This window comes from Lepisosteus platostomus, chromosome 13 (genome assembly GCF_059453375.1).
Source record: "Lepisosteus platostomus isolate fLepPlt1 chromosome 13, fLepPlt1.hap1, whole genome shotgun sequence".
Lineage (NCBI taxonomy): Eukaryota > Metazoa > Chordata > Actinopteri > Semionotiformes > Lepisosteidae > Lepisosteus > Lepisosteus platostomus.
In genome coordinates this window covers 42,194,739-42,456,957 of record NC_142623.1, presented here as the reverse complement: position 1 = coordinate 42,456,957, position 262,219 = coordinate 42,194,739, and the positions used below count along the sequence as shown (strand labels likewise).

At 43.9% G+C, this 262,219-nt stretch overlaps 5 protein-coding genes and 3 long non-coding RNA genes across 28 annotated transcripts; 5 read left to right on the top strand and 3 right to left on the bottom strand.

The window, feature by feature from the left end:
* Positions 1–467: 467 nt before the first annotated feature.
* On the bottom strand, positions 468–54,176 carry tlr22 (toll-like receptor 22). Of its 11 annotated transcripts, XM_088604738.1 has the most exons (4): positions 53,492–53,629; positions 51,611–51,665; positions 12,701–12,725; positions 468–2,774 (listed from the first exon to the last, which is right to left on the bottom strand). In XM_088604738.1, the coding sequence occupies exons 1-4, from the start codon at positions 53,529–53,531 to the stop codon at positions 2,586–2,588; spliced, it is 309 nt and encodes a 102-aa protein (XP_088460864.1). In that variant the 5' UTR covers positions 53,532–53,629; the 3' UTR covers positions 468–2,585. The 11 variants fall into 11 exon arrangements, 9 of the variants coding, with proteins under 9 accessions (XP_088460864.1, XP_088460859.1, XP_088460860.1 ...); XR_015926197.1 differs by lacking the exons at positions 468–2,774; positions 53,492–53,629 and adding an exon at positions 2,781–7,719 and having other exon boundaries at positions 51,611–52,182; XR_015926196.1 differs by lacking the exons at positions 468–2,774; positions 53,492–53,629 and adding an exon at positions 11,748–12,235 and having other exon boundaries at positions 51,611–52,182.
* LOC148650692 (uncharacterized) lies at positions 13,697–18,759 on the top strand. The gene is made up of 2 exons (XR_015925850.1): positions 13,697–14,105; positions 16,111–18,759. It is a non-coding gene; the product is annotated as an uncharacterized LOC148650692 (long non-coding RNA).
* arhgef37 (Rho guanine nucleotide exchange factor 37) lies at positions 53,040–80,279 on the top strand. Of its 6 annotated transcripts, none has more exons than XM_088604741.1 (14): positions 53,473–53,610; positions 59,218–59,411; positions 60,204–60,418; positions 60,841–60,964; positions 61,502–61,649; positions 63,194–63,393; positions 64,113–64,243; positions 64,940–65,044; positions 65,824–65,937; positions 66,725–67,042; positions 68,159–68,287; positions 70,135–70,330; positions 71,011–71,201; positions 72,532–76,341. In XM_088604741.1, exons 3-14 carry the CDS (start codon positions 60,215–60,217, stop codon positions 72,742–72,744), a joined length of 2,073 nt encoding a protein of 690 aa, XP_088460867.1. In that variant the 5' UTR covers positions 53,473–53,610; positions 59,218–59,411; positions 60,204–60,214; the 3' UTR covers positions 72,745–76,341. The 6 variants fall into 6 exon arrangements, 5 of the variants coding, with proteins under 5 accessions (XP_088460868.1, XP_088460867.1, XP_088460865.1 ...); XR_015926198.1 differs by lacking the exon at positions 59,218–59,411 and adding an exon at positions 76,783–80,279 and having other exon boundaries at positions 53,517–53,610; positions 72,532–73,086; XM_088604742.1 differs by lacking the exons at positions 59,218–59,411; positions 71,011–71,201; positions 72,532–76,341 and adding exons at positions 53,040–53,358; positions 68,758–68,854 and having other exon boundaries at positions 53,509–53,610; positions 70,135–70,262.
* Positions 80,280–95,901: 15,622 nt separating this feature from the next.
* On the bottom strand, positions 95,902–98,074 carry LOC148650689 (uncharacterized). The gene is made up of 2 exons (XR_015926195.1): positions 97,812–98,074; positions 95,902–97,039 (listed from the first exon to the last, which is right to left on the bottom strand). It is a non-coding gene; the product is annotated as an uncharacterized LOC148650689 (long non-coding RNA).
* Positions 98,075–103,703: 5,629 nt separating this feature from the next.
* On the top strand, positions 103,704–171,455 carry ppargc1b (peroxisome proliferator-activated receptor gamma, coactivator 1 beta). Its single transcript, XM_088604728.1, has 12 exons — positions 103,704–104,635; positions 148,460–148,645; positions 150,532–150,717; positions 157,570–157,692; positions 157,914–158,781; positions 159,657–159,702; positions 160,392–160,456; positions 163,786–164,290; positions 164,952–165,003; positions 165,389–165,507; positions 166,185–166,306; positions 167,151–171,455. Exons 1-12 carry the CDS (start codon positions 104,555–104,557, stop codon positions 167,240–167,242), a joined length of 2,445 nt encoding a protein of 814 aa, XP_088460854.1. The 5' UTR covers positions 103,704–104,554; the 3' UTR covers positions 167,243–171,455.
* Positions 171,456–171,889: 434 nt separating this feature from the next.
* On the bottom strand, positions 171,890–198,536 carry pde6a (phosphodiesterase 6A, cGMP-specific, rod, alpha). 2 transcript variants are annotated; one of them, XR_015926194.1, is made up of 23 exons: positions 197,729–198,536; positions 192,034–192,186; positions 190,900–190,989; positions 190,418–190,558; positions 189,275–189,349; positions 188,628–188,692; positions 188,333–188,399; positions 187,992–188,039; positions 187,335–187,484; positions 186,399–186,542; positions 184,949–185,014; positions 184,033–184,179; positions 182,891–182,998; positions 181,814–181,923; positions 181,155–181,242; positions 180,716–180,816; positions 180,513–180,620; positions 179,831–179,894; positions 178,938–179,012; positions 178,366–178,449; positions 177,207–177,375; positions 175,253–175,380; positions 171,890–174,510 (listed from the first exon to the last, which is right to left on the bottom strand). XR_015926194.1 is itself a non-coding variant. In XM_088604727.1 (22 exons), exons 1-22 carry the CDS (start codon positions 198,200–198,202, stop codon positions 175,337–175,339), a joined length of 2,571 nt encoding a protein of 856 aa, XP_088460853.1. In that variant the 5' UTR covers positions 198,203–198,536; the 3' UTR covers positions 171,890–175,336. The 2 variants fall into 2 exon arrangements, 1 of the variants encoding a protein (XP_088460853.1); XM_088604727.1 differs by having other exon boundaries at positions 171,890–175,380.
* A 5,872-nt stretch (positions 198,537–204,408) lies between these two features.
* slc26a2 (solute carrier family 26 member 2) lies at positions 204,409–215,599 on the top strand. Of its 4 annotated transcripts, XM_088604726.1 has the most exons (5): positions 204,409–204,599; positions 206,236–206,502; positions 209,634–210,233; positions 210,544–211,283; positions 212,011–215,599. In XM_088604726.1, exons 3-5 carry the CDS (start codon positions 209,649–209,651, stop codon positions 212,807–212,809), a joined length of 2,124 nt encoding a protein of 707 aa, XP_088460852.1. In that variant the 5' UTR covers positions 204,409–204,599; positions 206,236–206,502; positions 209,634–209,648; the 3' UTR covers positions 212,810–215,599. The 4 variants fall into 4 exon arrangements, 3 of the variants coding, with proteins under 3 accessions (XP_088460852.1, XP_088460851.1, XP_088460850.1); XM_088604725.1 differs by lacking the exon at positions 206,236–206,502 and having other exon boundaries at positions 204,412–204,599; XR_015926192.1 differs by lacking the exons at positions 204,409–204,599; positions 206,236–206,502 and having other exon boundaries at positions 209,625–210,233; positions 212,011–213,049; positions 214,307–215,599.
* Positions 215,600–227,986: 12,387 nt separating this feature from the next.
* On the top strand, positions 227,987–248,547 carry LOC148650685 (uncharacterized). 2 transcript variants are annotated; one of them, XR_015925848.1, is made up of 3 exons: positions 227,987–228,529; positions 245,501–245,678; positions 248,224–248,547. It is a non-coding gene; the product is annotated as an uncharacterized LOC148650685 (long non-coding RNA). The 2 variants fall into 2 exon arrangements; XR_015925849.1 differs by lacking the exon at positions 248,224–248,547 and adding an exon at positions 247,263–248,203.
* The last annotated feature ends 13,672 nt before the right edge of the window (positions 248,548–262,219 follow it).

The following is a 262,219-nucleotide window of genomic DNA, read 5'->3' as shown; positions in this document are numbered from 1 at the left end:
GAGGCATCATTTCAGCAAAAGCTCAGAGCCAAGAGGCTGTCAAGCAGAGGAATTTTCAAAGAAATGTACGAGCTGCTAGCAAACCCCATCTCGGGTGTCGGGTTTCTGGTGCAGCAGATTTGATATGGCTCCCTACGTGCTCCCGTTTTACTTTCCTAATTCGTGATAGCAAATAATTCCCAACTCATGCATCCATGTCTTCACACGCAGACCTCCAGCCCTGCCTGGGGATGACACTCAAGCCTCCCCTGTTTTCACAGGCTTCACCGGAGAGTCCTGCAGTCTATTACTTTCACATGGTAACCATATTCAGTCATCACTTTCCTGATTTATTGACGATGTGGCGTTCAGAACCTATGCTGAGGTCACAGGCAAGATGGATTTTTAAGGAGGACGATAGCAAGGCTGTTCACATTCCCACAATGGCTTCAGGTAAAAAAATCTCAAATCAGGCAGCAAGAATCAGCTTCAACATTGTCTGTGCTTTTTATTATTTTAATTAATCTAATGTTCTAAACCCAATTTAGAGAAGAGTTACCCAAAGGACATCTAGTCCCAAAACCCTAACACAGACTAAGAGACTAAAAGGCTACTCCCTCCAACAAGCATTTACAAAACACATGAAAATAACATAATGTTAGGAGTACATTACAGACCAACAAATTCAGTGCAGTCTAATAAGTCAGAGCTGAATGTATGAAGGAAGAAGTGGTTGTAATGGGTGATTTTAACTTTCCACACACAGACTGGGACTATCGGGGTGTTCAGCAGATGGAATGCCTGCACTGACCAAAACAATCAAGACATAGTAGAGAACACAGAAATACAAGAACCACTGGCAAACTGTGAAAATAATATGGCACAGGTTTACAATTTCAGGATATCCATTTAGAAAACAGTGCATAATACAGACATAGGGAGATAGAAAGCAGTATTTAAATATTGGAGGCTAACTACAGAATACAATTTATTGTTTTATACTACAATAGAAATAGAACAGAAGAGTGTAAAGTGACTAACCAGGTAACAAAGTGAATTTCTTTCAGATGGTGAAATAGAAATGATTGATGTATTAAATGAATGTTCCACTCAGGTGTTCACCAAGCAGGAAATAAGCAGCTCTCCCTGGGCTGAGGAATGGCAAAGGTCTGTATTGAGTAATGGCACCACAGAAGAGGCAGACATGTTAAAGGTACTAGATGCATGTAAGACGGACAAACAGTGTTTTGTGCCAAGTTGTTGAAGCTCATACCCTGGCTTCTTTCAAGGAACAATTGGATGAGATCCTCAGATCTATAAGCTACTAAATAATAAAGATTTGGATGAGCTGAATGGCCTTCTCCCATTTGTAACCTCTGTTATGTTCTTAAACTCCCAACTTTTGGACTTTTGGCGGTCCTGTTGACCAACATTCACACAACTGAACGGATATTTCTTGCTCAAAAGGGCAGGCAATGGTGGTACTGTATCCAGTACGTGACACTTGTGGCAAGGGGCCTGGCTCGTGGCTCAACAGCTCACACTCCAGCACTGCAGCGGAGCGCCTCCCCTCCCCTGAAGAACCAGCCAGCTCAGCAGTGAGCTGTGAAGGCTGCTCTGTGTGTGAGTGTGTCAAATAGCTATCGCCACCCCCCACCCCCTTTACCTCAATATCCTTTCTCACTAAATACTTCCCACCTTATCTGAGGCAGGTGCTTTGCATTACCATGGTTTTCTGGGGCTTTGAAGTGTGAGATCTCAGGAACAGAGATGGCAGATCAGCGATAAGCCCCACGTCCTGAGACTGGGTACCTTCCGAAATGCAGACAGAGCGTTCCTTCTCGGCAAGACTTCCCAGTGATCCAAAACAACCATGACCGCTGTGTCAGAGGGTGGAAATTAGCCTGATACCCACGGCGCAGCATAAGCCCGTCAGGGGGAAGGATAAGTCATCAAGGCTAATAAATGTCTCAGCTGTCGGAAATCTGCTCAGTGTGTCCAGGAGAAAACAGCCCTGACAAGCACGGCAATAAAGAAGCACATTAAGCTGGGATCTTGTTAAGACTTCTCAGTGTTTTAGTTGGCGATTTTTATCCTTTCCAACAGTGCTGTATTGAAACGAGCAGCCGTGACAGGGAGTTATTATATACGCCACAACATCAGGCCTAATACGAAGCAGTCGCTATCACAGTGCTGCATGTGGGAGATCACACTTACATAGAGCACCATGAAGACGGCTGAGGCTTGTTCTGTGGGGACTGGGAGTGAATTGAAAAATCCTGGACAATTCCAGCATCTAGAGGGATGTGTGTGTGTCTGTGTGTGTGTGTGGGGGGGGTGCTCATTTTAATATGGCTGGGCTCTGTGGAATGTTTCCTCGCCCAAGACTTACTTCAGTGTAAAACCCTTCATGAGTGACATCGGCCCCGGACCCCAGACCTCTCCTAGAAATATATAAGATTCCATTTTGCAATCACTCAGAAATGAAGAAATAAAGGCCGTTGCCACGCTGGAAACATTTCTAACTCCCCGCCATCCCAAGATGACCATTTTTTACACATCTATCATGTTCAATGCGCCGGACATATTTTTGACATTGAATAGATTTAAAACTTAAGTATAAGCAGATGTGGGCTCACGCTGCACACAGGCTTTTCAAATGGCAGGAGTTTCAGCTGCCGCCCCGGAGCAGCAGGGCGCTTAGCTGCCGCCCTGCTGCTGGGTACGCTGTGCGCTTCTGTCACCGGGCTGCGCAGTTCCAGCCTCCGAGCTGTGGACAGGGCCGGTGAGCTGGACTGACATAATGGAGAGACAAAGAGCAGTGTCAATACATGCAGCGGACCTTGAACAGCCACAGCGCGGGTATTACAGTCATTCAGAGGCAGTGAGGGAAAGTATTTGTTTGAACCCCGTGCAGTTTGGTTAACCGTGTTTCATATCCGGCACGATTTATCGCTGTTTTGATTGCCCTTTCTCTTATCAGGACGGCTGTGTTTTCACTGGCCTGGAGGAATGTGCGCTGGAATGTGTTGATGTTACTGTAAGGCCCAGCAAGCATCTCCCAGTCAGCACCTCCATCTCGCCCAGATAAGAGCCCCCCTATCAGATGGGAAAGAATTCACCCGTGGAGGGGGTCTGCCAGACGTCTTCCACCGGGCCCAGCGCCCAGTCCGCTCCCGTCTACTGCGCCGGGCTGGCCGTACGCAGAGGAGCGAGACAGGCTAATGCACCTTCATCACTCTGCTGCTGCTGAGGAAGATAATGGTTTTTAATCCCGCCTTAAAATGACCCGTTTTCGATGGACTTTGATTGTTACTCTTTTGCTTTCTTTAAATGTTCTCAGTTTTATTTGGTTAATTTTATTATCTGTATACTGTGCTGTTTTTAATGCCCAATTTATGGTGGGTGTCTTGTGAATGCTCCATAATGAAAGGCACTATATAAGAATACATTTGATTGATGGATCTTTCTCCTTTCTGGAAACATACCGAGCTGTAGTTCAGGTTTGTTTCATGCAGATTGATATGATTGTCAGACAAACAGCATGAATAAGCAACACTGAAACACTGAAGAAGTTGAACCTAAATGATTTCTGTGGTTGTGGTGTTAACTTAGCCTAATTAGATCCTGGGCTGCCCTGTGGTTAAAGGTAAAGGGTTTTATTATGAGGTTCCTGGTTGAGCCACTGACTCACAATGTTACTGAAGCTCCTATTACCCTGTCCTTCGAGCAGGATGTGAAATCAAGTCCTCCTGAAACCCGTCTTCCTGTAGAGGAAGTTTCTCTACAGCAAGAGTTGTCAAAAGCATAACTGATGGTGTAATGCAAGGGTCCCCATCCCGTTCCAAACTGGATTGATTAGAAAATAATTGTTGATTCAACTTTCAATTATAAAGCTGATTTATCTTTTGGCACAGAACAAAGGTACTGGGAGTAGGGAGGCCATTATTCCTCTTTCTATGCTATTTTTGGTATTTTTGTCCAGAAGATTTCTAACTGGTTTCTTATTGATGGAGCACATGAAGACAAAGTTTTGTTTCCCAGTGTTATCTTTCCTGCAGAACCTGGGGAATCCAACACTTGCCAGAATGCTGTAAACCGAACATTGGTGTCTTTCCATTTGATAAGATATCTATTCCAAACTGTGCCCAAGATCCCAAAGGATATTCATCTTAATTGACAGCTTGTCTTTCTGCCACCTTCAGTTCTCCACGTTAACACTAGAGGCTGAGCTGGGATCAGGTTTCTGATGTATTTCCCCTTTATCCAATTAAACTATCTCAGGCCATGACAGCGAAGACTTTGACCGTTCAGATACTGCTTGGTGACACCTGCTTTACATTAAGAGGAACTGGGATTCTCTGGTTTCTCCCTAGATGTTCTGAATAAGGATCTGACACCAGAGAAATCAATCAATCTGTCTTAAGAGTTCTTATGGTATGTGGGACACATGGTTTAATGCGCAAAGATTTCCATCGGCCATACGTCTGTAGGAGAGGATCTTCAATAGCATGATAGTTTTGTTTTAACTTGGATTTTGTTCATTTTCAATCAACCTTGCCTTACTGCTCCAAGTGTCAGAGGGATATACCTTCCTCTGCAGCTTGTACCATATGCCATATGTAACCAGGGCCTACAGCAGAGTAAGCACCAATTGGAGGGCAGCTGCACCTGTTGCTTATAGTAATGGATATTGCTGGATGGCAAACTGAGTCCATTCCAACCTCAACCCTAACCGTATCCCTATCCCTCACCCTAACCTTATAAGAGCCACCACTAGAGGAATCCTGGCTCTAGACCGTGTAGTCCAGGCTGAAACTAGTTCATGAAAAATAGATGATTCTATCAAGTTAACAGGAAGGTGCATTGTGATGTGAGTACATGCACACTCGTGTCTCTGGTTTAAACTGTGACTGAGTCTGTGAAAAGGTGCCAATTAATAGTTAAAAGAGCAAGGCTGTTACATCATATTCTTTGAAGTGTTTGGACGACTATGCCTGGAACAAGCTCCTGCCTAGCTAGTGTGCTGTCGAGCCTTTTGATGAGACAGAAGGTTCTCAGATTTGCCACTGCATTATGTTCTTGCTAGCAGCAAGCTCAGATTGCATTATCATGCAAGACAGAATGCATGCTGGTATTCCCTTTTTATACTGTGCAGAATAGTGCAAAGCATGAAACTACTGAAGAGGCTACACTTCAATATCAGCTGAAGGATTAGGCATTCAGCTATGCATCTCATGCTTCTCATCAAGAAATCCACAAGCAGTGCTATATTTTATTTTGACCTCTTTGTGCCATAACTAAAATGCTATAAATGAGGCTGGATTATTAATTTCTGCAGAAGTGCAGAGACCAGCGGCAGTGCTCAGTGGTTGTGAGCTCATGAGAGACAGAACTGTGTAGCATTCCCACAGGTGTGTAACCAGGAGGAGAGGAACTGATGTCTTTGAAGCCTTTCCTTCTTAGACCTATGAAAAACATCAACAAGTAAGAACTCAGAATTTGAAGCCAATGTCTGAACCATCCCTTACTTGAAGGCCACACAAAACATGTTTACTCAATTTCAGTTCATAGTTGATTTAAATAGTTAATAACAGTTTATTTAAAGGGGCATTTGTATAAGGGTGTATATTTTCAAAAACATGGAAAAAGCAGGCATTACTGCTGACTCTGTATGCAGATACTAAGTCTAGAATGAACCATATGAGTGCACAAATCTAGCTCCAACCATCATCGCGATGTGCTGGTTGATCTACTGTAGGAATGTCATGCCGTAAATATTTGAATGCATATAATGGTATTTGAGGATGTGAAATTTAAACAATAAATATATACTGTTTATATTGGCCTGGTGACACCAAGCACATTCAATCTATATCTGTGGCTGAAGAAAAGGTGGAATAGACCCACCCCATGCCTTTAAACTCAGGCAGACATTTACAACCAGCCCTGCTCAAAGCATTTCAGGCTTGCCATGCATTTCCTTTCTCAGGATATTTAATGAGGAAATGACACACACTAGTAAAAGAAAAAAGCCGAAAGATGCTGGATCACCGGGATAAGTCCCGCGATTAATCCTCCCGTTTGGGCTAACTCCGTCGGGGATTCCATCAAAAGGCAACAATTTTTTAATTGCCCTTCCCCACTTTTTTCCCAGAACGCACCTCCCTCCACTTCCCCAGTGTGGGGGCAGTGCTGGAATCCGGCGGCCCCCCCACACACGCACAGCCCGGCACAATTGCTTTCAGATGTGCGGTGGGGGGGCTCGTGCCAGCTCACCTACCGGGGGCCCGCGCAGATCCCCGATCCCGGACTGCAGGGCGGCTCGGAGGGCGACCCCAGGGGAGCACTTCTTCACTCCGAAGGAGCCGCCTGGAAATCCTTTCTGCCACCTTGGCCCAAGACGTCGATGGTTACGGTTCCTGACTGGGTGTTTTTTATATTAATGCCGTGAGACGTGATGTGAGCTTTTTACAGACAAATGACTCCCCAATACAGCACGTTTTACCCCCCTGCTCAGCCCTGCTTCATCTGGAGCTTGTTAGCGATAAGGATATTTTTAGGGCCACTTCTGAAGACAGAATTATTGGGGAAATACATCAAAATGCTGGTTAGAAATCCCAGACAGGAGTTACGATAATATCTTGTCTTTTGATATTTGTTGTTAAAGTTTCACATGCAGCAAGTCTGCTGGGAGGTCATATCTTAGAAGGCAGTAGTGTTAACCTTACAGTGGTCTGATTACTTCAGCATGTTCAGCCCTTACCTTGTTAATACAGTTAGTAAATAGAGCATGCTTCAGACTCTCTCTTCTTGTGCCATGACGGAGACTGGAATACTGCAGGAGAAATTAGTTTTCCTGAATCCTGGCAAAGAAGCTGTTTGGAGGCATGATATTTCTGTTTTTTTTTTATAAATAGCACAGGGCACATACTTCTTTTTCGTGAGAAAGAGTTAGCACTCTAGTTTTGTGAAAAAAACAACAAGATAGTTTCATCAAAAACATCAAAATGCCTCCAGGTCTTCAAGGTGCAGATTGCTCTTTCATATATGCTCTTTTTTAGCCTACCTAATTTAGCACCTTATTTCTACCTCAATAAAAACCTGCAAAGCAAGCACCATGCTTTGCATATTTTATAAAGGTTTTATGCACCCAGACTGTCCTGCCCAAGTGCATAAAAAAGGGGCAGCAGGAAAATAGGCACAATATTTATTTTTTTTCCAGAAAGACTGTGGGCAAACTGCACACTCCATACTAAATGTTTTAGAGGTGCGGTTTGTACAGTTGCTACCCACAGGAAATATCAGACCCAAAGTGTATTCCAGTCAACTGCTGCAAGACACCCAGCTGAAAAGACAGTGAACACCAAGAGTATTCCCTTCTGGTAACATCACACAGTGACAGACACAGCTGATAGCACATAAGTCAATGTAATGCAATAGACAGGCACAGTACAGGGGGAAACTGTAAGATTTCACACTTCGCCATAATGTGATGGAAACCTCAAGTGCTGCAGAATGAGAAGATTATGAAAGCAAAAAAAAGCACATGGGATCATGGCTAACACCCCAGGGCTGTTGAACTTAGAGGCTGGCCTGGTAATGAAAACTGTTGACATAAAAAAAGTTGTTTTGTTTTTTTTTCATCGCCTTTTTGGAAAATAAAAAGATCCCAGTAGGCGCTTGGATTAGGATACCCCGAGGCATCTACAACTGAACCTTCTGAACCAACGTGATAAACTGCAGCAGGGAAAACAGGAACAAGATGAAAATGACATTCTAAGAAACGATGTAAGGCAGATGTGGTAGGTGGAAAGTGAGCAGAAAACTTTTTTCCTCATAATTTATTGTTTGGAATGGAACAAAGGAAATTTAAATGTGCTTCTCGCATTCATCCCGTCCTTGGTCAGGGACAGGTATGGGTCTCATTAAAATGTTTGGGGTCGGCTAATTAAGATTCAGACACCTACTGAGTCTTCCCAGAACACTTTCCACATGTGCGCACCATTAAAAACCTCTAATTGTCGGCTCCTATGTGAAGCACAATGCAGATCTATTTGATGACAGATGTATTCCTGCCTTTTGGACATTTGGGTTTCCAGCCAACCTGGCAAAAAGACTTGTTGTAAAACATTTTTTAATATGCCTCTTTCTGTGCAAAGTTATTTTAGGCTGAAGGCTGTTTGTTTGCTGTTTAGATTAACATTCTAAAATATGTTGCTTTTTTCTATTTTCCTTCTTTGTTTCAATGAAAATGAACACCCTTCACAAAGAGATAAGTCATACGTGACACAATGCCAGGCACAACATAGAGCAGTTCAGGTGGGTAGCTGCATCAGCATGCATAGTCTGCAAAGGAACGAGTAACAGGTTTATTCCATGCTGAAAAGAGAAGAGAGAAAACAGTATGTTTCGGCTGTGAAGCCTTCTTCAGGTGTGAGAAAGACAGGGCAGACAGCAAAGATTAAATAGCACAGGAGAACAAAAGCTGGGAGAGGGGAGGAGGCAGGAGGGGCAGAGAGGGCAGAGAGGCCACTCAGGAAGTGCAGAGTGGAGAGAGGTGAAGAAAGGTGTGAAGTGAGAATAGAGAAGATGACACGAAAAGAAGTCAGTCAGTCAGACCTATTTCCTTCTTCTCTATTCTCATGCAGGTGTTGACTTTGATGCAAACACTACACTGTCTGCCAACTTGATCTTCTGAGTCAGTCAGGGTCCGCTGTGAACTTTCAAGAAGAGTATTAATATTAACACTGTGGAAGGGAAGTTATAGGGAAACCTCAGATATTCTCATTCGATTGTTCTGCGATTGTTCTTTCTAAGAAAACATCTCTCTTTTAAATATGTGTACAACAATTACTTTATTCTATGGAGCTTTCTACAGAATAAAGAAATTCTATAGAACTTCAAATCTGTCCTAACATTCACTGCAGCAGCCTGGTTTGGTGAGCCTAATGCACACAATGAAAACAGTCTGAACAGAATTGTGAAGGTAGCCAGCAAAATTATTGGTGCACAACAGCTGTCAGACATCAATGTGAAACAAATAGTGGGGAAGGCCACATGATCATTGACTGTCATGACCAACCCTAGAACAGTGAATGTGAGATTATTTCTTCATCTGGGTGTAAAATTTAGACTTCCTAGATTCAAATACAGTAGAACTGAGTTATCCTTTATTCCCATGGCTATTAACTTGCTCAGTTTGGAAAATTGATTGTATATTTCACATTATTTGTATGTATTTTTTTTCTTTCTCATCAGAAAAGTATATGTCTCTTATTTGAGACTGGGTTCATGTTGTGTTAGATGTATTGTGTATTCTATTATTTATTTTATCTACCTTCAAAGTAAATTGCTCTTCTAGAACAATAAAGGTGGTAGTTCCACAGTGTTTGGGGAAGTTCTCCAGTTAATTTGTCAGGGATCTGGAATAACTCATATCTTCATTGAAGAAATCCATGTTTAAAAATCCACACAGGTGCTCTGTCATCCTCTCTTTCCCACTACCTTCCCAGCAATATAGAACTGTTCCTAACAGTTTGAACAGCCCGGCAGCATTATGGGCATGTAACATGACAAAACACACTAGACAGTAAAAAAGCCCTTAGAGATCATCATAAAAATGGGTTTAAAACACTCAGGAGAGTTGTTTTAGGACTCAGTTCCTGTACCCTTTCACTGCTACACTGCCTTCAAATTCCATTTCCTGATACGCTCCGTAATTCCTTTGGCTGTGCATGTCAAAATGGAAGAAGTAGTTTTAGCTAGAGCATGAGCACCATGTAAGAAAATACTATTTTCTTTTGTTTTTAACAATAGGCATTGCAATTACACATTCCAGGAGACCATTTCCTAATCACAGGAAACAGGCACCATCTTAGTCAAGATGTACTAATTGATTTGGCTTATTGCTATTTAAAGCAGCTTACATTTGGCCCCATGAACACAACTGGGCATTTTACTGGGGCAACCTGGCTGAGTACTGTCCTCAAGGGTGCATCACCTTGGATTTGAACCCACAACTTTCCAGTTACCACCTACAGATAAACCAGAAACCTCAACTAGTCAGCCTACTAAATACTTGTTCAACAGCTCCTAAGGTACTAGACTTTCTAGCAACGCAAAACCAAGGTCACAGCTCATTAAAATTGGTCCACAAAATTCTTTATTTCAACCAAATCTCTTCAATCAGGAAAAATCTTCAGCAGGACTGTTCACAATTGTATAATGATAGGCTATTTGAGAATGTTGACCAAAATAGCTCACAGGGCTCATTTCTCAGTTGGACATAGATTTCTGTGTCTGTTTAGTTTCTTTTGGTATTGGATTGAATGCTGACTGCTTTACTTGTCCTTCTGGTGTGTCTTTGTGTGGGGCTATATATTTCCGGGTCACCCTTTCCTCCTCGCTTAGCATTCAGGGTTCAGACGTCTTGAGACCCACCTAGCACCAGGTGTCTCCTCCGCCGTCTGAGGGCACAGGTTTCTTCCCGACATTGACTGACCTCCTGAGCCCGGGTTTACCCCCGTTTTGCCGCTACGCATAGGGTCTTTAATGGTCTCCTGGCCATTCCACGGCTTGCCTTTCCGACATCCGAGACAGAATGCTGAGCCATACTTTGACCCCGCCAGCGTTTTTTGTTTTTCCGCATCGCTTTGGGCCTTTTTTTTCAGTTTTCCTATTCTAGTCACGGGATGCCACTCCCAGCATCCGTGCCTGTGAGCGGGTCATTCAGCGGTATGCCTTCCCGACATCCGCGTACGAATACCTGGCTTTCCTCGGGTTGTCACTCCCGGCATCCCTGACAGAATGTTGAGCTGGCTCTTCTATTCTTGTTGCGAGATGCTACTTCCGACTTCTGTGCCTGTCAGCAGGTCATTCAGCGGTATGCCTTCCGACACCTGCTTTTGAATACCTGCCTTTCCACGGGAAGTTGAACAGAATGTTGAACTTATTTTTTTGCCCTGTGTGTGGTGTTTTTCTATTTTTTTTATCCCGGGTTTTTTTGTTGTTTCTTTTTTTTAGTCTTGGTGTTGGGTTTTCTCACTTCCTGGTTTCTGTGTTCCCTGGTCTACCTGACCCCTGTTTCCCTGGACCCTTGGATCCTATCTGTTGTGAATCTTTCTCATGTGGTTTGTTGCCCTGGTCTCCCAGGTTTATTTATGTTGTGCGTGCTTTTTACATGTTTTGTCTGTTTTTTTGTCTCCCTCCCCTGGAGCCCTGCCTGACCCTCCCTTCCTCTACTCTATAAAAGTTTTAACCCTGGAGGAAGGGGTAGCTCTCAGCCGTGGACTCCCAGAGGTTTCCTTTCAGTTAAATGAGGTTTTTCCTCCCCCCAGTGCTGTGCAGCTCATTTGTTTTTTGGGCGTCAGGAGCCGCCCATGAAGGGGGAGGTACTGTCATGCCTTCTACAGCTAGAGGGCCCTCCTACTCTGTCCTGTTTCTAGTTTCCCTGTGCTTTGCTTGTCCTTCCAGTGTGTCTTTGTGTGGGGCTATATGTTTTTGGGTCACCCTTTCCTCTTCGCTCATTATTGAGGGTTCAGATGTCTCAAGATCCACCTATCACCAGATCATCTCCTTCCTGACATCCAGAGCCCGGGTTTTCCCCTGTTTTGCCACTATGCATAGGGTCTTTATTGCTCTCCTGGCCATTCCACGGCATGCCTCCTGACACATGTACCACACCTGAAGAAGGCTCCATGGCTGAAACGTTGTGTTCTCTTTCTTTTTTTTTTTCAGCATGGAATAAACCTATTACTAGTATCTAGTAGTGTCCACACAACCTAGCCTGAGACAACAGACTTCTGTTGATGACACCTGACAATCAGCATAATGAGTTAAATGTCATGCCAGTTCAAAAACTGTAGGTACACCTGCTCAAAAAAAACTTTCCTCAAAACTTTATGAATCTGTTGCAATTCTAAGTGATAGGTTTCTACTGATGTGCAATATATATTTCATATATATCAACAGTTGTAGATCTCTAGCCAAATCAAGCTTTGCGGTTTTCAAAAATTACATTTTATTTCTGTCTTCCATTTATTACATATTAGAAACACATTTTTCAGTTTGGCTAATATGCACATAATTACTTTTCCAAATATAAAGTTTAGCGGGTCAGACAGCAATGATGTGCACTCACGCAGTAATACAAATAAAAGTTAATGGCTCAATAAACAGGCATCAACATAAATAATCATTGCCTTTCTGCAGCCCAGCTTGAAGTTGGTTGTGAGAAGAAGAAATAATCTGACAGCTGCATATTAAAAGAAAGAAAAATACAGTCATTGGGCAGCAGTAATTTACAGGTTTTGGTACTTCAATTAATTCCATTCAAAACCAGCATTTCCTGGATTTGTGCATTGGACTTTGTGCATTAATGATACATCCTATAAATCTTTTTCTGTGTCTCACACTTCTTTTTCTTCTTTTAGGAAAATAAGGATTTATCCTTTTTTTCCAGAATGTCCCAAGTGGATTAACTACCAATGCCCTGAAGTCAAACATTATTCTTCAGGACTCTGCGGGCTTCATCTAAACTTTTACATCTCAGCATGCTTCTTACAACAGCACTGAGCCAGCAGCAGCTCTGTGTGTGAAGCCATTGCTCTGGGCTACTGCAGTGGCTGGAGAAGTGCTAGAGATTCACCTCTACCTTCACCGCTGCAGACAACATCTGGAGTGTGTCAGTGATGGAGAGTTCACACTATGAGATACTTACGACCTCTTGAAGCCTCTTCAAGTCCCTAGGAAAAAGAAAGAGAGACTCATCAGGACTGAGGAGGCATTTGTGACCCAGACATGAGGCTGAAATTTATCTCAGTCTTAAACTTTTTTCCCTTTAATGTTAGGCTAGAAGACATCTTTTTTAGGAAAATGTGATATTTCACACATTCAGATCAGTAAGATGAATACCTTCTGTTCCTTAGTAAAAGCCATGATGGGGCAGGTTCTGAAGCATAGTATAGCTTAAGCAAGTTCTCTCACTTCCTTACAGCTCCCACTTAGTTTTGAGAGGAGATAAACATCTGCAGATGTTACTATAACAACAACAAGGTGCATCCTAAAATATACCACCCACTTATCTGTAGCTTGGGAAAACAGCTCTTTCTTTCATTACTTACTTCCAAGCGAAATGCTTTACTCTACGGGGAACGTTAGAGTTCTGCTCTCAGCAAAATGTTGCCTCTTTGTATTTGTCCAAGAGGCTCAATGGAAATGTCCCAACCTGACTTTAATTGACAGGGAACTAAAGAAAACACATCTTACAATGTCTGATTATCCGACCAAACCTTGTTGTAAAGTGTTTTGTGAGGTATAAATCTCTTTTTATGGAAAATGTTCATGCCAGAGCAGGTCTACTATTGATGTCTGTTAAAAGTTTCTGAGAAAATCAAGCTTTGTTTAAACAGAATGAAACTACTGCAACAACCAGAGGGGATAAACGCAACCACTAACCACATAATGACACAGAGTGATTCTCAGTGAAAGCCAGAGCTATAAATTCGCTTAGAGGGTAGCTGACCTGATTTTGTCATTTTTGGATCTGAACTCTTTGCGGAAAGCAGTTCTTTTCTCCTCTCCCATGAACTGAGACGGTTTATTTGATCTTATCGCTTTTTCTCAATTTTGATTTCCACGCTGGTCTCCAGCATGAACTTCGCCGTGTTTTCTGTCGTTATCATGCAGTCTCCGGTCACGCAGCAACGCCCGGTTGGATCAAGTCTAAATAAACACGTGCAGATAAGTCCAGATATAGCCCTGATGTGGGGATGTAAACAGCACCCGACACAAAGTGAGCCTGAATAAACAGTGCCGTTTCCCCTTCTCTCCATCTTGGAAAAATGACGCTCTGCAGCTCACATCTGAGGCCAAAAACAGAATTCAGCCGTTCGGTTAGATTCTAATATCAATGTGAGAGTGAGATGGAATAAGCAGAGTGTATTTGGCGCAGGGTGCCTGGCAGAGAGGGAGCTGGCAGTCGTACCGCAAGGACAAGGCTGCCCAGATCCCCCCAGCATTGCCAGGGTTGAGCCAGGGTGCTGCCGCAGAGCTGTAGATGGGCAGGCAGGAGGAGTGTGACTACAGCAAGTCCCCAATGTGAGGACTTACACTCGCAGGCGAGGGTAAGTGTGCGCGGTTAGGATCTACCCTTCCTCCCACATTTCTATGAGCAATTTCTTTTCCACTAGGAAACTCCACTAGGGGAAAAAAAAAATCTCTTCGCCTCCCAACATGGCCAATGAATTCAAACCAAGACAGCAGCTGTTGATTTTAACCGGGGAAGGTCCAGACAATTTTGGACGAAACAGTTCCCAAGACAAAGCTCGGGTACAGTGTCAAAACTGTGACAGCCCAGAGTCTTCATTTTGGGACTATTGTATGAGATGGGAAGCATTTCCTGCTGATCAGCTGGTTTGATCATGATATTTTGCTGCTGCTATCAAATCAAATCAAATCAAAGTTTATTTATCAAATTCACAACAATACGGCGTGCAGCAGTAGTTGCTGGCACTGAAATGTCTTTATTATGTCTTTGCTAGGGTCCAAGGTGCCATCCCCAAGCTCTGCAAGTATCAACAGCTACTGTGTATCCATTTTGTGCATAGGTGGTGGTTGTATAAATAATATAAATATTTGTGTGGGTGTGGATCGTCAGCCCTGGTCCTGCACAGCCCCATGTCCAGCAGGCCATTAGGGCACTGAAATCATCCTTTTCTTAAGGCTTGAAACAATTGCACTAAACTGCACCAAAGCAGATCATTTGTTAAATAATTCATTGATCATTTGGAAAGAAAATCTGAATACCATTTTGCTCTCAAGGACCAGCATATCCATAGGTGAGCAAATTACTCGCTTAGTTGATCAATACAAATGTTACAAATCTTTTGAAACAGGAAATTTAGTGTGATCTTGAAAATGAAACAGGACACGGGTTCCCCTGGTGTAGTGTGGGAGATTCCTGGCATATTGTATATCTGATCTGCTTTATTCTGTAACAAATGTTCAGTCTTAATTTTTCATTAATGTTGTTGTTTCAACTAACTGCATTTTAAGCTGCAAACTTTTATTAAGTGTAAGCATGAAGCAGATAATATTTGTTAGAGCATCATGCTTCATTTGGACAAAATCAATCAATGTTCAAATCAATAATTAGGTTAGAAAAATCAATGATAAAGTTCATGTGCCTGCTGTTGCTCCAGTTGATGTTAGCCAGTGGAGTAAATATATTTATTCAGTCAATACCCTCATGTACTGCACTGCCACCTTCTGGGGGAAAGACAACACTCTCACTGAAGGTGCTACGTGCAGTGACATCTTTCTAGTCTCAAACAGTAAGTATGTAAAACTACCATTTGGACCTAAATCAAGCAGCCATCAGAACAGAGAGTCATTCCTTCCCTTTTACTGGAAATCACAACTAGCACTTGTGCCAGAAAGATCGCCCATCTCCCAGCAGGAGGTAGTCAGGCGGATTTGCCTAGCTGCGCAAGATGAATCCCCTTCTTTTGGTGGTTAATGTTTAGGTCAGAATTTACACGCCGATTCCCCTGTTATCTCGCTTGCTGTCTTTTTGTCTAGACAGCAGAGCTTTGCAGGAAATCTGTCCTATAAATCGTTCGGGACAGGACAGAGATAAACTGTTAAAAACAGAGCTCCATAAAATTCCCCTTAGAAACCGACACAGGAAGCTCTGTGGCTCAGGGTGTCATTTCCACCTATAACATCTCGGGGAGATTAATCACTCAGGGGCTGAGTTGCTCTTCAGGCTTTATGGCAAAATGTCTGGGTGACAATTCTGGATCCATTTTGCCCAGAAAAATAGGAGGAGCAGTATTGTTTGCTAATTTAAAACCAGGAGACCTGCAGAAAGCTGAAACACACAGAACTCATTAAAGGAGCATCGAGAGCTGTGTCCTTTGGTGTTTCTGAATTGACTCCAGCTGGCATGACTGTAAGGTATAAGCCTGCATGTTTATAACTGCAAAATAGAAAGGCAAATTTAAAGAGCAAGAAGTTAAAACAAAAATGACATTGTCCACCACAACATACAGCAAGTTGTTAGAGCTCATTATATAACGTGATGGGCATGGTTCTTTGCAGTGTTTGTATCCTTTGTTTTACTTTCAGAGCACTGGCTCTTGTGCTGCTTGTGGTGCTCGGGTGTGAGACATGTATGCCAACACCAAACAATCCCAGACCAACAGGAGAACACAGGGCCCTTCTAGCGCATGTCGTTCCTTGGACGGTAGCTTATCAATCAGTGGATCTTGCCCAGCTTCGCCTTGAAGGATCCCTAAGGTATCAGCAGCATGGCTTCCAGATTCCAACAGCGTTTTGTGTATGGAAATGTTCAAATGTTGTGTAAAGAAATGTTCTTCGCTCTTCCAATGACAACACGCATACAGCACGCACTAAAGTTGAGAAGAAACGGTGCTTTGCCAAGAGATGTGACAGATATCCGACAGACTGCTGCCTTTAGAATGCATCTTCACTAAATGTGAGTTCAGGCGTTTGGTCAGAGCCTGGAAAATGAGATATATAACGTATGAAAGAGTGCTTGGCGTAACTCCCCTAGCTAATGGGCTGGCGGTCTGGCTGTGATGATAAGGCTGACTGAACCCCCACTCACTTTCTGGAGGAATGAGCCAGGGAGCTGCAGCAGGGGTGCAGATGGCGTGACAGGAGGGGTGTGAGAGAAGTGCACAAAGGGAGGTTAAGGAGACAGGATAGACATAAGTAGGAGAGCAGAGGTGGGAGAGATTACAATCTGACCTTCCTTGCCATTAGTAACACCATTAGTGGGTATTATGAATGTATGAATGAGATGAAAAAAAATTCACAGAAGCAACAGCAAAAAAAAAGACGTTTCTAGATACATTTTTTAAGCAGTAGTAGAAACACAGGGGTAAATCACTATTCCACCACTGATACTTGCCCTGTGGACCAGATGGAAAAGTGCCAGGTTTGTGTGGTAATCTCACAAAATGTTTATTTTCTGTTGCTACATGAATCCAACCACCTGTTAATAAGTCAGTCGAACAGCTTAAAGATTGTTTTGAATAAACTGTGCTGTGGTAAGTGAACAGGGTACAAAAATAATATTAAAGCTAATCAATTCTTTAAACATTTTTGACATTACTGAAGAGCAGAGTTTATCTAAAAACTTTACTCTTAAGTAGGAGTCTACAGAATAAAAATGACAGCAATGAAATTATGGCATTTTGCTTGACAAATTGCCAAAATGAGAAGTAGTGTAAACTGGCAGAAATTCAAAAACGGATTTTGAACAAACAACTGTATTTCTGAGACGAAAAGCCCTTGGACACCTCTGACACACTGAAATGTGAAAAATGAGACACTTGTCATAATATTTGCTGAAAGTTTTTAAATATATTGCACCCATGCTGTTCCTTTTCAATTAAGGATGCTGAAAAGCACATGACAAATTACACTTAGGCCGAGTATTGATTAAAATACAGACCTTTGGCTGCTCCTTAAATGAACATCATCCAACTCGTTGTCCAAATCATCCAGATCTAATCTTTACCAGGATTTTGAAGTGGTTTTAAATGATCGCCAAGCCAACATTATTGATTTGATGACAGCTGACAGGTTTTTAATGAATGAAACCATAAAATCCTTACAAAAACATATTTTAGTAAGGCCCTGTGATGAGTGTTTGTAGATGGATAAATAAATAAAACAAAAAGTTCTAAAAACTGTGGCAAGTAATATGTGTATCAAATAAAGTACAGTCGCTGAAATTTTAGCCAACCACAGCAAGGTTAATGTTAGCCAACCACAACAGTAATTCATTAGAAAATACTGTTTTCGTTTTTTGTGTTGAAGAAAAAGCGAAGTTTTTGCAACCCTATAATCTATACCACTGTAGCTGATTTCATGAAACCCCAGTGAAAGCTCAACGGTGTTAAACTAATAGCAAATAACTGATGTCTGCAGCCAAGGGCAAAAGATTGACATGAGCTGCACTCTGCAGGAAGCTGTGACCACCTCTAATTTACCGTAGTAAACTGCATTTAAAACACAGTAAAGTGTAAACCCGCAACACGGAGATTAGCCCAGGCTCAGGCGCTCGGACGATGTCGGTATAGAAAGCTATGCCCTCAGGCCACAGACGTGGGGCGACCTGGTGCTAGGCTGGTCTCAGGACATCCCTACCCTTCCCTAGCCAGGAGCAGAGCAGTCACAGGAAGTAAATAGGCTACACAACAAGACACACCAGAAAGACACGAATAATCACAGGGAACTAGGAACAGGACAGAGGTAGAGAAAGAATATATTTTTTTTCAAAATGACAGCAAAAACTGACATTTTGGATGACACAAGGCCTGGATTTCTACAGCCCTGAAGACAGCATATCTGAGCAAATCAATGAGTGAGACCGAACCTTCTTCTCTCACTCCGGAGAATGGCCTACACCATGTTGTGACCAGAGTGTGGATCTCTTTCTCTGATGGCGACAAGCTCCATTAATCCGTACATCTTTTCCGTACATTTCCAGATACAGAAAGTTCTCTTCCCACAAGCTGACAGGTTACTGAACTCTACGCCTACAATGACTCATACTGATGTTTTACGTTTTTCTTTCTTCGCACACTGTTTGTCTGACTTGTTTTTTTAAGCAGTGTGTTATTTGACTTGTTGTTGCTGCTGTTCTGTGCTTGTGTTTTGGTGAGTGCTTTATGTCTTTGTATCAGAGCACACCTGCAAATAAGCATTTCATTGGCAAATACAGTGAACTGAAATGACCGTGTACATCAAGCTTGCTGTGTGCTTCTTTTGCAACATGAACTATGAATGAATCTTTATCATGGAGGGAAGGCCTCACAGAATCATGAACCAGTCTCACTGCAAAACAAATCAACTGCTGCTTGCCGACACTGTTGTGAACTGAAAGAAATTATAGTACAGTGTGTACTTTATACTGTTCATACTTAATGTAACTCTGACAGAGTTTTCACCTTTTCTTACAAGGGGAAAGCTTTTCAAGACACCCCTCTTAATAAAGACCCCCATTCAGACATCACAGTATAAAAGCAATGATAAATAACACTGCCATTGTGCAATATTGAAAGCAGATCTGCAATTCAACCACTGTACTGTAAGTGCTGTCAGAACACATTCGTAGTGTGAGAGTTGCACATTTATCGGCTGTTGCACATTAACAGGCTTGTGGTGAAAGGCTTCATCCTTCCTGGGGTCACTGGGAGATCTGTTTGAAAAGTCCTTAAGTAAAGCAACTGCTTTAAATATGGCCAGATACCCGTAGAGCTGCTTTCATGAAGTTATTCTATCACGAAATTCTTTAAATCATGTCAGAGATTTTTGAGCAATAAAGGGGGGAAACTGCAAGACCTGGTATTCTCTTTTGTGAATTCATTTTAAAAAAGCAATGGTTAAAGAAGAGGTTTTGTTAGAAAAAGGAAGAAGCATTCTTATGCCTTTTTGTCTGAGCAGACTGCAGTCCTTAGAAGGCTTAACGGGTGAAGTAGAGGACACTCCAAAATATGGGTGCTGAAGATTTGGAAGGAAGCTCTCACCATCTTCCAGAGTTTGTCACCTCTTCATGTGCAGTGAACTAACAGAAAAAGGGCAGTGTCCTTTTCATGCTCCTGCCTCTCCCCACAGTTTCCCTTCTATTCCATTAGATGAATCAGTGATGCCACAACATGCTGAAACAGAGCTGTTATATTTGTTTCTTAAATGTGGGTTACCAGAGCGTTTGTTATTCTGAACAGCTCAGAACAACCCTGCCTGACCTTACTTGGGGTCACAGGCTTTGAACAAACCAAAATTCCCCATCGACTTACAGTATGTAGCACACTTATCTTCATCAGGCCCTGGTAAAGTACACTGGCTGAGCAAATAAATAAAAAGATTAAAATCATAATCGTCTCTCCACAAATCATCGTGAAAGGTTCTGTTTGTACTAGACAGCCATCCCCCTTTTCAACAATTTCAGTACCCTCAATGCTGAGCCAGGAGCTTTAAATTTTAAAGAAAAGAATAAAAATGTTCTAGAGCTTACACGTCCTTTACCACGATGTGTACTGCTTCTTTTGCAACTGTCTTTAGTGTGCACGAAACGTACAGGCATCAGATGAGTACATAAAAGCAGTTTCTCTAAGTCTTCACCAGTGCAAGAGAACTAAAATTGTCTAGAGATAGAGTGTAATTACAAACTTATATTATTGCTTATGCCTTGCAGTCTAATGCAAACTGTTGACTCACCGAGAGCAGTAAATGCTAGATACCAGTCCAATAATTTTGCTGTATTCAAACTTTTTTTAAATACTTTAAATGCGTTTTTTTAAACTCTTTTATGTCCCCTGCCATTAAATGGTAATTCACAGTGCGGTTAAAAGAGCCTTAGATAATAAAACACCAAAATGTGTAAGACTTAAATAGTCTTGGATAATTTGCAGTTTTTTTTCTTTGTATACTCAATAGTGCTAGGCGGGTCTTAGGTCATCCGTACCCTCAATGCTGAGCCAGGAACAGAGCAGACACAGGAAGTAAATAGGCTACACAACAGGACACACCGGAAAGACATGAATAATCAGAGGGAACTAGGAACAAGACAGAAGTAGAGAGCCCTCTAGGTGTACAGACAGTGACAGTAACCTCCCCCCTTTCAAGGGTGGCTCCTGACACCCAAAAAAGAGCTGCACAGCACTGGGGGGAGGAAAAACCTCATTTAACTGAAAGGAAACCTCTGGGAGTCCACGGCTGAGAGCTACCCCCTCCTCCGGGATAAAAAACCTTTATTAAATAGAGGAAGGGGGGACCGGACTGGGCTCCGGAGGAGCGAGACAAAAAACCAGACCGAACACGTAAAAAATCACACACAACAAAAAATAAACCCTGATGGAACAGGGGAACACATAAAAAATGACTGACAACAGATAGAGAGACCAGGGGGCGTGGGAGCCCGGGACAGAGGCGGAACACGCAACAAATATAAACCCTGATGGAACATGTAAAAAAAATATCTCACAACAGACAGTGAGAGCAGGGGGCATGGAAGCCCAGAACCAGGAGTAAAAACAAATTCCAAAAACCAGGAAACAATTTTTTTTAAAAAAAAGTCTAGTGTAGGCTCCACATTCTGTCACGGATGAGGGAAGGGCAAGCCGTGGAATGACCAGGGGAGCAGTAGAGACCCTATGTGTAGCAGTAAAAGGGGAACACGGAGGCTAGCCCAGGCTCAGGGGGTCAGACGATGTCCGTATAGAAAGCTATGCCCTCAGGCCACAGACGTGGGGCGACCTGGTGCTAGGCTGGTCTCACGACATCCGTACCCTCAATGCAGAGCCAGGAGCAGAAGTAAATAGGCTCCACAACAAGACACACCAGAAAGATATGAATAATCACAGGGAACTAGGAACAGGACAGAAGTAGACATTTTCATTCTTTGTGTAGCAGCATGGATCTACAGCAATTTTAAAGTGATGTATCAGCAATTTTTTGGCTTATCAAATGTGTTAAACAGATCTGTTTCATAAGCAGCCCTTTAAATTCGTGGATGTCATTCATGGGAACAAATTATAGTAATAGCAAGAACAACTGACAGTGAGTCAGTGGAATCATTCATATTGTCTGTTCATGTCCAGTTGACCTTGAGTTGTTGCAATCGGGTTTTTGAGGATTCTGACTAGTGTGTTAGTGTGAAATGATGAGCTTAATTTCTTCACCCCCAAACTAAGATGTATTAATGACAGCCACAGCCTCCACTAAACTGTTGATGCTCATAAAATACATATATTATCAATCCTGATTGTGTTTATGAATTATGAAGTGATAGCTGGGATGAAAGGGATCTGTGATCGTTCATTGCAAAGTACTGCAAAACTAACAGGATCTTCAGTAAAAATGCTGCTGGTATTTAAATCTTTTTTTTTAGTTTTTAGTAGGGCGGGGAGAGAAGAAAGGAGGTGCTCTGTGTGTGTCTGGAAAATGTTAACATGATCCGTCAGCAGAATGAATTCCCGTGTTTTAGAGAAAGAGGGATGTGCTGATTGATGTGTGTGTGTGAGGGGGGTTTAAGGAACTGTAGACCAGCCAATTCTGCAGCTACAATGTGCAGATGTTTTAACCTAAATTCCACACCAAAGTGTGAAGTTAATGCGCATTATCCAAGACATTCGGAAACTGCCGAACGAGAAACACTAGCACAATCCAACCGCAGGATTAGCCCATCAAAATGTAGCTCTCTACTTTCTATAACTGGTAACGCAGTTACGCAGGACAGATATGAGAGTTGCTGGAGCACTCCTGAAAAGACACTCCTCTTTTGTGAGCTGGGGTTCCACATTGGCTGTCCTCTTGCCAAAAGGTAGGTTTGTTCTTTCTTACAGCAGATTGTTCTAGGAAAGGCAATTGAAGGCTCAGATCTTCTCTCTTGTACAGTAAGAAAATAAAACACGAACTATAGCACTGAGGTTAGAAAGAGAACGTAGGATTTTTTAAATGTGGTGCCGCAGAAGTATTCTCAAGATCAGCTCGGAGGGCCTGATACCCAGAGAAAGGGTGCAGGGGATTATGGGAAGTGAAATAACCCTGACCGAAGATCTGGTGAAAGGGAGACGTGCTGGCCATGTGTCCAGAGGCCTCAGTGATAAACAGGCTAATACACTGCAGGAGTGGATGACCGAGGGCTGAAGAGACAGAGCATTGGGCAGTAACTGGGAACATAGCAGAGGTGCAGAGGTCGGCAGAGGAGAGACAGAGCCAGATGCTACAATGTACAGCCTTTGTATCAAACACAACGCCGCTGGAGAGAAATTGTGGAATTTGTTGAAATCTGTGAATCAAAATCACGTCAAGCACATATAAGGAAGAAGCAAGGCACAGAGTGCCTTAGCCCTCTACTCTGCAGGAAGTCTGGCATGCACTGGGCAACAACATCAGACAGCAACTAGTTCCTGTCAAGCTCCTTCTAAATAAGCACTGCTACTTAGTCGGTTTCCAGCCCTTCAATATTGGTTTCAGTTACTAGCTATATCTTAGATATACATAAGCCACAATAATAAAATAATCACAACAAAAACTTAAATTGACCACTGGTATATGTGTGTTCTCCTGTAAAGTGTTCAAATCATTTTCAAGGAAGGAATTAAAAAATATAGCCAAATGTTTGGCTAATTAGCAATAATTTAATAAATAATGGATAGGTCGTATCTTGACTACAGCAGGCCATGGGGAGTGGCCTCTTTAAAAAATAAAACTAAATTAAGAAATTGGAAATAGAAACCTTAGAATAATAATATGTCTGCCGGTCGGGTGAATAATCAGTCTGCTTCGGCGCAGGTTGCAGGGTAAAAAGGCTGATTAGCTCTGAATAAAAGGAGGGGCAGCAGACACTTTCAAGTTTTACAAGCCGATAAGAAAACACCTAATCAAAAAGCTCTCGCTTGAAAGGCACCTCCCCAGAAAGAACATTCAAAAAGGAGGACCAGCTTGGCGACACTACTGATGAGCAGGAAATAAATCACGTTTATTGACTTTATTCTGGTGATCAAAGAGTCCACAAGGGGCTGTTGCCCATGACAACAACAACAAAGATTGAACACAATTTATCCATGTTGAAAGAATCCCCATCTGATCAGCCCTCAGCTGTAAATAACCAACATCAACAGGTGGAGACACTTTCTCAGATAATTGTTTCACACCATTGCAGGGGGAGGATGTTTTCCCAGCCTGTCACTTAGCAACAATCATCCAACAATCAGGAAAAGACTTTTGTTGGAGGTGTTGTGTTAAAAAGCTGCGCTCTAGAAAGCTCAATGCTATCAGCCTCCGCGATCTGCACACCCTCCCCCCTGCGGGCCTGACCAGTATGTTATCAAGCGCCGGGATCAGTTTCGGTCTTCTGTGCCTTAATGGGCCTGCATCGCTCATTTCGAGAGCGTTTTCATCACCTTGAGAGGGAAAGCCTGGGCTGCAGAAATAGCAGATAGTATCTGCTTGCTGATTAGCAGGCTCGGAGCGGACAGACAGGAAGCACGGGGCCAGCTCAAGAGCGCCCCTAGTGGCAGGAGTGAGAGGATCCCATTGTAGAAAGACATTTTAAGCTTCTGCAGCTAAACATATTACAGAAAATAACGGGAACGTGCTCCCCTAGCCACTCAGCATTTTCATGGAATACTTCTATCCTCTCTTCGTTCCTAAGGAGGGAACGTTGATGAGCATGGATTTTAGATTAGATTTATTTGACGTATAACTCATGTTTTGGAAAAGTGTGCCCCCAGCATATTTTTTCTTCAAGAGTAACGGGGGTGGGGGGACAAGAAAGAGATTTTCCAGAAAATATCTCGCAACCGCCAAAGAATTTTAATATTTTCATGCCCTCAAATGGGCAGGATGTCCGCAGGAGGAGGAAAAAAAAATAAAAAGAAAGATGGGGGTTTGAGGACATTTTGTTTCATTTAATTACATTAACTTCCATCAGACGGAAGGGTTTGTGAAGTTACTGTCAGATCTGTCTCCTCCATATGTAAACTTTGTGCTCCATGATGACAGTTCAAAAGCCACAATCTATATTCGCTAAATCACAGAGACTAAAAATGAGCAAGGCCATAAAACAGCACAGCAATAAATATCTTCAATGCTGCATCACAATCGACCAGCCCTGCCTTTCTTGTGGGGGGACCACCACACACAAAACATAAGCATAACGACTCGGTTTGGCTCTCTATACCTCTGAATTTACTTTTCATATTCCGCTGACAGAGATCGATTTCTATGTACAGTATATGACAGCTATTTATAAACAGGCGTAGAGGCACTAGTCTGGATTTGCTTTCAGAGACTCAGTGTGCTCTCCAGAGTCGAGTGTGTTTTTGGGCATTCTTTATGACCATAGGAAAAGTGGAATTTTCTTTTCCTTCTTTTTCCTTTAAGGCGAACAGCTTCATCTATTTTTTAGGGGCAGGAAGTGTGTAGAACTAGCAAACAAACCACTCCATCCCACTTCTGCTTCATCCCCCACACACGTTCGGCCTCACCTGGGAGATACACAGCAGCCATTCTGCACCAGTTGCCCCCCCAGGAGACACACATCAGCCATTCTGCAGCAGCAGCCCCACCTGGGAGACACACAAGGGCCATTCTGCACCAGTGGCCCCCCCAGGAGACACACAGCGGCCATTCTGCACCAGCAGCCCCACCTGGGAGACACACAGTGGCCATTCTGCACCAGTGGCCCCACCTGGGAGACACACAGAGGCCATTCTGCACCAGCAGCCCCACCTGGGAGGCACACAGAGGCCATTCTGCACCAGCAGCCCCACCTGGGAGACACACAAGGGCCATTCTGCACCAGTGGCCCCACCTGGGAGACACACAGCGGCCATTCTGCACCAGCAGCCCCACCTGGGAGACACACAGTGGCCATTCTGCACCTGTGGCCTCACTGGGCACAGCAGATCAGATGGAGGTCAGGGGTAAGAGGTCGGGGGTTTAACTGGACTCTCTGCCTTTTACCTTTCAATCCATTTTCCCCCTCTTTCCTGTTTGCGTGTTTTACATGCTATTCGATTGTATATACAGTAGGTGAAGTTCTTGAAAAGTGCTCAGAAATATAATCGCATTGTTGTAAAAATTAGTATTGCTTTTGTCAATGTGTTCTGAAGCCAGCTCCTGTGTTCTCCAAGAAGGACGATTAAAATGGAGCTTCATTTTCTGAACTAATAATTCTGAAAAACTATATGAGTTCTAGACTGGGAAAAAAATCACACCTTTCAGATTCATTCAAAACAGGAATGAATGAGCAAGCTCTGTTTTTTAGCAGTATGGAGAAGCAGTCATGATTCTGGACCTGTTACTGGAAGACTGTGGATTCATATCCCAGCAAAAACACTGCTGTTTTCCCCCTGAGCACTTTATTTCACCCAGATGGCTTCAGTAAAATACTGTGCTGTATTTGTGTATCTGTATAGTGTATCAAAGTAAAAAGGGACATAAAAGTCGCTTTGGATAAAAAAGGCAGCCAAAATAATGAGTCATCAATCGTAGCCTAGGATAGCTTTCAAGGCGAAGAAGAAAAGAATGAAGCTGTTTTTTAAAAACTATTAAAGGCAGCGAACTGAGCACAATCCTGATCTGATCATTTTCAGCAAGAGGAACACAAGGGCACAAATGGGAATTAGTTACAGTGTAATCATCATTTGCGCTGATGCTAGGAAACACGTGTTCCTACAGCACAGAGCACATGGCGAGAACTAATGTCCCAGGCATGCTGCGGAGGATCCTTCAGATGTCAGCGAGACTCTGTTAGAGTCATTGAGTGCCGGGTGGCCAGCACTGGTCTGTCAGAGCTCTGCCCAGCACATTTTATAGGTCACCATTAAATCAGCAAATTGTGGGGACTCAGAACACATAGAGGTTTTAGAAATCAATTCACCAAGTTAATTGGATTGATGTTGTCAGGGTTGGTCAGTTCTGGTTAAAAAAAAAAAAGGATCTGGCAATTTTGTATCCAACATTTTCCAACGCAACAAATCTGTCTGCTTAACTGGACAGAATGGAATTGTTTCAGGTTTTTACAAATCACTGGGTTGCGAGTTACATGTACAGCCAGATGGATTGGGCTCTCAGGAAAGCTCCCCCTGATTCAGTTTACAGGAGAAACACTGCCCTGAAAAAATGCATCATTTTCAAATTGAATTCAGTAGAGTCCCATTATCTGTACCACAGGACTGGGCTCTCCATGGTTTAGTGTCACACATTGAAATTGCTTAACGTGGAGGGTTAAAAAATATTGAGATATGTGCTGGCTTAGCGCTCGGGTACCGAGTCAGAAACTCACACTGCTTTAATTAAGGTATGCATGACTTTTCATTCGATTACAAACTCTGCGTGTCTACATTTAGCAAGCAAGGGTCAGCCAAGGTCCCCCAAGCTATGCTGTGTACAATTTAATACATTTATGGGTCTATTAGATCTCTATATTGTTTCATTTCCCCCGATCTGTGTTAAAGCTCTCCCATTACATTAATGAGTCCCTAGGTCTAGCAGTGCCTCTGAGGGATACCTCTTTCTGAATTGAGAAATCCAGGTGCTTAATACAGACTGCTGGAACACATGACCCATCTGGTGACAAACTGGCACAAACCCCACTTTCATGTCGGCTGCTCACCAGTAATGTTCCTTTTTTTTTGCCTGGACCATCCAGAGTCAAGTCCTTAGCTGCATAATTTCTTAACCATTCAACTTCTCGGTCCAACAAAACCTGAACGTTTCTGCAGCCGGTTTTGATTAGCCACGCTATTTAATCCAGTACAAAATGAATAAAACACAAACCGCAGTCGGAATTACCGAATTCCTCTACGAGTGCCTCCACAGCCCCTTGGCTCCAGCACACTGGTCTGTTTCAGGCTCGGCCTTTCTTTCTGAGATACTGCTACTACTTGGCTGCACCTTGACAATTACCCTCCTAATCTGTATTTGCAACTAAAACATATTGCATATCAACCCTGACCCAAGCATTATTATTAAGATGATGAGAATGAACAGCCTCTGCAATACAAGCACTTTCCAGTTGTTTGTGCCACATGGAGTCGTTCAATAATTTTGAAATAAACCTTCAAATCCCCTCGTTAGAGACTGAAGCAAGGGAATCAAAATCCTGAAGGAGCTGCAGACTCTGAACCCCAGTTTATTAATTGGTCTAATTACTCGATTAAGAAAAAAAAATGTAACTTTTCCACCCATGCCAGGACATTGCTTAAACAGCAGATTTGGAAAGACTTTGAAAAGCCATTATTAAATGCGTCCAGCTAAGGCACCAGTTAAATTACCTGAAAGCTTAAGTACGAACAGAAAACAAGCAAATGTGCTGCAGGAACGTTTCCTTATCCCCTGCTCTCTAGACACTTGCTGTTTATTTGATCTTTGTAGCATTGGCGTGGGAATGGGAGATGTTTGGATTTATGGAAACAGCCCCGTCTGTGGTTTGTGAAAGGCTAATAAATGCATATTAAATTAATGCCAAATTAAAGACAAACTTTACAGCGGTGATTAATAAAGTATTAATTCTTTATTCTAAGCAACCACAGCAAGTAGCCTAAAATCCGTCTGGTTTCACACACTTGGGTAAAAATACACCGTTGTGTTATGCAGTAACAAACCATAACAGACCTCTCCATGTCAAATTGATTTGCCTTTGCTGACATCGAACTGTCGTCTTTTTTTTTCATGAGGCAGATGCCACGTTTCTGCCATGATCATTTTCAGAACTACTAATTAGCTGGTTTTCAAAACAGCTATGCAAATAGGAGCAGACATTTCCTGGGCTGGCTAGTTATAACCAAGGCAGAATAAACCCAGGGAAATTCTGTGACAAAAGGAGAATGGACTGTTGCCAGTCTGTTTCTTCAAAAGAAAAAAACTCAGAGTTTTAGCCTCCTTGTGCTGACACTGTTGTGAAAGAACAACCACTTGGGTTTGCCTCTGCTGTATCTGAATCGCTGTTTCTACTCTTGGAGTGTAAAATACAGGGTAATTGGCTTTAGTGAGATTTCACAATGCCTGATGGAGTGTGAATGCAAGTACCAGCCTGCTCTTCTTTGACATTTCCATGCATGAATTACAGGAGATTGATGAAATAACAGAGAAATTCATTGAAGAAAAAATCCATTTCTAACGTAATTGTTCCTCTTACGTGCATTCGAAACATATAATCAATGACGTCCTCAGATGTGGTCATTATTACAAAAATAGCATATAAGTGGAACATATTCAGACTACTGCTCTCAAAACCAGAATGTTCAATATTAATTCACAAGATCCGGCTGTTTGAATAGCTGAAGAACAGCCCAAACCAGCATGATTATTTGAAGTTGCTTTTCAGATATGGCCATTTCTAAAAACAGCAGCACCACCTGGTAGCTTGAGGTCCGTGAGGTCTTGTCAGAACTCAGCAGCTAAATACTGTTGGTCCTCGTCAGTTCTGGGAAGGGAGGTTTGAAGCAAACCAGGCAGCTGGGGTCCCAGTAGGTGGCGCTCTTCATTCTAAAAGCAGCCAATATAACGACAGGTAACAGAGGGCTTTAGCCGATGTTGAATTAAGGGTCTGATGGTCATTAAATCATCATTGTTCATGAGGGCTGGACTGTTATCCCTGATATTGTCACGGGCGTCCAAAGGGACTAACCGTGGGGAGCAGGAGAGCGGAAAAAGACCCATATGCGTAGCGGCGAGACGGGAAAAAGGCCTGGGCTCATTAGTGCAAAGAGTTCAGGAATGCCGTATAGAAACCTATGCCCTCAGGGAGCGGATGTGGGGCGCCCTGGTGCTAGGCGGGTCTCAGGACATCCGAACGTCAATGCTGAGCGAGGACAGAGTGCTAAGACCCGGAAATATATAGCCCAAGGGAAAGAGAGGGACCGGAAGGACAGCAGACCGGAAACTAGGGACAGGACAGAGAAGGAGCGCCCTCTGGCTGCAGAGGGCGTGACAGATATACTGACTAAATTCCACTCTGGGCTTGAAAACTCCGTGCTCCTTACAGGATTCTATCTTAATCCAGCTGCACAGGTCTCCACCTGATCTGCTGTATCATACTGGTACTGGTGCAGAATGACCGCTGTGAGTCTCCCAGTGGGGCTGGTGGTGCAGAATGATCATTGTGTGTCTCCCAGGTGGGGCTGCTGGTGCAGAATGATCACTGTGTGTCTCCCAGGTGGGGCTGCTGGTGCAGAATGATCACTGTGTGTCTCCCAGGTGGGGCTGCTGGTGCAGAATGACCGCTGTGTGTCTCCCATGTGAGGCTGCTGGTGCAGAATCGCCGCTGTGTGTCTCCCAGGTGGGGCTGCACTTCAGTGCTGTATAAAGTGGGGATCCTCCTATATAAAGAGTTTTAAGATCTTTTTGGATGAAATACAGAAAACAACTATTTGTTATTAAAAACAAATCCTTCAGACTCAAACACACAATCATGAAAATTAACCTTAGAGAGACAGGACTGATCCTGAATGTAGCAGATTGTATTTCACTCCAGTAATACCAGATGCTGCCAAAACACAAGGTAAACAGGACGTTTCTGAGAAATTTGGGTTTTGCTGAACACCTTTCACAGTGCAACTGCAAATGAGTGCAGGACCTGAAGTAACAAATCTATATAATAGTATAATACAATAGATATATATAATAAAACTTCTATATACTGTAGAATGGGACTCAGTAGGTATAGCCTAGCACAGGGGAAAAGCAAAAACCTGTTTCTGCAGGTGAGTCTTTTTATTTAATTAAAAAAAAACTGGTCCATGTGAAAAAACAGTAATCAGAACATTTCTTTCCTCCACTTAGTGCTGTATAGTCCTTCAGTTTTAAATTTCCGTTACAGACCGCATTTTCCCATGTATATTTAAATAACAGAGCGTTATATTTGATTAATTTTTATTCCCCCCAAATAAGGCAGACTCCCTTATTTTTATGCCTGTATCAAAATCATGGAGGCCTCCCAGTCAGACAAATACAGACTATTAACTTCAGCTCCCTGCCAATTGTTGGGTTTGAAGGAGTAGTTTTTTTTCTTTTCTTTCACAGTGTGTGCGTGAGAGAGGAACAAAATATGTACAGTAAATGTCTGGCTTCCCTTACCAATATTGTAATTCACCCATCGTGCCAATAAAGCTCTTTGAATTTGACTTTGAGAGTGTCGAGGTCTGGGGATCAGGAGTACAGAGGAGGAACTCTCCTCCTATTCCCTTTATCTCTCCGATAGCCCATACTGTACGTCACAGGTTTCTGCTCGCTCCCGAAGACAAAAGTCCATTGCCCACCACGCACCGGGGTATTTGGGAAAACAAATTAAACATTCTCATCCATTCTGCCTCACAATTCGTCACGAACAGCCACTAGGTCAGGAAATTAACAGCAGTAAAGTTTTAATGCAGTCACGAAACACTCGGCGGGCTTTTTGACGAACTGCAGAACCGCGACAGGTTGCCTGCAGCCTCCGGAGCTGCCTGCTTCCTGTGCTGCCCTCTAGTGGAAACTTGTAGAACCGAGCGAAAGAAACACGCAGGCTGCGGGGTAACCTTGAGGAATTAACACGAGATAATACAATCGATTTATCGCCTCTCTTGCACCTGAAAGGACTTGTGTACTTATATCGAAGAGCCAACTATCGCATTCGAACATACTTGAAACAAGTCTTACATTTTATGTAAAAAATGCAGTTTTGACCTTTTCTAATGATAAGAAGAAAATCGCTCCCTGCGCACAGAAATCAGCACGTTCAATATGTAGATACCCTATGCGAGGACACAGACATACTACCCAATTTCACCAATGTGTGAAGGACATGTCAACAGAAGGTATATTTCTTCTGTGGTGCAAAGGTATTAGTTATTATTAATCCAGGGAATAAAGTTAACAACAAAAGAAATTCTTGTTCTTTTCTCTAGCAGGTCAGCTGTAGAATGGACACTAATGCCACTCTTAATTTCGAGCGCAGGGGGATGACACTGAACAGAAATAACATCCACCCCAAAACACCCATGACATCAGCCGAAGACATACCTAAACACAGAAGTGGGTGTCTGGGAGAGGAATCTCTACACAAACTACATATACAGAAATACATTGGCTGGAGAACCAACACGAGAGAGTGTGACGTTATAACACGAGTGAGAGGAGTGAAATCGCAGAGGGCTGCACTCATAACAAGAAGACCAGATCATCCATCACTGGAGCAAGGAAACACTGACTAGGGGATGCCAAACCCAGAGAAGAAGAAGATGGCAAGAATACCTCTGCAGGAGCAAGATTCTGGATCAACGAAGGCTGAAGATATTAATGGTGATGGTGATAGGTGATCACTTTCCTGGAGTTGCACAACCACAACCAAAACCTTACGGACAGAGCCAGCTCCGGAGAGCACAGAGAGATCAGAGATTAAGCCCCCGTGATGCTCTTTGCCTTCATCTAGCCCTTCAGAAACCTGTGCACTGCTCTGATACGAGCTGTGGGTGCAGATCTGACCAAGACTAAAGAACGTGGCGAGGCAGAATTTCTACAAGCAGACGTGCAGTGACAATAATAATCTATATTTTATACTGCACCTTTAATAGTAGTCACAAAGTAAGAAAAGAAAATACACTTTATTCGATACTACTCCTTTAAAAGTAGTAAGAACGTAAGAAAAAAAGTAAAAGTAAGCAAAGACAGAAGATAGCATTAGCACAATTAAAAACAAGGGTTTAGAATGCAATAGATTGTGTATACACAGACACAAATTAAATAAAAGCCTTTCTGAAAAAGAAGGATTTGAGTCTGGATTCGACAGTTCTCAGGAAAGGTGACTCTTCATTATCCTTGTGGATAGAATTCCAGAGCTTAGGGGAATGTCTTAGGCCCTGTTACCCAGAGAGTGTAAACGAGCTCGGGGGATAGGCAGGAGACCAGAGTCAGAGGAACATAGGTTGCAAGACAGGGATTAGGAATATAATAACTCAGATGGGAATTTACAGAGGTGCCAAGCCTTGAGAGACTTCTAGTGTAAGAGATAGATATTTTCTATCTATCTACTAATGTGGAATACAGTTTGGAAATGTCTGCGTGTGTAAGACAAAAGAAGGACAGACAAAGCGTGGGGGTTGACGTTTTTGTCTTGAATTGAAAATTTCCTGAAATTTTAGTTATTTTCTTGACATCTTGTTGCAGTTCTAAACCCTTTATTTAGTGATTGGCATTTACGGAACCAATATTCGTAATCTGTCACTTCAATGATTTGTGGGGTGTTTTTGTGTGCGTTTGGACTGTGCATATGAAGTTCAAGAGAAAACATGTGTTAGTGGAATACCTGCTGTGTAAGTCAATGCATAACTGTCCCTTGTCAACAAATGAAGAGTAATTGCTGTGGAACTGTGAAACAAAACAGAATTTCTAAGGCAAGGATAAATGAGAAAATTCCTTGAAGCTGCACGGCATTGATATTATTCAGTACGCCTTTTTCCTGTCATGGTCTCAAAGAATGAAAATAAAGTTGTGCAACAAGAAGATACTACACTATGAAATAATGCATTCAATAGTTGTTTTAGTTGGGAGGTTTTTTTTTCTCATGCCCGTTTCTCATTTCGGAACTAGTGAGGCACCAATGTTATATATGAGGTTTCTTAAGGAGAAACATGTGCTCAAGGCTAAAAACATAATACTGAACTACTTTGCACATCAAGAGCTTAGGCTGCCTGTGACAAAGTCAGAGAGTTGACTGTCAAAGCTCTGTGCTTGGGAGAAAAATGTGCTCAACTATTCTCTGAAAGCGCCAGCAATTACAAATATTTCAAAAATGTCTTTTGCATTTCCTACCCCTTTTGCTCTGTCACACTCCTTTGCAATTAAAAAAAAAACAGCCATCTAATGTTACAGGAGACGCCAGTAAAAAGCCTACAGTAAATTACCCAAGGTAGCCTCTTGTAAGGTGTCAGGGCATTTATATCAGAAGTGCCTTGGCGTGCAACAGACTAAACAACTTTGTCGAAGCTTCTTCTACTCTGGGATGGGAATTTCTTCAGAGAAGGAAAATAGTCGGAATGTAATGGCGGCAAATGTCTCCCAGCCAGAATATTAACTCAATCCCTCAATCTCCTACCAAAGCCATCTTTTGTTAACTTCTGAACTAGTATGGTGGAGCTGAGAACAAAAATATGCTGGCAATCAAGGGGAAATAATCATGGTTTCGAGGTACAGTTACCTCTTGAGGGAATTCAATTTTCGAACAAAATTGTATTCATTTGTGCTGAGGAAGCAGAAGTGACCCCAGCTTTAGTTGAAATAATGGATGTGGTTTTTGGCTCCTGTGAGCACTCTGGGATGAAGGGTAGTGAGAGAGAACGAGGCAGAGTAGGATCCCGTCGTTCCTGTTATCTGTCCTCATGATCTCGATGTTTAAACGTGTTTGAAAAACGTACCGTAGCTGAACCATGGCAGTGACAGGCGAGGGCTATGTCTTGGCTTTCTCGCTGCAAGATGATGTGCTTGTGGACACAGCTGCTGCGTGTAGCCCAGACCAAACTGACAGGGCGCGTCCTAGCGAGGTGCGTGGGGGCCTGAGCATCCCGACCGCATTTTGCATTGCAAACACTCTCATCCAGAGGGCGGGTGGTTAGCGATCCTCAGCTTGTGTCTTTATGATTCCCTTCGGCAAAGCAAGGTCTGGTGTGGGAACTGAAGAACAAGACATCAGCAAATGAAAAAGCTCCGCTTGAATGTTTTCCATGCAATGGCACATTAAATCTAATCTGTAATAACAAGGCTGGCCTGTTACTCCGGCTGTAGAAGATCTCAGGCTCAATGACATGCTTCTAAAAGACACGGAGAATTCCTTCAAGCAAATCTGCTTTTTACTACGGAGGATTCAGACCCTCAGCCTAGCAAATAACTCCCCTGTAACGCTAAATTTAAATCAGCTGTCTCTGTGCTTGGAGGTGCTTCATTTGGATTTGTCATGGAGATCTCTGAAAAGCCTGTCAGGACATCCCTTTTAAGATGTGCCCCGCTTGCATGTGTTGCTCTTGTCTCACAGCTACAGTATCTCACATACCTTCCCATTCACATTCTCCCCACTCTCCAGACACTGAATCTCAGCAGCAATTATATAGATTGCCTAAAACCCTCTGATTTCAATACCTAGTGCGTATGTGTAAGCATGTTATGACATGTAAAGCATGTTAGATTTTCTTTCTTGGTTGCATCAAAGCTTGAGTCTCACAGGGTTAAATATAGAATATGGAGAGCACAGAGTTGCTTCTATTGGGAAAAGTCTACATGTTATACACACTTACTGTCACAGATGCCGGGGACTAGCTGTGGAGAGAAACCAGCGAGACGGGAGGACCCTATGCATAGCGGCAGGGACGGAGCAAATAAGGGGGTTCGGTCCTGGCTCAAGGTATCGGGCGGAGTAGGGGTGAGACATAAGCCCTCAGGTAGCAGACGTGGGGCGACCTCATGAGGCGAGCCTCTCGACAACCGATCCCAATGCCGAGCGAGGAGGACAGGGAGACCCGGAAATGTAAGGCCCCAGACAACAAGGCACACCGGAAGAACAAGAAAAGCACAGGGAAACTAGGAACAGGACCGAGCAGGAGCGCCCTCTAGATGTGTGGAAGCAGAGGTTCACATTATGTGAAACTAATCTCTGCTACAGGAGTATAGCTAAGCTTGAGCACTGTGCTTGTGTCTCAGGTGCTTAATTAATCTGTCTCCAATTAACGGCCTTCTAAGTGTTTCAGGGAATTTTCAATAGAAACACATTTGAAAAGCAGAATCCTGCTCCTTAAACCTTGATTTTACTGTATGTGTGTCATCATTTTACTCTGGTTATTCTGAGCTCTGGGTCCTGAGGGAGCTGCTGCCCAACCTGGAGCAGGTCCAGGGATGGAGGCTGTGTCTGCATCACCGAGACTTCGAGGCTGGCAAGCCCATCATGCAAGTGGGAAAGGCGTGAATTATGCCATGTGTTCAGCGTTCTCCCTTGAGACGAAGGATAAAGCAGTGCTTCTGTGGTGTACAGTACATGCTCCTGATCAGACAGGACATCCTGCTGGGATGCCCGGGGAAGTGATGTCACTGTAACAATCTTACCATCGTTTTCCGCCAGGTGAACCGTTAAACTACAGAACATCACACGCCAGGAGTCACCAGCTGGCCAAGCGCCAGCTCTGGAATGTTGGGCTTTTTCACACACGGGGATCATTTGCTACAAACTAGGACTTTAAATTACAGCAGGTTAGCTCCCTAAAATAGCTCAGGGAACCCTAATCTTTTTCATAGCGCATGCACATGTATATTTAAGCCTGTTTGTTTCAAAGGTAAAAACTGCTTTGAAATATCAAAAAAGGAATCTCTTTAATGCACAGCATCTGAGATTAATTGAAGGCATTAAATTGTCAGACTGTACACTGAATAAGACTAAACTGTACACTAAATTCCACAAATCTAATGAGACATTAACTTCTAATCAGTTGGGTCTGCTGCCTGCACATTGGCTTTGCATGTAAATCAACTAATTAACTAAGTTATTCTTTGGTTTATCAAATTGAAAAAAAAGTCTGGATTCATATTTACAAAAACAACTTGCTGCCTGTGCAGGTCCAAACATGTGGGTGCAAGATCTCAGCAAGTCCAAAAAATTGTTTGAAATGTTTAAACAGATATAACACATTTTTTACAGTTTATACAGACACTACATTGGAGACCAACTTTCAAACACTTTTGTGCCAGAGAAAATTGCACTCTGTGATCCAGAATTATTTTAAGTGAATTAAGTATTTTTTCTTTCCTACACTGCATACTCACCCTTTCTCAGCCAAATGGTGCACTTTTTAACATTTTAACTTATCTTCTGAAAATGAGAGAGCGAATTTTGTAACAAAAACTGACAACTATCCCACCACTAATGCAAATGTAACGCATTGTTAAAGGGGAACTGCAACATTATTTTTATATTTCGGGGTCAGAAAGAATCAGCGTCGATGAGTGCATTTCAGACCACAATAAAAGTAAAATGTACAGGAACTAGTAAAACCTCCAATTTACATCACAAAATAGATTCGATTCCCAGGTATGCGCAGCACCACGTGTTTCAATTCAGAACGAGGCCACAAAACTTCCGGTGAGGTGAAGCGGCCCTCTTACAATGTAAACAAGCAGGCTAGTGAGTACATCTCTTTAATCGAATAGAAATATTGCTTTTGCTTTCAAGACGGTTTTGCCAACAAATACTACTTACATGTTAACTCTGCCTGCAGGTCATGTTGAAATGTTTCTGTGGTGGAACGTCTGCTGCAAAACCTGTACTTATTCGCTCGTACATCGCATTGCGTTAGTCAGGACAGTGATTAGCGAGCAGGAAGGGCCGCTTCACGTCACAGTTCGTGGGAACCAGGGGCTTGCGACAACACGGAGACTATACAGTACTTTCCCAAAGTTCACGATTTTGTGTTTCATTTGAAATCTGTAACATTTATCTACACTGTCCATGAATTTATCTTCTTTGCCAATATTTAATGACCGGTCTGAGACTGCAGTTCTTCTTTAGTAAGTATTGTTACAAGTACCCAAGTAATTAACCACAAGACAGCATGAACGGAGCGTTGTTTCCGCCATCTTCATTCATCGTTGCAGTGGAATTGAAACTGCCAATACCTACGCAGAATTAGAAGAGGTGAAATACAGAACTCTTCCCCCCTCCGCTCTGACCTTGTCCAGGCCTAGACAGAGAGCAGCCCAGGCTCTGAGGCTGAGCAAGTCCACTTGCCTTGTCAGTCTCCATTTGTCCCAATAGAAAGACACTCAATGTGAAACAGTTTAAAATAGAAGACTGATTTGTCAGCAGGAGAGCCTGGAGTTTGAATTGTGATTTAGAATTCAAAAGACAGCTGGTTTCACTCCAGCAAACATTAAAGAAATGATTAGGCGGAGATATTGTTGTTGAAGAGAAAAAAAAAATTATGATAGGGAGAAAAAATTATAACCATCTGTTGTTTGAAAAACGTCTACCAGGCATAATTCCTGATCTGGAACATATTAGTATGATTATAGACCATTTTCTTTTTCGATCCATTTAAAAAAATAAAAAAAACACAAAAGGTTTTGTAAATTTAGGAAAAAAATAATAAATGTTTCTTTGAATAGTTGGTTGATATATCCAAAACTATTTAAAAATGACTAACAGAGACAAATGACATCATAATATTTCACCACATTTCTCATTCTCATTGCAGACAGGTTATCTTCTAACAAATACTTCCCCAGAGCAGTATAATTGTGTCCGCATGTAGAGAACACTGCATTCACTCACTAAAACGTAGGTGTCAGAGCACACGCACAAAAAGTGCTTTATAGTAAAGCATCAATGTAACACTTTGTTTGAGAATCGAAAGCTGTAAAAAAGCCACTGGGCATATTTTTTTTAGAAAGGCTTTATTTTCTGTATCCGATTTGGTTTGGACTTAGTCATTTTTCATTTTTATTTTAAAGTGCTCTGAGACAGATGTTTCAAAAGATGCTATATCAAATAAAGTTGATTAAAATATATAAAAGAATCAAGGTCTGGCATCTGAAAGATACTTATTATGGAAAAAAAAGATCAAGTCTTCAAAATAAGGGAGGCTCTGAAAGTGCTGCTCAGAACAGGTATCAGAAAGTAGAATTGATTGTCATGATTCAGTTTGTATTTATTGAAAGGAGAAAGGGGTGATGTAGAGAGCATTGAGTACACTTGAGGATCCCAAATGCCCTAATTCCCAAATGGGAAATATGCAGCTGGAGAAGAGCACAGTTAAAAGGGCTCCCACAAGAGGAGAGGGGAAGAGCGTTTTGGCTGAGTTAGAGGGATGTGTTACTGGTCCATTGAAATTAGAATGATTTGCAGGGGTCCAGACTAAAGACAACAGAAGAGAAATTTAGTGGGCCACCCAAGTTGTTAAAAAATGATGGAACCTGTTGACATATGACAGCCTTTATAAATGCATATGTTTATGGTGTTTGTGGTTATAATAACACACATGTTGAAAATACAATTGCAAAAATAATAGACTTTTTAAGACATTGCAAAGACAAGCTTTGAGGAAGAACTCTTATTATAGAAGCAGGTCCATTATTAACATTCTGTCAGCATGCTGCTGGTCATTGGTATTGCAATTGAAACGATTGCAGTCCTTTTCAACAATTTTGTATTGTGAGCTCATGTGGACTTAAATAGAATTTAAATGATAAAATTGATCAATATCCATTGTGCAATTAAAGCACACATTTTTTAATGATCACGGTTAAAACATTTCTTTTCACTGTGATGAAAAAGTGTTCAAGCGTCACTTGCAAGGGGTTCATCGTACGCTGCTGGTTTTTATATTCTCAGCTGGGTTGAGTACATGTCACGATCGTAATCCCTCCACTTAGGGGTGCTCCAGCTCTTTCTTATTTTGCTGATTACGTGCACCTGCCCACAATCCTGACCCTCCTTATTTCAGCCTGGCGATCCTGCTATTCCTGGCTCAGCATTCGGAGATGGACGCCCGGAAGCCCGCCTACCAGTGGCATAGGCTTCATCACAGCGTCCTGACCATCTGAGTCCGGGCTCAGAGCGCCTGGCCTCGTCTTCCTGTTTTTATTCCCAGTCCCTGTACTGGATCCAGTTCCTGTTTTTAACCTTGTCTTGTCTTCGTCTCGGATGGATCACCCGGTTTTGGACCTTGGACTTCGCCCCGGATTTCCCCCCTGGACTCCTTGGACTAGTTCGCCCCCCGAGCACCAGTTCACCATCGTCACGCCCCCCTGTTTGTCAACCTGCCCTGATCCTCATCATCTCCTCCCCGTTGTCCTACTCCACTCACTTCCGGATTATACCGTCTGCACAGGGTCCAGAACCACGCTTCACGGGTTCCTGCTACAGTACACAGATTTGGGAAATGCTGCTCTGCAAACAATTTTGAAAAAGACAGGGGTGTCTAAGGGAAGAAATATGGTGTAGCTAGGATGGAGTGGAAACGGTGGTAGATTTCTAAACCAAAGTTTCAGATATAATACTGTATTTTAGAATATCATATAATTTACAACGGAACAGAATCAAACATGGCAACAGTAGGCTTCACAACAGAATGTGACCTTTGCAACAGCAGAATAAACGGGACAGTCTGCCCTGGGAAATGCTCAAGATAAGGGAGACTCCTAGGAAACAAGGGGTGCAAAAAGCAACACACCAGTGGGACCATGTGCCTGTGGCCATGGCTTTGCAGTGAAACCTGGTTTCACACATAATCCTCTTGGCTAAACTGGAAACTGAATCCGCGTTGTCAGGCTTGATCACCTTCCCCCCAGCTTCAGCAGGGAATTGAGGATGACAGAGGAAGGCTCTCCCATTACCGTGGCTCACAGGGTGAAGTCATTCTGCGTGGGGCAACGCAGCAGTAATCACACATGCAATGTTGTCATGCCATTTAAATTTAAACCACTTAATCACTTTCACTCAGACAGTTAGAGGCTCCTCAAAACATGTTGGAGAGTTGAAAGGAATCCTCACGCAGGACCAGAATGGAATTTGAACGAGTGCAATGGGCTGTCACCGACTTTTGTGAGCTGTTTCATCCTGTTTCTTCTCCTCTTACCTACACACAGGAGCGAGCCAAAACTGAATACAGCACGTGAGCCGACAGCTGTTTTCAAGAAAAATGCCATGATGGCAGTGGTTTTGGTTTGTGCCTTGCTGAACCAGAGAAAAAATCTGGAATGTTTCAGAGTCCCCTGCAACAAGAACCACAGCTTGATTATTAACTTGTAAACAATCCCACCCTCTCCCGCCAGAGGGAAAAAAAATGGTATTAACTTTTTTTTGTGAAAATTATTTTTCAATTTCATCTTGCCTCAATGTAACATTAAGGCAAAGACACACACACACAAAATAAAAAACACAAATTGAAAATGGACATTACATTTTCCAGCCACAATGTAAAAGCTATGGCAAATATGGCTTATTGATCTCTTGAAAATCAGATTTTTGGTTTCTGTTCTGTTAAAGTGCTGTATTATAGTTAGTGTTCCGCTGTGTCATGTTCGGTTTATACACAACTATGATAAATTACTTTATGAATTACTTTATGATTTTTATGTTTATTTTTTCAGTTTCTACTGATTTACACCCCTTCCTCAGTTCGCTCAAAACTATTTTACTGGGTATTTAGTATTACGAAACCACAGGCGGTTTCATCTTGCTGTCCTGATGCTGAACAATGACATTTATGACTTACTCTTACAGACTCAGTGCAACCTTCTGGTGAGAAGCTGTAAGCAGAAGAAGAAACTAATCATAGATGAGCATGAATTGTCAAAAGGATAAGCATTTATTTACTCCGCTTTGTGTTTTGGACAAAAGCCCTCTGTTTTCTGGCATTTGTTCAGAAATTATCTCCTTAGTAACCGACCCAACAATCAGTGCAAATTAGATCACATAGTGGAAGTCAGTACCCAGTCCTAGTGCTGAGAGATCCCAGTGTTAGCTAGTTTTCATTCCTGCAATGCTGCTCATCACTGCTGGTAACCCATTCCTTGTTTAAACGTTTGTCCACCTGCTTCTGCCCTAACTTGTCCTTGGCTTCACAGCTAACAGACAACTGTTCTGACAACTCAGTATACAGAACAGATTTTATGTAATCTCTTCTCGACTTGTTTATTTAGAGCATGCTACCTTATTTCTGTCTAAATAGCTTGGAATAGGTGATAGATTCATCGTGAACACACACAGTTGGGGATGAAAATCACTCCCATAATGAGAGATTTCATTGCTGAAGTTCATCTAGTTACATTTCAGTAAACACACCAGTACAAGGGCACTCAGAAACTCAGAAACTGGTCAAGGGTAGATACCACTTACAAATTCCATTAGACCTTTTAAGAGCGAAAAGCATGTTTAAAAATTATGGCTCAAATAGAAATAAAAATGAAATTGTTAACAATTTGGCAGGAACATACCCCAGAAGACAAGGTGTTCCCCTAGGGACAGGGCTGGGAACACTAGCTGAAAGTAATTGAGAGCTCAAGTGAAAGAAACACCATGCTCTGTGTCCTGGAAGGTGGATATTGGAAGCAATGAACATAATTCGGTACAGGTTTTATGCTATTTCTTTATTTTGAGAAATTGTGTGTCATTAAAATTTGCCTCTTGGCAGAGGCATTGTCACCATAACACTCTGTGAGTCTTGTTACATTTTTACAGTAGTCTCAAGCCCTGATCCTGGAGAGCCCCAATCCAGACAGTGCTGCAGCGCATGTTAAATCACCTGTGTTGCAATATTATGAACACTTGGAAGTAATTTGTTAAGGTAGCTCTGTTTCTTGAAGGCCAGAGGGTATTCTGTTTTCTGTCCCAAGTGACCACTAAATTACTTATTCTAGTTGTTCCATCACTCCCGGTAAAATTGTTCCATGTCTTTAGAAAGTGATGATTTACCTGTTAAGTATAATATCTTCAGGACTGGTGTTCTCCGGGTTAGATTAGAGACCCTGTGCCCTCACGAATGAGACCAGAAGAAAGGTTGCAAATGAGAGGAGACCATTTGGCCTGTCTTGCTTATTTGCTTTCTGGTAGCATATTGATCAGAGTACTGTATACTGTCCAGCCAGAAAATGTGCTGCAGCATGGGTGGGCAGGTTGTTCAAGACCCCACGATCACTTCAGGGATTTCAGGTACGGATGGGAGCTATAAACAATATAAGGAGAAGGCTTCCATACATTTAGCTGTGCACAAAACACCTTTAGGACTTTTGTGCCAGAGCTGACTGAGACACTTGGTAACTGTTTTCATGGTCTGTACTGAGGCTAAAGAGTGAACTTCATTATTTTTCTGCACTAATCCCCAAATCAAGACTGCCTCAGATTTAAAGAAGCCACGTGTCTTGCCATTTCTGAAATTTATTTAATTTCCATCTGCTATTTGTTTGAAAGGATAAAGAACACTTTAAATCATTAAGCACTCAGGCTCAGTTAAACAGCTCACAACAAGCAAGAAAAGAGCAGTGTTTCCTGGCGATATTTTGTGTGCAGTAGAAATGTCACTAAATTTGCTCCCTTAAGATGTTTAAAACAGAAACAGAATGCTTGACTTGTTGGTTTAGTTCAGGGTTTTCTAATCCTCTTCCTGGGGACTCAATCGCCTGCTGGTTTTAATTGCAGTTGGGCTCTTGAATTTTTAATCGAACCAACAAGTTACTTGGTTGGAACAATTGCAAGTTTTTTTTTTTATTCAATTGTTGAAAACTTTAGCTTTCTTATGTTGAAAATGTCGTGAAAAATAAAACTATGCAAGAGTTAAAAGGCGACCTCCAGCATGCTCTGGAACTGAAATCAATTAAAGGGTTTTAGTTGATTAATTCAACTTATTAAACTATGAAGGTTCAGTGATTTTACTGAGCGCTCAGGTGGTTCAAAATCCAGCAGACATGGTGTCTCCAGGTCCAGGCCTGGGAATCTTGCTGTCCTTAAACTTTTAGATTTCATAAAACCAGAAAAAAACGTCTAAAGATCTCTTAGTAAATCCACAAACTGCAGGAGCTGATCACTCTGTTGGGTTTTCATACAGCCACTGAAACTACATTTCTACAGAAATGTCATTCAGAAGGAGACCAACTCAGGAATCCTCCCTTCCAACCCCAACACCACCAACCTCCACCGAGCAAGAGAACTGAACGTTTCATTTCAGCTTCGAAATACTTTAAAGCTTTCTTTGCTGTCAAATAAGGACAGTCTTCTATTACTGCTCGGATGAAGTAACAGAAACAGGAAAAGGAACTTGCAAATTCATGGTTACCCAATGAGAACAAAAAAAGATCTGACCTTCAGACAATATTCTTTTCCCAGAAATGTATTTTACATGGAGTAAGTGTCCATTGATGATGTTTCCAAAAAGTGGTTTCCAAAAACTGCAATACGTACGTCAAACGTCCCACCCCCAGCACTTCACAAAAATGTTTTTTTACAACAAAATATCCTACTGCACATTTTTCTGAATGTGGTCTTTTTTCCAAACAGATATTCAGCCATTTAGATGTGTGTATAATACAGCAAGCATTGTGTAGCTGTGTTGTCAAGCTTTAACTTAAAAGGTCTAAACATATTGTAACTGTAAATATAAATTTATTAAAAGTAAAGCACGACATTATGATGCATTAAAAACAGAACATTCCTTAACACTTCTTATTTCAACTTCATGGTTGACTAAATTGAGAAAGCAAGCTAAAATTGCTCTCACATGGCTGAATGATCCTTACCATGTAAACTGCCATATGATCTGTGTTACTGATACAATAAAAAGTGAATGAGAAAATAAAACATTGACTTTACTCCAAAAACAAAAAAGGACAACCTCAGGCGAGGTTTATGACATTAATTTTTACTGACTGAGGTACTACACAGAACAGAATTCAGGAAATAAAAATCTGAAATGCAGTTAATGTCTCCATGTGGTAGCACCAGCAAGAACTGCATTTATTGCTTCCATTACACACATGTATGTACAATACCCACACTGGCCACAATATCAGAAAACTCCACTGAACAGCATGTTGGGTCTCTATGAGCAGAAATAACAGCCTGGGTAGTCTGGGCCTTTCATACCGAGCAAGGTTTCAAAATATCTTCATTCCAGACTTGTTCCTTTTTTATCTGGCAGGATCTCCTGCAGCTGAGGTCACAAGCTTGTGAGACTGAACTGCCCGTTCCAGTTTTAAACAGGGTCACGCACAGCCTGCCACTGGGACTCTGTTCTTTAGATCTCATACCATTTCGTCTAGCATATAAAAAAGATTATTCTAATACGACATCCCCATGTCTGTATGTTGAACACATGTATGAGAGGGGAGAACCAACTCTGTCCAATAAAGCTAATTAAGTTAATGAAGGGCCGAAGAGGAAGGAAGACCAGAGAGGTTCTGGCCCTCCGTGATGTCCCCTTAATGTACGAACACTACATTGCATAAAGTTGTAGACAATGAAATAATGCAGAATGATGGACTCAAGCAAAACCCCTTCTGTATGATGGCAAAACTAAAGCACTGCTTTGGGTTCTTTTGCGGGAAGCAGCAGGACAGGGGAAGATCCACCAGGAGCAGGATGGAGAATCCCTCATACCGAGCAAGGCTTCACAATCCTGTTCTCAGACCATGCCCCTGACTTCTAGTTTTTATTTCAGCTGAGCTCTCGATGAGTTGGAATTACTGAAACCTTAGTTTATTCAAATGCTTAATTTTAAGCCCTGGCTGTACCCAGGTCTGAGTTTCAGAAACGACCTCTTTTACAAGCATTATACTGTATACACTCAATAAAACAAACAGATCTGTAATTCAACTTGGTTTACATTTTTATATAAAAATTAGCTATAAAAATGTATCAGGAAGTTCTCAATTAATGGGCAGAGTAACAGGTAGGAATCACATTATCAAACACTACACTGCCAAACATTCTCATTAGTAAAATTCACATGGTACCTACATTTTAAGAGCTGAAATTATTTATAAAAATTTTTTGACAATCAAATAATTGATTGTCTAATTAGCTTAATAAAGAAAGAGCTCCATTGAAGATCTGAACACGTATACCTCAGAGGTGTACCTCAGGACTAATAATGAGAAGCACTAAGTAAGATCTCCATCTCGAGTTCCGGAGAGTACCAGCCCAGCAAATTGGATAGATAATCATTAAAACCTCAGCTTTTAAAGTTTTTGCTAAGGTATTTTGTGATAATTTAATGGTCAAAATTCATGATACCAGACAGGCTTTAACTACCAGAGTTCCCATTAATGTAACAAACTACTGTACTACTTAGTTGTCTATAAATTTACATTTGTCCCTGCCCTAACCTTTATAACACAGGACTCGGGCTCTTGTGATTTGCAGTAGTTGGAGACTCCTGAATTGGAGAGCTCTGGCTCCTCCTTGTGGCTCCTCCAAAAGTTAATGTAACATGGGTGTGTTTCAGTATTGATCCAGTTTATCCTTGTCCGGTTCTCTGTTAGCTTGACACCTTCATTCAATCACTAATTAAAACAATCAAAATATCCACCTTCAATCTGTTTGAAGCTTTAAGGTCACTTGAACCAGGAACGGCTGTGAACACTGGGTTACAGTCCTTTACTGTCTGCATTAATCACAGAGATGTATGATAACCTTAGAAAAACATTCCTGCTCATCAAAGGTTGGGCAACCAATTGTGAATTGTTTAGAATAATATTCTAACACGCTCCCATAACAAAATAGGAAAATAACACCCATCCATATGTAGGGCTTATCCTAAAAGTTCTAAGCTAAAACTTCTTTGTTGACCAGCATCCATATCACCCTGCAACTCACAACTGGCATCCCACTGAAGCTGAGCAGGTATGAGCCTGGTCAGTCCCTGGAAAGGAGACCTCCTTGGAAAAACTAAGGTTGCTGCTGGAAGAAGTGTTAGTGGGGTTATAGTAGGGGGAGCTCACCCCACGATCTTTGTGGGTCCTAATGCCCCAGTATAGTGACGGGGACACTACATTGTGAAATGGCCCCATCTTTCGGATGAGACATAAAGCCGAGGTCCTGACTCTCTGTGGTCATTAAAAATGACTGGCCCTTACCAATCATGCCCGTCTAATAATCCCCATCTCCGAACTGGCTTCATCACTTTTTTCTCCTCCCTATTGATAGCTGGTGTATGGTGACTGGCACACTATGGCTGCCGTTGTATCATCCAGCTGGGAGCTGCACACTGGTGGTGGCGGGTAGCCCCTTAACTGTACAGCATTTTGAGTGGACTGTCCAAAAAAGCGCTATGTAAGTGTTAGGAATTATTATTTTCAAGAGCTCCTCTGATTACATACAGTAGAAAACTTATGGCCATTTTTGCACATGTTCAATCCTTTTGTCTTCTTTAGAGAGCTGAGAATTGAATAGAAAAGCATCCTTGGAGAAAGGACTCCATGTTTAAAAGGGTTCTTTAATTGATGTTGTGTGCCGGCATACTGTTTTAGACAGCTTAGCTATAATCAGGTATTCCTAAGTAAGACGCAAAGTAAATCCCTGTTTCAGTCCTGGGTATCTAAACCAGACAGGAGCGGGTTTTCTTCATCAGCTTCTCCCCTAGTTTGGAGAGCAATGTTAAGTTTGTGCCAGAACATCCTGGTCTCTTCTCTGTGTCCGGGCCACTTCAGGTAGGTCCTCTTCTTGACCAGCTTCCTCATCCTGTGGTATGGGGACAGCTGGCAGGCAGGAATGTCCTCCAGGAAGACCAGGATCAGCACGTCCTTCTGCTCATCGAAAAGACGGAAACTGGCCACCTGGATCTCCCTGGAGCACCACTCGCTCTCCAGGTAGTGCCGGCTGATCAGGCAGATGGTCTTGCGGCTGTTGTAGATGCTGTCCACGATGTTGTCGATGATGGGCTTGCCGGCCTCGAAGTCTCGGTGATGCAGACACAGCCTCCATCCCTGGACCTGCTCCAGGTTGGGCAGCAGCTCCCTCAGGACCCAGAGCTCATCATGCGTGTTGTACGAGACGAAAGCATCATACTGGTATTGCAGGACAGGCCTTCTCCTTTTTTTCCTGTTGTCATAGAGGAAGGCCAGGAAGAGGTAGTAGGCATAGACCACCTGCCAGCGCAGGAATCTGTAGAAGAAAGAGGCCAGTAAGGTCAGGGCGACCAGTGTGGTGCTGGAAATGAAGCAGATGAACTCCAAGTCCACGCTGCAGGAATCCATTTTGAGGTCAATCAGTTTCATTCCCCTCAGGTTCGGCGGATATTTGCAGAAATACGTGTTCATGTAGATGACTTGAGCATACGTGTCATGCAGAGCCCATTTCAGGAACCAAGAATTGTCACAGTCGCAGGAAAAGCTGTTCTCCCGCAGGTCCACGTATTTCACCGATGGCAATGAGCGGATGAGGGATTCGGTGATGACGGTCAACTCGTTGCCTTTGGCTCGCAGGATCTTCACTTGGGTGAGATTGGCGTGGATCAGGAAGTCCAAGGTTTGCAAACGCCCTTGAGTCAGAATGAATTCGGTTAGGTTTGGGATTGGTTGAAACAGCTGTGGAGTAAGATTGCCAATCGCATTTCTGCTAATATCAAGGAAGGATAATTTAGGAGTGTAGCTGAAAGTCTGGGGGTGGAGGAAGTTTATGTTCAGACGTCCAGCGTGAAGTTCTATTAGAGAGTCTAGACCCTCTAAAAAGTTTGAAGGCAGATTGAGAAGGCCTTCGTGACCCTGGCTGTTGAGTGACAATGTTTTCAAGGACTTCAGTAAAGAGAAAGGTGGGCTTTTGAGCTTTGCTGTGCTCTCATACGATATAAAATTATCAAAAAGCTGAAGCTCTCTCAAGGCAGGCATTCCTGAAAAGACAGTACCTGTTCTTAGGATGTCTCCTGTAATCTTATTTGAGCCCAGTAGCAGTGTAGTTAGGTTAAGCAGCCCCTGAAAAGCACCTTCTTCTATTTCACTAATCTGATTATCCACCAGGTTCAGTGATTTAAGGGAGTTCAAATTCTGGAAGGTACCATTCTTGAGAGAACTAAGTTGGTTTGACTTGAGGTCCAAAACCACTAGCTTGCGCAGGCTTAAAAACATTGGATATGTAATCATCCAAATGTGGTTCTTTCCCAATCTAAGGCTTCGAAGATTTATCAGGTCCTGAAAGGCAGAACCATTAATATCTCTAATAAGATTGTTAACTAGGTAGAGCTCTTTAAGCATGGTCATCTTGGCAAAATCTGAGCTCTTCAGCTCGCTAATGCTATTGTAACTGAGATCCAAAGTTTCCAGGCTGGTGATGATTCGTACTGCAACCGGGACTGCATTCAGCTGGTTGTAAGAAAGGTTCAGAGCATGCAGCTGGGACATGTTTTTGAATACAAAATCTGCAACCTGAACAAGTTTGTTCCTCGATAAATCCAAATCACGTAAGAGGGAGCAAGGCTTAAGCCCATCTCCGAGAGAGCCCAGACTATTCCCTTGAAGGTTAAAGACCCGCAGTAAAGGAAGCATCTGACAGGTTACATTCAAAAAAGCTTTGACTTTTAGATGTTTCAAGTTGCTCATTGTCAGGACTTCCAAAGAGCTGTTCAGGCTCTGCAACACAGAAAATAGTACTTCTTCCGAAATGTTGGTACCATTTAATGACAGTTTCTTCACATCTCTCAGAAGAAAACCATCTCGGATGTACCATTCTTCACTACCATTTGTACCTGAATATGACAGGTCTAAACTCTCAAGTTTAGGAAGGATGTCGGTTGTAACGTTAAGTTTTGTTAACGGATTCCAGGATAAATCAAGCACTTTCAGGGCTAAAGGAAAATCTGACAAGTCTTCAGTTTGGAAAGTGAAAAGGCTGTTGTTTCCAACATGTAGCTGCTGCAGGTGAGGAAATTTCAGAATGGGTCTGACCTTGTTGAGATGCTGGAGCTCATTCGTGGTCAAGTTCACAAACCTGATGCTCCGAAGAAAGCGAAAGGCCGTGGATTCAACGCTCTTAATGTTGTTGTCACCCAGCTGTAGGACTGTCAGATTGCCCAGCCCCTCAAAAATGTTTTCTGAAAGTACGGACAGCTTGTTGCGGGCCATGTTCAACTCCTGCAGGTTGACCAGGTGCTTGAAGGCCCCTTCAGCCACCCGCGAGATGAGATTACGGGAGATGTTCAAAACTCTCAGATTGCTGAGGTTTCTGAAATTCTCGAGCTGGATCCGTGAGATGAGATTATCTGAAATATCTAAAACTGTGACATTGGGGGGTATGTTAGACGGCACAAGGCCTAACTGCTCCGAATAGCAGAGCACCTTCAGTCTGTTGGTATAATTGAGAGAGCCATGAGCCACGCAGCTCCCCAGGGAGTACCCAGCTGTCGGTGCAAAACGAACCCAGGTAGGCAGCAGGCAACATGAGAATAGATAAATAAAATGCATGCTCTTCCCCAAAGGTATTAATATTTTTTATTTTGTAGAAAGTCCAGCAGTCTCTGCAGCTGACGATGACTGGAGAATTTCCGGTAGCGACAGTCTCCGTGACTCAGATGGGAATATTGCTCCGTTTTGAACTGTTGCGGAACAAGTATCGCTTTTTAGGGGTAAACTGCGTTAAGCACTTTCATCTTCATCCTATTATGAAAACTTCCTGTGAAGAAAAAGTGGAAGTGTATGAATGCATCCTATAGAATATCTGTTTACAGCCCGTTGCAAATAGATGGGGAACCAAACATCAGACCACACCTCTGGTTCTTCACGTGTAGAATTACATACAACTTATTTTTAATGGAGCAGATTTGTTCTTACTGTGGGCTAGCTCAGCACTCCAATCTTATATTCAGTAAATCCTAAAAATATCCTAGAGTGTGTTTCAGCTGAAACATTTAACTAAATGGTTGAGCCTGTTTTTTCATCTGCAAAGTATGCACTTCTTAGTGCAATGATAATTGCTAACACTTATATAGCACTTTTCTGGACACTCCACTCAAAGCGCTTTACAGGTAATGGGGATCCCCTCCACCACCACCAGTGTGCAGCCCCACCTGGATGATGTGACGGCAGCCATAGTGCGCCAGAACACTCACCACACATCAGCTATCAGTGGGCAGGAGAGCAGAGTAATGAAGCCAATTCATAGATGTGGAGGCCATGATTGGTAAGGGCCAATGGGAAATTTGGGCAGGACGCCGGGGTTATACCCCTACACTTTTCGAGAAACGCCCACAGTCAGGACCTCGGTTTTACGTCTCATCCGAAGGATGGCGCCTGTTTACAGTATAGTGTCCCCGTCACTATACTGGGGCATTAGGACCCACATGGACCGCAGGGTGAGCACCCCCTGCTGGCCCCACTAACACCTCTTCCAGCAGCTACCTTAGTTTTTCCCAGGAGGTCTCCCATCCAGGTACTGACCAGGCTCACACCTGCTGAGCTCCAGTAGGTTGCCAGTTGTGAGTTGCAGAATGATATGGCTGCTGGCTACACTGGCTAGTTTAGACAAATACCCTTTGTTTGTACATGTGTACAGTCGAGTGTACCTTTAATTATTTTCTCTTAAATTATGATTATTGGGCAATGTGTTTATAGCAGCCTTCTCGGGTGAAGTATTTGCGTTTTAGTTTCTTGTTTCCTTTTTTACCATATGTGGGACCTGTTAGAAATTCACTAGTTCATCGCCTTGTCCGTGTAAATGTAACCTCCCTGCTGACGTTTACTTGCATGATCCTGTCCACACATGGAAGTGTTCATAATAATCAGTATCCATTCCAACATGTCACCATTTAACCTGCGTTTTTTAAACAGGTTGAATATTTTTTAAAAAGGGGCAGAGTGGTGGCACTGTGGCTGGGAGGTTGCCGGTTCGTATCCCGTGGCCAGCAGAGGAATCCTACTCCCCTGGACCCCTGAGCAAGGCCCTTAACCCCAACTGCTCCAGGGGCGCCGTACACTATAACCGGCTGACCCTGCGCTCTGACCCCCAGCTTCTCTCCCTGTCTGTGTGTCTCATGGAGAGCAGGTTGGGGTCTGCGAAAAGACAAATTCCTAATGCAAGAAGCTGTATATGGCCAATAAAGTGATCTGATCTTATATTCTTTGTGAAGGCTAATCGAAACCATGTAGGTGCTTAATGTGTGCGATCAACCACTAGATGTCGTCATGATGCTTTTACACACAATATAATACAGTACTTGTATTTATGTCTACATACTATACTAAACAGTTTGGGGAACAAACTGAAAACTGTTCTGTTTCCCATCTTCATTGCTAGGAGTTTCAGAAGGCGGAAAGCCTCCTCTTGTGTAACCAATCTTATTCTTATGCAGTTCCTACATACTTATTCAACATTAACTACCTTCATGGAATTGCATGATTTTCCCACAGCACATCTGTGCCCCTAAAAAATAAATCTAATTCTCGCATCTCTGCCATTGAAGAACACCAACCCTGAGTCTAGTTCAATAAAAACTCATTTACACATTTCTTGAAAAACAACTAAAAACCCAGATAAGATACGGCTACAAAGAAGTAAGTAAAAGTGTAAGTTCTCCTTCTCTGCAAAGTTTAGGCTGGTTCTGAGATTTATACATATTTTAAGTAAATAGTCAAATGCAATAATACTCACCATCGCACTTCTGAGCACGGCTGAGGCTGGGATTTACTGCTGTCTTCACCCGTCTCTGCACTGACAGAACAAGCACAATTACCTTACAGATAATATCTTTGATACCTCACAAGTACCAAAATAACAAAGTGAAAACTGGACCGAAACTTTGAAACTTGAAACACCGGACCGGAACTTGAACGTCCATCCAGCCACCGCTCCTCGCAGAAGATCCCGGCAGTCCGGGTCCTCCCCAGCTCCACCGCGTCTCCGCGCCGCCAGGGCGGGCGGCGGTGAGGAAGTGCGCTTTAAGGAAGCCCTCCCACGGCAACAACACAGCGACGGCCCGCAGCGGCTGCCGGGATCTTCCCTTTGTGTTACTTACTCATCACGCTGCCCCAGCTAGGGGCATTAAAGTGATGCAGAACTGCTCTGGAACAAAACACAGTGCCTTTCCACAGACCGGTTTAATAAAATAACTTGCTTGTTTGTCCAGAACATTCCACTATTTTCTGTCTAAATCTCTCTTTTCCTTTGTTTAATAGCCACATGGCAGTTCCTTTTTTTCTTTCCTTTTAAATTGAGAGAGGGGAAGTGCAGTAGATAATTACCTTCTTTATCTGACCATTGTATCTGTTTTCTTGTGTTTGTTTTGTAATGTTTTTCTTCTCTTTCATGACGGCTTCATAAATGGTGTTAAGTAATACATGATGCAACACAAAAGCATAAAGTCATTCAGCTAGGACATGTAACTTCATTAAATAGTCTAGAAAAAGTGCTTGTGCAGCTTTTCACACACAGCGAGGGCCACTCAAGAACCTCTGAATCAGTTTGAAATCGATCCCACCCACCACACCAAACCAAGACACGGCCCACATCACCGACCACCCTGTTAAACCGATGTACCCTAGCCTCCTTGTGCAAGGTTACTGGGGCTCTGTAACCTTGATCCGTACTTACTGTGGATGTACCTACTGTACCTGTGCATAACCTAGACACCTTTTACTCCAGTCATATATTGGTATTACCCCACTACTATTGAAGTGCCCACAGAGCACTGGTAATAGCCTTCCACTCCCACCCCGGAGTTAGGGACACTTGCCCCATGATCTTGAGGGTAGTAGCATCTACCCCCCCCACTTCTCCACCAACGCTCACCTTCTTTGCACTGTCTGGCAAACTGGGAGAACTTGTTCCTGCCCTTTCTCTTTCTTTCTCCTGAAGTCTGGCCTGCAGCCTCTCTCTCCCCTTATCTCTGCCCGGTGAGCAGCACACCTGTGTAACCAGGAAGGGCCAGGAGCCCTCTGCCTGCGTGAAGCTGCAAGCCTGCCTATTCTCTGAGGCCGTCCTCTCCGCCGAACCGCCGCAATCCCCTCACCACGTTACAGCACAGTACAGTACTGCATTCCTCTCTACTGCCGCCCCCCACCACCACCAACGAGCTTTTATAATGTCAAGAGTCGAATTTTCTGTTTGCAGAAACGAACTGGTGACCTGCAGGAGAAAAAAAAACCCCAAACAAACATCCGAATTGAAAGCGAAAGGGGGAAAAAAATTAAAGAGACCCGTATCTCTTATCTTAAAACAAATTCAACTTCAAGGAAATTTGTGGTATGTGCGGAATGTGCAGCGACGTGCACAACCTGTTTCGCGTCAGCAGAGAGCAGGTGAATTCCGGTTTGCGTTAAGGAGCGGCGACAGCTCTTGGTATGTGCGCTCTGGCCGGCCTGATCATCCCCGAGACAGCGACACACCTGTAGCCAGGCAACGTGAGGACATGCGAATTACCGGGACGCGGAAAAACACACACACACAGCCCGCAGTTTGTGATAACGTGCTGGTCTAATCGGTGCGCACACTATCCTAAAGGTGTCCTTTAAAACGTCTGACGGCTCAAATTACCGCATTTTCCCCCGCAGAAGCGCAAGTGAGGAAGACCCATGTCGGCTGGCTGGTAGCTGGGTTATCCATCTCTGACAGCTCCAGCCTACCAACCGGAGCGGCCGGCGAGCTCTCTACAGGTAGGGCTTGCTTGCCGATTGACTGCCTGTGTGCTGCTTCTAGCCCGCTGTTTTCATCATTGTTCATTGCATTTGCAATCGAGGAGCCCACATTCTTCCATCAGCCGTGCCAGGCCATTGTTTTGTCGAGCATGAAAATGCGAGAGATCTTAAAACATTTCGGTGATTGGTTTGGTTTGGTTGTTTTTTTTTTTGTAAAATGCGATTACGATGTTCGTTTTTCTCCAAATACCTTCAGTGCGAGGTGCGCCTTACGTTCCTGCCTGCTGAAACATTCTTGATTTGAAAGATGTTCTTGGCATTTAGTGAGAAAACTGTAAATACCTGTATATAATGTAGTTCAGTTCCATGATGCTGTGCAGGATTCAGCCTGACACGTATCCCTGTCTTTTCCATGCAAAATATCACGATTTATATAAACTGCAGATAGGAAAATTCTCCGCGTACGCAGTTTCCTATGGCAATAAGAAGTACTGTGTACAATGTCTTTATTTAAATAAAATTCATGAGAAATACTATTCTAGGCTTCCATTGCAGTTTTGGATTCCAATGGTATCAAAAAAAAAAAAAACCAGTGATCACAGAAAACGGATTCTAAAATGTGTTTTTTTAGTGCTGACACCTTGACTACATTAAATAATTTAATTTGATCAATTTGAATTAGTTTAAAATTTCCTTACTGATTGAATTCCTTAGATTGATTGGTCTATGGTTTGAAAATTCATTAGCCCCGAAGGAGAATAGTAAAAATATATTATTCAAATAGTTTAACAGCTCATACTGTATATTATATTTAAAATTAAAATTGAAATATATTGTATATGTTTTGAGCTTTGAAAATTATTTAACTCTAGGAGAGGTGAATAATTAGGCTATAAACTACCACCCACTGGGATGTATTTATGCAAGCCAGTATGATATAGGGAAATGTTTTTTAATATCAGACAATTATAATGAAAAAAATATATATAGTTAAAGTGAATTTAATTATTCATACTACTACAGAAAGGTTGTGCTATTTATATAGAATACTGATGCTGTAATAGTCATATGGATAATGTTTCCATGTTCAAAGAATAGGACCATATCTGCACCATGAAGTATAAATCATAAAGATTTTACTATGCATTATCTTACAACAATCTTACTACTGCCAGTTCATTATAACAATTTACAGTATGTGCAAGCTAAGAAATAACTATTACTATTAACCTATTATTGTACTATTAATTAAAGTTATCTGAGTTAATTTGTCGTGGATAGCCACTGATCAGAAGATATTGTATTATGGGCTACCAAATAATTGATACCCAAAATCTTGAAACAAGCTTAATTTGTTCACCTAGCTCAAGCTGGTAACTGTGCATCTGGAAAGCAGACATGAACACAGCTGGGTAAATTGTTTGAAGACATACTGTACCTGTGTGTTCCAGGACATTAGTAGTTGATTATAAATTTGATTCTAAAGGGTGACTTCTCATGGTTTCTGGGCAGTGTGGCTGTACAGTAAGAGTTTTGGCCGCCCCTAATTGAACAATTTTAAAAGGCTCTTGATTGCTGAGGGGGTTACATTTCAGCATGTTCAAGGATGCATCTGCTGTCCTGCAGCTTCATTGCTATGGTTTATGACAGCAGAAGACAATCACCCCTCATTCAGACAGACTGAAGATCTCTGAAGTTGAAACCATGTTTTTGTAGTTACTGGTACATATGATTGTGATATACCTTAGTGCTGAGTATTGTCTAAAACAGTATAGTTATTTAATTTTTCAGATACATAGTTCTATAGTTGGTACAGATTTGGCACACATTTAAAATAAAATTACAAAAATGTATTCCACTTTTTGTCCCAATAAGGTAATAAAAAGTAAACCTTCAATACTGGTGCAATAGGGCAATTTATCCAGAGAAATAGCAATAATCCAATAGGCTGTCATTTGATTTTGATTAACATTGTACATCATCGGTCTGGTTTGGAGTCATAAGATTTCATACGGAAATCATGAACATAAGGATGGTTACAAACATGATGGGGACATCTGGTACAACTAATTAGAAAATGGTTCTTTGAGCTTAAAGAAAAAAGTTTCCTAGTTTTACAAAACACGCTAACAGTGTCATCTTTAGTACCAGAGATAGGTTTCGTATTTTATTCAGTTTATCATCCAAAGGCTGTCTTCTACCTCCTGTGAACTCTGTAAGATTTAGAATGGAATGGAATATGACTCTTTTATTAACCAATGTTGCAGGACCTGATCAGCAGGGTTAGGATGAAAGCGATCCACATTCCTAGTGCTTGGGCAATCCATCATGACCAAAAAAAAGTTAGTAAGAGCCCCACGCTTGAGTCATTCGCAGCAGGACTATGTCCTTTATTGGGATGAGTACCCAGCCATGCTCTTGAAGCTGACACCCAGGCTTCTTTCAAGAAACAGCTGGATGAGTTCCTTAGATCAATCAGCCGGGTATAGATCCGTACCGAATGTCCTCCTCTCGTTTGTAACTGTTCTTGTGTTCCTGTCTGAATCAGTCCTATTTCCTGTGTGTTGATTAGCTGGTAACCATAGCATCATGACCATCAGGCTCCAGGACAATGACATTAACACTGGCTCACCACTTCCTTGGGATCTTCTGGCCTTTTTAGAAACCAAGGCTCTGTAAGAGGGAAATACAAAATGAGAGTTATTTTTACCTAAAATGAAAATTAACTGTTTTCTCTCAATGTTGTGAAATGTAATTCATTTTTGCCATCTTCTGTCACCAGGTCTTTATCGGATTACATAAACGATTAGCTAAATACACAGATAAATAACACACAATGAGGAAAAAAGAAAAACTATCACCCATTGGAAAATGGGAGGATCATAGTGTTATGGTAGAAGAAATGGTTATGTAACTGTAGATCTTTAATATACGGATTTCAGCAGCTTGATCAAAATCTAATAACAATAAAATGATCTAACAAATAAAGGAATAGCTTAATACTTTGAATTTAAGTATTAAATGTTTAAGTATTCCTGGCTGAGGAAATGAGAGTCCTGGGTGAAGGTCAGTGTTGTTACAAACCCCCTCCCTCACTGATGAGGAATGACCCAGGGAGGCAGCTGCAAGGGTGCAGTTTGAATGGAGGGAGGGGTGTATAAAAAATCTGTGTGCAGAGTTGTGGGCAGCCAGTGAGTATGTATGAGAGAGGAAGCACGAGATCAGAATTTGACCTCCTCCGTAGCTTCTATTAAAGAACGCCGTATGAAGCTGAAATGAAAAAGCTCATAGTTGGATGGGAGTTTAAAATAAAATCGTGAGCTTTAAATATTTGGCAGCAATGCTATCACCCCTGTTGCCTGGTTTCTTCAGGTCTCAGAAACCGAGCAGGACTGGGCCTGGTCAGTACTGGGAGTCCTCTGTGGACAACCATGGTTAGGCTGTAAGGAGTGAAAGGTGGACCAGTAGGTGGCACTCTTTCCTCTGAAGCAGTGCTCCCTGTGGCGATAGAGAGCACTGCTGTAGGAGGTGCCATCCTTGTCCTTTTTTTAGATGAGACATTAAACTGAGGTCCTAGCTACTTGCTCATTAAAGATCACACAACAGGATTGAACAGGGATGTCAATATTTCTGCTTAATTAAAAAAAAACAGATCCGTTTGCTTTTCATAGTCACCCATTTTTTAATTTGCCAACATTTTATATGTTTTTACTGTATGTGCACCAGGTGGTTTCTGAGATGGCATCATGTATCCAGTAATTCTATTTTGACTGTAAAAGCAGGAAGACTGAAGCAACAAGCTTCTGCATATTTTAGTCACAAATTGTGAATTGCATAGCATTATGCTTGAGATACAGTGATGATGAAATAAATCCCTTACAGTTAGTGCCAATGATTTCAGCAATAAATAGAAAAGTGTTGAAATGGCATTGTGCATCTGCTGTATTAAAATAACTTTTGCCCATGAATCATTGTTGCCATTTAGCTACTTGTAGGCCTTTCTGAGGGATGAACTTGCTCATAGGGTCCGGGCTCTGTGTGAGTCTTGAGACCTACTCAGTGTAAGTGTTCGTTCAAGCACAGGCTTCTGTCTTCATCTGTAATTATATGCATCTTTAAGCGCAGCACTGTAAGGAAAAATCCCAAATAGGTACCTCAGCACATAGGTCATGTCCACAAGCTAGGGGTGGAGGAGAGTGTGATGGTGTTAAACAGTATTCCTCCAGACATGGGGATAACGCTTCAACACCTGAGGTTAACAGATGTCATATTACATCATTTGCTGTGATCCAGTAATGTTGTTATCTGACTTGAAAACAACGGGTGCGTGAGATAATGGAGATAAATATAATAATTTAATCTAATTTAGGATATCATCTCACTCAAGTAGCTGTTAAAAGAGAGCACCGTTCTTGTCTATCTATCACATTTACAGTATGTATTTAAATTATTTATCTGATTTCTTTCCCTTGTGTTTTCAAGTGGCTCCTTGTATAATTCATATTTAGCTCAAACTCATGCAAACACATGATGTAGCGGTCATGGCTGTGCTGCTCCTTCACAGCTCAGTGTGGTGATGGTGTACTGTGTGATTTGTGTTGTGGACAGTAAATAGTATGGCTGTGTTGTACATAAACACGTCTTGTGTACTTCCACATGGAACAATAACATTTTCCTGGCCAGGCAATGGTGAAGACTTGACTCATGCTATGACATAAAAAAAACATGTCATAATTACCCGTTGCCTTGCTAGATTTATTAACCTGAGAAAGATATAAGAACCTAACGGTTCCTAATATAAGAATGATCTTGTTCATCTCCTGCGTTTGGTATTAAGTAGCTTATTTGCCCAAGGATCTCTTCCAGTCATGTCTGCCTCAACAACATTTTGGGTGAAGAAGTGCCTCCTGTTCTCAGTTTTAAATGCACTTCCACATGCTGTAGTTCCTTGGTACTGTTGGTAACCTTAGTAAAGCTGGCACTGTTAAAAAAAACGCCTGGGACACTCCTGTTTCTGTGCACTGTTGCACGAGATTTATTTCTGGAAAAGCTGACCAAGCCAGTCCTGCTTTCCAGTGAAAGGTCAGTGTTAACATCAGGGTGGCACGGAGTTGGATAACTAGCCAGAGTAATGTTTACAGCCCCTCTCTTCAATTTATCTACCTTATTAAAAACAACCAGATGAGGCTTCTAATCACATCTGATCACCCAGGGTCTTGACATTGCTAATGATTGCTGGCTTGATGTGGCGATTTTTATCTAATACAAATAACACGGATGAAAAATATTTGTTACGGCTTCTTTAAAGATTTTTTGGGAACAGAACTAGTAGCTAGACAGGTGAATTATTTTATTACTTTACTCAACTCAAAGAGGCCATTGTCGTTCTGTAGTATGTCACATGAGTCTTAGCACACATGCGTAGCCTGAAGTACTGTGGTATTTGGACTTGAACAGTTAAGGCACTGTGGTGCGGGAGATCATGGCTGCAGTATTGAAACTGGCCTAATACTTTTCCTTGTGTGTGTGTGTGTGGTGCCACGCTGCAGACAGCAAGTGCAGTCCTTGGTCAGAGGCCAGCGAGTTGCATGTCGCCACAGTGGGCGTTATTTTTATTTCCCACAGCTCCCTGCTGCCATCAATCAGCCCATTCATCAGCGGGGCCGAGCTGTCCTGTCCCAAACAACAGCCCAGAGTACACACCCCCCCCCCCCGTGCTGCAGCAGGCTCAGCAGACAGTGCGTGTCACGGGCCTGCTTGTTTGCCAGGGCTCCTGGCCTTCCTGCAACTGCTGGAGCGGCTTTCTCGGAGAGCGCAAGGTAATAATGATCTCTCCTTGCAGCTGTGTGTGTTTACAGGCTTGCCTCTCTCCTCCAGCGCCGCGCTCGCAGTGCTCGATTGCGAGCTGTGGGAACCTTGTGATCGGTTTCACAGCAGTCCTGAGGCAGCTCTGTGCTCCCTTTCCCTGGGGAGAGGTGTTTCTGAGTGTGGAGACGGTGCGGGTTGTGACGTTCACTGCAGTAGCTGCCGGTGCGGATATGAGCGGTTCGGCGTTTGATTGCTTTCAGTGATTTGAGATTGTCAGAAATTGCTGCTGATCTTCTGTTTCCTACCGGGTAGGGCTAGATAAATACGAACATGGCTCATCTTCGGGGTAATGTAAGATGTGGGGTGTTTGTTAAAATGAACTGAAAACAAAAGCTCCACAAAACAAACAAATTAACAGCCCAGTCCTCCACTTCCCCTTTCATTCACTTTATTCAGCTGTTCTTTCTCTTGTTAAGGCTTCAGATAATATTCTGCTCAATTCTGATCTGCCTCTGACTTTTTGTCTTCTTCGGAAATTTATGCTCACTATTTTATGTATCACATTGATTCTTAATTTACCTTAATTTAATCCAAAATTCACCATCAAAGCAGGATGTCAATAAATGGTCAGGTGCTGTGATTTTATTTTATTCTTCCTTGTCTTCACTGCACGCCAGCGGTTTCATATAGACAGAGGCCCCTCAGTTGTACCTCTCACCAGTACAATGGAGCAGCGCTGTTGAGCTGTCTTCAGGTCCTCTGCCAGTTTCTGAGAAAACAAACTTCCTCTCTCTTTGCTGCAGACCTGTGCACCATGGACAGTACCCCTGGGGCTCTTACTCCCCCGCCGAAGAGCGGCGAAGAAGAGGAGGAGCCGGCAGAGCCAGAGTCCATCGTTGACACGATGAAGCAGAAGCAGCTCCTGGCTGTTGAAGAGCTCCTTTCCACTGAAAGAAGCTACCTGAGATTGCTGCAGCTGTGTGCTGTGGTCATCAGAGGACATCTGAAGCAGCTCCAGGTACAGGACTCGTCTGCAACTGCAAAGCCAGAGAGAGACCCTCTCAATAGACTCTTGAGGTAGTGATAAAATCCTCGGTGTCCAAAATAAAAGATTGTTTTCTCTTTGGCTCTCCAGTCTGTGCTGTTTCAGCCAAGCTTTGTCTGGCCAAGCAAAAAAAATCTTTTCAAATTATTTTTCCATTGACCATTTGAGCAAACTATTGTTCCATGTCTCTAGATTTACTCAACCGAGATGAAAGCAAATTGACTATATAAATACATTTGTATTTAGATTATGAACAAAGATGAAACCAAATTGTATAAATGTAATACAATGGGGTTTAGATAGTCAGCACACAAAGTCTGCTGTGTTATTTAACAACATCAAGAAACACCTTTTCGCTTCTCTAAACGAATGAATTGGTTGGTGTTTCCTCACAGCCACCCCTGGGGAACGTGGAAGGGGTATTCTCGAATGTGGACGATGTTATCGAGGTGTCCAGCTGCCTGCTGAGCCTCCTGGAGCAGAAGGAGCCCACTGACCCAGAATTCCTCAGTGCTCTCTGTAAATACCTCAGGCCTGGGAGGGAGGGGAGCTTTACTGACGTCAAGTCTACTGCACCTCACCACTCCTCACTTCCGTTCTTACGTTGCAGAATCTCTCAAAGCCACATTATCTGGGTAAGGGTGTTCACAAGTCCTTGCACAGAGTGTCTTGGGACGCCTCATTGTTTCAGAGTTTCAACATGAGGTGTAGAAACTGGAAACAAAAAAGGAAACACAACACAACACAACAGAACAGGATCCAAAACTAGGACACCTCATAGGAAGTGGGACCAGTGTTTTCGTCATCTTCAAATGATTCGGTTTTTCACATGGTGGGAAGGATGACGACACTGTTCCCCCTTTGTAGCATCTTGAGTCCCGTAGTCGGCAGCACAGCTTGAACTTGCACAAATGCACATTGTGAAGTTCTTACTTTTCTACACCCTTGCTTCCTGCTCTTGGAGAGGTGCAGTGGACACGCCTTCTGGTGAGATCTGCCCTCAGTTAGGGGCACAGATGTGGTCCACAGACTTTAATGCCTCTGTTTGTTTCGTAGGCAGTGCGTTTCTCAGTCTGAGAGAGGACATGGAGATGGTGTACAGGGAGTACTGTGCCAGCTACAACACCATAGTGGCCATGGAGACCAGCTTCAGGCAGAGAGAAGGCCTGTGGCAGGCGGTTGTGAACACAATAAAGACGTCAGCGTAGGTTCACCTCTTTACCCATCTCTTGTTCCATTAAGACTGTGTATATTGTTCTTGTGAATTTTGTGTTTTAAAAGATAAGATATTTTTCCTTTTTTTTATCACTCCTGGTTCAGCTGCTATCCTTCTGAGTCATCTAGAGACTCCCCATAAGGAAATGCATGAGTGTCACGTCCTGGAACAGGGTGTCATTAAATGGGAATGTTCATAGGCAGGTCAAAATAAAACAAACACAGATAGCAGCCATCAGGAAGTGAAAGTGCTCTTATTTGGCCAGCAGCCATATCACCCTGCAACTCACAACTGGCAACCCACTGAAGCTAAGCAGGTGTGAGCCTGGTCAGTACCTGGATGGGAGACCTCCTGGGAAAAACTAAGGTTGCTGCTGGAAGAGGTGTTAGTGGGGCCAGCAGGGGGCGCTCACCCTGTGGTCCACGTGGGTCCTAATGCCCCAGTATAGTGATGGGGACACTATACTGTAAACAGGTGCCGTCCTTCGGATGAGACGTAAAACCGAGGTCCTGACTCACTGTGGTCATTAAAAATCCCAGGGCATTTCTCGAAAAGAGTAGGGGTGTAACCCCGGCGTCCTGGCCAAATTTCCCATTGGCCTTAACCAATCATGGCCTCCTAATAATCCCCATCTATGAATTGGCTTCATTACTCTCTGCTCTCCTCCCCACTAATAGCTGATGTGTGGTGAGCGTTCTGGCGCACTATGGCTGCCGTCGCATCATCCAGGTGGATGCTGCACATTGGTGGTGGTGGAGGGGAGACCCCATTACCTGTAAAGCGCTTTGAGTGGAGTGTCCAGAAAAGCGCTATATAAGTGTAAGCAATTATTATTAAATTATTATTATTTACAGCGTAAAGCCAAATCTATTCCAGAACAGAAACAAGCAAAAAAGCTAAAATTAAAAAAGCCTGAACTTCTTTGAGCTTTTAACCACACTTCTTCACAGCCCTCTCACACACAGCTAATCTACCTCCTGAGTCTAAAACAAAGTCTTTGACACTTCCAAAATCTACAAAATATAACTGTTGCTCATTTGTTCAGTCCAGTGACTGGCGGCAGAACTTGAATAATGAAGGATCTGCCTTCTGTGTTCAAGTGGCAGACAGAGACTGACTCTGCTTCCTGGTTTCACCCAACCAATTGTCTTCTGGCAACCAGTCAGGTGACTGAGGATGGCAGGTCCTTCCTCACAGCCTTCTGGGGAATGTAGAGACAAGAGTCTCCACCACAGTGCGTCTCTATGGGAGTGCTACAAAAATCGGCTTGCCGCATGCAGCTGGAGACTTTTGTCAAAAGATGCACACGTGCAGTACATCTGTAAATCAGGCAAAACTGGAACTGGATACATAACTGATATTTGGACAGGAAGTGGGAGGGAGAAAAATATGGACTGTAAATATGTTCCGGGTGAGCGGTGGCGGGGGAGGTGCATGCATGACTTTTCGGGACTTGTCCCGAAGTTGAAGTTCTAAGCCGATTGCACGCCACGAGTGTCCGAACTGAAGTCCTGCTCTTTGTTCTCTCCCAGCCCGGACGTCAATGCCACCTCCCTGACGTTCTTCCTGGTGATGCCGGTCCAGCGGATCGCCCGCTACCCTCTCCTCCTGCAGACCATGCTGAAGCACACGGACGCCCAGCACCCGGCCGCCCCCGCCCTGCGGCAGGCAGCGGAGGCCGCCGTCGCGCTCAACTGCAGGATAAACGAGTACAAGCGCGTCCGAGAAGTGGGTGAGGGTCCCTCGGTCCCGCGCGGCCTTCTCCGCCTTTCTTTCTGCGCACCTGGTACAGACGCGCCCCCTCGGCGCCGCTTCGCATTTCATCACCGCCAGCTGTGAGCTGGCACTGAGATTAGATAGGATAAAACTGAGGACAGGAGGCACCTTCTTTACATGAAGGGCTGTGGGAGTGTGGAACAAGCTGAAGCCGTTACCCTGGATTCCTTCAAGAAACAGCTGGATGGATGGATGAGAGCATCCTTTTATTGGGAGCTGTTGTATTCTTATGTTTTATAAATCCAGCAAGGTGTAGTCTTTAACAAACAATTATGGTATGATTTTTTTAATATCACAGCGTGAGGCAAGATTTTAGAGTTTTCTGGCATTGTGGAGCTACAGTGCAACAAACTTTCATAGCCTTACGCTTGTTTCACGTGTAAGTACACGAAGCTTGTTAATGTGTAACACGGTACCATTTACTGTCCACAACCACAGATCATGTACTGTGCATAATCACCATGCTGAGCTAGACGGGCCAGATGAACTGCTCTTGTTTGTAACAGTTCTTCATTTGTTAGAATTCACTTGAAACCTTTCTGGGCATTTCATCTCGAAGCAAAGCTGTCCAGAAATCCAAAAGGGAAGAATTCAAATTTTATTATTTCAAAGCATGTACTGTACCAGCGTACACCTGTCTCATTAATGTAACATTTTCTTTTTTGTTGCTCTCAGCTGACAAATACAAAAGAACAGAGAACCTGACAATAAGAGACAAAATTTCCAGACTCAGCGGACACAGTATCGCCAAAAAGACAGCCCGAATGAGCCAGATGATCAAACACGAAACTGGCATTAAACCCAAAGTAAGTATCAGCCTACAAGCCCTTCCTGTCCATAAAGGAATACTTTCTTTCCTGTAGCATCACTGGCCACTGAAGGGAAGCTAGTTTCTGTGTAGTTCATTACGTATGACCTCAGAGAAAGATGCAGCTGTATCACCCTGGTGCTGGTTACACAAACCCTCCTGTATTAATGAGCATACCTGCCCCAAAATGAACACAAGACGCATAGATTGGATCAGTAGCTTACACTGGGGACCCTTCACAGTTGGGTTCAAGTCCCTAGCCCTATCCATTAGGTAAGACTTTGTAACACCCAATTGCTCCAATCGTGACGTGTTTGTGCAGGCCACCTGCTTTATCACCAAATGATCAAGTGTTACCCTCTTTTCTCACAACACTTTAGTGTAGTCTATCAAAACCCTGTGTGAATCAGAATTCATTCTGATTTTTTTTTCTACAAGGTGTATTTTCATGTTAATATTATTTTTTACCACAATAAAACAGCTGGAAAAGAGCTTTTATAAAATTCTGCATAATTTCCATGCAGAAAACCAGGCTATTAGATAATATTGTATTTGTGCTTTTACATCTGCTCTGTGTTATGATTCATTTGTGTTATTTCTGAGTCAGTAGTGTTCATTTGTACTTGTAAGGGCTCTGCATACTAATATCTATCTAGTTTTTTCAGGGTTTCCTGTTGTTTCTTTGTGATTCCAGATTAGAGACGAGGAATTTGATATCTTGGAAGGATATTTCTGCGTCCTTGAAAAAGGGATTATAGAACTGCATGAAAATGTGGGAGCTTACCTCAGACACCTCCAGGTAACCACACTTCTAAGATTATGAACATCCCCTTGAGCAAATTAATACAAATTATGCATGAAGAGCTCAAGCAACTAAAACTGTAAATATTTTATTCTTATTGTCATTGGTGCTATAGTTTGTATCTAATTCTTGTTCTATAGTTACCTTTTTTTAATGTGTTCGACTAATGCAGACACATGTTTTCCTATTCAATTTAAGATAGAAGATACAAGTATAGCCAGCTGCAACAAATGTACTTATCATGGAGGTGGGTTGCAGAAACATTTCTTTGCAGGATTTTTGTCCTCAGTCCTTTTTATTGAGGTCGGAGTTAAGTTTCACATAATGTTTGATTTTGTTTTAGGACTTCAGCATATGTCACGGAATATTGATTATTAGCAGAACAGCCTGTAAGCAGTTCCTCTTTCCAAAGGAATCATGCAGTTTAGAAGTAATGACCAGCTTTTATGAACATGATGCAAACAAGCACAAGGTGCTTCCCACCACAGTTCTGTATGGTACACAATGCTTTCTGGCTAAAAACATGTTCTTTGGACAACACCTCTATCATTTTACCAGTATTTTAAATTCAGGCTCAAAATGGACAGTCTATTCCAAATGGCAAAATCGGTCCTTATAATCCTGCAGGATTTTTTTCATTTTAGGATCACCAGCTTTTTTTTTTTCCCCTGCTCACACTTGTGCTTTTCCGACTTGGCTGGTTCTCGGTCAGCCCAGCCCAGCCCGGGTCAGGGCCCCTGGGTGGTGAATGGTGTGTCTCGTCTCGCTCTCCGCAGAATTACCTGAGCTTTCGCCCGGAGGAGCGGGAGCTGGAGCTCGACCACGTGCGGGCCGCGCGCTGCTACAAAGAGGTCGCGGCACCCCTGCGGCAGTGGATGTACCCCGCCTTCGTGAGTCCCACACTCTTGCCTTGACACTTTCGCTTCTCCTGCAGTTTCGACATCTCTCGGGAGCTTGCCAGTATCGGTTCCCTGTCGGGCGTTAGGCTGCTCATAAAATCAAAGGAAAATGGTGTCATATTTCAGCAGCAGCATTTCTCTGCTAGAAATCGGGGGTAAAAAGGCGTGACTGCAGAACGCTGGAGTGTGACTGTGGTGTGAGCAGGCTGCCGGTGTCACGTCCTTGGCCCTTTTCCATTGGCTTCTGTTTTTGCATCTAGAGTTTTTCATTCATTTTCAGTTGCTCTCATGGTTTCTTGTACTTGTTTTCCACCCTAGCTATGCTTAATAATAATAATAATAGCTCTTCAGCCAGTGCCCTTTTCCAAGAGCTTGAGTTTGTAAAGTTTAACGGTAATAAAAACAACACATTGTGGAAAATACCACCAGTGAGTAAACGAGTAATGCAAAAGGCAGACGTTTTCTGGTATGGGGTATCTGGTTTTCTGGAGAGATGTGGAGGGAGCTGCCTGGCCGTGTTATTAAGGCTGATTCCCTTGGATGATTGAAGAAATAGCTAGAAGATATCCTCGGCGCTGTCCAGTTGTGTTGCATGTCCTCCTGCCCTTTCGAGAACCGCTGATGAACTTTGAAGAAAAGGCTGGAGCGGGTGAATAGCCTCTCCCCCCCCCCCCGCCCCCTCACTGAAAGAGGGGAACTCCCTGCAGAGGGGTGCTGGCAGGTTGAGTGCCGCCCCTCGTTGGCTGAGCTCTGTCTCTTTGCCCCCCCGCCTCTCCAGGAGGGCCGGCTGCAGGCCCTGGTCTACCGGCCCCTCTGCGCGCTCAGGGAGCTGCTGGCCGGGCCCCGCAACCTCATCCGCAAGCGGCTGCACAAGCTGCTGGACTACGAGCTGCTGGAGGAGAAGCAGAGCCTCAGCTACGAGGACGAGGCCGTGGCCAACACCTACAGGACCCTCAACGCCCTGCTGCTGGCCGAGCTGCCCAAGTTCACCGCCACCACGCTGCAGCTCCTGTGGGGAGTGCTGGGGGCCTTCAGCTGCATTCACAGAGACCTGGCCGAAGACGTAGCGCAGCTGGCCGGCGGCTACCTGCCACAGGTACGGAGTGTGCCCTGAAGCTTCTTCCCACCTCTCTCAGAAGAGCTTGCAATAGGTGAAAAACGGAGAAAACCAGCACAACGTTAAGGAGATATATCACCGCTTCAGGGTCCAACATGTCCCTGAATTGGATGAAGCAGTTAGAAAATGGTTGGCAGAGGGCTGTGGACTGTGCAGTGACCTATATATCAGAATGTGAGGAAAAAAGTTTTTTCTGACAGAGCATGGCATCAGATTCTCTTTAAAACAGGGAGATTATAGTAACTTGAACCACGTGCAGCATGGCTTTTGTTGGCAAGGGTACGTAGTGCAATACAAGTCATGGTTAAGACCACTGTTCTCCCTCGGCTTCTTCAAGCCAACAAGCAAAAGTAACAGATGTAGAATAAGGATAAGAGAACTGTAGGAATTTTAATATCCAAAGCCCCTGCACACACAAGCACCAAAACAAAGTATCCATTCCATTAATTTGAGGCTGTTTGCTTCAAAATGCAAGTTGTCTGATTTCCCAGTTCTGGGTATGTTGCCATGTTTTATTCCTTTGAGGCCATACCAGACATTGTGTTAGAAATGAGTGATTAAAGGGAGTTTCTTTCTGAATATACAGTGAGCTATGAACCAGAGGGCACAAATGAAACTACACAAGTGAAGTGCCTTTAAAACTGAAAGCAGGAACCCCTTTTTTTCCATCTTTAAATCATTGAGTCCTGAATAGAAGTTTTAATTTGAACTCTTTAATTGTATTCGTTTCCTAAACATGGAAGAGGTTTCCCTTTTAACTACTGTTTCCCCTGTAACTACTGTAACTTAAAATCTCCCAACCTCTGTGTAGGACAAAAACATGCAGAGGTTCTTACCAAGAGACTAGTGGGTTCAGTTAAGGACTCATTGAAGTAAAGAGCTCAGCTGCAGTGAAAACCAGTAGGTGCGTGATTCCCCTGACCAGGACTGGGGAGCCCTGATATGACCTACCTTCGTCGTACTTCGCTGTAGTCTGTCGTCTTCCCACAGGGGTGAAAGTGTGGAAGGGTCCTTGAGCTCCCGTGAGATCGGCGCGCACGCTGAAGCAGTGAGGCCCGGCCAGTCTGCTGGTAGTGCTGTCTTGTGTTTCCCCAGCTTCCCCACAGCCAGCTGGAGCCCAGTGCCTTCTGGCAATGGGCAGAGGAGTCCGTGCTGCAGGGGGCCGAGAGTATGGAGCGGCTGTGCCGCAGTGTGGCCGAGGAGCTGAACGACCCTGTTGTGCAGGTGGGACAGCCGCTGCGAAGGGCCCGTTCGAACCTTTCGCCTCTGCTCTGGGGGATTCTGGGTAAAAAATCCGCCGGCGTTTTTCCACCTCGAGCGGGACCTGGTCAGATTTCAGAAGCAGCGCCGGAACAGGTCACAACAAAGATACGTGCCTGAGGAAATGATTTATGAAACAACACAGAAGGAGTTAAAACACGGGAGTGCGTTTCCTTCAGTTCCCTCTTCATTCCGCTGCTGAAGGAGTTCCCCTCTAGCCGATGTGTGGTGTGTGGTGGGGCTGCAGACGCAGGATGACTGCACATGTAGTCCAGAGTTTGCAGCAGTGGTTTCAGCTGACTAATATCTGTCAATTCCTAATTAGAAAGTTGGAGAAATGACAACGTGTCAATGAGGATTTTTTTTAACCTGGTATCTACAGTATAGAGAGAGAACTACCCTGTCATCCCCGAAGTGACTTTGTCTTCCTCTAGGGGTCCTCAGTCCTGGTCCTGGAGGATTTCCAGATCTTTCCCAAGCAGGAGCACCTGAAGAGCTGGGAGAAGCTGTTAAACTGGTTCAGTTAAGCCAGTAAGGAGCTGATCCAGGTGTTTCAATCCTAGATGACCTAAACACAGTAGATGGATTGAATCCGGGACCAGGACTGGGGACTCCTGCATTGAGCCTCTGGTTGTATATCCAGACAGCATCCAGGACAGGAATAGAGTTCAGGAGCAGAGAGGGTTTGTGATGAGTCTCTGAGAATTTGAAGACCAATGTTCACAGATTGCTGTTATTTCATAAGTTCTTCAGTTCAGGACCACTGGTGTCAACAGTGAAAATTGACCTTTGTAACAATGCAACATTAGAATGGGGGTCCAAGCCTGTCAAGGGAGATGTGTCCAGTGATAAAGAGAGAGCAGAGATGTGTGTGATAAACTCTCAGAGCTATTGCAGTACTTCTGCATTCACAGGCTTCGCATACACAGTAATGCCTTCTGACATTTCCTTTGGCAGATCTGACCATGACCTACTAAATCAAATTTAGAACAGTGCAGGTTAGACAAGTTTTTTTGTTTTTTTTTAATCCAGCAGTCATACAGACGAAACAATAATCCACAGCCAGTATCAACAAGCAGTTTTCCCTCTTTAGACGTCGAAGCAAAGGTGAAACACATTATTTGAATTCCTGGCAACTTGCTCATGACAGAAAAAATGTCAACTGTTATCCTCGTGTTTTTTCTTTTAGCTTAAGATTGGTGTTTTTAAAGTAGTTTTTGCAATTCTGAATTTTTCTGAAACTTTCTGAACTTGTACCAGTTCAGTTGCACCCATTTTATTTTTCTCTTGTGTTGTGCTGCTGAGACATTTGCACACAGAACACTTGAGACGCAGGCAAACTCAAACATTCCAGGGTGTTCACAGGACCAAAATGAGCAAATAAAACCAGACTTTTAGAGTTGAAAACTCTTAAAAAGATTGGAAGTCTCAGGCACCCAGCAGCCTCAATCATACTGATCTGCTGACATTACTCTATCAAACATTACTAACTATTGAACTGTGGGGGGAGTGAACACAGTATTTCTGCATTCCAAGTCAATTGTCATAATACCATTAGCAAGCAGGATGCAGCAGGTGAGCCACTTTCCACTGCTGCAGTAGCTCCCTCTAGTGGTGCACCCTCTGTCATTACATCCCCTGATCCGCAGGGGAATCCATCATACTGTATATGGCCACAGAATTTTAGCTGGTTTTTATTTGGTGACATGGCACGTTAACTGGTTAGTGAAAGTGCCTGAGCTTTGTCTTGTTGGTGTTGTGTTCGTGAGTCACTAATGGGTATGGGTCGGTATTGTGTTCTCCGGTTGCAGCCCCTGAGCCCGTCCTTTCAGAAGCGACTCAAGGTTCTGACCGACAAGCATGGCGTGGGGCGCATCTACCAGCTGACGGGCAATGTGGGGGGCACCCGTGAGCTGGACCTGACCCTCCAGCGGGGGGACCTGGTGGCGGTGCTGGGTGAAATGGACACCAGGGGAGATCGCCGGCGCTGGCTCGTGGACGCCGCAGGTACTCTTGACGCGGGGGTGTGCAGTCTTGGGCCAGGAAGAGGAGCAGTCGCAAAACGCAGCTGTGGCTGTTGGGCTGGCCGTCGGTGTGCTGCAGGGACAGACACGAGTGCTCTTCTTCAGGAGGCCGACCCCTGCAGTCTGTCGGGCGGATGGAAAGACTCCACGTTTCCTCTGTGTTTTTGGAGCAGCTCTCGTTTCTGTTAAAGTTCAGTTCCTCCCCTTTTCATGGAAGCGGACTTGTGCTTTAAGTTGGAAGTTCAACCAAACCGCAGGGTCCCGGGACCCTTCCTGATCATTGCTCCTCAGCTAAGCCTGTGTTTGTGCACTGACGAACAGCCAGATCCCTCCTGGAACACACGGTATCACAACTGAACAACTTCTTTGAGCTTTTTTTGTGTGGATCAGCAATTCACACTTCTGTATCCCTTCCTAGCCTGTTAGCAGGGTCCCTGTAGGGTTTTTAAAGATTTATTAAAACAAAACAGTCACGCTGAAGGAACTGAACCTTTTGGCTATTGAATAGACGAGGCTATGAGCAGGCCTGATATTATTATTATTATTATTATTATTAAAGAGATAATAAAGAGTTCAGAATCTTCCACCAACTGATGATCTCCACTGGGTTGATTCTCTTCTGTATGCAAAGAAAGTAGAGTCCTTGTCTTTTATTTCTTCCAGGTCGCAGGGGGTATGTCCCAGCCTCAAAGCTCACACCCTATCACCAGGTGACACAGGCCTCATCCTCCTCTCCATCCCCAGCATCACTGCCGCAACATCTAGCTCCCGCCATGGGCGGAGCCGAGTTCAGAAGACACTCCTTCTCCCCAGCCACCCAGCCAATCGTCATCAGGACTCCGCCCTGCCTGCAGGTGAGTGACAGGAGGGGGGTGGAGTAATGAATCAAGAGGGTTATTGGTTGGAATTGAAAGTCTTGCTGCTTTTTTCAATTTGTTTTGCTTAATAAAAATGCACAGTTTGGTAAAAATAGAGAGAACATTCTTAATGCGAGACGGTAGTAATTAATATGTGGGTCATGCAGTAACTGACCAGCTGGGTGGTGTCGGTGATAAATGCCCATCAAGTTTTGCATACTCCAAAACATGATCTCAAAATGCCTGATCATCAGATTAGAAGCAGGAAAGGGCCTCCTAACTCTTTTACAGATGGAGCTAACACTGGACTGCTTTGCATTCAGCTCGTATACTCTTAAACCTATCTAGTATTTTCTAACATGCTGTTAACATTGCAAAGCACACTTTTAATAAATTACATTATATCACTGTTGATATGCAATGTTTGTGAAATAAGTACATCTCACATTTTCGTCACAGTTTTTGGACAGCTTTATAAATGGTACGTCTGTCTAAATTGTCTTAATCTCCCCATGAACTGCTGAAATCATTATTATGGAGACAAATTAAATCAGCCACAAATGGGCTCAATATACAAGAAAGTCTGGTTTATGGACCAATTATATTTTTGGGAAAATCCTCAAGAATTAACAATCTACATATTTCTGAGGCAGACAATTTGATGTTAAGGGATTCCCACTATCAACCAGCAGGTGGAGCAGGTGAGCTGTTTACACATTGGCTTCAAAAGTCTCCTGTTCATAAAGGAATTAATCTAATGAAGTTAACGAAGATTGGCTAGGGAGCATTTAATCATTGATTTTCCCTTATATTAGTTGACATTTTATTGCACATTTCACCCATTTATTTACTACTTTAATTAAAAATGTCCTTGCATTGTATTGACAGTGTGTGTGTAGAGAGCTTTTTCCTCCTGACTGGGTGAATTAGCACCTCTTGTTTGTCGCACAAAAAGTGCAAAACAAGCAGCACAAAGTCCTGCTCCCAGTTTTACAAGCTAATCGCCTCGGTCAGTCTTTGGGAGCCTTCGTGGATAATGCAGTCCCAATGACATCGTCTAGTTTATGCGGCTTTGTTTAAAATCTTCCTGAATCTTTGTTTAAAGTCGTTCTTAATATAATGTCACAGGTGCAGGCTAATTCCTTGCTGTCACGTAGAAAGAAGAGACACAACGTTTCGGACTCCGGGCCTTCTTCAGAGGAGGAAGATGAAGCCACTCCTGAAGAAGGCCCTAAAGCCGAGGCATTGTGTCTCTTCAAGTTTTGAGCGCGGACTTCCCCTGCACCCGGTCCCCCTCGGCGACTCACGCGCCCTCCTCTCGCCGCAGGTGTGCGCGGGCTACGACTTCGCGGCCCGCGGCCGTCACGAGGTGAGCCTGCAGGCCGGGGAGCCCGTGAGGGTCCTGGAGCCCCACGACAAGCGGGGGAACCCCGAGTGGAGCCTGGTGGAGGTGCGCGGCCAGCGGGGGTACGTGCCCTCCAACTACCTCACCGTGCAGCTGCCCGGCCCCGCCGTCCAGCCGGCGTCGCCCGCCACCTAGAGCCGCCCGCCGCCCCGAGCACATCATTCCGCCTCCCGCCCCCTGCAGGCCCTTGGCTCGGCTCCGGACTCCCCGCTGCCCATCGCAACGGCCTGGGTTTGGGGGAGCCCTCCCCTGTAAGAACATCTGCGCCCACACAACTGCACTCCTCTACCAAACATGGCCGGATCTTCACGCGCCTCGGGCCTTTAGCATCTGGAGCACGAGTCCTCTCTGGCGGAATGGATGATCCCCAACTGTGAAGCGAAGAGGAATAAAGGAAGGGATCGTATTTGGTTTGGAGGAATGTTTAAAACCCCGAAAGCTAACATGGGAATCACCGCTTCCCAGGAAGATACGCAGGTAGCTACCCGATTTGACACTTAGGGACTTTTGTTCTCATTGGAAGTTGAGATCGAAGCTGGTTTCGCCCAGGTGAGGTCAGGCACGTGTGGCTCAGCTGGAGAAGTTCTGTGTGGACCCCAGCACCTGACTGTTTTTATTGCTGTTCTACTCTGCTGTGTGTTGCACACAAGATTTGCACATCTCATGTTTTAAAATGAAAGAGAAGATGTTTGTGCTTTATATGCAGTGTAAAGTGTTGTAGAATTTTTAACTGGATGATCACATGGTGATTCAACCCTGCAGAAGAAGACTGACAAATACTGAGTTGCATAATTAGACTAATTTGAACTGCATGAAAATGAAGACTTTCATTGCCTAAAAAGCTGCTTCTGTTGCTTACTCACAGTGTAAAGAAATAGTTGGTAGCAAGCTTTCAAACATTTTGGAATGTATGTGGGAAGGATTTTAACAACTCTGTTGCGAGAACAATGCAGTTTGTTAATTATGCAAACTAATTTGCATATTTTTCATACATTGTTCTTCAGTTTCAGTTGCCTTTACTAACCCTAAACAGCAGGGCTGAAATCACTGATAAACCGCTGGTAATTCATGCCAAACTAATTAGTAAACTGATATGTAGTTTTTGCAACAAATAGAGATGGAGGAGTGCCTTTTTCAGTATGGTTGGCATTTCATTGTTGGAATCATGTATTTTAACTGCACAATTGAATGTATTTATTTGTGTACTTATTTATTTTAAAATAAGGATTTAAGTAAACATGACTGATCTCAATTCCTTGCCAGCAGTTTCAATTGTCATCACTTATAGTGAGGCCCAAGCTTAAACCCCTGTTGTCAATTGCAAATTGGAGACCTGATACTGGACAGCAGCTTTATTTGGGAGGTACAGTGGGTAAATGCAGAAATTCAAGCAAAGCCAGAATCCTAGCCAGCTTTTTGTTAGAAGCTTTTAAGGAAAGGTTTCTTGTTACTGCTCAATGGAGTTCTGTCGATCTTGGGGGTTGGGTGGACTGAAGACATTGAAAACTGCTTTCATGACCAAAGGTGCTGGAATTGAATTTTAGTTTCATGTTGCAGCTATGTGAAAAGATCATTATTGTGCACAAGACCATGCTATACCACTTTCTGTGGTGTTGCACTTGCTCCTTTGTGTGCTTGGTCTTCTGTCTCGCTTATGTTTTACTTATCTCAGGGTGGCTAGCTTTATGAAACTGAGGATTGGCACACTCATCCAGGGGTTTTGTTTTTTTACAGAAAAGGAAGTGAACCGGTGAATCTAGAAATAAATTCTAGAACAATATAGAACCAAGTCCAAAAAGAATCCGGAAACTCCTGAATGGGAAAAATTGTAAATATAAATGCCAGGTGGAATACTGCTGTTGTGCTCCTGACTCAATATTCCCCGCTCAAATTTTTCCAGAAAAAGTCACTAGACAGACCACACTGCCTGCCAAGGAGGTTATTCACAGACAGGCATCCTACTTTTTTGTGAACATAGCTGTACAGTGTATGAGTGGGGGTGTATTTATAAGAGTTGGGGATGATCTGTTCAGTTCTGAGTTGTATAAATAGCTTCGACAGTATTCAATGTAGTGTCTGCCAGGGATGGAATTGATAATGGTCAGTCCCAACCTGTTTATTGCCGGTCCTTCAGCCGATCTTACACAACCTCTTCAGATTTAACAATGTGTATCCCCTGTGAGACTGGGAACATCTCTGGTTACTAATTACTTTGCTGACTATGGCAGACATCAGGCTCACTCTGTGTCATGGGCAGTGTGCTGTTCATGCTGTGGTCTGCAGCGTCTGGAGGGTCTTTTAATCACAATTGAACACGGAGGCTCAGGAGAGACACCAGCCGGGGAAAGAGTACTTACTGCTCCAGGCCAGTAGTTCTCTCCTGTTCCCTGCAGTTTGTTCCCTTCGTGTTCTTGATGGGGAGCTGATTGATTTCAGTTTTCCATCTCTTCAAAAAAAAAAAGTCAAATGGGATCAAAAATGTAATCCATTTCTGAGTTTCAGATTACCCTTTATTCATGGGTGTTAGCTGACATACTGTATAACCACGTGGTCTTCTGCTGGCTCATTGTGGGAGAGTTAGATGTACAGTGTCGTCACTCCCACCTGTGTTAGTCCACCACATTCTGATCCCCTGCTGGCCGCTGTTGAGGAGAGGCCGCAGAGCGCTCTGCATGCTGACGTTGTCAGAATCACAAAGTGCTGAAGTCCAGACATGCAAGCCAATCAATGAAAGGCTTCAATTAGCACTGGCGATTAAGAGCTCCACTGGAAATGGCAGATCTTGGGTATTCAAGGGGCAGTGTGTAAGCATCTTAAAAAAAAAAAAACAACAACAGAGGTTCAAAGCCAGCACAGGAGAGTTTTAACTTCAGATTTTCAGTGCTGCTGCCCTTTGGCCTTCTGCCGTCCCATTAGAACGGTGGTCTTGAGTAAGAGTCTGCTTTTCTCTGGAAGGGAGATGGAGGCTGAACAAACCTGATGGTGTTTATCCATGTTTCCCGATGACCCGGGCTTCCCTTACTCCTCCGACCACCAGACACAGTACTGGACTGGGGCTCTGGGCTCCCCAGCAAGGCGGTGCACCTGTCCTGCTTTATATACTGTAACTGCGTTGCCATGGCAAGTGAGAGCTTTTGTTCTCTGAAACAAAGAAGTTCTTTTTATTTCTGAAAGTGTTACAGATCTGAGTTACAAGCACATGATAGCAGTTACACCCTTTATTCAGTGCTTAGGAAAGCACAGACTGTCTTTGTCGCTTAACATTACTAACAGTGTTATCTTATAATAATCCATTATCTTGTAATAATGACCGATGATAGATTTTAGATTTAAATTAGTTTTGTGCTAATCGTAGATTTGCCTTCATTTCTAGGAAATTGATAGTGTGACAGATCCTAAGGCTGCTTTAAGAACCCTCTGTTTTCTTAACACATTGTGTGATGCTTTGTCTTATGACAAACAAGTTAATGTAGCAAAAACATTGTTAAACCTACACACAGTACTGTAAGTGTCCTATTCAAGTGACTAAAGCCACAAATGGCACCCTTAAAGGAGTCATTGCTCGCTCTGCTTATTTATGATTCAGTTTGCAAAAATATTTCTGTAAAATCTCTTAGTGTAGGGTATACTTAAATTTTAAAGAAATTTATGTATTCAGATAACCCATGCTGCCTGTCCAACATCGGGTGTTTTTGTGCCAATGAAAGGTGTTCAATAAAAGTTACAAACGCACATGCATCTCCTTGGACTTTTGTGAGAGTTCTGTGAGAAAAAGCATGACTGTTTTTTTTTTTCCTCAGTTAAGAAAATTCTACCTTCTCTATGAAGTAAGCTCCTCGAAGTTAACTTTTCATTCAAAAAAAAGTAACATTACAAAATAGTTTGTCAAGGATGACCTTGTTATGGAAACGGCGGACCTCAATTCTTTTGTATGTGTGTGACCAGCTAGCGTGATGAACAGACGTTTGTGTCCTGTGTTTTGTGAGATCCGAAAATGAACAGCTGGAGTGCCTATAAACTAGAAAAACATCAACTGACAGTATTGGACATAAACAACATAACGTCCACCTGTCTTCTAAGATGAGCGACCTCCCTTGACCTTTTCTCCTGCTGAGCTCCATGAGCCAGTGTTTCATTACACTTCTTGTTTAACAGGCCATCCTTCTTTTCCAGCTGACTGTGAAAAGGAGCCAGTTCTTCGTCTGCCTGCCCTTTGAAACCGTGGCGAAACGGCAGTCTAATGAAGATCTCATCCAAGGCACTGACAGGCAGTGTGCCATTCACATCCCGTCTCCATCCCATCATTTTCCTTTCCATCCACGATGATGGGACTGCGACGTTCCTAATCACACTGCTGCTGTACTTCACCGATTCCCGGATCCCCATGGTGGAGTGTCTGTATTCCATGCTAACGGCAGCTGTGCAGCTCTGCAGCTGTCTGTCTTCCTGAGTGCGGAGTTGGTTGCAGCACTCTGAGTGACATTTGTCCTCACAGAAAGTCTCTCTGCATGTGTGCTGTGAAACAGTCAGTATATTAATATCCCAGATGCAACTGTCTGCAGACTACAAGGAGCTGTGGTCGCTGTTCCACAGGAAGTGGACGCGTGAGTTTTCTGTTGTTCTCTCATGTATGGCATTAATAAATAGTATTGGAAGGCATTTTCCTCACACACAAAGGTCTGATTGGCAGCAGGCTGCCATCTTACTTCACCATATGCCTGGACAGTAACAGGTACTACATGTGACTGCTAATCTTTATGCAAAGTACAGCTGAGTTTGTACTGAGTGCTGAAGAGGATGGCATGAGTGTGACTGAACCACCCAGTCTGCCTGTTCAGGAGCTCATGCCCCGAGTCACTCCTGCTCTGTGCTGTAACTGTGCCTGTAAGTGTCCTCAGTGGGAGTCCAGGAAGAGAGGTGACTTTTGCACAGAAAAGACTTTTCATGAGGACTAACTACACCCAAGAATCCAAGGTATTGAAAAGTGCTGGGGACCCCTGGAAAGAGGAGGCCATGGGGCAGCTGCTCAGGTGATGGGGAGGAATTCTCTGGAAGAGCGCGAAGGAGAAAAGGCTTGTGAATGGTATTTGTATTTTTTTTTTGATTTAGGAACTGATTTGGGTGGTGTCATCCCTCTATGCATCAGGCCCATTATGAGAAGTAAAACCCAATGACTCTTTGGTTGTAAGTGGAGTTGTTTTCTTATCCTTTGCGTCTCGAGGTAACATCCATCCATTTTCAAATCCATCCATTATCCAACACAGGTCGAGGGGAAGCTGGAGCCTGTCTCAGCCATCAGCGGGTGCGAGGCTGGGTTCACCTTGGATAAGGCGCCAGTCCCTCGCTGGGCAGACACTTACACTCACACCAGGGACAGTTCTTCCACGAGCTGATTGATCTACCAGGGAGTCTTTAAACTGTGGGAGGAAACCCAAACAACTTTCAAACTCCATGCAGATACTGTAGCTTCTCAGGAACTGAACCCAGGGCCCCAGCACAGCTAAGCTGCAATGCTAGCCACTGCTCTGCCATGCCGCCTGTGATATACAGTACTGTAGTTCACTATCAGACAGAGCCGCTCATGAGTACCGATTTGTTAAATGTGATACACAAGAGATTGTGTTGAATACATTTAAAAGCGTATCAGATAATGTCACCCTTAAGTCCCTAATCTTGCATAGTGATCTGCCTTTTTGACAAAATTGATAGAAATGGAAACTCTTTTGATTTGTTATTATTTATTTTTGCCTTTGGCCCCTCTCTCAACCGATAATGTAAACAGTCTTTTGATCAGGCCTATTTCTGATAGCCCCATTAATCCCAGATCCTGGCACGTGTCTCCATGTGCTTTGACCACTATCTCTTACTAGCAGCGCTCTGACTTAGCAGCGCAATCCATCTCGAGGCAGACACGAGTCCAGCTTTTCATCTTTTGACGCTGAATGCCAAACAACCGGTAACTAAAACACTGGCTCAGAGAAACTCAGACTTAGGCTGGCCAGGTTGCCAAAATAAAAATTAATTTCTAGCGTCCAGCCAAATATTTCCAAAGCTGGGTTCGCTACGAACGCCTTCAGTGAAGGAGGGATGGGGAATGCTGAGAAGGGAAGGTAGGGCGTGATTCTGGAGTAGAAGAGAAAACACAAAACAAAACCATAGAAACAAGATTCGTCACAGCTAGCCATGGAGACAGAGCTAAACAGCTATGGAGAGACAGGCAGGCAGGCGAGGACTGAAAAGATCAGAGGGCAGAGAGAATATGTGCAGGGGTATAACAAGCAGAAGGTGGCAGCTACCCTTTGTCAATGATATAGAGGGTTTTGTAGCCATCAGAGTGACTCTTCCACCCTGCCCAAAGCTTAAATGCAGATCTGAGATTAAACACAGATGTTAATGATGTTGAATGTAAGTATGAGAAGTGTGTGTTTTACTCGGAAACCTCAAGGGGTGCATACAGAGCCTCAAAAGACAAACTGCTCTGTTCTCGTTTCCAAAACCAGGTTTATGGAGGATAATTCTCAGGTTTATGACTCCAGCAAATTTCTTTCTCCTTGGAAAATTATCTGACAGGCTATATCTGAAAAACTTTGCCTAAAAAAATCAGAATATTAGCGAGTTAAATGTGAGCTCACTATTAGAGAATGAGTGGGGTTTCTAACCTTGTTTCATCACCCTGCAGACCTGCACAAGGGTCAGTCAGAAGACATGAGCTAAGGCCCTAGAACACCCTGTCTCTCGGCAGCAGGTCCTGGTCTCTGGCATTCAGACCTTGGCTCTCAAAACAAAATGCTCAAAGCACCTGTCTTGCTCTTGGTGTACCCTGGGTGAAGGGGAGGATTTGACCTTGCAATGCTGCTATTTAGGTTGGATGTTTTGAGGCAGGGTGTCTGCAGTCAGCACTACGTGGTGCCGAATTCAGAAGATTGCACTATGAATTTGGAATTCAGAACTGGCCTTCCAACCAGTAATGTCCACACTTGCACAGCACTCTTATCACTCAAAAACAATCTGGATAGATGCTCATGACATTGATGTCTGCTTTGAGACATATGAAGTGCCTTTCTCCCTTTGAGTAATTACTCAGGATCATTTCAGATTTGTATGTAAGTTGCTTGTGAGCTCTTACTCCTTATGCACGGTAGCAAGCATGTGCTGTCTCTATCTTATCAACTTAAATGATTTCTTGGGGAGGAAACTGCTACTTTAGTGGAACTCAGATATTTGCTGTTATTGACTGAAATGTGCATGGTGATATGTCTCTTAATGAAGACTAAGAGATGTCAAGCGTTAATTTCTAAGAAAAAGCTGACTGGTTGCCGCGGCTGTCATTATAAATGTGGGTTTAATGTTCCAATTAAAAGGCTCCTTCTGCCAAGAGTGTGTTGCAGTACTTAATCTACACCGCTAGAGGGAGACCCATAGTTTGCTAAGAGTAGAGGCCACGTTTAATCTGTCATATTATACTGTATTACTATTTGTATTGTTCTAAATATGAGAAGAATTATTTCACAGACTCACATTAAGCACCATCTGACGTATTTGGGTGAAGAGTTGAACATTCAGCTGCTGGAGGATTAATCTGCTGCAATTTAAACCATGGTATCCGGCGCAGAAGCTGATCTCTTTCTTTGCATTTTGCAATTTTGTTAAGAAAATACTTTTTAGACTCTTTGTGAGTACTGTATCTCATATCTGTGATATCTGTGTGATCTCACTTCCAGAAGAAATGAGAAATAAACTTGAATGCGCATTGAAAAATAGTTTTAAATGCATTTTGATCCCAAAATGGATTCAAGTTAATGTTCTTATCTACGCAGAAATACGATGTGCTCACTATTCTTACCGTCTTTGGGTGTTTTACTACACCTGACTCACTTGATGTACGTACAGGGTAAAGCTGAATGCTGTGTGTGAGGAGAGAGGCTGCACACATCAGCCAGCTCTGCGAACCCGGCCCAGACACTCTTACACTCTGCCCCTCAGCCTGGAACGCTTTGTTACTCTGTTCCCCTATTTAAGCGGGACATGGGGACAAGCGTCCCGGGGCACTGGGCTTTGCCTCAGAGGAGGTGTTGGTTATATGAGCGTTATTTTAACACTTCACCCAGGCAGCTCTCCTTCGGGCAGGAAGAATTTGGCCGTTCAGGTTACACCCAGCCAGGCAGAGGCAAAGGGGGGCAGCTCTAGTGCTCAGCCTTGCGAGGTGCTTAATCCTTGTTTTATTACACCCTGATTCACGCAGTCCTGGCCTTGGCACACAGGTCTAAAGGCTCTGGTGAGTGTGTGCGTATGTGTCTTTGTGTGTCCTGAGTGTGTGTGCGTATGTGTCTTTGTGTGTCATTGTGTGTTCTGAGTGTGTGTGTGCTTGTGTTTCTGTGTGTCTTTGTGTGTCCTGAGTGTGTGTGCGCATGTGCCTCTGTGTGTCCTGAGTGTGTGCGTATGTGTCTTTGTGTGTCCTGAGTGTGTGTGCGCATGTGTCTTTGTGTGTCCTGAGTGTGTGTGCGCATGTGTCTTTGAGTGTCCTGAGTGTGTGTGCATGTGTCTTTGTGTGTCCTGAGTGTGTGTGCGCATGTGTCTTTGTGTGTCCTGAGTGTGTGTGCACATGTCCTTGAGTGTCCTGAGTGTGTGTGCATGTGTCCTTGAGTGTCCTGAGTGTGTGTGTCTTTGTGTGTCCTGAGTGTGTTTGTGTCTTTGTGTGTCCTGAGTGTGTGTATGTGTCTTTGTGTGTCCTAAATGTGTGTGTGTGTCTTTGTGTGTCCTGAGTGTGTGTATGTGTCTCTGTGTGTCCTGATTGTGTGTATGTGTCTTTGTGTGTCCTGAGTGTGTGCTCTTTCTCTTTCTCTTATACCCACCTGTTATAACCCAATCGCATTTCCGGCCCAGGGCTCGGAGGTTGTCTTTGAACCCCGTCCTACAGGCGAAAGGGCCGGCGTTTGAACTGCTCCAGTAAATAAAGGACTTCTGTTCAAGGCCCACAGATGAATTCATGACACCACTTCAATCAGATGATTTTGACAAACAAGATGCAGGACTACACACAGGGAAAAAACGCTATGGTAATTGAAAGGCTCTGCTCTGTTCAAAGGGGAACAAAATGCATTTTTGTTGCTAAATTTAGGCTTTACTCTCCTTTATTAAACATGAGGCTGTACCTTTGCTCTTAATGCCCAGCACCAGTCAAGCCCATCATGCTACTGAAAGCAGTACTGACAAGCTTGTCTTGTCAGCAGTTAAAAGTCCTAAGAGACTTGTTTTTTTTTTATTTGGTACAGTATGTTATTGGCTACAGTGAAAGACCCTCCTTCCTGAAGTAGTGGCACTCTTGCATACGGACTAGAGCAGTGGGTTCTCCTGTCTTCCCTTGAAATAGCCTTCATGTCTTCAAGTTTTCATTTTAGGTTTGTTATATCCTTCACAATTGAACTACCCTCTGTGATTCGATCTTTCTGAACTGTTTTCTTAGCACTTTAAAAGTGGGACTGGTTTTGTAAATAGCTCTGCATTTTTGGTGTGCCTGTTCTGTTTGATCTTAGGACACTGAGGAGTAGCTAAACCTGCAACTACTGTATATAGATGAGGAGCATTTACTACAGTGCTGTTGGTTCACTACAGTAAAGAGCAGTGAAGGGCCCTAGAGGTATAATAATACATTCCAGCTGGGTTTTCTTCAGACGCAAACTAGCTCCAGAACTTCTGTGAGATACAGTGCATTGTTTCAATGATGAGCAGTATAAAAATGAAACACCTGTGTCCGAGCAGCCTGATACAGTGTAATCCACATTAGCGACAGAACATCACTAATGCTTATACAGCTGTAAGATAGTAGTGAGCAGCCTAGGTCTACTTGTTCAATATCCTGGCTACTATTCCCCTAAACCAAGGACTTCAGAAGAAGGAAACAGCAGAGTAAAAGAAAAGATTTAATTCAGAAGAGAGTTCAGTTAAGGACTCGGAAGGCCTGAGGGTTCAGCTGGAATGAAAATCACGAGACACAGAGGGGTATTCCAGAACAATGGTGAAAGACCTCTCAAGAGCAGGAAGGAAATGTTTCCTATTGGACAAGAGAGACAACGCAAAATGCATGTGAGGAGAGATAGAAAGGAACGGCGTCTGCTCCATTCACAAGCAAACACTGTCGTAGCCCGGACTGCCAGCGACACACCACTGAAGACACCACTGTCTTAGTTTCACTTTTGAAAAACTGTGGTGCACACAGACCTGCTAAAAGCTACAGTACTCGCTGGCAATTAAGCTGACAGCAGCTCCTATTTCTGGGTTTGCTCTAGTTTCTTTGATGCAGACAAGAACAAATATCACCCTTGTTTATATTTAAAAAATATTAGGTTTGTTTATTGCAGTAGTCACAGGTTGCTTTCTAAGCTAACCACAATTGATATTACAGGGCTAAAAATCAAAAAGGGTCTATCAACCAGATTTGTTTTGGGTCTGTGGTTTTGCTGGAACTCTAGTTTTGATCTAGTGTTGTACAGTATGTGCTGACGGCGGCTTGCCTCAGTCACACGTGTGTAATCCTGGGAGACGCAGCCCTGAGGATGTGAATAATGGATGTGGGCCTCTGCAGTCCCACAGCCTGCTAGTCACAGGCCTGGCTCAGCTCACGTCTGGCCTGCTGCAGCGAGACCCAATCACCATTATAAACCACTCTCCTCAGGTGAAATGAGATCCTGCCTGAAAATCATATTGTTTGGAGAGATTTATACTGAGAAAAGAACATCCCTGGATAATTTTTGTTTAAATACCAGTAATTGGATAAGGGTGTGGGTTTTAGTATCCTGTCACATTCGAATGAACAGTCCCGACAACAGTGGCACAAGACCCAGCAGAAATACAAGCTCAAACTCAAAACTCAGCGGTCTTGTGCAGCGCTTGTATTGCAGGCTCAATGGACACAATTTCTTGTGAGCACACCGCAGCCCAGCTCTCTGACGCACCAGGCTCTGAACACGGTCCTAACCTGATCTCAAACATATTATTTTTACTGCCAGATTTTGCTCTAACGACATGCCCTACATCAAGGTCAGAAAACTTTTAAGCAGGTTCAGTTACCATAGGAAGCACACCCTTTCATGTTTGTTTCACTCTCCAGTAACAAACTGTGTATTTATTTTCACAGCACACTGCGTTACTATAAATCATTACTGAGGAATGAGCTTTGTTTTGACTGTCAATAACGGCCCCTGATCTATACAGTACTGTACATCAAAATATGCCAAACCTTTAGAGAGAAGAAAACTCTTTAACAAAGTGATCTGCAAGGTAATATTACAATTAGAGCTGCTACTACTAACATTTTTACTTTAGAGTCTTGGACTGAAGTTTAAATACTTCAGCAGATTGTATTCAGAAGCTCATTGTTAGATTGCTGGGCAACAGAGTTTTAAGTAGCTCAGCGTTAAAGTAAATTAGACTCCAGGACAGGAGCATATTGTTTCCATATAAACATGTTTCGTATAAAATATGTCCTCTCACGTTCATTACAAACAAACTATGTATTTACTTTATACGGCACTTTGTGTTACTACAAAACATGAACTAGGAATGTTTAATAGCTCAGTGTCAGAGTGCTGTGCTACAGTGTGTTCAGTAGCTCAGTGTCTGAGTGCAGGGCTGCAGTGTGTTCAGTGTCAGAGTGCTGGGCAGCAGTGTGTTCAGTAGCTCAGTGTCAGAGTGCTGTGCTACAGTGTGTTCAGTAGCTCAGTGTCAGAGTGCTGGGCTGCAGGGTGTTCAGAAGCTCAGTGTTTGAGTGTATGGCTACAGTGTGTTTAGCAGTTTGGCATAACAATAGCTCTGTGTTCATATGTTTTAAAAGTGAATTGAGAACAAATTTTCATTTAGAGTCATTTATATGGAAGGGTCTTTACTGGAGCAGTTTGACTGAAGTACAGCAGCAGTGTCCCAGCTAGGGAACTGAAACCATGATGTTACCTTACAATGTCAGTCCAGAGCCTTAACCACTTCCCCAGTGTCTGAGCAGCACGAAGGTTCGAGTGGGCAGTTTTGAAGAAGAATTAATTATGCTGCACTTTGCAGACAAAACATGTAAAACTTTTAATATCACCGTATGGAGAAACTGCCGATTCACGCTGATGAAGAGTAACTGTATGAGTGAAGCCTGACAGCAGACATTTAATGTAGACAAACACATTACAGTGTTACAGGCGGGAATCAAAAAACGGAAACTATAAATTTAAGATGGGACACTTTGCTTGAACATGCAAACTAAGAAAATGATGTACTGTAGGTGTATGCACTTATGTAAACTCATCCCTTTCATCTTCTAAAAAAACAGAGTGTGATAAATAAGTGTATTGTTAAAAAAATTATACAGTCCACTAGTAAGACTATTAATACGAATAATATTAATTTTACAATATTATGCATGATTTTGTTCACCATGTTACTAAAAAGAGGTTGTCGCTCTGGTATCAGAGCAGAGAATTCCAACTGGATACTTTCCTGGGTCAAAGAGAGCGTCCTACACTGACAGGCTAAAAGAGATTAATTTTATTAACACAGAAGTCCCTAGACAGTAGTTTAGATAAAGTGATACATAAGGAGCACAGAGAAGCAATTGGACATAAGACTCCAATTGCATAGCAGTTTGATCAGGTTTAGAAACTGCAAGGTCGAACACAAGTCAACATCATGCTCTAAATAGTACACATCTGCTATTGTGTTTTGAGTACATTTGCACAGATGCTTAACACAATATTTTTCATACTGCTTCTTGGCTTTTTCACTATAGTTTGTACAACAACCTGCATCCCAAAAATCGGAAGTGGATCTGCCATAGAGGCTCGCTGGCTTTCCAGTGGTGCAGGGGCGGAGATGTTGAGAACGGAATTGAATTTTAATCTGCATCGTTACCGTATTTACGTATTGAGTCAGAGTCACCCAGCAGCCGCCCACCTGCTGTACTGTATCAGCTCCGAGGGCATGTGAGTGGAGTGGGCTGGTGGGTGGGAATGAGTGAATCACTTGTTTCGCCGCAGAGCTAGAAACCACAGAGCGCTTCGGCAGTCCGTCTTGTCTGGGAGAGTTTCTTTTATTAAAAAAAAGAAATGAACCAGAAAAAAAAAACCTTTCCTTTTTTTTTTCTTCTTTTTTTCCACTCATGCGGTCGTTACCAGTTAATCGAAAAAGAAGAAACCCGCCGTCGGCCTGCAGATAATGACGGCGGGCCTTGCGTGCCGTTCGCCAGGGGCCGAGTGACCGTTAAGACACCGAAGTTCCGGCTCTGTGGAATTTCAAGCTTGTTCTGGAACACAGGCACTGGCTGTTCCAACTCAACGAGCAGGGCCACAGCAGGCGCCGGGAGGCTTAGGATATCGCCACACTTTCAGAAAGCAAGCACAGCTCCACGCGGGGCTCTGGCGAAATTCGTTTTCCGGCTCGGCCCCTCAAGGAGGGTGATGGAAACCACAAGAGCTGCCGCAACTGCCTTCAAGATCGTTTCCCCCCCCCCCATCTTACGAGCTGCACGCTTGTGGCCCCCCCTCACACGGAGCCCACTGACAAAAAGAGCACGGTGACACACCTGACAGAGGGCTGACAACAGGGCCGTCCCAGAGGTCCCCGACACACCACCGTGAGCCCTGGTGGAAGCTTTTAGGGACTGAGCTCCTAAGTCATTCACAGCCTCCCGCGGACTGTAAAATAAGTTCGAATGAAAATTATATTTTTAATTTTTGATGTCTTTTTTTTTGTATTTCTGATTTGAGTGAATTTGTGGCTTTTTCTTTCCCTGCTGCCTCAGGCCCCAGTCCCATGCGTAACTTGTGAGGCAGACCTGAAAACGTTGTTGTTTCCCAGTTGTTGCCCCTGGGTGCGAGTTATCCACCCAAACCACTTCCCTGACTCCACAGACTTTCTTACAGCCTCTTCCTGGCAGGCAGGCCAAGCGCCCTACTAACCTTCAGCTCCTCGGTGATACACACCACACTCAAGACTGGGGCTTTGAGGTTCAATATCTTAAATGTTTCGCCAATTAACCTCACGATGGGTTGATGCAAATGTTTTGCCTCTGTGCCCAATTTCCTTTAACTTCCAGTAGCAAACAAGGCGCCTTCCAGTAGCTTCCAAAATCTTCCTTTGCTGTTTCCCAGCTGTTTCCTAACTGAGGCTTTGGGAAATGCCAGATGGCCAAAATCTGTCGGAGGGTTAAAATGACAGTGTTTGTTTCCAATATATTTGATGTTGTGGCAATAGCCACACAACTGACAGCACCTGTATTGTGCTGTAAACAGGCAGCCGTCACCAGATTTGGTCATTAATCATCCCTCCACCCCTTTTCTAACCTCTTTATCCATTCAGGGACAGGTGTGGGCGAGTTACAGCCCACACAGTCACAGGGCACATGCTGACACAGATACAGACAAGCACACACTCACACTGGGCCAGTTCACCTACCTGCATGCCCTTGGGCTGTGGGAGGAAAGCAGGACACCTGGAGGAAACCCACATGAACACGGAGGGACCATGCAAACTCCACACACACAGCACCCCAAGAACTGAACCCAGAGCCCCAGCACTGCAAGGCAGAGATTCTTACCTCTGCCCAACCATGCCACCTGGTCATTAAACTATACGTGAATAAATTGGAAAACTGCAATTTGAGATATATGGGATTATTTTTACAGCTGTGTTATTCACACATTGTGTTTTCCTTTTCACTTGTTTCTGGTGCATTTTAATTCGTAAACATTAAAAACTGTTGTCGTCCTCCTGCAATTCTTTTCAGTAAGTTGAGAGTACAAGCAGCATGTGAGGCAGAAGTGAGTGGAGCCTTCTTTGGACAAGGTTAAGTTGTGTCAGAGCATAGCTGTGCACCTCAGGGCCACAGTGACAATGCACAGCATGAACTTCCAACATTCCAGCATGCATGTTGTATGGAAAAGAAGGAAGCTTGCTTCCCCCTGAAAGGGCATGAGAATGTGTTTAATGCTGATAATTATAATTTTATTATTTCGGTAACGGTCCTTTTTATCATCTCCCTCCCTTCTCCTGCTTTCGGCGGCGGATTCGGAAAGGTGACACAAATTAATTGCTTTTTTCCGTGCAGCTGCCGTCAGCGTGTGAGCGCGGAGCACATGTGGAAAAACCGGTGTGCTGTACAGGCCTGACAGGAGCGTGTGTGAAGGGCTAATAAATCATTCTGAGTCAAGATCTATTCTTATTCCATCGTTCGCCTTCTATCCAGCGGCAGGCTGCTTCACTGGCCTTCCTTTACTAGCTGCAGAGAGGAGATATATGCCACCAGATATTTATAGGGCCCCAGAGTGGTGCAAATCTCAACACAAGGCTGCCCTTCAAACCCTGTGCTACTGCTGGCATCGCACCTACATTCAGTACCGGAGCAGCTTCTAACTTACTGCATCAAGGCTGCTCTCCGACAGATTGCCATTCCAAGCATAGGTCAGACGATGGATGGGTACTGTGTGCCCGTCTGTCTGTTCACCAGCAGTCAGAATGGAGCCAAGTTGCACACATAGGCCTCAGTGTGTTTTTCACTGATAACACGGCAGATTCTGAGCAATGTCATTGCCGGCTCCACCTGCCTGGTACAGATCTTCAGTCTGAGAGCAAACCACAAGGCTGCACAACCTTCAGCATCACACATCCCCATGTGCTGGTACACCTGTTTAAGTAACATACTGTGCCAGAATTCTCCTCGATATCGAAATGTCTCTAGGACTTAAGATTAAACAAAGCAGACACAAAGACTGCAGTATCCAGCAGCTCAACCATGTGCATCCCGAAGGATATGACTGAGATTTTCTTCCAGGGCTTCCAATATGTATACCGCTCGTATGAAGAAGTGGTTTGATGATTGTGGGCAATTCTGTGGTGTTCAGGCGGTTGCTCAATTTAATGTGCCAGGCACTTGTAGTGTCGCAGTGATAACCAGACTCAGAGCTGGCCATTGGTGGCGGTCAGGAGGAGATAACGTCAGTTTTCCGGGAGTTAGACTTCCCCAGCCTAGGAACTAATATATCACTCCCAGAGTATCTACAGCCAAAATCACTTTCCCTCTACACACCACACTGGGCTCCAGGGCTCAGACAGGCACGACTCTCCAATTACAAAGGATCATTCAAGAAAAACTTTATATATCAGGCAAATAATAGCACAAACGTACATTTTATTGCTGCATTAGAGAGTGGCAGAAAAATATATCGTAATACATTTGAAAGTGCAGCAGTGCTCTCTTAACCATTCAACAATATTGCAGTAACAATCTAAAATATTATTCCACAAGATGTTGGTTCAGACGTCTTTTTCAGGGGCACTTTACTGACAGCAGCATCGGGGCACCATGAGGACGGTCAGCAGAATCAGTTTCAACCTAAGCAAATCCATTCACCTTTATGTAATTTTCAGCATGGCCCAATATCAAACTGTACAGCTGTGTCTTGCCTTTATAATTTGCTATTTTATCTAATACAATTGACTGCTACAACAACAATAATAATATTAATAATTCTTCGGACTCATACCCGAAGAAGGCTCCACAGCTGAAACGTTCTGTTTCCTTTCTTCTCTTTCCAGCAGGGAATAAACCTTTACTTGTTCCTTTGCAGCCTACGCATGCTGACACAGCTCCCTACTGGAACTATTTCATAATAATATTGCCACTCTGGTGCAATAAACAGTTCAATTCATTTTTAGAGAAAATACACAGGTGGGTCTTTTGGGATTGTTTTTTATGCCCTAAATACAGAGGTCTCTTCATTCCTCTCTACTTTGTAATGGCCTTACTACAGTTCTGGATGGGATTCCTCCAGCCTACAGAAGAGAGACCTCACACTGACTCGGAGTGTTTCTGTGGTCTGTAAGAGATTTAGGAGAGCTGCAGTGTGTTGAAATGTAAATGGTGTTTCAAGGTCAGCTTCTCCTCAGCCACAAACACCTGGCTTACTTGTCTTTGAGGAGAGAGACCTACAGAGTGTTGGGCCTTAGGGGAAGAAATGGGGCTTCATGGGCAGAAATTTCTCTCTAGTCAAATGAGGACATGCACAGGGTGCCACAGCTCTGTGATCCATAAGAACCTGCAGTTGAACGTTTACACTGGCAAAGCTTTGTGGGATTACAGAGTAGAAGTGGGCTATGAGGCAAGCCCTGTCTGCTGTTGGGTGGCTGGACAAAGCCGTCACGTGCTGAAGACCACAGCAGGGAAATAGTCAATAGCCAAGAGCAGTACTGTTAATGGGACAGGTTACAGTAGTAGGTCAGGTTAGGGGACTACAAATGCTGAAAATGGTCAGTTCTGGAGGGCCCAGTGTTCTGTGGACATGTATGTACTGTTGTCCAATGGTTATAAATGTATTAGAGAATTAAATCATTAAAAATCTTGTCACCTTTCATCACTTTCTTAGTCTTCTTAAGGCCAAGATTTCAGTCCTCCGTATTCTACAACTGGGTTTATTTAGAGCAATAGTAAGTGTCTCTGTTTCTGATGCCCTTAGCTTCCATAGTAACTAGTCAATAAATAACGCAGCCTTGGAGAGGTAAGGGTTCATAGGGCCTTAATAATTAATTTCCTTTTGAAGGAAAAAAAGAATTCACAGTCACATCTGATCGGCCTTCTATTTCAGCCTTTTCTCGGAGGCGCTGTTTTTTGCAACTCTTTCTTGTGTGTTTGTATAGCATGTACACCACTGGGGAACAGGTAAAGGTTAATTCCAATGAAAAGTAGAAGGAAAGAACAGGCACAACATTTTGTTTCTTCAGGTGTGAGCGTCTTTACACCTCGTTTGCTTGTTCCTTTGCTGCCCACACGCTGGCACAGCTTGTATACACTGCTGTTACTGCCACTGACTGAGGATATACACCAGCCACCCTAACTGGTACTGCTAATGCTTCAGGGAAACTGGTGGAACTAAACTTGTTTTTCGGCTTGTTAAGAAAAGGACAAGGAAGAAGATGTATTTTTCAAAATGCTGGACGGAATTCCTAAACTGTAAAACAATCCCAGGATGTAAGACACATTTGTGCAATCCTGCGAGTTTTTATTCAAGACACACCTGGCACCTTTCCACCACAAAGAACGCGGTGTACTGCACGCTGTTAAACTTTCCTTATCACTGTGACTGTGCAGTTTTTAAACAGCGCCTGTGAGAACACACTCTCCTGTGTATGTGCACTCCATTGAGCAGTAATGTGAAAGTAATGGTATTACTGCTGCTACAGACAACTATAGCTTATTACTAATCCTGTTACTACTAATATACTCATTGTAATACAGTCACTACCTTAGTTGCTCTTACTACTCCTGCTGCTAATGTGACTGCAACTACAGCTGCTACTAATCCTGCTGCTGCTATTTTCCAATGCTACTACTAATATACTACTTCTAATACTGATTCTGATGCCACTACTAACGCTGCCATCACAACTAGTGCCACTTCTTCTATTCCTACTCTGTTAATACAGTTCTTTCGGTGCCCCAGAGACTCCTTGTCCTACTACTGCTCCCTTTACTGTTTATGTGGACACAGCTACTACTATTGCTTATATTCATATTGCTGCAGCTACTAGCGCAGACAGCATTACAACTAGAAGTAGTCTTACCATTCACATGATTAAATCTTCCCACATCTGCTGCTAATTTGACTATCGCAACTGCCACGAGCACTGTCAGTGATAATATTTGAAGTTCTCATTAATGGGGTTTGGAGGACTCTAGAAGTATATCCCCTGCTCAGCACAAGACAAAAGAGCAGGAAAGGAACCTGAGCCTAGAGCCGAGGTTCAAAGTCACTTATATTCATGCCGTATGAAGGGCTGAGCCGGTTTGAGTGTTTCTCAGTGACCAGACCACCTCGCCTCTGCACCCTGCAGCGCATCCTGATGCCTTCAGTGAGACACCAGCCCTGGCTGGAGTCTGTCCCATTCTCTTCACCTTTGCAAAAATATTGATCAAATGCTATACAAGACCTTAGCTGTGAGGCTCTACATTCCCTGCATGCCTAACCCAATATTAGTGTCGCCTATGGGGGTACAAATCTGTGCATTGTGGTAGACTGAAGACATAAAAGTGGGCTTGTCTTAAACACCTCGAACTCAGGACGTGTGTTTTTGAAAGGGAAGCACGCAGGCCGTGTTTAGGACCAGAACCGTCACTTTTGAAGACTTCATGTCAGCATTTGTGTGCTTTTCGCAAAGCAGGGGCGAGGAGAGGGGCAGAATTCCCACATGACCATGCTAGCCCAGCCTTGCTTGCAAAAACTCTCCTGCTGCACGCAAGAGGGCCTACGTGTGTTCCCAAAGGGAGCAGAGCAGCAAAACCAATTTTGCAAACCTGCAGAAATTAACAAAAAGATGACCTGCTCTGTCACTGCCTCGCTATGAACATGCACATTTGTACCGCTTTGGGAAACCAAACTGAGCTGTTCTATGGATCAAAGCACTTTGAAAATGCTGCTCCACGAGCAGATGTCCCTTAAGTTGGCTTGCTGGTGTTTATACTGTCCTGCTGCTGCAGCCCTGTCTCTTACTCTTTAACAGGCAGGAGCTGAGGTCAATAGCTTGACCTTGGGAGATTACCACATGCATATTAATTCTATCAGGGGGAGCCGACATGTGCAGTGGGGGGTGAACAGGCTGCACTGCCCTCTGCTTTCTTGTCGTTTTCAAGTCAGGTTTGTTCAGCACAAGCCCTGTTAGCTGACATGGTTGATGTCACTCCAATAACAGATGCTATGAGGGTAGCACAGGGGGTGGAAAACAGTGACTCTTGATTGGAGACCATTGTACACCTTGAGGTTAACGGCCAGTATGAACTCTCACTCTCACCAATCTCACCTGCAGTCAGGTGTCTTTCATACACACTGCTAGGGCAGGATTGGAATTAGTCCAGTAAGCTCGTTGACTCCTGCATCTTGCCGACCTCCTGCACGCTTACAGTGAAGTCACTGATAAGACACCCCTCCATTCGGTCCGATCTCTCCTGTTAGGCACTATGGAACACAGCACACGAGCTCAAGTGACCAGGCGGAGGAGCAGGTCAATGAATCTCATCCTCTCCTGAATGGGAACAGGTGTCATTGCTAGAGAGCTGAATCTTAAAAAATATTTTTTCATTGATTTGTGAAACAGAACAAAAATAAAGCAGCTGTTTTTTTAAGTAATGTGTAACTGTAACGTGTTGCAGTTTTCAAACCGAGTTCCTCAACACTGTCCATAATAACGTACTGGAGCATTTGTATGTTATTGATAAATGTATTGAAAGGAAATGAGAGGGCATCTGCTCATCATTTTACAGACCCCTCCATGGCTGTCCAAGACTTTTCTAATGAGGTTCAAATGACACAGTGGCCATTATGAAGAAACAAATCTGTTTTATTATTGAACATACACTAATGTATACTGAGTGGTAAATATACTGTAATAGATCAGTGATCAGTGTGTACTATATATACTGTACATACAGCAAACATAAATCAAAATTACATTACATATACTGTATGCATATATGAATGAGATAAGATGATTCAGATGTTTCTTTTTTCTGTGCAAGAAACAGGAACCTTCCTGAACTCCTGCAGAGCAAGAGTTATGATCTTAGTGTGTCCTTTCCCAGGGCCACTATGAAACTCTCACGGTACATGGACATTTACTTACCTTTTATAAGCCCCTTTCTATGTGTTGATACCCAGTAATATGAACTGGTGTTTAATTCTGAAAAGATAACAACTGCAGTGTAGCACAGACAATGTCACAGGAAGAGGTGAGGCCAGAAATCTTTATGACTGTTCTTCTCCTTCTGTTCTACTATAGTGAGCGTGATGTTCTACACAGTTCAATTAGCGAGCAGATAGTGAAAGGGCAAAGCAATACCGATAAGAACCTGTTTATTGTGTCATTGCTGGGGTTTGTGCTGTTGAGGGCAGGCAGGGTGTTGTTATAGCGTCGCTTTGTCCGCTTGGCTGGGTTCCTCAGCATGAGTTGATGTGGATTTTTACTTTTACTGGGGAGTATTGTTTTAAAATGTGTATATTCACCCATTACTTGAGTAGAGCAGTTTAAGACAGAGTCCCAACAGAGAGTAGGCTTAAAAGAAACAACAACAGTTCATGCATAGTTTAATTTGGCAAGACAGTTATGTCTGAGTAAATTAGAGCCTGATCATTTTCAACAAGACAGCTTTTGTTCATGTTTTATCATACTTGCCATTAAAGGTGCCAAAAAATAAAACTTATTCTATAATTATTACTGTGTCCTTAAAATATTAGCATTTCTGATCTGTTACCTTAAATCATCAATTGTTTCCGATTAGTTAACACCCTGCTTAAGAAAGCTTCTTGTTATTTAGCCACGTGTACTGAGGCAGGATCACCAAATGCAGATGTGTTCACATGCGACCCTGAAGAAAAGCTGTTCAGCTTTAATACTGGCTGGATGAGAGCCTACTTATATAGGGCATAGGCAGCCATCGCCATCTGTGCTGAGTATGAAACTGGGGTCAAATCAGGGTCACAGAGGGGTCAGTCCCACATGTGAGTGCGCCACCATATTCTCTTCAGCAGAGGGCACTCTAAACACATTTCCTTCTTGTCAAGGTCAAGCTTGCACAGATGCTGGGTTGGGACATAAAACGTAATATTATAATAATAATTCCTTACACTTATATATATGTAGCACTTTTCGGGACACTCCACTCAAAGTGCTTTACAGGTAATGGGAATCCTCTCCACTCCACTCCCCTCCAGGAGTGTGCAGCCCCACCTGAATGATGCCACGGCAGCCATAGTGCACCAGTATGCTCCCCACACACCAGCTCTCAGTGGGGGGGGGGAGACTAAAGTGATGAAGTCAGTTCATAGATGGGGATTATTAGGAGGTCATGATAGGTAAAGGGAAATTTGGCCAGGACACCGGGGTAACACCCCTCTACTCTTTTTGAGAAATATCCCCTGGGATTTTTAATGACCACAGAGAGTCTGCACCTTGGTTTTATATCTCATTCGAAGGACGGCGCCTGTTTACAGTCTAGTGTCCCCGTCACTATACTGGGGCATTACGACCCACACAGACCGCAGGGTGAGCGCCCCCTGCTGGCTCCACTAACACCTCTTCCAGCAACAACCTTAACTTTTCCCCAGTGGTCTTCCATCCAGGTACTGGCCAGGTCCACACCTGCTGAGCTTCAGTGGGCTGTCAGTGGTGAGTTACAGGGTGATATGGCTACTGATGATATCTTACACTCCTGTTGGAGCCCAAACCCTCACCCTCCAAATAGACTATCTGTTGAGTTCTAGACACGTAGATCCCTCCATGAAGACTTGATGGCAAAAACACAGTGTTCCCTAATCCTGGTCTTGCAGACTGCATGGGTTTTAATTCAAACGGAGATTGATAACACTTAGCCTGATTGAACCCATTGACTGAGCTATTTCCATGGTTACAAATTAACCCTACACTGATTAATACAGAACTAGCAATGAATAATAACAGGGTTTTATGCATTTTAACTCCCTCCAGTATCTGTGCATTATTAATTGGTGATCTATTATGAACGGCCAACAATATCTTAAGGGAAGCAATTATTTATTGATCACGTTGAAGCTAAACCAGTGCAGAATTCTCTCGTTTGCAAAAATGTCTGGGCAATTACTCACCCCACTTCCTTCAGTAATTAAACCAAAAAATGACTTTCACTGGGCCATACTGAGGCACCTAAGCCTAGCTGCCTTCTCACCCAATAAACGGACTGTCTAGCATGCCCCAGCACGTCACTGCAAATCAAAGAGAAATGCTGGGAAACACAGGATTCTGCAAATGCAGTATGACTTTGCAAGTTGTTTTTGACAAAGACGTGCAGCTTGCAGATAATTGGGCTCGTTCTGATCCGCAAGAGGGTGATTTGTCGGGTGAGGCAGTTTTCAGCTATCACACATCCAGCTGGGGACATCTCACCACCCACACCAGTCCACACCAGCGGACCCCTCCGATGCCTTTACCACGCTGACTGGAGCGCTGCTCAACAGCCCCTCTGAAGAGGAAGCCATGTGGCTTTCTGTTATGTTTCACAACTGATCTGGCACTTTTGACAGAAAATGACATGCCAGAAGTGTGAAACGCTGAATACAAGTAGCTAAGCCCTGCACAATCCGTGAAGCTGGTCCGGTTTGGTTCTGGTATTTCTCCTTATCAGCAGTTGGAGAAGAAGGGAGATTTCCATACACCCACTTCCCAGCTGTTCTTCTTCCCAGTTCTGGGAAGCACAGTCCAGATGCCATTAGGCTTCATTCAGAGAAAGATAATACTGACTCCTGTTCGCAAACTTTATTCATAATTTAATAGTCTGTTTTATTTTTCAACCCCAACCTTCTTAATCAGAATGTATTTTATGGGCTAGTCTAAAGCAAAGCACTTAAAAGGGTAAAATGCCGTACTAAGCAATTTGTTAATTAACCGGCATCAGATAAACGAAAAACTATGTACTCCCCAAGATTTAAGTTTCTTGAGTCAAACCCGAGGCACAGTGTATACACAGAGTTTCAGGTAACATGTAAGTGGCATACTAACATGCATTTGCAGTCTCAACTCAGCAACAGATTCTGTTCCTTGTTTTGCACGGCAGTTGAAACATTTCTGCTTCTTATTCCCTTTAATTCTAGATGGAATATTTTTCCAAGAGTTACTGACAGACAGTTCAAAGGGTTCTCTTACAGACCAGATCAGAAAGCATTCGCTTCCTAAAGCGCAGATTCCAGGAGGATTGGGAATGCAAGTCTATGGGCAGGGCACTGGCCCCCTGGAAGAAGGGGAGAAGTCCACTGGCATGTTGTGGTACTGAATGAGAGATAGCAGGACGTTCTGGGATTGCTGCCAGACAGCCTTACTATAAAACAAGAGAAAAAGCTTCATAAGTTCAGCACATGATGAATATTTACATTCACGCCTTTTGAGATTCTGTAGGTGAAGATGGCCATCGCTGTCCTGTGTGGTCAAAGTGTGTACTTTCTCCGGTACACATAAAGCCACAGACTGATCTATATGAACACAGCGCAGTGACACATTGATAGTGAAGAGAAACACATCCAAAACCTCCACAGGGATGTCGAAAGCCTCATTCTGCAATCACGTGGTGCCCCCTCTCCTGGCCCAACGAGCAGAGGTCAGTGTCTCCAGTAATCACTCGAAGGACTTGCGTCACACAGACGTTTGATCCACTCCAGTCTTTACAAGACCCTGGCTCTGGTGCAAAACACCCTGATGAAACAGAGCAGTGAATGGTTTCACCCGCTGTTAACCCTGTGAGCCTATCCACTGTATGCACATTTCTTCAAAGGGAGGGAGGTACAGTAGGTGCAGCTTTGCAAAGGACCTCTGACCTGTTTCCTTGTCATCGGGGTCCTTCGGCACACTGCACCTCATCAGGCATTTCAGATGTCTGCAATGTCCACTTCCGGAAAAAAAAAGTAGAAAAACAGATTCGACCAGGTTTTTACTACAGTAAATCGTATTCATCTCCTAGGGTTCTGCAATATGCCACGTGACTGATGACAAACACATGGCAGAGAGCTCCTAGGTTGCTGAAAGAGGGAGTTCAGTGATCACGAGTCCGGGGGGTGCAGTGTTTTTTTAGTAGAGGGCGGTCTGTCTAAAAGCACCCATGTACCATAAAGGTGCCGTGGCCTGATCAAGCATCCGACAGAAACCGTGACCTCCACTGGGCAAGCGCTGGCTGTTTCTGACAGATTTCTTTTGAAACCTTAAACCTTCTTCCAGGAATTTCACAGATTCAGTGCCAGGATTAGGCTGCAGCCCCACTGGCCATGACTGGTGATCTCGACCACACTATCTGTAATCATATTATTGCTTTCAGCAATACAGAGGGCAGCAACATAAAGTATCAATTCATATTTTACTACAAAATATGTATTTATCTATAATCTACACTTGCTTTTTTCCCAAACCAACAGCATATGACTTTAGAGGCCTCTTTGAATTCTTAGCACTTTAGAAGCAGGAAGGAAAGTTTCATTTAATGTCTAATTAGGACGTACTGTCTTCTCTAGGTCTTGAGGTGATTCGATGTGAACTATAGAACCTGTTGGATTCCAGTGCTCAATGAACGTTAGGGAATCCAGCCATAAGTTTTTATAACGCTTTTTTAACTGACTATAGAGATTTGCATAAGAGAAAGTCTAGTGAAAGTGAAATCTATTACCTACCTTGGCTGATAACAAACCACGTGGAGAGGGGACTGCGATTTTTAACGACTGTGCAAGGACAGTAGTAAATAGGAAACCACTGGGAGACACGGAGCCGCTCTCAGGGTTTGTGTTAACAATGTATGGCACGCAGCAAGAGTACACTTCGCTCAGTGCCCAGGGTGTTTGTGTAAGATCCGATGACTTTAAACCCCTTTATCACCTGAACGATTCAGTGCGCTCGTTTGTTTAGCTTGCACGACAATGAAATTAGTTCCACATAATTGAGCAGCACATACACAGACTGCGGGTCACGTGGCACAGAGGCACGTGTTGACGCAGACTACGCGTGCCTCTTTTGTAACATCAGCGGGGGGAAAAATGTTTTTCACAGTTTTGACCAAAACTAACTCTCATGGTTTCTCCTGAAATCATATTCGTCAGGTCTGTGCGCGATATTGGGCTGTGTGGTGTAGAAGCATCAACAATCTGTAGGTGAAAGGTAGGTTTTATCATGTGTACCTGGGCGCTTTGTTTCAGATTAATACATCTAGAGCTCAAAGCTCAGAGCTTCACTGCTGTGAGTATTCGTGCAATGATTAATATTTAACATCTTTGAATTCAAAACATTACAAAAGTACTACAGATATTGCAAGAATCACAGCCTGACAGATTCCAGTGCGTATCTTGCAAGATCCCATAGGCACATGTATTACATCAGAACAATCCTCCATTCGACAGGAAAAGAAAGTAATTTATTGAGGAGCTCAACTCTGTGGTTTCTTTAAAGATTTTATTTGCTGATGAGTCTTGCTAGGCATCTGCATGTAAATGGTTTCTAAAATTTGGCTGAATTATTATATTCGTATAGAATGTTCAACATATACAGTATCTTGTATAAATTAACTCATCAAAATCCTTGGTTTGCTACCTATTGTAATAAAGAGTGGATCATCAATAAATTGTTACATACACTACTGGTAAAGTTCAGATGGTTGAAAAAAGCTGTTTAGTTTATAATCCTCATTTCACTGTTTTGTTAAGTATCAGATTTTTAATAACTACAGTTTTGACGAACAGCACACTCCCCTTAGTAATTATTATTCAGCCCTGTGTCACTTACTCCCACAGCCAAATTGCTCTGTATGCTATTAGATCATTTCACAAGGATGTCTTCTTATTGCAAAAGCAATGGTAATTTGAAAACTCTATTGACAGTTTCAAAATCTCCTTCACATAAGTGAATAAGTAAGACAAAGGTTCTCTGGGATTTTATGTTAGTGTAAATTTGTATAGCTGTGATACAATTTGTTTTACTTTTCTTTTCACCTATGTAACATAAATGTGCATGCTGGTCAAATCTGTAGAACTGTATTTTACATACTCGACTCCAATTCAGAGCCAATGTGAATATTCACACTCAGGGTTACACTGATGTCATCTAAAGCAGTCCTAATCTGCAGTGATCAGAACTTTAGCAAGACCGCAATATGTTCTATCGTGCTTCTGACCCAATTTCTGTCATCAGGTGACAAGCAAAAAAAATTCGCCTTTGTTAACACCCCAAGTAAGAAGTCAGATTTACTGGAAGCTTAAATGCTCCTGCGTGTGCCCTGTGATAGCACAATAAGAAAATCTTGACAAGCGATCCTCAGAGGAGACTGCGTAGATTAAGTCTGAGTGTGAACTGGGATGATTAGAAAGGCTCACATTTAGCACCTAGATTCCAGTGTTTTATAAGAGGCTGTTAAATATTCACAGCAAAATTGAAAACATTAATTTTTAATATGTATTGTTGGCATTTTAAAAATGCATGTTTGACTTTTGCATTTTATGTAATAGCACAGGAGTGAAGTCATCATAACAGAGCACTTGGGCATTTTGCAGGAAAGGAGTCTGATGCAGTATCATTACCATTGTGACTTAATGTCTTTCTTAAATATATTCCATAGTGTTTCAAGAGGTAAAAAAAAACAGTTTGCATTTGCTTAGCACTTGTAATGACACATCACTTTATAGCCTTAGTAGGAATTTTAATACATTTACATAGAACGATACTACAGAAGGTAGATTGATTGAGAAAAATGCAGCATTAAACTACTGTGATAAAAATGAAATGTAGAAATGAAGAAAAAATATAGTGCCTGTCCAGCACCTACAGCAAATGAGGTGAAGGACGAAAGTAAAATACACTTGAATAGTGAGTGAACAGTCTGCCCAAAAGTTCAGCACAGGAGCTCATGGTCTGGACTTGTGTGGCTGGCTGTCCTCCTGCTTTGCAACATATGAATTCAAATGATCATCCAAATAAGAGCTCTTTGGATGCTGTGACAATCCAGTTGTTTCACTTTGCCTTCACTAGCAAATCTTTGTCCTCATAGACCATCCCTCAGGTGAAAAATGTGCTGATGATCACATCCGCCTTGTGGATGATGCAATTGTATTGCACAACAATCAAAACGTTTCAAGCATTCTGATACAGTACAGGGAAACTGGTCGATCACTGATATGCTTAGTTTTAAGAAAACAGGGATACTTTGTAGAGACGACACTGTTGAATAAATTATATTTCAGTAGTTTGGTTAGATCCTAGGTAATATGAGATAGAGACAAGATATGTTGTGAGTATTTGGCGTGACTCGCCAGGCTGAGGGAATGGCTGTCTAGCAGTGTGTGATAAGGCTGCATAAATCCCCCTCACTATTGTGAGGAATGAGCTGCAGGGGTGTAGATAATAATAATACCTGGTTACGCTTTTATTGCGCTTTTCTGAACACTCCACTCAACGCGCTTTACAGGTAGATGGGGAGGCGGGGGTGGGGGGGTGCATGTGAGAGGGAAATATGTGAAAGGAAGTCCTGGGTGCAAAACTAATCACTAATATACACAGGTGAATGGAAGTGTGTGAGAATAGGATCTAGCTCTCCTCTTCTGTTATTAACTCCAGCTGATCACTTCTTGGATGCATTAATTGCCTTTATTTTTTAAATGCCCTCAGCACCCACCATCATTGTTCCAGATTCTTAATTTGATTTGCTTTCTGTTCTATTTGTTATTCATATCCTAAACATGAATTCTTAAAAATTATATTGATAGATTGATAAATGATGTTATCACTTCATCACATAAACTGATATAAAGAGAAGTGGGGCCATTTTCTCTCGAGAAATACATTGCCCTCATTTTAACAACATTGATCTGTCCAGGGAAGATGGCTCTGTGTCCCCTAAGAAAAAAAAATGTATGATCCTTCCCAAACTGTAAATATGATTGATTGCTGTCTTATAATGACCGGAGCTGTGTGTGCCTGCATTACGAACCCACCTCAGATCAATGTGATGACATGATGTCCACAATATTCTATACAGTTGATGGCCAAAACAAAGCACATTGGATGAACTAGCTTCACGACTGCAGCATGTGGCTAATGAAACCCCTCTCTCAACAAAATTAAGCATTTCAGAACTTCTAGCAAGTGACAGTCTGGGTTATGGATGGGGAGCAAAACCCCCAGAATGCACTGCTGTCCTCTGGAGAGTTTACCCCGGAAAATGTGCTATTTTGGAATTCTTTTTTTTTGCATGTTTGGAAATTAGATTCGCTTTGTTACAATCTTCCGTGTTTTGCTTTTCCACACTGGTTTTGTCATGATGTTGTAGTGTATTATCTTGTTTTCACTGTGCCATACCACCGTAATAGATAGGGCCATATTATAATCCAGCTAGTTCTGGGGCTTCATCCCGTCTGTTCAGGTTTTTCCTAGTAGAATATGCAGCTTAACCGACTGCTTTTGTAATCAACCTGAATTAATCCATCAGAGGAAAACTTTGGATGTTTTGTCCCAAAGCCTCATCCTCCTCAGACGTTGGCAATCTTAAATGATCGAGTCTCATTCAGATTATTTACTGTTGTAACCCACAGCAGGGAGCTCACTTGGATTGGAGTGAATTCAACCGGGAAGTACCGTTCCTACTTCATTTCAGATTGGCCCACACTGAAACTTGAATGGACTTTCGGAATGCTGAAACGGATATACATTGAGCATCTACACACTTTGACTTTCCATTTAAAGATGGGAGTTCTTTTTAAAGATGAAAAAAGGATGCACGTGCACATGCTTTGGTTATACTAGAGTTTACATTTTCCATTTTCTTAACTGTTTCATTCTGTCTCCAGGAAGCAGACTAAATAGTTGCAAAGTGAGGGACAGTATCCCAGCATACATAAGTGAGGCCTGTGGTTTTCATTGCCTCTGTACCACAGAAGGGTTTGTAATGAGATCATCCTTATGAAACAATAATCCATTGTCATCACCACCACCTCCTCTTGCCTTGCTGGTTATGTATCCTAATTTGGAAGCTGTGAACTAACATAATACACATCTCCACATACACACAGAGAACCAAGGATGAGAATAAGAGTCCCATGACAGAAGCATTTGGGGTTTTATGAGCTGCAGGTCAATACTGGTTTTCTCTCACACTTGGCGTAATTTGTGTTAGCTTAGTACATGCATATAAAATGTATTTCCCTGCTACATATCCATCTTTGTTTCAATATATGTAGTGAGCATTGCTTGGATTTGTGCAGTGCCTTTCATTGCACAGTCCCCCAAAAATGCTTCATACAAAGGAGAAGATCCAGCTCATCCACCAGTGAAGAGCAGATCCCCAGCTAGGCCGGCACTCTGCTGATTCTCCTCATGGTGCAGGAAAACTGGAGAAGAGGTGAGAAATTGCTTCACCAACTGAGTTATGGGGGAGCTTTAGGGAGTGCAGATTGCGAAGACCTAGAGTGGAAATCAGCTTGGACACAAGGGTCAGCATCGGGTCTTTAACGCCCAGGTAGTCAGGACCTTGATTTAATACCCCATCCCGGAGGCTGGTGGTTTCTACAGCACAGTGTCCTCTACCATCACACTGCTTGGGAAATCCTAGTTTAAAGATGGAAGAGTGCCTCCTACTGCAGTTTCTGGGCTTCTTAAAGATCGGCTTTTCCATGCTCAAAGAGAAATTAAGGGTCTTTGAAATGTTTTTATACCCTTCTCCTGATCTGTGCCTTTATACAGCTTTTATGGAGTTGGAGTTGTTACAAAAGGTTCCTGGTGTTCATAGTTGAATCTTTCCTTGAAATTCACTACCTGACTGAAGGACCTTACAGACACAGGCACAGCACGTTTATTCTGAAGCAACGTGAACTACTTTTATTGCACTCAACTAATTGTGCGGCTCGTTAAGATAATTATTGTGTACCTAGGTTTTCCACGGCAAAAGTCTGGAAATTTATGCAATCACGGCTTATATTTTTTTCACATCCTCTATTTACTTGCTTTATTTGTTTGTTTGTTTTTTTTTTTGCTTTGAATGTGTGGAGTGGTTTGTGTGTATATCAAACGAATTGCTACTACAAAGGAACCTGACCGCTTTAAAACCACAACCTTGAGACCTGTGAGAGAGCCTGGAGACTTCTGCCAGGCTTGTCTTTGGGATTATCAAGGACTGAAGGAAAACCGCCTTCAAAGCAGCATGCATACGTTACTACCCAAGCCTGCTCATTGTTGTGGTAGAACTTCAAGGCGGCGTTCACATTGTCCCATTGTTGCCGAGCTGTCTAATTACATGGTACACGCGGTCACCGTTTTCTTCTAGATTGACAAGGAACCGTCATCTCCTCCGAGGAATGCGGTGAAGGTCGGTAGCGGTTGGTGACAGTTACAATGCAGGCTGTGCCGATCCTCACACGGACCCGCGGTGTCTGCTCCTGGCGGGACTGCAGTTTTCCAACTGGCATTGAAGAGCGCGGTGGCGATCTCCTCTCGGAGGCGCCGGGTAAGCCCGTGTGCGCTGCTCTGCAAGCACGCATCGGGTGCGACACTGCGCCCGCCTGTCCCGGGGTTCAGCGACCCCGCCCCCCCCCAGGTGTCTGTGTCGGAAGCTGCACGCGGTGCTGACGTCCAGCCCGTTAAAAAAAAACGACTTTATTTGAGTTGTTTACTCGGCCCAGTTCGTCCACGTCACCGGCCCAGGAGATACCAGCTAATCTGTCAATCACACTGGCCCGTGCACCTGCAGCAGCAGGCGAATATCGAGGATTTAATAGCAAAACCCCTCGGTACGCTAGGAGACCAGACAGAGCGCAGCCAGCATCATTTAACAATCGACGTGAGCACTTGATCTTTGAAATACAGCAATATTCGTGAGCAATCATCATATTTCATTAAAATACATCCTAATTACATACTTGGAAGACCTGTCGTTCATCTCTCTAAAACATCAACATAAAAGGGGGTGTATAGTCCAAAAGAAGCCGAGGAAGTAAAACTTTTATCTGTCCCACTTGTTGAAATAGCCCCGTTATTTAGGGTGTTGCGCCCACTCGGTCGACTTGGGATGGTGGATCTATATGACAAGCAGCGGTGCTGTGTGCATTGCTTGCCGTATGAATGAGTCATCGCCGGTCGGTAACATGCGTCCGTCGTGTTGGTGCAGACACGGCCGCGTTGACGCTGTGGTTTCTGTGGCGGGTAAGCAGCACAGGAGGATACACGTCCGTCGGGCTGATCCACACAGAAGGCGAGACCGCCTGCGCCAGGTAGCATCAGTGAAGGACAGGGGGAGCGATAACTCGTCTGCGAGCCGTGAGCTCACCAAGCCTTGACCAAGTTCAGAGTCGCAATCGCCCTCTGCCGGAGGAGAGGCGCCAGTGACACTACCCGACTGCAGTATACTCCTGCTCTCCGGCTCAGGGCTCTCATTCGCTAGAAGATGGCGGACTGCACTTCACTGTTGGATGAGGAGCTCTCTTCTTTCGTCTTCAATTACCTGACAGAAAACACCGGGAGCCAGGTAGGAGCAGCCCGGGTTTCATACCGGCAGGATCGCGCGTCCGGGGCATAGTCGGTGGTCCTGTGCTTTATTCTCGGAAACGCCAACGTTGCAAGCCGGCAAGCCTGTGACAGCCGGTATTGCATATGAAACTGCAGCCGGCGTCTTGTGCGCCTCTTGACTGTAGTGTGGGCTTCACGTGGAGACTGGGGAACTGCAGCCTGGCAGTTTTAGCACGGTCGCAGGGCGTGCTTTTCGAAAATGGTTTTAAGAATACAAATCGGAGATAACAGGTGTGTGCGTGCGTGTGACACATTACCTGTGCAGTGCTTGAATGCTGCGTTTTCTGGAAACAACACAAGAACACTTCGCAGCATATGCAGTGTGTAGAATACGCAGCTACTATAGTTTCAACCCGTTCAGTTTTTTTTTCCATTGACTGTATAGACACGTGGGTGTCCTCTTTTTATCAGAACTTGCCGTAACGTTTTCCTTATCACAATTTATTTATTTTTAGGAAAAAAAACTACATTTATATCTACGGCAGTGTGTAATGATTGAAGAATATAGAGAGAGAGATTTTGAAACTGAAAATGCATTTAAACTGATTCCGGTACGTCTCGGTCTGCAAAAAAAAATAAAAGAAACCACAAGGAAGTTGTTTTAAATTCACCCTTTACATACACTTCTAGCGCTGTTTGTGCCTTCGCCTTGCCGACTGGAGCTCGTATGCGCGTAAATGAGGGATTTTGCGGCTGGACTTGAGCTCCAGGCAGGCTGGATCGCGGCACGCCAGCGGGATGTTTCTTTAAGACGAAGTTGTAACAGCGGAGTTGCGCTCTCAGATCGCAGGCGACACGCTTACTGGGTCACCGAGATCCAAAGGTCTTAGACGGATGACGAAATGTTTCATTGTAACGTGAGGTGGTTTGATTTTTAATCTCCTCACCCCCCCCCGCTCAAAAATAACAAGTTGATTTTTTCTGTCCCTTTTGTAATAGCGTTTGCGTAACCATACCTGCGACCAGTGTTACAAAACCGGGGGTAGACGGAGGGGGGGGGACTTATATGTAACACTTTTTGTTTGCATACATAATCTGGCGAGAGGGCATGTGTCAGACTTTTGTCATCACTGATCAGGCAGTAGACTTTGTCGCGCAGGTATTCCAATAGTTTACCTGTTTGCGCATAATTTATTTGCATTTCGAAGCATCGACGTTTACCATGCTGAAATACTACATTTTAACTTAAAATCCGCGTTATCGTCGCAAAATCTCACTTTGTTGTAAACTAGAAATGAGCAGCGCTATCTCCAAGATACGGATGTAACTGTGGAACAGGAACAAAATACGTCTTAATGAGTCCTTTAGGAGTACCGGTAGCACGTGTGCTCTTTAGTAAATGAATGACCCGGTTTTTTTTTTCCCCCGAAACGATTTCACCTTTGAAGAGTGAAGAATTTTTGCATTTGCTTTGCGTTTATTTGGCGTAGTTCGGGCTCGGGTGGACCGAGGGAGCTCGGGCTGTGTTGGAGCTATTCCGGATTCAAGTCACATGCTTTGATGAATGAAGTCTGCGTGGCGAGGTGTCGGCCGGCATTTATCAACCGTGTGAACCGTGTGACCCTTACCCACACTACAAACCCCAGTAAATGGGGGGTAATTCATGCATCGGTATTCTTCCCCTGTTATTATGATCTTAATGAGTGTTGTGTTGTTGCAGATCCATGTGTGACGAGTACTCGTGTTAAACCTGAACGTCTCCCCCCTCCTCCTCCTCCCGATTTTAGAGCGCAGTGCTTGAGTGGTCCTACTGCTTCACTGCGGTCCAGATTTACAAGTCCCAAACATGTGGAAAACTGCGCCCAGTCGAGCGTGTGAGCTCTGGGCAGGTGAACCGCACAGCGGCAGGGAAGAAAGCTGCAGCGCTTTCGCCGTGGTCAAGTTCAGCGGCGGACAACGTCTCGCCAAGCTGCGCTCCACACTCGTGACCGGGCTAACAGACAGGCGCTGCTGCAGTCATGTGCTCTGCTGTAGTAAAGGAAGGAGGCGGCTCCGGTGACGCGCTCTGACGACATCCCCGGGCACACTCCCGGGTCTGGGAGAAGCGCGCTCCCGCGGGCCTGGCTGCTCTCATTGCTGCGCACCGAAGAAGCTCCCTCCCCCAGTCTGGTCCGGCCCGGGGAGGGTTCAAGGCATCAGTCTTGTCAGAGGAGATGTGCTGATCTCGAAAGCTCAGCCCCTGAGGCACTCGCTTACATAAGGCACTACACATCCCCACCGCTGAAATGTTAGCGGAGATATTTTTATTTAAAGGGCTTCATGTTTATGCGAATGGATGACATTTTTATGAGGCGTTCCGGGGCAGATGAGTGGTCCTCACCAGTTGTAGTGGTAACCGGCAGTTGCCTTACCTGCGCAAAATATGAGGACAGGGTGAGACACAGCCTGCAACTTAGCTGCAGTCCCTACAGCTCAGTTCGGGTTGTCTTTGTCCTCAGTCCTGGAGGAACAGACGCTTTCTGGAGTGTGCTTTTTTTTTTATGGGCTGCACAGTGACCGAGGGGAAGTGGATAGAAGACAGAAGAGCGCCAGTTTTCCAGACGCACCGGCCGAAATCCTATCGGTTTCAAGAGGGGAAGTCTAAGGTTTCCATGTTTAGCAACGGCCTTTGGAAACAATGTAGTAGATTTAAAATAGCCTCCCAAGGCCGTGCGCGTCGGTGGAAGGCGAGTCGCTCTTGGCGCTGCGGTGCCGCGGGTCCGGTTTCTGTGATGTGCTCCGAGCCTGCTTATGTATTATTCAGTCTGCTCCCAACACTGGCTCCAGTGACACAGCAGCGTGGGCACAGTCTGCTATGATGTCTTCTTTCAGCATTGATCCAGATAAGTGTTGTTAATAAATCAGACTCTCACACACACACACAAGCTCTCCCCGGGTTTGCTGCCTATCCGTATAATGTTCAGTCCAGCTATGTGTGACATACCTTTTCAGTTCACTGGAGGCACATCGGAGGATTACAGATTCACCTCCCCCCCCCCCCCCCCCGTCAGTGGGATGGCCAGGATAGAGAGTGGTGGCTGGTGGGATTTTTGGACCGATCAGTGAAAAATACAAATAAAACTTGTAATTATCCCATCAGTGCCCTGGTAACTTAATCATGTTACAATAACACGCAGTAGTAGCAGTCATTTATTTAAGAAGTATTCTTTGGGAGACGTTTGTGACTCAGGGCTCATAGTGTCAAGAGTCTGGAGCTGCAACGCCTACCCACACAGATACCTGCGATGAAGGTTTCAGTTGGAATAACACAGACTGCCTCCTTTTTTTCCGAGTAGCATTCAATCATAGGCGAGCGCTGTAAAATGAAGTTTTATTCTGTCAGTGAGCCTGGAACCAGGGCCAGTGCAGATGATGTTTAAGTTGAATTAGAGGTTGGAAACCCAATGTGTAAACTCACTGATAACTGATACTGCATGTCGGGTGAGGAAGAGAGCCCTGTGTTTTTTGTGTTTTTGACATTGAATTTGTTGGGAGTAAGAAGAAATCATAGCCATTCTATAAAAGTATATTTGTGAATTCAAGCTGGCTTTATTTCTTCTTTGTTGTGTCTCTCTTGCGTTAGCACGATGTGTCAACTTGAAAGGAATCTTAATTCGACCAGAATGCGATAAATTCAGATTTACATAAATCATGTCGTGTCTAACATCAAAAACAATGCACGTCTAAGCTGTCGGACACACAAGTAGACAAAGAACAAAAAAGTTATTTTTAACATGAATAGTTGGAATATTTTGCTTCTAGTTTTGAGAAGTCATTCCCACCTGACACCTGTGACCAGATGTCTGGCTGTTTGTTTCTTAGGCAGAATGAAATGAGATGGATGATTAAAGAGATCTGTGGTTAATTAATTAGGGAGAAGTTATGATGATTAAACCATAAACTGGTCGTCCGCTCCTTTGCACAATCTTCAGTAGGGCTGTCATCTCACTCACAGGCTGGTCTCGAGGGAAAGCCGTGCATGTGGATGAGCTGTCAGGATTCTCCATTTTGATTGCCCCCTGAACATTAAGTCACGTATAGTACAAGAAACTAGGCATCAATAAATAATCACGTGCAATCCGTCATGTGTGGGGAGGCAAATAATAGAAAATGTATTTAAGGTCAGCCCACATCTGGGATTTTTGAGCTACGGCGCGTTAAATGAAGAATGGTTCATCTTAAAGCAGTTGAGCGCTGAAATGTGATTTATTGGTGTCTCTCCAGTGTTCAAGACAGCAGCGGTCACCTTCCAGAGCATGTGTGCGCTGTGCATGGCCACGCTGACCGTGGCCGGCCCCACCCCCTCTCTGAGGGGGCGATGATGTTAAGGTGTCAGTGAACCCGAGCACGTCAGCGAGAGAGAGCCGTGTGCGTCAGAAAGACAGACGGCGCGCTACGTACGGTACCAGTCACGCTGCAGTGCTGTGGAGCTCAGTGGCATGAAAGGAGTGCTGCAGCCTTTCGGAAGTGAAGGAGTGACGTGTGACTCAGTGACAGCGCCAATCAGTTAACTCCTGGCAAAACCTTTTACCATAATCCGTGCCCCACCTAGCCTCCGGTTTCCGCGGAATGCTAAAAGGTGGTGACAGAGGGTGGGCTTTAGTCCGGGGGGGGGGTCATTTTCTCAAGCTTCCTCGAGCCTGAGCACCGCCTGTCCTCTGTCAGCTAGCAGCTCCCAGAGTGCACGAGGCGTCGGCACAGCACGTGCTGTCCAGGCGTGCTCCCGAGCTGCTCTAAGTCCTTGCCGCTCTCCGGGCGGCTGGGGTGCTGCCGCTCAGCACCTTGCTGGAAATAGCTTTGTCAGCTGCCTGAACGGAGCTAAACGCACCAGCCTGTGCAGGGAGACGCTCGGCTTCCTCCCGCCGGACCAGCCCTCCCCCAAGGTGACTCTTGAAATAGCACCGTCGTGCTCTAGATTCCCAGCGAGGGCGCTGAGTAGGGATGAATTAACATACACAGACTTTGCTCTTCCCCGTAGGCAGCGTGGAGGAGGAGGTGGCGGCGGCGGCTAAGTCGCAGATAGCTGGGCCCTGATTTTTTTCCGCATTAGGCCTTTTCCAGTCCTGTTGTGGTGGTGCAAGAAACACGAGCGGGCATCTCGTGATTTACAAAGCCAGACAGCGCGGTGACACTCGATATGCAAAATGAATTAGGCTGCAGGTGCGCAGTCGGTTCGGTTGATTGTTTTCTCCGCCACCTGCTTTGGTATTAATTGCCCCAGCAGAAACATTTTGATGTCAGCTGTCCTTAGTATCCACCAGCTTCCTGCTGTAACTGCATCCGGCAGCAAGAAAGCCCTTGAACTTGCACTCCAGTCCTTTTAAAGGCAGGTATCCTGCTAACGCTGTGCTCGAGTCTTTAGCAGTGGGTGGAATTTAGCCCTGGTGCAGGTGTGGTGTTCATTCATTGGCCTGCAGGTTGTGAATGCAAAAGACTACAAACAGCCTGCCTTAAACTCCCATGGCCAGGGCATGTTCCACTACCGCTGAGGTGTAGCTCAGGCCTCTTTGGATAAAAAAGACTGCGGCTGCAGGTTCCACAGGTTAGAGGCAGGATCAAAACCTGGCATGGGTGGTTCTGCCTCTATGTGGTAGTCTTGTTTTTTATCCTTGACTGAGATCCATGTATCATTATCATTCCAAAATAAAAACCCTGCACTTCCCGTAGCTCTTAAGCTCTTAGCAGTCAAGAGTACCTTTAAAACAGGTGAGACACAAGTGGAGTAAGAGAGATATAATCTCAGCTAGTATTTTGTTTACAATCTAAGTAAATGGCCAGTATCATTATTGTTTAGATTTGATTCGATTTCTGGGTAGCACTATTTGTTGTGACAATAGCTTAGGTAGATGTGAGCTCATCTAGGTTTATGAGCTGCAGGCTGCTGTGGACAAGACAATGAGCACATGTTGAGTGGCAGCTGATGCTAGCTGCCTTGTTTTGAGCAACCTTGCGCAGACCGACGTGCAGTTTGAAAAAAAGCTTTTCTGCACCGTTCAGTGCCGGCAGTTAATAAAACATGAAATGTACCTGGCTGCTGCACAGGGGGAGTCTTATGTCCTGCCCTGCAAGGGGGCCCTCACATGGTGAATAGTCTGCTTTACCTTGAACATCAGCAGGGTGGAGAGAAGTGACTGGTGCCCACGTGCTGGACATATCAGAGCAGCTTTGGTGAGCATGTCATCTTGCAAGAGGAAAATTCCAGTGCCAGGCGGAGCGTCTCGCCTTGTGCCCTGCTGACGAAACACCCAGGAACTGCAGGTCGAGACAGGATGGTTGGAATCGGCCATTAAAATCACTCAATCGGTAGGGAGGATGTGCCATCCTCTAATTTTCACTCAGTGAGTCCTACAGCTCTCACAGGCGAGTGGGCATCAGCTGGAGGTCGAGTGTGGCTTTCGCTGACGGTGTTGTGAGCTCACAGGAGCATGCCTCACTGCAGCCTTCAACGACCCTGGCTGATCATTGGTCCCAGTGGCTAACCGTGTGCACAATTGACCTGATGACCTCGGACAAGCTTCAGCTGGCTCTATCTGGGCTGTCTGTTTCCACCTGTTCCCCAGATCAAGGCCCTCACTGGTTGAGCAGCATTGGAGCCCTAATGTGTACAGGTGTGTTTGTTTTTGACAGCAGAAATTTGCCTGTTGAAAAATTTGTTTGGACCTTATGTGGAATTAGAACGGTAGCAGAATAAAACTTCCTGTGCAAAAGTAAACTGAGTGCTGGGAAAAAAAAGCCGTAATGATGATGTTCTTAACGCCGGAAGGCCGTGTGATTCCTGAAGTGGAAAACGTATTGTTGTGGGGAGAAGGGAATTCAGAAACAGGGCTTGAGAGGCTTATGAAAGCTGTCTATGAAGTGACTCATGCTGGCAAGCCAGTGCCTGTGTTTCTGTGTGAAACTTTCCGCGCTCTCACAAGACAGGGGCAGAGTGTAGGCTGGTTACATGAGAGAGGCTTTTTAGGGTATTTAGAGAAGAACATAGCCCCTAGGAAACAGGAATGCAGCCTGTTCCGTCTTCTCAGGAGCTTTGTGTTGCATTGGGTTGGAGAAGTGAAGAGATCCCCAGTTGCTGTTGAAGGCATTCAAGCCAGTTCTTTGTCTTCTGGGCTGGATGCCAGGACAGTCCGTACCTGTAAATTTCCATTGTTGTTGTCCAGGCTAATCAGCAGGGAAATGAGATGCTGTTAGGAGTAGGCAGTAAACGAGCACTGCAGGTAAGTGGGTGTGTGCTTCCTGGCTCTGAAACTCTCCTGCAGGCCTCGTCAGGGCCCACTTGAGACATTCTTTAAAACCACAAGTCACCAAGCAGTCAGGTCCCTGAATGACTAAGTGAGACACCCTAAAACACCACCCAAAACCTATTATCTTTAAATTTAAGCATCTTCCTCACATGGTTAGTATCATCGATGCTTGTACCGTGTTATAAGATGCTTATACATTTTTTTTTGTCCTTTGGTACCGAGATGGATGTAAGTGCTTTTTTAGTTTTATACTCACTAGTATTAATTTAAATTTCAATCAAACTCATATTTGATTTCCTAGCAGTGTCACTGTACAGTCCAATAAATGACCCTGGACTCCAAAGTCACAGAGCCTGCATCTGAATATTAAGATAATATTGATTTTTGTGATTATGTGAAATTGTGTAGAAACTCATTCAAGTACAAAGAAACTGGCCCAACTTAATGGCTGTACATATAGCAGAATTGATTAACGAGAAAAAAGCAATCTACTGTACATTTCAGAATCTAGGCAATTGCTTTAGGTACTGCTTGGATCTGAAACAGCAGGACTGGGCCATCAGAACTAGAGTGAAGAACTCCTGTGCAGCAGCTGGTGACCCACAGGAGCACGAAACATGTATTTTTACAGACTAGGTCAGTTCCAGTACTGCTGCTAGAATTTTGATACAGTCCTGCCCAGAAGTGACTGGCACTGTTTGCAATTCACTGCCTGCAGAATCACCCTTTGTAGAGCACAGTGTGCAAATCACTATAGGGTGAAATTGGAAATTATTCTGTTAAAAAAGCATCCTTCTTTTTATGTGCAGTTCCCTGGGACAACACTGACAGCACAAATTTAGTATAAGGACTGTAGGGAATTCTAGTGTTTCGTGCAGCAGTAACTTTATAATTGTGAGTTACTTTCTAAGGGGGTGGTGTCAGGTCTTGGATGACAGTGCAGCTTAATGCAGATAATTATTGGCTGTATTTTGTAGGGTGGTAAACTTCATTTGCATCTTATTCAGTCCTATTTGAAAATTAGGAGAGTTACAGCCCATCGATAAAGGCTGATTTTAGCCTGACCGTGGAGTTTTTTGCAGTGGCACTCAGTCTGGGCTGTGAGCACTGTAAAGAAAATCCACTTTTTTGTCCTGTGTTCAGTTAATCGTTTTCCATAGTTGGAAGCACCCCTGTGAGACTGGGTTTAAATTGTTATACTCAAAAAAGCAGTTCAAAGATTCTGAAAAGCGAGTGTGTACCAGCTGTTAAGATACTGCCCTTATAAAGACAGGCTGTTTTTCACCCTGAAGGGACTTGAAGGACTTGCCATAAATAGGATTTTTCAGTGTTTTTTACCCCTCAGTAGGTTAATAGCTACACTTCCCAGTGTGGATAAAAGGTCTCAAGGTCTTATTTTTTGCCTTATGGATGCTGTTGTAGATCTCTATTGGAGCCCTTCCAAACTGAGGCAAAGTGCATTGAACTTTAGTGAGGAAGCCTATCACTAAAATATGCATACTACTAATGGCAACTCAGAGAAACGAGAAAAACAGAAGTCTATTTTATTTTTTCAAATACTGACTCCCTGCAGTGTAAAATGAAATTGTGATGTGTGTATTTTTAGCCCTAGTACTATGGTAGTTCTGTATGTTCATGTCTTATTCAGTTGCGCTCACTATAATGCAGGTGAAAACTACTGTACAGTATGTTGTTCTTTTCAGATTGTTTACTGCGTTGTGCCTGCTTTGAACACATGGCGTGGATAGTTTAGATTTCATCCTTAAAAAGACCGGGGCTTTATCAAGCCTCTTGTTGTTATTTCCGGGAAGCAGAGTTCATACGTTTTAGCAAACAAACAGGGATACATTCCAAAGGTTGCAGTTGACTAGAGCAAAAAAGAAAAAAAGATCCAGATTAGTGCCTGACAGATTATCGCAGTTCATCGTCTCTGATATCTGATGCAGAGGTGTCACTGTGGTACAGTCTCTTCAGGTGAGCTCAGCTGAATGGGACGATCAAACGGGAAGGTTCTCAGGAGGCTCTCAGCTCTGCTCCTGATTACTTATTGATTTCTTTGAAGATGTTTGTCCAGAGAGGAAGAAAAATGTTTTGCTCTGAGTAATGATGTCCTTAAGGCAGTTTTTCACAAGCGCAGTCCTTGGACACAGGTGGTGCTTCAAACTGAACACTATAAAGTAAATACATTTTTACCTTTTTTTTTTAACCTGAAGCTCTCACTGGCACCAACTTTTCAGGAGATTTCTTTTTTTACAAGAGGGCCTATTTCTTTACTGCTATAAAGAGTTCAGTAGGTTGGTGTTTTCCACTTCTGAGCCACAGTGACTTGTGAGGCCAGAGCTCATCCTGGTTTCTGGAATATTCAGTGGACTAGACTAGAGATCATGGGACAGCGGTCCATCACCGTTGTCTCCTCCCAGTAACGCTGGTCCCACTTATCCAGTTTGGTGGACTGGAGTGACTGGGGCACAGTTTCACTCATGGTACCACAGCAGTGTCTGCAGCAGGGACTCGAACCCCCAGCCTGCCAGTTATGAGCCCAGAAAGGAACCCACTCCACCAACCCAAAGACTTGGGTAGGAAGGGGAGGAGGAAGAGTGCGCAAGCTGGCCTTGTGAAGCTCGGCTCCCTGCTCCCACTGAAGGAGAACCTCCGCAGTGGCCTGCTTCTTTTGCGGACGGGCGCTTGTTTTCCTGGCGCGGAGCGGGACGTGTAAACAGGCTCGCGGTGGGTTCACTCAAATAAAGCTCGAATACTCGCCCCCCCCCCCCCACACCCCCGTCCTGCGTCAGTCTTGACTTTCCTTTTGGTTTCTTTCAGAAAGGCTGTTCCCGTTGCTGTGCAGAGATTAAAGTTCCGCGTCCGTGTGTCACTCCACAAGGGACTGCCAGTACCCTTGCTTCCTCCGATTTTTATTTTCCTGTGGGAAAAAACAGAAGCGGATCCAGCCTTTTTTTTTTTCCCTCGAATAGCTTAACGTGCCACTAGACAGCCCGGAGGAGGGGGCTGGCTTCCACTGCCGGAGCGCAGAGAGGGAGCCGGCACTCTTGAGCCACTGAATGTTATCGGAGTGGCCGAAGCGCGAGTCTATTCCCTGATGGCAGCTGCTCAGGTGTGCTGTTTTACCACAGTGTGTGTTTTCATTCTTTAATCCGGAGACTGTCACTCCGTCGCGGTGTGTGCTGACTGCTGTGGGGTGTGGGGGGTGTCTTTCTGGGGGGGGCACTCTGATGAAGGATTCCCCTGCTGAACTGAGCTGCAAAACTCCAGTTGCCTTTAGAAATGGCTACCATAGACCCTAGGGAATACTTAATATTAAGACTGGTTTTGATTGTAGAAGGCTAGCGTGGCGAAACAGTGAAATGTCCATGTTTATTTTGGGGGGTCACAAACCTTTTGATTGCACTGTATGTGTAGTATTGATCGCTCGTAAATCTAAAGGGAGGGTCTCTAACCCTGGTCCTGGAGAGTCCCAGTCCACTCGTTCTTATTGTTTTCACCCTTGATCACTTGCGTTTTAATGATGAGGAACTCTTGTTTAAGCCATTGATCAGTCAGGCTCGTAACGATTCATTGAAGGTGCTGTAACTCTGGTTCTGGTTCATGTTCCGAATGCTCTCTAAATTAATGAATTGATTGATCATACCACCTGTTTAATTGAAACAATATTTTAATTATTCCAGGCCTTTAGAAACGGATGATTTAAAAGCTGCTGTACCAATAACACCTGCTGAACAGAGGCTCTCCAGGGTTGGAGACCCCTACTTTAGAATTAAGAGCTTTCATAACTGTCTGTAAGCCACTGTGCTTTGCTGGCAGCCAGCCCTCTCCAGTTACATAAGTGCCTCGCACACCCCCAGACAGACTTCACTAAAGCACAGTGACATAAACCCTGGCACACATTTCAGCAGACTCCCACTCTTACCTGAGAATAGGCTGAAATAGCTTTGCCTTCCTGGGCCTACTTCGAAATGGAACCTATATCTTTACGCACATAAATCCATACCTAGATTGCGAACTTGTGTTTTCTAGTCACAATATTTAATTTGCAGCCAGGATGCCGTGCAGAAGCTAAGAGGGAGTTTCAAGCCTCCCTGATCTCTGAATGTGTTGTGTGGAGAAGCCGATAAGGCTCCCAATGTACTGAAATTTGTTCCAGTTCTGCAGATCCTCGCTTTTAAATTTCCAGGATATAGAATGGAAATTTGGATCAAGCTGCAGGACAGCCGAATTCCGATGAGTTCCCCTGTTGGACACACCAAAACTATTAAAATTATATGTATATAAAATTATATGTTTTAGGCAGTAGCGTAAAACATACAAGGCAATGAGGCAATGCTATTGTACTCTTGGGTAAGGTTGTCGCTCAGTGTGCTGTCAGTAAATATGTCATACTGTATATAGTATGTTGCAGCTGTATAATAGGGTACAAATGTGAGAATAAAATGCTAAATTTAATATTAGAATAAGTTACCCATATAATTAGGTTACCAATAGGGGTCTGAGCTGCAGTAACGCTTAGTAGGTCTTGGTTTAAATTCTGCACTGAGTAGAACGGTCCCCACGTCTACCCACGTCTGCTCTGGAAGTGATCTCTTCTTCACCTTTGTTGCACATGAAGAGGACTTCTGGCCCCCGGGAATTTCAGGAACCTTGCAGAGTTTTCTGGGAATGTCCGGAATCGGCCTTGAAACAAAGGAAGGAGGTAGATCGGCCAGGCGATTGGCTGCAGTCTGAGCTCCACTATTTGAAAGTCTGGCACAAAGTCCTGTGGGTGTTTCCCAACAGTCTGAGCTCGTCCCTTCTCTATTGATCTTTACTGGGGAAAAAATACACCACAGGTTGAAGCGCTACTCTCTGTAAGGAACATCCTTGTAAAGCAAAGTGTACAGGCTGAATCAGTGCTTGTGTGTAGCTGCTAATTCAGTACATATTGATATTGGTGTAACCAGAATCAATAGGTTTTCACTGAAAAAAAACTTTCCTTACCCTTTCTATAGCCTGCTTTTCAAAAAAGGCTTATAGTTCTTGTGTGTCAATGCAAGGAAAGATTCAGCTTTCATAAGTAGGCCTGGTTCTTTCTGAAGTTTGGTGTTTGTTTCTTAAAGAGTCCATTAGGAAAATCTTTAAAGTTTTTTTTGTGTTAATCCTACCCTCCAGAGCCATGTGTCATTGTGCTGTGTGTTGTGAAATAGGGAGAAAGGAAAGTTTGGACACCCGCTGCTAATTCTTTTACAGAAGTGCAAAAGTGGAGTTGGTTATTGAGCCAGTTTCTGAATAAATACTGGATTTCATTCGCAAGAGTTGATGCTAATCCACTGCTTCTGTGTCCTTAGCTTTCTCCAGGCTGAACCCAAATAGGAACGTAAGTGCTCAGACGTGTTGAGCAGTTAAATGGATTAAACGACTAATTTGAGAGGAATATTTCAGATTACAAGGTGTTGTATTCCAGTAATTCCCGTGTAGCTACGGTCTAACTGTCAGAAAGAAGCGTGACCAGTCGTATGTTTGTTTATACGTGTCTCTGTTCTCTGTTGCATGTGTTCTGGCTGTGTTTGGAGTGTTTTCAATCCTTTTTGCACTCTCCATGAGGCGACTGTTTCCCAGTTCTAAACACCAAGACTGTCCACTGAGCGGTTCCCTCAAGCAGAGTTTGGTGGTGACGCCAATCACTAACCCCAGAGCCACCTTATCTCCCTTTCTAGTCCAGCCATTGCACAGCTTAGCCCAGAGTCGAATAACTGCTGGTGGTGGGTTTAGTTATGCTAGCGCTTCAGTGAAACGTGCAGACAAACAAACTTTTCAACAGAAAGGAGAAGCACGTCCTGTACAGTCGTCACAGGCTGATTTTATTATCAAGCATGAAGAACGTTGAGCTCAGAGGGCAATGAAAACTTTCCTCTAAACTGGGATGTAGTGAAGACTTGGTGACTCCTAATTAATGTTTAAAGGGAGTTAGACAGTAGGAAAATAAACACTGAAAACAAAGAGCCCTACATGTAATGTACTGCTGGCCAAATGCCTGGTTAAAAAAGCATCTTTGGTGTCTTATTGTGTTCCTCTAAACTCCATTTTAGGTCAGTGCTCTCTTTCCTTGGAGAGATGCTGTATTTGGGATTAGTTTAAATTTCAGCTAATTCCCGAGCTTGGCTGCTGTGCAGTATGGGTGTGTTTGTGTGGGGTGGGGGGTTAAAGGTTTTTTTCAGTCATTTTTTAGTCCAGTTTTCCTTTATACATCTTTGTGTTTCTTTTATATGTCAAAATTAGTACAATTATAAAAAATAGTTTCTATCGCAACCTTGTTATATTAAAACAAAAGGGCTAAATTTCTTACTGGCTGCTGATTTTATCTGTTGTGTTTTATGTTTGTGCTCAAGTGCACATGTGGGGACCGTGCTGGAGCAATGTGAGACCAGCATCAAGCAGACAACTTTCTAAATCCCTCTGCAAATGTAGGAGACTTTGACCTGAGATTCATACATCTTATCAAAAGACCAGGCTACGAAACTGAAGAAAAAATTGTTTGGGGTCATCCTATACCCCAAACACACAGTACGAGTCGAAAAACATCTTTTGTCAATAACACTTGTATAAATAAGTCCCTTTTCCTGTCTTGGGTTTTGTTGTGCAATGTTATTGATATATCAGGTGTCCAGCTTTCCTTTGAAATGTTAATAATTAAGAGTTACGGAGTTTGTTTCGTGGGTTTCTGACATCCTCCTAAGATGTCTGGATATTCTGAGTATGCAGTCATGCACTTTACTTTTGTTTGGTGTGTTTTCATTATGACCTGCAAACAGATCCTGAAGACATGGGGTATTTGAAGAATTCCCCTTTTCACCTGATGCTGCAGTTCTGAGTACTTTCAGTCACCTCTAGGTCCTGTAGCTGCTCTTTAAGTTTTCTCTTTAATAATAGCTTAATAGCTTTAATAGCTGCGGTGTGGGCATCCTAGAGACAGCCATCCTAAGAATCAAAACAACTAAGCAGAGAAACCGAAAATAAAAACCGAGGACAGGAGGTGCTTCCTTGCCCAGAGGGATGTGGGACTACAAAACAAGCTACTCAGGCATGTCGCTTCTTTCAAGAAACAGTTGGATGGGATCCTTGGATGGGTTGTTTGCTACCTACCGATCAGGCTGGATGGCACAAATGGCCTCCTCTCATTTGAAAGCATTTTTACTGAGCTGTTTCTACTGCCTGTAAATGCAAGGCCATGAGCTTGCAAGACAGCTCTACCAGCTAGCGTGTTTCTCTGCGGTGTTTTATTGTCTGCAGCTCGATCAACAGGCTCTTAGAGCGTAGTGCCTGGTTTGAGATCCCATTGGAGAGATTCACTTTAGAGCTGCTGTAGAAAAAGAAACTGGGCACCGTTTAAACTTTCCGACAGGGTTTTGTGAGAGTCGTTGATGATACACAGAACCTGAGCTGTCTGGTTCTGCAGCACTGATCTCTTTTTCTCCTCTCAGACCTTTATTCTTGTACCGTTTCTTTGCGTCACGGTTCAGTTCATTCGAAGCACTCGATAATTGCTATCTGTCTGGTGCCACTTTAATATTGAGCACATGTGGCACTGAGGAGCATGCTTTTCATTTAACACCCTAATTAATGAGTGCCATAAGGAGAGCATGAGATTGGGCAGCCTTTCTCCAAGTCTTTTTTTAAAATAGATTGTTTTTTTGTTGAAGCCAAATATTTACTGCGAGATGGATTTTTGAAATCTTTTTTTAAAAAAGATGGACATGGTGTTGTTTTAGAGCACAGTGGCAGTGTGAATGAGAGGGGTGGTTCACTGACTTGTCGTAAGCTTGAGATTGCTTGTGCCTCTATGGTTTGCACAGCGTGGTGATTTCTCCTCAGAGTAAGATAGCGATCGAAAAAAGCACAGCAGTTGCACTTTTTGTATTGCCTTGGTTTGCTTTAATTAGTATAATTAAACATCGTATTCATGTGATCCTCAACTCTGTTATCCTCTCAGAACATTTTCCCTACACAGTTTGACTTTTCTTGGAAAGCACCGCTGTATTTTTCTTCAAATATAATCGCAGGGTAACTGTCACCTTCAAGGGTATATTTTGTTATGCTTAAAATCCCTCCTGGAATACACAGATGTTAATGTTTTCTTAAACACTGCTCTGTAGTACATCTCCAGAGCGTACAGTACATGGTAGAAAATTGAAGAAATATTGAGGTTTAGAACTTCCTTGATGTACTGATGGCAGCAAAAAGGGTGTACAAACCATGCGTAAAAGTTACCCTTTTATTCTACTGAACTTTACACGATACCTGTTGATCTAGATTTATATGGAAAACTATAAATATAGAATGAGTGGTGCCAAAAACAGAATAAAACCTCAAAGGAAATGTGGGATGCTTTGAAACACACCCAAAAGAAATACACTGCTTGGAAATAGACCAAGCATGTTTTATAAATACCTATATGTTCAAGATAATTTAGCTTTACCATTTTCTTATATCTCCTGTTCTCCTGCACCAATCTGGGTGCTGGTGTTTTTAAGGAGCTTTCCCTTAGCATGTCAGAAAACACTTGAGATGCAAAACCTCATTTAAAATGTTTAGGTCTCACCTCATGCTTTGCTTTAGAAGTGGATTGCAAGGTGTGAGCTGTGCTAAGACAACGGTTTCAGAACTCATCCAAAGCACAGGAGCGACTTGCCCAGGGGCCAGCCTGCTGCTGGTAAGGAACTGCAAGTCGGTGGCACAGCCCAGGTGTGAACTGGGAAGCTCCTTGCAGAGAGACCCTTTAGTCCAGCACCTGTCCCACCTGCTGTAGCTGCACAGAGACAGTCCCTGCGTTTTGAACTTTATAGTGAAATTGAAAGGACACTTGAAAGCCTTCGTCATTTCAGCCCACTTTTGGGTAACCTACCTAGCAGCATGTTCAAGATGAACATTGCCTATATATTTTATATCTATTGTAGCTTACAAGCTTTCCAGAGTTTGACAGGGTTTTATGCTGTAAATCGCTGCCCATTCTTCTTCTTTGTCTGGGCGGCTTGTTCTGACTCCCCTATCTCTTTGTGTAGAAAAAGGTGCCTCTGTTGCTCTGTTTCTCGAAGGCCCTCCACTCTGCCATGCACGTTTGCTGCTTCGTGGACGCATGTTTGCTGCGGTGGTGCTTCTCCTGTTTGCGAGCCCCGCCGGCCGTAGATGCTCTTACGCGGCACTCATCTCTCTCGCACCGATTCCGTGTCGACGATCTCCCCTTGCCCTTCAGCCCAGGCCCCATAGGAATCTGAAGTGGTGGAGGTGGACGCTGGCGCGGTGGCTGGGACTGTGGGTGTCGTGAAGGTTGTCGGTGGAATCTGGCCATAATGAGACAAGCCGGGAGCTGGGGACAGCTGTCTCTGGAATCCAAACTGCCCGACAGGTGTCGGGCCACATGCCGGCCCCAGGCACGGAGGGTTACCGGGGGTGGCCTGGCTGTCGGTCGGCCTTTTGTTCTGGCTGCAGCTGATGGTGATACCCGCTCCCCCCAGCTGAGAAAGGCAGCGTGTTTTTACGAGGGCACTTGTATGTGTGATGCCAGCTGCTGGCTTTTTCATGCTTGGTAATTTACCTCAACTTAAAGCATGTGGACAGGTGTGCGAGGAAAAACCTTGATGTGGGTTTATTTACCTACACTACGTGCTCGTTTTTCTACTTTTGGCACGCGAGTCTATGGCTCGTATACTATAGCATATAGCATCTGCTTCAACTGTGTCAAGCTGTATTGTTTTGTATCGCATGTTAACAAGATAAATCTGGTACATTTTTAATCTCTCTGCACATACCTTGGAAGATACAAACCTCTGTAATAATTTCTACACTGGTTTGATTCAGCTGTGTGATAGTGTCTTAGGAATTTTATTTTATTGCACACTATGCTACATGTTTTCCTGCACTTCCTCCTTCTGGTGTGTTTAGTGGCCCACTGATACTTTTGGGGGAAAAAAAAAAACTTCTCCTGTCAGGATTCACCCTCCTTTCCCTGGGGACTTTGTGCACCAGGATTTGCTTTGTGCTCTGTTTGCATAAGCTCAGTAGGACACTGGGTCCTTTGAAACACAATGGTAAGACAGAACACAGAGAAAAGAACAAAGATAAAAAAAAACAGGTTTTGGGTTCAATATCTACTCCCTTCAGTGCACAGAAGGACAGGTGATTCTTAAAGCGTTCCCCTGCTTGGCAGAGACAACTGGAGGGGACTGAGGAATTATAACAACCATGTGCAGGATTTTTCTTCTATAATCTATGAGCTGGCCTTATAAATGTGTTGTTATTTCTTGGAATTGCTGGATATATTGGATATATTCATTGGAAGCGTCAGAAGCAGTACGGGGTAGGGGGCGATAGTGACTGTGATGCCTGCTGTTTGATTACACATGGGAGTGGAGAAGAGCAGCCTGCCGCGCTGTGATTTAGCAGAGAGATTCATGGTTTACAGAAGCAGAGGCAGGAGAGGTGAGTGATGGAAGACCAGTGTTGCTGGGATGTGTCAGGGAGGCATCCCTCACTCTGAGCTCCTGTCTCAAGGACAGGGCTGCTGATTTGATCGGTAAAGGCCCAGCTGCGTTAGGTGGGGGGAGGCTGGTGAAATGGCTACCTGTTTACCCAGACCTGGGCACTACAGGTCTACAGTACGACAGCTATGCATGACCAGGAGGGCAATAACAGAGTGCGTTTTCAGATCTTTCTTCTAGACCACAGCCGCCCTTCCACAGGTACCGCCCACTCTCTGAGTGATTCATGTTGGGCATAAATGTGTACGCAGCACACAGATCTGAAAAAAATCTCATTTGGGAAATTGATGCAGGAATCTCTCAGTATTCAAAGTGTGTCAGATTAAAAATGGACCAAACATACGGTAGTAAAGTATGTATCTGTGACAGCCTGTGGTTCATGACACCCTTGCTGCATCCCCGCTGGGATCTATATACTGTAGCCAGGTCAACATGTCGATTATAATGGTGGGCTCCATGCAAACACTTTTATTTATAACACACTTTCATTAGGCCCGCTGCTAAATAGGGTATGGAAAAGTATGAGGCACTGGGTCAGAGGTTTTTATTTTAGGAAAAAAAGATTTTAAAATAAAGATCAGAGTCTGACTCCCATTTCAGATAAAAAAAAGTGCATTTTGGCAGGCATTAGCTGCATGGACCCAGATTCTCTTTTCATTATTACGTGTTAGGGGGGAAAAAAGAACTACTGCTACTCTTGTCACGGCTCCTATTTTTAAGTCTTTTGCTCATCAGAAGCGAATCTTTCTGCTTCTCGGTGATGTCATCTGCACACTGCGCTTGCTGTCTCATTCGCAGCTGAATGACGTCCCAGTGGACCTGTATTGTGATTGATGGGTTCTGCGACCACAGCTAGACGCGTCTTAAGACACCTCTTTTAATACATGGACAAAACCAGGTTTGCTTTCCCTCTCCTGTCCCCTCCGACCGTGGCTCAGGAACAGAAGTCCTGGAGTGCAGAACGGGCTTTAGCTGGCCTGGGAACTGTACAGTAAATGAAGGATCTGTAGCACCCCTTTTCTGTTTGCTTTGTTTTCATAATTTCTTTTCTTTACAGAAGTATAATTATAAGTACGGAACAGAATTTGAAAATAAGCCCGGGATCAAAACAACAGTCAAATGACACTCACGATGATGGGAATAACAGATATAATTACAACACAGTGATAACATAATTAGACAGCACCATGGAAAGTAAAAATAAACTTACAGTAGGTAGACCTTCCTCCCCCCACCCATCCACCGTCTTTCCCCACGGGAAAGTTGCGATTAAAACCTTAATGCTCCTAATTGCACAGTTCATCTTCCGTAATGTTGGGTGTCGGAGGAGAGGAGGTGACCGTCAGTCTGTGTGCCTCCAGCCAGACAGCTGTCTGATGGGGGTACCAGTTGGGGAGTTCGGCCTTGACTGTAATAGATGCCCTCATGACTGGAGTCGTGAAACGCACTCGCTGAACCCAGATTCGTATTGCCGTAGTTTTCCTGCTCCCTCAGAGGAAGTGTGTGTCATGCCATTGCAGCCTAGTTCACGGTCTCCTACAGGAGCCATCACAGACTTACAGACTGGCGCCTTTCTCTTTATGGAATGATGTTTGCCCCCTCTGTGGTTTATTATTATTATTTTGATCTGGCTTTTGAGATTAGACCCCTCGATTAAATAACTACTAACCACTGAACACTACTCCTAACTGCTGAATGGCCTCCTGTGGTTTATTCATATTCCTAAGTTCTTGTTTTTATCAAGTTAAACCTGATAGCAGGTTTCCTTATTGCAGACGTTTATAACAGCAGTCTCCTTGTTGGAGACTTCGGGGCAAAGTCTGCCTGAGATAGCGTGGGCAAACAGGCGAAAAGTGAAAGTCACCCTTGATGGTTTGAAAAGCTTGTGGACTGGGTCGGTGCAGCAAAACGGGGACCGTGCATGTGTGCCATAGGCCAGTATTTAAAATGTGTAGCATGGGTGTGCTCTGCATTGTTACTGCAAGAAAAGGGGAGGTACAACTGACAAGCACCTCCAGTCATTATAAAACTGCTCAGGTATCCTACACATATGAAGTGTTCAATATAGAGAATATCAGTCTTCTGCATGACTCTCTTCTTCAGACCCACTCTCACGCACTTCAGACTGTGCACTGTTACCTGCTCCCTTTTGTGCTTGGAGTTATGCTGAACTACTATTACACCTTTGTCAACGCATCTCTTTTTTTAATGTGGTCAGTGAAAGACTGTGGATATTAAAGTGGAAATTCATTTTTTTTAAATAATAAAAATGCTGTTTAGCCATTATGGTGATGATGAGTCTGCCTTTGGAAATGTTTTTTTGTGTTTGTCTAAAGTGCAGCAATTGCATAATATATAGTTTGCTATAAATGAATGCAAGTGAAATATAGCTCTGAGGCTTGTGAAGGAAGCGAGCGAACTGCAGACCTCTTGAAAACCGGGCATCTTTATGGACAGTGAGCTATCAAACAGAGGCCAATGGTGAAAGGCAGCTCGGTGGGCTGCAGGCCCTTGCTCAGCCCTTAATTAAAGTAATTGAATCAATATCTGAATGATAACTTCTCTAGACGGGGAGCAGGAGCGAGCCTGCAGACAGCCCAGACTGGTATGCAGAACGAGAACGATCGACGTGGGAGCTGGGCGCAATTTGGTTCAATTATATCTTCCTTTGTGTGAGTTCATTACACTTGGAGTTTTCCCACTGTGCACACAAAGACCCAAAGAGCCGCAAGCTGGTTGCGCTGCAGAACAATGGAATATAACCCCTGTCACATGCTCGGCACTGTTCAGGGCTTTCTGGAACAGTTCTACATTCTGATTAGACTTGATGTGACGAGAGCACATGAATGGGTTGCACTTCCTTTGAAATTTTCTTTCCGATGGAAGGTCGGGATGGCTTCGTTTTCCTGAAGGGGCATTGCATCATTATGGAGTGGGCTTAAAAAAAATGAACTGCTTCCTGCTCACAAAGATCTTGAGCGTGTGTGTCATCGAGACAGCGCTTGCTGTGCCTTCAATTCACTTCTCTGTCACTACAGTTAAGTATTTTCTTGCAGTTTCCCCTTGAACAGATGTGTGTTAGTGCTGCAATGCCAGAATCCAAAGGTGACTGTTTTTTTTTTTAAAACTCGGTAGCATTTCTTTTTTACAGTTTTTTTTCTTTTTTCTTTTTTAAAAGCAAGATGGCCTGTAGGTTTCCGTGCTGGATTTCAAGCACTGCAGAAAGCAGGGCTTGTGCCTTCCAGAGCTGGGCGGCCCCACGTCCTGTAAGATAGAGCCGCGCTCTTCCCGAGTGAAGCTGGGAGCGAGGTGCACTGGAAGAGCGCCGAATCTGGGCCATGCAAGTGTACTAGGTCTTGGGGGAGGAGGACCACTTTCAGAGCAGTTCAATTACTTCCCCGAGAGAGGGCCTGCTGCCGCTGGCATCACTGAGCTGCAGAATTCCCAGGCAGCCCAGTCTGTCCTTGTGCTGCGAGTGGCCTTGATCAGAATTGTGCGTCAGCACTTTTTGTAAACCAGCGCGGGGCGGCGTCTAGGCATGCGCGGGTCTGCGTCCGCGTGGGCGCGCGACCGTGTGCTGTGATTGCCCCCCGCGTGGCTTTCCAAACCTGTCAGCCTTCTGCTCACTGTAGCCTGAGATGGAAACACCAGGGCAGCGCTTGGGAAATGAAAACAATAACCTCTGGCCGGCCTGGCCCGGCGTGGCCCGGCCGACCACAAGCCCGACAGCCGAGCCCTCAGCCACAGAAAAGAACGAAAAAAAAAAACGCTGCCAGGCCGCAGAGAGAGAAGAGAAGCGGCAGATGTGCATATCGAGCACCGGAGACGACAAGAGCCCTGGCTCATGGGCTGATGCTCTGTGGGGCCATTTCACCACATTCCTGTTCAACCAGTAGAGCAAGCGGTGCTTTAAATTGTGACTAATTACTTGGGCCTTGCACTCTGAAACTGTGGTGACAAAACTGAAACTGCGCGTTGGAGAAGAGAGGAGACGGGTTTCGAGATACAGCCAAGCGCCATTTTCCCCCTGTCCATCTCCCTTCCCAACATGCCCCACTGCCTGTCCGAAGACGGGTCAATCGCACTGTTTATTTAAAGAATGAATGAGTGGGTGTTTTGGTGGGTTCCTGGCATGTGAAAGACTCTTCCTATGATACCTGTGCTCCGGGTGTATCCTCATTTCTGGAATAGCAAGAGTGTGAAGTTAATACTAGAATAGCAAGTTCCTCTTCTCTCCACTTTCAGTTTTTATCTTCTCAGCACTTGCGAAATCTTACGACTGGAGGAACAGACTGGAGCCCTCTGGAGCCACAATGGGTAATGGCTCCGAAATCAAGGCTGCCCCTAATTCAGTTTCCTAATAAATAAAGCAAGCTGCGTCGGCTGTCTTTCCAAGCAGCCTGCAGTCTTAAATCGATGAGTCCCAGTCTCACACACGTCGGATTGTGAAGACAAAGGAAATTTCGCAAGGCTCTGTAAAATACAAAATCAGTATTTTACAGAGGCTGCGGCTCCTGGTGGCTGGCTGTCGCTACACCAGCTGCCTGCCTCACCTGGAAAAGCGCAGACGAAGGAAGGAAAGCAAGGGAATGTGCGCAGCTCAGGGAACGTCCGGATGGATCCGTGTCTGCTAGCGTCTGGGCGGTAATGGAGCATGGGTTAGCAAGGGGCGACAGAGAGAGGGGACCAAACCTTTAGTGACATTCAGATGTATTTCCGGATCGGGCTCTTTTTCCAATCTCCGGTACGGATCACACTGTACTGGTTCAACCATGTCTTTTTCGGTGCATTGGCTATACTGGTATCACCCAGCAGTATAAATGTTCTCTGTCTGACACGGCTATCTGACCTTCTTGAACACAAAATGGGTTTAGTACTACACCTACATAACATCCTCTGGATTCAGGAAAGCATAATCCAGTCTTTCCCAAAGCAAGCAGGTGCTCTGGTGTCTGCACCTGCTCACTTTTGGGCTCAGTATGGGGGTTTTGCGTTGCTTTGATAATAAAGCTGGGTTTTAATGGGACAGATGTGCATAAATGTTTGATGGATCACCTGGAAGAGGTGATTACACTAAGTCGATGTTTGACAGACATTGGATTTTGTGTGCAAGGTGTTGGTTAAGGTGTGGCTGCTGGTACTGTATGTGACAGCTTAGCTCCATTTCCAGAGTTGTCCTCTTTAGCATGCTAGCTGTGTCGCAGGATCCTGATATTTGCACTTTATTTGAAAAAAAAAAACCCTGACCTTTAGGAAAGACAGGAAGCTGGGAGGTAGAACCACAGGGCCTCCTTGGAGAAATGCACAACCTTTCCTGCACAGAGAGATGCCGCACTGGAGCCCCACTCTCTCTTCAGTGCGCCAGGATAAGGCAAGCGCCTGTGGCGAACTGGCAGAGTCTCTTCACATGAGGGGAAATTGACAGGTTTGGGAACCTGCAGGAGATGGCTTTAGCAAAGGTGCAGCGGAGTAGCAGAGCTTTCTAGAGCTGCAAGACCAATATTGGTTAAGTTCGAGTTAAAATAGAACAGACTGCTGCGTGTCGTCGTCCCGTTTTGCTGCGTAGGCGAAAATGCAGCGTTGACCTCATTCAGGTTATCAAAAGAATGCATAATGTCTTATGCGATATGAAGACTTCTCCTCTTCCATTTTCTATGTGACCTTGTGCTCATTGTTTACATCAACTGAACAGAAGAATAAAAAATCGAATCAGTCAAGAAGTCCAATCAAGCACAGTGCTGCGGAGGGGCACCAGTAGAGCACCTCCTGTCAGTTCAGCTGTGACCCGCGCTGTCTCAGTTTTGGCCATTCTGGATGTCATTATACTCCCTCAAGTTGATGCTGATGCTGAGGAGTGCAGATGTCTCTCATGATTTCTTCAGAGCTCTCAGAACGGACGTGTGTATTTCATGTTTACAAAAAATGTGACACGGTACCTGTCTTGAATTCAAATTCTTTTTGAATCTCATTTGCAGCTCTTACAGTATTTGCAGCTTATCCCCATCTGCTTACCTGATTTAATAAGTATACCAGAATCTAGATCATAAATTAAAAATAGCAGTGATCCTAATACAGATCCCTGATGTACACCCTTGGGTACATCACCCCAGCTGCTGCATTCACCTGTACCCGTGGTTTCCTATACATTAACCAGCTCTGAAACCAAAGACATGCATTACCTTGAATGCCTGCCACCTACAATTTGAGCATTCATGTTGATGAAGAATTCTAACAAAAGGCAAATGCTCTGTTTGTATCGATTGTTGCTGTTCGCTTGTTTAAAGAACACTTAATGAGTTGGTTAAGCAAGACTTGCCATTGCTGAATCTAGACAGACTATCCCCTAGACTCTACCATACTGATGATCCACTGTGTATTGAACCTGTTGTAGATACCAGCTGCAACTCCAGCATGGTAAAGAGTTGAATGTATTTAAACTTGAGTTTACAAATACTTTAAAAATTACTGCTGATAGAACTGCCTGTGGTGTAAGAGGGGACCATATGTTTTAAAAACCTATAATTAAAGCTAAATAAAGCTAAAACAGTTGTAAAAACTAAATTTATGAAATAATTAAAATATATAAGGGATACAGTTTAATTGCTTGGTTCTTGCTGTCATTCAGAGGTAATGGCACTTACTGCAGACTCCGGTCTATTGCTTGTAATACTGAGGAGCAACTTCTCTTACAGTTATTGAACTTAATGATGGACTTGAGTACTGCCCAGTTTTCTGACTGGTCGGAAATTGAGTTTCAATCTCAAACTCTCAATCTTTCAAACTCAAATTGATTGAGTTTCAATCAAAACGGTACAACGTTCGTGTGAGGAAGGGGGACGAAAAGCCTTTTTCATCCAGAGTACCTGGTGGAGGGTGTTTTGCATGTCCTGGTGCTGTCAGCACCTTGAAATGGAATATGTAATTGGATTTCCGGTGGCTTGACGAGCTGACTTCACCTTCCTTCCCTGGAGGAATCCGGGAAGCCTCGCTTGGAGGGTGATAATGGCTGACAAGGACCCCCCTTGCCCGTCACCTTAAGATGAGCCCCAAGGGTTTCAGACCGGTCTTCTTCCTGCACCTACAGTATCACACGTGTTACATAGCTGGGTTTGTCCTTGAAGATACAGTAGCTGCCTTTCAAAGACAAAGAGAAGTATAAAAAAAAGAAGCAGCACACCCTGGTTTAATTACCCTTAATGACCCTAACCGATCGCTTATCCTGGCAGATTCATTAGGGGCCTGGAGCAGGAACGGACCAGTAACCCTTTCCTAGCGTCACTCCGTGTCGTCTCTGTGTTGGCGTGGCTTCTGCTTGTGTGCCACTTTCTATCCCAGAAGCCACAGTCCTCCACCAGCCAGGGTGAGCCCCACGCAGCTTCCAGACGCTCCTCACTCTGAATCCTTTTAGCAAACCAAACACCTTGCTAACAGGAAAAAAAAGCCTGATGTTGCTTTTTAGTGCAGCTGGAGTCTTGCTCCTGTCCTTAAGAGGAAGATGCAGGAGTTAGGCCTGAATGTCAGATGACTAAGTTCCCGAAAAATAAAAACCCATTACTTATATTTAATTTTCCAGTTGTATTTGCTGAATCTGATTCTTGAGCTTCACTGCGAAGTTCTTGTTTTTTCTGAACACGAGACTCCTAGTTGTTTTGGTGATGTTTCATGTCTTCAGGAGCAGACTGATGGCACACGCATCCTGCCATAGAGATCCATTCAGTGGCTTCCAAGCAAAGAATCACGTTTTTCTCTTGAACATCAGAAAGGTTTGGATTGAGAGGAGACTGATATGTTGATAGTAGTTTAGAACTGAATTTAGAAGGATGCATAGTGAAAGTAGTAGCAGCTGTGGCTAGTGCGGTTAGTGTTAAGTCTGACGTTAGCTGAATAACAGTGCTGAGAGAAATGGGTAGTTAGTGTGTCCGATAAAGTAGCAATAAAAATACTATACTATCCTTGAGAACTGTGAAATCTGAATTAATATTTCACCTGTCAAGTCACAATCTGTTGGCAGTCGCCAGCCTATAACTTGTATGTCTGATCAGGGTGGGGTTGGTTATAATTCTAAATATTTAAAGTGAAGTTAAAGAACTGTAATGATTAATTCATGTTAGGCTTGATCACTTAGAGGAATGTTGTTGTGCCTGCTGGTTCCTCTTTGTCTGCTGGTGAGATTGGGTTCCTGCTAATCTCATTAAAACCTCTAAGTGAATTCTGCGGGAAAACGCCAGGGCTACCTTTGAAGTCGCTGGGTTTTCCGGGGATCCCAGGAAACTGGCAGAGAGCCCGCAACTGGAATAGGTCACTTTCCAGGTTTCCAGCCTTTATTAAGACTTCAGAAGATCCAGGCCCATGCACACAAATTGGAAACATTTACTCACTGCAGTTAAACTGCAAGTAATGAGCGCAACACTGTTCTCTGTTAACGCTGGGTATTTGAAGTGCACTTACATGAACTGGAATATAATACTAGAGCATTTGGGTCACATGGTACTGTGGGTTTAAGGTCATTCATTGTAATTTAGACCATGCAGTGTCTTGATGATGACCTTATTAGTATTAGTTTCAAATAGTAGATATTCAAATAGTTGGTTCTAGCAAAGAGAATCCTGGGGACAGACCTAGGAGGGCAGGACATCAGCCCTGGACTTTGTACTGACTCCTAATAACACATGTACCTCAAACCCAATGCTTTGGGGATCCTGGGACCCCCAGAGGTTTCTTCTCCCACTGTTTTTTGTTTTTGTTTTCCTGTCCTCTGTGGCTCCGTGGTCTGATCTTGTTAACTGTGCAGATTAAAATTGACGTTTTAACAAGAAGGCTGTGGGTTGCAGTCCTGGACAGAGCACTGCTTGAGCAAAGCATCTCCCTCAGACTGCTTCAGTAAAATGTCCAGCTGTATAAACTTAAGTTGCTTTGAACGAAAGTGTCATCCAAATAACATTAACATAATAATAAAGTGTGCCTGATCGTCTTGGGATTTAATTTCAGCTTGTACTTACCTTTGATGCTTTCTCTGCACGACATTTTTCTGACACAGTTATTAGAAATGTTATATTGCTGCTGCTGTAAAGTTAATATCCTGTAATGCTCTGCAGGGCATTGGCTTTTGAGCACTGCCTGGATGTGTTTGAAATGGCGATGCAGGTGGAACTGTATCACGTAGATGATGTTTGTGGCCTGAGTTTCTGAGCTGTAAGCAACAAACAGCAGTTTGAAAATACTAGTCAGGCATTTTTATGTGCGCGTGCTTCGTGGATGAGGTTTCAAGCATCAACACTATAGCATTTTACAGTTCAGTGCTTCACAGGACCATAAAATCCTGGGGTCGAAGATTCGGCAGGGCTGTGACAGCTGCTCATCTGAGGTGTCTCTTCGTCCTCCACGATGAAGGTCAGCGCGACACTTCAGTCAGGGCTTATATTTCAAAACAAACCTCGCTCCAGCGGCACCCTAGAATAGATGGGCCAGTTCTGACCTTGTGCAAGAGCCCTGTTTTTACTCTTATCTAACCAGCGCAGGCTGAAACCTGAAACTCAAAGGATGTTTAACATGGGGCATGTGACAATTTCTGTCTTGCACTGCAGGTATCTCTCTCTTCCTCCCCGTTTAGATGTTCAGAATGAACAGTGAAACAGGAGACAAGTGGAATAAACCATCAATTGTTCATTTCCATGCTGAAAGGAGAAGAAAAGAAACACAACATTTCGTCTGTGGAGCCTTCTTTGGGTGTCAACACACCTTTCACACCTGAAGAAGGCTCCCCAACTGAAACGTTGTGTTTCTTTTCTTGCCTTTTCAGCAGGGAATAAACCTTTACTTGTTCCTTTGCAGGCTATGCGTGCTGACGTACTGTAGCTCCCTACTTGAACTGCGACAACTGGAAACTACATGGAAGAGCATTTATCACAGAACAAGAGGCAAAGTTTTTACCCAAAGTGTTGTGGGTAAAACGTGACGTCACAAGCTACCCAGCAATGGTTTGTGAGCTGATTCCATTGGCTTTTTTAAAAAAACAACAGCTGGATGAGGTCCTTGAATAAACTACTTAACTACCAAACAGGCTACAGGGGCTGAATGGCTTCCTCTTGTTTGTAACCGTTGTTATGTTCTTAAAATTTCTGGTCTTGCCTCCATTTGCAAAACCAGTACCACTGCTGTGTGGCTGTTTGTTTTTTCATCAGACGGGAGAAAGCATTTCCTAAGGGATTGCCTGAAACCTAGTAAGAGACCAGTAGTGCAAAAACTATGACCATATTAGGACCGGAGACAAGCCTGCAGTGTTCAGCTGGGCTGGGCTAGACGACGATGGCTTGTTACAGATTATTATGAATTGGAAAAGGAAAAGAGATCCCCTCTACTCTCCCTCCTCGGCTCACCCCTGGAGAGTAATCTCTGCTTCCTCCTCTGCCTGTGTTTATTCTCTACATGCTTGTGTCAGAATCGGAATTACCTTCACCCTTGCAAAAGTTTGTTGTGCCCAAAGGGTAGTGAAAGCACATATACAGTGATGTAGATAGTAATGCAAGCAAACTGCTGGAGAAAAGCTCAGGGAAAGACATAAGAATTAGGGTCAGCCATCATATAAACTGAGAGAAACTGTAGTAAAGGCTTGTTAAATGTATGCTGCAGGCTAAAAAGTTATAATTGTACAAACACTGTGCAGATGTATGATGGCAAACTTTCACAAGGGTGAATGAATTATACTTAGTTCATGCTTCAGAGGAATAGCTCTGATGGGGAGGTGGAGATCACACAAAAGATGGAGCACACACAGGTGGACTGGCCTGGATTGTGCAGGGCCTGACACAGATGCTCACAGAGAGGATTGCTAAAGTTTGAAAAGAGGGTTGTTTGGGAGGCTGCTCATGTGAATCGAACGAGCTCTGTCCTTTGCAGAGAAAAAGGTGTAGTCAACAGAGCTGATCTGGTATTTTGGACACTCTTTACCAGCAGGATTTGTGATCTTGGTTCTGCTTTAAGAAGTGTTTTCTAAACCTGACCTTGCTTTCCCCTCTGCCACCTTTATAGGTTCATTCCACTTGATGACGTGCTTTAATATCAGCACAGGTCAAAGTGCCTCATGTGCAGCCTGATGTGATGTGGTTTTTAAAATCCCTGATCATGTGCCGGTTGGATCAAAATCCTGCCCTGGAGGGCTGGAGCCTGGGCAAGGTTCAGAAGCACTGCAAAAATCACAGCAGAGGAAGTGGAGATTGCTGGAGTGGAGGCTGCTACTGCCCTCTTCTGGTGAAGAGCTGAACCTCACGTGAACCATGGCATTTTAAGTGACCCACTAATCGCCGTCTGGGCATATCTGCATACTCGAGGCCTGGCAGCAGATGGGGACTAAGGGGTCTGTAATCCTATTGCTGCAATCTGTGCTAAAGGTTTTTTTTGAGTCTGGACTCTTCATTATCCCCTCAGGTTACGTAAGGTTTTCTCAGACTTGCTGCCATTAGATGCTGCAGTATGGAATATAGTTTTAGTCAACAGAGCTGTCCTCTGGCTTTGCGGTGTCTGAAGATTGACGTTGTGAAGCTCTGTGAGATGAAGGCCTTATGTCCTGTTTAATACCCTGAATGGTGGGTTTGTGAGGACGTGTACACAGTAGGAACAGATGGTTTGCTTTTGCTGTTGTTTGTTTTTTTTTCTATGAGACAATCAGCTGTGCAGGATTTTAGCTGTTATTCCCAGTTTCAAAGTGTCCAGGGCCTGTAATGGACAGGCAAAACCTGCTTATTCTCCTGTAAGGTCTTGTTCCTTATACAGCGTTGTCCTGGCCTTTGTAGCAAAAGACCACACACCAGTGTCTGTAACATGTTTCATCCCTCTATTTTACATGATAACTTTTATTATCATCAGCGTGATTGTCTAATGTTAAAATATGGTTGCACCTAATCTAAATTGGAGTGGTTGAGTATTTTGAGCATTTTGAAGTGAGGGTTTAACATAGTGGTGAGCTGTGCAGGTCTGAAGGTAAGGACAGCCATTTTACTGTGTGATCCACATTCCCTTTCACAAGCTGCGACAGCCATATTCCTCATTCCATAAAGTCATTATAATAATTCAACTACAGTCCACGTCTTGGAAAACTTGTGCAGGTGGACCAGAAGCACAAGTGGATTATTTGCGCATCTTTAACGCTACTGCAGAAATCCAGGTCCTTCCTTGTGGATCTTCCACAGCACCGTGTGAAGCAACACGCGTGCAAATCCCAGCACCGTAGCACTGGTATTGCAGGAGCCTCAGGCAATTTCAGATCTCAAATGGGTCAAACAGCTCCTGCTGCAGTGAGTCTTTTTAAAACCCCCCTTTATAAAGGACATCTGCGTTTGAAAAAAGAGAATCCAACAGTATATACACGCTGGTGACACACGCTCATGCACACATGCAATGCATGTCTCTAGATGAAGGTGATGGTAAGGAACTGCATATAATTCTTCGTAATCCTACTGTATGTCTGCTCTGATTCTTAAAGGCAGGAATTCAGTCTTGTCCTTCAGCCTTGCTGGAATGGTCCAGTTTTTTGAGTTTGAGGGCCTGCTTCATAATGGCACAGACGCACAACGACACCGACAGTCCCTAGTTATCTAAAATGAAATCTGGAGTCCAGTCAAGCTGATGCAGGCAAAAGAAATAAGAAGTCAGAGATGTGCTTCACAAATTTTCATATCCCCTCTCTGACATCTTAATGTCTTTCTTGTGTGGTTCACAGTACTTGATTCTCAAGGGTGTGAATGATGTTTTTGATTGGCTGTTGATGTCGGTTTATTATTAAATTTTATTTCAGTTAGTTATTAAAATGCTATTACCCTTCTTACTGACCTGATTATTGTGACAGTGTAATTCTATATAATCAAAAACAAAGCAAGCAAGCCCTGTCTCTGGTAGCCAAGCATTGTGGTTGGGTTTTTTTAACACTAAAAAGCAAGAACTTCTAGGGACAGAAACACAGGAGTATCCAAGTCTAAAGATCCAGTTGCACGGTCGCATCACCAATATTACACTGGGGAATCTTGTGTAAGATCATGTGAAAGTGAACCTTGTGCCAGTAAAACTCTTACAGTACATGAATGATGCAACTTGAGAGCTGCCCTTCTCTGACTTTGCTCATATGAAGCACAGCCCTATAGCCCCCCTTGCAGACGTGAGTATTGCTGATCGTCTGATCCATTATTTCTCCCTTGTTTAACTGATTTAAAGCTTAAGTATTGACGTATTTTTTAGAAGGGGTGGGAACACAACTGTAAATATCCTTCTTCTTAATCTGCAGTTTGGATGACAGAGAAAAGATCTTATTTCTCCCCCCAAGCAGGGGGTACAGCGCAAACCTTTGTGCTGTTAAGTTCGCAACGTGTGTATTCAGTGAATTTCCCTCTAATCTGTTTAAGTTAACAGCACACATTTCCAAGAACTGATAAGATTTCTTGAAGATCCATTTTAGATACATTGGTCATGAAACAGCAATTAATTGTGCATACGGACCGCACTTCATAAATGGTGTTCATTAGTCTTTAAACTGTAACCTTAATGAGAACCATGCAAAGGATTTGCCAATTAATCACATTTATCTTCCTTAAAAACAAATTGCCTTTCACATGCTTGTCTCTGTTGATTTTGTTTTCAAATTACTGTAAGCCACTCTGGAAAAATAAGACATTTTCAAACATGTTTGTGAGACTGGTGAGACTGCCCACATTGATAAAATAGGCTGCAAATAAATTAAGCCTCATCAGGCCACTGTGCTCTTGTACAAAAGAGTAAGATTCTGCTGTGGTGTTGTCTAGTGAGCGCATAGTAAAGAGCAGTAAAACCACAATGTAATTCTGGTAAAAGCAGATAAAAAATGTCAGAAATCATAATCGAAAGAAGGGGGATGAAAAATAACACAAAACACAGTCTTCTACCCTCTTCCCGAGTGTTCGAATATACTGTCCATCACAGTGGAATTGCCTCTCATGTCGTTCTCCATCAGGTGTGCACACACTCATGCAGTGGAGCACTGTGAAACACCCTGGACTGGGGCTTTTCGAGAGTCCGTTAAGGTTTGGAGTGGGAAGTATGAACAGAAGCCTGTTGTAACAACCTACTCGATGGAGAGAAAGTGGAAATGTTGGGGGGAGAGCAGGTTATTATGCACGAGCAAAGTAATTTATTGTACCATTAAATGGGCTTTCACAGTAGTTTCTAAGAGCCCTGTCTCATGTCTGGCTTACACAATGGAGGCTTTGGCTTGGACAATGGCAGCTCTGTATACGAGTGCCTTTACTGTGCAATCAATATGTGCTATTTTTTAAAGAGTCAGCTCGTGTCTTGTTTTACCTGTAAGTAATTACCTGTCAGCCTGCAGCGAGATCGCCAGCGTGGCAGAAGAGCCCAGGTGATTTTGTGCAAGGTCACCACTCTGTTCGACCCTTCCCAACTTCAAACCCTTCCCTTCCTTTCATTTTCTGTGCCATCCTGGGATTCACATCTCACCCCGTTTCTTCTCGGCTTCCCTCCTTTAACTGTAACATCCAGCAAAAGACCAATTACTGTTCCCATGCCTGTTTTCTATAGTACCTTTGCTGTTTGCTAGGCAGTGTAATTAATCCGCTGCCTTCTGCTTGGAAGATGAAAGTACAGGCACCCAGCTTTTCAGAAGCTTTGTGCCTGTATAGCCGCTTTGCTTTATGTACCTTGCTTGTAGTCTCTGTGTTTCTAACTTTGCTGCTTTTGATGTTGGAGCACAGGAGCTGGCGGTGTGAACAGGACCCTTACTGTAGCAAAGTGGCATCCTATAGTGCGGATGCCGAAAGGCACAGCGATGCTCTGCTTTGCTTCCCGTGAATTAGATGCATTTTGTGGCAGTGCTTCAGAAACTTAAGAGTTTGTGGGTTTTTGGTCTTCTCTTTTTGCTTTTATAGAATATTGTGAAACAATGATTGGTTCTTTTTTTAATCAAAAATACAGCTCGATGAAGTGATTCTTGTCCCTTTTTTAGGCGGTAGTTTTTTCTGGGGGGATTTAAAGTTGCACAAAACAAACTACCACACATTAGGAGGTCCCTTCCCTCCCCAGTCATTACACTGACTGCAACACCACCAGGGCCACATGACAGATTCCATTAGCGCCGCTGCCTGGCAGCTCCATGGTTGCAGGTTCGATTCTTGCTTTGGGGCACGGATTACTCTGGGTGGAATTTGCATATTCTCCTCCAAGCTCCCAGTGACGCGACGATATTGGGACCAGACGCGCGAGGCCGGTGGAGATGCCTTCTCTCAGCTGATGCTGTTCTGCCACGTCCCTGTCTGAATCTGTGATCTGCCAGTGACAGGATCGTCCTTGAGGTTGTAGCTGAGGTGTGCTTTTGCAGGTTTTCTCTTATCTACAGAGCCATCACCTCCCACCCCACGCTCTCCTCACCCAAAAAGAAGATGAGAAACCTTCTTAATTGTCGTGAATCTTGTTAGATCTCACATGCTGTCATATCTTAAGAAGCTTCAGACAGTCAAGTGACAGCAATTAGCAACAGTAAGAAGGAGATTGTCACGACAGGGAGCTCTATCTGTAAGAGGTTGGGTACATGCAGCAGAACAGCAATATAACACACCTTTTTGATGGCAGCTACAGATTCTGTCTCTCATTCTCCTTGTGAAGGAAAATTGCTGCTCTCAATCTGCATTGGAAGAAGCATATTTTCAGACAGCATTACACAGTTATTGAGAAAATATTCACCTACTGTAGGTGCTTATGATTATGTCCCTAATCTGTCCCACGTCAGCCTTAATGCTGCAAAATGGGACAATTTAGAAACAAACGAGATGGGTAGAAAACTTACATACACAGCGCTGTCACTGAAGTGGTGATGTTCTGATGTCTGCAGCGGGTGTGATGTCAAGTGGTATACAATGCAGTTTACAATGAAAGGCTTTATCGGTTTCTGTCCTGTAAATTACCTTTTAAGTACAGCGGACATGGGACCTACTGTATGCTGCAGGCCAAAAGTATTAACCTTCTGGTGCCACCCTTAGCCTGGCTTGGAGTCAAAATTGTAACACTTGCAATATACTTACACGCTTACAACTTATATGATCCAAGCTTAGTAGGGCAATATACCTAATGCATCAAATGGAAACAGTACATGATCAGCTGTTCAGTTGTGCAGAACAGTAAGAGATTTGTTTATACTCCTGCCCATTTCTCACGTTACTGTTATTGTAATTAGTGCTTCATGTTTCCTAACTGCTGAAAAGAACTGGTGTCCCATCTGGGGTGCGGTCCTGCCTCTCGCCCCGTGCTTCCTGGATCCTCACCAGGCATAAGCATCTTCCCGAGAAAGTACGGACGGGTGATTGCCAGTGAACGGGATTAGTGGAATATTGTAACTGAGCGAAATATCCTTGCAGCGGCGCTCTGGTAGCCTTTTACACTCAGTAGTGTATAACCTGTGAACCTCTCGTGACGGCAGCGCAGAGGTCTCGGTATAATGAACTCGCAGGCTCTCAAAGCTCCTTTTCCGTGGATTGAATCCTCTTGCTGATCGGATCCCATTACTGATCTGCGGCGAGCGCCCAACACGGGGGCCCCCGGCGCTGCCCTTGACCTGCTCTTGACACACGCCTCGTCCTCCTGATGCTGATCTGGCGCTCGTTAGCCGGGAGCGCGATGGGAGACGAGTATTTGGCAGACCCGTTGCATTTGCAAAGGCTCAATTAATCTGGCCTGCTCTGGGCCCGCTAAATTTGGCTTTCCGAAATCTCCAAACCGGCATTCCTCCAGCACTAAGAGGGACATCAGGGTCCTAACTCTCATTACGGGCTTAAACAGAAACTACCTAGAATGCAGGTTACACACAGTATCATATGAGTCTGTTTCTGTATCCCATAATTCTAGGTTACCCAGCATTATTTAAACCACCCAGAGCTGAAAACTGAGGGTAACGGAGAGCGCTGTAGGGTTTTAGTTACAGTCCCTACTTTCCTAACACTAAGTCTAAAGAGTGTTTGAACCTTGTTGCCATGACAATCAAATATGAACTATTCTACTGCTTGGGACTATAATTTCAGGGACACTTACATTTTGATTTTACCATCTACTGTACCTTTCAGTATGAAAAGAACTACAGTTAAATGGAGCCACGTGAAGCCAAAAAGCATAAGAGCTACCTCTCAGGCTTGAAAAACGACAATAAATTATTCAATTACCAGGCAGTAGAAATTACTTTTAAGAGGACCCAGATGTCTTTTTCTGTCAGTCATATACAGTACAGTCATCTCTATTACTGTAAACCCAAAACAGAACCATTGTATTGGGATTTAAAATATAAAACAAATATTTAGGAATTATTTCTTGACACCCTGTTATTGTACTGGGGTTGCAACTGGTACTTCTACAGTTTCCATTCCTACATAGGGATAAGGCGAAAGATGCGTTTTGCCTATTAATGTCCCAATTTATTATTTTTTAAAGGGGGCACACCAAACAGCATCTTCAGATACAATAAAGACTGTACCCCCCGCACCAGCAGAAAGAACAATTCAACATTTCTTGAGGCTCCAGGGAGATTACATGGCAGAGATGTGTTAATTTGTCATATAACCTTTAGTGTATGACTAATGCAGAGTTTCATTTCGTGAAGGTTAAACTGTTTGTCAAGGAAAAGGAGACGCTTGAGTATTCTCAACATCACCGGTATCAGAAAATACAGCTTTTTAATGAGGGAGTTTAATGACTACCTGGCCTTGTTAGCTCAAATAAATGAATGTTTTTTGTGCATTGGATCAGTTTCTTCATCTTTTGTATTGTATGTTGTATTGAATCGGCACAGCGAGGTGTTCGGTATATAAAGGGGACTTGTGTGCCCTGTTGTTCTGGCATTTAAGATTGTGCTTTCCATATGCAGGTGTTCTCCAGGAGAGGGAGGGGAAAATCTTTTGAGTTGAGGAGTCATCGTTACATCAGATTTTTAAAGAGCCATTGTTGCGAAACAGAATGGAATACGCTGAGAGATACGGACAGGCATTTTTATGACTTATCCTGTTGGGTCTTGTGAGCAGTGAAGAAAGAAGTTCTGTTCATTCCTCAAGAGGTCTGCAGAAGCCATGGTAATTTTCCGTAGTGGTGTTTTTTGTTTTGTACAGTTTCCACAAAGTCACTCCTTTCCCCTTGCATCAGCATTGAGCTTCATGCACGAAGCATTCTTCATTTCCAAAGGCACAGCTTCCAATGAAACAGCAGTTGCTTGCGCTAAAGAGATGGTGTTTTTTTTCAAGGCTCCGCCATTGAATTGCATATCCGGCGGGTGGCAGAGCAAGCATTCACTCCTCTTGCCCATGTCAGGAGACGGTGACAGGCTGGAGCTCAAGTATTCAGAATCCACACACTCAACCCAAAGAATTGCTTTCAAGCTCAGAATCGAAGCTCACAAGTGAAAATGAAGGGCAGGTGCATGTGTGAAAATAGGAAGCACTTCTTTACACAGATGGTTTTGGTTTTTAGAAGGCCTTTTGTTCATCTCTTGGCTTAAACGTTTCTGGGAATGATGGTGGGGCATCTTGATGTTATGGACCCAGATTCCGTAAATATCAATCTTTTTTCTCAAAAGCTCTCCATCAGAATGAGGGAAGTGGTGTGCTTCAGTGCAAAAATCATTTTCAGAGAAGGCCGTTTTTTCTTCTCATTAAAAGAAGGTATCCAGGAACATTAGAAAGAGAGCACATGTTTAATTAAAGCAGCAGACTTTTGAATCTGGTTCATTTCCATCCGATTCTCAGCAATGTCATCTGCATTACAGCTTTCCCCGTATTTAACTAAAAAATATTCAGTTTAGCTCTATTTAACCACAATGTTGTTTCTTATTAAACTTGTATCCATACATTTTTACAATTTATTTTTAGAAAATGTGGGACCACACAATTAGTGCACTGGAGTACAAAAGCTTGGGAAATGATCTTGTTAACCTTTAAAGACAATAACGCCAATAACTAGAGCTTCCGAAGTTGTTTGTGTGATATTTATTCAGGTCTTCCAGGAAATCTGTCACGGTTCTAGGCTTCCTTGTGTCAGGAAAGGTAAGACATAGTCATCTGAAATTAAAACAATCAGAGCAGCAGGTAAACAGCTGCTGTGGCTCAGGGAACAATATTTCAGAAAGAGCTGTGGCTGAAAATGGGGTGCTTGAACTTTCAGATTGACCTTGCCTACCTGTTAAAAACTTATCTCAGTTGCAGTCCCTCTGCTTTGTGTTTCTCCATCTTAAGCTGCCAACAGTGGCCCAATTTTTACTTTTAACTGTCCTACTTCCTTAAGTCCTTTGATTAAATCAATTAATCTTCCTTAAGTCAATTAATTATTTTTCTTCTGCTAGCAGAATGAGAGGCAGGGAAAAACAATTCTTCAAAGCCTGGCATGAAACTGAAATTAAAAGTCACTCTGCGCATCAAGACAGGTAGTGGCAAGTGTTGCTATGACACAGGATCATCGTTATGTGACCTGTTGCTCTTTAACGTTCGTTCTGCATCATCCACCAAAAACCAGATCAGCGTTTCCTGCACCTCCCAGGAGGTCTAACCCAGTTATCCAGTTTCCTGAAGGCAGTGGTCTGTGATGTGACCGGTTGCGAAGATACAGGAGTGTGGAGGTAGACTCTGGGATTCAGCGGTGAATGTGTGCATGGTTGTTACAACTAACCGTGGATAAGAGACCTTGTGAGGCTAGATATTAAATACCTGCTGACCCCACGCGGCGCAAAGTGTGGTCTCTGGCACAGGATCAGCAACGTCCAAACATGTCAAATTCTGCCGGAGAATTTTGAGAGTTGGAGCCCCACGTGGAGTTGAGTGGATTTTCCAGATCTCCAGCATTCCCTGGAACAGCCTTTGTGGTTTAGTCTTTTTAGCTAACCTCTGCAGGGCTATGCTCTAACTGTATCTCTCCGGCTCAAGTCTGGAGTAATCCAGTTAGCACTGGATGCAGGTCAGTGTGCTTTTTTTTTTTCTGCCTGTCTCCCTTGTTCAGGCATGAATTGTCAGCTTGGAGGTCCCATCTGGATGTGGCATTTGCCAGCATTTCAAAAGCCTGACCCATCACAAGCAGCTTGTGTACCAGTCATAAGACCAGGGGATAACGGCTATATATATCATACCTTAGATAGCAGCCAGCTCCAAGAGAGCAGGCACCCAGATAAGAGCCTATTAACTTGCCAAGCACTTGAGATAAATGAACAGGCTGTGGGCTTGTTAAAATCCGAAACTCGAGCTGAGCCTCCAAGAGCCCCGAGATTTGGAAGCTGGGCGAGCTTGCGGGGGTTGAGACTGTGCTCGGCCAGGATTCTCGCGGGGTCGCTGCAGTGGCGGGATTTCGGAACCAGACGAGATGCTTCTGGGGTAAACGGCGATGGGAGGACCCCCGGGCAGGAAGTGGCGGGGTAACAGAAGGTGGGGCGCAGTGCTTGCCCCCATGTTTCTGTACTCCCTGACACCTCGCGCTTGTCCGTCCTGCGCCCAGCTTTCCAGATCCTCTCTTGCACGCTGTGTGTTGGAATGGTGGAGAGAGGTGATCAGGCTGGAGGTGGGCATATTTCTCTAGTAGTCCCTTTTCATTCTCAAAAGAATAAAATCAAGTAAAACAAACTTAGAACTAAACCACGATGAGCACTTTGTACTTATCTCCCTACATGACAGTCGTGACCCTCCCCGCCCCAGGAAACAGCAGAGCAGATATTTTTCATCACCCAGTGCCTGCTCTGCAAATCTTCTGCAAGCACGCTTAAAAAAGCTTCCCTTCAGGAGTCGTCTCTTCTTCGTGAGGGAAAGGGTCTGATCGGTTACATTAGCTGCTTAACTGAAGGCAGAGAATTTGCAGTTTCCCCACACAGCCAAAAGGCTTTTCCCTGAACGCTGGGCTTTTTTTGCAGTGTAACAATAGGCCTTCTGGCTCCGCAGCAGAGCTGCTTTCACTGTGACTGAAGCACATGCCTGGACTTCTGGCACAGCTTTACGTAACGTGCAGTAATCAACATATGTAGGCTATAATTAGAGTATTTTTAGCAGACAACTCAGCACTCAACCTTTCATTGTGGAGACAGGAAGTACTGAATTAGATGAACAGAAATGCTTGTGCTTTTAACAGTTTTAGCAATTGCCTTTCCCTTTTAATATGTTTATCTCTGTTTTCTTGCAAATGCGGTATCAATGCTCAAGGGGGAAACGTCAGCATTAAAAGTATTTCCCCCTAACACGGGAGGACGGCAAACGCAATGTTAACCTCAGGAGACTGCGTTTTAGTTTGTCGTTGCTTTGCTTCACTTTGCTGTCTGGTGTCTGTGGCTTGTTGAAGCATACATGGAAGGATTTCACAGATCTCAGTTTGTACCGTGCTCTATTTGCATATTCATGGTTTCATTAAACGATGTTTGGCCCGTTTGTCCAGAAATGACAAGACTGTTGGAAGCCCATGCATAGTGATTTGTGTTAATTCTAAATCTACTGCTGAGCATTCAGTCTCTCCACCAAAGCAGGGTGACTCGTCCGCGTTCTGTGCCTGGATTAGCAATTATGTGCACCAGCTTTGTCTTCTATTCACGTTTGCTTCTTAGACATGTATCACGGCAGACTGAAGTACATTCTGGTTTTGTGGTAAAGGTTTGTCTTTTCAGTACAAAAAAAGGAAGCTAAGGGTGCTTATGTTGTACGTGTAACCTGCAATTCCTTCGACTAGGCCTCTTTCATTTTGCATCACATCCTGCCGAAGCTCAGCTCACACTCTCCTTCTTGCATGCTGCTCTGAAGAAGGAGCTGGCCTTTGCAGCCGAAATTTCTGCACCAACTTTTGTGAGTCTTGTGTAGAGGGCACCAGTCTGTCTGCGAGGACATTCCTGAGTAGTGTTACTTTCACTCCTTATCACCTGTCTGTTTTTTTCCTCCCTCTCAAAGTCTTACATTCAAAGTCTGCAATGGATTTCATGATAATTCTGATAAGATAATGCAACTAATTTGTGGGCTTCCTGGAAGGCAGGCTGAGTAAGCATTTAAGCACTTAACAGAGCCCGCTTTATGATCCGTAGTAATGTAAAGATTGTCTTATAGTATCCAGCTTGATTTCTTCAAATACAGCTTGCTCTCAGGTACTGCAACTGCAACAATAGTGCTTCTTAGCTGTCGATGCATGTGTCTTTTCACTGAGAAATGCACAGAGGTATTGTCCATTGCATGCTGCACCTGGTTGGATTGATTGCTTTGTTACAGAGGAGGGACTGAGGCAAGAGTTGAGTGTTTGCCAATGGTGTTGTACAGTACGTTAGCGACAGAGTGACAATGTGGTTCTGTGACTCCAGTGTCGACTGGCCCTCACACTCCCCCGACATCACAGTGGTCATCCTGTTGCTCAAATGAGCAAAGAGCAAAGTGTTCTAAAAGTTAAGCAGCAGTGAATGCAGCTCAGGGCAAGGCTTGTGTCTTACTATTTTGCAGCCACATTTCAGTATGGAAACTCAGCATGCGGTAAGAAGTGCCGCATGTTCAGAATCTGGTCTGGTGTTATTGGCTTACGTACGGAAGCCCTGATCATTCTGCACCCACATCAGTCATTTCAGTATCTTTTCAGTCTGCTAAGGATACTCTTTCTAAAGTCTGAACTGAATGAAGTGGGGGCGGGTTGGCTTCTCTAATCAAAGTGCGAATTTTTCTGTCCAGCATGTCTGAGCCCCAGACCTTCAGGACTCAAGGATGTTATATTGATTTAACGTAAATCACGCAAAAGAATCAGAATAAAAAAAAAAAAAGAGATAAAAGAGTGAGCCAGTCTGGAAATTACAGTCGGCCGGAAGAATTCATTGGAATTGATTTTGTTGGGTTCCTGTTTTCCTGGGAGTGTAAGCGGAGACGTGTAGCGCACTTGGATGTGTGTGTGTGTGGGGGGGGGGGCTGGAGCTGCAGCAGTCTGCTGAGCTGCGATGAGTCACCCAGGCACATGAGCAGGATGTGAGAGGAGTGCTAAAAGGGCTCACCTGCATCAGCAGCCCCATCCCCGATCCCCGATCCCCGATCCCCAATCCCTGCGCCAGGCAGCCAGGTGCTGAGCCACATCAGGCCACTGCCAGGGATGACTGTGGGCAGAGGGAGTTTGTGTTGGGGGAGAGAGGGGTAACACCGAACCAGAATCTCTCAAAGCCTTTCTGACATTTTCTGACGGATTCCAGGAGCGTCGTCTTCGGGAATAAACCTTAGCCGTCTTGGATTCTGCAGAAAACAGTGTTACTGTTGCAGGTTACTGTCGTCAGTCTAAAAATTGCAGTAGTAAGTCCGCTGCGAATGGGTTTGATGCAGGGTGTAAATGGGAAAACAAAGTTTGTTTCCCCTGTTCTTCTTTTTTTTGTTTTTTAAACATGCAGTCAGGAGAGCAATTCTTGATCTTCCATTTCCATTTCTGTGCACTTTCTAAATTTGTATGTGGGGGTGAATGACGTAATGTGTTACAAAGGATTAAGAAGTCAATAGAATCCAGTCATTTAGGCTGTTAGTCCTTGTAAAGAGCAGACCTTTCTTGGTTTGTTAAGTGAATAGCATACTTGTGTAATGGAGATGGTCTATATGCAGTGGTCCCCTTTATCAAATATGCATGGACAGTGTAATGCAACATTTATGCCTCTTACTCCTGTAAGCAACAGCATCACAATGGCAGCTGTCTGTTGGCTGTAATGTCTTTTTATTTAGTAGCTTACATTAAGATTTGCACATATCAGGTGCCCCAAAAATGTTTTTTCCCTCTCCACTTATCTGCTAGGATCGTGCACGAATTACATGCAGTGTAACAAGCTGTTACTGCTGTCAGTGACATTGTCACCCTGCCCTGCCGCAATAAAACGGTGAATCTTGACGTAGTGCTTATGCAGCTGCAACAACACCAAGCACAAAACTGAGCAGCACAAACACATGTGGTAGCATACACGTTGCACACACCTGGGGCACTGAAATGCTGTGGCTTCACGGCGCAGTGCCTGGGAGTGGGAGTGGCAGAGCTCGTTTATTCCGAGGGGCTCCGTGATGATTATGAGCAGCATGCTGGCTGCAGGTGACGTGGGCTCTCGTCTGCACCTGGCCCTGAGCTGTCAGCTCTGGATCCCCGGTGCGGGCAGAAGCTGCCCAGATTGTGAATGTTGCTAACGCTGCGGTTTGTGGTCGACCATGAGGGACTTTCGGTTATAATCAGCCGCCTCCCTCCTACTCCACCAACACACGGGCACTCAAAACAGGATGAGTGCTTGACACCTCTTCCTGAAAAGGAAAGAAATCTTCCAGAGTGTAAAAATAAAGATCAGCCGAGAACTTCCCACGGATATTTCTGTAGGTTTTTTTTTTAAAGGAAATGCAGTTTCCTCTTTTCCTCCCTCGATAGCCTGACTTCTGCTTCTGGCTGTGCTGCCCCCCCCACCCCACCCCCCGTTAGCCGTGTGAGTTACAGAATAGAAATCGAGCCGATGGTGCTGAAGAGAGACCTCGATGACTTCCTGAAAGCAGGCGGCCCGTAGTGGGCTAAGCAGCCTTGACCTGAGATCGTTGCGCAGTCGGACGAGATAAGGTACAAGCAAGGCAAGGCCAAGCAAAGAATGAACAGCAGGCCCAGATTGAAATCCGCTAGCTGTGACTTCCCTGCCTTGCAGGGCCTGACACAGACGCTCAAGTGGCTGGCTGGCATTTATGTCGAGGAGCTGTGGAAGTATTCTGGGAGAACTGCGCCTTTACATTTAATGCATGTTACTTGTAAAGCTGGTGGGAGGGGACGGGTACTTTAGGGTTCATATTTCTGATTTTAACCGAAGTACGAAATTCGGAAAATGGACTTGAAGCTCACTGATCTGGAATCTGATGTCTTTCGCAATATCGATTATGACAGCCCATGTCGCGAACCAGCTAGTGAGGCTGTTCGTTCCTCATCTGTGTACTAAATGACGGGTTGATTTCTGCTGCTCGGCTCTGCAGTCCTCCAGTGTCACTCAGAATTATCCTTGAAGCATGTCGGGCGCTGCTGTTTGGTCAGATATTTCATTTGACTAATGCGCTTTCCTGTGATCAGTTTGGAAGTAGAGAACGAGAGACTTGGCTTTTTCAGGGTAACAGAGTCCAGCCACTTTGAAATAAGCAGGCTTGTCACGCATGTGATATACAAAAGAAACTCATCACATGACTGCACCAAATTCCCGATTGGGAATATGGAAATCACATTGATGGCAAGCATTTTGTGTAGCAGGTACATTAACATCTTATTTAATAGATATGATAGTTAAATCTATCATGTTGATTAACTTTGCTGTGACAGCCACAGGCTAGGAGAGTGTACAGCTGCCACAAGAAGAAGCACAAGACGCATGACTGCGATGCTTGTGTGCGGCCAGTTGGGATCGTGTCCCATCCCTCTCGTGGAGCCTGGTCACTGCCCTCCAAGCCCTAGAGCCCACGTCGTCCCAGCTCATCCCAGAGATGTAAAACAGCACTTAATCCTGGTGAGCTGGGCCTCCACAGCATAACTGTCGCATTCTCATCTCACAAAAAAGCCGTTGTTCCACAGGCAGGATGAGGATGTGTGGTGCCCTTCGGGGATGCTGTCCCACTGGGATGGGCCCACCGGAGGGGCAGCCAGGGAGGTCCCAGGACTTGATCAGTGTGGCGCCGTGCAGTCAGGCTGCCATTGACCACTGCAGGGAGAGATCTGTAGACACTAGACACTCCTGGTATCTTGTTCCACACTTCCGCCACCCTTTGTGTAGTCACATCCGCATGGGGTAGTTCTGCCTTGAGGAGTGTGCTAGACTCGACTCGGCAGTTATCCACGTAGCCGGTATTGGGAAAAGGTCATTTCCAAAGGCTTGGAATGTGTTCCCACCCGTGCTGAGCGTTATTGTCTGTTTTCGTTTTATTCCTCTCGTGCGTTTCTTTCCTTTCAGCACTAAAGAGGTTAAGACACCACAGCTGGTGTGACTTCTAAAGCGTGTCCACAGGAGAAAAGGGCCCGCGGTCCTCAGCCAGCACAGCTCACCGTCCCTTCTCCTTGTCCTTGTTTCAGTACGGGGAGGAAGAGGTCTATTCTGACCGCCTGGACGCGGACTTTCCCGACATTGACCTCTCCCAGCTGGACGCCAGCGACTTCGACTCGGTCAACTGCCTCAGTGAGTTACGATGGTGCAACGACCAGTCAGACGCCTCCCCAGCCTCCAGCTGCTACAGCTCGGGGGACCCCGAGCTCTTTGAGGTAAGCTTGCCCCCCCAGTCCGGGAAATCAGCCAGCGAGTTCCTGGGACGCATCTCTCTAGTAAAATGCAGGTGTACTGTAGCTGCAAGAGTAATGTCTGTCAATTACTCCCCCTGTTGTACGGAGAGCTGAAAGCATCAGTACAACAGAGGAAAGATGACAAAAGCACTTGACGCTAACAAGCCAGTTAAGCAGGATAATTATTTTCAAGGGTGTGGCTTTGATGAAAGGGACAGAAGGGGATTTTGGGCTTTCTGTCTGTGGGTGCTTGAAACTCTCCAGTGGGAGAAAGGTGTTCTATTAACAGACATTAGTGCACCACAGTGGCACTGCTGTTGTTGCTGCAGTTAGTTAGTTGCTGCAGTAAGAATGCTTTGCCTGTCTTTTTTATGAATCATTCATTTACCGAAGACTTTTCAGCGGGAATGGGGAGTTGCCTTCAGCTGATGCAGCTAGGAGCCGTTGCACGAGCTCCAGCCCATGTATTGGTTTAAGAAACGCGCAGCGCCACGATCAGTGCTTCAGTGCAGGATTTGTCTTTTTGCGTGTGGCTTTTCATTCACTGATGTCAGCCTCTAGTTTTCATCTTTTCATTATATTATGGCCATAGATGTGTGGGGTTTGAATAAGGGATGTTCCCTGATGTATTCATTATGTTCTGGCTTAAGAGCTGTTCAGCTCAGGGCCCAGTGCAATTAGCCTTTAGCAGGGCAAAACAGTTTAAGGAAGGCTCTGTTCCTTTTATGGTAGCCAGTTAATTTTATCTGCTGAATTTTAAAAGCACTGACTGGGATAAAAAATAAAAGGAGTTTTTTGCTCACCTTTTTACCTGTCTTTTTAGACTGAAAGCTTACTTTTTTGGTGAAGTGATGTCTGCTACGTACCGTGGAAAACAGCACTTTCTAATCCAGGCACTTGGGATCTTATTGTTTCCTGGGATTTTTTCCAGCTAAACCTGATCATTAATTAAAGCAATTCTTATTGAATTAAAATTTATTAGCTAGGCTAGGCCCTTTTTCAGTTCCTAAAAGTTGCATATTTCATGTTGTACATGCATCTTTAATTCTTAAAACATTTACATGTGCAGTTGGTTGCAGCGTCTCGTGTTTCAGGTAAATTTGCGAGTCTAGCAAAAGTTTGGTAAATGAGCACGCAGAAACATAGAGCTGTAATTGAATGTAATTGTCTCATTTACACTTGAACTGGATGTTTTCCTTTCCTGTGTGAGATGTAACGAAGTTCAATGCACAGGAGGAAAACATCTGCACCACACTGAGGTTTGTTTTGCTTGCTGGCATTTAAATTAAGAATCGAATCAACTTGAAATCCAGTAAAAGGCAGGGAGATAAGAAAACGAAACTAGATCTTGACGTTTTAGAACAGCAAGGCTTATACTCAGTGGAAGTAGTAGTGCTTTTGCCTATAACAGAGTGCACCTGATGCACGTTAAACTCCAGTGTCTGAACACCAGCTCCGTTTGTGTTTTGCCGGAATGTGTTTAACGGTGGATAATATGGAGCTGCGGTGAATGGTTAGGTGTTAAAAGAGCCTGACGTTATGGATTTTTGTTTGCTGTGCTGCTAGACTTGGGATATGGGGAGTGACTATAATCCAGGGCAGTATTTTATTTAAGCATTGTTCCACGAGCGCTGAATGAGCACCTCACTATGAGAGTGCACGATGCTGAAAACGGGAATCTGAAAAAGAGATGAACTGAAAAGAGAAAGTGCTCGTGTGTTACTAGCTCCCATGGCACCATGCGGGACACTGAATTGTTGTGTTGCAGGGGACCAAACCCTATTTGAAAGAACCTCGATACCCACGATTGCGGGACGCTGATGGACGCGGAGGTGTCTGACTCGCGTGTTCTCTGCTGCCCCCCGCAGATAGAAGACGAAAATGCGGCGCTGCTGGCTGCTCTCACAGACAGCCTTGACGGGATGGTGGACGAGGTGGGGGGGCTGTCTGGGTTCCCCTCGCTGGGGGAGGGGGGAGAGGGGGAGGAGGACCTCCCCTTGGAAAGTGACCCCTTCCCAGCCCCCCCTAGCCCAGAGACAGAAGACCCGTCTCTAGTAAGAACCCTTCCTTCCTGTTTAAGGTGGATTTGGATGGGCCTCTGACTACCCCACAGCATGGGTATGATAGGCAACAAAGGTCTGAATTTTTTCTCATTTTGGGTTTTCCCATTCTTGTAGATATCACTCTAACAGAGCCCTTTTTTTGCAGGCTTGTTCCCCGGATCACCCTTTCCCTTTCCCCCTGTAGCGGAAAGGCCTGCCAGCGGCCTCCTGCACTGTGAGCGTCTGTCTCTCTCTCTCTCTCTCTTTTTCCCTCCTTGTCTGTGTCGGCGAGTAACGCTCTTGCCTCCTCAGCCTCTCCCTGCTGGGGTCCGCGAGCTGCTCTGGCCAGTGTCCCACCCCTGGGCTCCCTGCTCCCACCTCTGCTCCAGTCCCCTGGTTCCCTCAGCAAACAGGCCTTCTTCAGAGCCTCTGTTTTCCACTCACCTGCTCATTGCGGTTCTCCAGGGGCAGATCTGTCATTATGAGTCCCGCAGCCCCACACCGTGTTTATTCGCACCTAATTCTCTTAATTGTCATGGCAGCAGCGCTTCAGACGGAAATTTAGTCCTGCTGTGAAGCAGTGGGGGGGTGGGGGGTGGTGATGAAACAGATCTGGGTGGGGAGTGAGACGGCCCTCAGACACGAACAGCAGAGCGCCAAGCGTGGTCAAGTGTGTCCTGTCCCAATGGGACACTGGCCTCCAAGCTCTGCTTCCCAGCCTCATTTATTCGCCTTCTTTTACAGATCTGTGTTTGATTAGTTCGTCTGGCAGTGTGTGTAGAGGGTGACTAACACCATTCAGCCCAGTGTGTGTTACTGTTAATTGCTTCACCAGCTCGTTACCTTCTGTCCTCCACACCCAGAGAAAAATCACGGAACCACTTTTATCAAGTACTATCGCTTAGTGTTGATATAGGAGAATCAAGATTTACTTTACACAAAAGGTTTGGTTAGATTTCAGGCTCTGATGTTATTAAGGAGGCTGATCATATCCTGGGTTAGTAACTATTACAAACACAGCTTTCCTTCCCGTTTTGCATGTGAAAGCAGAGCTGTTTTTGTTATATTATTGGCTGAAATAACTGATTACTGGAGCTCTAGGTATAAGGATAGCTTGTAACTTTTCACTATAGGATGATGAAAGGTTCCTACACTATACAGGTATACTGCCTGGTGCTCTGATATGTGCCAGTGTGTCATACCATAGTACATCAGCCCCTTTGGACCTCCAGCTAGACGAGAAGACTGCTCTCATTAGATTCTGTTCAGCGCAATGCCAATTGCACATTTTAAATGAGAAGCACAGATGCAGGAATCCAGCTCTGTATCCCAGAGCTTGGGCAGTTATTTCATGAACTGCGCACACATTACTGTTTGACACAATTCTTCATGTGTTTTAGTTCACACTTCCAGTTTTATTTTTGCACTCCTCAGGCAGGTGTAAATGGAATCAGACCTGGTTTGGATACCTCATTAATGTGTTTTTTTTGTGCAATTATTAGAAAAATCAATTTGCCAGTTGGTAAAGCACCTTCAGATTGGCTTCTGGGAAATATCAGACCATGTCAGAAAAAAACCTTCCAGAAATTCTGACTTATTCAATCAGTCAGTCCTAGAAAATGACTAGTCCTGACTTTTCTGAAACACCCTCCAAACTCTGCTGAACAGTAGCTGACAGAAAAGAAAAACGGATTCAGTTCATTTCACTTGAAGGCTGTGCAGCTTATTGATGAATGGCGATGGACAAAAAAGAAAAAAAAAGTCACATTTCATGAATAGCTGATGCAGAGCACACCTAGGGAATCACGCTGTCAATATGAGGCAGCAGTTGTGTGCTCTCCTGTGTTTTTCCACTTGCCATGTCTTGCCTTTTTTGTTGCCATTCAGACCAGACTTTAATTTGATTTATTTCGAAAGGTTCCTGATGTTTTCTTCTGCTGTCACATGAGCAGTGACCTGTTTTTAATCCAGCCATGAGCACTGGATTTAATGCATTGCACGTCAGAGGTAGCACTGTGCATTTAGGAGAAGCAGTGGCACTGTGGTCATGTACAGTACCATTCAGTCAAAGGGTCTAATAAGTGTGTGGCGCACACAGTATTTTGCAGTGTTTTTTCTTGTCTTTTGACTCTAAAACCAGCCTGTGGCGACAGGAGTTCAAAATTCTAGGTACCTTAGCAATTTTCCTTTCCTCAAATGCAGTAAGTAATTGCATAATGTAGTTTTGGCCATTTGTAAATCATTTTTGGGTGTTGCATCACTGGCGTTTGCTGTGGTTAAGAAGTGACCTCGCCGTTTTCTCAATTCGAGATTTTACTCAATCTCGGCATTTTCTCACTGTATGTGGCAGTTGTGCAAGCATTTGGGACCGCTTGCACACAGAAGCTCCAACAGGATCTCACATGTGACAAACTCCTGCTCCACTCCAGCGTTTCTGGAGTGTTTGAATGATTAAATGGAGTTTTTAATGGAGGTTAGGGAAGATCTCTTTCAGCTCTGCTGCTTTTTATATCACCTCTGCCCCTTGTTAACTCCTCACTCTGCTGGGGGTCCTGACTTCCTGTCCTCTGGCCAGGTGGTTAAGCCCCAGCAAAGTGGGTTAAGGCAAAGCTGCTTATGTCTAACTTCTCGATACACATTCCCAAGCGCATTTTCTTGTGGGGTGTTATGCCCTCGTGAAATCTGTTTGTTACCAGATCACTTTCTGGAGAACTTTGAGTTCATTAGCATCTTCCGGCTCAACCAGCGGAGGACGGCTCGTTCGGAGACCACGGCGTGTCTGGGCCGCTTGTGCCCGGGGCTCGCGCTGCAGGGTGGGCTGGGAAGAGGGTCTCTCTGCGGACACTGCCTCTGGGCTCTCAGAGACAGGAGCTGGCTGGGTGATGCCGGAGGATCGCAGGGTCAGAGGCGCTCAGTCCTAGAGTGGCTGGAGGTCCCGCGTTCACTGGGTAGATGATCAAAAAAGAATTGGCGAACCTGAACTGAGCACCAACATTCCTCCGTTATATGTTTGGTGTGCCGCATACTTTCCAGTGAGCCCCTTTGACTGAATGGTACATTACATGACCACAATGCCACTGCTTTTCCGAAGTCCCTCTGATGTGCAGTGAATTAAGTCCAGGGCTCATGGCTGGATTAAACACAGGACAGCGGAGGAAAACATCAGGAAGCTTTCGCGATTTCAAGGTCATCATTGAATTCACTTTATTTAGTCAGGTTCGGAGGGAGAAATCAGTCAGCTTTAGGGTGACCATACTTTCCAGTTTTTCCCGGGTTTCCTTTTTGGTCCTTATAAATCTCTGTGTAGGAAGAATTATTTTAAAATAAGACGGCCGTGATTTTTCCCTTATTCTCCCCCCCGCCACCCCAATGTTTGCTATGCGAAACGGCTGCTGGGATTAGGAGAGTGGCGATCATTCGTGGGGGAGACTGTGTGCTGATTGTAGTCTTAGACCTGCCTTGTTCACCCCCCTGTTCGGTTTTCATTCTTAACTTTGTCTGATTTTTCCAAAGCACCCACCTCAGGCTCAGCCACGGTGCGAATTTCAGGGAGAGGACTTGTAGAAAGAGGTGCAGTAAAATTGGAATAATTCAAGTAAATTCAAGGATTTTTGAGGCCATATAACTGTTTGTTGTTTTGCAGATGCTAATATAGAAATGTGTACAGTATATGTAACACATTATATAGCATTAATACACAACACCTTTTTAATCGATATTGGTACAAATCCCGTCTCCCCCCTCGTGACGGAGAGAATATTCAGACCTGGTAGCCCCAGTCAGTACAAGGGAGGGCAACAGAGATTCAATCTGATACCCGCATCTTTTGAAAGAGTCCAGTGTGCTACACTGTGGAACTGTCAGCTTTCTGCAGGAGGCAAACAAGTTACAACGTGTCAGACGCTAGATTAAAAGACCTCTGTTTTCATTACTGTAACTGCTGTGCTAAAAGACAAGCATCACAAAGTGAAACTGCTGCTTCCAGCTTCCAGTGCTAAAATGCCATTGCTAGCACCCTGGTCTGCAAACAGCTACATCCCGAAGCCAATGAACACAATCAGAGCAAGTCAAACCCACCTACTGGCTCTTAGGTATCATGCGATTACAGTTAAAATAAATAATATAATGGGCTTAAGAATTATTGGCATTCTTGATAAATAAAAAAAATAGTATTACTCAATTGAAAATATTAGTTTTGAAATAATTGAGAATACATTATCTTTTTTCCCATTTTGGGGGCATAAAATATAGCTGTTGTGGCTGTTTTTCTTTATCAAGGGTGCCAATAATGATTGAGCCCACAGTATATACATTAAAGAATAATAATCCGTGTTATTATATATCGATAATAAATTATTAAAGAATACATAATAGCATTTATTACATGGGTACATGGGTGGGAGTGGAGCCATATCACTCCACTCCGCACCAGCAGCCCCACTGCACCGCAGATCAGGGGGAGGACTGAGAAACTGCTTCCCCAGCTGAAATATCGGGGAACTGCTGTGGAGGCCAGATTATTCATTAGCCAGAACACCAAGATTTAATACCCCCCGATCTTACAAAGACAGCCATTTTTAATAACCAAGCAGTCAGAACATCTAAAAGAAGGATACAGTTGGACAGTGTTCCCTGTCACTGTATCAATCCATGCTACTGGAGCACTGGATTAGAAATTTGGGTGCTTAGGAAAGATCACTGCCCTACAGGGCCAACAGCACCAAATTATTTTTTATTAAACTGAATTAACTTTTATTGCCCCCAGGGGCCTCTTTATCCCTTTATTTTTAATTGGTCTTGCACATCAAGAGGTCATAAGCTTCTTACATACACAACAATAATACAATTCAACAATGGTACAATACTATAATACAAAACAACATCACTCGATCAGAACTCTTCCAGCATCATAAGACTAAAAAAACAGGCAATTAGTTTGGAAAGAGACTAAAAGCAACATCAATGATAATAAGATCCCTGTCTGCAAACATTTTTTTCAATTACGGAGAACAGTTGTTGAGAAAGAATCCGAAAGCTGTCAAAAAAATAAGAACAGTATGTTACGTTTAGAAGGGCCCTCTCCATTGGGCTAAATCATTTAAAAAGTTCGGCAAAAATAGGGTTAAGGGAACATTTAATTGGTCATCTCTTCAGTGACTCTGAATGAGCTTAATGGAAAGAAATTTAATGTTTAAAAAAAAAAAAAAAAAAAACTCTGAAATGACATCCAGGAGCATAAAGGAAAAAAAAAACTCAGTACTTTCAGAGTGCCAGTGTGTCTGGGTGTTTGACGAATGCCACTGACATTAGCATCATAATAACAGTTAGTCCCAGGGCTCATTTACTGGTGGCGCGCAGCAGTGCAGGGCCGAAGCAGCTCAAACTCAGCTCACAGTGTTCATGCATACAGACACACAGGCGGGGAGAGGAAGCAGGCAGGGTCAGAAATGCTGTATGGCCTCTGTAACCTCACAGTGCTCCTACACCCCCTTATAACTGAAGACTAATGAAGGAAAGAGATCACTGTAAGTGACTAATTTTGTTTCCTCTTTTGTTAGTGCAGTACCTTTTTTTACTGCGCCCTAATGCCCCATCACACACAAAAATCATGCTCTTGGCCTTTCTCTTTGCTGTCTCAGACAAGGGATATTTGACACTGGCTCGTGGCTCCACCTTGAGTCCTTTTTCTGCATCAGGGTTTCTCTCCCACTGCTAAAAGCAGGCGACAAGACTGTTCTGTTGAGAACAAGGGGTGTATTGAGTAGAGAAACCCAGGAAACAGCAGACTGAAACACGGCCTTTCATCTGGGGGAGGCTGGACTCTGCCAAACCAGTTTGTACACTGAGCTGGAAACTAGAACACCCTTCAGATTTTATTCAGGCGATATTGAGAGGCATCATTGACCAGATTGCCAAATTGGCACATGTATGAAATTTTTGTGTTTTCTTTTTTCCTTTCCTCCTCTTTATTTTCACTGTTCATTGTGATCGCCGAAAAAATCTTAGTGCTGTTAAGCAATTTGCCGGGTCGGAATGTGTCAACAGAATCACATAAGCAGATCTGATTTAGCTGTGTCTGCACCAGGCTGGAGACAGCACTAACCCTTTCACATAACTGTTTAATCTGCGCAGGGAGACATTCAGCTGTGAACAGAAGGAGACAGGGAGCTGTAAAGAAATGCCTTTTCATAATAATCTGTATCATGTCACCTCTGCTGTCTGGAATCCTGTGATAGGGGAACCATTTGTTTCTGATGTTACAGTCTTCTATATGATATTGCAGTTTTTATATCATTTATAATAATATTTAATCTAAGGAGACTTTTAGAGATGGTGTAAATGGGAATCTTAAAATTTGAAAACAAGTGTTTTAAAAAGTAAAAACATCTTCTGTCGGCAGCAGTGAAGGTTTAATGATCTGTCCTCTAATTCCTAATTTCAAGACAAAGCAGAAGCCATGTTGTCCAGTAATCAGTAGTTTTTTCACTTGCTCTTTCAAAACCAGGCTCTTTGAAGTTGATTTTCAGGTTCTTGATATAGAAAATAAAATGTTCTGGTAAATAGTTGGCTTTATAAGACCTCATCTTTAAAAAAAATAAATAAAAAAAAACCTCTTGGCTGTAGCCGCTTTTAAAGTGATCTTGTAGAGCGTAGCAGTGAGAGTGACGACTTCCAGCGGAACGTTAACCTTCGAAGAGCCTGGTGTTCGGAGGAGTGGGTCGCAGTGTTACTTGTGTCCGGGATGTCGTATGTGGAGGGAGGGGTGGCTGGCTGGATAGGTGTGGGTTATTTTGATGTTGTGCTTCGTGTGGCTGGAGAGCCCTATGTGTGAATTACAGTTGTTCCCCCAACTTCTCCACACAGCTAAAGAAGCTCCTGCTCTGCCCCACCAACGTGCCTGTCAGCTATGAAATGCACAATCAAGGCACCACACATCGCCATAGCAATGGACACCCCAACCTCAAGCCCCAGAGGCCTTCAGTAAAGGTAATGAAAACGCCTCTTCGACTTTGCGGGGGCCAGAGCTGTAACATACAGTACCTCGTGAAAGCGAGCGCTGGAGTGTTACAGGTAGCCGGTGATCCTAGCCCTGCCCGTGGCCAGCACAATGTGATGAGTAGCAGTCCTGAGGAGGAAGAGTAAAGCATCATCATCCTCCTCACCATGCTCACAGGCGCACGGCTTGTCTTCTTCTGTGCCCCCCCCAGCCTGCTAGCGCTCAAGAGCGGAAGCCCAGACTCCCGCGTCCGCAGGGCCGCACGTGCACCGAGCTGCACCGCCACTTGACCACTGCCCGGGAGGCCGAGGACACCGGGGCGGAGAGCGAGTCGGAGGAAGAGGAGGAGGGGGGCTCTTCCAGCGAGGGCGAGGGCGAGGCCCCGGCCGCGCCCCCTTCCCCGCAGTTCAGCTCCGAGGAGGAGCTGCGCTCGGTGGTGGAGCTCGTCAAGTACATGCACACCTACTGCATCCCCTCGCGCAAGCAGCTCGGCGCGGACAGGAGGGAGCGCGAGGGCCCGGGCCCCGCCCGGAAGCTCAGGCCCGAGGGCCCGGCGGGGAGGCCGCAGCCCCCGCCGCCGTGCCCCAGGGCCGCCCCCCCCCGCTCCGTCTTCGCCCGCAGGAGGGAGGTGAAGGGGCACTCGCTGCTCCAGGAGCTCCTGGAGTCGGCCCGCCCCTACGACGTGAGCAAGCCTTACCGACTCCACGGCCCCCCCTACTCCCACGGCAGGGGAGCGGCGCCTCCGGACACGCCGCCCGGGCCCGCCCACGTCCAAGCCGAGCCCAGAGACTCGAGAGGCAGGGACCAGGCCCTGGCCTCTCCCCCGGCGCAGCCCGGAGCCGCCAGGCCAGCGAAGAAAACCCAAGAGGCTTCCTTCTCAGTGCGGCGGTCCAGGAGGCTCGCCTCCTTTCCCGGACGCTTCGCCAAGAGGCCCTGGGCAGCGGGGGGCCGGGGGAGGGCCGAGACGGGCCCTGCCGCCCGCCCCGCAGAGGAAGCTTCCGGCGGGGGCGCTTCCTGTGAGGCGGGCCGGACGGGCCAGCGGCGGACGGCCGCGCCCAGCTCGCCGTGTGGCCAGAGCGGTAAGCATGAAGGCGCTCCTGGCTGTGAGAAAGCAGAATCTGTGATTGGCGTCCCTGTCAGCCATGTGTCTGTGGTATGCACACCTATGTGGGAGAAACAATCGACACGTACACATCGATTCCTCTTTTATTACGTATTTGTTCTTGATTGCTGTTCTGCCAGCTATAAAACAATAGTAATGTCCAGTTGGATCTATGTGAGCTTTTTCATTCCATCCCAGAACACTTCATATGTAGGAAGCTGCCCACATCACCACCTCTCTGGAGTGCAGCCCCCACCTGGTTGACACTCAGCAGCCCCAGTACGCAGCAGCTGTAGTTAGAGAGGTTTTGAAATTGTGTCACCAATTGAATAATAGCTTTAGGACCCCCTAGAGAGGAATTTCGCCAGGACACGTGGTCCAGAAGGATGAGCACCACCTACTGGTCCACCATCAACACTTACAGCTGCATCCTAGTTTCCTCATTGGTCTTCCATCCCAGTACTGAGCAGGCCCCGAGTTTCATGACAGGAAGTATTGAAGATAAATAATTTGTCTGTGTGTCTCATCAGGAAAAGTTAATGCTTTATTGAGTTCTATAATAATGTAAAGATTTTTCATTATCATCCCCATTTCTTGAAAGCACAAATCAAAGATCTGATGCGCTTGAGTCAGAGGGTGAATCCACAGAGGGTGTACAATCTCCCTTGGCTACAGTATATCCAAATTCTACCTTCCAATCTATTATCTTGAATTTTCATCAATATCAAGACATAGCCATAATAACAGAGAGAAGGTGAGATTTAACCTACACTCTCTCTCTTCTGGAAATTTTGTTAAACGTGGATGTTATTAAATGAACTGCAACTAATGTTTTTATTTTTCTGATTCCAGAGAAGCGTGCCTGTCTGTGTCTGCCACTGACTCCGAAATCCACAGGGTGCGTGTCACAGGCACTAAATCATTTTATGTTTTTGGATGACATCCATAAGCTAATAAAACTGTCTATAATGAAGATTTCTAGATTCCCTCCACCCCCATGATTACTGTTATAAAGCACAAAAGGTTGTGGCTGCTGTAGAGACAAAATGTTCTTTAAAAATGGGCAAGGGATTTCAGAACTACCCAGTGATGCAGGAAGAGACTTGCCCGAAGGCACACAGTGGGCAGACAGCTCTCCTAATTCAATTACAGTTTAACGCGCTGTTTCTCCACGTCTGCACACAGGAAGTCTAAAGTGTGCAGTCTGCTGGATTTCTTTAAATGTTTTTAATTTTACCATTCTCTTTTCATTAAACTTGGGTTCTGGAAATTGAATTGCTCGAGAAGAATTGGCCTTCAGAGAATGGTTGTCAGCTATTACCTGTGAGAAGGTCAAGTAATGTAAAACAGCATAATCTGCCAACGAAGGTCCATAATTCTAAACGTCTTTTCTGAATTGTTCTATTACCAACTGCAAAGACAGAGAATCCAGCATACAGTAGCTGTACTCCCTTTAAATTGTTGTTTTTTTGCGATGATGGGATCCCAACCTTTTTTCAATTTGTAATTGACTGGTTTTGACTTGTCGTTATCAATGCAGAGATACTGTATACTGATAACTCCACCCTTTTCTTTCTTTGTATTCAGGGAAACACAATACGCTAACAAGCCCTTCGAACAGACACTAAGTGTGGAGCTGTGCGGCACAGCAGGTAATTTTTGCCAAGTTTTCCATTTTCCTTTCCTTCTGCTTTAAAACCTTGCTTTGCAGTTTGGTGCCTTTTACTATCTCATTGAGATAGGATTGATATATATTTAACAGTGCTGGGGTATCTTCTCACAGAGTGGGTTTACAGACTTAAAGAAACAACTGCAAAAGGATAAACTAACTCCTACTGTCGCAAAACAAATGCCCGAAGTAAAAGACCCCCAGGAAAACTGAGGTTTTTCAACTTTTATTTTGTGTGCCTCTTTTTGGGGAAAAAAGGGCTATAATTGGAAAGCGATGGAGATTATTTTGTGACTAATCCTCAAAGTATTTCTGTTAGTATTTCTTCTTCTAAGACATTATTAAAACATGTAGTCACAAGATGTGTCTATTATCCTTTATTTAGTTTGCTGTATTTACAGCTTATATTAAGAAGATTTTTTACCTTATAAGGCAGGTCAGTTAAAAACTGACTGTCAAACTGATGCCTTTGAAACTGACTCTCTTAAGTCTCCCAGTGACCCCAGTGTAAATGGTCTGGGAAGCACAGTCTCCCAGTGACCCCAGTTTAAATGACCCAGGAGGACCAGTCTCCCAGTGACCCCAGTCTGAATGACCCAGGAAGCACAGTCTCCCAGTGACCCCAGTCTGAATGACCCAGGAAGCGCAGTCTCCCAGTGACCCCAGTCTAAATGACCCAGGAAGCGCAGTCTCCCAGTGACCCCAGTCTAAATGACCCAGGAAGCGCAGTCTCCCAGTGACCCCAGTCTGAATGACCCAGGAAGCGCAGTCTCCCAGTGACCCCAGTCTGAATGACCCAGGAAGCGCAGTCTCCCAGTGACCCCAGTCTGAATGACCCAGGAAGCACAGTCTCCCAGTGACCCCAGTCTGAATGACTCAGGAAGCGCAGTCTCCCAGTGACCCCAGTCTGAATGACCCAGGAAGCGCAGTCTCCCAGTGACCCCAGTTTAAATGACCCAGGAGGACCAGTCTCCCAGTGACCCCAGTCTAAATGACCCAGGAAGCGCAGTCTCCCAGTGACCCCAGTCTGAATGACCCAGGAAGCGCAGTCTCCCAGTGACCCCAGTCTGAATGACCCAGGAAGCGCAGTCTCCCAGTGACCCCAGTTTAAATGACCCAGGAGGACCAGTCTCCCAGTGACCCCAGTCTGAATGACCCAGGAAGCGCAGTCTCCCAGTGACCCCAGTCTAAATGACCCAGGAAGCACAGTCTCCCAGTGACCCCAGTCTGAATGACCCAGGGAGCGCAGTCTCCCAGTGACCCCAGTCTGAATGACCCAGGGAGCGCAGTCTCCCAGTGACCCCAGTCTAAATGACCCAGGAAGCGCAGTCTCCCAGTGACCTCAGTCTGAATGACCCAGGAAGCACAGTCTCCCAGTGACCCCAGTCTAAGTGACCCAGGAAGCACAGTCTCCCAGTGACCCCAGTCTGAATGACCCAGGAAGCACAGTCTCCCAGTGACCCCAGTCTGAATGACCCAGGAAGCGCAGTCTCCCAGTGACCCCAGTCTGAATGACCCAGGAAGCACAGTCTCCCAGTGACCCCAGTCTAAGTGACCCAGGAAGCACAGTCTCCCAGTGACCCCAGTCTGAATGACCCAGGAAGCGCAGTCTCCCAGTGACCCCAGTCTGAATGACCCAGGAAGCACAGTCTCCCAGTGACCCCAGTCTAAGTGACCCAGGAAGCACAGTCTCCCAGTGACCCCAGTCTGAATGACCCAGGAACCGCAGTCTCCCAGTGACCCCAGTCTGAATGACCCAGGAAGCGCAGTCTCCCAGTGACCCCAGTCTGAATGACCCAGGAGGACCAGTCTCCCAGTGACCCCAGTCTGAATGACCCAGGAACCGCAGTCTCCCAGTGACCCCAGTCTGAATGACCCAGGAAGCGCAGTCTCCCAGTGACCCCAGTCTGAATGACCCAGGAAGCGCAGTCTCCCAGTGACCCCAGTCTGAATGACCCAGGAAGCGCAGTCTCCCAGTGACCCCAGTCTGAATGACCCAGGAAGCGCAGTCTCCCAGTGACCCCAGTCTGAATGACCCAGGAAGCACAGTCTCCCAGTGACCCCAGTCTGAATGACTCAGGAAGCGCAGTCTCCCAGTGACCCCAGTCTGAATGACCCAGGAAGCGCAGTCTCCCAGTGACCCCAGTTTAAATGACCCAGGAGGACCAGTCTCCCAGTGACCCCAGTCTAAATGACCCAGGAAGCGCAGTCTCCCAGTGACCCCAGTCTGAATGACCCAGGAAGCGCAGTCTCCCAGTGACCCCAGTCTGAATGACCCAGGAAGCGCAGTCTCCCAGTGACCCCAGTTTAAATGACCCAGGAGGACCAGTCTCCCAGTGACCCCAGTCTGAATGACCCAGGAAGCGCAGTCTCCCAGTGACCCCAGTCTAAATGACCCAGGAAGCACAGTCTCCCAGTGACCCCAGTCTGAATGACCCAGGGAGCGCAGTCTCCCAGTGACCCCAGTCTGAATGACCCAGGGAGCGCAGTCTCCCAGTGACCCCAGTCTAAATGACCCAGGAAGCGCAGTCTCCCAGTGACCTCAGTCTGAATGACCCAGGAAGCACAGTCTCCCAGTGACCCCAGTCTAAGTGACCCAGGAAGCACAGTCTCCCAGTGACCCCAGTCTGAATGACCCAGGAAGCACAGTCTCCCAGTGACCCCAGTCTGAATGACCCAGGAAGCGCAGTCTCCCAGTGACCCCAGTCTGAATGACCCAGGAAGCACAGTCTCCCAGTGACCCCAGTCTAAGTGACCCAGGAAGCACAGTCTCCCAGTGACCCCAGTCTGAATGACCCAGGAAGCGCAGTCTCCCAGTGACCCCAGTCTGAATGACCCAGGAAGCACAGTCTCCCAGTGACCCCAGTCTAAGTGACCCAGGAAGCACAGTCTCCCAGTGACCCCAGTCTGAATGACCCAGGAACCGCAGTCTCCCAGTGACCCCAGTCTGAATGACCCAGGAAGCGCAGTCTCCCAGTGACCCCAGTCTGAATGACCCAGGAGGACCAGTCTCCCAGTGACCCCAGTCTGAATGACCCAGGAACCGCAGTCTCCCAGTGACCCCAGTCTGAATGACCCAGGAAGCGCAGTCTCCCAGTGACCCCAGTCTGAATGACCCAGGAAGCGCAGTCTCCCAGTGACCCCAGTCTGAATGACCCAGGAAGCGCAGTCTCCCAGTGACCCCAGTCTGAATGACCCAGGAAGCGCAGTCTCCCAGTGACCCCAGTCTGAATGACCCAGGAAGCGCAGTCTGAGTGACGCTGGTCCAGATGTCACCGGACTGCAGCGTTGTGTTTTGCTCCTGTTTTTCAGGGCTCACACCTCCCACAACACCCCCCCACAAGCCCGTGGAGGACGACCTCTTCAAGCCCGAGGTCAAGGGGGAGTCTCCGCCGAAAGCGTCCTGGCCCCCCGCGGGGTCGGGAGGAGGCCGGCTGGCGTCGCGGAAGCTTCCGGAGCAGACGGAGCTGTACGCGCACCTGAGCAAGGCGGGCGAGGGCGCGGAGGGGGAGGAGCCGGCGGGGCAGGCCGGGAGGGCGAAGGGGGGCGGCGCCCGGACTTTCGGGGACCACGACTACTGCCTGCAGAGCGGGGCCGGGGAGGGCCGCGGCCCGCAGGCCCAGCTCGTCCCCGGGGCGCCGCCGGAGTGTTTGTACAAGCTGGGGCGCAGCAGCTCGCCGTCTCCCCAACAAGCCTTATCCCCCCACAACGCTGGGCAGAGGGCGGAGCGACCCTCCCGGCCTCCGACGCCCAGCCGCCGCGCGTCCTGCTGCCCCTGCAGCCCCTCCCACTCCCCCAGCGGAAGGCAGAGCTTCAGGTGAGAGGCGTGGGGTACGGGACCCCCGGCTGGTGGCTTCGTCTCGGGAGACTGTGGCCGTCACCGAACTTGGTCCCCAGTAGGCCGCTGTGTCAGCAGGCGTGGGCTGCAGAGGAACAAGTAGAGGTTTATCCCTGCTGAAAAGAGTTTCGTTGCCATCGGATGGGGCCTTCTTCAGATGTGGTCACCTGCGGCCGAAATGTTATGTTTCTTTTCTTCTCATTTTCGGCCCGAAATAAACCTTTGCTTGTTCCATTACTGAAGTGATTCTGACAGTTACGCATGATCCTCCGGGTTGCCAGTTTCACGTGGAAGCTCGGCCTGGGCAGATCATTGTTTGGTTTGTAAGTGTTTCCTATTGGGCTGCTGCAGCGCCTGTGTGACGCAGAAAAGACGGGTCTCTGAGCCCGTTTTCGTGGTTCACTCTAGCCAGCGGAGATCAGAGGAGGTTGAAAATAAATTAATAAATAATAATAAATGCCATCATGCGAGAGAAATGTACAGATTATTCTGTTTTATTCATGCCTCTAGTTGCACACTGTTTTTGTCAGTTGTAGGCTGCGGATTACGGTTGTTTTTAAAATGGAGGAATGTTGATTTTGGTTTATTTTCTGAATATTCCCACCCCAAAACACGAGTTTTTCTTTCTCTGTCCCCACAGCTGTGAGAATTCGGAGACGTGTCATGGAGAAAAACAGAGGAATAAAGCGAACGTAAGTTTCGGAAAGAGCCCAGCCATGTTAAAATAACCAACCTTGTCACAAAGAGGGTGTGTTTCGCAGAAGGAGGCAGACTCCGGGTACTGGATCTGGTTGCTTGACCTTATGCATCACGCAGGTCCTGACACAGATAATCATGCAGAGATCAGCTTCTTGTACCGCTGCTGTAGAAGCATTGCAAGACCGTTGTTTCAGTGAGCTCAGTAGGTTAGGCAGTTGATTTCTCCATAATGACAGCTGTACAGCAAAGGCCCCTAATGTAGGCTTGGTGACAGGATGTGTTCTGTTTTTTCGGGTCCCCGAACTCGGTCGTCTTTCTCTGTGATGGGGTACTTCGGCGCCGGGGCTCTGACGGTCTCGCTGCTCTTTCTCTGCCCAGGACGAGTGCCGCGTGTTCTACATTCACAACCTGCCGAGCGGCATCACGCAGACGATGCTGCGCCGGCGCTTCGAGGCTTTCGGAGAGCCGGATGAATGTAAGGTCATCATAAAAAACAAGTGAGTCCAGCTCCGCCCCCTCGGCCCGAGGATCGCTTGGCACAGCGCTGTGCGCGGTGAAACAGCACGCGCAGAGCATACCAGACACAGGAGCAGCAGGCGGATCGGGGCAGAGAGGCTTCTGCAGAAGGCCGTCCTGGATGGGCGCTGTGAGGTTCAGTCAATTGGACCCTCTTGTTCACCTGTTCAGCACACTGAACCACAGGGGTCCCTAGGGAAGGTGAACACGAGGGCCACCCCACTGTTCTGCAGATTCAGGGGGGTTTCTGTCTCCCCCTTGCCCACCTCCTGCCCCCCGGTTTCCCTTTTTGCCACAGACGTGGAATTTCAGGGGTCTCACCAGGAGACCTCAAGCAAGGGAATTCTGAAACTGGTGCTGATCAGTTCATGAGATATATATATATCGCTTTTTGGCTTTCCCGCGTGTCCTGAATATTCCTGACTTCACAGCTGCTGCACTTTATAGGAACCAGGCAGAATACTTCACAACCAGTGGCTGGCCCAAACTGGCCCAAACAAGACTAAAGAGGCAAGCAGCATACTCCTCAATTGTGTGAGCAACTTTTCAACCTGGAGTGAATGACGGGACGTGTCGTCCATACTGATGAGCCCTGGTCCTCAGTTTCCATAGTTACACCAGTGCAGTTATCAGGAACCTTCTTTTTGTCTCTTGCCAGCGAGCGATGTGGCGTTATCACCTACCGACAGGCTGAGAGCGGGCCAGGACCACACAGGAGACGAGAACAGTCCGGCTTCGGGGGGCTGCGCAGGTTCTGCAGGAAGCGCTACATTGACCTGGGTATGTCACTGGAAGCATGACAGGCGTCCGTCATCAGGCCCATACTGTATGTCTGATTTAAAAAGAAGTCTGGGTCCTGACTGACCATGTGGGCAAACAGTGGGCTGGCTGCCCACTCCAATGACAAAGTAATTACCAGCTTACCTGCAATGGAAAATCCAGCCCTAGATCTTGAGTATGCCATGTGAAAAAGAGTCCGTGTTTCAGTATTTTCAGAACAATACAAATCTGAGGGCTATGTGGTCTTGTGGTCCGATGTTTTTAAAGTTTTAATCCTCCCTGCCGAGACCCTTCAGATTAAGACGCAGTGAGCTTAGCGCAGTGTTCCCCAGACTGTACTGGCTCCTGCGCGATCAGCCAAGCAAGAGTGGTCTCTACCAGATGGAGAGCACCTACCACAGTGTAAGCAGAGATGAAATTACAGTACGGGGGTGGCTCATCCTGACAGTGGAAACCTTGCACTGAAAATAACAGAGATCGCCCTGATTATTACACTTGTCTCCGTTCTGTGCTTCCACTGGGGATCGAAGGGGTCCCCAGCCAGTAGAGGCCAGTGAAGCTACAGGCTGTGGTTGCTCGATGAAAAGTGAGACCCGCTGCAGAGGAATCTGTAAACACGAAACCTCTGGAACTCAGAGGGGCCGGTGAAGGAGTCTGTGACTCACAGTCGGCGGACAGGTCGGAGGAGCGCTCTCGTTTAAACCAGAGGAAATCCCGGAAGGAAATGCGGTCCTGGGAATCAGTTGCCCGCTTGTTTTCTTTATTTTGTGGCGCGCTGTTGCTGTTGCTGTTGCTGTTGCTTGCCCCGTGTGCATTAAGCATTGAGCACCGTGTTTCTCCCCAGATGAGGCCGGCCCTGGCCCGGTGAAGAGCAAATACGATGCTATGGACTTCGACACCCTGCTGAAGGAGGCACAGAAGAGCCTGCATCGCTGACAAGCCTTAAACCCAATGAAGACTCACTCGCCTCAGTACCTCAACCAGGGCACCCCTCGTAACTGTTTACGTTTTTAACTTCGGGGGGGGGGGGGGGGGAGAAAAACCGAACAGACCTTTTCTCTGGAAACTGAGGAGGGAGGGAGGTAGAAAGAGAAGTTTACACTTAACACGAAGCTGCTTCCTGTGTGCGTGTTATCAGAATCGCCTCGGCCCCCTTTCCAGAAGAGAAACGGCGGGGGGGGAGGGGGCTTGGGCAAAGTAGCAACAGCACTCTTTCCATTGGTCGTTGTGACGTGCGTTAATGTGTGTGTGTGTGTGTCGATTTACTGTCGGTGGGTTCGCAGCCGCGTTCGCCGCCACGTTTGTCTTTGTGACCAAACTGCTTTGACGTAGCCAGAATTGTGGATGTAAAAAAAAAAACCAACCCGTGTGCATACTACAGTATAAAATAGAAAATAAAATCACAGAAAAGCAATTGACAAGTTAGAGTTTACAAGTCTTGGGGGGGGGGGGATAACTTCTTGTTTTGTAATTTTAGTGCTTCCTTAATTTCATCTATGCACTCGTGACAAGGTAATTGTCTGCTCTTTCAATCCCCGTCCTTCCCCGTCTGTGGCTTGGCTGCTGGTCTCCAGCAGGGGGCGCTGAGGGAGCCCATGGCTCTTGCTGGGACGAGCGATAATCGACTTGAGAAAAACCTGGTTGACGTTTTTTTTTTGGAACAAGCAGCATCGAAGAGTACGTGTGCTTTCTGAAGTGGCTCTAATCTTGGGGGGGGACCATCAAGGTTCGTCTAGTATCCATAGACTGCTGCGGCCACGTGGATTGAATGAATCTAACCTTTGACGTTCAGAAATCCTGTAGATGAGGACCAGAACCAGGACAATTTTGTGTCGAAGACGACCAGTACATGAACACTAAACCAAATAGCAGAGAAAGACCGCTTTCGAAATGCTTTTGTTTCTAAACGCTCCTTCACCCTTCCGCTTTCTGTCTTCAGGAGTTCCCCAGCAGCGAGGTATTAATGGGATATTCTAGGAGCCTTTTGCCCCTGCTGCTGTCCATCTTCAGGCATTACTGTACATCGTCAGAGCTCTTTTGCGACAATAGCAGTCAGCCTCTGGATTGCTGCGTTTCCGAGAGAGAATGTTTCTTGCGTTCAGTGGCGAGAACCGGGAAAGCCAGAGATTCTAGAACTGTCCTTGCCCCCAGGAATCCAGAGGGGTTTCTCTACCTCGTTTACAACCTGTCTCTCTCTCTCTGTCTTTCTGTAGCTCTTTCTTTGCCAACTCGGAGAGCACTTGCCTTGTGGCTGAACTAGCTCTGTCTGTGTGTGTGTGTCTGCCCGTCTCTGTGTACGGGCGCTGAGACTGCAGGGGACTCTTACCAGTTTTCCAACTCGCTCGCTGTCTCCGTCTCTCCATTTTCTTAGCCTCCTGCCGGTCCTCCTGTCTCCAGATCCCAACATGCAGTCTAGCCCTTTGTACTTGTGAGGGAGATGGGGTAAGGGAGGGACTGTATGTGCCCCTCTGTTTTAAATTTTCCTAGCCTGCCTCCAGCCACCCCCAAAATCTTTCTCCCTCTTCCACATCTCCTCTCCTTCCACAAGGGAATGTTTACATCACATGGATTCTCCTTCTTTATTAGAACGCACACTAAGTACAAAGACGCCTTATTCAGTGTTCGCAGTACCCTACTAGGAGGTGCCGTGCTGGCTTACCTTAGTAGGTTACTTATTTAAAAACTACAAGCATATTTAGTGTTATACATACTTCAAAAATTAGTGGCATCCATGTTTCGTCATGGACCACAATGTCCTGAATGAGCATTTGTACTTAGTATGTATACTACTAAATAGTGAGAGAATGTGCAGGTTTACATAATTAACCAGGTTGGAATGGCATATCTATGGTGTATATATGGAACCATGCCTAGATGTAACATGAAGTGTATTGTTGTGTACTCTATGGCTCTGTGTAAATGTATTTAATGATGGTGGTAGGTAATAATCCTAATTTAATGTAAGGGGAAGAATATGCCTATTGAATCGTGGCTTGGCCTGTCAAAACACCGGTATGAGAATGCTTTTAAACAGACATTAAACTATTGTAGTCTGTATTTTTAAACTGCAGTGGATGAGAAGTTCAAAATCGTGCTCACAAACTCGTAAAATCCCAGCTGATGGCAAATGTCCTCTGCTCCAAAATCAGCCTTTTCTACTGTGGAAAGGCACAACATTTAAAAAAAAGTAAATTTGCTATTGAATAGCATACTGTGTGTGGATTAGATGAACATGGCAATATTTGATTCACCCTGGGCCATAGAATTCCCCATTTTGGAAGGTAGAGGTTGGTGTAACAATTGTGTGTTCATCAGCTGGATAGCTACTTGTTTGAGTTTTGGTAAGTTATAATGCTAATTTATGTTACCGGCACTGCTGGTATCAAATTTTAACTTAGAAGCAATTACAATGAATTCTAGGGTCTGTGCTGGTTTTGACTGAATTTTATTTTAATGAAGGTCTTGAAAGATTTGTGTAAAAGGAAAAAAAAAACATTGTTTACTTTTGCCATACCAAGGTTCAGGATGTCAGAATGTCTGAATCCTTTTTGGCATTAAAGTACCACAAAAAGGGATAAAAGTAAAAAATGTAGTAAGGAGAGCCTTAAAATAACTGAGTGAACATAAAGCTACAAATTGCTTTTATCAATACTGTATAATCTCCTTTTAAATGTCCTGTGTGTTTATAAATCACAAAATAATTAAAACTTTTAATACAGCCATATTATAAACAGTATATATACATATATATTTGTGTGTGTGTAGATAGATATATAGACGAATATATAATTTCTTACTGAAAGCTTTAATGTTGACCACTGTCTTCATTCATTTTAAAATTATTGATCATTTCAAGCATAATCATTGGTCTTTCGTGTGTGTGTGAAACAGCAAAAAGATTTCCAAACATTTTCACGGGCTGCTCAGAAAGAAAGCAATGCAAAATGTGTCAAAAAATACTTTCTGTTCATCAGTAATCTCACCAAAAAAATGGCCATCAGCTGACTCCTCTGAAGTCCAATCGTAACCAGGGTCCAAAATCAAATTAACGTCTTTCAAACAGCGTTTTAACACCATGCGCCCCACAGCCGTGTCAAACAATGACGTACTATTTCCCCCCTAGCAGAGTTACATGGAAACGCTCCCAATTAAGATTCCAGTCAAGATCTGAGTTAATTGGATTTTGGATCCTGCCTGAGTTTCCTGTAACAGTAGCCGGTTTAGTGCGACTTCCTGTTAGGGACATGATTGATGAACGAGGTTGTTTCTTTACAGGCAAAAACGCTTGAAGGATATTCTGAGCTGTTTTTTTGGTGTTAATACTGGTTTCCTCTCTTGGAGTTCTGAATGCCTGCTGTGCGTCTCGGGGTTTTTTTTTTCTGCCGTCAATCTCTGAAATCGCCGTCGGTCGTTGTTTTCAAATGTGAAACGCCCGTGCCACTTCTTGCCGGGGAGAGTGGACTGTCCCCATGCTGGGAGAGATTCTGGTCAAGTGGTTTGTTTGTTCATATCTACTGTACATCATTTGATCAGAGGTGATCATATGACCACGTTTTTATCCTCGGAACATCCTTCGGAAGTACATTCGCATTAGTACTCTCTCTGTACTCAAGGTCCATGGTATGACGTGTATTAAAAAGGGCATATTTTTTTACAGTTTTGTGTCTTTTCATCTAACAAGACGTTCGCAACCTGATTTTTTTTTTAACATTTGTTTTGGTATACAGTATTTGACTAGTAAAGGTTTATATTTTTTACATACGTTGGTTTTTATTTTATTTTTATTCTTTATTTAAATGGCACTTAGCTGGAATGTCTTTTAATCCTGTTTCTTATCCAAATCGTGAGATTTCATACGTCTGGGAAGTGTGAAGACAAAAATGCATTTCTGTATTTTTTGAATCGTTAAAATGCTCTAGTTTCATAGATAATTTTACCAAAATAGCTGAAATTATCTGATGTGATAAATTCTATTTTAAGTCATGTAAATAGTTTTAAAAGAAGAGAAACTGGCTTCCTTTTAAACTAAAGAAAATTTCTCTGGAGAGATTGTTTACATTATTAAACTGTAGAGATGTTGCTCATAAACTGTAAAAATAAATATATTCATTGATTTCTCCTCCAAAAAATAAAAACCTTAATGAACAACCTTAAGACTCCTTTATTGCAGGTCCGTACGTGTTTCTGTGCGAGAAGGTAATTATTTATAGCAGAGCCACAGTGCCCTTCTGGGTGTGGTCCCAGCTGAGCTCTGAATGACTTAATTAGACCAATTAATTGTATAATTAGTGCAAATTAACATGGTTTCCAGGTGACTACTCCAGGACAAATTTAAAGCTTTTTCTAAAACCAAGAGAACTCTCTTTGTAGGGCCATGCTAGGTGTTTGTATTCCATACATTGTCTGAAACTCTTTCAGTTCTCTAGGGAACAGGCTGCCACAGTACCTTTGGTGTTTAGCTGTACTGGTTAAGTAATGAGGGATTTTCACAGGAGCCCAATTGTCTGCCCAGTTTTAAAATTTTACTTTTTTTCCTTTGGAGGTTAGCTTGTGCTTGTACCATTGAGACAAATCTGAACAACATTTTACTCTTTACTTCAACTTTTACTCTTTATTTCCAGTCATTGTTCCAGTTATACAGTACAGAAGCAGCTGAGATTGATTTGAGGTAGCAGTCCTAATGTTAATAGCAACTCATTTGACAAAAGCTTTAACATTAAGCTCACCGTGCACTGTGGCTTGTCTAGTAATACAGGTGTGATCATATGAGGGTTTTAGTCTGCTAGACTCGTAATGTTTATTGGATTTTTACTTATTCACCTGTGTTCTAACATAAAAGAAGGTAGAAGAGCTATTCTGAATGCTCTGGATGTATCGCAAGTAACAAAAATAGACCGATAATTGCTTTCAGGTGTTTGTTAAATTTAGTTTAAAAAAAAGAAGCATGAAACAAAATGCCCTACCCATAATTCCAATTGTAACGTTGTCGTCAAAGGAGAACGAATAAACAAATGGAAAGACTGACACTCTGGAGTCTTTCAGAAAGCAGCTGATTGAGATCCTCCAATTAGGACAGCAGTTCTTTACACCAAGGGTTGTGGGAGTGTTGAACAAGCAATCCAGCCATGTTGATGAAGCTGATGCCTTGGCTTCTTTCAAGAAAGGGCTGGATGAGATCCTGGGATAATATAGCTACTACCATCCACCTGATTCGCATGGACAAAATGGCTTGTTCTGGTTTGTAACCTTCCCTAGCTGATGCAATGCCCTCTGTTTTCCAAACGAAAACCATCCACATTGCATACACATCTATTCTTTCAGCTGGGCTACAAGTACTAATGTTTAAAAACTGACCAGTTCCAAATGACCCCAGCGGAAAGTCTGTATCGGAGTGTCTGGAATGCATTCTCTCAGGTAAAAGATCTCTCTCTGTACGGACTGTGAGCCATTTAGTAGGGAGTGCGATGGGGTTGCTTTGGCAAAGCTACCTTCTGAAAAACGCTCCTGAGCATAACCCTTCTCGACCCCACTTCTCAGAAGGAAGGGTGTCTGCGTTAGCAGCTCTAAGGAGGAGAGACCAGCCCTGGCTGTTAATTAGCGAGATTTTCCAGAAGACATTTACTGAGCACCGCCCTGTCTCACGTCCCAGTGGATACTGGGTCAGATAGCTTGCTTACATGCAGGAAGCTAGCTCATCCTGGGCTTTTTTTCCCCATTTGAAAAGAATGCCAATGAATTGTCTTTTTCTCTCCCACCAGTGATCAACAACAGGGAGGTGTCTCGCATTTTATTTCAGGTGGTAGGCAGCTGTGCTGCAGTGCCAGGTACGTCTTCAGATGTTTGGACTTTGTTTATAACCAGCTCGTTAATTGTCTATTCGGTCAGTGCATGACTCAGAAGCCCAATTGAACTAGATCTGATTAAATTGATTTCCAAGGGAAGAAACCTCAGAAAGTTGGGGGTAGTTCCTACCCTAGGATTCCTTTGAGAGGTCTTTTTGTGGTTTTTGGTTATGATGTAGTGTGGTTGAAATGCAGGCTTAATTCTGGCAGAGCTAAGGCCATTATGACCATCTCATAACGACTAAGTAAACCTGGAGCAGAATATAAGCTGAACAGTTAAGTGACAAAAAAATAAATAAAAAGAGTGACAGACCTACAGGCCGACTTATTACCATCCAATGGCTTGGGCCCATCCAGTGGCAATTTCTTTCAGCCGGTCAGTGGGAGTTTATATTCTGAAAGCTATTTTTTTCCAGTTACAACAATTCTTTTGCTCCAGCATTCCATCTGCTCTTTTCAGAACTGTCTACATGGCTTCACTGTTTTTACACATTTTTACCTATTTCCTTGACCCCGTGACCTGCTAGGTCAGTGGCTTGAACATGAGGTACATCGCAAAAATGTTGGTGCCCAGAGACATCACAGATGGGTGAGTTTATATCTAAGATGCACAGAAAATGGCGCCTGATTGGCTTAACCTGTGAACATGCCTTACAGCTCAGGCTGGATTCCAACTAGGACTACAGTCACTTGCAGCCTGAGAGAAGGTAGGCTCTGCCTGTCATACGATGACCCCGGTCATGTGACGTGCTATGTGCCAGTTTGCTTTTAGAACTGGGGGTAAGAGACATGTCACTTCTCCATCAGCGCCAGCTCTGCAGATGAAAAGCAATGGTTCTGCCTGTGTGCACACTGGAAAGAAGTGTGGAATGAATCCTTCTTGGCTGGTATGAGGGTCAATTGATAATCAAAACTGCCGATTGTGGGTGAGTGGTATTTAATACTAACTGACAGTTTTGTCTCCCCAAACCTAGATTTCCATTCATTACACAATGTTTCGATCTGTCACAAGAAAACAGTCATTTTTCATTAAAAATAATGATTTCACTTCATAGTCCTATGGTTAAGAATAATGTAACATTCATTTTCTATAGAATAACAGGCAGACTCAGCACCAGTTATCTTTTAGTCGAAAATAGGTGTTAGATGATCATTTCTACACCTTTGTTAAAGAAATGGTGTTTTATTCATTCTGCTCTCAAACTTCCTTATGCTACAATCAACTCACTCTCGGTTCTCCATGGACTTCACCACTCCATCATCTGAGCTCTAATTTGTGAAATGCACTCTTCCAAAGCAGGTTTGATCGTCTTCAGAGATCCTGCCTGAATCATTGAGTAGGTAGGTTTCATCAGCAAACTACTGTAACACACAGAGTTTGTAGTTTACAGATTCAGAAATCAAACCCAATCTTTAAATGTAGTTAAGGTTAAAATGTTTCGGAAAGAATTGTTCTAATTTCTGAAAGTCGTCTGATGTTGGCTTCGAAATATCATGCCATTCAATATGTTCAGACTTGCGATTTAAAATCATTTAACTTTCTTCAAGGAGTTCCTCATTTTTGCAATATTGCAACATTGGAGTGGACACAGAGATGAGACTGTGAGAGCACAAAGACGCCTTCATAAATCAGGTGTTATTGTGAGATTGCAGGTGCTGTGAGACTAACGATCATCTTTAAAAATTCATTATAACTACTGTCTACATCTCCAAACTGATCAAATCGTCTGTGTCTTCTTACAGTATCGGTGAAATGTATTGATTGTCTTTGACAGCGTAATCAGTCATTTAAAAAAAGGAGCCTAGTATCATAGACTACGTTCCTGGAATATATCAGCAATTAGAAAAAAAACGACTACATTTAACCTCATAAAGGTTGCCCATGTGGGGTTCTCCATATCTATGATAATTATTATAATTCATGAAGTCATAACAGATGGCAGTTAATACACAGGTGTCTTATACAGTAGGTAAGCACCTGATTTGATGCTATTTATACTTGTTGGCGTGTTTACAAACACATGAGAATGACTGTATTTGTGATTTGCAACTTTATGTGGACAAAGAGAATAGAGTTAAAAATGGACAAAGAAAATGACAGTACGTGCGAGAGCGTTCTTCGCCTGCTCTGAGCAGGGAGCAGGATGAGGCGGCTGTGAGCAGGACACTCCCTTGACGCTCCTCTGCTCTAGTTGATGACGCAGGTCTTGGACTCGGCCTGGGGCTTGCTTGCTGTGAGGAGAGAAGTGGGGGAGACTGAGAAACAGGACCACAGGAAACAGAAAACAGCTCGGGTCAGCAGGAGGCGCTGTCTTCTCCATGCCTCATGCGCTGCTGGCTGAAGTCCGGTATTTCAGGGTTCAGCATGAAAGCTGTGGTTTCTAAGCAGGTACACAGTCACACAGTGGGAGCTGGCACGCTATTTTCATAGAAAGAGTCAGCGTTCATACTGTACAGACATCACAGTATATTAGTTATCGCAGTGAGTAGTGAGAGAGGAAGGGACGGTTTGACGTCGCAGTTCGTGGGAACTCTCTCTCTTGCCCGTGGGCGAAACCAGCACGGTTTGCAGCAATGTGGCGACTATACAGAACCTTCACAAAGTTCACGATTTTGTGCTTAATTCAGAATCTGTGAAGTTTTGAGATACCGTCAATTAATCTATTTTATTACTAAGACTTAATAACCGATCTCAGAAACTGGGACTGCAGCTCCCCTTTGCTCAGGCTAACGCTAAGCTTTTATATTTGTCCACAGCACTCAGTTTATGAACTGAAAGCCGGACACTTGCTTTCAAGAGGTCTGCTCACCCTAGGGCAACAGGAGTGTGTCCTCCAGGCACAAGTGTGCTGAACATCACTCAAAGCTGCCGGAGAATGAAGCTTCTCCCCAGCACTGAGTGATGTGAGATAGACTTGTACTTGTACTAGTAGCTAGGGGCCCTAGGGTGAGCAGACTTCTTGAAAGCAAATGCCCAGCTTTCAGTTCACAAACTGCATTTTCTGCTTTTTTTCAAATGAAATCAAAAGACACTGACATTTTACTCCTTTTTTAAGAACAACACGATTTTTTTCTGGAGGATTGAAGCCAGATCTATAGTGCACAGGAGTTAAGCGTTTGGCCAGGCGTGTACAATAGATGTCACACAGTATGTAGAAAGCAGCAACACTATGACGTATAGTAAGTTTTCTTCTAGGTATTTGTTTATGACTGCCACCTAACAGCTTCCTTTAGTGTCCCACAGATTTTCTGTTTCATTGCCTCAAGTTATGAATGCAAGATATCTCCTCTCAGACTAAATTGCCTCATTGCAAGCTTAATAAGTACATGGCTGGTCCCATCCATCCCATTCCCCTCACCGGGCTCCGTTCCAAGCCAGTTCCCTAATTATCTCGTCCATCATCGCTGACTGCGACTCAGTTCTGGCCAATAAATAAGGTGGCCAGCTGGAACAGATCCTCAGGGAGGGTTTCCATACGTTTGCAGGGTATTTTTGCGGCTGTTTTTACGTTTGCTTTACTCTGACATTAATTCCCATGGGTGGGCTGCTGCCCTGTCATACTGTCACAATTTGGTCCCCACTTCAAGTACATATATTGTCGCTCTGGACAGCCCAGAACTGAACATCCATATACATTCCAGGGTCTAAGGGAACATCTTACTCTAATGGGCCGAAGGGACGGAGCTCAACGCTTTACTCTTGAACGGAGAAGACATGAGGGCACCTGATACGAGCATTCAAAGCCCTCAAAGACATTGACAAAGTCAAGCCAGCTCAGCAGTCAGCAGTAAAAACCACAAACCAGAGGACCCAGGTGGATCCTACATGGAAGTGTGCTTAAAACCAAGAATGAGGACGAAGGTGGGGTGGGGGTGGGGGAGGGGGGGAGCTTCTTTACAAAAAGGAAGTCTGGAATAAGATAATCCAGTCGTTTTATCAGACAACACGGCACCTGACTTCCTTCAAGAAACAGCGCGATGAGATCCAGAGTTACAGGCCAGACGGAGCAGCCGGTCCCTGACCTTGTCCGGGACGCGTCTCCCGTCATGCTGATTACCTTGCTTGGCCGCCGCGGCCGCCGCCACCTCCGCCTCCTTCTTCTTTTTCTCCTCCTCCAGCTTGGCCAGCTTGCCCTCGTGCTCCTCCTGCAGGGCCTTCCACTCCTTCCTGTTGTTGAGCAGCCGTTCCAGCATGGGCGTGATCTCCACGTGGAAGCGGGAGAACTCCTGACCACAGGGACACACACACACACACACACACACGCACGCTGAATGAGAACGGGCTTTTCTGAGAACTGCCCCGGTGAGACTTCACTTCTGGGGCCCAGGCTCGTGTTACGAGTTTGGCGTCTGGTAAACAAACTGTATGTGCAGTCTACAGGTGCGGAGGGTCCCAGTATGTCAACATCAATAATAAAGAACCTGCAGAGCTCAGCTGTGATACAGTATGTGGAAGGTATAGAAAACACAGCAGACACAAAGACACTAGTAGCAGCTCCTGCAGGGCCTGATGCCAATGGTCATGCAATGGTCATTTTGTTACTACTGGACAATTCCAGTGTGTCTAGTGGGGGGGGGGGCTTTCACTTTTTACCGGGATTGGCAAGGATCTACTGTGTGTTAGGGCTCTCCAGCTATTCTTGCAGGTCACCCTACATCACCTAAATGTTATTTTAAAATGAGGAACACTTATTCGAGCAGTTGATCAACTGAGCAAGTAATGTCTTAAAGAAGGAACGAGGGTCCTCGTGGGCCAAAGGATGCTCTGAGCCGAATAATCTCGGAATTACTTAATTGATAGTTTATGCGATCATAGTTGGATTTTCGCAGGTCTTTAGAGACAGCTGATTTAAAGGCTACCTATGAAAACCTGCTGGACTGGGGCTCTCCAGGACCAGGTGAGGCCCTATCCGTTCCACCGTTGAGCCCTGCAGCTCTGCAATCCGGGGGAAGACTGGTTTTGACTGGGTTGTCCCAGATGGGCTGATCAGCAGGTGTTGCAGACGGTTCAATGGGTGTGGTCTTTGCCACAGGCCACTGGTGTTTCAAGACAAATCAGGTTTGGGCTGGTGGAAAGGAAGCCAGTATGCATGAACCTGAAGCTGGCTGGTTCAAGAAACGGTTCTTGGAAAAAAGCCACATAAATCTGCATCAGACCTGAAGAAATACCAGCAGGACGGCCAGGTATTTTGGCAGGTCTACCAGGTACAAACTCACCTTGTACACAAACGAACAGACGAAATCGATGAAACCGCACTGCAGTTTGGGTAGCTCGTCTGCTTTGTTCCTGTCCATCATTGGCTGGGACACAAAGAGAAGTTAGTACAGAAGTCAGAGTGAGAAACGTGTCTGCAAGTGACAACTACAATTTAAATCTAAGGTTAGAAGCGAGGAGCTGTGTCTTCTTGCAGGCTGCAAAAGGAGCAAATTTCAGGTCCACAGTGAAATTAGTGAAATGTAAACATTTCAGCTGTAGAGCCCACTAGGATCCCATTCCATGTTAACCCAAGTTAACCTCTATTTGTTCCTAATTTTAAAAATAACAGGATATTGTACATTTCTGTCAGTACCCTCCTTTTTTAGCAGCCTGCCAACTGCTAGAGTAAGTATCAGTAGGGTACAGAACATGCTGCTTTTATTTTTCACAAATAAACTGTTGTGACCTTAAAAGTCCCTGACCTCTCTTTATGATTCAGCGCACGGCAGAATGTAATTTGTTTAAACCCTGTCTTGCAGGAACATTCAGTTCCTTATTTCAGTGTGATTGACCCCGGCAGAGGTCGTCTTACAATGGGGTTCTGCTGCAATACGGTCCTCTCCAGATCACCCTGTTCCCAGAACTCTGCCGCCACGGACAGCGCCACCTGCAGGTCCAAGTGCAATAGTTACTTAGTTACTGAACAGCCACACACCAACAGCACATATCTTACCATCAGTCAAACACCTTGATTCTTGAACTGGCCATACGTCAGAACCTAAGCGATGCTGGGCCAAGGTAAAAATTTATCTTGATCCTTTTGAGTGTTTTACACATCACTAAATACTCATTTCTGCATCATCGGGGAGTTGATAAAGATATGCTTTTTGAAGGTGTGAAGTTCAGTTCTGGTGGACCCACAGTAGATGGTGTAAGGCAGAAAGGACAGACACCTGGATGGGAGACCTCCTGGGAAAAACTAAGGTTGCTGCTGGAAGAGGTGTTAGTGGGGCCAGCAGGGGGCGCTCACCCTGTGGTCCATGTGGGTCCTAATGCCCCAGTATAGTGACGGGGACACTATACTGTAAACAGGCGCCGTCCTTCGGATGAGACGTAAAACCGAGGTCCTGACTCTCTGTGGTCATTAAAAATCCCAGGGCGTTTCTCGAAAAGCGTAGGGGTGTTACCCCAGCGTCCTGGCCAAATTTCCCATTGGCCCTTACCAATCATGGGCTCCTAATAATCCCCCTCTATGAATTGGCTACATTACTCTGCTCTCCTCCCCACTGAGAGCTGATGTGTGGTGAGTGTTCTGGCGCACTATGGCTGCCGTCGCATCATCCAGGTGGGGCTCCACATTGGTGGTGGTGGAGGGGAGTCCCCATTACCTGTAAAGCGCTTTGAGTGGAGTGTCCAGAAAAGCGCTCTATAAGTGTAAGCAATTATTATAATTATTATTATTATTATTTGAGACCATGTAATTACCTTGCTCTGTATCTCCCAGGGTTTGGCAATAGCTGACAAGTCACAGGCAGTCATCATCATCGCCCTGCGATCAAGAAGACAGTTGACTCTCTCAAAACGTCGTTAACCGGTTGTCCTCTCTGTACCACAGCTCTTTTTGAAGTAGAAATGAGGAACACGAACACCATAATATCCACTCATCTATCATTTTAAAGGAATGTACGCCCTCGCGTGAACTGTCACCATACACCCCCATTTTTGTGAAAAACTGCCCCCACCACCCCAGATCAGACACTATTGGAAATAAAGTTGCATACATGGTGTTGCACAGTCGGCCTCCTGTGAACTTTCAGGAGGTATTATCCTCACATGTCCCAGTTCGCTCACTTCGTTCTGCTGGTTCTGGGCTCCTTTATTGTTCCACTGTGCCACATGGGACTGAACTTTCAGTGGTAACCTCTTGTGTCTGGAACGCTCTTTCTGATGAAATTAGAAATGCATCTTCTGTTGATGTTTTTAAAACATCATGCCTTAAAACGGATGTGTTCAATGGCCTTTAATTCCTCATCTATTTTTTTTTTCGATTTTTCACTGATGTCTGGTTTTATGATGTTTATTATGCATGCTGTATTGTTTCACGTTGTGTAATTTGTGGAAAGTGCCTTTGGAATGCTCTGTATTGACTGATCGACTGACCACCTACATGACAATCTCCTTCCGAGTCGTCTCCAGCATCATGTACTCGGTCCACTTGTCCCAGTCATCGTATGTTTTGGACTGATCCACTATCTTCTGGAACATGGCTCTCTTCCTGCCAGGGGTGAGAGACAGACATGGTGCAGATGTGCCCACAGATGCTTACTGAGAAGACGCAGTAATACAGAGCCTGTGACCTGTGACACTTACTTGAAGTACAGTGCCAGGTCAGTTGCGATGATGGCAATGTCCATGAGATGAATGACATGTTCATGCTGTCGTCGGTTAAGATTTTGGTAGATGTTTAAGTCCTAAATGGAGAACTCTGGGTTAATGTTTCAGGTGAATGATCTTTTGAATGCATAATATATGGAAATACCCCTCCACGTGGTCCTGATTCCAGTAAGGATATCAGGGCAAAAATATTAATTTCATTTCCTCAATTGAATCCTATATTAACAGTGACAGTAACAGTCAAGTTGTGAACAGAAGGCAGTTTTACACAAAGGGCGGTGAGAGTGTGGAACGGGGTGTCTAGTCGTTTTGTTATAGTAGGCTAGATAGTAGATAGTAGATACCCTGGCTTCTTTCACGAAAACGCAGGATGTAATGTAACACCGACGCTACACAGATACCACAGTGGCCCTACCTCATCTCTCAGCAAAGTCTTCCCAAACTCCAGGTGGTGCCTTTCCAAAATGGAAGATCCATGCAGCTTTGCGAGTGGATTGCCAGACCTGAGTGCGTAACAGATACCAGGCAGGTGGTGACGCATAGCAAGGTGAGCTACACCTTGGTTTCACAAGTGAGCCACAACTAAGAGAGACAGTTAGCAACAGCATGATTCATCATTGCATTCGAAAATGATCTTTTGGGGCTCTTACAAAAATCCAGGAGTTTTGGGACCGAAACTCTCATGGATTCCCGAAGCCCCTGGATGTTTCCTGTGGCAAGGAGTCCTGCAGGAAGTTTGCAAGAATCTGCCCAGACATATCTCCGGGATTGTCTTGAATGAATCTTTAGCTGATTGTACAAGCTTAATGACATTTTGGTAGCTCGGTAGAAGAGGATGCTTCTGATTATTGGTATCGTGGTACTAAGAGTAAAGGGAAATTGGCCATGAACAGAATTGTTAATATTGTAGTTGTAAAATAACATGAATGACCACAGAAACTGCTTAAAGAGCTGTATTACAGTGTATTGTAGTTCAAAAGAAAGCTCAGATCATCATTCTGCCTCCAGGGAGGCGGTTAGCGCAGCGCTAGACTTCCACTTTATAACTACCACTGTTACAGGAGCGCATCTTACTTCATCTGGTAGAGGTTGTTTGTTCCCCTGTGGTCGATATCGTGGCAGAACCCAGCAGTTACCATGGCCATGGCCTCTAGGTCAGTGAAGTAACGCTTCAGGTCGCCTGTCTAATTAAAACAATTAGAGGCTGATGAAGTCTCCACGGGAAAGCATCAGAGCACGCACTTGCTGCTTTTAATAACCAAATGCTAAATCTTTGCACTAGAAGTTTTGTGCTTTGCCCCTGGAGGGCTAATTAAGTTCAAGTCACTAAGAAATGAGTTGAGCATGTGTGTACTTAACCTCTCCCCGTCCCTGTCCCAAAGAAATCCATACATGACTTCCAATGACAGAGAAACGCATGGACAATGTTTTGTCTTCCCCCTTGCTGCTGACGAATGTTGAAAAGGAAGTGGGGAGACGACCAAGCAACATTGTCTTACATTGAATTGTGCATCAATCCCCCCTCCCACGGGGCCAGGGGAGTGTAAGCAAAAGGCCTGTAAACTTTCTTTTTTAAAATCAAGAGGGATGTGGGCTTGAAATGCAGGCATTGACAAGATTAACTTGTGCTGTGCTTCAGAAATCGAGAGCTGGCTCCTGAGGCCTGGATTGTAACCTTCCTCTCCCCTGAAGGTGGCTGCTGGCAACCCCTTGTTCCAGAAGATGTTCCAATAAGTCTTGACTTTGTAACTGCAATCAACCGGTCATTAACACACTGAGGCATATTTAGGCAAACAAGTAACCTAATGAAATCAAGACATTTGGGAAAGAGGTGTGAAAATATACATAAATAAACAGAGAGATTGAAAATACAACAAAAGCCAACAGCACATTTCCTATTTAATGCTTCCTAGTATCTATTATACTGCATTATAGGAAAGATTACACACTTATGATATGCTGTACATACATGTAGATATAATCTATGTATGTATGAAACCAGATGTGTATCAATTTCAGGAAAGAAAGTAATTGCATTATTAAGCTTGTCTCACTGTATTATGGAAAGGGAATATGTCCCAGGAAGGCTACAGTTTTAATTTTCCTTGTTTTAACTGCTCGGCCGGTGGTGGTGGCGGGACGGGTGCTCACCATGAGCAGCGTGAACATGGTCTGGCCCACGTTGAAGCCGTGCCTCCAGTTGTGGTAGGTGATCCTCCGGTAGCCCTTGCTGACGGAGTACATGAACTTCACGAGAGCCTGGTGAGCACAGGACAGCAGTCACTACCGGCCACTGCGTGGCTCCGGCCTGTCGGCTGTGTGTGCGTTCGCCCCGGCGCGCGGGACGCCAACTGGAGATGCGTGGCGCTCCGAAAGGAGCTTCGTGAGACCACCTGACGTGGCCGATGTGTTGAAGGAACTACCTGGGTGCCTGCTCCGCATGAAATCAAAACCAGACTGTCATTTTACACACAGATACGTCTGCCCACGGGTAACACGTCACCGAGCCAGAAGGGCAGCAGAGAGTGTTGTCGGGGCAGTGCAGGTCTGTACTGGGAGCTCTGGAAAAGGCCTCACCCAAACCAAGTCCTGCCTCTGGGTTTTACTCCACCTTGAGCTCCTAGACAATTTAATGAGTCCATGACTACATCCGTCTTTCTCAGCCTGCAGCAGGCGAGGGATTGACAAGACCTAAAACTCCATCTGGAGCCAGTCTCCTAGTTCTGAACCCTAGGCCACCCTTGTCCTGTCTCGTAAGAGTTCCCTGGCACATCAGCCTGCATGCTATCAGACGTTATGTGACTCTCAATAGCTGTGATATATATTAAGAATACAGCAAAAAGACATTTCTACATGAAGATTTAAATTGCATCCTCCAAGGTATGAGTCTTTGAATTCATCACTATCACTAGACAGAGTCGTTTCTTGTGAAAACTTCATTGCTTTGTGGTGTGCAGGTTTTCACACGTTAGGGCAAACACAATTTATGAATCACCCGTCGCTATTTCTGATACAATCATTCATTCTTTATAAAAGGGCTAAACGTAAAATAAACTGCATACTGTAAACACTTTATTTGTTCAGATTGCTATGAAATTAAAAGAGCTGGCATAATATTGGTAATGGAGTGAGGAAGAATTATAGTGGGAGATACCTCCCCTACTTTCGGCCGTGTTCCCGTATTGAAAGGGTTAAATATTAGTAACGGACCTTCATTATTTCATTATATCATTCTTGAAAAACACAATAGAAAATCATTTCCTACTGAAGCTGCTCCCACCCTCTGTGCTCACCTCCTGTGGGATGTGAAATTTATCCACCACGCCCAGCTCATAGTACATTGAAATCCCACACTTCACCAGGTCCAGCTCAGAGTGGTCAAAATCACAGAAGTGGAACTCGTAGATCTCAGATTCCTCCGGGTCTGGAAGCTCTTCCTCCTGAAAGAGTTGGTAAGCCATTGGGAAAGAAGTATCGGGCATCAACAAATGTGAAAATCGAAACCGAAATGTTAGCATGTGCAGCTACAGTATGTGGCATATACTGCATCGTCATTTAATTTAACTCTCTATGGTTTTCTATGGGAAAGGAGTAGGGAGTGTAATAAATAAATTTAAAAAAGTGATGAGGTGGCATTGATGTCTGTGTTTTTCACATGTACAGCCATATAAAGTAATGTACTGTAAATGTCTTAAATGCACAGTACAACAAATAAGAAAATGAAAAGAGGAAAATTGTCAGGAGACTAATGCAAGTATTCCACATGTATTCAGAGCCAGTCGGAGGACTACCACCGGAGGAGATGTCCACCCCGATGACAGCTGCCCACGGCAAATCACTGTTGCTCATCAGGCAGACTGAACCCAAGGGGTTCACCCATTTTCCCAGCTGTGTGCAACACAATCTGGGCTTGCTGCCATAACAAGAATAAGGGACGATACAATCTACAGAATCATTTATATTTATATTGATCACTGTATTTCCCTGGCATATTAGAAGACCAGGTCCAGAATTCCTCACTGCTGTTGTGTATCGGTCAGTATTTGACAGTTCTGCCTGTTTTCATTGCTTTCTGATTTCCTGTCCTCTTGTGCGGCACACGACTCCGCACAAAGTCACAATGTTTGGGTAATGTCGGCAGCCGTGCAGGTTACCTTAGAGCGTCTCTCCCCCCGACCCCCAAGTCCTGACAAGCACCCTTAAACTCACCAGAATGGCGAAAAGCTCGTCTTCCTCGCAGTCTTGTGGCTCTCTTCCGTACACCTCTTGCGTTTTCTACAAGCAAAGCAAACCGCTGAGCGTGTCACACTCCCAGCTGAAGGCCATCTCTGATACACCAAGCTCTTCGCTGTTTAAACAAGCCTCTGTCACTTTCACAGCAGCCAGACCACACTTGTTGTCCCAACTCTCTCTCCACGTCTCAGCTGAGACTGTTCTCTGCTCCGCACAGCATGATCAGATTGCTTTGTGCCACAGCCTGCTCACTGTTCACATATACTGTGCTTCTGTCATTCAGCTTGTTATGGTCTTTGTATCTTATCCTGTATTTGTGCTGCACTGCATAATGTATGAGGTTTTGGCAGTACCTTGTATCAATGCTAATCTGCTTTACTCAGGACCGCTTATATAACATATTATATATATATATTACATATTCATATAAATTAGAATAATTTCTTTAGTTCGCTTTTTAACAGAGGACCCAAATTCTATGTAGAAAACATTTATAACCTCTAATATATATGGTTTTCTGAGCTGACACCCTTAACTAAGATGACATCATATATACCAACTCAATACTGACTGTAACCAGATGACTATACAGCTACACAGGCCATTTAATACACTTGCTGTTTCTGTTGCCTGTACGCTAGTGTGCTAAAAATTAAAACCCCAAAAAAATAACCCACAGAGAAAACATGCAGTACTATGGGTTCTAATTATGGTGTATTTAATTCTAAAAAGTGGCAAATGTTTTGCTGCTGCGTTTTTTTCTATGAAATGCCAAGTCTCATTGTTTTCCATCTGGGAAGTGGTCGGCTTTTGTGCTCAACTGTAGAAATACAACAGTACGATATTTTAAAATGTGAATGCAACCCTATTACATATTAACAATGTCAATATCCTGGTAGAAACAGACTCCCTTATAATGAAAACCATTTATTTACCAGTATCAAGGTGTTATGGTACACAAATACACTCTATTAATGTACATCTAAATGTTCAAAACCTATATAACAGACCTGACCCTGCCCTTTGAATATGTATACAAAGAAATCCGCAATGACAATCAAAGATAGGAGATTCTCTCAAGTCTCTCAACAAAACGAAAAGCTACTTGAAAACCACCTCAGGCCCAGTGCACACCCTTCACTTATTACACCATTGTGAGAATGTGCGCCAGTGAATGAATGTTACAATAACTACAGGCCCTTTGGCGGCCTCTAGTGGTAGGCTGTGCGTAATTACAGCTCCTGTTAAGGTCAGTGTTTTTGTTGGCATTTGTGCCGATTCAGAATCAACACTGAGATAGCAGCTGACATGACCTGGGCCTGGCGCATATCCCAAAAAAACCCAACCACTCCTGCTTCATCTTGTAAGGCTTGAGAGATTCCCTACTGAGGTTTTTTTTTATGTTTCTGCGTTTCGTTTTCCCTACCAAGATGAGCTGGAGCTCGTCCTTCCTGCACTTGACATGGTAGAGGACCATGTCCTGGAAGATGTCCTTCCTGTTCTCCAGCTTGTTCATCTTGTCGTACGTGTCGGTGTTGAGAACCGACCAGCCGAGGAACTGGGCGAGAGACTGCAGGGGCGCGCCGAGAGAGAGGATGGACAGGCGTCAGCCCAGCTTTACTCTTCCAAGTGCCCATCGGTCATCACAAACTTTTATTTGATATAACACCTATAAAAGTGGGCTTCGCCTGACCTCTAGTGGGGAGGAAGTATAGTGCACCCTGGCAGCTCAGACTGGACTACATGTGTCGTCCAGACAGGTCTAACCTCCTTGCTTGATTGGCAACTCGAGTTGGAACAGAAAGACAAGAGACTACGGCCTCCAGGAATCACGTCAGAGACCTAAACAGTAAGTACTTCCCCACGGTGCAGGAGATTAGGACTCCCAGAATCACCTCAAAAATACCTTCTTACACCTTGCTTGCTAACTCAGCATAACTTTAAGGCAAAGACTAATGAAAATATTTGTATTTGTCAACACAAACTCAGTTTCACTAATTAGGATCTCTTTCCAGTATGACACTGCATGTTAGTAATTGAGGTTTTTAGAAAACCAAATTGGTAGGTTAATGGTTTCTTGCCCTGGTGTGAGTGTGTTTGTGTATTTGTGTCTCTCTGCCCTATGATGGACTGGCATCCTGTCAGACTTGCATCCTGGACAGAAGGATGGAGGTCTGCATACACCAACACCAAAGAGCAGTAAAGCAAAAAAAATAAAACATTGTGAATCTTCTTCAAGACATCACAATCTTACGTTTTATCTAAAAGTCAATTATTTTATAAGGATGAATTATAAGCCTAAAGTTTCCATTTCTTAGTGCTGCGTTACTGTAGTGGAAGCGTGCTAGTCGGTGTGGAGCACCTCCATGAGCGTTTCGTCCATTTCGTCAAAGGGCTTCCCATCCTTCCTGTTGTAGAAGGTGGCCACGCCCACGATTTCCTCTTTCTTGTTGACAATGGGCATTGAGAGCACATTCTTGACCACCCATCCGGATTCATCCAAGGGCTCTTTCTTGAGAGAGCACAAGAAGAACGACATGAGCACGTCATACTGATCACTATCACTTTATCAGCCATATACAATGTATGTACTGTATTAGGAATTTGTCTTTTCGCATACCCCAGCTTGCTCTCCATGATTCAATACATAATGAATACAGTAGGTAACTCACCATGAGTAGAATCACAAGATCATATTGCAGTCACTGTTTTCATATTAAGGATCTGGAATTGTTTTTTTATAATTCATTTGATGTTATTCTAACTCTTGAGCCTAACAAAACTCTTTTTACATTACTGTTCTGATGACATGAGGATGAGAATACTGCTTGTTCCCTCTGTGAATTAGCTGTACGCACTGACAGAGCATTCCAAGGGTTGAACTTGTGTGGCTTGCCTGAGTGACACTGCTCGTTAGACATATTCATTAAGATTTGCAAATATTCAGTGCTTTAGATGTTTGTTGCTATGGGTGGCTATGATACTCTGTATATAGATTGGGAATAATTCAACATTTTACCTGAAATTTAAAGACGTCATCTGCTGCTGCATTCATTATGTTGCAAATCTATAAAAACAAATGGAAAAGAAAGCAATTATTGAAGCTGTTTTTTTTTTTTGCTTGTGTTTACATTCTCATAAGTTGACTATCATGATCATCTTATTGTTTAGTTCCCAGAGCAGGAAGATTCATCCCATGCTGTCACTGAGAGGCTGAGGTTTATACTGTATCTGGCTGCTGAACCAGATGTCATTCTCCTCTCTGATACCAGCTTATGAACTGAATCCCAAAGGCCACTGTGTTTAAGAAAGAAATCATTTTAAAAATTGTACTACTTCCTCAACCCTGACAGCTCTTACCAGCCCGGTTTCAGCCACATAGGTGGGCAGCCCACTGACAAGAGCCCAGTGATCAGCAGGTGGGTTCCTGGAAAACAAACATGCAAAATCTGATCTAAGTGAACGTTCATATGGCTTTGGGGCTTTAAGATTTCATTTTGTATATCTAATTTGTTATATCTAATCCTGTTACCTGAAATCCACAGTAGCTAATGAATGTTAAAACTCAGAGCCAACTTAAAATTGCATTAATGTTTTCTTTCCAATAGAGACCCAAGGTTACTTAAATACATTAAAAAAAGATCTGATGACTTACGGAATGACTTTGATGTCTTCCTTTCCATGCAAGATATAGTCGATGACTTTGTAAAACACAATTTCCTAAAAACAGATGAATGTTACATTGTGAATCATTGTCTTGTAATTAGACCAATAAGGCATATCCAATAAGAGATACACAGACTGTAGTTCTTCATTTAAGTCTAAATTAATTGCAAACATTATGCAAATTAAACTTCATATTGTTTAATTATGTAAAATTTTTAAGCATATGGACTACTTTTAAAAAGAAAGGTATCACGTTAAAATCAATGATTTCATTTCACATATCTGGGTTGATTCCGTGGTTTTCATTACTGCCTTACAACATGCGATATCTCCCCCCAAAAATACTGTAAAATAAAGACAATACTTTCAAGAAGAAATAAGCTTTGTGGACATACCAATAAGCAAACACCAAAAAAGAAATCTGCAGGCCAATAATTAATGGGCAGCAGTGTGGAACAGTGGTCAGGGCTTTGGGCTCCAGACCTCTGTAATCAGAACGTTGTGGGCTCAGCTGCTTGAACAAGGTACTTCAACCACACTGTTCACATGAGATACCGAGCTGTATAGATGGAAACTAAGGTTGGTTGATTTGGATGACAGCATCAGCAATTAATAAAGTTTTAAAAGAGTACTCACTCTGCCGTCTGGGGTTTTGGGACCGGAGTATGGAGGTACTTCTCCCATCAGCACTGGCCAGAGATCGAAAAATTCCTGCAACAAGAGAGAGAGCTTAACACAGCACCCTATCACACCCTCCACTGCCTCACAGCTGAGTCTGGACACCTGCCCCTCACACCCTCCACTGCCTCACAGCTGAGTCTGGACTCCTGCCCCTCACACCCTCCACTGCCTCACAGCTGAGTCTGGACTCCTGCCCCTCACACCCTCCACTGCCTCACAGCTGGGTCTGGACACCTGCCCCTCATACCCTCCACTGCCTCACAGCTGAGTCTGGACACCTGCCCCTCACACCCTCCACTGCCTCACAGCTGAGTCTGGACACCTGCCCCTCACACCCTCCACTGCCTCTGAGCTGAGTCTGGACACCTGCCCCTCACACCCTCCACTGCCTCTGAGCTGAGTCTGGACACTTGCCCCTCACACCCTCCACTGCCTCAGAGATGAGGCTGCCTCACTTTCCTCTGGTTGCCCTGTATGTCTACAACATAATGTTCAGAATCCTTAATATTGAGAATGTTAACACCTGATGTAGCGTGCCACTCTGCCATTAATTTAATTAGACTATTTTGCATTTGTGCACACACTCCTTTAATCACATCCTTAGGCCATACTTGTTTTCTCTCTTTTTTTAAAAGTAATTTGGAAATCTGTGCATTTTTATAGGCACCACATTTCTTCTAATAATGCTCTGTCTCTTCTACTGTCCAGGGTTTCACAACATTAGACAAAAAAATAACAAATCATCTTATTTTTATTATAGAGCACGTACTGTACAGTATATACTGGAGAAGCATTTGCTCTTGCCCTAAGATATGGTATCTGAGTAGGTAGCAATGGTAATAAAAAGCCTTGATTTCTTTCAAGCAATGCATTCCACCATAATTCATTACTTGATCAATCTCATGTACTCACTTGATAGTAACTTAAAGAGGATCTCATCCTGCCCATTCTTCCTAGATCCCAGAAAATGGCTGGAATATTGTTTCAAACAGCCCAGTAGCCTGTGGCCTTTCAAATGTAAAGTGGGGAAGAGATTTTTGGCCTTGTTGGTGACATAAAAAAGCGAGGAGATCTCGGCTCCCGGTGTTTTGTGCTCACCTTAGTTTTGGTCATATCGAGGAGGCCCACGGAGTAGCGATCACAGTTCAGGAAGGCTCGTACTGTATAGAGGGCCTTGTGGAACTGCCGCTCGATGTCAGTGAGCTCTTCAAAAACTTTGCTCGCAGACCAAAGCAACACCTGTCAGCGAGGGACAGAGGACAGCTTCAGATCAGTGCGACCCATGCTGAGGAACGACTCTTTGTTGAAAAGGAACTTGAGCAATCATCTATCAGATCATTATTAAACATGGAAAACTGTAGGCTTTCACATGAACACCAGCGCGAAGCCTTGAAAATAATCGACTGTATCGAGCAATAATTATGCTGGATGTGTTTTCGACACGGTGCGTTATTTAAATGGACAGATCTGATCTTCTGTGGGCAAACATTCCGATTGACTTCCATTTTCATTGGACTTTTCGACCAATTGAACTGCAGTGGAAAAGTAAGGATTTCTATCACAGAACCAGATTGCTTCACCTGTCCTCGTCTGGTTTCGCAGTTGTGAAGGTAGCTGAGATGGTAAATCCTCAAAATCAAATTGCCGAAGTTGAGATACTTCATCAAAGTCTGCAAGAGATGGCAGAATCACTTAATGGAGAGAGAAGCACAAGATTGTCAGGTAAACAAAAACTCTGTCGTTTCCAAAAACTAAATTCATCCTGTAATGACTGGAATATAGATCAATTACAGGGAGTTTTATGGAATCTAATGGAAAACGAACATGGATAGCTGTCGCATCATGCAGGTGGGGCTGCACACTGGTGGTGGTGGAGGGGATCCCTGTTACCTGTAAAGCGTTTTGAGTGGAGTGTCCAGAAAAGCGCTATATAAATGTAAGGAATTATTATTATTATAATTATTATTATTAGTGTTTTAATCCCGGGCACAGTGGCTTGTTGCTGTTTTTCACAAGGCTCTGAATTAGCTTGATAAGAATTAAAAAAACAACATCACCAAGCCTCAGGCCTTTCGTTGGCAACCTTTCCAGTGGAGTAGGTTTGTCAAAGCTCAACGTGGTCCCAAATGCTGGTTATATACTCTATACCCAAAACATAATGAGTACAGGAGGAACAGGAGGTGTACGTTCACGCAGTGTAATAGACCCCGAAGATGACCTACTGTATGTAAACTGGACCTGGAGTCCAGTCCAGAGCATGGAGGGCTGGTTTGTCTGCAGGTTTTGTTCTAATGTAGTTCTGAGTGACAGAAATCAGCAAATTTGTCGGCTTAATTGAACCAGTTTAGCAGTTTTCTCCAGCTACAGACACTCCAGCGCACCAGTGCATGGACTGGACAACCCCTGGTTTATGCTAATAAATGATATTTAAAAAAAAAAAACATTCCAATAAAAAAATACTGCAGAATTATTCTCGGCATGAATACAACTGGTGCTCACCAATGTGATTTGGGGTCAATCACAGCTGCTTCTGGCAAAGAGATAATCCCATTCAGGCAGCACCATCAGCAGCATTTATAACCAAATCATGGAAACAACGCAAAACCACATGAGCAGGTGTAACCATAGCAGAGGTTTACTGTTTCAGGTTGTGATCCCCGATGACCACATCGTTCATGGGGTGTAACTCCCCAAGCTCCAGATATGCGCCGTACCTCCTGGTCTTTGGCGGTGAAGTGTGGAGCCCCAACTTTGTTAACCGCCATCATGACTGCCACCATGTCTTTGCCGTTCAGAATGGGCGTGGCCAGGATGTTCCTGGTTTTGTAGTCAGTGAGCTGGTCCACGAAGTCGCTGAAGTTGCTGTTCTGTGGAAGAGGCCAGGGAAGAAGAAAAGCATGTCACTCCCTGTTCCTGGCAAATGCATGAAAAAGCCTAAACTCAGGCTGAGCCTCCTTGCTCTCTGTTTCTACATGTGATGCACAACAAATGTCATCATAATTCAAACAATCTGCCAATCTATTTTTATATAGTATATACATCCTGCATAGTATATCACTTCAAAGAGCTTTGCTGGAAAATACAGTATGACATACAGAACAGTACATACTGTACAGTGTCATGGCTTACTGTGTTTGGCTCTGGCTTCCCCCACAACCATGTACTGCATATAGAAAATTGATTGATATACTGTATAGCATAGTAGACAATAGTTATCAAACATAAATTATTGCATGAATACAAAGATTGTGAACAAAATCTCAAATGAATTAAGATCTATGTAAATCCTATGTAAATAATTTCACTCTTTGGCCTTAGAAACAACAATAGTAAAGCTGGTTTTCCATTAAGTGGCATTATTAAGTATCAAAAAGTAGGCAGTGTGTTCTCATGTCTTCTTTGATGAAATATGGACAAGTCTCCAAACTACAGACTTGTTTTCACCCCAGCACTTCTGCCTGTCTGTCTGTGTCTGTCTGTCTGCTCATGATCCTGGGGTCCCTGAGGCTAATGTACAAGATGCTGGTGTGTTGGTGGCTGCTCCATTTGTTTCTAGGTGTACTGTATGTATATATGTTTTTTTTGTATCTGTGTCAGTGCAACTCATTTAAAAAGCAATGCAGCAAAAAATATAGTCTCACTCATCTGTCTTAAATTCATGCTCATCGTGAGGTTATGATATTATAATGTTCAAAATTATTTACTGCCCCTTTTAGTCTACATGACACCAACGCTAACTCACCATCCCAGACCAAATCTGCCTAGTTTTTCTTATTTTCTGTTCCCACGCCCCTGGCTCATTTGAATCAGGAAACAATTAATGCTCAACATCTGCGCACGACATCTGGGGGAGACAGCACAGATGTGACGGAAGAGTTGTAAGGCTCTTCGGTGAATTGTGGGGGCCCCACTGACCAACGTTTCCTTGAATGACTTATTTTGATGAGTTTCTTTCGAGGAGTAGGACCTGCTGCGCTCAAAGTCTTTTTAACATGCTGTGGAGCAGTCACACTTGTGCACCCTGGTGGGAGAGCCAGGCCCCAGTGTTTATACGGTACACTGTCAATGTAAATAAGTCTCCATACAGTCTCTATACGCTAGACTTGTAAATAAGTCTCAAGATCCTCCTCTGGGTTTAAACACTGTACGGAAATAGAACGCAAAAAGGTCTTTGGAAAGAAGCCTTGTCAAACAGTTTTGCTGACTAGATGAGCTGTGACAGCTTCGAGGGCATGCCCTCCAAAATAATCCTGGATCGTTCTAATTAGATCCAGGATTATAGGAGTTTAATCTGTTTCCATTCTAGTCTGCTCCCCAGGCCGAGGCGGAGGGAAACCTGCGGTTCTGTGGTGCTTCATGCCAAGAACCTGGGATGCGAGGCTCAGAGTGGAAGAAGTGCTGCTTTGTTCGATTGGTCAGAAAGGACAGGGCTGTATTGTGTTCACTGCTCTGACGTACAGATTCTTTTAAAAGAGAGGGGTGCCCAGCCCCAGCCCTTCAGGTTTCATGGGATGTCTCCAATCAGTTGCTAAAGATCACCTTAATCCTGATGAATTAACCCAGTAACAGGTTCGGTGCAATTATCCCTTAGTAATGTTGTTGCTCCTTTTACTTTTCCCTGGGTCTCATCACTTCCAGTTACTGCCTTAGTGCCTCTCCAAGACCTGTCTGGAAACCAGGGATACTTCTGCAGGGTCTCCCGAATCCATGTCGGGATTGAGGGGAATCCCTGTCACTTTTACAGATGGGGACACCTGACAGGTCAGATGCTCCACATTAACCAGCACAACCCTGAGACCATAGAAGGTTGCAATTTATCATTTTAAAGATAATAATGTGCATTATGGAACTGGACACCATATATGGAAACCAGTGCATTGTACACTTTAAACACAGTATACGGTATGTACAGTACCTTAGGTTCTAAAACAGCCTGGTAATGGAAAAGAAACCGAATTCCTCATCATTTCCACTCAAAAACACTGAGCATCAAACCATGGATATTGCACCATATTTTCAGACCTTGTAGCATTTGAACATCCTCTTTCTGAGCTCAGCATGTTACTTATTTGGTAGCATTTCGACAGTAACATGTCAGGGAATCAACACTAACAATGGAAACAGAAATCCCACGTCGAAAGATTTTTATCACATGCACTGTTGAAGACCAATGTAATTCTCTCCTTTTTCTATTACAGCATCTGTTACAAAAATAATTGCACAATTGAATTATGTCCCCATTTTCCTTTTTATATTAATACATGTCTTTTTAAGACTTTTTGTCATTTGTCATACAGCATCCTGGATATCAGCAATCATTGATGTTAAATGTTAAGCTAAAGTTAAGTTAAAAGAGGTGTAAATTTGGGGCTCAGAAATGAAGGCTCTTTATACAAAGAGATATAGGTGTCTGGAACAAGATACCCAACTATGTAAGGAATACTGATTGCTGGGATCCTTCAGAAAAGGCTTGATGAGATGCTCAGATTAATAAACTAATAGCAAACAGCAAACAAATGAACTAGATGAACTACATGGCCTCTTCTTGTTTGTAACATTTTTTATGTTCTTATGCTATAATGTGTTTTCTTTCATCACTACAGATGAGACAGGACCTCCACTATAGTCCCACTGACACCTACTATACAAAGGTCAGGACAAGAAACACAGGGCACAATTTCTTACAATATAATCATTTCATAACTCGGTTAAAGTAATAAACATCTGTCCCTGTATTTCTATTTCTGTACAAAGTACAGACAACTCAATTATTATCACTTCATTCAACCCAGATAAATGATGCCTATCGGGAATACTCTACCACCTCAGTGTTTTGTCCACCTGTATGGTCTTATACCCTTTAAACAGTGTGACGGGGAGAGTCCATAATGCCTTTAGCCTTTCTGGCCTCCCAGCTCTGGGTTGGGTAATGAGGTGCAGCAGACCAGCTTTTCATGGAGAAAAATCCCAGGAACAATCTAGGGAAACTATTCAGTACAGGAGTTGCAAATTCAGATTTAAGCCCCTTATAACTCATAAGACATAAAGACAGCAGGGATACAGTTCTTTAAACTTACATTGAATTAACATAAGCTTCAGGTGAAGCATAAAAATAAAAGTAATGATATGATAGTTAAATAAAATATAAAAAAGTATTCATTTCTTCTTTGCATTTCTGCTGGTATTTTTAGAAGATGACACTGCAGGTAAAGCAGCACAGTGGCGCAGTGGTCAGCACTGCTGCCTCACATTTCTGGGGCTCTAGGTTCAGCTCTGGACTGGACTGACAGCCTGGCTTTCTGTTTCATTTGGGAATGAAGGTGTGTGGTGGTTCTGGGAGTGAGGCAGGTGTCTGTATGGCATTTCCTATGTTATTCCTGCTAAATAAAGTCACTCTCTGCACACCTCCTGTGTATTAATGCAAGTGGTAAACACAGGGCAGACAGAAGGTCACTCCTTACTTTCTGAAAGTACTTAAGATCAAGGGGAAAAGGTTCTAAGCTAGAACTCCATGATCTCTGACTCACTCCGAGTCAAAGGACCGAGTCTACAACATCTGTGCAGCATCTGGATACCTGCCCTGCGGCGTCCAGTCTGTGAGCACCCCACTGCATATGGCCTCTGAAGCCTGGCTCACTGTGATTAATCTTCCTCAAGAAGAAAGCTTGGCATTTGAATCACAGGCTTTTACATCCCAACTTAAAAAAAAGCTTCTTGGCAAAACATCTAATCAATCTCGGATCGAATCTTCTGCATCTCAGAAGGGAAACCTAAAATCTGATTTTCATGGAAAAGAAATCTGAGGGCTGGCATGAGCCCAGTCCCAGGATATGTTGGCACGACAGACCGACAACTCCTTTCATCAGCCAGCGGCTCCTCCTGTACTCTTCCTCTCACCCCTCTCCTCAGACGAAAGCCCTCTTGCAATCTTGTATTTCACAATAAGCACATTGATGTGGTGGCGAAACCCTTCTTTAGGAACAGGTTTTGAATGTGAATGAACTTTCACACACACACACACACACACCCACGTCCAAGCCAGACAAGTCAAGCAGCCTTGGCTGACAGATGTTATTTCTGTAGCTGCTGTACAAGTTTGCAAACTCCACCTTCTGTCACAGAGATATACCCTAGCCATCGGATGTGCTACTGTGCTCTGTGAGTGCAAATGCCACAGAAATATAGCACAAACAGGCGTTCTTGACCACGATAGGAAAGGTATCAAAGATTAATCGTGGGAGAATCCGGCCTCCACTGTTCTGATGTGTGACACAAGCTATGCAGCCAGATCCCCTGGGAGATAGTTGAATGAGAGCTGTGCTTTATGAAACTCCTAACAGGAAAATCAGTAAGGTTACTCACAAGACTCAGTTTTTGCATAGACCACCTGGTTATATACAGCAAGGGGATAAAGAATCCAGTCCTTCACTGGCCATGCGCAGACAGCTAACCTCCATGCCTTCGGAGGGCCCTCCCTTGTGTTTGCGCTCTTCCCTGTGAATTGCTGGGAAGTTAACCAGAACGGCATGGTACGCCCAAGGGGCTTTCCTGTTTTAACTGCTATAGATCTCGGCTCTGGAAATCTAGGGAGAGCTCACGAGCAGGTCTCAGGCAACTGCGCAACGAAACACACAGATACACAGATTTAACATACACAGATATAATAAATATATACAAGTGGAAAAGAAGCGCCTTCTTTTTTCATTCTAAAACAGGCAACCCCTTGATCTTCACTTGTGTCCTCCTCTCACCCGCGTGCCTGAGGGCTTCCTCTAGACTGATAAACTCGCTACCATTCACCGCAGCACCAGTCATCTTCTGACGCTTTTCCTATTTTACTTTCGTCCCCCCCAAGATGAGCAGATAGTTGTTGAAAAGAAACTATCGAAAGTGGCGTCCCACCGGCTTGCAAACCAGAGGTTCAGAACCACAGTGTTTTTTAGCGAACCTACCTGGCTCCCAAGAAAGAACACCAAGGACTGGTGGATCTTCACCCAGTCTGGTATAAATTACAATGCGTGACAGCTTTTACCTACATGAAATCCCCAGCTCCCGGGGCAGGCGGGGTTCTTTTCTCTTTTGCACAGATTTCGGTGCCATTTCTAGAGCTGTGCTGGCTGGAGCACTCTGGGTAGTTCCCCTTGCCCAAGCTCAGAACCGTAGCGTCCACACCCGGGGTCTGAACCCACGTCCTCCAACGTCCAGAGCTTTGACCACTGCCGCGCAGAAGGATCGCTCTTTTCCTCGACCGGGGGCTGCTGATTTGGGGGTGAAAGGGTTGCCTTTGTACAGCCCCGGAGATCCCCAGGGGAGCCCCCTGCGCCCCTGAAATCCACCTGCAGTACGTTTGCCCAAACACACACGTCACAGGCACGAGGTCCAGCACAAGCGTGCGGTCAGAGCAGTTACCTGAGTGACGTCGGGAACGTTGATGGTCTTCTTGGAGGTGGCCACGTAGCCCACGATCCCAGTGTCCAGCGGGTACACGATCTCGCTGTCTGGCGGCACGAGGCACTGCTCCAGCGTGGCGTCCTTGTGCACGTTGAAAAGCCGGGTCGCGAGCTCGCCCGTGCCGTTTCGCATCCTGAACATGAAGAGGCTCATGCGGTCGGCCGTGAGCAAGAAGCTCAGGTGCCGCATCAGGTTGAAGACGGACTTCTCCATCTGCAGGTTCTCCTGGATGTCGCGGATCAGGTCGAACACGATCTCGCTCTCCTCCACGCTGGTCACCTCGTGGAAGCTGCTGAAGTCCACCTGCATCGTTTTGCACGACAGTAAGCTGGCGATGGCCGCTGGCCGCAATTTGTTGTCATAGTACTTCTTGGCGAACACTGGGTTGCTGTCCAAAAATTTCTCAGCCACTTCTGCGTTGACTACGGCCATTTTACCACAAGGGGTGCGCCTCTTTTCTGGGGTTGGGGGAAGAGAAGAGCGATACTGGGAGTACCTCCAGCAGAAAAGACCCCCCAAGAAAGTTAATCAAGTGTCTTTCACAAAACACTCTGATTTCTTGCTGGGAGTGTAATTGTGCATTGCATTCGTGACTAGAGGAAGGAGAAACAGAATGAAAATGTTTTCATGAAGGGATGGAAAGATCAAGGATATCCTCCGGCAGGGTCCTTGGCTCAGTACTGGAAGTGCACAATCAGGACAGGCTCCATTTCACGTTATTCCTGCTGGTCCGTGGCAGCTAGACTGTTGGGCAGCTGAGAAAGAACAGGGATTAGCAGGATTGTTTTAAACAACCACATGGTCTCCCCCTAATCTGGCATCCAATTACACATCAGGATTATGGAATTCACACATCTCACCTGGTCATGCTGGGCAGCAGGTCGGGAGTTTGTGAAGTGGTTAGTATAACGAGCATCAGAAGAAGCGTGTCTCTACATGGTTTTAGAAAGAAAATAGAGTAAGGCTATTGTTAAGTATTATCTGGTGTCATCTTCATCCTTCAAGCCAGAAGATAATGCAGAATTGTTTTGGACTGTTGCATGAACCCTAAATCACCTTGTAAGCAAGAAAATTGATCGGGCTCAGGTGATTTCAACCTGTCGAGTGAAAATCAATTACGAAAAACACATCCAAGAGCAAGTGCAATGATCTGGGCAGGAGTGTCCCGTCTGTTTGTAGCAATTGATTGCAATCTCACCGCACAGTGTTACATTGATCAAGGCCTGGGGCCTCACCTGGTGCCTTTCCTGCAGACTAATGACAGATGTGACCATACTCCAGCAGGACAGCACGCATCCACATGCTGCTCCTGTAAAAACAGCTTCCTTGGGAGATGAGTATGTGACAGTTACAGTGTGTGGTAACTGTACTTGCTAGATGTGAACCTCACCTACTGTAACACCTCTGGAATGAGCTGGGATGACATGTGCCATCTGGGGCTCAGAGACCCGTGAACAGTTTCAAGCTCGTCCGAGCTGTATGAGAGAAATGGGGCAGAATCCCACAAGACAGCATCTGCAGCCTGGAGCAAAGCATGATGCCTGTACAGCTGGAGATGCTTCTGTCAGTCACCACACATACCAGGGGACTGTGACTTTCACAGCTGACTCCCTGCTGATCAACACAGTTAGGACCAGTTCATCAGCATAATGAATTCATGCCATCTATGCCATGTCTGTCCAATAAAATGGCAGTGCACCTGCTACAAAATGTGATTTACCTGATAACTTTGTGAATTTCTTGAAATTATAGGTGACACATTTCCTTTACTGCTCAGCATACACTGGCCTGATACAGGCGTGAGAACAGTACTCACTGTCCAGGTTAGACAAGAAATCTGGACATTAGAGGCTCCATGTAAAAGCTCAGAGTTGTTCAACAAGAGTGCTGCTGAGAAAAACCATTGTATCGAATCAGTATAATAGCTTTTGTTTTATATAGTGCATCATCTCAAGGTACTGTATCATAAAACATTCAAGACGATAAACAAAATTAGACAAATAAAACAGTACATTAATCAGGAGTACATTACCAGTTCTAATTTCATTTGCCTGTTTTATTCCCAACAGAGAGAATAATGACCCAGGATGTAGAGATATGGAACTATTTTAAGGGTCTTTAATAAAGGTCTTGAAATGAAGGGTTGCATGACCAGAGTCTGCATGTTTTGGTAGCTGAGTGGCCAACGATGCTGACATGAGACGTAGTGTAGATGTCAGGGACTCAGATGAAAAGGAAAGTGCTGAGGCTGAAGGCACAGTAGTAACTGCTAGTGTGTAATGTGGAAAGAAAATGATAAAATTAGGACTAAAATAAGGTATCTGATGCAACTTAATTGCCTTGACCCATAGTAAGCTTTTTAAAAAAGAAAAAAAAACTTTCAACAATACACCTTCTCTGAGAAAGTCGCAGAGTAGAATAGAAAAATATCAAAAGGCCTTTCTTGCCTAATCTCTTTCCTTATTGGATTGTATTTCTCTCAATCACAAAATATAAAAATGACAAAAAGAAGATAAACGATTGATTGGTCCATACTTTACATCAGAAGGATCAATTATTTCCACGCTCCATGAAGCAACAGGACGTCTGTTGTAATAGTTATGTCATGAGGCAATTTCCCTTTTCTTTTTTGAGGACAAAAGTGAAGTCAGTCCACTTTGCACATGAGCAATTCCGGATTTTTTAAACAGAAGGCATGCAGTGCACTTTTCACTTGAATGTACCAGACATTTCCTTGATCTTGCTGAATTCAATTTAATTAAGATTTAGCAGCCTTCAAAAACAACCCGACAAGAAAATGAGTCCAAGGATTAGTTACTTAACAATAAAATCTAGCGCAGTGCTCTAACACAGTACCCAGCTACTGCTGAAATCTGCCCTTCACGGTCCATTATTATAAGACTCCTAAGAAGAAATCGGCTTAAAATTCTTTATCTGGTACTGAGGTGCTGGGTGTCTCCCTGCAGAGAGAAAAACACAGGAGCTTAGGTTAAACGAGAGATCTGAGCATTAGAGGCTTCATGCAAAAGGGTAGGGTTACTCCACGAGAGCCCTGCTCAAAACCCTTACTGTATATGTCGAATTAGTAAAATAACTTTTGTTCTATATAGTGCATAATCTCAAGGCGCCGGATAATAAAGCAGTCAAAGCAGACACGGAATTGCACAATAAAACAGTACATTCGTTAGAAAACAAAAAGTGTTAAGTAATCAGAATTCAAATGCTGGAGTATTAAAAAAAAGAGTTTTAAGACAGACTTTGAGAGTGCCGACTGAACAATTGACTGGGTCCACCGGGTGTTCGGCAGCTGAGTGATGAAGACGTGTCTTTGGACAGCGTCCGAGCACACCGATATAATACAAAAACACCTCCTTATGCAACGGCAAACTGTACAATATACAGTACATTTAAACTGATGTTTTCGCGATAACGAGCCTCCCAATATTAATTCAGAAATGCTGACGCTTCTCGTAATTATTCCCTTATATCGAAATATTGTTATAACCTGTTCCCGTGCTGTGCTCAATTAGAACAGGTTTTCACTACGACCACAAGAGGGAGCTGATGAACACTTTCAGGCGGCCGATCTACACTAAGTTCGTCTCAATTTCTTACAACAGCAGCTCTAGCGCAGAAGTTTGTACTTAAAGCACACAGCAGTCTTCATCAGGTTCCGGTTGAAAGGACTACAATGCTTCAGTTTTTATATATTTCTAAATGGACCTAAAACATATTGTTGCTTTATATCTCCAGCCTCACACGCTAGCAATCCTTACAAATGGAGTATATTTGCATTCGACCTGTACAGTTCTATTGCAAGCATAATCCATTTCAATTGTACCAACAAAGCATAAAATATCTAGTTTTGCTGCCAGTAAAAGGATGCAAACTCTAGGATGAATCTGGCTTTCACAGTCTAAAATTGTAACCAGGGGTTAAAAGCAGGTTTTAACCTGTGGTGGCCTAGACATTATCAGAATGTACTGGCCGCATTCATATTGCATCAGCTTTAAAAGATGATAAAGGTTTCATCAGCATGTCACAGCTGATTCTGGAAAAAACTCACTGGGTTGAATTGGCCTTTGCCTCTGAGGAATTCAAACACATCAGAGCCCCTACTAGTCTATAATAATCATATACTACAATCTGATTTTTTTTTAATTGGGCAACGCTTGGAGAGGATGTCTTGAAAGCTGGTCCTACAAGCAGAGAAAATTGAAAGCCTTTGGTCTAAATTGCTCCACTACACTGTAATGAGAGCTTTCCCTACAGGGATATTGAAGACTGAATACTATTCAGGGAGACATTCACAACTGGCCTGATAACTTCTCTTTTCACTAATGCTAAATGTGGTTCAGGTACATCTTTGGAAAGTCATGCATATGATGTCCTTTTCAGCAGAAAAAAAACACAATATTCCAGGGTACTTTTGTATATGATGGCATGATTTGTTTTTAGGGTTGGGATCTTTTACCTACATGGTATTGGAAGCAGCAGCGAACTTGGAGATTCAGAATAGCCTAGATTCAGTGTTATCCGGGCTAAATCCCTCACTATTTCTGGGTTTCCTGCTGCTGTCAAACCGATGAGATCTGCTGCAGACACCATGTTCCATCACAATCGCATTCCTGTCATTCCTATAAAGAGGAGATGTTTAAGGATTTCGGCCAGATCTCTGGCCTGTCGTTAGTGTGATGCCTCTCTGTATGTCAATACCTCTGTACCCTTTCAACATTCACACCTTCTTGTCTTTACTTTTTACTGGATTGTCAGCTTCTTTCAATCATTCCCTCCTCTTTCACTGTATATCCTGAAGAATCAGATCCATAGTTAGTCTTTCTGTGGCCACTGAACACAGCTGGAATGCATACTGCCATTGTAATAGAGGCTTTCCCTCTGCTGTTTCAAGTAGAGAAGACAACTTCCTTCAGACTAGAAGAATTATGACATACTGTATGATGTAACAACTGGCAATATACTACTTGGTACTAAGTACTAAGAACTGGAGAGTTATTGCTATGTGATTTACATCTATAAACCATTTACAAAGTCCACTGCATTCCTTTCATAATCTCTTTCTCATAAATTTCATTATTGCAAAAGTGCTCTAATCACTTACACAACTGACCTGAATCTATTATCCATTTTTTTAACAATGTTTCAGTATTTCTAGAAGGTAGCACTGAGACCAGTGCACTTCTTCCCCATTTTTTTATTTTCCTCATTAGAATAACCATCACTTGTCTTATAAGGTAGATTTTAATTTATTTTAAAGTTCATGTTCTCTTCCAGCTAGACCATTTTTACTTTTACCTTAGTCAGGTCGATAACCAGCTCATCTGATTTTCTGTATTTTAAATTGTATCACACTGGGGACTGAACGTGCTTTTTAAGGCATTTTTCTGTAGGCGGGCTTCAACACCTAAAACCCCTAAAAGATTCCTTTTCTCGTGCTCTCATGTACATTTGCAGATCCAGCTTCTCTCTTCAGCCTCTCTCTGAGTTCTTGTACCACTGAGGCAGAAGACTTTAAGAAAGTTCTCTTGTTTTCTTTTTGTTCTCACTGTTGCTCTGGGTTTTTCTCATCCTACTCCAACTAACCTACTGTTAGCTCCCGGCTCATGATTCCCAAGCTGAAGTCCTCCTCAGCTACTCGACACATCAGAGTTACCCAGGCTCAGATGCAACCAGTTCTTTTGGTGCATGTCTCTCCAATCATGCTTTCCAGAAAAGACCACCACAGATGTTTTGTCCCTAAATTCCCAAGCTAAATCCTTAAAATTGCCTTGTTCTACGTCAATTGTTTCAAAATTGACCTTGACACCTGAACCCTCTTGGGCTCAGTCCAGCAGCTCGTCCACCTGTTGCAACCTGGGCATGGGGGCAGACAGGCAGTACACCACACAGGACACCACATGGGACTCACACTGTCTGCACATATTGAAAGTCCGAGTGTCCGAGTCCTCTGCTGGGTCCAGCAGCTGCGATCTGCGACCCCTTCAGTTCCTCCCTCTCAAACCTCCTGGCCACAGATCAGGACCCCTCTGCAGGGGGTCGAAAGGAGTCCCTGTGGTGTCGTGGGTGTGGGCAGAGCTAACTGCTCGGGGCTCATCGAGGATCAGGCTGTCCGCAGGTGCACTGTGTACTCACACCCTCCTCCAGGGCCCCCCTCTCAGACGGAGACCCAGTGAGCCCTCTGTCGCAATGTCACCTCTGAGCTCTGAGGTTATTAACAGTGGTTGCTCAAGGAGGACCTTTGATCCAACAGAAACAAGGAAAGATGGATGGACCACCCTTACAGAGATCCTATGCCAATTTCAAGTCAACCTAGTCCTTGACATCTGTTGCCCCCTAAACCCGTTTTTCGTGACACTGGCACTCCCTCTACGGCGTGTCTTTAAAAAGTTTTTAAATTGAAACAGCGGGAGAACAGTTGACAACGCCTCCAGGCGTGAACTGAACCAGTCAAGCATCTTCTTTAAAGTTAATGCAAAGTAATTTTAGTTTTAAAAAAAAGGTTCTAAATGGACGGTCGTTTAATTCCAACGCTGTGTGCATCATGTCTGATGACGTGACCTGCTCGTAACTGCGGTGCCTGCGCCAGTGGCCGGAGTTTTTTTCCGCTGGAAAGCTGCTGTCACCAGATTGCCAGGGCTGAGGCAGAACAGCGGGGCCCTCCCCTGTCATGTGACGGGGGCTTTATGGCTGCCCGGAGCCGCTCCGTCGCTCTTCCCCTGCGCTCGACACGAGCGAGTCACAGCAGCGAAAGATGTCTGTTCACGACTGCCCGTAGCAGACAAGGCGAGCCGAGCTTCCGAGTGGAGTGCAGGTAAGTGCCTCTGAAGGGTGACGCACTGTGAGTTTGGTGACCGATAACTACACTAGCTGGCTGTTGCATTCTGTTTCCTGACTGTTTGCTAAGTGCGCTCAGTGCAAAATAGTACACGTAGCAACTTAAAGTAGGTTACCGGGTAGTGGGGTTGTCAATTCGATAAAGAGGAGTTGTAATCCCATTTCATTGCATGTGTGCGGACGGAAAGAGTTACAAATAGTAACGCTATCTTGAATCTCTCCGCTAAAAGTGTAGCTGGGTTTTTAATTTAAAAACAAACAAACGGTACAGCACTTCTATGCGTAAATGCTGTGAATAAGAATAGACAAGCGTTGGTCTTATTTTGCAACTTTTATGTACTACAAAAAAAAAACGAACACGGAGGATCGAACCGAAATCTTGGACATCTGGGAAAGCTGCGAGTCCCGCGAGTTCGAATCGGGTGGTAACGGCGAGTGTGCACCCCCCCCTGACCTTTCCCTTCTCAGCGACTCCCGCTGTCCCCTGAGAAGCGCAGCTGAGAATCCCTTCTGTAATGAACAGAAGACGGTGTCTTTAAAGAGCAGGTAGCCAGGACCTTGGTTTAGCATCTGATCCGGCGCGCAGCGCCTCATCACCTCGAGCACAATTACAGTAGTAATTTCCCAGTCAGAACGTGAGCTAGTGGGCATCCCGAATTCCAGCTTCCTTACTCTATGGAGGTGTATTTTTTTTTTTGCATTTCTCCCATTTGCAATATACCGGTTTGAATGTTCCCCCCTGAAGAAAATCTCCTCAAAGATCCAGTAGTTCTTGGTTGTTTGCAAAACGGGGTGGGGAGATCAGTGCAGTTGGAGATTTGCATATTGTCAGACTGGGCATGCAGGCCTTAGGGGCTACATTTGAACTCCTTTGCATCTACCCGGTGGTGTGGTTGAAGCGACTGGATGTGACCCTTGGGTCAGTAAGTTGCTAACTAAAAATGAGCCCGGTGGCCTCCTGTCGCATGTCCCAGACCTGTAAGTGCCTGTGGATGTAGTGTTAGCAGCCCTGACGAAAGCATGCAGTTTGGCAAGCTGCCTCTTCTTTCTGACCTCTCAGTTATCAGAATATTGATTTAATCAGGCGACCCCTGTCTCTAAGTCTTTAACCCTTACCTGTACCACTTCCAGAGCTGTAGCTGTGCTGGACAGGGTGGAGCATTGTCGTTTTAGTGTTTTTGTCTATTGGGGAGTTCACACAAAACCGCCTCTAGTTCTCTTTGCAGTGTAATGGCTCATTTTTTTCTGTGGCTCACAGCTTAGTGAGGCATTTGGTGGAGAAGGGACTTCTCTAGCCCTTAATAAGGAGTACACTTACACATGAGCTTTTTTATGTACTACAAAAAAACGAACACGGAGGATCAAACCGAAATCTTGGACATCTGGGAAGGCTGCGAGTTCTGTAGCCCTTAATAAGGAGTACACTTACACATGGGCTTTCTGCAGGGGGTTTCTTGAGATTTAGGACAGGCTTCCCTGTTGAGATGGAAGATTTCTGTAGGTGAAGGATCTGGATTAATGCCAAACCGTTGAAACAGTTAGACAGTAAGTTATAGACACCTTTAAAGATTAAAATACACAGTTAATGTGATGCGATCTACTGTATTTATAAGAAATGCAGCGCTCTGGAAACGAAGATCTGTCGGATCTGGCGGCAGGTCTGCGAAGAGCTGGAGAGCCCGGCGGACAAGTGGGGAAACGCGGTCCGAGGCGGGGATCGAGCCTGCAGTAAATCTAGGTGCTGAAGACGAACAGCAGGAAGCAAGTTCACAAAGAAAGGGAGAGCAAGCGAGCCAGACGGTAATCCAGAAGAGGAAACCCCCAAAAAACAAACTCGGTCAAAAAAATGAAGAAGCTCATGAAAAAAACCCCATGACCAGGTGGGAAAACACAGTAAAACTCAGCGCTGTGGTATCGGCGTGGCAGGTATTAAATACCGCGTATTAAGCACATACAGGTGGGATTGATTTTTTTTCCATACCTCATTGTTATGGCAACGGTCATATCTCAATAAAAGGGCCAGTGTTTTGTAGATCTCAGATCTAACTATGAGGCCGTCTTACTGAAGACTTGTCAGTAGTGAAGGCCTTTGTCCTGCGTGCGTCAATCCCACCTTAATTTCTTCCTCGCCTTTATCTTATGCGTTTCCAGTAAGGAAAGCGTTTTAAAGCATTCATCTCTGCCTTTGGGAGGAGACGGAGAAAGCAAGCAGGTTTTGATATTACCCAAGGAAAACCTTTTGTTGGTATTGTATGTCCCAATGCAGAAATTGAATTTTTTTTAAGCGTGTGGTTGATCTTTTTTATTTTGACAATGAGCTGGAATACATTTACAGTCATCACTCATTGTGCTTCTTGAGGGGATCCCTAAGCGCGCGCATTCACACACAGAGGGGATCTCAAGTCTTCTCTGCGGTAGTACATGCGTTTTATTTCTAAAGTATTCTGAATGGCAGCAGTGGAGTTTACTTGCAGGGCAGCCTCCTAGTATTTAAGATAAGATCGCTTTATTGGCCATATACAATTACTTGTATTATAAATTTGTCTTTTCACATACCCCATCCTGCTCTCCATGAGACACACAGACAGGGAGAGAAGCTGGGGGTCAGAGCGCCGGGTCAGCCATTTATACAGCACCCCTGGAGCAGCTGGGGTGAAGGGCCTTGCTCAGGGGCCCAACGGAGTAGGATTCCTCTGCCGGCCGCGGGATTTGAACCGGCAACCTTCCAGCCACAGGCGCAGATCCTTAGCCACAGATCCAGCGCTCCGCCCTGTATCTGTGCACAAGATCTGTACATCCTCCAGCAGGAGATTTGGAAATCCTTGCTCAAAATAAAGAGGGACTGTGGTAAAAAATAATATTTTAAGATACCTAAAACCTTTGGCCCATTTGACTTTTCTGGTTGCTAGTAGATCATTTTTCCGAGGCCGTCATTCACCCATTTCTTTCACAGGGCCATGACAATGGCTTTCCACTTGTCACTCTGGTTCAGGGTTCACGGGGTTTAGCCCATCGGAGTTGGTTGTTACTTTGAACCCGAGAATGCGTTAGCGTGATCCCTAGACTGATTCCAGAGCAGTAATATCTTATTGTCTCCTACTGTAGGCTGTTTCTTCAAGCTCTGCTTTCCCATGTTATAACTGTAGTGTCTGCACTCTGCATGTGTCTATATGAAATGTTTATAAATCTTTATAAAACGTCTTGAATTCAGTCTAAATCTTTTTTTGGGGGGGCAGATTCTTTGATACGTGTGGTCTAATCCTCCTTGGCTAGTGTCATATGTATTATTTTATAAGGATGTAGGCCATTGCTGTAAGTTAGGATGAGCAGTGGTTCTTTTAAGCCAGTATCTCGTTTCGTTCTGTGTATGGTTTTTGCCAAGGGGTGTGAACAGAGTACATACTGCATCGCTGGCTGAGTGAAACTGGCCTTGAAAGAAAGGCTTATGTATTATGGCCAATGGAAAAACGTGTGCTGTGCACGGATCCTTCAGTAAAAGAAGGCCAGTATTTCATGGCCCTCCATCCTCAGACATGTTTATTTGGGCTAAATGCCAATAAGTGTGAATGTCTCCATTTAAAAGTGAATTAAGAAAATGCTTTTAATAAAGTTTGCCATTTAGAGATGTATAACTACAAATATTCGTCATGCATGCTCTTGAGTTTGTAATCCATACGGTGGTACTCGGTACTGAACCTGTGGTCATAAATCTTAGTTTGGAATGACTGCTTTCTTTTTTACGCCGTGCGATAGGCTGAAATCGTACTGAAGATCAAACCTGTGCCCATCACAGCCGATTGTTTCCAGATAATGTTGTGGTACACTAATAAGTATGTGGTCTTTTGACATACCCTAGATTCAGCTTCCTGTTTACTGCACCCCACAGCTTTCAGTTAGGATGTGTTAGACAAAAGGAACAAGACTGCTTTCACCTGTTCTATGATAGTTACTGCTTCCATCAGAGAGAGAGAGTGAGAGACTGATAATAGTGGCTTAAGTTACTTTCCAACCTCATTTTGTGCATAAGCAGCTTTGTAGTTTTGTCAACGTTTGTAACTGACTTTTGTAACAGCAGTGGTTAAAACGTTTTTGTGTTTCGTACGAAGCCTGGCAGTATTGGTTACATAAAGGAGTGAATTTGAACGCCAGTCATATTCTGTCACAGTGAAGAAAAGTGCTTCAGGAGCCGCTCAGCCGAGTTCATGACATATATTTCATTTGCTATTATTACTACATGTAACAACTCATGCCGTTAAAAATTTTGAAAAAATATACAGCTACTAGAGTGTATCCCCATTGCCATTAAACTGAGTGCAGCAATGGACAGGAGTGATACTAGTGAGAGTCATAGATTAAAGCAATTTTTTAAATTATAATGCTAAAAATGACCCCAAAGCAAGTATTGATGAAGTGGGAGGTGAATACTAGGCATAAGCTTGCTGTGCATTATTTGTGTGATGCTTCAGAGGCCACAGCTAACAAACTGTGAGATGTTACTGGCTCTGCACTGGCTGACAGGAGAGCTGGCGCCGCCTGGAAGAGAGGCACATCACTTCAAGCCGGCAGGGAGCCGAGAGAGCTCAGGCCGAGCAATCCCGGCTTCACTCCTGGTGTTTCACTTGGGGGATTCTGGCCATATCCAGTTGGAGACGTGAAATTTTCATTCTTTATTATTTTTTTGCAAATAGAATTCCTTTGCTTGCATCCTACTAATGTGTAGAGGGTACAGATATTTAAAAAATGTCTGATACCATGAGGTTAGAATCAGTTCACTTCCTCTTTTGCTATTGTAATGATTGCCGATGCAATACCTCCAGAGAGTGACAATGGAAAAAAGTAAATGCCAATTACTGGCAGTGAGGTTTGTTTTCACTGTTGCCCAATTCCAGTCTGACTGCAACAGGAACTGGTATAATTCGTCAGCATGAGATACCACTATTTCTCTGATAAATAGTGAAGGATGTGTGTATTTGTACAGACTTAGCCTTTGCTTTGTTTCTTCATGGACAAGGTGGAAGCAGAAACGATGGCAGGGGAGGACCAGGGGGACTCGTCGGGGGACCAGGCTGGAAGGAAGAGGTTTAACCCGGTGGTTTTAGAAGAGCAGGAGAAGGAGACCAGAAGCTTGAAATCCCTCTACGCCAGGAAGGTCAAGAAAAAATGTTCCTGCGGACCAGCCAGAATCAAAGGTCTTCTGTTTGGGTTTTTTCCCATTCTGTCATGGCTGCCCAGCTACAAGCTGAAGGAGTGGATCATTGGGGACATGATGTCTGGGTTGATTGTGGGCATCCTCCTGGTGCCCCAGTCCATCGCCTACTCCCTTCTAGCTGGCCAGGACCCCATCTACGGCCTGTACACCTCCTTCTTCTCCTGCATCATCTATGCCCTGCTGGGCACCTCGCGGCACATCTCGGTGGGGATCTTCGGGGTGCTGTGCCTCCTGGTAGGGCAGGTGGTGGATAAGGAGCTGATGGCTGCGGGCTACCTCACGGAAGGCAACCAGACGGCTGTCCCGGGCCCGGGCAACGCCACCGCGGCGCTGGACTGCGACCGCAGCTGCTACGCCATCTTGGTGGGGACCACGGTGACGTTCATGGCGGGAGTTTACCAGGTCAGTCCGCTGAGTGCTGTGAGGGGAGACCAGGCGTTGGTGGTATCGCCGGATTTGGTATCTGTGCATTGGGGGTTGGTTGAAATCGAATGGGCTAAACTGTTGTGAGAGTGGCAGTCTCTGAAACCTTCCTGCCAAGACAACACTTGGAAAGCTGTCATTCTGTGAGCATTGTGAAGACGTAGTTTCCCAAAATGGTATATATTTGAAAAGCTGTTCTAAACCTGCATGAGCACCCTCCCTGACTGCATCCCCATTCTTCACCTGACTGTTTGCTTTCCCCGTCCTGACAGTGTTTGTCTCCATCCAGGTGCTGATGGGAGTCTTTCAGGTGGGCTTTGTGTCCGTCTACCTCTCGGACTCCCTCCTCAGCGGCTTTGCGACCGGCGCCTCCCTGACCATCCTCACCTCGCAAGTCAAGTACCTCCTGGGGATCCGGCTGCCCCGGACGCAGGGTCTGGGCTCTCTGGTCAAGACCTGGTTCTACCTCTTCCAGAACATCAAGGACACCAACGTGTGCGACCTCGTCACCAGCCTGCTGTGCCTGCTGGTGCTGGTGCCCACCAAGGAGCTGAACGACCGCTTCAAGGCCAAGCTCAAGGCTCCCATCCCCATGGAGCTCTTCGTGGTCATCGTGGCCACCTTGGCCTCCCACTACGGCCGCTTCCACGAGGTTTACGGTTCGGACATATCCGGGACCATCCCAACAGGATTCCAGCCCCCCATGCTTCCGGCCTGGTCCCTCATCCCCAACATAGCCCTGGACGCCCTGTCCATCGCCATCATCGGCTTCGCGATCACCGTCTCCCTCTCCGAGATGTTCGCCAAGAAGCACGGCTACGTTGTGGACGCCAACCAGGAGATGTATGCCATCGGCTTCTGCAACATCCTACCCTCCTTCTTCCGCTGCTTCACCACCAGCGCCGCGCTTACCAAGACGCTGGTGAAGGAGTCCACCGGCTGCCAGACGCAGCTGTCTGGGGTGGTGACCGCCCTGGTGCTGCTCCTTGTCCTGCTGGTCGTCGCTCCCCTGTTCTTCTCGCTGCAGAAGTAAGGCTCGCTCTTTCCCTTTCCTTTTCCGGTCCTTTTTTCCTGGACTGAATCGGAATCGTGTCCGCGGTGCAGATGCAGAAAAGCACCATCGTTCAGGGGTCACAAATTGCATTGAGAGATTCTTGAACTGGTTACCCAGTAGTTGGAAACGAGTGGGCTAAACTATCGGAGAGCGGCAGTCTCTGAAACCTTCCTGCCGGGCAGAGAGATTTGTAATTCCCTGAGCATTGGGAAGATGTACGGTTAGCCACAATGGTATAATTTTGAAAACAAAATCCTTCAGCCTGGTTGGGGATGATCCCGATACATGGTTGGCTGTCAAAAGCCGGATTTGTCTCGTGTACGAACGTTTTCTTAATGGATACTTCAACGGTAACAACCCTTGTTTATCCATTTGTCGTATGTGGATTGACGCTGTATTTTGCGTTGGCTCAAAACTAAAAGTATAAAACGTCAGGTTCATATACATATACTGTACATCGTACAGAATGGCAATATGTAGCACTCTGAACCTCAATGATCTTATTTCACAAAAATGCCAGAGTTTCAGGTTTGAAAGAGGAGGGCGGGGGGTTATCTTTTGATGATTTCCACACTGCTTGGGGGCTTACGGCACTTAGAAATGTTAGTCAGTGTGACCTGCGTGCCTGTTACTAGTGCAGGTGGTAGTCCTCTTTCAGGGCGGTGTGAAATTAATACAGCGTTGACGTTCATCTGCCTCCAGGTGCGTCTTGGCGGTCATCATCGTCGTCAACCTCAGGGGCGCGCTGCGCAAGTTCTTGGACGTCCCCCGGATGTGGCGAGTGAACCACGTGGACGCCGCCATCTGGCTGGTCACCATGGGGACCTCGGCGCTCCTCAACACGGAGCTGGGGCTGCTGGTGGGCGTGCTGTTCTCGGCGCTGTGCGTCCTGGCGCGCACCCAGGGGGCGCCGGCCGCGGAGCTGGGGCGGGCGGGCGAGCTGGAGCTGTACGAGGACCTCGGCGCCTACAAGGGCCTGCGGACCCAGCCCGGGGTGAGCGTCTTCCGCTTCGGGGCGCCCATCTACTACGCCAACCAGGCGCTCTTCAAGCGGGCCCTGTACCGCCACCTGGGCCTGGACCCCGTGAAGGAGAAGTCGCGGCGCAGGAAGCTGGAGAGGAGGAGGAGGAAGGAGGGGGGGGGGGAGGAGGAGGAGGGAGGGGCCGCCGGGGATCAGAACAAGGCCGAGGAGTCGCCCGCCCGCATCTTCATCCCGCAGCGGCCTGGCTGCCACACCCTGGTGCTGGACTGCGCGCCGGTGCTGTTTCTGGACACGGCCGGCGTCAACGCCCTGCAGGAGGTGCGCAAGGACTACTCGGAGCTGGGGCTTCGAGTCCTGCTCGCGCGCTGCAACGCCTCCGTCCTGGACTCCCTGCGCAGGGGAGGGTATCTGGAAGAGGCCGGCAGCTCGGCGGGGAAGGTGTTTTTTACCATCGGCGACGCTGTCGGGTACGCTCTTGCGCTTTGTTCCCAGAATGGAAATGGGGAAACGTGCTGCTGATGGGGGGCTGGGGTTTGGTTTTTTTTTTTATACAACAATACTTGGTTGTTTACCGTGCCTTTGTGTCTCAATATTATATAAGTCTTTGCTCTCTGCTTCCTTAGAAGGCGACGTTTTCTTCGGATCTGAAGAACGCGTGGTTTTTGTCTGGCAGTTCTCTGTGCACAAACGCAGCTTCGAAAAGACAAACTAGACGTGAAGCATATCCGTCTCCCCTCTTTGGCTCGTGCTGAATTACAGGTGATTTCAGTCTCACGGCTGATCGATTAAGCTAGCAGGATAAACCGTGCTTTGTTGTTTTATGTAAACCTCCTTGAGAAAGGTAATGCATAATATTACTGGAGCACAGGACTGGTGAATTGTCACCCCAACCTTGTTTCAGATTTGTTTTTTACAAAAAGCACTTTATACATTTCTATGGTCAGTAAATGAAAGATTTTCACATATTGCAGCAATGTCACCAGTATGCCTAGAATAGTTTATCTATAAATAATAGGATTGCAGCATAATAAAAAACACTGCCATGTAGGATTTTTTTATACATTTTTGGAGAAAGACGTCTTAAATATTTATTAACTATATTTATGTAACACTGCTGTAAAAAGTACTGGAAAGAACTGTGCTTTGTCTCTGTCAATCTGAGCAAAGAAATGAGCTTGTATTTACACTAAATGTGCAGTGCCTTCTACTAGATCTCACACTAATTTATTCCAAGGGCTTTCCTTTGTGTGGTGCCCTGGTTTTCCAAGACTGGGAGTGTTCATGAACTCTGGTCATGTCCCAGAATTATGCAATGAAAGGGCTGGAGGTGTTGTTTCCACTGAAACCAAATGGGGGGAAATGAGGGATTCTATGAGAATAAACTATACATATGAATGTAGTATCGCACAATACACCTCAAAAATGTTCTCTCCTCTCAAGACCAAAAACTAGTGTAGGTTAAGAAATTGTGATGGACGTCTTTGTCCTGAAAGAGGAGGAGGGGGGAGGAGTGTGAATTTCCTTCTTTTCCACCAGTTCTGATGTAGTTCCAGTCACTTTTTTCCCCGTTATGCTCTACTTTGGTGATCTCTCCCTGGCGCTTTTCCAGGTGAATGGGGAAAAAGAAACTTGTTTGCTTCTTTCTTTAAAATGCGATAAGCAGGAATAAGTCAATAAGTCAAACTCAGAAGGCTTATCTACAGTTTACAGTATAAAGGAAGAGTTACAATTCCTTTGTAATCAAAGTGCCTTTTTGATTAAAGTGTTTCAGCCAAAATTATCATGCTGTGCCTTAAGTTAATACATACTTAATCGTGTAATAGTGATATTTTTCCTAAGATAATATTTTTAGAAATGTTGTGGATGTACTTTTTCACTCTCAAGTCTTCATAAGGATTGCTGTTATTATGAAAAAAAATAAACTGTGAAAGACTGCCAATATGAATTGTATTGGTTTTATACAGAACTGTCCTTTTAAATTGATTGTAAGTCAACACTGCCCCCTGTTGGTTGCAGATCTGACCTGAGAAGTTTTGTCCACATATTCTAATCGCGCTCCTCCTTCTGGTACTTTTATTTCTGATCCGGTAAGAAGCGCACGCGGTTTACATTTCTTAAATCAACAAGTTTGTGCGTCAGGAATAAGCATTAATATTTAAAATATTTGCTCACAACTACTGTATGACTTTTTATTTTCCAGCATATGTTATCAGTAGCCCGTTTGTACGTACTTTTTGTATATCCTTTATTTTTTCTCGGGTTTTGAAGGAATCTGAATTGTGTTTTTCAGTAATGTTTTATATTTGTTTAATTTTCAAACTGGATACACCCGTCTCTGCGGTGCTTTTATTCTCGGTGTTACCGTTTGCAGTTTTTCTCTTCCGAGCTAAAACGTCGGTGCCGACAGCCCTTGTTTATCCATGTGTTAAGTGTCATTTGCGGAACCACAATCAGCGCTACCAAAACACCTGTTCTAAAAAGTTTCGAATTCTTGCAGATGTGTAACATCCTTGTGTTCTGAAGTCGTGTGAACTCCATCATTGTGCTGGCTCTCCCACAGTGCACTGCAGCAGAAGGGCATTATTCTACACACACAATCCACTTTATGTACACAACCACGTATATACAGTACAGTAGGGTCCATTGCACCTGTTGTAGACCAGCCTTAGACATGGTGGGGGAAATGTATAACCGTTTTTGTTTTGTGTATTCTTCTTCGTCTGATGTCGAATTTTCTTTTAAACAGAACCGTCGTCTTATGCTGTTGTACTGGTTGTGATCCCGGCGTCTGAGCTGTTTGTTAAATGTTTCTCCCCCCCGCGTAGCTTTCAGTTTAGTGTTGCGTCACGATGAAATGTTGTAAACGTAGTGGAAGCTTTTTTTTTTCCGGGGGGATCTATCTCTACCAAAAAAACAAAACAAAAAAAAAAACAAGCCAGCAGAGAAAGTAGCGTCGAATACTGTTCTGCTGGGATTGCTTTCATTTCTCGCACAAAATAAAGTAACGATGAAGTGTTCAAGTGTGGGCTGCCTACTGGAGTCCAGATGTCGCAGGTTCGAGTCTGGGCTGCTGTATGTCTCCAGCCAACTGTGTCTAGGAGTAGGATTATTAATGGAAGCTATTTATTAACGAAAATTGCTATGTACTGTATGTGCAGCAAAAAACAATCTACCACCTTGTCTTTGTCACTGACGAAACAGGGCTCCTAGACTAAAACCCAGCTACTTTTCCTGAAGGGCTTTTTAAATTCTTCTGTTCAACTTGTCTGCTTTGCAATTATGTTACCTTTTAATAAACAGTTGAAATGATTGATTGTAGATCTGTTTGTTTTTTGTAGTTCTGCAGTTAACCTCTCATTACAGAGTCCGTGAAGATGAAACGTGAATCTTTGTTACAGAACTAATCATGGGTTTAGGTTTTTATCCTGCTGTAAGGAAACGTTTCCTTTAGGATAAGCCTATTTTGTTTTTGGTGCTTAAAGTAAGAATTTTACATTTCCTGATCCTTGTCCTTCATAACAGTTTATTTGGATTGTATTCATTGGGGAAAAAAAAGAAGAAAAAGCGATACATGTTCAGTTTAGAGCTGTTATATTTTTCTTTGTTTGAAAGAAAGGGGCAGGAGGCTTTCTTGAAATTAAGCAAGGCTCGGTTAAAAATCAAAATTCAGTACCTTGATGCAAAGCAAACAAGCTACCCCAGCTAAGGCTGTATCAAATGGCTCCCCTGCTTACTGTAGTAAATATTGACAGAGTGCATCCGGTTCTGAACTGCTATTTATACTGTAGGCCTGTGTGTTAGAAGTGGTGTAATTAACACTAAAGGTTAACACAGTCTTTACAATTACATGGATATGGAGGTTGTCTTTAAAATATAATACATCTTTAATTTTGTTTTGTAGTTACTTCCATCACAGCTACTTTATAAGCTGCTGAAATGTAGATCTTATATTCTGGTAACACTTTTACTGGACTGGGCTTTAGCACAAGGAGATAGAACAAAATGCTTATAAACCTTAAAGCAACATAGGGTTTTGCATGAACAGTCCTTGTCCGCTCTCTCTCTTTATGGTCTCTTCCATCTTCTTCACCTGTCTCTGCATTAACTGAAGTTCTGCTCTTCTCTTTCAGCTGAAGCAGTCTCATTGTGGACCAATATGGATAATGATCTGTGATGTCATTTGCACAAAAGGCTGTAAAGGATTAGGTGTGTTGTTACATTGTGCAGTGTAGTGTTTGTGGAGGAGTTTTGATGGTTGTTTTTAGCCTTATTCAAGTGTGCTTGAAAAAAGCATTACAATTCGATAGGGATGTCAAGCTGTTAATTCAGATTAGACTGGTGAATAATCAATTATTCTTCACCAGTCACAGCATAATGAAGTCTCCCACAACAAACACATGTTTATACTTGCTTAGAGAAATCTTCAGAAACAAAACATGCTTGTGAAATAGCAGGTGCAGTGAGCGACCTTTTTCTCCAGCAGCATGACAGTGCAGCATTTTTGTAACCAGTTTATATAGAAAGTTGTGCATATAGACAGAGTGCTGCTGAACGTGCAAATCTGAAGGGCTCTTGAATACTACATTGTGTTGTAGTCTGCAGTTAAGAGGCTCCTGCCACACTCAAAGTAATGAGGAGGATAACACATCTTATCTGCATTTTTGTGCCAACTAATTTCTAACTTGCTGCATTAATATCAGAAATCTATTAACACAATATATCTCCCTTCACGATTGCTTTGCGCAGTCTTCTTAAAGACACTGTTTTCCTGGTTAATTCAGCATGTTATTTGAAATGCTGCTGAAACAAAATAATGACTTCAAAGCCAGCAGAGGGCAACCTTGCTCTGTAGGTCAGACCATTTCCACTTTAAAAGCAAGAAAGGATCTAACCTGTAGCAGAGAGCTGTACAGTATCTTGGTATAATGTCCTAAATGCATATTAAATACTCATTCTAAAGATTTAGCCACTTTGAGATCAGTGGTAACTTTCTGCCTGGAATTTCTATTATCCTGTTGGAAAGCTGTCTGTGCCCAAGGTAGGGGTCACACGCATCCAAAGCCTACCCTGGAAGACCAGGGCAGGGCTGTACCCAGGACAGGCAGGACACACAAGGGCACTATTTAGAGATAGATAACCCAGCCAGCGTGTGTTTGGAAGATAGGATGTAAGACTTGTGAACAAGACGGAACCTGCCTGGTCCAGAATCGAGCTCAAAACCCAGGCCACCATGATGCCAACTCCAAATTAGTGGCTTTTCCAGATGGCTGGATGAATTTTCAGTTTTTCACATGTTTACTACTTGTCAAAAGTGAAAAGACCAACACAGCATAGTCTTTTTTAACATTTGATGATGATGATGATGTGTTAATCAGGGTATTGATGTTGTAAAATTATGAAAAGTCATCTTCAGATGCACCAAAGCATCTTTTGAAATGAAAGTGAAAAAACAGTAGAGCTTGCTTTGAAACTCGGGTTTGCTAAGGGTGTTATTCATCGGAAGATCAAAGGCTGATAGCTTGTGGAAGCAAGCAGGTGTTTCATGTTCGCAATGCAAGTTTTTTTGACGGGTTTAGCTCCGTATTACTGTGAGCCTCACACTGGAAATGTCACACTCTGCATGTTGAAGCACTTTTCAGAAGGATCTGTAGTAGCTCCTGCATCTCAGTGTGGGACTTTTAATGATGTCTTATTAAGCAGCAGTAAGATTTGTCACTGGAAACGTACTTGTGTAACAGTTCTTTTGAGGTTCTTGGTATAGTACAGTACATGCATGTTGTCTTGATATTGCAATTAATCACTGAGCTTTACATATTACTTAATTACCCAGAGCTGTGACCATGTTTAGATAGATCAAAGGACACTTCATGTTATCTGAATATTGCTTGAACTTCTAACCAGCTAATCAGCTGACAGCATTCCAGCAGAACACAGCTACTCAAAAGAGGCTTCTGTGGGAAAAGAGAAATGTGAGGAGGTGGACTTCCAGAGCCCTGCCTGGGTGCCAAGGTAGCAGCGCAGCAACAAGGCTCTGAGCAGACATTAACAGAGGCACGTGCTAGCAGGATACAGAAGTCTTTGTCCAAGGCTGAATCTTGCACCATGAGTGTAGAAAAGTGTTGTGATTCACAGAGTCCTACCATAAGATGTTCATCGGCTTTGACTAGGGAATAATGCCTAAGTGCCAAAATGTGAAATGGAGCAGGCGCAAGCACAGCTGTCTGGAGAAGCTGATGCGGACTGTTGTGCAGATGGTAACCATGTATAATGCGTGCAGTAGTGCTGGGGGTACCACCAGAAAATTCTCATGTTCAGATATGGTGGCCTCTCTGCTATGCCCTGAGCAGCCCAGAAGCCTGTGCTGCAGTGATTCAAAGCGTGACACAACACCTAAGCTTGCTCCCCTAGTACACGAAATACCAAAGTGCTCTGGTAAAAGTTTTTGAGAATTGTTTCTCAATGGTGTGCCAGTAGGTGGCGCCAGGCCGTTTTTCAACAGATTCTTAATGGTACCCCAAGCACCCTAGCGGCAGAACTTGTGCTAGAAGTGCTCTTTCACATTGAATGCTGAACCAAGTTTCTGACAGTTTGTGGTCATTACAGATCCCATGGGACCCTGTCTTAGTCTTGCCTTAACTAAATCTGCTAAGAAATTCCCTTCTTCTCCACCTAATTTGGTCGTTAGTGAGTTGCATGTGTCATCTAGAAGAGCAAAACTTCAAAGGAGGATGAGTTGAATCCCTTCCTACTTACAGTAGGAAGTGATAAAAACCACTGTGCAAGCTATTCTTTTTATTTACTAGTAACCTATCTAAATCTAGTGGTAATCTAAACAGGGACTAAAGCAGCAGACGATCGTTTCTATGTCAGATAGGCAACCCTCCCCCCCAAACACATGCAGAGAATTGTAGAAACGTTCACCTGCAGAGCTGTGTGACACATATCAGCCTTGTGCATGAGCATCTGTGTCAGGCTCTGCATGGTGCACATAGACAACACATTGCAGCCCCTCTTTGAGCATGGTTGTGCCTCAGAATTTAGGAGTTAACCGGTCCTGGAGGTTACAAGCTCTTGACGTTCCTGCCTGAGTGAACGTTCACTCAACGTTCACAGAAAGTAAACGGTTCTGCCACAGTGTTAAGTGTCTGTGTTCATCTGACACTGCATGCACTTGGCGTGCTATTTTCTGCTTCAGTGATTGTCTAACTACCTACAAAGAAGTAAGACATTATAAAGGGGATGATATTTATCTTAGTGCAGGCAGTTGTGTTTATATACACCACTGGCCGCACTTAACAGCATGGTGCCATTAAACAGCCATTATGCTTCAGCAGAGTCATCACAGGCTCCGTGTTCAGGTCACTGTGGTGAGCGTGCTGTCTCTTGCAGCTTATAAAATATGTAGAGGGAAATGTAGTGGTTCTATTTTAATTCCAGAAAACTTCAAAGCTCATTAACATCAACCCTACTTATGTTTCGAAAGCACAGAAGACGTGAAGGGGCTGCAGGCACTAGCCGACAAGCTCTTCATTTGTGTTTTGTTGGAAAGTAAGAGCCCCGTGGAGATTATTGTAAAACCCGTAGCACAGTTGCCTGCTTAGGGATTGTTGTGAGCAGCATTAATGGAGTAAATCAAACCCCACAGGCACTGCTATGGCTTTGTTTGCCCTGTATTTATTACTAGAATGGCATGTGTCCTGCATTTCTGTCAGGGCATGTGTGATTGTTTGCTGGCATTAAGAGAGAAATAAGATCATTCCTCACTCCAGCAACGGTTTTCCAAGGGTTTCTTGTTTGTTGACATTTTGAATCTGCCGTTGCAGAGGCGGTGCGGTTTAAAGCTCTGATATTGAAGCCCTTGCAGCACCATACCAACCATTAAGTAATACATACTGTCTGCAGACACAGCCCTCTCTAGCAGCCGGGCATTGGGTGCTTCTCTCCTGTCATTGCAGTTCTGCAGAGGAATTCCAGCCCTGATATACTGTACTGCCAGTTGTGCAGCATCCCATAGTGAATCATTACCCCAACAAGCTAATGCTATATCCTAATTCAGACCATCGAACCCTGGGGAACAGTAGGGCGAGCAGTGGAGCATTAAAGCACGGTACCTGTCTAAAGAGTTCATCATCTGTGCCCACCCAGAAGAGGAGACCCACAATCCTCTGGTCTGGTGTCCTAGACACTTGCTCCACACTCATGCCAAGAAGAAGGATCTTGAAACAAACTTAGAAACGTTCCCGAAGATTAAGGCTTTAAAAAAATGAAACATGAACCTCCCCCTGCACAAGCAGCATAATGCGTTAGGAAATCCACATGTTGCAATCCGCCTGCAATTCACAAACTGTCAGATTCTGCTGGCCTTCCCTCTTAGTCTTGAAACACCAGCGCTTCCCATAGCTCAGGAAAATTCAATGCTCTCAGCAGGTGTGGGGTGTTACTGCTCAGTCACAGGCTGTGTAAAGTCAAGGGATAATCACTCTAGTCTGTTTGATGTCTGGAAAATCTATAAGGTACAAATACATACAGTACGGTGATATTGATTCACTGCTGGTGCATAGATTATGTTTCAAAAGAAAAGAGTCTTTCACAGTTCTTCCTTCATCTTCATCATCAGGCTTCCCTTTTTTCCATTCTTTGTCACGGGCACTAGCATGAGGTAGAGAGAGGCTTTTTTCCTTACAAAAAGAAAAACAACAGCAATCTTTAAAAAAGATTGTTCCCAGACAAAGTTTTCTGCCTTGGTTCGACATCCCCTGTGATTTGCAGGCCTGATCTCGGGAGACAGCCCCGACATCACAGATGTGTTCCAATGGCCACCTGCTGGTAATAACTATTGTTGTTTCTGCGAAATGGTCGTTTTTAGAGGCACAATAAAAAATAGTCTAAGGCTTGTCAAAGGTGCTTTTCTTGTGATTAGTAAATTGCTTACGGCATAGCATTATAGTAAATGTACTACCTTCATTTATTACAGGGGGAGTTTATAGGTTATCTTTGGAAGTGATGATGTATGATACATGATGTATATATACGATACATATGTACATATATTTTATAGTCATATTAAAGTTGTAGAATTATTAAGGAGTGATAAATATACATATTCATATTTAAGAAGATATATCTACCAGTGTCCACAGGATCGCAATATATGTATCTGCGCATACCATCATGTTTAAATTTCATGATGATACTTGTCAAGTGCAGCAGAAGACTCTTCACAATGGCCATTAACATCAAGTTTCCTTCCTGAAGAATTTTCATATGTATTACTCCTTCAGGCAAAGTTCCATTTCTGGGTGTTTGTTTAGCTTCGCACTGACGACAGTCATTGTGTCACTGAAACATTTGTACAGTACTTTTTCACAACTATTTTTTGGCACTTTAAACTGAATTTTTTCCCTCTGTTTCAGAAAGGACTGTATTGTTGGGTACTGTTAGACACTCCTTGTTGCTTTTCAAGGTACAAAGTCTGAAATTGAATCTTAATTCAATTTCAGATTTTCTAACACTTACAGACAGAGGAGCATTATGGGACAGCTCTTCAATAAAAACAATAGAAATACTTTGTGAGCCGTATAGTCTTAAAAATTATTAGAGCATGTGGTCTGCAGATTATGGTGTGTGTTATGGTGAACTAGATTACTGATATCAAAAGATTTAATTACTATTTTCTGCTGCTTATTCATCCTATTTGTGCTTGACAGGGTTAGGCATGTTTGAGCTCTTTCTAAGGAAAGGGAAATTAGTTTCCATTCATCTTGCCCGTCTCCATGTCTATAAATATCTACAGCCAATATATGTGGGGATTGTGTGAGGGAATCTGGTTGCTCAAAGTAATCTCTCTCCAGAGTTTTAGAGTCAAGATCATTGCCCTGGCATCACGAGAAAGATTGTGCAATTATTTGTTTACTGTGTGGAGTATGCTTTTGTGCTGTGTGAAAATGCCTGGATAGTCTTTAAAGTTTGAGTCTTTTTTACCAGATGTGTTTATTTATATTTCTCTTCCTTAGGGTAGATACTGTACACTATTATAAACAAAAATGCTATTTTAACTGTTATGTTACGGTCTCTTAAAAAGTATTGCCCAGAAGCCAAATGTGGGTCTGTATTTCATTGTATCGTTTCAGCTTAGCATCGTCCATTTTTAAGTGATATATTTTGAAACGATATCACATATGCTGTAGTTAACTTCTGTATATCAATGGTTAAACTGAACTTGGCTTGCAGCCCTTCTGTGACCTGGACACAACGCAGACCTGCGAACACACCCGGCTGTGGGAGTCTTTTGGCCTGCAGCACATGACAAGCTCCTCGGTGCTTAACAGGAACCTGGGCCTCCATCGCTGCCAGCTCGCGGCTTCCAATACGGTCCCAGGAATGGCAAGACCAGGCGTGCCCAGCTGGTGAAACACTGGCCAACGCGAGCTTGCCCAGCCCCGGCGGCACTTGGCCAATTCTGTGCTAGCGAACCGGAGATCCCGGCCACAATCAACGACTCAAACAGGCTGATGTGAACCGGCAGCGTGTGGGCTGCAGCAGGGAGCCTGTGTAGTGTGTCTGGTTGCCCCGCGGCCAGGGGTTCGACCCTGCTGTCTTATCTCCCAGCACACTGAAACCGAATCCAGGGAAGGCGAACGAGTCCAAAAGTCCAGCAAAAACCTCTCAGGCACAACAAAGCGAACGCTGAGCAGTGCACTATGAACCAGAGCATGTACTGTACTTGGAAACGGCATGGAAGTGAACTTAAAATCCAAGAACAAGGAGCACTTATTCACCCATGAAGTGGGGGAGTCTGGAATAAGCTGCCCAGCCATGTAGTTGAAGCTGATACCCCGGTTTCTTTCTAGAAACAGCCGGATGAGATCCTTGGATCGACTTGCCGCAAACTACCCAACAGGCTCGATGGGCAGAGCGGCCTCCTCTTGTCTGTAGCCTTTCTTACGTTCTTACGGTGTTTGTAAAACCTTTGCACGGTATCAGGTTCAAGCTGAAGGACCTGTGTTTCACCTCCACTCCTGCTGAGCGCCCCCTACTGGTTGTGCCACTTGACAGAGCCCTCTATATCATGAGCTGATGTGAAATATTTGGCTTTGTTTTTCAGTTAAGAAGTCATAGCACTCGGACAACCAGAAACGTCTGCTTATTTTAGCAGCAGGAAACACACACAGAAGGACCGGGCCTCTCTGTTTCCATCACAGTTTTCTTTCTTTAACAGGACACAAGGTCCTCAGTCCTTCCTTTGCCCCTTTGTAGACAGCAGCAACGACCTCACTTATCCCTCTAATTAACAAAACACATAAAACCAACGAAGACGCCAGAACGAAAAGATTCTCCGAATTCTACTTCAATCTGATTAGTCAAAAGAAATACATCACCAGCCATTTAGTTCTACTGTGCTTAGCATATTCATTCTTTTCCTTCAATGTTATTTTTTTAACTCATACAACCTGTAAGAGCAGTCCAATCTTCTCCATTAAAAACTAATTTCCTCTCTGACACCTTGACACTTAATATCAGGTGGAGGGCAGCTGATGGCTTTTGGAGGAAATTACCTGTTTTGTGTCAGAGCTTTTATGTCTTCATCGCTGGGCAGTTTTTAAAGCATGAAATGCTGAGCAAAGCAGCCTGTTGTATGAAGCACAAAATTGGTCATTGGAGGTAAGTACAATGTAGCAAAGGGGTTTATATATAGATACCGTATATAGCTTTGCAAAGAAAGGGTCTCTCTAAAGAAAGATGAATGCTTAGATTTAAAATGGCCTGTTTTGTGAATGTATGCGTATACTGTAAAATGTGGCCTTCTGAATGCTGCTGCTATTACCTTGGCACAGTGGGTTTGTTTTGTTCAGCTGCAAGACTAAGATTCGCAGGCTTTCTTTTCCAAATAATAATAATTATTATTACCAATCCCCCCCTCCAAGCACCTAACCACTCTTGGAATTTCCTGTCACGCAGAAACAGAAAAAAGAGCTGGTGGAGCTGTGGTCTGTTTCGCCTTAGCTGCCACCAGGACGATCAAGTCCTACTGCTGCCCACATGAGGACTGAAAAAAGCGGCAGGTTTTGTCCATCTGTCCCCTTTACCTGCTGGGTGTCCTCCTGGAGTAGCCCTAGCCCTGGAGCGGGCACTGTCTCTACAGGCTTTCTAGCGGTCTTTAAAACAGGAGCACCTGAAGAGCTGGGAGTTGGACAGTAACCTGCTAAATTAGCTCATTAAGAGCCGAGTTACAATGAACACCTGCAGACACACTGGCTCTGCGGGACCAGGAGTAGACAGCCCTGAAATGAACTACTCAACACTGGCTTCTGTACTGGCTTTTCTCCAGTCATTTACTGTACAGTACAGGTTGAGGAGTTTCTGAGATGAAGGCCTTCACATCTGTGTCTCTCCAGGAGTTGCTGTTGTCTGGGAGTAGACATCCGGAGAACCTTCTGAACCCTTGTGTAAGACCCTTGCTTTTGCTGTAAAAGCCCTGTTCCCCATTATACATTCCTGTGGCATTTAGTTTAGACCAAAATCCCCCCATATTTACCAATCAGCTCAAACAACAATAAACAGTTTTAGAGGAATTTGAAAGGAACCTAGAAAACATAAAAGTCTGGGTTATTTAAGATGTCATGGAATAGGCCACACAAAAGACCAGATGAAAGAAGCAAGTTCCAATGAGGGAATAATGCATTTCTCCTGTCTTCAAAGGATCTTGTGTCCAGACATCTGGTGTCTCGGCTCAGAATCCCTGGTCTTCCTTTTACTTTCCAGCTGCAACCTGTCCCACCTTTCCTCTGCCTATTCATTCAGCTTTCATGCACAAAACCCCCAGTCCCAGCTAGGCCATGTACATCACATGCAGTGTCTAAGATGTAGGCAGATTTTAACCTTGAGAAACAGAGAAAGGGAAAAAAAACTCCTAGGCTATCATTTTTAAATTCGCAGGGGAAAAAAGGCCGGTTATATATGATATTTGTCTTGAAGGATGAAAAGAAGAAATATCCCTGCAGTGTACTGGTATCCCGTCCTGTGCCCAATGCTTGCTGGGATAGAGTCCAGCTCCCCAGTGACCATGAATTGGATAAAGAGGTTAGACAATGGATGGATGGCAAAGAGGAAAACATGGTCCATAATCCATCATCTTGAAATATATTCATCAGATATAATTGATCTTGATCACCAGTCTGCAGTGCAGTAAATAGAAGAAATGATAGGCTCATGACTTTTAATAGGAACTAGTTTGCCTGCCACATGGTGTTAGACGTGCTGCACTGAGCTGACACAAGCTATACAATTCCGTATATTGTGTATTCGCTCCTGGTCCTGCAGGGCACCCGGTTTTAGAGGTAATTTAGACTTCATCAAGAGAAAGGACCTGAAAACAGTCATATTAATTCAACTTAATCGGTCATTTAGACCAATTAAGTTAACAATTGATTCAAATAAAGTCATTAGAATTGTGTTTGGACATCGGTTGATGAAATTACAGACGTGCCAAAGGGTTAGCTGTTTTTAAAAGCGAGATTTTCGACTCTTAACTCGTGAAATTCATGACCAAAGACGTAGCAGAAGGCACTGCAGCGTTCCTTGCTTATCTGCGCTGGCAGGGACACGGAGCAACACTGTACTTCACTGTTCAGATTACTCTCCTGCCAACAAACATTTATAAAAGGTGTGCTGCAGAATTTTAGGTGGGTTCACCGATGCCAAAAACTCAATCAAAATGTCGTGCTGCACGTTTGATGTACATACAGTACCTGTACATGACGGAGAGGCCCCGCTCTAAAAAAAATCATGTCTCACACGTTTTTCCAAGTGAGACCTTCCAAGAAAAAAACAAGTTTGAGGGTCACACTAAACACAAAAATTGCCTGCACTTCTATGAGCGGCTGAGCTCTCCGTGTTTCACTGTCATCCGTTCCGGCCAGGGTAAGGTGACCATTCTGTACACTGCAAGGCAAACTGATATTTGAACATTAGAATAAGAGTTGTTTAGAATATTATTATTATGATGATGATGATGTTAATAATAATGTGCTCTGGACTTAGTTTTCCGGGAAACGAACGTCAGTATGGGAGCAGCGTGTGAGGTACACGAATACTGTACATCGTGTGAAATGAGACACCGGAATGTACGAATTTCAACATCTCGGAGCTCAGGGGCTAATTAATAACGGCGCAGTCCATTTGTAAAACGGGCCAGATAGGACTTGCGCACCCATCAACAATTTAATAGAAACGCCAATTGCATAATATTTTCAGACGTCTTGTAAGTAAATGTGGAAATACTCTATCGTGGCCGTTCGACTTCAAATTCCAGCGTCAGAAAAATAATTTTCCTTAAAAATAGTTTGACGTATCCCGTGATATTTTTCACAGTGGCCAGTAATCTACTTAAACAAGAAGAATTAAGTATTTAAAATCTATTTAGATATACATATTACGTTCACGTTCACATACTGTACAGTACATCAAATTTAAAACTCTTAACGAAGGCATAATTGCGTCCGAGCTAATTCTGTGTAGGTAGAGGGAATAAGTAACTGACAGTTAAATAACTTTACATTTTTATTAAACTTGTATGACTTCGACACGTGATTTCCATCCCAGAATATGATACTCTCCTCTTGTTTAATTTGTAGCAGACCTCCCAGTTTCTGAACGGACAAAAACGATAAAAAAGTATAAAGAGAACTTTTAAATCCGTTTCAGCTCCAATAATTAGTTTTCATATAATTTCTGTAGTTAGCCAGCCATGTGTAACTTTCCAGAAACATAAATGTTGAATAACTGATTTAGCAAATAATTAGTTCAATTAAAAGGATCGATTAATCAGCTGTGATATCACTGGGAACACAACCCGGAAGAGACATAGTGTAGATCAAAAGGATGAAATTTGAAAATGTTTAAATTAATGACTCACTTGGGTTTCAAATACAATAATACACCTAATTTTCCTGGGATTTAATAATTCAGTGGTTCCCTTTCCTTATGCGCGCTGTGGCTCAGGATCTGCGGCTGTGGCTGGCAGATGTCACGCCCTCTGCCGCCAGAGGGCGCTCTCACTCTGTCCTGTCCCTAGTTTCCTCTGCTTTGCTTGTCCTTCCCGTGTCTCTCTCCCTGGGGCTATATATTTCCGGGTCACTCGTTCCCCTTCGCTCAGCATTGATGTCCGGATGTCCTGAGACCCGCCTAGCACCAGGTCGCTCAATGTCCGTGGCCTTAGGGCTCAGGTTTCTATACGACTCCTGAACAACTGAGCCCGGGCTAATCCCCATCCCACCGCTACGCACAGGGTCTTTGTCCACTCTGCTGCCATGCCACGGTTTGTCCCTTCTGAAGTCTGTGACAGCAGAGGAATCCTACTCCGTTGGGCCCCTGAGCAAGGCCCTTTACCCCAGCTGCTCCAGGGACGCTGTATAAATGGCTGACCCTGTGCTCTGACCCCCAGCTTCTCTCCCTGTCTGTGGGTCTCATGGACAGCAAGGTGGGTGTATGTGAAAAGACAAATTTCTAATACAAGAAATTGTATATGGCCAATAAAGTGATCGTATCTACAAAAGTTGTAAGCTTTTTAAAATCGGGGGAAGTTTAAATCAGGTTTTCCCAATCCACATAATGTCTGTGTATTTAAGCTGAGCTCCCTGTTACTTCATTAAACTCTTGTTTGACCTACAAATGACATAATTAGACATTTTGAATTGTTTTCAGCTGTTAAACTGCAGAAGATTTCAGGTTACCTAGAAATGCCTAGTTACCTATAATCCTTGAAATATAAAGTCCTACACCCCAAAACGAAAAACAGTAAGGCCTGAGTAAATTCATTAGCTCAGTGAATAAAAGCCAAGACTCATCTGTTTAGACAGCACCTTTGATCTCTGAGCTACAGTACGGTATATCCTTCAGTAACTCTTATACTGTATTGCACTGGTGTTTTTTAATTCTTAGCATGGGTAACTTCATAATTGCTTTTGTTCACTGCAAACATACAGTACATACCTACAGAGGATTTTTATTTAACTGGTCTGTGTCCATATAACCTTGTGTACTGCGTTAATAATTACTGTTTTCTTTTGTTTGTGCGGTACCTGCATTAGAAAATAACAAATGAATGGGACTGAGATGTCATCTGGACATGAGTCCAAAGGACCAGGATAATGAAGCCCCAGGTGAAGACATGTGGAGAAGGACTGAATTAGTCCAGTTTCTCCCTAAACTTGGCCAGTGGAAGTATTTTGTTTTCAGCTGGTAAGGTTAAGAGAAGTAGAAAACCTGCTTTTTTCACTAGAGCTCTGTAACTGTTGCCTTTAGTTAAACTTCAGACAGCTCTTCATTAAAGCAGCATGTTTTAGCAAACTAAACTGGGGTCAGGGTGTTTGGTACAGGATTAAAGCATGTTCAATTTGTTATGAACCGACAATAGCTTAAACTGAAAGGGTATAATCAAAACAAAGAGGTTAATTAAAGGAATCTGCCTAAGGAACTGAGAGCTCATTTGGAATGAAAATCAAAGAGAAGGTGTTCTCAAGATGGAGAAGCTTTGCGTTTGTTGTGTTTTATAGTGAAATGTCATACTTATCACAAATCTATTGCACACACCCCTAAAAAATCCCCATGTCAATCTGGGACACTGGCTGTAGATTGTATTAGGCCATAGGCATTGAATCTAGTAGACCAAGACTTCACAAATTCTGGACCTTGATAGTGCAGTCTTTTTTCTGGAATAGAGCTCTTTCTTAAACTAAAAAAAAAATGTTAAAATCATTTTTAAGTTGTCAGTTTCGACAATAATGTAGATTACCAATTGATTTTCAGTTATGGTAGGTAATTAATTGTCAATTCATAGATTCGACTGAGCATTTAAGTGATTAAGTGATAAAGAGCTGAACTGATAAATGAAAAACTGGGCACTTGTTTAACAGACATGCAAATTAGAAGATGTCTAATAATAATTTTTCCTTTTTCGCATCAAGTATCTTCTCCATGAAATGGAGAACTAATAAGATTGTGAATGAACACGAAGCAGACAGCAAACAATGAGACTGGAAATTGACATCACTGGGAATAAAGGATTGAGAAGCTTAGATAGATCTTGTTTTTTAAAGGGAGCTCTAATGTGTTAGTAGGGTCACTGGATGTGTGATATACAGTATAAGATCACTTTATTGGCCACATACAATTTATCACATTAGGAGTTTGTCTTTTCACATACCCCAGCTTGCTCTCCATGAGACACACAGACAGGGAGCAAAGCTTGGGGTCAGAGCACAGGGTCAACCATTGTACAGCACCCCTGGAGAAGTTGGGGTTTAGGGCCTTGCTCAGGGGCCCAACAGGGTAGGATTTCTCTGCCAGCCACAGGATGTGAACCAGCAACCGGTGCAGATCCTTAGCCACAGAGCCACGGCATCGCCCTAACATAGATTAGAAGTCTCAGTCTTACATGCTTATGCTTCAGAACATCAAACCTGAGGATGCACACTCTCAACATCCGTGTTTGCTCTGGTTGTGAGTAGGGATTTGCTCACTGCTGACTCAATGGTTCTGCAGAAACAGGGACAGGAGGATTTAGCGTTCGCTGCATTTTTAACTGCTAGAAGTGCCTGTTTTCTCTATCCAGCTGGGCAGCTTTGGGCTAAGAGAAGAGTAAACATCTGTCAGTCTACATGAGGCACAAAGTGAGCTGCTGGGTTGCCTGCACTGCAAGAAAGCATCAGGGCTAAAGCACAAAATTAGCCCCCCTGTGTCACTTTCAGTTATGTCAGACCCAGAGGTAGGCAGCTTAGAGAGGCTGTAAAGTTTTCAGAGTGAAGGGAAGCTCGTGTTGTCCTTGTTTCCAAGTGCAGTTGTTCATCAGGACTGACTAATTCCACAGATGGCGATGTGCTCAGCAGTGATATTAATGCTAGTGTGGAGCTACTTAAAATGCCATGGTGTTATTTAGAAGACATTGTAAATGTTTCACAAACGTCTGGTTTCCTCAAGTACATCTGTTAGCGATATCTTTTCATGTTAAAGGCTGGTTGGTGTTGAACGACAATTTAGGGCCATGATCAGTGTTTGGTGGGTATATAAACACTCTATATAAATTATTTCTATTGTAAGAGGGCGGTGAATGTCTGAACCACTTCCTCTAGAAAGCTGTGGAGAACAACCTGCAGTCTACAGTTACCTAACCAATTGGTGAAAGATCACTGGTCATGTGACATTTAAAAACCAGGAAGCAGAGGCGTCCAGTGGTGGTCCAGCTTTGCTGTCTGAAGAAGACAGCAGATCCTCCATGATGCACTAGAGTAAGAGGAGGACATCCTTTTGACTGACCGTGGAACTTGACCCCTTTTGTGTTTTTTTATTAAAGTGTGAATTTTGGATTCAAGAGCTATATTATTATGGAGGGAGTTTGGAAGATGTCTAATTTGAAGAAGTTTCAAAGAGGACGTTATATTTTGTTTTGTGCTTTGAATACTGTTTTCCTTGCACTGCAAGTAAAGGATCACTGTTTTCTCCCTTTTCAGCTACGTTTGGTTCTATTTTATCTGAAACCCAAATTCAAAGGATTCAAAGATCCTGTTATGCTCTCCCGTTACCAGTATGCCACACTTTAAATATAAATTCCTTGATGGTCCTACTGGATCATGAGGTGTGGTCATTGTAATTCCAGATACAGTCTAACTTTACAAGTTGAACATATTGCTAAGACGTTAATTCCTTGTATTAGTACTGTTGTCAGGTATTGTATTTAACACTCCTTCAAAACCTGCAGAATATTTCCCTTCGAGTTTCAGAATGTGCAAATCTGGCCTCCAGTTACTCATGCGGGGTTCAATACCTACATTCTGTCTGGTTATTTCCCTCTGCTTTAACAGAATTATGCTTAAGGAGGGGTATGAGTGTTTGCTGGGTAGAAACAGGGAAGCTTAAAGTTGGATGCATTAATGAGAGCTCTTTCCTGGCTAATTTGAATCCAAGGTGACTAACTCCCACTTCAATTAATGAGCTAGACCCTCAAACTAATGCATTCTCTGAGATTGAAGTGTTTTACAAATGTCTTCCCTCAGTGATGCCTTTTATAATATATTATGTAAAATATTATATAAAACTTTGTGTATTCTATATCGATCTTTCTTTATGTCTGTCTAGTCAGTAACTCGGTCCTCATATAGTGGATTAAACTTAAATGCCAATTTAATGATGTGAATGGCAAAATTAAAAATGATAGGTTTATTAATTTGTCAGTGGTATAGGACAAAGGTATGATTGTATAAAAATGCACAATGAAGGTGCAATTGTCATAATTCTGTATCAATAGCTATAAGGACAAAAACATTATTTTTTTTTTACATTTTAAAAAGGGAGTAGATAGGTTAGTTGATAGCTTGAGTAGTATTTTCCTTGGGAGAATAAAACACTGAGCTCAAATCATGAGATTTGCTGAAAAGTGGCAGTGTTTGGTATGTGAGTTGAGATGCAATTGATGTAATGAGTAAGACCATGATAAACCAGTCAATTATAAGGGCATGATTTTTAAATTAGACATGTATTATCTTCAATAATGAGGATAGCAGTTGGTTGGGCTAATTATTTTCCAATACATTATGTCTATAGTTTAAGTTTAAGAACTCCCAGGCCTCTGAAACAGTTAAAGCTCTGTTCTTAGCAAAGGCTGGGCTCTGTGGTTGGGCGATTACTGTTCTGTATCTGGTTAAGGAATCTGCTGACTGGAATTGCTGCAGAGGTGTGCACAACACAGAGAGTATTTCAATTTCAATTTATTTGTATATAGCGCCTTTCACAACAAGGTTGCCACAAAGGAAGTGACCATACATGTTGTGAATACAGAACAGAAAAGACCAAAACACAATGGAGGAGAGGAAGCAAAAACTCCTTAGTAAGGAGAAAAAAAAACTCTAGGGGTCCAAGGTCAGCTGGTTGCCCAACCCCTCTGGGCATGCTAACATTATACAATTAAAAAAAGGAATCAATGAATAAGTGTATTAATCCATCCATCATGTCTTCTGTACAGTATGTCAGTACTCCATGCAGATCTCTGTAGACCAGCAAAATCCTCCTAAACGATAGCTATATCCACGATGTCCCTCTTGGATCCATGGCAGTGATGCAGCATCCAACTCAGATGGTACCCAGCCCGGGCACCATCCGGACATGTGGGGAGGAGAATAGGATAGTCTGGTCAGAACAGATGTATCTACCTGGTGGGCCAACACAGAGACACACAATGGCATGTACATTTACAGCAGCACCAGCAGCCATGGTTGCAGCAGGCTATGATGTTAGGTATGAGAAGGCTAGGCTGAAGTAGTAGGTTTTCAGTCTGGATTTGAATACTGCGATACTGTATACTTGTGGGTCTACTGTGTTTATCAGTGAGAGCTGCACAGTTACTCCATCCACAGTTTGATTGGGCTGCTGGCTTTGTGGGACTGCACTGATTCTCAAGGGCTCAGGCATGGACAGTAGCATACATCTCTCCCACACCGGTGCCATGGTGCCTGTATAGAGCTGAGCTGATTAACAGCTTCCGGTTCTAAACATTTGACAATATTGTTTTTTTTTTTTTTTTTAAAAGACTCAAACTTAAAACCCCAAACTGTCCCAAAAATATCCTAGATTCATGTGGACAACATACGAGTGCCCCCTGCATTCAATGTGTCTCCAAAATGTTGTCTTCACTGTAGTGCTGTCTGCATGCTTCATTTAAATTTTGTTTGAATTTTGGTTGGGATTCAGTATTTACATTATTTAAGAAAATGGAGAAAGGAGAAATCAAGATTATTTCAACATAACATACCCTCCCAGCCTGACAGAAGGCTTACAGTATATACTCGTATAAAATAAATGAATGTCTGGATGTCAGAAGGTCTTTTTCCACATTTAATCCTCTGAGCACAGAAACATATCAGTCAATCACCCTGATTGATTCTGCCATGTAAGCTCAAGTGACAGAACAGCTGTGCTGTTGCCCGTTTTGAATGACCATTCTACTTAATGAGGCTTAATTACCTCATTACATAAAAATTTGGTACACGAGTCTTTTAGTCTGTGTAGACTATGAACAGGGTCCATAGTTAAATTTTGTTTTGTCTGTGGGCTTCAGAATTGTCCGGATTTCCTGTTGATCCTAATTTGCAGATGGTGAACAGATACAGTACAGTACATATTACATTGCCTAATTTCCAAGAATGGCAGGAAAAACGCTAGCTCCCTAGAGAGCAGTTCTAGTTGTCTTAAAGATGTATTAACACCAGTGAACAGTACACTAATTTCCCTCTTTGCCAGTGGGAGTTATGAATTATCTCCATTCATTCGATTCCCGTAGGACAAAATGAGACTCAATAAGCAATATGGCATCTTGTTCATTTATTGCTGGTAAAAGGGATTTTATCTTCACAACTTGGAGCTACTCCAATGTGTAAATTGACTTTGTTTACATCAAACCAAATCTGTTAACACATACCGTACTGTACATAAAATAGCAAATCCTTCTGCCTTTTAAGAGTTTTTAATTTTTACAGAACATTTAATTGTCTATAATTAAAATAAATACCAGAGCACTTACAGAGAAAGGCTGTCATTCTTCATGTGAATGCCTGGGTGTTAAAAAATTCTTACATGTTCTCTACATGTGGAGATTTTTCTTTTTGCTCCTTGCATTCAATTTTATTGTTATATACTACTGTCTAATCTTGTAACTAATAATCGCTTTTGCTATTCAATTTAAACATTTAACACCAAGTTTTAAAAAATGCTTTAATTTTAAAATGCACATTTAAAGATATCTGTGTGTTTAATTGGCATCTTAGCTCATTTAATGTGAGATCCTACAGCATGGCCAAACAATCAGTTGGACTTCCAACTGGAACCTAGGGAACTAGATAAAGATTCTAACCTTCCTTATGTAATAATTTAATTGTGTGTAATTAATAATTATTTGATAATATATTTGGTGAAAGGCAGAAGCCATTCTCTTGAGCACTACATAACTCAACCCTGAATCCTGTGCATCTCTAAAAGCAGTGATTTTCAAATATTGAATGTGTTGCTTTGCCATATACTGTAGTTCCCAAAATGTGAGTTCAAAATCTGACTAGAAATTAATGCATGCATTGTCAAGATTTTGCTATATAGTACTCTCAAACAATAATCTTTTATGATGTGAAAAATGCATTTAGAAAGATTTTATTTTCTTTTTCCAAGCAATTTTAATTTGGTTATTTACTTATACTGTACATACAGTATATCAAGAATGTAATAATGGCTGAGATTGGTTTAATCTGGCCCAAACGTGTTAGGATCGATTTCATCTATCAGACTCTGAAGCACTGAGCAATATTACTTGTCAAATGTCGGAGAGGCTTTTTTCCAAGGCTTTAGCGTGTGCAAATGGGAAAACCTGCAGGATGGAGTCTCTCCAGGGATGAACTTGAGTACCACCCATTTACTGGACTGGGAAGAGTCTGTGAAAATGATAAGACATCAGTTTGGCAGAAAATTAACAAAAGATTAAATAAAACGTTAGTAACAAAAAACAGACATGTGTCTGCATCTTTCCATGTGGAAGAAAATTAACCACCATGCTTGTTATATACTATTGTGCTCAACACCTGTAAAGACCTGTTTCATTAACAAGGGCTTAATTGGCACATCACCTTTTCAGAATGTCAAGAAGCTCAACAATGTGAGGCATGTTAGAGGAATAATCAGATGCTGACTGGTTACAGTATTTCAGAGTATTTTCCAATAGCACAGCTGATTCAGGCTCATGGAATTTAATGTGTGGAAGACAGCTGACAGGATCCAAACCTTTAAACACACTCAGGTAGATAAGGCTAAAGTAAATATTTTCAGCAACAGGGTACTAGATTTACTGTAGGAAGGCAGATTTTTTTTGTTGATGCCATGGCTGTTCTCAATAAATCAGTTGTAGCTAATTGAGCAACAACAGTACTTTCCTTAAAATAAATAAATCCTAGTGTCATTGTTTGACATTTTGCAACTTCATATCCTGTTTCTTTTTTTCCCTTTTGGTTCCTGTTCTGCCAAACCCGAATTGTTACAGATGTTTTCAGTCTATGTTTCATGTATGTTTTGCCAAGTGGAATACGTCTGCCCCTCTTTTCTCTGTTCTTATGTTTTCCTTTCAGAATTGATCAAAAAGGGAAATAATTCCTTGTCTAAATATCAGGTTTGAATCATTACTCTTTAAAGTTAATACCAAAATGAAAGAAGCTTGACAGGTTGTTGAAATAAATATAACTTGACACCTGTCACACACCAGTAGATACTGTACTATACTGTATACCCTCTTAAATTTGAAGTTAACAAAATCTCTCAGCACAATGGAAAGCTTATGAAGCAGGACTTAAACTGCACAGTTAATGAATTGGATTGGAAGGGTCACAGATTGAGCAAACATGTCATATACTAAAACAATTGGCCAAAACTGACAGAGCTGAGCAGTAGTTGGTCTCATTATTTGGTCTGCTTTAAAAAAGCAATGGATGGGTTCAATATTTTTGCATTTCAATCAGCTTTATTTTGGGAAATTGTAGGGCCTTGATTTGTTTTTGCATTTGAATTGGGTGTACTTGAAGAATAAGAGCGATTACTTAAATGGAGGTGCTTTAGTCAGAAAAGGCTGGGAACTCTTGTCATTGAGACAATACTTCATACTGTAGGTTTGCTTGACCTACACAGGCGTTGGCATGACATTGCTTTGCCATGAAATTTGCAGATTGCAGTTTCTTCCCTGTCTGGGAGACAAATTTGAAAAAAAAAGGAATATAGGGAACAATTAATGAAGCAGACTTACAAAACACACACAGAGAGACATTTACTGTAGGAAATCAAGAGAACGAGTACCAAGTATAACTCAAATCAGGCCTACACAGTGTGAGGGAAGGAGACGGGGTTTCCAGCACAGACCTTCATTTCCCTTGGTAATATTTCAAATGAGCTCAATTTCGCAATTATTCTGCACTGGAAAACTACGGGTTTCATTTACCCAACGCTAAAACAAAAAAGAGCTAGACTGACACGATGCTCCCAAGACACAATGCTTCATGCTACGCAGGTGAGCGCACATGACCACCTTACCAGGAAAGTTTTTCATCTCCTTCTGGGAGGCAAATGAGAGAAAACAAATGCACACGATTCACAAAGCTGGCAAACTAACACACACGCAGAGAGACACTTAAGAAGTCAAGCTCTGACACTTCCTCAGCTCCTAAGATAAAGCCAAGACTGAAAGGCCAGACTGAAAAAGCAGTCACCTCTTTCCTCTGCGTCGATTTCCCATCAGCTTCACCGGCAGACAGTGTAGACGGACGCCCTCCCCTCAGTAACAAACCAGGGGTTTGTCGCTAAGCCAGGCAAAAGTCTAACCACTAATTGAAACCAATTGGAATGCAAAATAAGAGCAACATGGCATAGAACACATGTAAAATAATCAGGGTAACAAAAAAGAAATGTTATTCCCATGACATTGTCACTGGAAATGCTTTTACAAGGACCTCAAATAACTGAGCATTTGTTCGCCTTCCAGATCTCACAGTGGCACAGTTATGCCAGCCAAGAGACATGCAATTACAGTGTGTGTGCAAAATATTGCAGACACTGTGCAGAAACCCGTCTGTGCCTTGTTCCTCTGCTTTGCACATAAAAGCTGAACATCCAACGTCTTCATCATGGTGCTTAGTGCCATTCTATCAGTTATCACGTGAAATGTAAAAATCTCAGTCTTCATTCAAGGGCTTATCTTGATGTATGCAAATTGTGGGGGGGGGCTGCTTACTGGCAGTTTTTGTTCTTGGTTGATTCATGGTGTAGGAGAGCTGCAGTATGAACTTGCACTGATCAATGTGCGATGCCTGTGAATTCCTTCTGGTTGAATAGTGCTGTTCTGATTCGGCTCTGGGTGCTTTAAACTGCTTGTCAGTAGTTCTTTTGCATATTGCTGGGGTGGTCAACCCTGTTCCTAGAAAGAGAGAGGAAAAGTCCAGCAGGTATTAGGGGTCATTAAATCATCAATTTCTAACTCATTCGAATAATTGCCCACAGAAGCGGGAGAGTTGTTTAAATAAGTACTGCAGTCAAAATTTGAAATGAAAAGCCAACAGTGTAAAGATTAACTACATTTTTTTAAAAGACACTTGTTTCAGGCCTTAACAGATTGGTGCTCACATATGTGAAACTGCAAAAGAAATTTCAAAAGGCTTAGATAGAATCCGAGACTGGGAAAACACCTGGCGAGATGACTTTTGGTGTAGACAAGTGAAAACCTTTACATGCAGGTAGAAAAGACCGAAAGTACCAATATAAAATGGGAAACAGCAAGCTAAAAGAGGATTCCTATGAGAAAGACTTAAAGGTATTGGAAGGTATGGAAACCAAGTACTGTATATTGAAAGCAGCAACCTCCACGCAGGTGTGGCTCAAGCGTTAAGTAAATAACATGGTCAAGGTCAGGTATACAAATTCTGGACAAGCTGGAACTCCTATAATTGTGGCCAGCATGGCGTCTAGCGGAGACCTCGGTGAGCCTGAAAGATGTGTGACTGTAGGGGTGTCCGGTAGGGTCTGCAATGGCCGAGACAGCTCGATGATGTGTCTTGAGAGATGGTGTCTAAGGTGATGTCAGCATGGAGCTCAGAGGGCAAGATATCAGGAACAAAGGGCAGAAGTGGGTGGGAGTGCACACTACAGGAGAGTGATATCCGTGCCTTCATTCAAAGTGCAAGGCAAAATGGGATGCCGATTTCAGACTGGGAAGGGAGCAGCTGGTCTCATCAAAATTGGTCAGCTGAGAGCCCCCACGGAGGTGGCCGTGCGCTAACCCCTCGTCATACCTACAGGACGCGTAGCAGTCCATGTCCGTCCATGTCTGTGAGTCAGAGCACACGCAGTGGAGTACCGAGCAGTGGAGCAGCGTGTGATGTGATCAGAGGAATCATCACTTCGCCATGATAACGACCCACGCACCGGTGCGATTTGGGCGTTAAAACGAAGAACTCCAGAGTTAAATGAAGAAAACACAGTCAAAAACTTGGAGTTTAAATCAGGGAATGAGACCTCATTTGGAGTACCGTGCGCGATGTTGGCCACCGATATATCGGGAAAGATAATTCTGCTGCGGAATAAGTTCCAAGAACAACGGCCTGATATGCTTTTGTGCTCAAGAGGATAGACAAAAACAATCGTTTCTTGTCTCAAACATAGAAGATTACAAGCGTCCTGATAAAAGTATTCAGAATCCCCAAAGGCACTGACAAAGTCAACCAAGAGGACATCTTCAGAATGAAGAATGAAACAAGAACCAGGGAACACGATCTGGAACTACAGGGTAGAGCATTCTTTAGACAAAGCACTGGGGGTGTGAGGAACATGCCAGGAGCAGCTCTGGTCACTCCTGATGTAGTGTGACACCATGTTGCACTTTACCTCAGGTCTGAGTGGCTGTTGCTGGTTGTTACCCTGGAAGGGGGAGTTACAAGGGGCAGGACGGGGCAATTCTGCAGCCATATGTGCCATTTGTGGAGCTTTCGAGCTGAGACAATAGGAAGGACACCGGTCCTGCATGGGCAGTTGGTTTTAGCCTCTTTGATAAAGATCAAGTTGGGGATTTAATCTTTAATATGGATTTCCAGAGCTATCCCACATTTTCCTGCTTCACTGCCACTGGCTTAAAAATGCCTCGCAAGATGTGAAAAATGCTATTAGTTACTCACATTGCATGCCAGGAGACGAAGTTCAATTCTTGAAATAGGATCCTTCCATTTTTCCTTTTGGATTCAGATGGTTTGGACTGTTTCCATGGTTACCAAAGGCATGTTTTCAAGGAACAGCCAAAAATGGTCTATTGAGAAGCAGGAGGGATTAGTTCAATTGCTTTCTAGGAGAAGGAGATTTTTTTTAAACAAGGTGTTTAGGGTTAATGGATCTGAAGCACAAGCTAGGTCTTGAGGTTTTTTCTTTTTTTCCCTTTAAGAAGTTGGTTTTTAGACTCTAATACTAATAGCAGTTACCTGGTGTCCAGAGAAAAAGTAATTACCCTGGTGTGCTTTAGTAGCACATTCCTGAGCTCAATGCTAAGCCATTTCAAATTGGCATATGGCAATTGAGAGGCACGTTGAGTCATTGCAGGCTGATTCAACGCGGTGCCTACAGATTGAGTCCGTGGAGATTATATTTTCGGGGTCCCTCAAGCTCTTCCACTCGTGAGTCAGCCGGCCCTGGCTGGCCTGAAGGGAAAGTGGGCTGCAGTCATCCCCAAAGGTCCGCTGCAATACCAATAGTACTGAAGGCGGTAGAACCACCACTAACGTCTCGCTTCGTCTGTTTTCACATTCTCTGTACCTTGTACAAAGCACTGTGTCTGATTTACCCGTTGGGCAAACTCTGCCCAACTGATTCCTTTGCCATGGAGTGGGCATTTGTCCCTGTTTGCCCACGGGGAAAAACAAATATGGACCAAGAGGGCACCATTTTGAATGATTTGCACATCATGAAAACTGTGCCTGTTTCTGTATTGAGCAGCATGAGCACTACACTAGTGTCTCTTCTGAGCAGCCACACACCCTGACCCTCCAGGTGCGGCACTAGGTTCGTCTGCTGTGCTCCAGTTGATCATTCCCAACTTAATGTTGATAAGTTGCTCCAAACAGTATCGCCACAACACAAACATTTGCCAAAGTGACATGACAAACGTGAGCTATTTCGATTTATTTTGGATTGTGGATGCCAGCAATAACTCGCTCTTAGAGACCATATTGGAAGGTCTTACTCTTATCTCAATCCGGGTAAACTAGTATGCGTTCTGCACCTGCCGTTGCGCAGTGTTGTTTCATTGCCCTCAGTCTCCATGGCGTGCTGCACAATTATTTTTTATGAACCTACCACGGTGAAAAGAAAGTAATTTTCCGAAATCGCCTCTGCCGTATGACGTCTGCTATCAGTGCTAACTGTTGTGTCAGCTCATTTGGGTTCCCAGAATCCTAACTGCACACAGAGTTCATCTTCCTCCAGTTTCTGTGGATCTGGAGAAATATCTTCACATGCCACGGGACAGCTGATCAAAAACCTTCATAAAATAACACGAAATTCATAATTTAACAGAGAGATCAATTTCTTCTTTTGAAGTCCCTATTCTATGTGTTTTGACAGCACAGAAAAACATGAAACACAAACTGCAAATTGGCTGTTGTCTGTGACTTTCTTGTAAATAGACATGCAGTGTTTCTTATTTTTTTTATTTTAGTCTTTAAAAAATAATACATCAGGCTCTGTTTAGTAAACCTACGGGCATGGATGATTTTAAAATAAATTTGTCTCACAAGGGGCTGTTTCTGGTTATATACTGTAGGAGACTGATATATCTAGAGTACAGCTAGGTTTCTGTAGAGTAACACTGATATAAGCAGATGTCTCCTTTCAGCCTGTCTGTCTTCGGATTCTTAAAAAAATTCTTGTTTTCCCATTGGGAAATTTATAATGGGGAAATTACCATGACTACGTTCTTCAGTGTTGTAGTATATTTTTATATCCACAACATATACTGTATTTCTGTTTTTTATTGATTTGGATAGGAATAATATTAGGCTAAATCTATACATTAGTTTGTGTCACAGCACATCTGCAGTTGCCTAGGTTCAGTGTACTGTACACAAGCTGTAGGCATGTTGCACATTAGGGTGGTTTTAAAAATCACACTCCAGTCGAGACTGCCGGCCCGCAGTGATGTCAGTGGGAGGTGCTGTAAATATACCGCAGTATGCTGTGGTTCGTACACTGTGTGTCAAACAGTGAAAGGCTCTGACAGGTGCCCATGTCCAAGGAACATGTCTGTAGGACCTCGCTTTCCCTGCACAGTGCAGGAGTCTAAATTTAAAGAAAAAAAAACAGGGCATGAGAGGAACAAATTTAGTAAAGTTCCAAATGAAGCTCTGGGAGATGTCCTGAAACACGAACGCCATGAGCCCGAAAGACACTTTGTTTTGAAAGCCATGCCTTCTGTTTTCAGATTTCTGAATGGTGATTTGTTTGACAAGTGTGAGAGCCTCATACGCTTTGGAGAAAAAAAATTAATTCCAATAATGAACCTGAGACACACTGTCACTAAAATGCTTCCCCTCCGAAAAACAAAAAGCTCACATCAACAGTGTCAGTGGAAGCACTGGAAAGTTGGGAATGTGTCCAGGTCACCTTGTTTTAGAGATGCACGCTGCAGTGCAACATGATTTACAGATTGTGCGAAACCCAAAGAGATAAATATGCACCGAAAAAAAACAGTTTAAGCCATTGGGAAAAATTTTATAAACTCGGAGTCATCATTTCTGTTGAACTGACCTTCCTTTTCAAGAATAAGAGTCAAATTAAACACAAAGATGAAGAGTGGCATATCAAAGCAGCCTGCCCTGTGAGAGTCTGTTCCTCCTGGTGCTGTGTGCTACAGTACGTGTTGCTGTGAGTCTGTGAGTGCAGTGCTGGAGATGAGGAGGGCTGAAACATGCTCCCAGCTTCCTCGGGGTCAGACTCCAGCTGCTCTGCTTGCGTGCGCTGCGGAACTTAATTAGAGCACTAGAGATTGCTTTGCTAGGAGGGAGAGCAGGATTGCTCACGTATTTGCTTTTAATTCAAGCCATTGAATCTCTAAAGGAACCCAGGGCCCTAGAAGCTCAATAGCAAAAGGTTATTGGTTATAAATATCACCCAGAGCGATAAACCCATCACAGAGCAGCAATTTGCAAAAATGAGCATTTATACAAAGGTTTCCCATATTCTTGCAGCTTATCTTGATGTCGGCATATTCACCCCAGGCTGTGGTGAATATTGTGGAAATATGGGATAAGCTCCTCACAGCAGTGGAATCTGGAGTCCATAAACTCCAGCCTCTCTCCTCTTACCCGAGTGCTTATTGACTCAGGTGAGTGCTTATTATTTCTAGGTGATCCTTGGAGAGGTGGGACAGTGACAACTAAAGGTGGCTTTTGCATGCAACATACCGGCCTGCTGACTTTCAGATGAACAAATATTTTGAGAGGAGCAAAGTCCCTGTTTGGAAGTACCTCAGAGAAATGGTTTGGGTAGATTTTGTAAAACATTCTGAAAGGCGTTTCAAAGTTAAAAAAAAGCTCTGAATTTTTTTTTAACCCATTCCTGCACCTATGCTTTTTCTTGAGGCCACCTCATGATGTGAGCAAGACTTTGAACCGAGAAACGGTTCTGTTGTGTTTTGTGTTGGGTGTTAGTGATGATCACTGGCCGAACTCAGCGGCAGTTGGATCATAACTAACCTATATCAGATGAACACAAAACTAATACTGCAAAGCCATGTACACATAAACCATAATAAAACAGAAGCATGAGAAGACAACATTTCCCCTATCTTTTTCAAGTTTGAAGCTGCCAGTAGCTTACTGATCGAAGAAACTCTTACGGTCGTTTCTTGAAACTGGCTCCAGTAACTGTTTAGCCTGTTAGCCACGAAAGAAAGTAGGACCTGATGCGGTTCTTGGTCACTGAATAAAGGCTGGGTTAGAGATAGGTGGCGGAAGACGAGAGTACTTATCTGAGACGCGTAGACGAGGATCGTGGTCCAGGGGATGTGTAGGTCAAGTATTCAGAAGTTCACAAGCTGAAGAGTTTCAGAGGTGTCCTATAGTAGCTTGGACAGGTAAACCCAATACCGAGCATGGACATGCAGGTGAGGAGACCTTAAGTGGTGGGTTGTCAGCAGGTGTGGTGCAGGACGAGGGACGTGGTCGGATAATTCGTTTGCCGGCCAGCGTTTACGGAAAACGGCAGGGGCTTGTGTCTGATTAGTGGGAGCCGGGACAGCAACGTGGCTGGGCAGCTTGTTCCAGACATCTAGAGTCTTCATTTCCATTTTTGTCCATAATCCCTTGGCGTTGCTGTTTTTCCTGCAGAAAATGTTACATTTCATCTACATGTGGACTTGGAAGAGCCCCTGGTTTTTTTTTCAGAAGTGCCACTAGGGAACAAATGTTCAGAGGCTTCTTTCTCAGAGTCAGCCCCTGGTTTCCATTTATATCCTGCCAAACAGATGTAATGCTTTTCTCTTTGGCTTTGTTCGCACTAAATAACATGGAATCTGGAAATCATTCCTAATACTCTGCAGCAAGAAAGGCTAGATGTTGCTTTGTCCACCACTGGTTCTGCTAACCACAGTGATGCTGAGAAAATGCTTCTAGTGTAACAAATCCTATTCTCCCACAAATGTTCACCACAGCATGGCTAACACATCCATAGGTCAAGGGCGCCCTTTCTTTAATCGGTCTTTTTTGTAAACGCTGCTCTGTGATGGGTTTCAAACTTCGGCTGAGATTTGTAGCGTAACACAACACAACAACCCTTGTAGGCATCTAGGCAGAATTGTACTTCAGTTGTGATGCCTCCAAACGCACTAAGAGAAATAAGATTTTTAACAGGAATTGAAGTTTGCTCTAGGCTAGGTCAGTGACAATATAAATGCCTCATAACTTTGGTTTAGTACTACCTTCTACCACCCACAGAACATAATCTAATCGTACACTTACTGGTGTTCGGGAGAAAGATTAGATCCTAATATTGCACACTTCAGTTATTTGATGGATATAAGTCTCCCGGCCTCGTATCCCTCCCCACCTTCCAATGAATACCCTTGCAACACCTTTGTAGCTCATTCCTTGCAATACTGAGGGTGGTTTGGGCTGGACTGCCATTCCCTCACCTAAGCGAATCACACCAATACCCTCTGCCTACAGTATTTGCCCCCCTATTGCTTCATTGGGATCTAACCGAGCTACTGAAAAGAAGGTTGTGTTGAAAGGGTTTCCATATGTAGAGATCAAGCTCAGTAAAAATAAAGGAAAAGGGAGCCTTATCCAAGTCTGTTGGCTTAGCGTTTTTATTGCAACCGTAACCAAAGAACATGTGTTTATGTTACTGCAAAACGTCTGAAGTCCATCTGGAAAACACACATATTAGTTCATAAAACATAAAGAAATAAACAAGAAAAGAAATATTTAGCCTAGTTTTGCTTTCAGACGACACACAAACATAGTGTGTGCCCCAGATAAAGGGGCTTATTTTGAACAAATGGAAAAACACTTTTGAGCTTATGATCTTGATGGTCATGATCTTGTTGTCATTGAATAATCACTCTGGCCTGCTGCAGTACACTTAAATGACCCACGGTACGCACTAGCATAGTGCAAGACACTGAGGATTGGATTTGTAAAAGTAGAAGTAAGTTTAGTAGTAGGAAGTAGTTTGTAGAATTAAATCCTCTCAAATGTTTTACTCCATGACAATATTTTCTTCATGGCACCTTGACACTTGGATAGCAATATAATATGACTAAGATGTATGACTAAGATGGTAAACTCCTGGGCTGCAAACAGTTGAAGCATATTGAAAAAACATGTTAAGAGGACGTCTTCACCCTTTTTATCCGTGAAGTGTGTTGTTAAATCTATTGAAGGAGCTCTGGGGAATAAAAGCGTGTGGTCTTGAATGAGTGTCACATCATTATGTGACACCTCTATAATTTCACAAGTCATGTCAAAAACCTTCAGACACGTAGGGTATTCAGTTCACAACACATTTCAGCCTGTGGCAGAAAGAACTCTGGCAGCGTTTTCTCTTTCTTTACCTCGGAGAGCGGACCATACATGTCTAGAGGTCTCCTGTAAAGTGAGTCTCATCAAAGTCTTAAAGATATTAAAAAGGGAATAAACCAAGCAGAAGCTGGGGTATTACTACAAAGGAAATTCATTACAGCACAATGGCCTGCATGGAAAATTTCGAAATGTAGATTTATGGAGGATATTCGTGGCCGCGGCTTTAATTCGGAGGGCGGCTCAGGCTTGGATTAGTTCTGTCAGCCCTGTGGTTGAGGCTGGTACACTTAGGAGCGGCCGGAACAGGGTCTGTGTTATAATTGCCAGCCACATGTGAACTCATAATATTCTGCTCATTCTTTTTTACGGTTCTGTGGCCGAGACCGTGAATGAATTATTGACCGTTATTGGGGAAGGCAGTACAGGTTAGCCCAGCATGCTTTACAATTGTGAGGTGTGTTCACTAAACAAAGGAGCTCGGCCTGGCTTTCCTGGGTTTTTTTTTTATTGTTTCAGAAACAATAGTATCCTTTTCCCTCACAGAGTCTTGAACGCGTCCAGTTTTCTCTCCTTGCTCTTACAGTCTCCTGTCACCGGGGCTAGGAGAGGCGACAGCAGAGATCATCCCCCTGCTGTCCTGTGCCACAGTCAAATTTCAGAGGCCTTAATCCCACATCAGAGACAGACCCAAGAGGACAGCAAAGACAGGTGGCTTTGCATCACACTGAACAGAGTGAGAATATCTACCAGCCACAGTACTGGTGAGTGGGAATAGTGGGGAAAAGTATCTCCGAAGTTCTGACACATAACTGACAATTCAATGATTCTGTGTGGGAATTTAACAGGTGTCTTAACTGAACATCTTAACTGAACAGCTTTAAGCATGCTTACAGTATATTAACCAACATTTCCTTGCAATGGGGCGCACTGTGGCACGGTGGCAGTCAGGCAGGCCCTGATATTTGTCTAATATATTCTACCGTATTAATCATCTTTGGCGAAGCCTCTTCATTGAAACACAAGCATGAAGATGCAGCTCCTTTCCAGAAGACAGGTTTAGTAGTTGTCTTTGCTCCACTGCTTGAAAGATCCCTTTCAGGAAAAGATGAGTCTGTTTGTGTCCTTTTATCCATCCCACTCAGGTGTTAAACACAGAGCTGAGTCTGTACTAAGGCATTCATGTTAATACCATGTTCTTGTACTTTTAGATGTCCAAAAGAACATAATTTATTATAGATAATAAAAGGTCGGGAACTGTAGATTAAGCTAAAGGCCGCACAGATCAGCAACTCCAGTTCTTGAATTCTGGTTTCCTGTAGGTTTTAGAGGTAGCTTTCAATTAGCACTTTATGAAGACCCAGAAAGCACAGCTGATTTGACTATTTATCCACTTAGTTAAATTATATCATTAAGATCTGAGATGGAATGAAAACCACAAACAGAAGTGGCACTCAAGGACTGGAGTTGTCTAGCCCTGCTGTTGAGCAATAAAACAGACGCAAAACTAAATCAAAATTTGCAGACAGGTGGAATTTGCTAATGCTGATTTAAAAAGACTAGTCTTTTCTCAGAGATTAACTGACAGCCCCACCCAGTCATGGGTGCAGATAGCTGGTGAAATGTAGCTCTCAGTTGACGATTGATATACTGTATGTGCCTTGGTGCCCTAATGAGAAAATAAAGATTTAGACTTACTCACCATTCATTCTTCTTAATACATTCATCTGAATACAAAAAGAATCCCGCTTGCTTGTGGGCATAATTGCTCCCACAGAACTCATTTGCAAGGCTGCAATAAAAATCAAAATGCTAATACAAATAATTGCATACCCTGTCAAAAATAAAAGTGCTGTCACTAAACTACATGAGCACCTAAGCATTAATGGTCTTTTACCTGTTAAAGAATTCGTCGACAATTCAAATATTAGCATTGACTAATCATCAGCTATTATTACCTGAAACAAGCAATGTAAACTCTTTCTATCATATTTAAATGTGAAAGGACAGAACAAAATAAGAGACGGCTTTATGATGAATGCTGTTGATTACTAAATAACAGAATCAGTCGCATGTAGGTGCAAGTTCTACTGGCACAATGGGATCAGTGCAAGGATAATTACCCATGCTAAAGAAGGCAGTAATTATGCCTTAAGCAATTAATGGAACTGCTGTAGCTACTGATATTCAGCTAGTGATAATTTCATTTTTACCAAGTCGGCTTCAAAGATGAACCTCATATGGAGAACAGATAATGACGAAGAACAAAACAAAGACTGATGCTCATTCTGTCTCACTGCTTCTGCAATTTGTTTTGCCTTGTTCTCTGCTCTTTCTGAGATTGGCAGGATATGGATTTTCATCAGACATCTCGTGACGACGTTTGAAAAGCAGTTCTGCTCAGCCCCTGTTTCGCTGTGCTCTCTGGGTCCGTGCTCGCGAGGGTAAGAGCAGTCTGAGGCTGTAATTAGCACTGTGAAAGCAGCCTGCGTCAAGACAAAGAGGCCTCTGGGATTTTGAGCGAGACGAAGGAGAAGCAATATAGTGCAGGACTTTCTTCTTTGCCTGTTTTTCAATGAGAAATGTCACAGCAGGGCATTCCAACACAGCCAGGAGAGCAGCTCAACTACGCAAAATGATCTAAAACTAAAGACGCAAGACTGTCGTCGTCAAATGACAAAACTGTCAAGCCTATCTCAGAGAGACATACTGTACTTTAAGGGGCAGATTTGGGCAGATGACGTCACTTTCATTATTTTAATGATATTTCAAGATCAAAGACGTTGAAGATGACACATTTTTCCTTTAGCCCAGTGGTTCCCCCACCTCTAGGCTTGGGGGAGTTTTGTGTTTTGCTCCAGCCAACTTTTTAATCACAGCTAATTTATTTCTGTGTTCTGTTTGGGGAAGATTTCCATACTTGTAAATTCTTAAAATGTCGAATGGGATTTATAACTGATATCAACCCTGTACCAGTTTCTGAATTTCAGAACTGCTTTTGTTCAGGTGTGCTGCCTGATTAGACTTCTGCGGAGCGTACTCATTGTGGATGCGTCTGACACAGGTCTTTCCCACTGTGGGCGTGTCTGATATAGCTCACGCCCTATATGGGCGTGTCTGGTACAGAGTCATACTCTCGGTGGGTGTGTCCTATATAGCTCACCCCCAACGTGGGCGTGTCTGATACAGAGTCATGATTGTAATCCCTCCGCCTTAAGGGTGCTCCGGCTCTTTCTCATTTTAGTTGATCTTGTGCACCTGCTCCCTGTTCCAGCCCACCTTAAAAGCCAGACGCTCACTCTGTTCCAGGCCCTGCATTGGAACACGGACGCCCAGAGGCCCGCCTACTACCAAGTCGCCCTATGTCCGCGGCTTGAGGGCATAGGCCTCCTATCGGCGTTCCGTACCAGCTGAGTATGGGACCTGGAGTGCCTGGTCCTGGAACCTGTTTTTATTCCCCGTCTTTGCACCGGATCCCGCTCCGGTTTTTAACTTTTGTTGTGTTGTCTCTTCTGGATATCCTGGTTTTTGGACTTTTGGACTTCGCCCTGGTTTTCCCCCTGGACTCCTTCAAATCTGTTTGCCTGGACCACGTCCCCCCGAGCACCAGTGCACACTCGTCGTGCCCCCCTGTTCGTCCACCAGCCCAAGTTCTTCATCTCCTCCCCGTGTCTGTTCACTCCCGGATTGTGCTGTCTGCATAGGGTCCTGAAAAATGTTTTGTAACAATATTACAGTGGAAAACATGTATCTTGCAGACTTTTGGATTACTTTCAAGTAGCTCTGAGATGCAATCATTCAATAATTAACACATCAATTTCCCTACGGGAGTAATAAAGTATTATCTATCTATCATAAATTAAGTTCTAACAATAAATTATTGAGTTAATAAAATAAATTAACACTGTGTTTACTGTTTTCTGTGGTTGTATGGTTGTCTGATGTTGCAATGTGCAGCCTTTGCATCTTGAACAGACGCAAAAAAATGCATTGGAGTGAAGCATCTGTCAAGTGAATAATGTAAATGGAATGAAATATTTTCAAGCCACTCAATAAGAATGTCCTATTTTGTTCAGGTCCATTCTTCTAAATGGAGAGATTTCCTCTATTTTTACTCGGCACATTTCCTGGTGGTGACCCCAGTCTTGGGCTTTCGCTGCTGGCTGGTCCACCTCTAGCAAAAGGAGCTCTGGCTCCGGATCCACATTCCCCACATGAGCTTTGGGAAGCAATAAAAATAAGAGGCAAACAAATTGTTTGGATATGTAGTCAAAGACATATAATTCAAATCAAGAAATGTACCGTGAATATTGTGTAATCCACTAGTAAGGCTTCATTTAGAATATTTCCTGTAATTTTGGTCACCCTGTTACAGGAAAGATATTGCTCCTCTGGGATCAGTCCAGACAAGAGCTTCCAGACTCATTCTGGGGCTCAGGCCACTGGCCTACTTGCGCAGGCTGAAGGGCCTGAGCTGAATTTTTTAGTCCTCTCTGCAGAAGAGTAGGTGGGACCTGAGACAAGTGTTGACACCCAGTCAGCCCAACGGACCTCCTTATTGTGAGCAGTGAAACGGCAACCAGAGGACCAGACTGGAAACAAGGCGAAAGTGCGTTTAAAACGGAGACCAGAGCACAGTCCTTTACACGGAGGGTTGTGGGAGCTGGGAGCAAGCCACCCAGCCAACACCATGGCTGCCTTCCTGAAATGGCTGGAAGAGGTCTTTGGATCAATAAGCAACGAACTACCCAGGGGTCTAGATGAACCAATTCGTCTCCTCTTGCTTGCAACCATTCTTCTGTTCTTATTATGCCATTTATATGGAGCTCAGTGGTCAGCACTTACTGACCACAGTGCTGCTGGGGGGCACAATGGATGTTTGGGGTGCTGCTGCCTTATGTCATAAGGGTTCTCTCACAGATATCTAATTTATGTTGATTACCAGTAGGGGCACCATTGTCTCCTAGGTTTCTTTTTCCCAACTCGCTTGTTCTGTGTTTCACACTTCAAAATGAATAAAAAAGGAATTGCACAGGGGCGAAAAGACCGCATGCTTCCTGGGACCTGATCATGTGACCTCTAGCACAGACACGGCCACTACGCTGATGTGGCCGTTGAGAAAAATACATCAGCGCTAACAAGAGAACAAGCAGCGACAATAACATTGATCCACACATGGTGACTCGAAGGACTTCATGGTCTTGTAGAGATGGAAGTGCCAGTAGAGGGCAACACAGGCCTCTATCATCTGTAATTACACACACTGGGTGAGCGTTAGGTCGTTAATTAGATTATTGATAGGACTAAATTCCACATTCTCACATGGAGGTAATTAGAGGAATGTTGGTATGTTAATAAAAATGGGTATAAAAAGGGGTCATAGGGTTGATTTGATTAGTAGTTTGGATGAGAGGTAAGTGAATGAGTGTCTTGGTACGAGCTGCCAAAACTGGGTTGATGGTTTGGTTCTGTCCTGTAAGGTTTTAGTGTGTTCCAACCCCTTGAGCCACCTTAGTTAAAGGTGAGGATGAGTATGGGCTTTAATGAAGTGAGTTTTGCTTGTCTAATTTGTGCTGGCTGGCTGAACAGACGGTCACTCCAATGTCAAGGCCTGTGATGAGCTTGCTCTTTTGGGCAGAGCAGATGTTTAATGTCTGAAAAGACAAGTACATGTTTGTCTATAAATCATTTAAAATTGTCCCCTGGAATGTGCATTTTGGACATCGGCTGAATCAGATTAAATCTTTTGGGCATCCTGACAAATGAAGATACTGTATTTAATATTAATAGATTTACATCAGCCCATCGGGGGCAATTATCAGTCAGAGTAGGGGAGAGCTAAAATACCAGTATAATGTAAGTTTGGATAATGAGAAATCAATGTAGCTGTCACTGTTTACATAAATAAACTGTGTGCATTTATGTACATGGTTTACATTAATTGCCATCTGCATAAATAAAGCCTTTCACTTTTATTCAGGTTTACAGTATTAAGTTTGCTCTTGGAGGACTCATGTCCTTCATTTAATACATAAGCAAGACTGCAAGTGAAACCATACCATTGAAGTGTTAATTAGTGAGGACTGTTGAAGGACACAAAGGTTCTCTTAAGAAAGCAGTTTTGGGTCATATTCCCTTTTTATCTTGATCAAGAGCACAACGTGGACCTTGACAGCCTGAATAAAAAATGCAGTGAGAGGGAATTAAACTGGATCCAATAAATCACTAATGTTTGTTTGATTATGTGTGAAGTTATAAAAAGCTGACATGTTCATGGTGACAAATTGGACCTGAGGGTTAATCAGTATATTAAACAATGGAACGTTACGGAGGATATCCTGTTTCGAGGGGATTTTATTTCTTTTATAACTGATGTATTGATGGTTAAATGCATAATTCAACATTATATCTAGTATAAGCTGCCCTTATGAAGAGCAATAATTGTCACTTATGACCCAGCGGCTCGGGTAGAGTCTTAAACCACTGGCTTTCTAATATATAAACACAAATGTGCTTCATGAGACTCCAGTCTGTCAGCACCAGTACTGTGCATCCAAAGAAGTTGCAGCATATTGAATTATATATTTTGATGTGTTGCTATTTAGGGAGTAGGAGGGAGTTAACAGCTTTATCTGTCATTTATAATTGATCTTCACTTTTTTTTTCTTTGGTTATTTTCAGAAATATCAAGTCTTTAACTTGCAATCTCTTACGGCTTGCTTTTGCTGGTGAATTTAACTACATACAGTATTGTAATTCTCCACCAAAGAAAGTACATTTAATTGCCATAGATGAATATTTACAGACATATAATTCACCTGCTTTTTCCATTATTAGAAATGCAATGTAGCCATCCAGAGTCATTATCACAATCTACTGTGTTTGATGGTACAATGAAAAATAAATTATTTGACTGCTCAATAATTTGTAGCGTGAAGATCCTTTGTAGAAGTGTGGAAGCACTTGGTATAATTACAGTGTATGCATTAACTCTTCATGTACAGTATGTGGACATATCTTCTTCTTTTTCACAGCCTTAGTCCCAGACTGTCCTGGGGTCAGCTGCTTTGGTTGCTCTTCTCCATTTGTCTCTGTCGAGCACATCTTCCTCACTCACTTCACATACCTCCATATCTTTTCTCACACAATCTATCCATCTCTTTCTAGGCCTGCCTCTTCCTCTGTTACCTTCCACCTCAAATTCCATTACCCTCTTTGTTACTTCCTCAACGTCCCTCCTCATGATATGTCCATACCACCGTAACCTCGCCTCTCGCATCTTCTCAACCACATCCACCACCCTACATCGTCTACGGATTTCTTCATTTCTGATCTTATCCTTCATTGAAATCTGCAGAATCCATCTCAACATCCTCATTTCAGTTCTTCTCATCAAGTTTTCTTCCCTCTTTCCAACTGCCAAGCATTCAGCTCCATATAGTAGTACAGGTCTAATCACAGTCTTGTACATTTTGCACTTTAACTTTCTGGGAATTTTCCTGTCACAGATTATTCCAGTTATCTCTCTCCACTTGTTCCATCCAGCTTTCACTCTTTGTTTTACTGCCTCCAGTGTTTCTCCTCCCTTTACCAGTTTTGATCCAAGGTATTTAAAGTCATCAACTTGTTTCAGTTTTCCTCCATTTGTCTCCTCAACATTGGTCATAGTATCTCCTCTTCTCTCCATTACCATTATTTCAGATTTTTCTGCATTCATTTTCAGTCCACCCTTTTCCAGACTCCTCTGCCATTTGAACACTTTCTCCTGTAGTTCTACTTCTGAGTCTGCCATCAGTGCCACATCATCAGCAAAGATGAGTTCCCAAGGCACTTCTGTTCTTACCTCCTCTGTCAGTGTGTCAATAATGTTTATGAAAAGGAAAGGACTTAGTGCTGATCCTTGGTGTACTCCAACTGTGATTTCAAACTCTTTTGTCTCTCCCTGTTGTGTTATCATCTTCGTAGTTGCATCTCTATAGGTTGCTTGAACTAACTTCACCATGCTTTCTGGTACTCCTTTCTTCCTCAAGCACCAATACACCACCTCTCTGGGCACACGGTCATATGCCTTCTCCAAGTCCAGAAAGGCATATATGTGGACATATATCAGGCCCAAAATACTGTAGCTGCAGTGCCCAGTTTGCTCAAAGCTTTCTGAGGTGAGAAGTGGATAAAAATCAGGAACGGATAATTCTGATTCTTCAATTAATAGCATGTTAGAGCACAAATGTCTCAGCTCCTTGGATGAGCACTCACAGAGTTCAATGTTTTATTGGCAGCAGTTGCATAAAAGAAGATTAAAATGGGATACACTGACACAATGACAACTGCATTGGTACAGTATTTTGGTTCTGAGGATTCTTAAGCTTATGCTACATACTTTTAAAATGCAAGAACAATCAGATACTGTATGTAGTACAAAAACAATAGAATAAGACTCTTCACAGATTCTTACTAGATGTCTTCCTGAAATCCGGGAAAGAAAATCCTGAAATGCATTTAGAAAAAGCTGAAGTATTCCTGATTAATTCCTGCAGGATAACTCCAGGTATCTCTAATAATTTGGGCCCCTGTAATGTTTTACTGCCAAAGAACAAGCCCCGCTAAAATGTTTTAAGCTTAACTTTCCCTCTTGGGCATTTGAATAGGAGGATACAAGGGGATGTCATTGCAAATAGCTGTTGTCAGAAGACACCATGACAGCGTCTCTGCCGTTTCCTTGCTTCTATAAATCACAACCTGTGTATGCCAGTGACACTGTAATATATTACCACCATCTGAATAGCAATTGATTTGCGTCACTAGAGTTAGTTGCCATGTACAGTATATAATGCTATCAAACACTGATGAATTGTTTTATTGAACCAATGTTTGTCTGGCTTCAAGAGATGGTGTTTTTTTTTTTTTTTTTTTCCTCGTGTAAAAGATGTTCAGGAGTATAGGTTGTCCAGCAGCTAAACGAAAAAGAAATTGCTCCCAAGGGTTTTCGCATCTCAGCTGTGCCTCTGGCTGTGTTAGCCTGACCTGCTGAACCTCCCTGTTGGATGAGACCAAAATCCTATGTTGGGAGCTCCAGCAGCAGCTGTTGAGGTATTGTTTGTGCCCCAAAATGTCTGTTTGCATGTTACTTTAGGTAAAGGAATCTTAACTGATTGTTGTTATCAAGGAGATCAAACAGCTTTGAGAATACTATTGTTGTGTATTGTTGTCTTTTCAAAATCTTTAAAATCCCAACAACACTTCGTCTTGAAGCTGATGTACCACAATGATCAAGAACAGGTCACATGGATGGGCTGCCATGTTGGGTTGAATCAGAATGGTGAACATCTGATAGAATTTCCTGTGTTTAAATCAGCCATCAGATTACCCTTGGGACCTGTAATCCATTTGGCTCAAGAGAAGCTTGATCGCGCTAATGTAGTTTGGCAGCCACATTCTGCGTGTTAAAAATACGAAAACATACTTTTTGTCCATGAATGTGGTGTCAGTTGGAATGGTGCCAGTTCCTTGGTCCAAGCCTGTTCAAGTCACATTCCTGCATGAAGAGATATGGCCACTGCAAGCCAGGTGAATAGTCATTGTGGCTTATAGCCGTTTTGCAGGCTGAATTGCTAGTTCCCCCACTTAATTTTACTAGTAGGCTAGACGAATAAGCTTTGATTGCCCAAAGGATATTTTAGGTGCCTTTTAAATGATAAAACATGGGCATATACAACAAAAAAGAATTAAAAGAGAAGTATAAGTGTTGGAAAACAGAGACAATTTTGCATTGCGATTTGAAATCACTATTTGACTTGTTGTCTTATAGTCTGTAGAATGTCCACCATCCAGGAGAGCAGTCAGGATTTCAAGACTGGTATCTTACTGTGAGAGAGAATCCACCCTTCACAGCTTGAGACTGTGTGAAGTGAAACCTGGTACAAACTGACTAATACGTTAAATGAAATTATTCCTATGACATAGTACAGTTGTGCAGATTAAAATTAAACAAAACCTACAGCATGTTCCTATAGGCCCATTAGGGTGACCATCTGGAGATGGAAGCAATGGGACATTTTGGGAGAAGATGTAACTGAAATTATTTTTAAACTGAAATCAGTATGTCGTTTAGGCATTGCTACTTTCCTCAGTTGAGTATTGTGGCTTTGAAAAAATATTTTTCTTTTAATAATTTTCAGTCATTGTTTCAATTAACCTTGGTTAATGTCAATAGCAGGAATTTTTCTTTGAATGGATATAAATCCGTTCTATAGTTTGTGAACAATGAGCTCACTGTTTCCTGATAAGCCCCTCGGCAGATTAGTGTGAACTCTGTAAAGTATATCCTATAGTAAGTGTTGCTTTGCCTCCACTTGGCTCTTCATATGTTACAGATTTTCCATAATTTATGCCCATGTCCTTGACTTTTCAAGCTTGCTGCGTGTTATAGAAAATGAAACTCTTATCAATGATGGGTGGTTCTGTACTCCCTTGTAGAAAACTGGTCCCATCTCCCCAACATTTTATTTCATTGCTTTTTTGGCAGGCCGTATGAGAGAAATTGCCTATCTTACCTTTTGAATAAAAACATCTTTATTATTGTTGCATTCACATGACTTGGAAATTTATTAGAGATGTCTTCAGTGGAAAAACTACTTTGATGATAGCACTCTTTGGAAATATCTGACATTGAGTAAAGAAAATAAACTTAATCCAAATAAGGCATCATGATGACGAGGTACACCTGTGTGCTTCTGAGATGCTCCTCAAAGGGCAGACTGAAATCAAACTGCTGCACTCCTTCGAATACCTGAATACTTCAACCTGGTCAGGAATGAAGCTGTCAGGGTGACTCTTACGACTATCATTACTGTTTAGGTCCAAATAACACTCGTTGGCGTGTTAGAAAGCATCCAAATTATTAGTGAAATGAATATGGACTTTGGAAAAAGAAGCCAAAAGCTGTTTTCAAGTGTAATAGAGAGCTAAGAACATTTGTGTCCAGCAATGATGTAATCTGCATACAGCAATAATTTCTACCTGATCGCTTGGAAGGCAGAGTTAAATACATCTGCTCTCGACCGGCCTCCATTTCATTTGAGTTTTCTTGACCTAACCAGCACCTTAACTCCCATTCCAATCCTCTGACTCTCACTGGGGAAAGAAATAATTGTCAGAGCATGAGGCAGACTGCAGAAAACCACTTCAATATTAAAGTGAGAAATATGGATCCCCTGTCTTCTGTAAACGTGCTGACCTCAATGTGTTGAGCTGCTTTGACCTAAGGAACACTTAAGAGGAACCGGCCACAGGAGGCTGCGAGTCTGCATCATTATTTGCACAAAAGCTATAGACACCTGTTAGTGAGATAAAATTAAGCTCCCATAACTAAGCAATTTTAGCCCTGTTGCAATGTGTAACTTTGCTGCATGCCATTAGAGATCACAGGCTGGGAAGTGTGTGATACTTATGGAAGGATACTGCTTGTTTCTGTATAGTTACCATATACAATATACATGACATATGCATGGATGTCATGTACCCCGTCTTGCAGAGCTAGAGATGGATCTGAAAAAAACAATTTATTTTTTAAAACATCTCTGTGGTCATGTACAAATATGCCTAGTGTTCCCTGGCAGCTTATTTTGTGTAATGGGTAAAGTTTTCATGAAGAAAACAGGCAGCAGTGACAGAAAGACACACAACAATTCTCTTAACGTCAATCAAGAGGAGTAATAATGCAGGAATTAATGAAGGAATTAGGTCTGCATGTAACAAGTAAAATACTTCTGTCTTGTGATTTGCTTTAATCCATTACAAATAGTCAATTTTAGGATGGATTAGAATAACATGGCTGGAAAACAGTTGCCCTGTTCCTTTTACAACTGAAGAATAATGTTTAAAAAACAAAAGGCACATGTTTTTAGGTGTTTATCCAAGTTTCCGTAGACTGTTTCCAGCTTTTATCATTTCTAAGCATGTGCAAAATGTTATCCTACTTACCAAGTATTTTCTACCTCTGTTACTGCAATGTTTAATTAACTGGCTCCTTTAATTGCTTCACAGCATTATCTAAGTGTCAGAAGACTGGACACTTTCATGCCAGACAAATAATTAATGTACCAGAATAGTGTGGCTTTAAAATGCACATGGCATTGTTAGCTAAGACAGGAATAAACATCAACAGTTAATTCGGTGTGGTCACACATTTTCCTTTTTCTCATTGGCCAAAGAGGAATGTGATAAAATTACTGAATTAATCACTTTTTGTACAATATTACACTCAATTGCAGCAGTCTGGGCAGCGCAATGGGGTGCTATCTGCACAGAGTTTGTATGTTCTTGCCATATTCGCCTGGCTTTCCTCCCGCAGTCCACAGACAGAACTGGCATCAGAGAAAATTGCCCCTAGTGTGAGTGTGTGCATGTCTGCATATCTGTGTGGCCTGTGATGTATTGGTGTCCCATCCAGGGCGTACCCCGTCTCGTGCCCACTGCTTGCTGGGATAGGCTACAGATCTCCCGCGACCCCGAGTTTAATGAAGTAGTTTGAAAATGGATGGAGGGATGTAACAGGCTGGGATATTTTCCTGGGAAGGAGATCTGCAAAAATGAACCTTCAGTCAACACTAACTGATGTAAAGTTAGCAGCATATATAGGAAGCAATGAACGCAACAGGTTCACTAGGGAAGGAAAAAAGAAATTTCTTCCACATCTTCATGTTTTTAATTTATTGCTCCTGATGATTGACCATCATTGCATGATGGGAGGAGCCCTATAGCTAATAGATGAGAAAATTAATGTACAAAATCTCACCCAATCAATTGCTTTTTAACTCCCCCTGCGGAATCCCACTTGAATGATTACAGTATTGACTAATATGGTTTTTTTACAGCTCTCCTAGGCAGAGGGAAAGATTTGAACCAGTTGAAGAGATCAGGCAGCCTTTACCAACACTGGTATTACATGATGACCAAAGAATGAAACGACTCAATTTCTCCTCTAAGAGGAGAACACAGACCCAGCAGTTAGTGGATTCCTTCCCCAAGCGAAGAGACAGGCACATAGCCATTCAATCTGCAAATCTGCCTCACTGAACATGTACAGTATCATCTACCCCTGCTGTAGTGGGCCACTCCCAGCCTCCTGTCATGATCACAATCATATCTGAATGCCAGTCAATGCACCGTTCAGCATGATGAGCAGCCTGTCACTGACCTGCAGGCTGAAACCAAGCAAGTTGCACTTGTACCTCTGCAGGCTAGGACCCCATTCAGGGTTCAAGGAGAGAGGAGACCTATAGTAAGATCCTCTGTGAGCCCAGGCCATTGAAGAGCAGGCCTCATGAAACTGCGCAACTGAGCTGTGTCCCATGGCTTCACCATGCTTATATTGTGTATTTACTTTGCATTGCATGTATCCTATTTTACCCTCACTCTTGGGACTTCACTATGTTCTTACCTAGACACCACAGTGCTTCACTGCCCTTGGATTTTTATCACAGACAACCTCTGCAAGCGTAGAGGTATTGCAAAGCAAAATATGCATTTTGCAGGCCCGGACATACTGTATCTGTTTACAGGTCTTGTCAATCATTCAGGAAGCTGTACATTATATGGCAAACAGTTTCACCTCCTACAGGGAAAAGTACACCGAAACGAATCTGCAGGCAGAGCACATTTCAGCTGATCTGAGTGCTGGCCCACACTCCAGGCAGGCCTTCAGTAAAAACTCAAGCTTGCTCTAAAACACATTAGTCTGCTTTAACAGCCAGTGAATTGGACGTTTAGTTTACATCTTATTAGTAAGGTGTGGGAGTCTCATTTGCACCGCAAGAACTAAGAGACTGAGCACATCTGTTAAAAACCTTATTACGTTGTTGAGCAGGCAGCAGCTAGGTACTTGTAACTGAGCATAATGCAGCAGGTGAAACTTTTTTTTTTACAAAAGTGAAAAGACAAAAATTGCAATGAAAAAGACAAATTTACAAGGTCGTGTTCTTGGATTTTAATGGGATACGCAAACTTTTTAGTGCGGGTGTTGGCACTTGTTAGACAGTTCATAAATCATCTCACTGTTTTCTCAGTCATGTTGCACCACACCAGTAAGCATACTGGCACATACAGGTTTAAAACGCCATTTTGCTGTACCTCCACCAGCTTCATGCCAGCATTTTTCCTGAAGAAGAAGAGATTTGCATTCTGGACCTGGGGCAGGTTTTTATTATTTGTATTTCCTCGATGTGCAGTGGAATTCACTCGCTCATCTTTAATCAACGAGACCTTGTGGCTTTGCTCCTCACAAGTATCAAAAGTCAGAGAACGCAGGGAAAACCGCTTTGATTTCAGACACTTGACATTTAAGCCATCTTCTCTGGTAGCCCAAGTGCGTAGTGATATGGGATTTTTTCGATGTTTCACATCTCCTTTATGTGAAAATGTCAAAGAAGCAAAGATACGTCTTTGTGAGTTTGTTCTTTGGAAGCAGTATAATAACCGCCATTCAGTGCCAATTAAAAGGAGGAAAAGTGAAAGATTTCCCTTAAAAAGAATAGCTGTGATAGTCAGTATCACAGAGACAAAATATTGCTTCCCCTTTTGCTTAGAGGTAACACAAGAAACAGTAGATTCATTGGCATTTTCAGATCTTGACTGGTCTACAGTAGCAGCTTATGCAGGAAAGCTGATTTACTTCCGGGTTAAAGTGCCCACTGATCAAAATATTAGGAACTCCCACAGACAATTGTATCGGTTCTCTATGAGTGATAAGAAGTTTGAAAAGCACAATTCGCAAGGTTCTGATACACTTGTAAACTGCCCCCGTCCTGTTCTTCTAAAAGGACTGAATTATCAGTTCTGGGATAAAGCTGATCATGTGCAGGACTGACCTGCATGTTACACCAATTTTCAATTGTTGTGGATTGCTGTGGCCAGGGAAGGTGGTGGAAGTCTGTCTCATGTTCCTCAAACTAACCGGGCATTGCCTTGCTGTTCTGCCATGATTCAGCGCAGTGATCTGTGAGTTACTCCTTTTAGAAACATTTTTTTGTGTTTCAACAGTGAAATGAAAATTTCCAAGCTCACTGCTCTAACACTTAGTCATACGTGGTAAAGGTATAAAACTAAATTTTAATGAACCCCACTGCATAGTCTGTTTAAATAGCTTAAATTGCAGACCAACTGACATTTCTTTAAACCAAAGTTCTAAAAACACTGTCCTACTGTTATTTTAATAGTGCACCAGTTGCTTTCTTGATACTCTGCACTCATTTAACAGTGCTGAATTATTCCCTTCCCATCTTCACAGGTTACTCAATGTGTTCTTTCACAATTTACCTTGAGAACAAGCTCTGTAATACTGCAGCGCTACACTGCCTTACTTAAATTAATTAGGAGAACTCCAGCATCCTGTTCTCAACTCTTCCTCTCTCGAGAAAAGATTGCTTTAAGAATGAGCACTTAAGCACTCCGTACTCAACCCTGTGTCAGTGCAGAATATACCAGGCAGTCTCATAAACTAGACTGCCTTGCACTGTACTGTATATAACCCTTCTGTGGAAGTCTTCAAAGGCAAATGTCTGTAAATAGCACTTCCTCAAGGGAGCCTAAAATATTGATGTTCCACTTAGTTAACGTACAACATTCCTGACTTTAAACCTGCTGAAGGGGCTACGCTTGGAAGGGATGTGGGCTTATTTTGAGAAATGTCACTGTAGAGGCAGTTGGCTGGTTAAGAAATATTCAAAAACAGTCTCTTATCTCTTATAATAAATCCTGTAAGTGTTGGTAAACCATCAATCCAGATATGGTCATACTAGAAAATGGAAATATAATGCTCATGAATGTTTTGACTCCACAGCATATTGGTTTAGTAATTTCAGTTTTCCTGTGTCTGTGTGATGCATTTACAGTACTTTGCTAAGGACCTATAGTTTGCATTTCATTTTACCATAAATCAGTTGGGCAAGATGGGCTAAATGGCCTTTCTGCATTCTGCTTTGTAACCTATTCCATACATTCCTGTGGTTTCACTGTGTTTTTAGCACGCTACTCCATGCTGGTATACTAGAATAAACATTCATAAGGCAGTAAGGGAGTGTTTGACATTGAAATCAGACAGCTCTGCATATTATGATTCAACACCCTGCTTTAATGCGGATTAACTGGGGATAAAATGAGATTGTACTCTTGGAGGCAGTAATGAGGATTCACACCGCATTTGAAAGGAATAAGCAATCGATGTCCAAAACAGAATTGTGAGACCATCTGACTAAACAGGAGAGTGAAGACGATATTTGCACATCACTCTGACTTGCTCTGTCTGTGGGTCTTTACATGGGCTAAATGGGCAGCTGTTAACATCCCAAACTGAACTGGCAGCTTTACAGAACTTGCACCAAGCAGACCGTGTTCTGTAATATGATTACCGTAGTGGAGTGGAGGCAGCTTTTGTTTCTGCATGGCTTTGAGGCAAAAAAGAGAAACGCAAAAAATTAACCTAGACATTTAATGGAGTTATTCAAATTTGATCTCTGTAAAATTTCTTTAGTGCTTTTGAATGGCATAAGTTAACATAATTTCTCAGTCCGCCCACTGTGGAATGTGGTTAGTTTTCCTCAAGCCTCAGACAGTGTAGTTTAGTGCAGGACAGCATGTGCATGATGGATTAGCCTGAATTATGGTAAACCTCAGTATACACTTGAAATAGGACAGGACCAGCAAGACACCAGGAGTGACTCACCAGTTAGATATCATACTTGAACCATGGAATGGGCCCTACAGTCCAGAAACCACTTGGCTACATCACTTGTAAAGGTAAATCCCAAAGTGAAGGAGTATCCTGACTAAGCATCACTGTAGTTTTAATCTGCCTTGAAAGCAGTCAGAGTTTCTTCAGCAGTGGGCAAAAAAATAGGTTGCCGGTTCCCTGCAGTTCTCTCAGCGAGAGATGATTCAGTCCTCTCAATGACATTTAATGGCACTGTTTGTGCTGTGGGCTTGTAGCATGAAGAACAGATAGATAAGAACAGTGTATGAGGTTTGGCCTTTTCCTGTAGCTGTACAGGTTGCTTACGGGCAATTCCACAATTGTTTGGAATAAGACAAATAGAGACTCCATCTTGTTTATAAAAAAGAACCAACATATAAAAGGAATGGCGAGGGATTCATTGTTTTTGAAGTGAACCATATGGTATCTAACATGAGCAGCAGGATACTTCTACAGTATCCTGATACCGCCAATACAATAGATGTGCTAATGCAATTGAAATCAAGACTGTAGAATCATCTGCTGGTGTCCAGATCCCTTTTGGCCCAGGTGACACCG

Coding starts and splice junctions, on each gene's coding strand:
- ppargc1b (XM_088604728.1), top strand. CDS start 104,555: ATGGCGGACTGCACTTCACTGTTGGATGAGGAGCTCTCTTCTTTCGTC. Junction 158,782..159,656: donor CTCGCCGTGTGGCCAGAGCG/GTAAGCATGAAG, acceptor TTCTGATTCCAG/AGAAGCGTGCCTGTCTGTGT. Junction 159,703..160,391: donor CTGACTCCGAAATCCACAGG/GTGCGTGTCACA, acceptor CTTTGTATTCAG/GGAAACACAATACGCTAACA.
- pde6a (XM_088604727.1), bottom strand. CDS start 198,202: ATGGCCGTAGTCAACGCAGAAGTGGCTGAGAAATTTTTGGACAGCAAC. Junction 188,400..188,627: donor GAAGACATCAAAGTCATTCC/GTAAGTCATCAG, acceptor TTTGTTTTCCAG/GAACCCACCTGCTGATCACT. Junction 186,543..187,334: donor TGGACGAAACGCTCATGGAG/GTGCTCCACACC, acceptor GCGCCCCTGCAG/TCTCTCGCCCAGTTCCTCGG.
- slc26a2 (XM_088604724.1), top strand. CDS start 209,625: ATGGACAAGGTGGAAGCAGAAACGATGGCAGGGGAGGACCAGGGGGAC. Junction 210,234..210,543: donor TCATGGCGGGAGTTTACCAG/GTCAGTCCGCTG, acceptor GTCTCCATCCAG/GTGCTGATGGGAGTCTTTCA. Junction 211,284..212,010: donor CTGTTCTTCTCGCTGCAGAA/GTAAGGCTCGCT, acceptor ATCTGCCTCCAG/GTGCGTCTTGGCGGTCATCA.
- tlr22 (XM_088604733.1), bottom strand. CDS start 49,428: ATGCATTTTATTTATCTATTCTCATGTTGCCTGCTGCCTACCTGGGTT.
- arhgef37 (XM_088604741.1), top strand. CDS start 60,215: ATGGACAGTACCCCTGGGGCTCTTACTCCCCCGCCGAAGAGCGGCGAA. Junction 65,938..66,724: donor AGTGGATGTACCCCGCCTTC/GTGAGTCCCACA, acceptor CCGCCTCTCCAG/GAGGGCCGGCTGCAGGCCCT. Junction 67,043..68,158: donor CCGGCGGCTACCTGCCACAG/GTACGGAGTGTG, acceptor GTGTTTCCCCAG/CTTCCCCACAGCCAGCTGGA.